This window comes from Cyrtonyx montezumae, unplaced genomic scaffold (genome assembly GCF_038088225.1).
Source record: "Cyrtonyx montezumae isolate F1298 unplaced genomic scaffold, pur_monq_1.0 scaffold_29, whole genome shotgun sequence".
In the NCBI taxonomy this organism is placed as follows: domain Eukaryota; kingdom Metazoa; phylum Chordata; class Aves; order Galliformes; family Odontophoridae; genus Cyrtonyx; species Cyrtonyx montezumae.
In genome coordinates this window covers 10749764-11038121 of record NW_027072033.1, presented here as the reverse complement: position 1 = coordinate 11038121, position 288358 = coordinate 10749764, and the positions used below count along the sequence as shown (strand labels likewise).

The window sequence follows — 288358 nt, the reverse complement described above, 5'->3', positions numbered from 1 at the left end:
CACTCACTCTGTTTCCTCTTAGAAACCTATGCTGATGCAGACTAAGTAAAATATAGCTGAGACCTGGTGGCTGAGTGTGATGGATATAGGACAATTGGGCTGACAATTCTTATATTTCCACCCACGTAGATGCTATCTATATATCTCAGACTTACATATCAAAACGATTTTCCTATCAAGATACACTGAGAAAAGTAAAGATCAACAAATATTCATATTAATTAAAGGGTCAATGGGGGGCAGTATTGGATCAAAAGTAAGACAATTATACATATGAAAAAGCAACATTAAAGTTCCAGGTGGATGTTTCACAGCTAAAATAGTGAGTTATCCTCACGTGTTTTAGACTTCTGGATGTAAAACACCTTGAGGCGTTGTTATTTTAGACACAATGTTTTGCTGGAAGTTAACACTGCATGGATGGCCACAGCTATCACCTTACAGAGAAAAGTTAGTCGAAGAAAATAAAAGCGAGAATGAACATTTTCCAGCATGACTGGTTCAAGGTCATGTGTTTGTTAATCTGACAGCCAAAAGTATCTAGATAGTCCTACACCAGACAGGTTTTCAAACATGAAAATATAAGCAAAAACTAAGGAACATTACCAATTACCCCAGATTTCACAGAAGATGTCTGTCACTGTTTCCTCTGAAAAAGCTCAAATGCAGCAATGATTCATGAAACAGCAGAGGCCTGAAGAAAATTATTTGATGCAAAGTTCATCATCGTTTGTGTCAAAGAAAGTGAATAGCACAAATTCTATTTATGACTACTATTTATGAATACTTTTCGCTACTTTCCTACACTCAATATGTCTTTGTAAGATCAGCAGATAGTATCTTTGAGTAGATATGAAAAACCTTGGAATGTGACTTTCATTGACTTCTGTTGACAGCGAATACACGAGGCAGAAGTACGCCCAGGAAGACAAAGGGCTAAACATACTATGGGGTGCACCAAACTCAGCACTGGCAGAGATGAGGGGTTCTTCATCAGAGGGTGGTGGGCACAGAAGAGGCTGCTAAGGGTAGTGGGCACAGCCCCAGACTCTGTCAGGAAGCATTTGCACACCCTCAGACCACACTGAGGTGGTGCTGCATACAACCAGGGGTTGGACTTGATGATTCTTGTGGGTGTGTTCCAACTCAGGATATTCTACGATTCTATGACTCATTGCTCCAACGGGGAGTCTTTCCTCCTGCTACTTTCACCCATTCAAGACTACCTCCAGTTTAGTGATGCTTGCAAAGGAAGATGTAACAATTGAAGAAGTAACTATATATAGGAGATGCATTTTCTCCAGCATATGTCAATGTCTACTTAATCTTATAATTTTCTGCGCATAAGCTGTTCTGAATTCTTCTCTGCTGTTAAGTTCTCTCAAATAATATCTGCTTCTGGGATTAGGCTTCCAAAAGGTTCAGAACGGCTGTTACAGACTTACTTTTTGGGTCTTGACCTCTCTTTTCATTTCAGGATGCCTTTTCATTATAACCAGAAGCCATTGTTTAAATCCCATTAAGAATGTCTGAAAAAACTCAAGCTATAACTTATCACAGTTCTGCTTTCCACCACTCTTCAGTGAAAAAGCACAGCAGCAATGATGTTTATTGACTTATTCTTTAAAGTTGACACGGAATGTACAGAAGTGCAATCGAGCTAAGATGCATAATGTGCCCTTCGGGGACAAGAAAAGAGAAGGCACAGCAATCTCATGAATTATTTATGGAAAGTATTTTTAGTAACAAATAAATCATTCCTAACTCCTTTGTAGCTCTGTTAAGAATCAGTGAATTTGCCAACAAAGACTAAAAGATTTTAGCTTTAAGTTTTGAAAGACAGCATCACACAATAACATTCCAATTTCCAATAATTTCCAGCAGTATTCTAGTAGCCTAGAGTGAATAACTGAGTAAGTGAGGTGGTTGGAATGAGTAGGGGGCGGCATGTGAATTAATTCTGAACGTAGTTTGCAGAGGATGGCAGACTTTCAGCCTCTGCTGTAACAACTCCATCCTCAGCCAATGAGAAAAAGAGGGGCTGGGAGGGGAGGGATTAACTAGATTTCCAAAGAGTGAGCTGTGATTTCCAAAAATACACTATCCAATGATTTATCTGCAGATGTTTCACTATTTGTCAGCAGACCAAACCATCTGCTGTAGTGTTTCCCTGGAAACTTCTCATCTTTTTACCCTCATTCCTCCTTCACTATGCTCTACTATCAAAGTGGGTGAGTGCCCTCCCATGCGCAAACCATGGAACTGAAATGAAACAGGTTCCCAGTGATGTCATTGGCAAGTTCTTACCCAGGAAATCCTTGAGCAGAAAATCTCTCAAGTACCAGAGTAAAATAGGAAATCTACATCCATTAAAAATTACACGAGAAAAGGAACTGTGAGAGTCCACAAAGCAAAATCATTTTGTTTATAGATACTATTCCCTTCTGCCCTATTCCCTATTCTCTTGGGTAAAAAATAAGAACAGAATTGATGTAAATGCTTCCTGAGCAGTGATGCCAACTCTGTAGCAGATTATTTTCATTCTTTCATTATGTTTCATGTTTTAGAAACGTGGAACAAATGATAAAAAATGCAGGGAATTTTTAGGTCCTGTAGGCAGTAGATTAACTTCCAGATGCCAAAAACCCATCTTTCAAGTGTTATTAATGCAGAAGCTTTAATTCCTGTTCTAATAAAAAAAAAAGTCACATTATTATTTGCCTCTCTTATATATGTACTTTATAATATAAAAGGTACCTGCATATAGTGGCTCCTTGGTGATATGTGAGGTACTAGAATGCAGAAGGGATAAGTGTCGAAAACTCCTAAAGGCAACAAGCGTTCCCAGAACATCCTCTGTGAACCAAATACAAGGATTATGAGAATCTCACAGAAATTGCTTAGTAACCAGCCTCTAACTGGTCTGCTGTTACCACACACATCAGTGAATGCAGATACCAAAACAAGTTGGGTTTGACTTGTTTAATGGTCCTTTCCTCTCTTTCAAAATAATCAGATGTTATGTTTTCTGTCCGATGCATCAAGCTCAGTGTATCCCCCTCCTTTCTATATTATCTCAGGAGAAATGGAAAAATTAATCTTAGTGTTCCAATACTTACTTTCGTGAAAATTTAGAATTTTAAAGATGAACTTAAAATTCCTCTTTAAAAGAGCAAACTTTTTACTATATTTTACATTTAATTAATTGGAAAAATTGTTTTATATGTTGAAGTCCTTGGTTCTAGCCACTTTTTAACCAATGCCTCAAACTATTACTCCAGTCCCATAAGACTAAATCCTGATTTTTTATTATCCAAAATAGATCTTATCAAAGTTTTTGATCTTTTTCCAAAGAATAATGTAGAAATAGATTTCCACCCTTAAGTTTGGTCTGGCATGCTTGCTGACTTTTTTCATTTTAATTTTGGCTCCTCAAAAACAGTATATTGTTTTGTCAGTTTATTTTCTAATTTTTAACAATGAGGAATCATGCATGAAAATTCAGACAAAAAAATCCTACAGTCTTATTCATTTTGAAATTTGTAATGATGCAATCTTGACCTTACTCTAAGTGTTGGATGACAATATAATTGCGATGTTCAAAGAAGAAAATATGTCCTTCTAGAAGTATGCTTCCCCCACCCTCCCAGGGAAAAAAAAAAAAAAGCCAAGGGGCTTTTAGAATCATGAGACTACTCATATTTAATTGATCTGATTGGATCATTATAAAATGCGAACCTGAGATCAATTCTGAGTATGCCTTGCTCATATTCTATTTTACATTTTCCAGAGAATGCTGTTATTGTGGTTCAGATTTAGTTTTAAGATACTGCTGTCTGCATGTTCATTTCTTAATTAACAAAAAAATAAAATAAAATAAAATAAAACAAAAAAGCACAACTAAACACATGGTGTAGACAGAATGAATGATTCAATGACAACTAAGTATGTGATACAAGAGAGTTTTTTATTCAGAAATTCTCTACAGCCATGGTCATAAGTAACATCTTTACTTGGAAGATTATAACTCCTATTTGCTTTTGTTTGAGAAATAATAATTTTGCTTTATATATCACTTTTGATACAGTTTTAAATGTATGTATTTTTATCACCATTGTATTTTCAGTTGCACTAGAAGTCATGACTATACTATTGTTAGTGCATACATGACAGCATATTAGTGCTGATGCTGATCAGTAACTCAAAGCATGGGAGTTGTACTAGATGATCTCTAGAGGTCCCTTCCAACCCTTAAGATTCTGTGAAATGTTAGCATTAGCCACCACCCAACTTCAGTTTATTGAGTAGGTGGCATAATCCCCAGTTTCTTTGCATGGGTCCAAGAATATGGAGGCCATGTTTGATTTTCTGTCAGCAAACAAGGGGAGGCATGTGAGTCACGGAAAGTGAATACTGACAGTGTAATGGACATCTCCATTCTTCAGTTGGACTCATTCACATAACGAAACTGTGGTTAGTTTCTAAGATGAAATTCAAATTTCTAGTGAAAGGAAGTATGGAATGATTTTCTAAGAAGTCAGCAAGGCCTGTGGCTTTAGAGTTGTTTCTTTCAGTTTAAAAAGAATTAGCAAAATATATGCTAACAAAGGGTTAGAGATTATTACTCTCAGTATAACTTAATTCTTCTACTCCATTCATTTGTGTATGTGTGCAACTTACATTGTTTGGTGACAAGTCCCTAACAAAAATTGAAGACTCAGATTTGTACTAAGTGGAAGTGCTGTTTTCTTTGGTAACCTAGGTAAATATGTTGCACATAATCTTTAAAAGTCTATTTAGACTCAGTCTGGGAGATGACCATGTCTTTTTATATTTATGCTTTCATTTAAGAAGGTTGGTCTTTCCTTTGTGTCTGGCTGTGCTTGATCATTCTGGATGTTAGATGCTGGCAGAGTTATTTGGTTTAAATCTTGGCAGAATAGTTTTCATTGGCTGCTGTCCTTGCCAGATAAAATGGAGAAAAATTGCTTGGATGGTTTCATTCCATAAGTAGATCATAACCCAGCCCTGACTGAGAGTTTACATTGCACTGTTCTTGGTGATTTCAGAGACTTTTCAACCAGGATTGGCCTTTTTTTCACATTCACTGAAGAGCTTAGTTATCTATGTAGTTGCACTCTAGTCATGCATTAGGATATCAATATTCCAAAATTCAATCTACAGCAGATAGACTTTAGTAAGAGTATGAAAAACCATTATCTCTGTTACCTATCAAGTTTATAAATGATGGAAAGACCTGATAATTTGGATCTGATGAAACCCAATGAAACATGGGCTAAGATGAAAAGCAAAATAAAGATTATAATGAACAAAACTCAGCCTTGAAAGTAGTGTAAGAGCCATATCACAATTTTGTCTGAATAATCAAACTGTGTTGTTGCTGCAGTCTAAATAAGCAATTTATGGAGGAGTTATATCTCTGTATATTTGAATATTTTTCAGTCTGTCACCTGGTGAATTAAGTTTTATCTTCTGATTATTTTATATAATGCAACATGCAGGATATGCAAGACTTTCCTGGAATGCTGGATGCATTATCTGTGCCAGTCATAAAAATAATTAATAGCCTTCAGAATGAGTTCCACAGTACACAAGTAATCAAGATATAAGTAGCCTACACACTTCGAAAGAGTAGTGTTTCTGTACTCCTTCATAATGTAGTAATCGTTACTTAACCGTAACAATCACCACACTTCCTTCCTATGTGCTTCATGATTCAAACACCGCAACCAGCATACGCATGAACTTCTGATGCTGTAAGCATGGTTAAGTATGCTGTTTATAGATGTACAAAGTTACTCAGCATACTATATTGGAGTCTGTTACGCAAAATTTAAAGATTCAGTCATTTATCTGTTTATGAAAGGAAATTGTTTTTACTGCTGTAGATCAGAAACCATGTGGAGTTGTGGTTTTGATGCCAGTGTTCCACATTAGTTTTTGCTAATGTAAGCCTTTGTACCTTGGTTACCACTCTCAATTTATTCAATTTTGTTATATTTAGTGAAAATATGGTCCCTCTTCAAATCGTTGCTGTTTCCTTTTTTTTTTTTTTTTCCCCTAGGTCAAGACAGAGCCAGGGCTTTCAAGGTTCTGAAGATCTTTTTTTTGCTCCCCTTAATGTCATATTTAGGGATGCAAAAAGAGTAACATCTTTTTCATTTGATTCTCATTTTTGTCACAACTAGCTGAGAAGCATGACATAGATATTTTGAAATATTGCTCCCTAAAGTATTTTTTCATCTCCAGAGTGGGTAGTTTTTGTTATGTCCACAGCAGGAAGAGGGTCAGCCTAGGAGGTGGAGTGACTCATTTCCCTGACATATTCACTCCTTGTGGGATCAAAAGAAACATCATCTGGCAGCAAGCAGACAAAGTGAGCATATGATGTATTCATGCTGTCAAAGAAGAGCTAGTGGTGAAGGACATTTCTCATGGCCTGCAAAAATACATTTTACAGTCTTGAAGATAGGAAAAACACACTCCTTGGAGCTCCTTGGAGCCAAGTGGATATGTCCAGAAACCTGTGAGCTGTCAGCCTTCACCAGGGCTGAGTACAGAGTAGCTTGACACTGATAATGTCAAGGCTCTCTTACACTTTTGGTGTTTTTTTTTTTTTCTTCATTTGTTTTCTTTTGATTTGTTTTGTGTATACGTGGCCGTTCCTTCCTTCACATTCATGTCAATATGTGTTTTGACCAGGAACTGACTTCCTGTAACACTAGTGTCCCTCATTTCCAGAGCTGCCTCGCTTGACTCACTCTTAATACTGGCTCTACCTGCATGCATTCTCCTCCCTATAAAATTTCCGGACAGGGTTGTTCAGAAGTGTACCGAAAAGCATCCTGAAGATGGGGGGGGGTGGGGGGGGTGTTTAACAAATCACTTTGTAGTGTAGCAACATCATCCAAATCAGGTATGATTCACAAATTTATCACAGGAATTTGCATCCAGACATATGGCATTACCTAGTGAACAGAGGTAAAGGTCACAGTCATTCAGAGTAACATTGGCAGAGGTGCCTCACACCTTCCAAACCAAATCTTGACTTTCTGGCACATATGATAGAATTGAGGAGATAGATTTTACAAACTTCTAAGCCAGAAGAAAAGAAACAAACAAGCAAACAAAACAACCAAAACATAAGAGAACCCAAAACATTAACATCATTAAGCTAGGCATGGTATGAATTTAGTTAGTTCAGAGAAAGCTGTTAATCCTTGCCCTGAAGGGAATGAGGTCTATGACACTCAGTTCATCCAAAGTATGGTCATACATGAATCATGGTATACAGATATAAAGAGATGGACTGATACACTGATAAACAGATGACGCATTTATATGTTTTGATACTACTTAATGCAATAGACTTGTCCTGTAAAACCACTCAACTAAACAGTGCCAACATATCAGCTAAGCATTAGGAACTGTGTTTCCATCTTGAGAAAATTGCTATGGCTCTGCTGATAGTTATCAACTTGATGGTATTACTAGCTACAAATTACTGTTTCAAGTTTCCATCGGATAGATGCTGGACGCTGTAGCCTGGCTTGACTAGCAAATACATTTCACTTCACGTTTCACTTCAGTACAGAGAATCCACAACACCCTTAGAGCTATCTTTTGTATTAAGTTAGAAACAGTTACAATTTAAATATGGCGGTTCTAGTCTGAAATTTTTTTCATTATCCAGGCACTGCCTATAGGCCTGGTGTTTCCTGCACAGTGTTTCTTTATGTTATTTGTAAAGCATTTTGGTATTTTTCTTTGTTTTGGTAATTGTTTCTCTCATCTTCTCCCATTTTCAGTCTTCCTGAAGTCTCTGTTGGTCTCTAGGCCTGAAGAGGAGTGTTAGTACTGTGTCTTTTCCTTGTTTTCAGTCTGAATCTTGGATTAGTTTGTGGACGCTGGAACTAAAACATCTACCAGCAGCCAAGTATATCCTGCGTCAAGTCAGAGGCATTCACAATTCTTTGCCCAGACTTGCAAGAATGGGGGAGACTGGAACCTCACTGCTGTGCTCTGAGCCTTTCTAGCAAGCTGTGTTTTTCCCTTTTGTCTGAACTTGAAAAAGTGATGGTAGCACTGCAGCACATCCTGTATAAACTCAGCCAGCTGTTTTGTATTAAAGGGGATGACAGAGCAGAAGTGGAGGAATGTGCCATTAAAACATGGAAAAGTAATTACTTTTCAGATGGTGTTTGCCAATCACCAAGACTTAACTTGATTCATCGTTTCTCTGGAAGCATGTGTTTCTTAGAAAACAGAGAGCTAGAGTTAGAGTACAATAGCAAAGAATCTGTTAAAATTGCAGTCATTGCCAATCATTACCACATAGCTACCATAGACAGTGAAGGGGATAATTACATTATTTGCATAGTGCCAACAGTATATAATAAGTCATTTATCGATGTCCCTTAGTAAGACTTCTCTGTTCCTCCTACTTCATTGCTGAGCTTTGGCATTGTGAACAGCTGATAACATTTCAAGACTATGTTATAAAGACTCTCATACAAATTTACTCACAATTGCACAAATAAACTGTGAGAACACTTCATAAATCTCATGGCTATGAGTGTTCTCTCCTACATGCATCAATTTCTCAAAAATTTCCTGCTGGTAACTAGTGGGGTAAAATAATAAAAATATGTATGAGAGCCTATCTCCTATATTCCTGTTTTGCTATGGCTGAAGAATTGAAATACCATTTCTCTGTTGCATGAAAACAGACTTTGACAATTGCTACCAGCTATTTTTTTCAGTATGTAAGTGAAAAGTAGCCAAAGCAAACCTTTTAAACAGACATCCACAAGTCATAAGGGTGAAGGGTGCACGAATAGCACAGATAATAAGGCACCAAATCATTTTTTGAAAAATGAAGCTAAGACCTCAAGCACACCCTGTAAAATCTGAAGGGCAGATAAGAATTGTGGCTATAAACTTTCAATTCCAAGTATCACTTTTGCAATTTGTTGTAGCACTGTGATATGCTGGAATGCTAACACTCTTAAAGAATAACCACAAAGAAAACAATGCATACACATTGGGGCAATACTGAGAAAGGAAAGGCTGATAATGCAAAGATGGCTGGCCCTCCAGGAAGTCAAGGTAGTGAAATCAAGTAGGTTGACATCTTCACAGCAGCCATCTTGAAGTGTCAGGGTACTTCTGGGTACTGCTACCCCCTGATGACTGATTTTAGTAAATTTTTGGATGCTTTAATTAGACCTACAAAGATTTTCTTCAAAGTGCATGTTTATAACTGCTCTGAATCCCTAGTCAGTTCCGATCTAACTGCACTGCAAATACACAGCACCGATCTTTCTCTTTGGCAGATTGGAATTGCACAGACTTTGCTGGTAGGTGTTTTTCTCATGGATGGCAGAGCAGGCCAGAGACTTATGCTGTGCCTTTTCTAGGAAGAAACTTGTCATACGGCAATGTTATCTTTTCATTTCTGCTTGCTGCTGTGAGTAAAATTATTTTTAAAAATATGCATATTCTTTTCTTAGCATGCTTTCTGTGCCAGTGGATATCCTAAGGTGGTGACCTGTTACAAACACAAACTGAGAGAGCCACCAAAAAAACAAGGTAAACTGAAACCAAGGTAAACTACTCAGTTGTATTCACAGGCTGGTGAATAGTTTTACGCATCTCTGCATGAACACATTTGCTGGGAGTAGTTGCTGCATCTGAGACATTTGCAGAAAACAACCGACTTGTCTACCTATAGCATCCAGGTGTTCTCTTTAGATACTAGGACACTGCTTGTTCATAGGACCACAACTGTAACCCCTCAAAATCCCTTGCCAGTCATCAAGCTAAACTGAGTCTTGCTGCAGAAGCAAAGCACTCTGCAAAGACCAAGTAATAAAATATTTCTGACTCCTTGTGGATTACTGCTTGAACATCTGCATGTGATAAATTTATAGGATCTCATATAGTGTAGGAGATGAAGTTATAATGATATGTGCCACAGTCTGACTTTGATCGTGTTGTTGACTTTGTGCCTGCATATTAATCTTATTAGTACCTACTTCCAACCCAATTGCAAGGATTGAGGTCACGTGGTATGATTGCAATTTTGCAAATCAGTTCCTGTTTGATAACTGAAAAGCTCTTCAAGTAAGCTTCCTGTATTTTATTTTCAATGTACTTAAGAAACACATGCACTTCGTCTTAACACAGATGGTGGCCTGTCAGGCTTAAGAGCAGTTAGTGGGCCTTGGATAATCATTTTTAATATGGAAAATTATAGGGAAAGCCACTCTGAGGCTAGAATCTGCTTTCCAGTGCCCTTGGAGAAGCTAAAATATATATATTTATAAAAATATAAAAAATATATATATAAAAATAAAAATATATGTATATATATATATATATAATCTTCTCCAAGAACACTGGAAAGCAGATTCTAGCCTCAGAGTGGCTTTCCCTATAATTTATATATATATTTATATTTATATATTTATATTTATCTACAATTTATATATATGTATACCAGTTGGGAGCTGAGCATACAGGAGAGCTTGGGAATCCTTACAGCCTCTACTCCCCCACAGCTCATCTGATGAGCAGGATGATGGATCTTAATCTTCTCCCTGAGGTCACATATTGCTGTCATTTTCCAATTACATAAGCAAGAGGGACAACATCAAACTCAGCATGTGCCACAGATCTCTGTGCTATCTCTCCCATCCTGCAGCTCCAGCCCTGCTAGGGACCTTCAGAGGCATCTCTCAGGTGGTTTGGAGGTGTGCAGACATCTGTCTCACGTAAAATACATCCCAGACAATTCCCTACTAAAACAGAGGAAAAGAACTAATGGCAAAATTAGAATGAGCAACCACAGGCATGTGTTCATGAGTGAAGGAGGTCTTGTAACTGAGCTTCTGTCTTTTGGAGCTGAATTCAATCTAGCTGGGTCCACACATTGGAAGGTGCACCCAAAGGTCCTTTATCAGACTCCAGTCTGTGGTGTGAAAGGCCAGGGGCATTTCTGAGTTCATAACTGCAGAACCAGAGGAAATGATGCCCAAGGAAGTGTGCATGCTGCTATGCAGCAAAATAGGTGCTGCTGTCTGAAGAGTTTTCTCCTGGACTCCCCACACAAGATGTACAATTCCACTGATCACCCCAGTAAGCCTAAATAAAAACAGCAATCATGAAGAGCCTGCTGTACTCATGTTTACAAGGGCTATTTGACCTTGAAATATGTTACCATGAATCTTCTTGTCTGTACCTTATTGATTTTAAATGGAGAGGCCTTGGTTGCTTGGTAATTCGCCTCATTGTGATGTTTTATTCAGCAAAATGAAAAATCAATTATCCTAGAAGAGAGGTAAATAAGTGATATGTACAAAATAGTTATCTGTGTCCTGTATCATAGTACAATGCAAAATAGCTAATGGATCACAGCAAAGGTCTTGTTGATCGGGGACCTACAAAGAAATGCTGTAAGATAATCAGAACTCATAAAGAATAGGAAAGTGCATTAGAGGCAGGAAAATTCTTCTGTCTGTATGCAGAATGAAACATCAAAACAGACGTTAGGAATTTGGGAAGAGTATCACAAAAGAAAAGCAAGTATAACTTGGAGTTAAGAAAGATCACTTCACTGGGAGGTTATTTGAGAAGCATGGTCCATTTCTAATATTCAAGGGACTTGTTTTGAAGTCAGTTTCCAGAGACTCACCTGCAGAAGGGATCATAGAACTTTCTTTTGTGTCGGCTCTAGAAATGGCTAGGAGCCAAAGCTAGAGTAATTCAGACCAAAAACAAAAGTGGAGAAGTTTATAGAGAGAATGAATCACAATTCTCTGAGTAACATGGCAGATTTTCCAGCATCCGTGGTCTCTAAAACAAATTTAAGAAATACTGTGTTTGGGTTCAAAGTTACTGAAATTCAGTGGTTGCACATTATATAGGAGTAGATGATCTGTGTAGTACTTAAGTCCTTGAGATTAAGATATGCTCAGAGGTTATGGTAAGCATTGCACCTTTTCAGCTATTGCTAGTTAACCTACTCATTTGTGTAGACATGAAGCTTATGACTTGAGCACAATAACTGCAAGGAGTACATATCTATTATGTTATCTTGGATTTCTGTTGTATAAAGACCATCTTCTGGAAGAAATAAACAGGAAGGATAGATGCAGAGCTGCAAAAAATTATGGAAGGAAAGCTTGAAGCAGAAGTGATTCACAGAACTCTGGATGTGGCCCTGAATGATAACACTAGTTAGTCTACTGAATGTATGTCAAAGAGTTTCCATCAGTAATAGTGTAAAGAGAAAATTTACTGTGAGTCAGGAGGTGGAAGGCCAACAGGTACTACTTTTTGCATCTCTTTCAAACATTGTATGCCTGTAGCCTGCAGCCAAACTGTCAGTGAGCCTGAAATGTTATTTAGGGAACAAACTTCCAGTGCAGCCTGCATCTGTGGATCTTCCTTTGTCACTTTTTGTTTTTCTTCTTTTAGTTGCCTTTTTCATTATGCAACATCTGCCTGAGATTCATTTCCACACAACAGCCAAAAAGCATGAGATTATGAACATATTAAGGTCAGCAGTGATGGCTGGAAGGAGAAGCATTAAAAGCTTATTTCTGTAGCTGGCCCTAGGAAATAACTTTCACGCTATAACTGTCACACTCCAATAGAAAGGAGGGAGATGAGGTTCTCCGATTATATGTATACCCAGCATGAGATTAAGAAGCAACGGTTCAAATGTTGGTCCAATCAGTTTATTACCAATACTTACCAGGGAGATGGGGAAGGGTGATGGGGAAGGGAAGGTGAGTGATAGGAAAGATAGGAAAGAAGCAAGGATTTGTACAACGCGGGGAAAGTCAACAGCCAGGATCCCAGGGGCGGTCCGGTTGCAAGCGGCTCCGACGGTCCGAGGCAGAAGAGCAGGGGTGGCAGAAGCGGAGAGAACAGCAGCAGCAATGGGCAGCCCTGAGCAGCAAGCAGAGTAAGCAGCCAATAATTGTTTTTCAATCATACTATGTCTGTCTTCTGCTCCATGCCAGATCTGAGAACAGAAACAAATGAGGGTCCAAACATAACTGTTGTTGCCACAGGTCCCAGCCAGAGCTATCCTTAGTGACATGAAAGTCCAATACAGCTGGGAGGGTAGGATCATATACATCCAATGCCTGGGCTTGTTTAACCACCTGTTTTGCATGTTGGAAAATGTCCTGTTCTGTTCTCCCTCAGACCCATAGCTGCCCCTTTTTTGTGAGTCTATATAAGGGTCTCAGCAACTGCAATTAATGAGGTACAAAGGGACACCAATATCCCAATATACCTAAAAATTCTTGCAGTTGCTTTGGCATTGTAGGAACTGGGAGTGCCTGAATCTTATCTGTGATAACATTGGGAAGTACTTTAGTCTTTTCTGACCAAACTACCCCAGAAATTTCACAGATAAGCCTGGACCTTGCATCTTTTGAGGATTTATAGCCCATTCTCTTTCTTGCAGGTAGACAGTTAATGAATTTGCTGTCTGTCCTACTGCCTCCATGAGTCAGAGGTTAACAGGAGATCATCAGTATAGTGGTGTAAGTTAACATCATTAGGTTTTCCTCAGTTAGCTAGGTCATGCACCACCAAGTTATGACAACACATCGCTGAATGCACGTACCCCTGTGGCAGGACCTGAAAGGTCCACTGCCTGCCTCCCCACGTAGATGTGAACTAGTCTTGCAATTTTTCATCAAATGGAATACTGAAGAACACATTTGCTAAGACTAGGACACAATGGTAGGTTTAGATTTCCCTACTCAGTGCATCCATTAGGGAGGCAATATTGGGTATGGCTGCATGGATGGGTGGTGTGACCTTATTTAATTCTCTATAGTCCACTGTCATTCTTCCACTCAACTTTCACACTGGCAATATGGGAGAATTGTATGGGCTGTGTGCAGGTCTTATAATACCCACTTTCTCCTATTCCTGTACTACCCTTGATATTTCATCCTGTCACCCTGGGAGTCTATACTGTCTTACATTAGTAATTCCATGTGGTTTTAGCAAGCAAATAGGCTCACGTTTCACATGGCCTCTCAATACTGTCTGTACCACCTGGACACTACTGTACTTCTGTCAAAGTCTGAACTCACCCACAGCCCTCTGGAGAGGCAGACCTCATAGCATGTCTATGCCCAAGATGTATTCTGGGACTGGGGTAATAGACACTTCATACTCCCAGGGTAGGAGTTGCCCAACCTCCAACTTTAACCATGTCTGAGTAACTGAAATTGATGATTGGTGGTTTTGGAGGATGAACACTCTACCACCACTAAATCTAGATGGATTCCCATAAATTACTTATGACTGCACCCATGTGAACCAAAGCTATGACTCTTTGCACATTTGTTTGCATCCAGAATATTGTTCTACATAATGATGATCCCATCTGGAGGTCCTAAGGGAACCAACATCCCTTGTCACACCATGAATTTGTCCAGATCTAGGTCTTTTACCTCAGGTGGCTCAGGCATCATAGCCTGAGACACCTGTGGAGGCTTTTTCCTGCTATTCAGTACTATGAAGTCTTCTAAATTCCAGGTTTTAATAGGTTTCTGTTGTATCACTTGTACTCTCAATTTTCCAGGAGTCCTTTGAAATTTTTTGATCATTTCTTAACTACTTCCAGAATAGAAGTAGAATATGACTGGGCTGTCCATCAATCTTGGCAAAGGCAACCCCAGCCCAGTTCAGATCATTAAACATTTCTTGGGATACCTGTATGGGGCCCAATCAGGGTGCCCATCCTAATTGGGAGGACCTCAGCTTCCTTTACCAACCATAGTTTGCACCTTGTTCATAGGTGCTGTGTTTCTCCTAAGTCTGCTACTAACTGGGCTGCTTGCTGGACAACAGCCTCTAAGCCACTAAAGGGTTCAGTATTGAGAGTAAAGTTCCATAAAGATGGGAAGGAGCCTGTTGTAATACTAGGTCTCATTCCTGCTGTGAGCTTACCTATACCTGGTCTTTCAAACATTTCTGAATACATGCTCCTCCCATGCCCTGTTCACAAATATAAGTTCGAAGGTCCTTCATACAAGACCATAAACCTGTGTGCAGAAGTATATTGGCTATATTCAGCCAAGTTAGGTGGCATGCTGCCATCAACCAATCTATTATGAGATGGTTTTCATTGGTGTATTGAAAAACAGCATTAATCTTTACCTAAGGGCAGGGTGTGTAGTGGCAGATGTCAATTGGGACATTTCTGTCCCATTAACCAAAATGCCTTCTGCTCCTGAAACCCACAACCTGAATAGCCTCAATTGTACACTCTCTCTAGGCTTTTGACAGAATCACTGCACTAAGTCCGTTAACTTATTTGCTGTATATAGACGAGCCATCATATGCAGACATGCTTCAGCAGGGGGCTACTGTACCTTTTTGATTTTTTTTTTTTGCATTATTGTGGAATGGATCTCGAAGGGATCCATTGTGGATGGAGCTTTGAGATCCAATTTAAAATTTTTATCCTCTGAACTACCCAGGTCCATTGCCTCGGGGACTTGAGTGTCATTTACTGAAATGTTACGAATTTGTTTCATTAGGATATTTAAGCCTAGTATCTTTGCTGTTAATAAGCCCAGTTGTTGTTCTGGTTTTTAAATGTGATCATGCAATAGTTGGTTTTCATTTTTTAAATTATTGTTTGTTACCTCTGTCTGTTTTAATGCCATTAATAGAAGCCAAGCCACAGTAGACATAGCTAGCTGGCGATCTTTTGTAATTAGTTTATCCTTGCTTAAACCTTGAAAATAATCTATTAATCAGAATGCATCAGTATTTCCCAAGATCCACAAAGGACCCCATTTTTCAGTGATGGTCACTAATCCATAGCATGGCAATCCCAGAAGTCCTGGGATCTGACATGGAATAGCTTTGTCTAGGCGGCTAGCATTCTCCACCCTGCTCCATTTAAAGATACTCCAAATGAAGGATATTTCAGTGTTTAAGCCTGCCTGGCTTGCCAATTGTAGCATTAGCAACAAAATGAATAATACCGAATGGTATTGTCAGTCAAGATAAATAGTATAATTTAGAAAGATTATCCAGATGGCAAAGAAGCAATTGATAATAAGGTAAATGATCACCTGTCTCTGAAGATCAAGGCTCACAAGGGGAAACTTCACAAAGAAAGGATCTCCAGCAAGAGATCCTTCTTCAGTGGTGGTCAGCCCTTAAATGGAGTCCAGGAGAGGTGGAGTCAGATTCCACCCTTTCCAGTCACACAGGTGAATTGTCTTCACCTGTGCTTCCACAGATTACTTAGGGCTCACCTCAGGTGTTCAGGTCACGATTCAACAGTTCCCATACAGCTGCATTATTCCAGGGCCAGCCTTCAGCCAATGGTTCAGGCCATATTGCCTTGTGGGCAAAGCATACTGCACATTCACTATTTACGTAAGAATGTCAAGAGAGAGGAAGCTGATCTGGGTTGTTTAATCTCTGTGGTGTGCTTAAGTTAGGACACAACACTTCATTGTGTCAATCTTCTTTTCCCCTTGATGTCTTCTCTGGAGACCATAGCTTGTCTGCTCCTTGCTTTTTTCTCCCCTGCATCTTCATTTGATGCAGGCAGATTCTCCCTACAGGCCCAGGGAAAGAGAGTGCTCCTGAGGCTCATGTAGACAAGCTGCTTGCCAAATCAGGGCCTGAATGTGTGTATTAGTGGAAAGAAAGTCTTTTGGTGACTGAGGAATCTGGGAACAGGTACCTCACACAGATCAAGAGGAAAATTGATCTTTAAATGTGTTAACTTATCTTTATGAATTTGAATACATTAAAATATCTCTGAATCAAATTGGTGAAGTTGGTACTTCTAACTTGGAGCATTTTTGGCACGTTTCTGCAGATACAGGCACTTCAGTATTTTTAGGATAGTGGTCTCTTGTAGTTGTTTTCAGAGGATTGCCTGTGTGCTATAATAAGGAAGGACTATGTTATCATTATGATATTACCTGTTAACCTGATTGCAAAGTTTCATGTTGTTCCTGGGAAGCTTGGAGTCCTGTGCTCAGAGTGTTAAAGAAGTACTCACCTGTTCTGCTCACGTAAACTGAGAAATGACCAGTAGCAAGGGATTTCTTGGCTAGCCCTCCCAACTCAGACTGTCTTGTTTAGTCTGGAGAAGAGGAGGCTCAGAGGAGACCTTATTGCACTCTACCACTTCCTGAAGGGGGGTTGTGGTGAGGAGGGGGTGGGCCTCTTCTCCCTGATAAATAATGACAGGACGAGAGGGAATGGCCACAAGTTGCGCCGGGGAAGATTTAGATTAGACCTGAGGAAACATTTTTTTTCTGAAAGAGTGGTCAGGCACTGGAATGGCCTGCCTAGGGAGGTGGTTGAGGCACCATCCCTAGCGCTGTTCAAGAAGTGTTTAGATGAGGTGCTAAAGGATTTGATTTAGTAGTTGGGTAGGGATAGTGATAGGAGGATGGTTGGACTAGATGATCTTGTAGGTCCTTTCCAACCTTATGAACCTATGAACCTATGAACCTATGTCATAAGGTCTGAGGAAATCAGAAACAACCCAAGATTGTTACGTCAGGTTGAATCAATCCTCAGCTGCTTACAGAAGAAAGAATAAAATACGTAACACTACTCATTGGGAAAATTGAACACTATGTTGGCTATAATCATAACATACTAATGAAGTAATAATTGCATGTTAACATAAACTTCAGGGTTTACATTGGTAAATGTAACATGTTTGTGTCACTGATACAGTAACATCATGTGCTGCAGTGCAATGTGTTTGATAGTAACTGATGCAATATTTTACAAGGATATTCCTGTCAAAATACATTCTATGCTGTCAGAAACGTCTGAGATAATTTTTAGGAGCCAGGATCTCTGGTGAAGAAATTTTTAAATTGCAATGGTGAGCATCCTGCCAACAACAGCACATCTATGGGAACACCATTACAGCTTTTATACTTTTTGCCAAAACCTTACCCCCTGCCCTGTTTTCCCATTGGCTGGGTATTCCAGGTACACAATCTTACCAGATTTACATTTGTTAATTACACTCTGATACTTGTTAATTTGTATTCTACCTTGTGCCAGCAAAGATTTACATTTGTAAATTATATTCTGATTCTTAATCTATCTTGCTGCCAGCCAGTTGCCATCCTGTTGTTTCCAAGATGTCTCAGAACTCTTATCATATTTACATGGTGATCCTCTCCAAGGCCTCTTCCCTTCTGTCCAAGGGATATTTCTTCTAGTAAACAAAGAGCACCAGGGGGTGTCAGGTCTTCCTGGTGCCTCTTCATACAGGAAAGTTCCAACTTGCCTTCACTTCCTTGGACATGTAATGTGACAAAATATTACATATGTATTCATACTGGATAAACATAAACTGTTACTAGCTATGTAACAGTTACATAGCTATACAATGTATATTGCTAATCAATTTACAATCTTTATTTCTAATTTCTGTGATGCTAGATAGCCACAGAGACCGTGAACTAAATTCTTATCTTGTTCTTCTGTAGAAACAACATTCTATTCCCACAATGCTTTGACATCCTTGATTTATTTGCAAAGTACTTGACAAAGTATCAATTTCACTGTGCTTTCTGGCATTCTTTGAGTTCTGCCATGTTGCTGTTTCAAGCAAGTTGGATCTTATCAGAAGGGTATTTCCCTCGGCATTCTGTACCCAAACATTGATGAGTGTTCTCTCTTAATGATATTACTAAGGACTAAGCCACTGTTGTTAGGCTGGAGCACAAGAAACTTCAATTGTGCTTTTGATCAAAGAGCACTGACAATGCCTTCTAGCTTGAAAATCCCCTTCATTTGCAATATTACATAAAAAGAAAAATCTGCAGTTTTAAGCAAACTCATTTTCTGACCAAAAGGGAAACAATGACAACTGTGCTGTAGCTTTGTTCAGACATGTTAAAGCAGAGGCGTACTGACTTTTCTGCTGTCCTTTGCCTCCAAGTTCTGCTCCACAAACTTGACAATATTGTCACAGGAGAAGCACAAGCAGTGCCAGGGAAGTGGGCTGGCAGTAGTGCTTCTGCTGACCTGGGATGGTTTTCTCATGAATCACCCATTTCATGAATGAAAGTACCCATCCCCTACACAGAAAGTGGGGAGTCAGGAGAAAAAACAGGGGAAAAGGAGCTCCATGCTCCAGGAACTTTGAATGACTTTGAGTACTTGCTGCATCACATTTGTTTATAGTCAGAGGAAGTGGAATTCTATTTGATCATAGGGTTTTTATGTGCTATTCTATCCATACTATGCATTTTTTTGTGGTCAGTGGCATAGAGGCCAGCTATACAATGAATTCCTTGAAGAGAAGAACCCTGGGGAAATATCTGTGGCTCCATGCACAGATTTGTCTTTCAGTTGTTCAGTAAAGGGATGCCTGAGTAGGGTTTTCTCCTGCTCACACCTCTGATGGCTTTGGTTCTAGAGCAGCAGAAGAGCCATGCACGCTCCCCAGCAACAAGCCTGCTCACTGTGTTCCCTCTTAGCCCTTCATGCTAGAGGGTGAGATGGTGTAGAGTTCTCCTTGCTTCAAACTGCAGGTAGCAGCAGGGTTATCTTTGTCCTTATCCCATTTTTCTTCTCTTTTGTGTCATTTGCAGCTTTTCTGTCCATGGCATCCTGGGAGTAAAGTAGTGCTAAGCTGTAGGGTTTGTGTTTTACCCATGGGTATATACACCACATTTTACAGAAGCAGTGAATGGATCTTGGAGACAGCACTGAGCCTTATCTCAGCATTATCTTTTGATGTATGTCAGGAAAAGGGAAAAGGTGGCCCAGAAGCTGAATTCCTGGTGTTGGATGCTGGTTCAATACCAACCTGTGGCACAGAATCTTCACTGTAAATATCACTTTGAATTTTCACCATCCACATAGCAGAGAAGGGTTGAGTGATAAGACACTTAATTCATTTACTACAGATTATTAGCTGAAATCTAGGATCTTCTACAAAGAGCACCTGGATTTAAGTTCAGCACTGAAATGTGCCTGTGACCAGCCTAGCATAAACCCTTTCTCACCTGTGTGTGCAGGAGATAGAAAGAATAAGAACTCCAGAAGTGCTGCACAACTTTTTATAAATTTAGCTTGAACTGAACATCAAGATTAACTGAATTAATAGGAATTTATTTCACTGCCATAAAGGAGTGTTTGTTAGTATGAACCAGTTCTATAACAGAACCTATTTTTCTTTTCTGCCCCAAATGAGAAAGGGACGATATGTCAGATGCTCCTTATGTATATTCTTCACTGCAGATGGTGGTAGTAAAGTCTGAAAAATCCTGCAGAAGCAAACTACTGTGCAATGCAAGTGGAACACAGAGCAAGCTCTGTTATTTTCCTCATAAGATATTGAAATGTCTATTATATAGGAGCTGAATAATTGGAAAGGAAACCACAAAGTCCAGGAGTATGCCAGAAAAGTGCTTCCAGACTTCTTTGAGTACATTTGCTGAAGTATTCCTATACTGGACAGTCAATTGAATTTTGATTCATTGGGTTGAACCAATCTGTTCCTCTTGAAAAATTATCACTAAGGAAAAGAGCACATTCTTGCTTCTATTAATCAAGTTCAGCAGCTCAAAACTGAAACAGTTGTTTAATTTTTATTCATTCTTGTGAGGTCCTTCCTGTCAAATTGTTTGTAAGATTCAAAGGCACATCTGAGGGGATTTTGTGGAAGCTGGGTTTGTTTTTCAATTTGTTTTTGGCAAAATGATAGTTGAAACAATTTTCTAACATGTTTACTCTATGAGCCCTGCAAGTGCAAACAGACAGGAGTAGGAAGCTCCTAGCTGGATTTCAGAAACTTAAAAAAGCTTTAAAATGCCACTGAAATATTATTTTGATATAAATTCTGTTACAATGACTGAAGTTTGTCTGTAAGAAAATCCTTTTATCCTGAAGCAGCAGAGGGAGCTCTGCCGACATAATTAGCTCTAGTCCCGGGTTTCTACAGTTGTGAAGGGAGGCTTTTGTGTGCTGCTTGTTCCTGACATCAGTAGAGAAGAGAAAATCTTGGAAATATGCTGAACCGTGATACTATCAACAGGAAAATGACAGAACATGTGTCTGAGAAATAACCAAGATGAAAAGTGAAAAGGAGAAAATGATCAAATGGTCTTAGGAATGAAAGAACCCAATAGACCTTGCAGGGTGGTGGTATGCATTCTTCTCAGGCACTCTGACATTTCTGAAAATTGCATTTTTCATTTCAAGAATGTGGGGAATTCCAGTCATTACTTTGGGAGCTCAAAATGGCCTTTTCTCCACCATCTACATCTTCCTACATCATCCTAATAACAGCACCAACTCTCAAGACTTTTAGCCATATGTTCAGAATAATAGCTTGCACCTCACTGACTACTCAGAGGTGTGTGCTACACTGACATTGAGGCACATGCTTATGACGCAAGGCTGAACAAAAGAGTTTAATCACTTATACTCCTTTAAGAGGAGGCCTATTAATGCCAAGCAGTAAATCTTTTGGGAGATAAATAACAAGAAATTCTTTTAATTCTGAAACATAACCATGAAAGAAATATAATGAAAAGATTCTCTGCACTGTTTACATATGTAGAATACTTACATAAGTATATGTATTTTTGCTATATTTATGCATATATCTATAAAAATAAATTCTCATTAAGTAATGTAACAACTTTTCTGTACCTCTTCCTGTCTTACTTCCTCCTCTTCCAATAACAAACAGAAAACATGTAAATCCAAACACAAACATTGCCTCAGAGATCAACACAGAGTTTTTGGCTCTCAATCCAGGGAAGTGAGGTTGTACAAGGCAAAGCAAAATTAAAAGAAAACTTATTCCACTACTGTTGGAAACTATAAACTTTGACCTCAATTCCCAGACCTGAAACAGCTCCTTAATAATGAAGTTTTCAAAATAATTAACTTCAGGAAGAAGAATTGAACACATCCACAGTCTGGTTTTAAGCCAGCAGTATTCATACTGCTCCTTCTAGTTCTTCTAGTAATGTAGTGTGCCCTGAGGGTGAGACAGTTTCAGGACCTGTTGCTTTCTTAGATTGTTAAATTCATAGAATTGTAGAATTGTTTGAGTTGGAAGGGACCCTTAAAGGCCATCTAGTCCAACATCCCTGCAATGAATAGAGACACATACAGCTACATCAGGTGCCCAGAGCCTCGTTGAGCCTGGCCTTGAGTGCCTTCAGGCATGGGGCATCCATCCATCCACCTGTGCCAGCACCTCATCACCCTTGTAAAAAACTTTTTTCCTTCTATCCAGTCTAAATCTCCCATTCCTTAGTTTGAAACCATTTCCTCTTGTCCTAAGACAACAGACCCCACTAAGGAGTCTGACTCCCTCTTTCTTATCATCCCCCATTAGATACTGAAAAGCCGCTATGAGATCTCTCCAGAGTTTTCTGTTCTCCACGCTGAACAGCCTGTCCTTGTATATATAGGGAGATATTCCATCCTATTCTTTTTTCTCATTATCACTTTATTTCTGCAAATTCAAATTTTTATTATTATGCGTGTTACACTGGAATTTCCTGAAATCGCAAAGCCTGAAGCTCCATACAAACACCCAGCAGTGGGATTCATGTTTCCAGAGTCACTTTCCCTGCAGGGATGCGACAGAGGAAGGCCAAATCCAACCTGGAATTGGACCAGGAAAAGGAGATAATAATAATAATTATATGATAATAATAAGAAAGGGGTTTTTTAAGTATGTCAACAGTAAAAGGAAGACTAGGGAAAATGTGGGTCCCCTACTAACTAACTGAGGCAGGTGTTCTGGTAACGGGGGATGCAGAGAAGGCAGAGATGCTGAATGCCTTCTTTGCTTCTGTCTTCACTGTGGGAAATCCGTCTCAGGACTCCTGGACTGTGGGGTTAGTCCAGAGACCCCAGCGTGAGACGGTGAGACGGTGTGAGACCGTCTGGGGAATGTAAAGTTCCCCTTTGGTGAGGCAGATGGTCCAAGAGCATCTATGCAACATCAGTGTACGTAAATCCATGGGTTCTGATGGGATGCATCCATGGGTGCTGAGGGAGTGGGCAGAGATGATTGCTGAACCGCTCTCTATCATCTTTGAGACATCCTGGAGAATGGGAGAGGTGTCTGAAGACTGGGGGATAGCCAATGTCACTCCAGTCTTTAAAAAGGGCAAGAAGGAAGATCTAGGTAATTATAGGCCAGTCAGCGTCACCTCTGTCCCTGGAAAGGTGATGGAACAGTTTCTTCTGGATGCTGTCTCCAGGCAGTTGGAAGAAAAGACAGTTATCAGGAGTAGTCAGCATGGGTTCACCAGGGGGAGGTCATGCTTGACCAACCTGGTGGCCTTCTATGATGATGTCATTACTGGCTGGGTGGATGAGGGGAGAACAGTGGATGTACTCTGCCTTGATTTCAGCAAGGCATTTGGCACTGTCTCCCACAGCTTCCTTATAACAAAGTTGAGGAGGTGTGGAATAGATGAGAGGACAGTGAGGTGGGTGGAGAAGTGGCTGGCTGGAAGAGTTCAGACGGTTGTGATCGATGGTGCAGAGTCCAGTTGAATGCCTTCACTTAGCGGGGTTCCTCAGGGGTTGGTGTTGGGTCCAGTCCCGTTCAACATCTTCATCAATGACCTTGATGAAGGGTTAGAGCCCACTCTCAGTAAGTCTGCTGTTGAAAGCTGAGAAGCGTGGCTGGAAGTCTGTGCTACTGTTCAACAAAACCTGGACAGCCTGGAGAGCTGGTCAGGGAGGAACCAGATGAGGTTTGACAAGAACAAGTGTAGAGACTTGTACCTGGGAAGGAATATGCATGCATCGCTACAGACTGGGGGATGACCTGCTCGAGAGGAGCTTTGCAGAGAAGAACTTGGGGGTCCTGATGGTTGACAGGTTGGCCATGATCCAGCAGTGTGCACTTGTGGCCAAGAAGGCCAATGGCATCCTGGGGTGCATTAAAAAGAACGTGGCCAGCAGGTTAAGGGAGGTGATCCTCCCTCTCTACTCTCTCCTGGTGAGGCCACGTTTAGAATATTGTGTTCAGTCTGAGCTCCTTGGTTCAAAAAAAGGTGAAGATCTCCTAGAAGGAGTCCAGCAGAGGGCCACAGAGATGACACAGGGTCTGGAACATTTTCCCTATGAGGAAAGACTGAGTAACCCGGGTCTTTTCCGGCTGGGAAAAAGAAGACCGATAGAGGATCTGATTAATGTTTATAAATATCTAAAAGGAGGTGGGAGGCAAATGGATGAGGTCAGGCTCCTCTTTGTGGTCTGTAGCAATAGGACATGGAGTAATGCATGTATCTTGAACATAGGAAGTTCTGTACTAACGTGCAGAAGAACTTTTCAGTAAGAGTGACGGAGCACAGGCTGCCAAGAAAGGTTGTGGAGCCTCCTTCTGTGGAGGTTTTCAAGACCTATCTGAACACCTACCTGTGCAACCTATTATAGAGTAGTTACTTTAGCAGAGCAGTTGGACTCAATGATCTCTCGAGGTCCCTTCCAACCCCTGTGATTGTGATTCTGTAATTGAATGCAATTTATTTCTAAAAAGATTACTCCTCGAAGTCAGCGATAATGCAGAAGTAAACAGTGAAGTTTCTTGGTGAGGAGTACAAAGACATGTGGCAAGAAGTCACTGAGAAAGAAAAAGTAAGGAGTGAAAGTTAATGGGAAGTAAGAACTAACTTTCTTTCGTAGAATCGTAGAATCACAAGGTTGGAAAGGACCTACAAGATCATCTAGTCCAATCGTCCACCCATTTATCATTGCTACCACAAGCTACTAAACCATATCTCATAGTTCCTCATCCAGACAACTCCTGAACATTGCCAGGGACAGCAACTCCACCACCTCCCAGGCAGGCCATCCCAGTGCCTGCTCACTCTCTGAGAGAAAAAGTTTTTTTTCTCTCAGAGCCTCAATGTTTTTCTTGTAGTGTGGGGCTCAAAACCGAACACAGTACTTGAGGTGCGGCCTCACCAGTGCTGAGTAGAGGGGGATGATCACCTCCCTGCTCCTGCTGGCCATGCTATTTCTAATGCAGGCCAGGATGCCGTTGGCCCTCTTGGCCACCCGGGCACGCTGTTGGCTCATATTCAGCGGAGCATCAGCCAACACCCCCAGGTCCCTTTCCTCGTCACAGTCATCCAGCCACTCATCCCCAAGCCTATAGCACTGCATGGGGTTATTGTGACCAAAGTGCAGGACCCAGCACTTGGCCTTGTCAAACCTCATCCCATTCACCTTAGCCCAGTGATCCAGTTTGACTAGATCCTGGATTACTGGGATTGTTTAGTCTGGAGAAAAGGAGGCTCAGAGGAGACCTTATTGCACTCTACCACTTCCTGAAGGGGGTTGTGGTGAGGAGGGGGTGGGCCTCTTCTCCCTGATAAATAATGACGAGAGGGAATGGCCAGAAGTTGCACTGGGGAAGATTTAGATTAGACCTGAGGAAACATTTTTTCTCTGAAAGAGTGATCAGGCACTGGAATGGCCTGCCTAGGGAGGTGGTTGAGGCACCATCCCTAGCGCTGTTCAAGAAGCGTTTAGATGAGGTGCTAAGGGATTTGATTTAGTAGTTGGGTAGGGATAGTGATTGGAGGATGGTTGGACTAGATGATCTTGTAGATCCTTTCCAACCTAATGAACCTATGAACCTATGACTCAATGATCTCTCGAGGTCCCTTCCAACCCCTGTGATTGTGATTCTGTAATTGAATGCAATTTACTTCTAAAAAGATTACTCCTCGAAGTCAGCGATAATGCAGAAGTAAACAGTGAAGTTTCTGGGTGAGGAGTACAAAGACATGTGGCAAGAAGTCACTGAGAAAGAAAAAGTTAGGAGTGAAAGTTAATGGGAAGTAAGAACTAACTTTCTTTCGTAGAATCGTAGAATCACAAGGTTGGAAAGGACCTACAAGATCATCTAGTCCAATCGTCCACCCATTTATCATTGCTACCACAAGCTACTAAACCATATCTCATAGTTCCTCATCCAGACAACTCCTGAACATTGCCAGGGACAGCAACTCCACCACCTCCCAGGCAGGCCATCCCAGTGCCTGCTCACTCTCTGAGAGAAAAAGTTTTTCCTTATGTCCAATCTAAACTTCCTCTGGTATAGCTTTTGGCCATTTCCTCAGGTCCTGTTTGTTGCCTGGGAGAGGAGGCCAAAACCCTCCTCATCAGAACCTTTCTTTAGGAAGTTGTAGAGTGCAATGAGGTCTCCCCTGAGCCTCTTCCTTCTCCAGACTAATCAATCCCAGCTCCCTCAGCTGCTCCTCATAAGACTTGTGCTCCAGACCCCTCACCAGTTTTGTTGCCCTTCACTGGACACATTCCAGGGCCTCAATGTTTTTCTCATAGTGTGGGGCCCAAAACCGAACACAGTACTTGAGGTGCGGCCTCACCAGTGCTGAGTACTGTGGGATGATCACCTCCCTGCTCCTGTTGGCCATGCTATTACTAATGCAGGCCAGGATGCCGTTGGCCATCTTGGCCACCCGGGCACGCTGTTGGCTCATATTCAGCAGAGCATCAGCCAACACCCCCAGGTCCCTTTCCTCGTCACAGTCATCCAGCCACTCATCCCCAAGCCTATAGCACTGCATGGGGTTATTGTGACCAAAGTGCAGGACCCGGCACTTGGCCTTGTCAAACCTCATCCCATTCACCTTAGCCCAGTGATCCAGTTTGACTAGATCCTGGATTACTGGGATTGTTTAGTCTGGAGAAAAGGAGGCCCAGAGGAGACCTTATTGCACTCTACCACTTCCTGAAGGGGGGTTGTGGTGAGGAGGGGGCGGGCCTCTTCTCCCTGATAAATAATGACGAGAGGGAATGGCCACAAGTTGCGCCGGGGAAGATTTAGATTAGACCTGAGGAAACATTTTTTCTCTGAAAGAGTGATCAGGCACTAGAATGGCCTGCCTAGGGAGGTGGTTGAGGCACCATCCCTAGCGCTGTTCAAGAAGCGTTTAGATTAGGTGCTAAGGGATTTGATTTAGTAGTTGGGTAGGGATAGTGATAGGAGGATGGTTGGACTAGATGATCTTGTAGGTCCTTTCCAACCTAATGAACCTATGAACGTATCCCTCTGGAGGGCCTCCCTACCCTCAGGCAGATTGACATCACTTCCCAGCTTGGTGTCATCTGCAAACTTAGTGAGGGTACACTCAATCCCCTCATCCAGGTCATCAGTAAAGATATTAAAGATGGGACCCAGTACAAACCCCTGGGGGACACCACCTGTAATGGGGTGCCATCTGGACTTAACTCCATTAACCACTACCCATTGGGCATGACCCTCTAGCAGGTCCCTTACCCAAAGAAGTGTATACCTGTCCAGGCCACAGGCAGCCAGTTTCCCCAGGAGAACACTGTAAGAGACCACGTCAAAGGCTTTGCTGAAGTCTTGGTAGACTACATCAACAGCCTTTCCCTTGTCTACCAGATTGGTCACCCAGTCGTAGAAGGAGATAAGGTTGGTCAAGCACAATCCGCCTTTCACAAACCCGTGTTTTCTGGGCCTGATCCCCTTGATACCATGCATTTGTCATGTGACCTCACAGAAGATGATCTGCTCCATAACTTTCCTTGGTATTCAGGTCAGGCTGATAGGCCTGTAGCTCCCCGGATACTCCTTACGGCCTTTCCACACTATTGCTGCTTAGATTGTGGCTTAGTTACAAAGGCCATGCAAAAAGCAATGATTTTATTGTGCTTCATCACATCACTTTTTTTTTTTTTATTTTGAATGTGGTGTCTTTGATTGCACCTGGTCAAAGTCTGTGCTAAGGTTAGAAACTCTTGTAGAAACTATCTTTCTTGATTTCAACACAGCTACTCTGCTTATTACTCTAGCTGGAACAGCATTAAGGCTGTGTTCCTCCTCTATCTTAGAAATGTTGAGAAGTCTGAGAACATTTATAATAAGTCTGAGTACATTTTAAAGATGAGTGATACGCTTCGGACAACATCAGAGCAAGAGATGAAGGTACCCATGGTATGGGAGCAGCAGTGTCCCATTGCATTTGTAGATGTTCTTAAGCTTTTCCAATACTTCCTAAAAAGCTTGGCTTCATTTTTATGAAGCAAGCATCTTTGACATATTTGTAGCTCATTTGCTACACCAGAATACGGTGGTGACTTTTATAATGGATTACTTGATTTTTTGATAAAATAGAAATGGTCAGTACAGCAAGAGGACGGATTAATGCAGTTCAGTTGCACATGAAATGCGTCCTTCAGCCGGCTCAGTACTGTCACCAAAGCAGAAAGCATGTGCAGCTTGTTGCAGCTGGGACTCAGTCCTTCTCAATGACTTTACCATCCAGTCAATAAACATGAGATAAAATCAACAGCAAATGTCATCAGTGTGTTTCCATTACAGAAATGGACAAAGAAGTAAAAAGGTTGACATAGCTATGTAAACACTTTGTATTAATCGTGAATGATAAAGGCTTCTGGGGCTTCTGGGAGGTGGCTAAATTCCTTAACCATCCCTGTTTAGACAGACTTATTAGTTCTGGGCAGGAAATGGAGGTGAGGGGAAGGAACCCTTTCTTCCCCATGACAAAAATATCAGCAAAACCAGAAAAGATGAATACACATTCTTTGTACTCTAAACATCTGTAATATAAATTTTTTTGTGGCAGAAGTAATGCTTCTCAGCAGAATTTCTCTTCAGAGATGCCTCCAACCATGATTTTCTGTCTCAATTTGTGGTAAGTTCCTAAGCGGCCCAAGTAGAGATGCACAGATTTTGTTAAGGAGCTTTCTTTCTGCCTATCTCTAATCTTCGCTGAGTTCTTCATTTCCACTTCATACTTTTCTAACTTATCCAGCTTGGTTTGTGACTACAGAGTCTCTCCTTGGGTATATACAAAGATTCCAGGAGAATGGAGAGAATGTACTCTTTGTCACTAGGTCAGTATTTATAATTGTAACGCGATAAATCTGAAAATTGGCTTCTGGGAAGTCTACATGTAAAACAGAAGCATGTAACAGTTAATGATTCTTTCCCTTGCCCAGAGTCCTGAGATTTATTTTAAACCTGTGTGATTTAAAACATGGACTGTTTTCATGGAGCTTTGTATTTTCCATCCTGGAAGGAGGAAAGCACTGGAGCTTCAACTCTACAGACTATTTCAGAAGGTCTCCAAGTAAATTGAGAGCTGCAGTCTCCTAATGGTACTACAGTAAGTGGAAGGATCCTTACAGAGCACAGGAAATGTTCTTAAACTTATGAAGACATTCCCAGCATTACACATACAGGTGTGTCAAAAAGCCAGAAGACAAAACAGGAGCTCTTTCCGCAAAAGCACACCTCCTTTCTAATGAGATAGAGGTGTGTATTGCTAGGATGGGGGTTAATTACACTAGAAACATATCTCAGTGGCAGAAGGAAGAAAAACACGTACAAACAAGAGTCAGTTTTGAGGTCAAACATCAGTATCTTAAAGCAACAGAAGAAAAAAAAGAAGCATTGAAGCTTCGTAATTTACATATTACTAATCTGATGAGAATGGCAACATTGAATTGTGTGTTTGCCTCGAAGAACATGGATACACTTTCCATTATTTACACGATGGAGAGCGGAGCAGTGTTCTTTGGGAGTAATCGGCAAATTTCTGGCACAAATCGTCCAAGGTTCCTTAATTCTTTGCGACTGTAAATTGTTGCCATGCTTTGGCAAGCCTCCAGCCTCACGTATAAAGAGATTTATTGTAGGCTTTTAAAAGAGCATATGGATAGAGGAAGTATTACTTGCTTTGGTTAACAACCAGACAGTTAGACTACAGTCACAATGCATAAGCAAGCAAAATGTTCAGTTACACAGTTTGGCTGCATTCTAATATAAATATCATCTATCCTGCAACAATGCATTTTGAGGAAAAACTGGGATCATACCACACAGTATGCCCAATTATCACATTATTTTTATCTAAGCTTCTCAGTAAGGCATAAATCATTTTCATTAAATCACAGCTATGCCACCTTTCTTAGAAAAACAATGAACTACTGGTTTGTGCCTTGCAAAGCCCTTTAGTTACTTAGTTTTGAATGTGAAATAAAAACATTATTCCTTGAATGGGTTACGAAAGGTTTATACAAATATTGGAGTTGCTGATATTTGGAGGGTTGTTTCCGTGACTTCTGTCAGCTCAGAGATCTTTTTCTCTGTACTTCTCAAGAGCTATGCCTACACTTCCATACAGTCTACAATGCAGTATTAAAGTACGGACTCCATTTCAAGCTAGCTACCCAGAAAATGGTAGTTCTTCAGACCTGGAAATACAGTATAATGAGAAACTAGGCAGATTCTTCTGGCTACAGCTCAGGCTGCAATGACTAAATTGTGCGTTTTCTATGTCACTATGCAGTTTTCGACATAGACCTATTTCTGGGCTTTTCAGTGGAGTAGCTGCACTTTGAAGGAAAAAAAGAATTTTTAACAAAATGTTGCCTAGGTTGTTGGGAAAAGTGATCCCTAAGCTCCTTCTTGCCCCACTAACTTTACCTCTCCTATACTTATCAAATAGGAATTTCCATTCTGGGACAAATTTTGGCTGTTGCACTAACGCACACTGTGTTAGGCTGAAGTGATGGGAAAATCACAAGATTATTTCAAAAATGAGCACAAAATTGCCCAGTGTTGAAGAACTAGGAACATAATGAGGACACGTCACCAAACTGTTCGACTCTCCTTAAATGTATTCGGTATGCGTAAATTACATTCGCACAAGCCTTGCTTTGGAAATCCTTTTGCTTACAGTTAGACTCAGTTGCTGATAAACAGAGTCAGATCAATAGCCAATTTGGCTTTGATTCAATGAAATAAATGATAGCATAGCTCATATGCATCTTCCTGAATTAGAGAAAAAGTGATATCCTGAAGAATATCTTGGTGAGGTCTGTCTAACAGAGCCTTGCCTGCTAATCCTGGAAGTGTCTTCAAAAGCTACAATAGTAGCTTAAAATACTTCCTTTAACGTTTTTGAATGAAAGTTTCTTTTTCTTCCTGCTTTCCTTTTGCATTTATCATCACAGATGATCAGGAGGGGAGAAGGGGTTCTAGTTCCTTTGCCACAAGTCCTAAAAATTTGAAGTCAATTTCATTTTGATGACAGTATGAGGCCTATCAATTATATCTAACTCACTTGTCCCATCACTTGATGCTATTTCATGTGATGAGCTTCACCTCTTTACAGGTCCCCTTAAGCCACGAGAAGTCTACTCCACCTACCCCAGGAAGCAGCACAGGCCTGTGGAACACACAGTGCTGAGGCTGAAGGAAGAATGCTTTGGTCAGTGTTCAGCAAGACTACATAAAGTTCTTGGAGTGGTGATTCAAATTTACTCCTCCTGGCAATGAAAAAACTGAATTCAGAAAGAGATCATCCGCCTTCCCCTTATTCTTCCCCTCTCTCTCTTCCTTCCCTTTCCTCTTCCCGTGTTTGAGACCTAGTAGATTTTATCTTTGTGTTGAGTACTTCAGATCACATTGAACTGGATCTGAATCACATAATTCTGTGTAATGCTGATTTCTGTGATAAACCAAGTTCAACTTCTCTCAAATACTGAACCTGAAATACATTATTATTTCAGTGCCTCTCATCCTCTTTTATCCTGAGAATAGGATAATGGCCCCTTGTGTCATTGTGGTGATAACTGCATGTTTCTTAAGGTTTCAGATAATAAAAAATGAAAGACATAATTGAGATAATTAATAGCAGTTCATTTTCATTGGGTTTTACATATTAAGCAAGTACCAGAGAAAGAAAGAAAATTGGAGAAAGGGAACCGTGTATGTATTGGAAGGGGGAGAACTTCTACACCTTTGAACCAGTGAAGAAAACAATATAGTCTTACTGCAAAAGTCAAAGTACTTCTGTTAGAAGCACTAAGTAAATTTGAGGTCAGGCCATTAAAACCTGAATCATGATCCACCTACAGAAAAAACAGTGAAAATGGAAACTCAGGCATTGTCTAACATTTCACTGCTTAGTACTGCAAACTTCTTGTGTAATTGCCCATACTAAATATATGCTGAGATTAAAAGCCCGATCTTGCCCTTTTTGACTTCTAAAATATAAATCTTGCTAATCTCACATTTGTAACTAACACAGCTGTAATTCTGTCAGGATGTTTTAGTGGTAACAAAAACCCCAAGATGAAAACTTCAGATACCTTATCTCCACAATGCGTGCATCCGAGAGGACCTGAGTTGCAAGAAATGAAAGTGGAAAGTTTGTAGTAGGGAATCAGTGCTGCTGTTAGTTCTGCTGCAATCCTATCTTCAGACTAACTGCAGAAGCTGGGAGACGTCCCTGGAGAGGATAGTGGCACTCTAGGTGGGGATAACAGTGCTCTTCTACATGTATATGCTGTTTCAGACTCCAGTAGGATGCAGCAGCACCCACCAAATGACCAAAGCCAGACTTTGGTAATATGCACTCTGGAGCTGCATCCTGTGCTTCTTCTCAGCAGTGTCAACAGCAGCCCATGTGGTAAGATGGCAGTGAGCAGTCGTATCTGTGCCTTCCCGTTTGTGTATAAGGCGACAATACCCCTGTTTGTAAGATGAGGCAAGTTTGTTTCTTGCTGTGTTTATCTTCAGTACATATCACAGTTTTTCTGATATAGTTGCAACTGTACTGAGGTTATCTGCACCCTTCTGTCAGTGAGGACGACCATCCATCATACCTTTGGCTAAAATCACAAGGGATACCTGAAAAGTACAGTTGGACCTGGTTGAGCATCATGCACTCCCATGGCTGTATTAAGGGTTATGTGGAGCCTCAGAATTTCTGAACATCGTCAGCTGAGCTGCCTTCCAGTCTGGTTTCTTTTTTTATGTTACAGGTTCATGCAGGAGGTCTGTAAAGTGAACTAATCTTTCTGAATAAGATTTCCCAGTCCTAGTTTAGCAATAGGATGTGAATGAGGTGGACAAATGGTCTAGTCCAAACTGAACTTCCGAGCTGTTTGAGCTTTCCCTCACCTTGTTCCTAATTTGCGCTTCACAGATTATATTTTCAGTGCAAGAGATAACCTAGACTGTTGTGACCTCGTATTCTACCTATTAAGAACTGTTTCACTGTATCCAAAGGCTGCGTCGTAAAACAGTACCTCACCTAGAAGTAGCTCTGGCTGCCAGATGTGAAAGTTTATTTATTAGTATCCACAAAAGATGTCACAGCCTCTAGGTATTGTACAGGCTGCCATCGAATAGTGGCTAAGATTGGTTATTCATTGGTAGCTGGCAACTAAACAAACCTGCACCCTTGTGGGACAGAATCCTTCAAAGCTTTGCAGAAGGTTGTCTTTAACCCTGCATTCATTTTTTAGGTTGCACATTATGAATAACATTGTGATTCAGATGTTTTAAAGATATTCAGAAAGCTTTTACCAGTAGAACTCTTTGTCATAATTATTAATCATAATATTCCCAGAAGAAGATCCTCTCATGCAACATGACTGTTGAATGCAGGAACTGGAGAACAGCCTTCCCCATTGATTTCCAACATAGGCAACAGAAAATAAAATAAGAAGAAACATGTAGCTACCTCATGAGAGTAGATGTAATGATAGCTACTTAGAATTACTGACATTCCCATACCTCAAGGGTGGTAATTTTTTCATAGCTCAAATTCTAGTCAAAGACAAGAAAAAAGAGTCAGATTCTCAATCAGAAGACTTTCAGCTATTTCCATTTACTTCACTTGGGAGGTCTGATCTACAAAGACACTCCATCAACCTCCATGTATGGTTTTCTACAATTGAGGTTTATTAGGTTGCCAAGCCAAGATCAGAACCTAAAGGAACTGTAGAATTTTTTTTTTTTTTTTGCATAGTATGGAAAATGAAATGTTTTGCTTCTACCTCATCGATGCTAGATCTAACTGGAAAAACACTCAGGCAATCAGCTTGTTTTCTTCTTAAATCACCATCAAGTCTTAAGGGAGTATAACAAATCAAAGTCTAAATGTTCTGTGTTTGACTTCCATAGTGTCTTGCATGGTATCGTGCACACCTTATCCTTCTTAACCAGAGAAACATTGCTTGCATTTGCGTAACAGCCAGGAAAGCCCTTAGAGAACATAAAACATGGTTGTCCTTCTCCATTTTTTTCTTGTTTTTACACAGTCGTGCAGATTTTCTTGCTTGTTTTTGTCTTGTTTCATACCCACCCAACTTCTTTGGGTCATTGTTCTTTGGCCACTTGAAAGTTATTAGGGAGGCTGATTTCTACCCTGTTTCTTTTCTTCACAGTTTATTTCTATGTCTGATTGTCTTTCCTGAGGTTGATATTGGAATTTGAAGGGGTATGTTTTGAAACTTGAAACTGACAGCAGAGACTGTTCAGCTACTAATGAAGTACCTTTAAGAAGCAGACACGCAGGCACTATTTGCTGACTGACCTATATCCTAGAGATATTCTTGTCATTTTTTGGGCAGTGCATGTGACAATGTTTAGGTCTGCGCTTGGGGATGTTAATAAGTTAAATTGTACAGTGTGAAAGTACACATTTTATTCTTTGTGCCTTTTCTAAAAGTTCTCATGTACTGTTTATCTTCTTGACTGTACCTGAGTGTCAAATGACATCTTCATTAGCTTGTCACAGGTCTGAGATCTCTCCCTCCAAGTGGCAATACCTGATGTTTCAACCTGTTGTTGGATCTTTAAAGTCATCATTATTATGACTGATGGTGAAAACAGCAGTATTTTCCAAGTAAACCAAGACTTCACGATAATGATTTTTCTAACACCTGGAATATGCTATACTTCTTATTCTGTTATCATGGCAGCAGCCCTATAGTTCAAGGAAAATGCTTATCGCTGAGGCTAAGAAAGAAAAACATGTTTCCCTCAATATTCACAGGAAGTTAAATACAGCTGAAATGATGTATCTCAAATGCAAATATCATTGCAGCCTGTACAGAAAGCATCACCAGCATTGAGCTTCTGCTAGAGAAGGCTGTTCTTATTATGCTCCATCTTCTAATCTTCCTCAATCAACAATCTCAGCTCCAAATATCTGTAGATCAAAGGATGTGCTTCAATGGGAGACTTGGGTTAAAGAAGTAAACAATACCTGTGTACTGTAGCATGCTGTTTGGGCCTTTCCCCTACTGTGCTTCAAGATGTGGAAATACAGTGTCGATTTGAATACTTGCTTCTGGATCCCTGCTAACTGGGAGTAAGGTGGGTGCTAACACTGGTTTATTTCCATGATCTTCCTTTTTCTATTTCTGATGTTTGGTTTGGTCATGGAAGAGTTATCTCTACATCTCTGATTGAGATGCTGGATCTAAATGGACAAATCTTTTCCCTCTTCCATACCTGAGGTGTTTCAAGGGAAGTGTTCACTGACAGAGCAGTAGGCATGAGAGGATATGCAGTAGAAACTTGCTAGCTTGCAATAGCCCACTGTACATGAGCCAGACCAGTACAGAACAAACTGAAGGATAAGAACAGAAGTTCTGCAGGGGTCCCACTGGGACAATATGTAATAAACCAGGACCTCTGCTTAACAGGCGTATTTCTTCTAGCCATACACACCTGCTGCTGACAGTAGGAACAGACTAAGTACAAGGCAAGATCACTCAGTTCCAACACTCTGCCATGTGCAGGACTGCCACCCACAATATCAGGCTGCCCAGGGTACCAGCCAACCTGGCCCTGATAACCTCAATTGCATCCTGTCCTTCTGTTCATCCACAGCTTCTCTGGGCAACCTGTGTCAGTGCCTCACCACACCCTGAGTACAGAATTTCCTCCTAACACCCAACTTAAATCTTCCCTCTTTTAAGTTAAAGCTATTCCCTTGTCCTATCACTATCAGACCATGTAAAAAATCTTTTCCTCTCCTGTTTATAAGCTTTCTGCAAGTATTGGAATGCTGCAATGACATCTCCCCATTGCCTTCTCTTCTTCAGTCTGAACAAATTCAGCTGCATTGGCATTTGAAATCTGAAACTCAAGGCTACATCTGAACAGTTGTTATAATTGTGCATTTTTTTAACCTCAATCTCTTTAAAAACTGCAGTCTTCTTGAAGTAATTACTGTGTTCACACAAGAAATACATAAAAAGCCAAATATCTGTGGGATAACTGCTGTTTACATGACAGTTTTTGCTTCCCTGAATTTCAGTTGTGTATGCTAGCACAATTCAACAACTAATAGTAAGCTTTACAGCAGCCACTTTGCAAAGTTAAGTAATTCAGCTGTTTGCATTTGTCTACTAATTACTGAGAGCAGCCATTCACACAAAGGATTAAGTGACTGAATAATTCAACTATTATTCTGCAGGAAGAGGTCTAAAAATGTTAACTGGTACATTCATTCATAGCATGTCTAGGAATTAGTTAATGGAGTTCAGGAAGTTAAAAATGTGTCCAGGCCTGAACATCAATTTCCACCTTGACGTGCTTTCAACATTACAAAAACATTGTAGAATGGAAGTGGCATCGGCTCTTTACTTAACTGCTACTAGTGAACAGCTATTTTACTTCTAAAATGAAGCAGATCATTAAAAAAAAAAAAAAAAAAAGCCATCAAGTCCAAAATGTATAAAAGCTTGCAGTGGGCATTAATGAAGATAGCAGAATCTTCTGTGTTTGGGCAGCTGAGAACAACACAGTAATATATAATAAAGTGAATACTTTATGAGTCGTTGTAAATCTGTCTCATAATAGTGTCTAGAAACTAGACTTACATTCTTCTCCTAAACACTTTTACCTTAGCAGAGAGAGTTTTTTTTACATGCAACCATGTCTTTTAAAGGATTTCCTTCACTTAGAACTGATAGCTTCTGCAGAGAGTTCACCAGAGAGAAATCAAGGGATACAACTTGAGGCAGTAATTTTCAGTGTTCTGTTCAGTTTGACTAATCTGCTATGCATGTATCACAAGAGTTCTTTCCCTGATTAAATAAATACAGACATTCACTAACTCATGCACTTGCTGCTGAGCCAGTAGCAATGGCATTATAGTTTAACAGAGGAAAAATAACTGCACTGGAAATAGCTGTAAAGTATAAGATGCTATCTCATCCTTAATTAGAGCCCTTTAGTTTCATTTGTAATTTTCACAAATAGAAGGTGTATATTAGAGACTTCTGTGCTGCCTTGTAAGCAAGGGTCTGTCTTCAGAGCAAGGTGTGATGATATGTAGCATACACTGGTGGACAGTAGGAGAGGCAGCTGAATGAGCACAGTGCTACACTTGGAATCCCTCGCTCTCCAGCAGGGCTGATCCATGTACAGCAGCTGCACTCCTGTCTGAGGCTAGTGACTGGCCCATTACTCAGTGATTCCTGCTGTTCTCAGGAATGCTCTCAGAAGATGCACACTTCTAAACCTGTGACCAGACCTTTTGCCAGTGTATGCATCACTGGGCATATTTTCCAGAGATGTGCAGAGCTCACAGTACAGCTGAAGCTTGCATGCATTATGAACTCTGGCCCTGTCTCCTACCTTTTATGCCAGATTGCACATGATGCTGGATGAAGGATATCTTAGGCATATTGAAATTCCAAGCAGAAGCCACCTTTGCCTTTATTGTCTGGAAGAGCTGTCTCCAGCTCAATTTCAGTTGTTGCTTTGCTTCCTATGGAGTAGTAGCATTGCCTTGGTGTAGCATCAGCCTTTCAACTCAAGGATAAATTCAGTGATGCCCAGCTGCCTGAGAACCTTTAGGACAGTTCTAGGAGGTCCCCCATAATTTCCACAGGCTTGTATTGTTCTACAGAACACATAGACCTGTTTTTCAGAGTTAATCACCTTTTGCAAATCTCACAGAAATAGGTTGTAAACACGGCTAGGAACGTCTGTTGTGTGCAATACAAGTGTTTGTTACAATTACTGTTTTAGCAGTGCTCTCAAATTTTACTGTTTTTTGCTCAGTCTTGTAGAATCTGCAGCCTACTGAGCTTCCATTCTTCCCGGAAAAGGCTGTCAGACTTCTTGCTCTTGTGTAATCTTTGGTCTGCAAAAATATTTCTCAGTTTCATATGAAAGTCTACATCTCTATGTTGTCTGCAAAACTTGCTGTGTGCCACTGTGAAAAGAAAAGTTGATGTGAGCAATAGACATGGTAGTTTTGAAAAGGCTTTTAAAACCATTAAAATCCAGGTACTTCAGGTATATCTTCAGGTATTTTGTTGTGCAGGAGCACACTTGTGACTTCTGGAATATCTTTGCTTGCAGAACTGAATGGGGAAAGAACTTTCCAGGCTTTAAGGTTACATTCTTGCAAGAGCAGTATGTGATTGATGAATGTTCTGAGCTTGTTATGGGCATGGCAGTCCATGCTGAATGGCTATAAATGCAGCAGGAGAAGGTAGTGTAGCTAATTCTTAGCCAATGTTTATAAACAACTTGTCAAACTTTATCACTGTTGGTTAATGTCTATTAATAATGTATTAATGCTTTATAAACTATTTATAAAAGGAACCTTAATATAGGAGGAAACTTGTGCAACTTAGCTCTATGCCTATGGTAAGTATGTCTTCCCCAGTCCTAGGCTGCAATGGTATTTCTTCTAGTCTGAAGAGGTAGTACTGAACCAACTCTGTTGTAGACACTGATACACTGACAGACAAAAGCATACCGATCAGTAGATTGGTAACTAGATTTCCCCTAACTGCTCTTTACTGGTCTGTGCCTCTCCACGTGACTGAATGCAAAACATTTTGCAATACTTGGCTGTTGTTCCCAAGTCTCACGTTGTATAAGTACACAGAGCACAGCTTTGCTGTGTTTTAAAGTGACCAAATCACACAGTACATTGGCTTTCTTAGACCACAGAGGAAAAGAAGTGCTGCTGAAGAGAGAGTAATTCTCTGGGCTTAAGTGAAGAGATGGGCAGACAACCCTTTGGAGGGAAACATTAGGCTCTGTTATTTCAGTTGAACTCCATCCAGATGAATATACATTCATACTTGCTCTCTCTCTTCAACAGAAGACTTCTAGTGTCAAAATCAAAGTCAGCAATTGATGTCACTTCTTCAGGGAGTTTGACACTGTTTCAAACACCACTGAGACTCTTGAATTAATTCAATTTTTTGCATTGTAGAAAAGTGACACGTGACAGGAAACAAAGTTGATAAACTCTATGAACTCAATTAAATTGATTTTAAAAGATCAGAATACTGCTTTGATAATTACTTCAGTGTTTCCAATGTTATCTAAAATTATTTGTCCAATTATTTGTCTCCTTTACAACTAAATCTATTATCCACGAGTGGGTTACATGTTTTTCAAATTAACTAAACTATACTGAAAAAATAAAATAAACTCAACTCGTTTTCTCTTTTCATTCACAAGTAATCCTACATTTTCTTCTTCAAATATAAGCATAGAATCATATAATCATAGAATCATAAAATCACCAAAGTTGGAAAAGACCTAAAAGATCATCCAGTCCAACCGTTCACCTATCACCAATAGCTCCCACTAAACTATGTCCCTCCACAACATTCAAACATTCCTTGAACATCCCCAGGGTTGGTGACTCCACCACTTCTCTGGGCAGTCTATTTCAGTGCCTGACCACCCTTTCAGAGAAGTAGTATTTCCTAATGCCCAACCTGAATCTCCCTTGGTGCAGTTTGAAGCCATTCCCTCTAGTCCTATCACTAATTACACGAGAGAAGAGGCTGACCCCCAGCTCACTACAGTGTCCATTCTGGAAGTTATAGAGTGAAATAACATCTCCCCTGAGCCTCCTCTACTCCAGGCTGAACAATCCCAGCTCCTTCAGCCTCTCCCAATAAGTCCTGTGCTCCAGACCCCTCACCAGCCTTGTTGCCCTTCTTTGAACACGTTCCAGGGCCTCAATGTCTTTCCTGCAGTGAGGGGCCCAACTCTGGACACAGTACTCAAGGTGCGGCCTGAACTGTACTGAGTACAAGGGGACTATTACTTCCCTGTTCCTGCTGGCTACACTGTTTCTGATGCAAGCCAGGATGCAATTGGCCTTCTTGGCCACCTGGGCACACTGTCGGCTCATGTTCAGCCAAGCATCAATCAATACCCCCACATCCATTTCCTCTACAGTCTTCCAGCCAATCCCCCCCAAGCCTGTAGTGTCGCCAGGGGTTGTTGTGTCCAAAGTGCAGGACCCGGCATTTGGTCTTGTTGAACCTCATCCCATTGGCTTCAGCCCAGCTCTCCAGCCTGTCCAGATCACTTTGTAGGGCCTCGCTACCCCCTGTCAGATCAACACTTCCAGCCAATTTGGTGTCATCTGCAAACTCACTGAGGGTGCACTTGATACCCTCATCCAGGTCATTGATAAAGATATTGAAGAGGACAGGCCCCAGCACCAACCCCTGGGGAGCACCACTTGTGAACAGTCACCAGCTGGATTTAGCTCCATTCACCAACACACTCTGGGCCTGGCCCTCCAGCCAGCTCCTTATCCAGCCAAGAATGTACCTGTCCAAGCCATGAGCTGCCAGCTTCTGCAGGAGAATACTGTGGGAGACAGTGTCAAAGGCTTTGCTGAAGTCTAGGTAGTCTACTTCAACATCCTTTTCCTCATCCACCAGATGGGTCACAAGATCATAGAAGGAGATCAGGTTGGTCAATCAGGACCTGCCCTTCGTGAACCCATGCTGGCTAGGCATACTCCCCTAGTTGTCCCACACACACCGCATGATCTCCCTCAAGACAATCTGCTCCATAACCTTCCCTGGCACCGAGGTCAGGCTAACAGGCCTGTAGTTCCCCAGATCCTCACAACCTTTCTTGTAAATGGGAGTCACACTGGCAAGCCTCCAGTCTTCTGGGACCTCACCAGTTAACAAGGAGCAATGATAGATGATGGAAAGTGGCTTAGCTATCACCTCTGCCAGTTCCCTCAGCACTCATGGGTGAATCTCATCCAGCCCCGTGCACTTGTGGCAGTACAGTTGGAGTAGTAGGTCTCTGACTGCTTCCTCCTGAAGCATGGGGGGTTTAGTCTGTTCCCCAGCTGAGACTACCAGGTCAGAGTGCAGGGTACCCTGAGGATAACTGGTCTGACTTTTAAAGACAGGCATAAGGAAAGCATTCAGAACCTCTACCTTTTCCTTATCTTCAGTGGTCACATTCCCAGCCTCATCCAGCAAACCGTGGAGATTCTCCCTTGTTCTCCTCTTACTGTTGATATCACAGAACCACAGCATCACAGAATCATAGGGGTTGGAAGGGACCTCAAGAGATCATCGAGTCCAACCCCCCGCCAAAGCAAGCACCCGACACCAGGTTGCACAGGTAGGTGTCCAGGTGGGTCTTGAATATCTCCACAGAAGGAGACTCCACACCCCTCTTGGGCAGCCTGTTCCAGTGCTCCATCACCCTCACCACAAAGAGGTTCTTGCACACATTTTTGTGGAACCTTCTATGCTGCAGTTTCTGGTCGTTTCCCCTTGTCCTGTCTCCACACACTGCTGAAAAGAGTTTGGCCTCCCCACTTTGTCCACAACACCTCAGATATTTATAAACTTCAGGTCCCCACTCAGTCTTCTTTTCTCAAAGCTAAACAGACGCAGTTCACTCAGCCTTTCTTCATAGGGGAGATCCTCCAGGCCCTTCACCATCTTTATGGACTCTTTCCAAGAGATCCCTGTCTTTTTTGTACTGGGGAACTCAGAACTGGACACAGTACTCCAGATGAGGCCTCACCAGGGAACAGTAGAGGGAGAGGATCACCTCCCTTGACCTGCTGTCCATGCTCATTTTAATGCATCCCAGAATGCCATTGGCCCTCTTGGCCATGAGAGCACACTGCTGGCTCATGGTCAACCTGTTGTCCACCAAGACACCCAGATCCCTCTCTGCAGAGCTTCTCTCCGGCAGGTCATCCCCCAGCCTGTACTGGTGCATGCAATTATTTCTCCCTAAATGCAAGACTCTACACTTGCTTTTGTTAAACCTCATCCAATTTCTTACTGACCAGCTCTCCTGCCTGTCCAGGTCTTGCTGAATGGCAGCACAGCCTTCAATCGTGTCAGCCAATCCTCCCAACTTTGTATCATCAGCAAACTTGCTGAGGGTGGCCACTATTCCCTCATCAAGGTTATTGATGAAGATGGTGAACAAGATTGGACCCAGCAGGGACCTCTGGGGGACACCGCTGGTTACAGGTCTCCAACTAGACTCTGCACCTCCAACCATGACCCTGTGCGCTCTGCCAGTCAGCCAGTTCCCAACCCACTTGACTGTCCACTCGTCTATCCCACACTTCCTTAGCTTTGTTATAAGTATGTCATGGGAGACAGTATCAAATGCCTTGCTGAAATCAAGGTAGACTACATCCACTGCCCTCCCTCCATCCGCCCAGCCAGCGACAACATCATAGGAGGCCACCAGGTTGGTTGAGCATGACCTCCCCTTGGTGAACCCATGCTGGCTACTCCTGATAACCTCCTTTTCTTCCAATTGTCTGGAGATGGCATCCAGCACAAGCTGTTCCATCGCCTTTCCAGGGATAGAGGTGAGGCTGACTGGCCTATAATTACCAGGATCTTCCCTATTGCCCTTTTTGAAGACTGAAGTGACATTGGCTATCCTCCAGTCTTCAGGCACCTCCCCAATTCTCCAGGACCTCTCAAAGATGATAGAGAGTGGTTCAGCAATCACCTCTGCCCATTCCATCAGTACCCATGGATGCACCCCATTGGGTCCCATGGATTTATGAACGTTAGCATTGCCTAGGTGCTCACGGACCACCTCTTCCCTGACTAAAGGAAAATCTCTCATTCCCCAGACCCTCTCACAAACCTCCAGGGTCTGGGATTCTTGAGGGAGAGCTTTTTCACTGAAGACAGAAGCAAAGAAAGACGTTCAGTATCTCCGCCTTCTCAGCATCCCCCCTTACCAGGACACCCCCCTCACATAGTAGGGGGCCCACATTCTCCCTAGTCTTCCTTTTACTGTTAACATACTTAACAAAGCCTTTTTTATTATCCTTTATCACTTTTGCCAGATTCAATTCCAGATGTGCTTTAGCCTTCCTTGTTGCATCCCTGCAGGCCCTGACAACCTTTCTATATTCTTCCCAAGTGGTCAGACCCTTTTTCCACATTTCATGGACCTTCTTCTTCCCTCTCAGTTTGCGCATGAGCTCCTTGCTCATCCACGCAGGTTTCCTGCCACCCTTTCCTGATTTCTTGCTCACAGGGACGCACTGATCCTGAGCTTGGAAGAAGAGCTGTTTAAATGCTGACCAGCTCTCACAGGCCCCCTTACCTTCTAACACCCTAGCCCACGGGATAGCTTCAAGTAGATCCCGGGAGAGATCAAAGTTGGCTCTCCTAAAGTCCAGGATAGCAATCCTACTTTTTGCTTTGTCCCTTCCACTCAGGATCTTGAACTCCACCATCTCGTGATCACTACAACCCAAGTTGCCCCCAACCTTTACTTCCTTAACAAGTCCTTCCTTGTAGTGTAAGGTCCCGTAACACCCCTCCCCAAGTCGGTTCCTCTATCACCTGCATCAGAAAGTTGTCTTCAGCACGTTGCAAGAACTGTCTGTACCGTGAATGCTTGGCCAGGTTCATCCAGCAAATATCTGGATAATTGAAGTCCCCCATAAGCACCAGTACCTGGGAACATGACGCTACTTTCAATTGCTTATGGAAGGCCTCATCAACCTCCTCCTCCTGATTAGGGGGCCTGTAGTACACACCCACAACAGTGTCACCCTTACCAGCCTGCCCCTTGATTCTCACCCACAAGCTCTCCACTGCTAAGTCACTCTCCCCCAGGTGGAGTTCAATAAATTCTAACTGCTCTCTCACATAAAGAGCAACTCCACCACCTTGCCTTGCCAGCTGATCTTTCCTAAAAAGCACATAGCCCACCATGGCAATATTCCAGGCATAAGAGCTGTCCCACCACATCTCCATGATTGCAGTGAGATCATGGCCTTGAGACCACACGCAGATCTCCAACTCTTCCTGTTTATTTCCCATGCTACGCACATTAGTGTACAGACACTTAAGGGAAGCAGCATCCCCCCGCCTCTCTCCATGTCTATGAACTCCACCCTCTTCACCCAGCAAGCTCTGTTTTGAGTCTTGAACTACCCCCTCAGCCCCAGTGACCCTCATTTTGTCCCCTTCCCCCTTCATACCTAATTTAAAGGCCTGTCAATAAGTCCCACCAGTTCCTTGGCTAGAATCTTCCTACCCCTTGGAGACAGGCTGCTTCCACCTGCAGCCATCATGCCAGGTGCCAAGTAAATTGCCCCATGCTCAAAAAACATTTATTTAAGAGGTGGGCTTTTTGGATCCTCCCAGTATCCTTCCCTGCCACTGAAGGTATAGAAGAAAAAATCACTTGCACACTTGTTCCTTCAACTACCTGTCCAGTCCCCTGAAGTCAGCCTTGATAGTCTTCAGGCTTTTCTGAGCAACTTCGTCACTGCCAGCCTGAACTATCACTAGTGGGTAGTAATCAGAAGGGCGGATCAGTCCGGGAAGTCTCCTAGAAATGTCCCTGACCCATGCCCCAGGAAGACAGCTCACTCCTCTGCATGTAGGGTCAGGCCAACATGTAGGACCCTCCGTTCCTCTCAGCAGGGAGTTGCCTATGACAACCATCCTCTGTCCTTACAGGTGGAGGAAGTCTTGAGGTGTGGGGTCAACTGCTTCACCCAAGCACACTCACGGGTGGGCCTTCCTCCACACCCGCGCTCACCTCTCCCTTGACTTCCAAGGCCTCAAACCTATTCTGCAGAGGCACCTGGGGAGCTGAGGATGGTCAGGACAGGGGATGCCCACTTTGCTGAGTCGGTATCCATTTCCACTCATCCTTCTCTCTCAAATTGCCTTGCTCTGCTCGGCAATGACAGGGCAGGGGCTCCACCACTGTGTGGTGGATATCACCTTGCCCTTTTGGGAGAGGGTTACAGCACTTTTGCCACAGCCCCACCACCCCCAGTACTTCACTGGTATTGCTAGGGGTAGGAGAGGGCAGGGGGCTCACCGCAGTAAGAACACAGTGTGCCTGCCGATTCCCCACTATCACCTGTTTGCAAGGCGACAGGGAGCGACATGCTCTGTGTGGAGCCTCAGCTGCGTGCCAGGATCTCAGGGCCAATAGGGACTGGCACCACCAGTCAATCTCCCTCTCACAGTCCTTTATGGCCCTCAGCCTCTCCACCTCCTCCTTCCGGCAGACCACAAGACTGAGTAAGTCATTTACCTGGTCACACCTTACACAAGCATTACCTCCATCACCTGGCACTGTAAAGGCCAGGCTCTGGCACTCATCACAGCCAGTGACCTGTATGCCAGCATACTGTTTTGGGACCTCAGTCTGGGTCTCCACACTCTTCTTGGCTGCAGCCTTCCTCATACGTGTGCAGGGGACCTCTGTCTGGGTCTCCACATTTTTCCTGGCAGTAGCCTTCTGCCAGGGGGCAGCCATAGCAAACCCACTAACAGTAGCACAAATTAGAATAGTCTTAACAACTGTGTTAATGAACAGCTCCGCCCTGCTACTGGTAGCGCTGCCTCTGCCCTCACCCCGTTACGAGGTCATTAACAGGTGCCCCCGCACCTGTCACTCGTTTCACAGTGACAATGACAGTGACAATACTCCTCTTCTTCTTGGTGGGCAGTGCCTTCCTAGAGGCTCTTTCTGGGCAGTGGGCGCGAATGGAGAGCTGTTGCCCTGGCAACGCCCCCTCCGCGGCTGCCGGGCTGCTCTGATTCCTCGGGAATCCCTGGATGAGGGAAACCGAGTGAATCCCTTGTGCTCACTCGATCAGCCGCCTTGGCTCTGGGTGGGGCAGCTCCGAAGCAGCGAACCTCGGCAATTAGAATGATACCAGCATGATATAGGCTGGTTATTATATATTTATATAAGAGTTTATTGTTCCTTTTTACCGCAGCAGCCAGGTTGAGTTAAAGCTCGGCTTTTGTCTTTCTGATTTTCCCTCTGCACATCTTAACAATCTCTTTGTATACATTCTGAGTTGCCTGTCCCTCCTTCCACAGGAGGTAGATTCTCTTTTTCTCTTGAAGCCTCAAGAATAGCTCCCTATTCATCCACGCTGGTCTTCTTCCCTGCTGGCTCATTTTGTGGCTCAGGGGGATTGCCTGCTCCCGCGCCTTTAAGACTTCCTTCTTGAAGAGTGACCAGCCATCCTGGGCTCCTTTACTCGCTAAGACTGAATCCCAGGGGACTCCCCATAGTAGTCTTCTGAGCAATTCAAACTCCACCCTCTGGAAGTTCAAGGTAGCAGTTTTGCTGTTCCCCCTCCAGGCTTCACTAAGAATCGAGAACTCTACCATTTCGTGGTCACTCTGTCCAAGACAGCCCCCAGCCTCCGCATCTCCCATCAGATTATCTCTGTTTCTGAACAGCAGGTCTAGTGGGGCAACTCCTCTCATAGACTCTCTCACCAGCTGTATCAGGAAGTTGTCCTCTGTGTGTTCCAGAAACCTCTTAGACTGCTTCTTCTGCGCTATGTTATACTCCCAGCATATTTCGGGGAAGTTGAAGTCCCCCATGAGGACAAGGGCTGGCAACTGTGCAGCTCCTGGTGTCTGCTTTTAGAACACCTCATCTGTCTCTTCATCCTGGTTTGGCGGTTTATAACAGAAGCCCACCAGGATGTCTGCCTTGTCAGCCCTTCCCCTGATCTTTACCCATAGGGATTTGACCTTATCATCCCCAGTCACAAACTCAGTAGCATGAAAGCATTCTCTAACATAGAGAGCTATGCTGCCACCCCTCCTTCCTTGCCTATCCTTCCTGAAGGCTTGTAGCACGATGTGTTTTACTATTGTAATTTACATGCAGAGTAAATTGTTTGCATAATCCCTTCCTTTTTTTTTTTCTTTCTTTCTCTTTCCTCTTTGTCTGGGCTATCCATTGTTTGCACTGGTTAGCATATGCCCTCCTACCTCAGCACTCTATATTGCTATGCAGTGGCTGTAATGAGGTAGAACAAAGAGGAAACCTCTGCAGTACAATGTGGTTGTGACGTAGCAATAAAGCTTTCTCATGGCGTGTGTCCCCTCATACTCCAGCTGACATCACTGATTCCCAAATTTATTCCCTAACCTCTCTCTCCTCCAAGTATACCAAAATCCAAGAGGAAGGTGAATATGTTCCTGGAGACATGTGAAGGATGTATAGCCTATTCTTTGCTTTTCTTGTTTTTTTCTTGTTTTTTTTTTTTTTTTTCTTTCTCCAATTTGATGTGAAATGTACTTTGTGGAGTCTGAAAAACAACATGGCATTATTGTGCATTTATGAACAAATGCAGGCATTCAACATATGCTTATTTTGTGTTTAAAACTGGCAGATGAGAAAATGACCATATGACCCATTGAGTTGATTCTGATTAGACTGTAATTAAAAGGAATGACCTGTGCTGTCCACCTCCATCTGATAAACTTGGTCATAAAAGCCAGAACAGGTGATGGTAGGTAGCCCTTTTAGGCAGTAATATAGTTTCTTCAGAATTGATCCATGAATGACATTATAGAAGCTGAACACAGATGAAGGACGGGAATGATGAGGAAGGGATATGTTATCACTTCTATGGCAAAAGAAGAAAAAGATGAAGGCAAGATCTAAAAACGTGACAAAAAAAGAACAAACTTCTATGTAGTTTGTTTTAATTAAAGGTCTTCAAGGAACTTGCAAATGTACTGTTTGTGCTGAAAATGGCAAGCTCCAGGAATGAGGCACTGCATGAACTACACAAAGCAGATGAAAATTTTTGAAACCACCAAGGTGTTTTAAAGAGTTATTACTGACTTCAGACAGACAGACTTATGAGAGACTACAGTTTTTTGCCTGTCAGTGAAACACAGGCTCCTAAGTGCCTACAACCCTTGTCAGCAAAGGCATTTACATATCAAGATAGGGTCAGGAGTGAGTGTCTGCTGACGGGACCAAGCACAGGACATGAGGAAGCTGGCTGCTTACAAATTTGGAGCCAGCTTCCTTCCCCTGTCTCCATGTTACCCTGCACCTAACTCATAATTTCAGCTATCTGTGCAAAAATTGCTAGAATTTGCCATAAGAGGTTGTGAAAGGTAATGGTCTTAGCAGGTGAACTCTAGAGTTCCCTGACAGACCTCTTCAGGCCAAAGCAGAAATGTTTGTGAAGAAGTAACTCAGAGTCTTTCTGTGTTTCCTCATGGTCAGTCCAGCCCTTTTGGATGAAGTGTCACACGCATCCAATTTGGTAGCTTTTTATCAACTGATCTGTAAATAAAGGTAAACTTGAAATATCTGAGTCGTAACAAAGATAATTACTTATTGTTGCCTCTTTGGGGTTTCTGTTGGTTTTACTTCTCATTAATGAATTACTCTATTTGGCAACAGTTCTGATTAACAAAGGCAAAATTTGTTTTCATGGAGGATGTGCTGGCAATTCCAAAGTGAAAACAATCTGTCAGACAATTACACTCGCTTCAGAGTCAATAAACTCTCTCCTTCACATAAACTGATAGCAAATCATCCATCACACCATCCCACTTCTTTATTTTTTCTCTAATCTGTAATGACAGATTGATCAGCACCATCTTTTCATCAACTCACATTCCCCAGCAGCAAAATCTGTGGTGGTCTCCATCTGACATGAGAATGAGAATTACTGATTACTGCCTGAAAGAGTTTTATTTTTAGACTGGCAAGTTGCTCTGGGGAAGATTTAGATTGGATTCAAGGAAACATTTTTTCTCTGAAAGAGTGGTCAGGCACTGGAATGGCCTGCCTAGGGAGGTGGTTGAGGCACCATCCCTAGCGCTGTTCAAGAAGCGTTTAGATGAGGTGCTAAAGGATTTGATTTAGTAGTTCAGTGGGTAGGGATGGTGATAGGAGGATGGTGGACTAGATGATCTTATAGGTCCTTTCCAACCTAATGAACCTATGAACCTACCACTAAGCTGTTTGGGTCTTCTCTTTGCAGTACAGTCTCTTGCTGACTTGAGAGGCAAACTGGGCAAAACATCTACATAGCAGTGCTATGGCTGGAGTCAAGAGCACTTCCCTTTAAAAAGACATTCTCTGGACAGTTGTAAAAGTTGACCCTTTATGTTCTCAGTGGAATGAAAGCTGTTGATACAGATCTGTAAAAAACTTTTTGACACCATGTCCATTAACACTGCCAAAGCTATTCCCCACAGTTGTAGCCTGGCAGGTCAGGCACATCATCACAAGCAGACTTCAACAGCAACTCTTTGTCATGGCAGTAGAGATGCCAGGTTTAACAGAGAAAGAAACAGAGAAAGAAACTTCTGTTGGAGATGTAATAATCCTTTCCACACACAGCTGAACAAGAGGTGGCATTGGCAACTAATGCACTCAGGCATGTAGCGCCCTCGCTTTAACAACCAACTATCATGGTTCTTCAAAAGGCACAGAAGGGGCTTCATTTCAACAACAAGTGAAGAAGTCAAATTTAAAGCACATTTTTCCTCAAAAACTCTACCAAGGCCAAAGTCTGCCAACCTACATATTTCTCCCTTTCTCAACTAAGTGAAAAAGATTCATTGGAGGGTTTTTTTTTTTCCTTTTCACTCTTTATTTTATTAATTGAAGTGAGGAACAGACAGAAAACTGTTTATATGGGGATGTGTCTATTCTGAATCTGAATACAGCCGTATCTTGCAATAGTTATTTCCCTTGCATCAGACTGACTTTTCCTAAATGAGCAAATACTGAAAGAGAAACTGAATGAGAAGATATCATGATTGTTGTGACTTTCGGATGAAAAGAGGACTTTCGACATATTGATGTACTTGAGAATAATGCTTATATTTAAGTAGCAATCCAAAATACTGTAATAAACACAGACAGTTTTACAGTCTCATTTTTAGTCACAGAGAAGCATCTATTCTGGTAGTCCTAAAAATCTTACATTCTGTGTCTGATCTTCTATACCTGTTGTAAATGTTAAAGCAACAGTAGGTGGGATTTCTATCTTTTCACAGGAGTATAGTACCATAAAAGTAGGCTGGGGAGAAGAGTTATATGTCACATAACTGTTGAAGGCCATTATAATTAGAAGAAGAACACCTTTTCCTTTGTACCACCTACACATTTACGTGACAAGCAGTCAGCACCTGAATATCTGTCATGAGTGGTGCTTCACAGATGCAAATCAGAACAAACATATGAACTTGATCTTTAGCTTCTTTTCAGAAATTGTCACTTGCCTTCTCTGAGTCCAAAGATGCAGGCTGAGAAACAGATCTTCGAAACGGTGTTTTTCAGTAAACTTAGAGGTTTCACACCAAAATGTCCTCCTTTCTTCTGGTAGACTGGTACTTTACAACAAAACCAACAGCAAATGAATTCCTAAGTAAAAGCGATCTCCAGATCCCCTAAACTGCAGCAAGCTATTTTACTGAGGAGCTCTTGCTGAATCACACAATAAAACAGCAGCATGTTGTTTCCATCCATCCTTCAGTTCAGTGTCTTGCAAAATGGTCAGTCTCATTTCTCTGAGATAGTGTGTGAATGGAAACTACACTTGATGCTACTTAAGAATTTATGTTGCTAATTAGAAGAAATGAGGCAAAGTATCCATCCAGTGCAGTTTGCTTTGGTAATAACCAAAGGAGATTCTCCCATACTTTTTCCAATCCAGTTAAGCCAAGTGCCATTTTCTTCCTAGTTAGTAATTTAAAACAACTCTTTTAAATTAAAAAATGTTTGATTCTTCTTCTCCCTTCCCTTCCCTTCCCTTCCCTTCCCTTCCCTTCCCTTCCCTTCCCTTCCCTTCCCTTCCCTTCCCTTCCCTTCCCTTCCCTTCCCTTCCCTTCCCTTCCCTTCCCTTCCCTTCCCTTCCCTTCCCTTCCCTTCCCTTCCCTTCCCTTCCCTTCCCTTCCCTTCCCTTCCCTTCCCTTCCCTTCCCTTCCCTTCCCTTCCCTTCCCTTCCCTTCCCTTCCCTTCCCTTCCCTTCCCTTCCCTTCCCTTCCCTTCCCCTCCCCGTACAGCTATTTAACCTCACATGCAGACTCCTATGGTGTGGCTTCTAGTCCCTTACATAAATTTTCATGGCAGTGAACTTTAAATGTGCACGTCTACTGTCAAGGCTCTTGTCCCAAAATGTTAGAGCTGTCTCAATCTTTGTCTCTGACTTAGCAAAACATTTAGGTTCCTGCTTCAATTTAAGTTCTTAGCTAATATTTACATGAAGTGTGTCTGGTTACAACACTGGTCTTGAGTCACTGTTAAGGATTGGCATACTAAATAGTTTCTAGCTTGTAAATACTTATATCCAAAGCAAGTGGAACATACAGCTTCAGTATATCAGCAAACAGCTACCCTGGGTCACTGTGAAATGGCCAGACTGGGACATGTGCTGTAGTAGTAAGGCCAGACACTCAAATTCATAATTCACGTTCAAGCAAACTCTTCAGGCATCCAAAGCTTCTGATTTGTTGTTATGGTGCATGCTGCACTCATATCTTCCACAGACATGATGCTGTTTTTTTTTTTATTTTTCCCTGAAAGTAAGAAGGTCACTGTCTGCAATCAGAAAAGACAGAAATACTGAGAAACTTCGCAGACTCCTTAAGAGCTGTGAACCATGAAGATCACATGCTGTAATACTGGATGGTAATTTATCTTAGTTAGTAGCATTAAGGACATTGCACAAACTTGTAGGAAATTCGCATCCAGGGCAAAGAACAGCTTTCCTCTCTTACTTTGCCTCTTCATTGCAGCTCTCACAGGTCATGAACTGTTATAAGATGACCCAAGGCTGCCATCACAGCACTGCCAACACACAGGGTACCTCCTCTTTAACTCTAGCTCCTACAGCCTTCATATTACACATGGTCTCAGCTTTGATGAAAGAAAGAATTTTCTGATATCTGTGGTTTGGGTGAAGATCTTTAAAATACAATCTGTTCAAAAACCCAGAAGCCACTAAAAAATTCTCAAACATTATTTTGTAGTTCTGTGGTTTCCTTAGCTTATTTTGAAACGGAAGGAGATAGAGGACATGAGAAAGAGTTGCTGACTCAGTTTTTACTTTTGAAGTGTCATTAGTGGCAATATTGCAAAAATGTGAATCAAATAGCTGATGGTGTATTTCCCAAGGAGCTCTACCCAATTCCACCATCAAAAAGGAAATGACCTTGTTTTAAAAAAATGCTCTATCCCCAACCTGGAGCATGATCTTCTTTGGAAAATTAGAAAAAAAGGGACTTCCAAATTATTTTACCAGAGAGGATACATTTGAATGCTTTGGTTTTAAGTGGCCACATGGAAAATGAGCGTTTTGGGATATACATAACGTGTAAACTCAGCTAGGATTTCTACTACAGTTGCTGTGCTACAGTTTTTCTGTTACCTTATAATTCAGAAAATGGTAATAATAGAACCAAAGAATCCTTAGAGTTATTGGAAGGGACCTCTGAGGGCCATCTAGCCCAACCCTCCTACAATGATCAGGGACACCACAGTTAAATCAGGTTGCCCAGGACCTGACCCAACCTCACTTTCTGTGTCTCCAGGGATGGGGCATCAACCATGTCACTGTTCCAGTCCCTCACCATCCTCGCTGTAGATGATCGTTTCCTTATATCTAGCCTAAATCTCCCCTCTTTAAGCTTGAAACCATTTCCCTTTGTTCTGCCACCACAGACCCTGCTAAAGAGTCTGGACACTTCTTTCCTTTATTTCCCCTTTAGATACTTAAAGGATGCTATCAGGTCACCTCACAGACTTGTCCTCTTCAGGCTAAACAGCTCCAGCTCCCTCAGCCTGTCCTCATTGGAGAGGTCTTCTATCCCTTGGACCATTCCTGTGGCCCTCCTCTGGACATGCTCCAGCAGGTCCATGTCTCTTCTATACTGAGGACTCCACACCTGGATGAAGTACTCCAGGTGAGGCCTCACCAGACCTTAGCAGAGGGGCCGGATCACCTCCCTTCTCCTGCTGGCCATGCTTCTTTTGATGCAGCCCATGATATGGTTGGCTCTTTGGGCTGTGAGGGCACACTGTCCACCTTCTCATCCACAAGTTGCCCCAGGTCTTTTTTGGTGGAGCTGCACTCAATTATTTCATCATAGAATCATAGAATTGCTCAGGTTGGAAAAGAACTTAAAGATCATCACGTCCAACCTCAGTCAAACCATACTACCCTAACTCTAGCAACCCACTGCTAAATCATGTCCCTGAGCACCACATCCAGACATATTTTAAACACATTCAGGGATGGTGACTCAACCACCTACCTGGGGAGCCTATTCCAGTGCTTAACAAATCTTTCTGTAAAGAAGCTTTTCCTTATATCCAACCTAAACCTCCCCTGGAGCAATTTGAGGCCATTTCCCCTTTTCATCCCTCAGCGGATTGCTTCAACCCAAGTGCAAGATCTTGTATTTGGATATGTTAAACCTCATGAGGTTCACTTGAGCCCACTGCTCAAGCCTGTATAAGTCCCTCTGGAGGGCAACCCATCCCTCTGATGTGTCTACCACATTCCACATCTTGGTGTTATCAGCAAACTTGCTGAGGGTGCACTCAATCCCACTGTTCATAGGTTCATCAGTTCATAGGTTCATTAGGCTGGAAAGGACCTGTAAGATAATCTAGTCCAACCATCCTCCTATCACCATCCCTACAAACTAAGCTAATAAATCAAATCCCTTAGCACCTCATCTAAACGCTTCTTGAACAGCGCTAGGGATGGTGCCTCAACCACCTCCCTAGGCAGGCCATTCCAGTGCCTGACCACTCTTTCTGAAAAAAATTTTTTCCTCAAATCTACTGTAAATCTTCCCCGGCGCAACTTGTGGCCATTCCCTCTTGTTCTGTCATTATTTATCAGGGAAAAGAGGCCTAGCCCCTCCTCACCACAACCTCCTTTCAGGAAGTGGTAGAGTGTGATAAGGTCTCCTCTGAACTTCCTTTTCTGCAGACTAAACAATCCCAGCTCCCTCAGCCGCTCCTCATAAGACTTGTGCTCCAGACCCCTCACCAGTTTTGTTGCCCTTCTCTGAACATGCTCCAAGGCCTCAATGTCCTTCTTGTAGTGAGGGGCCCAAAACTGAACACAGTACTTGAGGTGCGTCCGCACCAGAGCTGAGTACAGGGGGACAATAACCTCCCTGAACCTGTAGTGCTGGCTACACTATTTCTAATACAGGCCAGGGTGCCGTTGGCCTTCTTGACCACCACTTGACCTCAGCCCAGCTATTCAGTCTATCCAGATCCCTCTGAAGGGCCTCCTTACCCTCCGGCAGATCGACACATCCTCCCAACCCAAGTTGCCATTGCAAACTTACTGAGGGTACACTCAATCCCCTCATCTAGGCCATCAGTAAAGATATTAAACAAGATGGGCTCCAATACCGACCCTTGGGGGACACCACTCATAATGGGACACCAGCTGGACTTAACTCCATTAACCACTACCTGCTGGGCACGGCCCACCAGCCAGTTCTTCACTCAGAGAAGAGTGAACCTGTCCGCACCAGGGGCTGCCAGTTTCCCCAGGAGAATACTGTGGGAGACTGTGTCAAAGACCTTGCTGAAGTCCAGGTAGACTATATCAACAGGCTTTCCCTCATCTACCAGTCTGGTCACCCAGCCATAGAAGGAGTTGAGGTTGGACAAGCACGACCTGCCCTCTGTGAACCCATGCTGGCTGGGTCTGATCCCCTGGTTGCCATGCACGTGCCGTGTGATCTCCCTCAAGATCATCTACTCCATAACTTTCCCTGATACCGAGGTCAGGCTAACAGGCCTGTAGTTCCCCAGGTCTTCCTTATGGCCTTTCTTGTAGATGGGAGTCACATCAGCAAGCCTCCAATCTTGTGGGACCTCTCCAGATAACCAGGAATTCTGATAGATGGCAGAAAGCGGCTTGGCAATCACCTCTGCCAGCTCCCTCAGCACCCTTGGGTGGATCCCCTCTGGTCCCATGGACTTGTGACAGTTCAGATGGAGGAACATTCTCTGACTGTCTCTGCTAGGATCACCGGGGGTGTATTACGCGCTTCGTCCAAGACTTCCAGGTCAGGGCAAGTACCCTGAGGATAACTGCTCTGTCTATTAAAGACAGATGTGAAGAAGGCATTGAGAACCTCAGCCTTTTCCTTATCATCTGTGGTTACATTCCTTCCCCCATCAAGTAAAGGAGAGAAATTCTCCTTAGTTTTTCTCTTGCTGTTAATATATTTGTAAAAGGATTTCCTGTTCTTCTTTACTGCAGTAGCCAGTCTAAGTTCAAGCTGGGCTTTAGCATTTCTAACTTTCTGCCTGCAAATCTTGGCCAGTTCTCTGTAGTCTCCCCAAGTAGCCTGTCCCATCTTCCAGAGGACATAGACTCTTCTTTTCTCTCGGAGTCTCAACAAAAGTTCCTGGTTCATCCACACTGGTCTTTTTCTCCTCTGGCTTGACTTACAGGACTCTGGGACAGCATTTTCCTGTGCCTTTAAGATTTCCATCTTGAGGAGTATCCAGGCTTCCTGGACCCCTTTACCCCTCAGGAGCGAGTCCCAAGGGACCCTTGCAACAAGCGTCCTGAACAGGTCAAAGTCCACCCTCTGGAAGTCCAAGGTAGCAATTTTGCTAGTCACCCTCTTGACGTCACCAAAAATAGCAAACTCCACCATTTCATGGTCACTCTGGCCAAGACAATCTCCAACCTTCACATCTCCTACTAGTCCTTCCCTGTTAGTGAAGAGCAGGTCTAGCAAGGCATCTCCCCTGGTAGGCTCTTGTACCAACTGTGTCAGGAAGCAATCTCATTTCCTAGAAATCTCATGGACTGCTTCCTCTGCGCAGTATTATATTTCCAGCATATGTCAGGGAAGTTGAAGTCCCCCATGAGAACAAATGCTGGCCATCATGCAACATCTACTAGTTGCTTATAGAACACCTCGTCTATTTTTTCATCCTGACTAGGCGGTCTATAACAGACCCCCATCACGATGTCACCCCTAAAGACCATCCCCCTGATCCTTATCCATAGAGACTCTATCATTTCCAACCTCAAGCTCTTCAACATCAAAACACTCTTTGATATAGAGAGCTATGCCACCACCCTTTCTTCCCTGTCTATCCCTTCTGAAGAGCTTGTAGCCAACAATCCCAGTATTCCAGTCATGGGAGAGGTCCCACCATGTTTCTGTAATAGCCACAAGGTCATAGTTAGCCTGCCTCACAATGGCTTCAAGCTCTTCTTGTTTGTTGCCCATGCTGCGTGCATTGGTGTAGATGCACTTCAGCTGAGATATCTGCCTCACCCCTTTCTCCAGCACAGCCTCTTTAGGATCTTTACTGGAGAGCCCTGTTTTATCCCCTTTCCCCGTCACAGCTAGTTTCAAGCTCTCTCAATGAGTCCAGCTAGCTCCTGTGCTAGGTTTCGTTTCCCCCTTTGAGACAGGTGCATTCTATCAGCAGATAACAGTCCAGGAGCCGAGTAAACTGCCCCATGGTCAAAAAACCCAAAGTGTCTGTTTCTACACCAGCCTCTCAGCCAATTATTCATCACCAGTGTTTTCCTAGCCCATTCTGTGTCCTTCACTGCCACAGAAGGTATGATGTCATTAATGAAGAAGGTTGGTGTCATTAATGAAGATAATAGAGTATCAGCCCTTGCACTGACCTCTGGGGGGCACACTCATCACGAATCTTCATCCAGACACTGAGCCACTGACAACCACTCTCTGGACTCAATCCAGCAGCCAGTTCTTTGTCCATTGAATAGTTCACCCATCAAATCCATATCTTTCCAATTTGGAGAGAAGAATGTTGTGGGATACCATGTCAAAGGCCTTATTGAAGACCAGATAGATGACGTCAATGGCTCTGAAATTATCCACTGATGCACTGACACCATCATAGAAGGCCACTAGTTTGTTTAAGCAGGATTTCCCTTGGTGAAGCCATGCTAGTTCTCCTGTGTCAGCTCCCTGCCTTCCATGTGCCTTAGCATAGCTTTCAGAAGGATTTACTCCATGATTGTCCCTGGCACAGAGATGAGACTGATAGATGAGTAGTTCCTGGATCATCCTTTTTGCCCATCTTAAAAATGTGAGTGACCTTTTTTCTAGTCACCAGGGTCTTCACCTGATTGCCAGAACTTTTCAAATATCATACAGATTGGCTTGGCAACTACAGCAACTAGTTCCCTTAGGACTCTGAGATATATCTCATCAAGATCTATAGACTTGTGGATGTTCAAGTTCCTCAGGTCGTCATGAACATGATCTCTTTATTGTTTTCCCAGTCCCCTCCTTCCAAACCAAATGTTTGAAGGCTTCCACTTTCAAGTGACATTCACTTCATGTCTTAGCAGATTCATACACTACTGGATTAATCCTTCCCCCAACAGTAGTGTGCATTATTCTAACACTAATTCACTGATATTCTGTGCAGACAATTAAAATGATTTTGCAAATGACAACTGTGAGAGAGTATTAATGCTCTCATAAATCAGATTTTACTTTGTTTCATCTAGAAGCGTTTTAGTTCCTTGGATTGTCAAGTCTCTGCTAGTCTACCACAGTGACTTTAGTCAAGAATCTTCAAAGATATGTGTGAGGCAGTTTCCTCAGCTACTCTCCTCCATCTGAAACTGAAGCCAATTTTTCACCCCATCTAGTTTTTTTTTGTCTCTAAGCATATCAGAAAGAAAATTGATTTAGTTTTAAACAGCTCCAAGTATGACTGGAGCTTAATTTTTGGCTCAGGCCTCACACCTCTTGCAGTGGAAAGAAGTCACTGAAGTTAAATTTCAGAATAGTATTAACTCAGTAGAAGTTTGTACAGAAAACAAAAGGGTGGTCCCGAGCCATTTACCTTTACTTCTGTGATGCACCAGTATCTAAACCAGCTTAACTGCCTGTGCATAAATAGCCAGTCAGATCAGGAAATCAATCTGCCCTGAAAGCAACATCTTACTATCACAAGTTATATTTTTTCTGTTAGAAATTTTCTCTTGTCCCTGGTCACCAACACAAGAAAGAGAATCAGAACAAGAAGAGGAGGGCAGAACAACCTGTTTATGAAATATATTTCTGTACAGCAGTCAGAACACTTCAGAAGTAGGACAACTTTAAATTCTTTCATGCTATTGGACATAAAGAATTCTTAATATGGAAAACTCATTTTCTTATTTTTCTATAGAAATCCCATACACATGAGTTTGGTTACTATCTCTCTTTTAAGCAGTGGGAGTAGGTGCCTATCACTGTGTTCTGTGCAATCCTTGAACTATTCAAAGACTTATGTCCTTCTTCTCAAACCCATATCAAAGTGTGCTTGAAAAAAATAGTAGCATTGTCATACCCCTAAACACAGTATATCAATCTGCCCTGCAGCCCAGAAGTCGAAGCAAAGTAGAAGATTTTACTGGCTGATAAAGATTATCTTCTGTTTCCTGTTCTAGGGACAAAAATGAGCAAAAATAAAGGTCATCTGTGTTTATATTAACAATACAACAGTTCCACTATGTTTCGTAACAAAGTTGAGTCATTATTTATCCACTTGTCCTTTATATCATTGCTTTGAACTCTCTGGGTTTGCTTATCATGATATTTCTAAAACCTATAAACAGTCAGGGAGAAGCATTTCTACTTTCTAAATAGAGCATTAGGTCATTTTATTATCAGAGAAATATTAAGCTGCCCATCTGTTGTTCTTCCACATGTGGAACAGCAGGCAGCTTCCCCCTAACAGTTAATTATTTCAAGGAAGTTACTACAGCAGCTTTGCCGTATAGCCCCAGTTTCATTTTGGCTTTTCATTCTACTCTTCTGTGCAGTAATTGAATCACAGCAATGCCTTGTTATGAAAACACACCTATCCACACAAATCCCAGCTAATGACAGTTCTTGATATAGTTTACCAGAAATATTTCAGCTTTTCCTAATGGAGAAAAGGTAGGGTTTCATTTTCACTTTGGGGCATAAACTCAGCTCTCCTCTCAAAATTCAGTTTGCCTCATTGTTGAATCTTCTGGAAAAGGAGAGATTCTGCCATCTCTTGCCCTAGGTATCATTATCATTAAGTCACTTCCTGCAGCACTGTGTTTCTCCCGTTACTTTCATATACTGTGTAATGCAGGAAGGCAGTAAAGGGACGAAAGAAATAATAGTTAACTAGACTTGAAAGTCCTAGGTTCCTTTGTGGTTCACTGAAAGCTTTTTCTTCCATGTCAGAAGATTATAGAAAAGCTGAGGTAAAAGAGTTCAGGCCCAAAATAAACAAAAAGTGGTTAAAAGCTCCACTAAGCAGGTATTATATTTCTGGGAAGTACTGCAAAGCCAAGGAAACTTTGTTAGTCTGTGCAAATGCTAACGCAGTGCCTCTTATACGTGTTTCATATATCCAAACAGTATAGCAAAATGCGTGAGAACCACCTTAGAAAACAGCACTCACTGAGTCCTCTCCTGGGGATGTGGTAATGAGGCCAGAAATGGAAGGACAGGTTGCTTTAGGATTACTCCATAGTGTGAAGAGTCTCTCCATTAAAATGGAATTAAAATTTCCCTTTCTGCAAAAGGAAGGGTATGCTACTAGCTTAACAGAAGAGAGTGAGAATATGTGAGCTACAATGAAAATAAATCCTAGCCAATTGCTAGTTTATTCCTCAGACAGAATAGGCTGTGATGTTTCCCCTGAAAGATATTCTACATTTCAGTCAAAATAACCACATCTGCTTATATTGATGCCTTATCTAACATGGGGAAAATCCCTAATCAATGCTCATTTACTCCATATGGATTTCCTCATGACTCCACTGAGGTACATATTTTAAGGATTCTATCCTAGATTTTATAATCCAAGACTTTACCAAAGAGGAATTTTCAATTAAATAAATTATTGTCTTCTTTAGATTGAGGTTTACTACAGTTAACTATCACTCTATTATATCATCTCTATGAGTAATTAATGAGTTATTATCTCTATGAGTAATTCTTTGACATAATTTTCAACATGAAGACTAACTCATCTTTTTATGCCTCGAAGGAGATGCATTCTTTTTTTCTTTTTTTAAGTTCCCATTGACCTATATTTGTCTCTGTGAGCATGTACTACATTTAGTATGTTTTTTAAAAAGAAAACAAGAATCCACAAATAACTTACAGTGGTAGATTAAAGATATATTTTTGATGGTTTTTTTTCATGTTTTTCTAGTGGATATTTTTTGCATGTCTATGCTCCACACACATACTCATGAATTAGTATTAAGGCAAGATGACCTTAAATGATCATGGTACTATTAAGTATATTCTATTCTGGTGTATAATGGCCCCATAAACAATGGCTGTATATTCAGTATAACATTAAGGATTATCCCCAAAAGTGTCCTATACTCATATCATTGTTACTCCTTGATCTGGATGCTGCTGCAAACGCATTTAATCTCCCTCACTTGTTTTTCTGTTCCTTCCACTGGACTGTTTACCTTCCATCCAAAGAGCATGCAACATGATTAAGAAAGTCCCATGTCCTCATTCTTGATTATATCTTATTTGTGTGTCAGGAGAGTATGTTATGCTTATTCCACCTACTGTGATTACCTAATTTAATAATTAAAATTTACTCCCAAGAACTTTGTTGTGTTTCTTAAAGGTGAAGTTTTCTTTTACTGGCAGTTGGACTTGTTGAACTTCTCTTGTTGCCAGTTGGACTGGCAACTGTTGCTGTATGAATCTATGAGCAGAGACGCACAAAAATACTCATGAAGGATTTCCATGAGCACAGACCTACTTCTCACTCCTCTCTCTGCCTTATGGTCTGCCATAGGTCTTATATAAAGACCTATGCCTTACTGCATAGGTCTTTATAATCACCAACATTATTTACAGAGATGGCAGCACTGCTCAAGATAGGCAAAGATTTTCCAGCATACGCATTTCTGCCTGTGAGTCTTCTATAGTGATTATATGAAACACATAGAAAGTACATAACAAAGTAATATAAAATAATAAAGCAGCAATAAAGTAAACTAGAACAAGGGGAATATTAGGCTCTAGGAACATTAGGCTCTAGGAGGTAAACAAATAGACTATAATACAGGAGGAAAAGAATTAAGGTCACCTGTTTTCTATCAGAAATCTAATTCAGAGCTCCAAATTCTTTCCCACAAGGACAGAAAGATGTATGTGACATGTGATGAAATGAACTCTCCATGATGTGCCTTGGGAGTGCTCTAGGACAGAGGCATTTTGGAAAGAGATAATAATGGTATTAAAGGATAGTGATCAGATTATGGAACTCTGTGTGGATTCTGGAGAAAAAAAAAAAATACATCTGAAAACCATCTAAAACCAAAAGCTCCTGGAAAGTACAAGCAACTGGGCTAGGCTACTTGTAGGCACTCACAAATGAAAAGTCATTTCCTTTTTTTATTTTTTAAACAAGATCTTTTGTAACCTGGCTTTTGTTCAAAGCATAAGGAAAAATATCTTCATTTTTGTCACTTTGTTATGTGCAAAGCCTAAAATAAAGAAAATCATAAATGTCTAAACCTCAGAATATTCTACCTGCTAATTGGTTACTAAGATGTGGCCCACAATCATGCATTGATACATAATGTTATTTCTATACTTACCCATCCATCAGTGCTTAGGAAATATTTATCTGTCTAACAGGCAGAAAGAGCTGACAGTAAACTTAAGTTGCAACTACTGACTACAGTAATATAAATTATATAAATTATGGGAAAATTTTAAAAAGGTAGCATCGGAGTCCATTATCAGCTCCAGTGGACCTAGGATAGACAACTCTCCTTTTGCTGTTGACCTCTAGGCATTGCTTAGCATAATGTGGCAGGGATGTTATCATTTGTCTTACTGGAAGCATGGTCCAATCTCTGTGAAATGATGTAGTGACCAAATTCCTCTGAAATCCTTACTTCTTACTCTAATACTATTCATCAACTTGTGACAACTTTGTGAAAACAGTGTTGAAAGGTAGGTATTCAAAGATGTTTATTTATTGAGATCAACCACTGGAGTCTCTTCATTGTATCAAGTTTTGTTTCAAGGGCACACAGAAAAACCTTGAAGGCTGTGATTCTACTATGAAATATCTCTATACTGTTGATCACTAAGGCCTACTGCAAGGCTCATCTTTTTTTGCCAAGGATTCTTAAAAAATAGACAAAGATAGAGTGTTTAAATTAAAATGAACAACTTGTGTGTTTCTGGCCTGCAGTTGTTTTCTTTTTCTGCAGTGCTTAGTGACTTCCTATTATCTTCTTTGGAAGATTGCTGATCTTGACCACTCCTCCAGTTTTGTCTAATATGTTGATCTAGTTATCTGTAATCCTTGTAATCTGGTGAATCTTAAAGATATTCTAAGGAGACTCTTATACTCAGTTTGTGTTTGGTGCTTAATGCTGGAAAACACGATATGGAAAGCTAGAGTTCCAAAAATCCACTGAGCTATTTAAGGAGGTAGGAAAAATCTTGAACAGTTATCTTACATTGATGTAGCATTTTTCTGTAATCTCCATGGTCTGACAGCTAAATTATGTCCACTGGAGCCCATCTTGATGTGAACTGTTTCACTTTTTACTCAACTTCAACTCAGTCCCAGAAATCCACAGGAAACAATAACAGGGAGGAGGCTCTAGGAGGTACAAGCAGTGGTGGTGTTGAGATTGGCCACCCATAGTCCTGCTAGAGTCTGTCTAGAAGAATTGATCATTTGCAAAGTGTTTGTTCTTCTGTTAACTGTAACTATTAACTTTTCTGCATTTTAGCAGTTTCTGTGAGGCTTAGCCAAAGCACTGAAAATTACTGAAAAGTCCAGAAGAAATCTACAACACTGAGTGTTCAACTGATATTTTGAATCATGTTTAAAAACTAAAGTTCACTCCACAATACATCTGAATTGGTCAACAAGCTATATCCACTTCTTTCTTTTCCTTGGTATAAGCCTACAATTAATCATGGCACAAGAGGTAAATGAGTGGGGGATGTCAGTGTAAACTGTGCTGGTGAATTGGTAAACATTCCTGGTATTGCTGCAAATAACCAACACAAGTGTAAGGAATGGAAGTTTAGTTTTAGGCCTTTATGTTTACCATTATGACTTTAAACTGTTTATAAGAAAAAGAGTACTTTAAATGTTCCTGAGTAGATGTGCAAAACCACATGGCTATTTAGGGTTTTACTGAGATAAAATGTTTGCCTTTAAATTCAGAGAAATATGGTCACTTTTCAGCTGTAGTTTGTCATTTAAAGCATTGCTGTTGATACTGTGCTGTGACACCAACCTAAAACATTTATGATTAACTCCAGCAATGAGGTGTAGAGGAAGGTGGGAGTCAACATCTGGACTCTTCCTTATCACTGTGTCCTTAGAGAGAACTCATTCAGAGTTGTTCACGTAAAATAACAGTGCAAAAAAAAACCCACAAAAACAAAAACAAAAACCCATAACTGCTGTTTTGACTGGAGTAATAAATGTGCAGGCTTGCATGGTTTTCAATAAAATTCCAGGATGTGTGACTGCCAATGAACCACTCTTGCCTACCATGAAGGAACTCACCAAGACAATAGCAAAATGTTCTTCTTGAAGTTGTTTTCTTTCCTGTTAAATTTGTTCCATCCTCTGGAAAAAAAAATAGAAAAAGAAGATAAATTGGCTCTCTAACTGGATCATACAGTGCTGGGATGGAACAGTGACGCCCTTGATTTCAGCCACTGTTCCAAGGCCTTTTTAAACATCCTGTGAGGTTTGGCACCCTGATTCAGGATCTGTAAACACGTGACATTGGCAAGTAAAAAATTGAGCTATCCCTGCCAGTACAGGTGGGGAAGGATGTCAGAAGGAGAAAGACTCTCAACTTCATGAAAGGATTCTCTGTAGCTCTGACCAAACTCAATGCAGCAGCAGTTCACCACAACCCAGTTCTTCCCATGGATATGGTACCTCTGGAGTATATTGTTATTTCCCTTATTGACATCCCTAGTTGATTAGTTTTTGTTAGAGTGATACCAAGAGGGTTTCCTGACCATGGTGGACAATATACTGAACATCCTCTGTATTGCAAGTGCTTTATTTCTGAAGCTATATGCGTGATGACCTGTTCCATGTCATGGAACCACTCCTGTGGAAACTGTAATGAGGCAAAAGTACTCGGTGAGCTGGAGGGGAAGTATGCCTTCAGTGTAAAAGATATGATATAGACAGAACAGCTGCCAAGTTCCTGGAGGATTTCCTTTCAGATGTAGAGGGCCTGCCAAATAAGGATCTTCTGGATAACTCAGGGCTTGCTATATGGGCAGTATCTTGGATGGAAAATATGGATTAATGTCATGGGATACATATTCTTTGGTGTTTTTCTGCTCTTGCTAGATGATCTTCCGACTATAGTAACCTTCTGAAACAACAACATGTGGGTTGCTGTTCTGCTCAAGATGATTTTACCTTTTAGGTCTCTAAAAAGTCCAGCCCAGCCATAGTGCTATGACACAGAGTAATTTCAAGCTGCTCTAATTTTGGGGATATTTTGTTTGCAGTGGTTGGTTTATCTAATGAGCTGACGAGGAAGATCTATCAGTGCGATTGGTTATAAATATATAGTTAACATCTCCCTAGAATACAGAAGGGTCATGCAGGCCTGTAGACCACTGTGATCATACCCAGGATCATAGAAACACATTTGCGAGGTAAAGGCAATTCATTACAAAATGATAGGCTCAGTTACACCATGTATCTTTATACAGCAAAAGGCCAAGTTAATGATCTCTGGCGTACGGGATAGCCGCATGAATCTAATGGCCTTTGCTCCTTCCTGAAGGGAATGGTAGTTTATTATTTGCTAACTCCAGTTCTGAAACTACTAAGAAATTGGTTTTTGAATTTCCTGTGCAGAAGTGGCCTGGAATCATTAATCCTGATTTTATTTTCCTTGCCATCTCTCAGAGATCAGAAAAAAATAAAAACCCAAACCTCTTTGATGATTCATTTACGCATCCTGTAATGTTGATGAAAAACATACTCTGATTTATACATACATATTTCTTATGCCAATGCATATTGATTTCTGTATGTAATTGTATGTGTATGCATACACAGATATGTACTCACAGACAAATATATACACACACATCTATATCTGCACTACTTCCCATCAGAGACACTCTCTGAAGGAAATACCTTGCTGGTATTCCCTTACTGATATTCATCTTGTAATGAGGGCCTTTGTCACAGTACAATGGTAGGTAAGCAGAAGGTCATATAATCAGGCTTCTAAGTTTGTGAATAAGCCACTGCATTGGTCATATGCCGTCATGAGCTTTTACTGGTGAGTTTTCTCCATTGTCTTGCAAATAAAGCCTATTAAAAGCTTTATCAGCATTTCTTAATTGAAACTGTAGGTGAGCCTGTGCCAAGAATGGCCAAGAGAAGCTTGAGTGTGTTTCAGATTATGGTGATAGTTAGAAATCAGAGGAGCTCCTTGAATATTTTTTAAAGGAATGTTCATGTAAAATATTCTTTAATAGAGTCTGTTGGTAAGGTATAACACGTGGAGAATATAAGAAGCCTACCAGTCTGAGATTCTGGTGGATTTCTATAATGTAATCCCTCCTTGTTCTTGCCTCAGTAATGAAGAATGGCTCAGCAGGACTTTTCTCCAAATTTGTGTTGCATGTGAGAAGCCTCATAATATGGTCTTCAGGTTCTTAGCATTTAGCATGCATCATGGACAAACATTAAAACCTAACAGACATTTCAAAATATGATTCCATACTTAAACACCTGGGTCAGCATTCTGGAAGTCATCACATTTTCTAACTTGTCTTGAACAAACATATTTGCTCAGAGTTCAGCACGTGTGTGGACTGGTGTTTGCTGAATCAATTAGTAACAGCTTATATTCTCTGTACAGCCTCTCACTTCAGTTCCTGTCTAGGTTAATCACATTTAGGAAGTTAATCAGAAATGTAAAGCTACTCATGGATCAAACATGCATGAATAATCAAATATATTAAAATATAAAGTGCAGTTGTGGAATGTTGCGCCAGCAGACATTCTGTCAGAATTGTTAGCACTACTGGAATAAGTTACTCATTGTAACTTACTCACTGTGTTGTTATAAACAATTAGTTGTTACCAGAAATTGTTGACTGTTCTGCTAAGTAAAACAGAAATATAAACTGACAATGGGAAGGAATTTGGTAAATGGAATATACTTGGGCTTTATTAAGGCACTGTTTTTGAATCATCCGGAATTGTAACTGAACATTTTTACAAGATTTTATTAAATGCTGGACATCAATAACAAAGGTCTGAATCAAGTTCAGGGACAAAACTTCTTATGTTTGCAGACTGATTTGCCTGCTTTTGTGGGAGTGGGAATAAACTACACATAAATAGCATGCAAACAAAAAGGGTTGAAAGGACTTAGCCAAATAGATAAGGATCAGTACTTACAAAGGTGGGTCATAAGAGAGATTAAAAAACACTAAAACAAAGTTCATACATATCAGCATCTTTTCCAAAGGGAGAATTTATTCAAATGGATGTTTAGGTAAAATTCTTGAGTGGAGAGAAGACATCAAGTTAAAGAGAAATATGTTGTCATCAGACTGTAAAATACTGATTTATTTAAGTATCTGCTTCCTAAAGTTAGGTTGTAATGGATCATTTTTATATCCTGTATATTGAGTGAGCTCACACACCCAATTGTTAGAAGATTCTTCTGTTTCAGAAAATAATATAATAACCTGAAAAGGAGATGTAAAAAAAAAAAAAAAAAAAAAAGAGAGAGAGCAAGAGAGGGAAAAGTTTATGGTCTGTAAGAATGAATGATAAATAGTACGGAATGGCTTTATTGAAGGTATGTTGCATAGATCAAACTCTGTTCTACAGGAGTCACCCAGTATAACTTGATTGGTTTACACCCCTTACCTTACTGGTCCATTATTAGGGTAAGGCCTTAATAACTGAATTGAAATGAGTCAGTAATCTGTCCTGGTAGGATAAATCTTGTAAAAATTAATCAGTTCCATTGCCTTGTTTCTGTGTTATTTCTCCATTACATCTGTGCTATCAAAAAGGAAAAACAGAGAAACACACATGAATGAAACAAGAGGAAGGGAACTCAGTCCCATTTTTCAGAGCATAAAAATGAGTTTAAATGCTGGGGTTTTAGTCACATGAAATACTTATGGTATCTAAAGGTCTGGGAAGTATCTGTGCAGTATAAAGACATGGGAACAGAACCTTGGCACAAAACAAGACCCTGAGACAGTTATTCTTGGAGAAATCTGTCTCTGTTTCATATACTTTTGCCTATCCATGTGGGCTGTGAGAATGTACCAAAAAAAATTTACTCTGACTTAAGAATGAAATTAAATCCTCCCTATTCTGCAAGATATTTTAAGCGTAGATTCTCAAATATATTTATTACTGGGAGTAAGTGCCAAAAATATTTGTGGACATGGACTTTATACTCTGGATCAGAAGTACTCTTTGTTCAGGTTGCTTCTTCATTTGAGCTAGCTATGCAGGTGTACGTGCCAGCGCCACTCCAGTGGAAGTTTCCACCTGTGCAATCCCACTGTCAGAGTAGTTCCCCACTACCTGCCTACTTCTGTAGGCAGAAGCACCTGGCACAAGGCAAGGCAAACCCAAACCCTGTGGTTTAACCAACTTGCCTGTCTTTCCCTGGGGTGGTTATGAGAATCTTAAGGATGATAACATCATCTGGCTTAGCTCAGTGCAGCATCAAAATCTGTCTATAGCTGTAAGGCATGGCACCAGCACCGGCACGTTTACTGTAACAGTCCATCTGAATATTCCAAATTCCAAATTGGAAATACATACAAGCAAGATTCAGAGCTCTAAAATGCTGAAGGAGAACCAATCAACCAAGCAACCAACTGAACAAAGTAACTTAACGTAATAACAGATACAAAAGGTTAAACATAATGAAAATTCTCTCAGGACAGAGTAGAGCCTTCTGTATTTACAACTTGGTTTATTCTGATTTTGTACCTTTTTTTTTTAATCACTCAATCTGCACAAAGGTGTACCTGTGAATTTAGGCCAGTACATCAATGGAAGTCATGGTGATTTTCCCTTTCATCCTCATAGCTCCAGAGTTTGTATTTTATTTCTTGATTATTTTTATTCTTTGTTAAATCTGAACTAAAACGGTAAGTGTCCCTTTTGCTGCAATTTTCAGAGATAACAGATGGGATTTTCAAGATTTGTCAAAATGTAATAAATACATATTGTCACCAGGTAATACACTTTTCTGACTGAAAGTCAAAACAACTCATTCTGAAATTTCCAGTAATGTGTTATGAAAGTAAAATATAGCCAGAAAAAAAAAAAGTGTAAAATCATGAAAATATTTTCTAACTAGTGGTCATGATTTACTACATCCTAAAATTTTCTCAACTGTAGGATCACTATCCCCTAACATCTACTAAACTGTGGCTTCCAACAAGTTTTTATCTTTTATCTCAATAGTCTGTATTAGTTGTCATATCTCTGTGGGCTTGGGTCTACACAGAGATTTTCTCAAAAAATCAGAGAAAATGCTCTTCCTCCATTACCATGATGAGTCAAAAAGGATGAATGTTTTCCACATTAATGCTTTAAAAGTAATTGATATTTCCCCAGCAGCTGACTTCCCACAGCTGGCTCTGTTACTGTGAGAGTTCATGTATTCCATCCCGATGTCAAAAGCAGCCCGCAGCATGACAAGTGACAATTTTGTTCCAAGACAGGGGTCAGTCCCACACACTAACAAGGCTTCTCCTGCAGCAGCAAAGTCCTCCACAATCTGCCCCACAACACATTGACAGAGGAGGCTCCAAAAATGCCTGTAACATTGGCAGTCTAGAGAGGTCTGTTGGGTCCTTGGTTTGTGAACCCAGTGTTCTGCTCTATGGAAAGCTGAAAGCCTGATATGTCATTATCTATTGAGCTTCAGTACACAACTGTTTGAGTCAATGTGACTCATCAGTGGTGTCCTCTGACTTCTTATGAAATTTTCATTGGTGTCCTTTTAGTTAAGAATGCATTTTCTAACCTTGAAGACTGATTTAACTGCTTGAAAACATTATATTGAAATTTATTTCAACCGTCTTGCTAATATTTGTTGCTGTTATGTTCCTGTAGTGTAAACATCATAGCTTAGAGCAGATACTAAGCTATAATGCAATCTAATACATCTGGCTCAATACTAATTCAGCCTTCTAATACATACAAATTTACCTGGATGGCATCACTGTGAAAAACTGTGTCTTTTCTTACACATTTTCATTTCATGTTCTGTTAGAATCCAAGTCCTCGAATAGCATAACATAAAAGAATAATACACAAAACCCTGAAATAAATTATGAATAGACCCAATTCTGATTTATTCTGTGCAGTCTGTCTCATATTAAATTGCAGCAGCTCTGTTACTGCTCCCAGCTGTTCACCCTGCTTCTCTGTCAGAAGATGCTGCTCCCGTGGTTGAGTGGGAGGAGCAAATATGCCTACACCACAGCCCAGAATGTTACCCGAGAATGCAAATCAGTACTGAGTGCAAAGGCAGAAGGTGGTTACATCTCAGCCTACTGCAGATAGAACCACAAAGGCTCAGAATTCAAAGTCCTTGTTGCCCTGTCTTATCACAAAGGTGGTGTGGAATGGCCTTAAAGTCAGTACAGGAACAGTGTTACCATGTTCTATTGCAGAGGAGATTCCAGATCCTTATAGAAATACGCTCAGCTTTATAGATACACAAAGGAAACCAGTTGCACTGAAGCAGCACCTTCTGTGAGACTATCTCAGGAATCTAAAGGAAAACTGAAGACTCTTAGATTATTTCTAAATTACAAGACAAAGTGTATTTGGATGTATTTCCTTGAAAAGCTACCACATCTAGTGAATTTCCTCCGTTCTATTTTTGAACAAAAACTTAAAATCAATTTTCCACAGATTTGCTGTTCTTTCAAGGTGCATTTGAAAATACTGCATTGGTTTCCCTGGAGCCTCTTAAAGCTTTTATAATGTCAACCAGCTGGATGTCAGTAGAAAATGTATATGGTCCTCTTTCTACAAAAGTGGTTGACTACTTGAAATAGATAATCAATTGGACATCTGACTTAGCAGTCAACTGATCACTCCAGTACTCAGTTTGACTGATGATTTTCCCCTTCTTTCCTGGTGAAGTGAAGCATACAAGTGTTTCTTCTGCTGTTCAGGAAACACTGAGGTCTGATATGGCCTTTTATTTAGGTGATTTCACCTTTGAGGCAGAAAAAATGGCCTTTTGCAGGCAATGTATGCAGATCAAAGCTAACAGGAGATGAAGAGTTCATAAAGTGGAAAAGTAGATGACTGTGAGTAGGGTTGAGCTCTCATTCTTGCAGTCAGGCACACCCATCCACAGCCTTTTGTGTCCTTACATTTCGTCAGGTGGCATTGGAGAGGACATCTCTTGTGTGGAGCTTGGGAAATCAGATACCAATATTTCCAAGAAGAGAGGAAAGGCTTATAATATGCTTGAAGCACCATGTTAAAAAATGACTTTGTATTCACGGATTTCTTTGGATACATACCAGCTGATTTTCAGGAGGCTGATACCAAGATTGGCTGTCCATATAGACATCAAATTGGAAACGAAGTTTCAATGGAAAGTCAGAGACTGATTTATGAAGCTTGGGTGATCCTCTGTGGCTACAAAAAGTCAGCGGCTCAGTACATTGTTTATAGCAGTTACAGAAGGGCTAACTGCACCTAATACAAGCTGCAGTAATCTTAGTCCTTGACAAAATCACCTTTTGAAGACAGCTGATTTTTATCCCTTTTTGTGTCAAATGGCTTTAGAAAATGTGTCTTTGAGGACTAGAGTAGAAAACAAAATAATACCAACACTGCTAGTTGCAGAGATTTTTGTTCATAAGCACTCAGAAATATTTAGATACTGAGAGAATTGGTGCGTGGTGGGCAAGCTCTGGTTAGGGGCTTGGAAGGGGCAGTTCCTTCAAGCTTTGGGACATATAGTGCATACTCCTTTCACTGAAGGCAGCCCTCCATGCTAGGTTGTAATCATTTGCCTGTTGATCCCTGGAGAACAAGGATGCTGCCCTTTCCAAACAAAAGGGATGACTCCTGGAGACTTTGATGACTGGAAGAAAAAAAAAATTATTTTATTTTATTTTTTATTTTATTTTATTTTATTTTATTTTATTTTATTTTATTTTATTTTATTTTATTTTATTTTATTTTATTTTATTATTTCATTTCATTTTTTCATTTTTCCCTTTTTCCCTTTTTAAGGGAGGGAGTAGGAGGAAGTGATCGAAAGTGAAGCCTGGAAACAGCTGGCTTTTCTTTTGGGCCGCAATAATACTCAAACTGTTTGCAAACTCAGATCTGTAAAGCTAACAAATTGAAAGTTACTATATCCACCGTATACTTTAGGTTTCGTTTGACGCCCACATGCTGAAACTACCTCCCTTGCATCTGCTAATGCAGAGATATCCTCACTGGAGTGCAGTATCACCGCTATGTTGCCTGTCTGAACATGCTGATGTTCACTGCTGGGAGAGTTTCCTGGAACTCTGGGCAGAGTCAGCACAATGACATCTGGGGCTCCCTCTCCCACCAGCTTGAGCAAGAGTGAAGTAAACGGCAAGTTTCTTCCACTAGTTTCTGTAACAAAGTTGTCTTTCTAAGAAACAGTTTAAGCAGGGCGAGATGTGTGGATTTCTAAGAAACAGTTTAAGCAGGGCGAGATGTGTGGAAGAGGAAGCAGGCAGTAGATCTGCATGTTTCTATAACCCCTAGTACAGCTGTTTGCAGTCAACTTAGACTTAGGTGAAAGGAAATCCAGGAGGAGCAAAAATTTCACAGTAAGAAATATCAGTGGGGTGCATATGTGATTGTGTCACTCCAGCTGTGCTCTCTCACTCTGCTTGTTAGTTAAAATAAAAAATATGAATACACACAGTTAAAATTAAATACATAAAAGAGTAATAACAGGTAACAGGTTTCCACTATAATAGCAGATACCTAGGCTATCTGACTGCTTCCAAATGTCTTGAATTTTCCAGCCCAACTTCCTTTACATATTAATTTTTATATAACTCTTATGACAGCTCTCAAAACCTACAGACCTGTCAGCACAGGTTCTAGGATTTAGAAAAATGCACACAAAAGCATTCCCCATCTTCACTGAATTTAAGATGTTCCATCAATGCTGATGTTATAGCTTGTGATGAATGGTGCATTCTAGGCCAGATCTCAAACTTATAGTCTGAAAGAGAAGACACAGAAGATGGGTTTCAAAAATTGCATGGTTAGAGAAAAGAAGAAGGCTGCTGATACAGTGGGCTTTAGGATGGCCTGGTCTATGTGCATGGCTTGCTTATTCATTTTGATGTATTTTGTAACACTTTTTCATAAAAGGAAAAAGGAATTTCAGCAGCAGCATGGAAAAGCTGTCCCTTGGGCATTTTCAACATCAAGGAGATTCTTAGACCTGTCGTTACTAGGTTTAATTTGTGAAGCTGTCAGTCCCCATTCTGAAACAGCTTCCAGCTTGAAAAGAAATCCTCTCACAGAGGAAGAAAAGCTTTGTGGCTTTCTGAACTCTCTGGTTACCACCCAATCACTGGCAACCCAGCAGGCCATCAGCATTAAAAGACCTCCTTACCTCGCTGAAGTGATTCCTTTCAGTGTAACTAATGTGAGGATTTGGTGGCAGAAGAGGTGCCTGACAGTATTATGAACCTAGCTAGAGGAAACTGATGCTTTTCCATTTGATTATTTTTTTCAACATCACCTGTAAGTCAGCCAAGACTTGTTTATATAATCACTGCTTTTTACACACTTTGTTGGTTTGGGTTTGGGATTTATTTTTTGATCCTTAACACTTAGCCCAACAACATAGTTTTTACTCATATTCCAGAAAGGGGCTACAATCTAAACATGATTTTTTTTTTCCTATGAAAAAGACTTTAAGTAGCAGCAATTAAGTCGTTATTCAGTTTCATTGAATTGTCCTCTTCTATTTGACCAGTTACTTCATTACAGAAGTTTTCAAGACCAAACTGAAACGTCATGGGTACTAACACAGGCTTTTGATTTTCATGAGTTTACAATTATTAATAAAACTGTGCCTGCTCTCTAAAACCTATCTTAGCCATAAATAAATAAATTAATGCAGCAATCATTCATATCAGGGAAAATGTAGCTGGTATGGAACTTGTTTCGCCCACAGGTTTTACTCAGATAGCTATATGTCTGGTTTAAAGGTATCTCTGTGACCTTTCAGAATCAGTGACTTACACATAGGCACACAGTAATAACACGTAGAGCCTTAATAATATGCCCCACGGTTTAGCATAGCAGTCCAAGACAAATTTCACATCAATCAGTGTATCAGTTTATCAGTCTTTTTTTTTACATACAGTTTGTAATTTTTAGACTAGCTGATACATGAGAAAACACAATAAAACTTTTAGCAGGTAATTTCATCTTCAGTTTTTCAGTTATTTCCAAGGTATTGGTAGTTCTATTCATGACATTACCTTTTCTATCAAGCCTTGACATGCTTCTGTCCTTACATCATCACAGTCATAACTATCCATTCATCTATCTGGAGTTCAGAAGTATTTTCTGACATGATCAGTGTCTTCTATATGTGACATGAACTAGCTCTTACTGTACCAAGTTACATTTAAAAATTTTGTAAAATACATTTAAGATTGTCAAGTCGAAAACTTGGAAGTACCTGCAAAAAATCTATAAAGATCAAGCTTAGATTCTTAGAGTATGTCCTCCATAGCATAGTCTGAAATCATACTTCTTTATCCTTACAAGTTTTCATCAAATACAGCTTTGAAAAGTCATGATAGCTTTACAGGCTGTCTAGCTTGGATGAAGAATCTATCTTCACATGTCCATATTTGAAGCATTTGCTGATGCTTTCCTTACAAAGAATATTACAGCTTCATCCTGGTACAGGAGACCCCAGATCTTTTAAAGAATCTGATTATCGTTCACTGGCAGGATGAAACAAAATCTTGAGACTATATTCCTTTGAGTATTAAAAATTGTCTTAACTTGGTAGATGCTGTTAACAGTAGGCAAGTTTTCCATCTCCTAAAGTAAGCAGAAATGTTAATTCTTAAAATCAGAAGCAGTAGCGAGCTGGAGGCCCCTTAGTGGAAAGTAGGAAAAGCTATGTAATAAGAAATTGACTGAATAGATTATGGGCTCTATAGTGCTGACAGAGCTTAATAATGTGATTGTGGCATTACTTTGATTGAAATTCCCATTCTACTTCTCTCTTCAAAATATTAATCTAAGGTTTATTGTGGATTTTAGACATATATATTTCAACCAGAAATGTGTTGCTTTTCTTCGAGACTCAAACACCTCAGGGCAGAGCAAAGTTTGTGATGGAGGTGGGAAGTGTTGTGTGCTCTTGGGTAAAATAGCTGAATTTATCTAGTTAGCTTTTTCCTAAGGAACTGCTATTTTCAAATCCTCATTGTTAGAATGACCCCTTTCATCCAGAAAGACCATCAAATGCTATCAGAAACATTTCTTAGTGATTTACAAAAGAAGAATTTAAGGGGTAAGGAAGCTACATACTTATGTGAAGTCTGATCAGCACAATAACTGTAAAGACCATAGCCCAGAAATTTGGTGCTGGTTAAAATCAGTCTACATAAGAAGAGCTTGTGTTGTTGAGAAGTTCCTCTTTTTTCAACACTTAATTCTAGGAAAAGGTAATAATAATTTTAAAAATATTTTTAGCCATATATCTAATGAATGTTCTCCATAATACTGTTAGCCCAGTGCTTACTGTTCAGCTAGCTTGATGTAATGTTACCATTTAAGGCTTTCTCAGCAGACTTGACTGACAGCAGCAGGATCTCATGCTAGTGAAAGCAAGTATTTTGAAAGCAGACAATATATTAGTGAGGTCTTTGACAAATTGCCTTAGCAGGCCAAGTGATCTGTGCAAAATCGTTTTATCCAAAAGCTCCAGTGAAGACTTGGTTTCTGAGGATGAGGAGCAGAGGCTTTTCTGACACAACATTTTAGCTTATAAGATTCCTATTTTTCAGTTGCAACAGGTTCCTATTTTTCAGTTTCCTTGTCCAGAGGGTCCAGAGGACATGAACTGGATCAATGGATTTGCACACCTGCTGGAAAGCAGCTTGGATGGAAGCAATAGTGCTCTTTGCTCCTGACACCAGGGAGATGCTTTTTGCTATTCACAACACCATTATCAGGTATTTCCTAGCCCAAAAGCTTCTTGGAAAGTTACGGGATACAAGTAACTGCCGTGTCTGGTAAGACACCACTGAAAGTCACCGACCAGCCCCAGCATGTGGCCCACAGTTTGCTGTACAGGAAGGGCGTGCACTTGTTTGGAGTCAAAGGAGTTCCACCAGGAAATGCTGGTGCTTCCAAGAAGTGATTCGGGATATTTATTGCCTGTGAAGTGGGTGCCAGGTTTGGACTCTGACTGAGACAACCTTAATCACCTCCCTCATTTTTGGCACTGGGGGCTATGTCAGCCCTGCTGGAACTTGCAACACCTTAGCATAATTTGCATATTTCTGTGACACTTGAACGATAACCAGGTACTGTTCTCATCATCCCCAACAAAGACACATAACAAGGCAGTGAAAAAGGAGCAAAATAGCAACAGCATATTACCAACAAGACTGGACAAATAATACACTGCAAAGATGAAGAATACATTACACATTCATGTCATACTTCATAATGTATCATTCCATAAAATACGTAATCAAAATGATTCAAGACAATATCACTGGTGACATTCAGCCTGTCAGAGTTTTGTTGATCAGATAAGAGAATTAAAACACCTTCATGTTCCTGATTTCTTGTCCTCCAGTGTAATAAAATTATATTTCCAGTTTAATTACATGTACACATAGCTGAAGTGGTGTCTCTGCATTAACAAGTTTTCTGCAGTATGTATAGTTCAGGTGTGTTTGCTCAATGGACTGGCTTAGAACTATGCATAGTGATCAAATTAGTAAATAGTAATTATGCATTCTCCCTTCTAATGGGTATATCTACAGTCCTCCTGTGGGTTATTTATGAGCAAAGGTCTGAACTCATGGAATAGCACATTTGTTGTTGACTTTAACTCATGAATAAACTTGTAGAAGGAATTGCTATTAAAGTACACATGGCAGGTAAAAAACCCAAGTCATAGTATTTATAATGTAGACATAACTTCCTCCACTTCCTAAAGCAGACCATTTTTGTAAGCAAATTGGAATATATCCACTAGTAGTGATGGACCAGCTCAAATAAACAAAGAAAGAAAGAAACAGAAATAACAACAACAACAAAAAATAAAATTAAATTAAAAAACTAACAAAAAAACCCAAAGAAAACAGCCACTACAGAACAGTAACAACAGAACAGAAATATTTCACATTTTGAACTTTCCTGCTTCCTATTTCTTCCTTCTTTGCAATAATCATGTATTCATTGTTTGCTTGGCCTACATTCTTTCCTTACAACACCCAGTCAATTCTGCATTCCTTTCTCTCCAAAAACTTGTGGCTGTTAGAGGAATTGTGTGAAGGTGTTTAAATTATGACTGGAGCAGGCATGCACAAATTTAAGCATGATCAGGTATTTGAGGCCTGTCTGGAGAACCCTTTCTCCTGATGAGTAGCACTTTGGTGAGTAGTTCCACTGACTTAAGTGGGATGAGTCATGTAAGGAACATGCATTGCATCTAAGAGGTGGAACACAGATGGAAAACCAAAAGGTATACGGAAATTCTTCTCTGTTGAGTGTGTGCACCCAGTTCCTGAACAGTATGAGCAGCCAATGCATGTGTTCACAGGTCCCCCTGTGACAACACGTCCAGCCTGGATTGTGCCTATGCTAGGAATAAGGAAAAATCTCTCAGATATTTTTGTAAGGGGAGGACGAAGAAGCTGTACCTACCAAGCTGGACAGAGCAACAGAGAGTCCCTGAGAAATACACTCTGCAACACTACTCTTCCAGGTGGCACTTATGATGTATCTGAGAGCACCTTCCTGCTGGGAAGATGTTGATCTTAATACCCAAAAGGCTGTCTATTACTTCAACTGTGCTGATGGAGAGCAAGCTTCTGCTATTCATCTGAGCCCAGCTATTATTTCTAGCTGGAATGTTGTACATTATTACTCAAAGTAGGAAACATAAATGAAATTCTCCATTATCTACATTGTCTGTGTTCTCACTTTGTTTTGGGAAAAGATAACTGATACAAGTTGGGGGATGACATGCTGGGGAGGAGCACTGAGGAGAAGGACCTGGGTGTCCTGGTGGATGACAGTTTGGCCATGAGCCAGCAATTTGCCCTGGTGGCCAAGAAGTCCAATGCTATCCTGGGGTGCATTAAAAAGAGGGTGGCCAGCAGATCAAGGGAAGTGATCTTTCCCCTCTACTCTGCCCCAGTGAGGCCTCACCAGGAGTACTGTGTCCAGTGCTGGGCTCCCTGGTACAAAAAACACATAGATCTCCTCAAAAGAGTCCAGCAAAGGGCTACAAAGTTGATAAAGGATGTGGAACACCCCTGTTTGAGGAATGGCTGAGAGACCTAGGTCTGTCCAGCCCTGAAAAAAGAAGACTCAAGGAATCTGATCCTTGTCTATAAATATCTAAGGTGTGGGATGCAGAGGGACAAGGCTGGACTCTTCTCAGCAGCGTGTGGCAATAGGATGAGGGGAAATGGCCACAAACTGATGCATAGGAAGTTCTGTACAAATGTGTGTGGGAACTTCTTCAAAGTACAGTTGATGGAGTTGATGGAGAGACTGTGGAGTCTTCTCTTTCAAGATCTGCCTGGATGCCTAACTGTGCAGCCTGGTCTAGGGAGCTGCTTTGGCAGGGGGTTTGGACTAGATGATCTCTAGAGGTCCCTTCCAACCCCTACAATTCTGTGTTTCTGTGATAAGGTCTAAATTAAACACAAACATATTTTAGGCCCACAGGAGAGATCAAAGTCTGCTGAACACCTAACTTGATGCTGGCATTACTGCTATTACTGCATAACAGATGTATTGGGCACTATCTCACCTCTGTGGTAATGGCGGCATTAATGCAGCTGTTTTGACACAAATCAGGATGGAAGTTTGGAGTTATCAAATCCCAGGCAATGGTCATTCCTCTTTAAAAAGAGTGTTTCTGTGGATAGAATGTGACTTAGCAAAGAGAAGCTGTGCATCTGCACCAATGTCCTCATTGTCAGACTGAAGACAGCCTTGTAGTGTGCTGTTTAGGATCCTGCAGCATGACCACTGATAGACTCATGCTTGCAAATTGCTGCCCACTCTGCAGGCCTTTCCAAAGGAAAAAAGAGCCTTGTCATCTCCACAAGATGAAGAGGAAGCAGATAGCCCCCCTCTCCTCCCCTGCATGCAGGCATGAGAAGCCTGGCTAGCATCCTTGCTTGCAGAAGGGAGATTGAACATCCTGCTTGTGTTCTCCTCATTCACAGAGGCCAAGGCAAGAGTGGTGGTAGCACAGGGACACCCTTGTGCACTAATGACACAGCTTCCCTACCCCTTGCCTGCTGACATCAACCTGGTTGGCCTTCCTGACCATCCCACCTTGCTGGCTTAGGCAGGGGGCAAGTCAGGGGCAGAGGTTCTGTGGGGGTAATGCAACAGAACCTGACAGCTTCAGCAACCCTGCCCTGATTTGCACCAGACGAAAAACTCTTCTCTGCCTTTGCTGGAGGGCTTGCCTTTCTTAGGACCGGAACAGAGTGATCTAATGGCAGTTATTATTATGCAGAAATTTGAAGTTAATCTCTATTTTCGCATGAATGTAAATGCCAAGGTCTGCTTATGTATGTTTCAGAAGCAAAGAGAAATTACACATTGGACTGATGGTATTTCATTAGCATTTACATTATCTTTGGGCCCAGAGGGTTCTACAGAAATAGAGACTCTCCTCTGCAAGGAGCTTTATCCTTGGTTTTGTAAGGGCATTTTTTCTAAGGTCATGAAAATCTCTGAGGATGTAGAAGACAGACAGACTGGGCATCCTATTCTACTTGTCTGGCTGTCATTGTGGGAACAAAGTGTGTCCTTAAGTCCAGCCTGTGCCTTTCTAGGTTCAACTTATATCCACTGTAGCTCACCTTTCCACCAACCATTGCCAGTGTACCAGCAGGTGCCCCAAAGCTATCATTGCTCCAGGTCAAACCTGCTGCAACTGGCCTTCAGCTTCTCCTTGCAGAGCAATGCTTCATCCCCAGAATAATGCCAGTTCTGCCAAGCTTACATCTATTTGTTGATGTCTCCCCTCTACAAGGAGGCCTCAGACTGAGACAGGGCCTGGATGAGGCCTGTGCAGAGTAGAGCCTCTGCCACCATTCTTGCCCTGTCCCAGTTTTCACTGACCTGGTACACAGCTCCCAAAGCTGTTCCATGGGTAATAGTTTCTCTCTTACAAGAGCTTGCATCACAGGGTTGATGAGTTCATGTTCAGTAGTTCCTGACACAATTTTGGGCCATTATTTTATCAGATTTGTTTTGAATTTGTCATGGTTTCATGATTTTTGGTACTGGTATTGCACATCATAACATCATGAAGTGAATTTTGAGTTAAAGAGTTAATGCTCCAGCTCCATGGATCATCGGTAGTTCCAGGTATACTTGTCTCAGAAGAGAAGAACTCCATTCCCCAGAGGACTGTGCAATGCTTTGCGTTTTTACGTGCTTACGCTCAGGGGGAAAGATAAAAACTGTCTGCAGTCACGGGACACTCTCTTTCCTTTGGGATGGACTCAGCAGTGGGTGCTCGCTGCCGTCTCGCCTTCAGCGTTAGCGTAAGGCCTTTGGTTTATCAGACACTCTCTCTTGCTCATTTTATTTGATTTATTAGCTTTAATTCCAATTATATTGTATTATATTGTGTTATTTTGCTTTCCGATATCTATTTAGTAAATTAGCTTTCCTCCTCAGATCATTGCCGCTGTTTTGTTCCTAGGCCCATCTCCCTTTTCCTTTTTCCCTTCTCCTTTCCTGGGGCGTGGGTCCCCCACACCAGTCGTCACAGAACCAGGCCAAACCTGCCCGTAAACCATTGACAGAATTCCATGTAAACTTCCACTATCCACAACGTAATTAGCTAAATGTTGTGTGAAAAGGTACTCTTTTACATGTTTGAAAGAAATAGGGGATGTGTTTGAAGCTACCACTTTCTGGTTTTACTGACAACCCTCTCTACAATTATGGGAACCAGTGAATAATACTCTCATCACCTTCTCTGTTCTACTTATGTGAAGTGCATGGGACACCAGCCACAACTCCCATCATCACTAGATTCATACTTTCAGTCACTTATCTTGCTCTTCTCTGTACCTTAACTAGAGCTGATGCATGTGCAGTTTTTACAAAAATATGGGTGCAAAGAGGCAGTTTGGCAGACTGATGTTCTCAATTTTCTTCTCTTTTTCTTTTTGCTGTCTTGGTTGGAAGTCAAGATCTTGTTCTGAGTGAAGATAGACCACTGAAGACCCATTCCATCATCAGTGCAGATCAGAGAGGGTTTTTTCCTCTGTGATATTCTGTCCCTCTTGTCCCTTCTCCACTGTCTCATCTTCTAAGCTAAGATACCTTCCATATATATCCTTTTGGGTAGTTTATTTATGTACTTACCTGCTTTTAGTCTGCTTTATGAGCTCCAAGCTTTGCCCTTCTGGCCATGAAAAAAAAGGACTATGGTACAACAAAATATCATCTTTCCCTCCATTGCTCTGAAGCTCTGTTTAATGGTACCTCTGTACTCATTGTTTCTAAAATCATACTGATTGATTTGATCCTTACATGTGCCCAAGCTCCCAAGCTTTGGTTTTTGGAGTAACTTCCTTTAATATATCCAGCCCCAGGAAATGCAGGAGCCAATAAAAGATGGTGGGAAAATGATTTCATAGAAAGAATGTGAAAGAGGGAGTTGCACATACACAGTTTGTTAGCCTGTACCACAGTGGCAGTCATCTTCCACTGGCATCATTTCAGAGAAAGTAAAATCACCCTATTCTAAGTATGTTTTTTCTCTGTCTAAGAAATGAGTGACTTTTTCTGTATCTAGTACAGGGTCTATATTACTATTTGCTCTGAATTGTAGATCTGTTCCCCTAGGGATAATCTGGTGTGAACAGCCTTTCTCAAAAAATGTCTGAGACCTGTAGTGTAGTATGTGTAGAACCTCAGCGCAGTGTGTTACTTTTTGGAACATCTTGTCTGGTAAGAAGGCCAGTACAGGTTCAGTATGTCCTATATTACATCTCAGATTAAGACCACTTGGCTTTCACAGGGATACCAGCCATAAAGGGACAAGCAGACATGCACTCTGTGTCCCATATAAGGATATCAGATGAGACAGTGCTCTGAAGTTTCTGGAACAACATTTTGAAGATCTGACAACTTTATGGTTCTGTCACAGCTTTGAGATACATCCCTGAATCAAATACTCTGTCACATCATTCGTTTCCATCTTTGTTTGATTGGGAGTCATTACAGTGACATCTTAAAAACTAGGAATTATTCCAGTTAAGCCAATGGAATGGGATTGTTGATATTCTTTTTGAGAACTAATGATTTTTCTTGGAGGCAAACATCGTAATTTGCTTGGTGGTTAACAGAAGGCACTCATGTATGTTAGTACTAATAGTAATTAATTGACCATGTAAAATCACTGATGACTGAAGAAGCTGACTCAGATCTCACCTCTTTGTTTAAAATGGTCTGTAAATTCTTCACATTTTTGTTTGGTAAGAACAAAGAAAAACTGCTTAAAATGAAACCACAGCTTGTAAATGCAACGTGTGGTGTCTGAAGGGTTGGTCAGATCTTCTGTTGGGTGAGTTGGTACAGCTTCTAGACCAAGGCAGAGAAGTAGTCTCAGCAGTATCCAAGCTGTGAGCATTTCCTCTCTGAAAAATAAATAGATCTTTCTGCATAGTGAGGAAGTGAAATACATCCGGTATAAGGCAAAGGGAGCAAGCAAGCTGTTAAACTGGAAGAAATCAACACTCTGGGGTGGGCATTTACTGGAGGAATATGCAGATTCTTAAAGAACATGGGGAAAGCGAGGCAAAAGAAAGGTTTAAACATGGTCTTCAGTTTAAAACAAGATAATAGATAATATTAAAAATAATCAACCTATATAAATGAATGAAAGATCATAAACACATGGGAGTAGAAAGTCTATTCAACTCTTGCGCAAATTTTGCATAGAACCAGGGATATGCCAGAGCCACAGGGGAATTCTGAACTCGCCTCCTAAAACATTTCAGACACCAAGAGCTGCTGAATACCTCCACAGCATCTTATAAAAATGCACATATAGAGATGTCTATGACCTGATCACATGCCATCAGACAGGCACAGCCAAACACTAGTTTTAAACAATGAGCATCTGCATGCTTTTGGCAGATAAGGTAGTAACTTTTGAACTAATCGGTGGATTTATCCTCAGCCAGTCTTATCATTACAAGCATCCCTTCCCTCAGACAGCTCTGGCTACAGTACATGGGGTCATCTTGGGTGCTAGGGCACATAACTTTGCTGTGCCATGGGTAGTGAGTGAGTTTCTTTTTCTGTGTCAGACTTCAGCCTACCAAAGCCATTAGTTTACCTGAGATACTATGGTATGTTCTGTAAATACCATTTCAAAACTAGGCTTATTTTTGTGAGTTGTTCATGGGGTGAAGCATTTGCATATGACTGCTCTGCTGATATTTAACTTTTTAATTTTACAACAGTAAGTCTTACTAGCTAATTGTTCTCCTGCTTTTCTTCTATCTCTCTTCACTTTGCTCAGGACATTCACACAGTTACTTATTTTTGCCAAAATACTGGGATCTGTATCAGTGTGACTTATCATTTTCTTAAGCTGTCTCTGACCATCAGACACTTCATTTGATTCCTTAATATCTTTTGAATACCGTTGCTGTAGACAAGTCATGCACCTGCTGGAACATCTGCAATTTCATACTGCATTTCAGCCTACACATACCAGAGATTCCTTTATCCATTACTTCACGCTTTCTTAAAGGGTATCTGTCTATAAAAAAGCAAAGGCAAAACTGATTTTACTTCCTGCTCTTAAGTCCAAAGTATCCATTTCTACCTCCTGAAGATGAAAGGAGCAGGTAGGAAAATTGGAGGGCAGTATGGCATGCCAAATTCTGCCTACCCTGCACCCAGAGAAATGGGAGGTCTGAGGCAGAGCAGGGCACTAGCCAGCCCAGCTTTTCAGGGCTGTAGCAATTAGGGGAGTGATGGGAATGTTCTCCTTTCTCTGCCAATTTTCGTGCCTATTCCCTCACCTTGCATGATGTTAGTTTCTTGTTCAAATTTACTAAACAACACTAAAAAGTCCTGCTGCAATTGTCTGATAATTGCATTAATTTCTGTTATGCTGTTTATTTCTTTCTACCTGTCAAAAATCAGCCTGCTGAATACAGTTGTTCTACAGGCTTAGTATAGACTGCAGCAAAATAGCCATCTTTCCATCATGATCCCAGAGCATTTGTGGCAATTTTTTTTTTTCCAATTTCCTTGGAAATTCCTGAGCATAATACCTCTGTTTTATTTGTTGCTCATATGACTCTGCATCACTGAAAATCATACAGGATGACCGTAGTATTTGCAAGTAAGTCAATTATCTTTTAAAATTTCTTTACCCTAGGTTCCATCTCCATGGCATGAAATTAGTTTAGTCTTGGAAACACGTTTTAGAATGAAAAGGCTCCCCTTACTTGCCATAGCTCAAGAGAAGGCAACTGCAGGTACTTTCCATTAACTCTTACTGGAGCTCATTGAACGTATACATTCCCCATGGATATTGTTCTTGGATAAATTTCTTGCTTAGTCTCACAAGGGTAATCCTTTGGAGAGTTTTGGGATTTTTTTCATCAGTGTCCCTTGGCAACTGACAGTTTGTCAGGAAACTTCACAAAAATCTCTTTCCCCATTTTCTCTCTGTTATATTTTGGTATCCCTAGTGCTGCTTCACAACCTCTTGGTGTCCCTGCCTCAGTTACTGATGCACCCAAAATATTTTAAGGCACTTTTGACACCCCCCACATTTCAGTGACAGGTTCCTACCAAGTCATCAGACTTTGCTTAACTATTCTTTTTGCTTTAGCTATAGAGTATTTTTCTCTTTCACAGTTAAAGCGACAAAGAAAGCTGATAGCTAGTAAGAAGCTGACTTTCATTCACCTTGACTTCCCATGTAGAAACTCAGATGTATAGCTGAGATGGTGTCTCTGCATTACCAAGTTCTCTGCAGTATGTATGAGAGAGATAGTTCAGGTGTGTTTACTTAATGGACTGGCTTAGAACTATGCATAGTGATCAAATTAGTAAATAATAATTATGTATTCTCCCTTCCAATGGGTTTATCTACAGTCCTCCTGTGGGTTATTTATGAGCAAAGGTCTGAACTCATGGAATAGCACATTTGTTGTTGACTTTAACTCCTGAATAAACTTGCAAAAGGAATTGCTATTAAATGCATTATGTTTCTACTCAAGTAGATGAGCATACAACTTTTAATGCCTTACTAGCAAGCTGCACATACATGCTTAGAATATTCAGGGTAGTAGGAATCCTGTCTTAGCTCAGTTTTGAATGTTTTATGAGTCAATTAAAACCACTTAAAAGAATTTAGTGTCACAGGCACCACACATTTTATTCTTTGACAACTGAGTCCTGCATTGTTTTCCTAAGGTTAGGATTAATGAAGGGTTTTAGAAAGCTATGCCCTAAAGAGAAGCACCCAGATCCCAGTTATTTGTATTTTTAAGGACTGAAATTTGGCAGCCAGGGTGCAGCTTGTAGGAATTTTTCAGTGATCCAAAAGAACCCCAGACAGACATATATTTAGGTCTTCAAGTGCGCCAAAGTACTGCACTTACTGGGCCCTGTGTGGCCCCACAGCATCCCTGGTGTCCTATTCTGTGTGTGTGTGCATGTGTGTGTGAGTCTTGAAGATATGGACAGAGTTTTGTCCAAAGATTATTTTCTAAAAGTTTTATCGACAGAGGAAGTCACATCAGTCTGATTATATGAAAGCACTTAAAATGCCAGGGGTCTCCAGCAGGACTCACCACTCAAACTTCCTTTAAAAAGGGAGGAATTAGTCAGCAAACAGCAAGTCTATTTGCTATCTGCATTAAACTAGAACTCATCTGGAAATAGTCACGATGTGTTAAGGCCAGATTTTCAGGAGTGTAAATCACTATTTCCACAGACTTCAAAGGAACTGAATCGGTTATCCACCCTCAGGGATCTGACCTGTTGTGTTTTTTTCAACTTTCACTCCATGTTCACTACCTTCCTTACCACGTCTTTTGCCAGACAAAGTTATATTTAGTCCTAGCTCTAATATTTTATGCTGAATTCAATTTTTCCACCTCCACCAAGCAACATGCAATACTTCATGCATGATTTTATACAGGCATAAAAAAAAAAAGATCCTTCAAAATGTCACTGCAACATCCCCTTGGCAATCATTCAGTAGAGAGATAGCTTAGTGATTTCCAGTGTGATAAAACAAGGAGACAGGAGAAAGTGACAATGGAGGTCCAATCACTCTGACTATGGAAGAACAATAGGGAAATGTGACTTCACACCTTTTCTCTATATGTTTGTGGGAAAAAAATGAAAGTATTTAGTCTGAGAGACAATTTCCTATAAACAGTTCAGAATCAGCAATTCCTTACAGATCACCAAAGTCACCATGCACTTCTAGAAATAAGATGAAGCCCAACACTGATCTGAATCCCCAGGCACTTGCTAAATTGTATGCAAAGCAAAATAATATTAAAAAGGTGATTAAAGGTTAAGCCAAAGGCCTGTCCATCTTAACACACAGCTTAACAGACTCCTAAATCAGACTAATAGCAGCAAGGCACATAGGGAGTAGTTTTCCACATCTGTGCTTACAGCTGTTGTCTTGTCAGATCTCTTCTAAGGATAACTACAGAGCACCCAGGTATATTCTGAGGTTCATTTTTTACCCTGTAGTTGAAAAAGTTCAGAGCATACAACTGCATTGTTTTGCTCTGGACTGTCTGCAGGAAACACCCCACCCCCATCTACCCATCATGGTACAGCGTTTTACACAATTTCAGAACATTATTTTTGAAGTCTTGAAATGACTGAATTTCCCTGGGCTTTAATTTGTCACTTGATTAGTTTCTTATTTTACCTTTCACTTCAATGCTTATTTTACATTGTGAGATAATGTCCCTGCACACCATATTTCCTTCTGAAGAGAGCCTACCAAGATTATATTCTGGTGGGCTGTGATGGGAAGTGAATTCACCTTCTGAAACAACTTGGTGAAAATGATGTATTACTCAGAAAATAAATAAATAAAAAGAAAAAAAGAAAAAAAGAAAAAAGAAGTTGCAGTGAAAGTTAAAGCTGAGACACTTTGAATGGAGTAATGGCGAGAGAGATTCAAACCAAAGTTATGCGTACTTAGAAAATTAAGGCCATGAAAACTTTAGGAAAGAGCCTTTCCCAAGCCCTATTTCTCAAAGGTACCTAAGTCTGTACCTTAAGCAAAGGAGCTGCCATAGAAATACTTGTATGCTCAGTATGATGACTGCTAAAGCAGGGATTTAAACATGCAGTAATTAATTACACAGACTTTTACAGCTTGAACTCTCGGGACTTGCTATATATTTCTTATACACGTATGGCACAGTAGGGAACTCTACCAATGGTTCAGAATTTAATAAGTACATTTTAATTATTTTGCTGGTTGAAAGAACTTAAAAGAAAGGTGGAGTGACTGTACTTTCTTTCTAACAAAGTATTCACTTCTGATTAGGATGGATTTCAATAAAAATATTTATGTAGAAGACAAAGCCTACACAGGGACTCCCCTCCCCACATGCAATGTATTTTTGCTTACTGCTGTTCATCTAGTATCATGGCCTGCAGGAGCTGCAGTTGAATCACAGCAGTTCTGAATTTGCTGAATTCTGAATATGTGTGTGTATGCGGTCAGGTATGCGGATGGGAGAAGTCTCATCCTTCATTTTGTGTATTAATGAGAGAGAAAAAATACAAAAAAAAAAAAAAAAAAAAAAAAACCTACTAATACTCCATTTAAGAGAGGGACATATATCTGGTATTTTTTTTAAATCCACTGAAAAAAAATGTACGTCTCTGTGCCTGCCTTGTGGGGCAAGAATTATTGGCATGCTTAGAAAAGAGAGAATACCTATGCGCTGATCCTGAGGCATAGGAAGCATGACACTAGCTAGAAAGCTTGCATGAAGGTAAGAAATCTGAATTCTAGATTCTGCTTTCTTATGTATTCCACTCGTGCAAAATCTGTGACCTGAATGCCTAAGTGCCTCAGTAACTGCTGAGGGACACTTACCTTGTGTGGGAGGCTTCTTAGCCGATGTTGCTGTACGAATCCCACTGCCAGGCACTGAGCAGTCACAGTACTCTAAATGGAGGGCCTATGTGCCTGCTTCAGGGCCCTGTGTTGGTCACCAGATCATTTCAAGTTTGTAGCCACAAAGTGGAAAGCAGTTACACCTAAATCCTTTATACTTACTAACTCCTTTCTCTCTTTTGTAAAGGAATAGACTTCTAGAATCTCCTCATTGCCACAGGGGTGTTTTGGAGACAAAATATCATGCAGATTGCATACAGCTTAGATAATCTCATGAAGAAGGCTGTTGCAACCTTGGTTGGCAGCACAGGCAGAACAAACTCAAGTACACGTGGGCTGCACTGATTGACTCCAAAGGAAACTTAATTGCTTCACAGGCCTTATGAGGTAAAGGCCTGAAGAAGAGTCCTTGGAGACCCTTTAGGTTCACCCAGTCACTTAGTCCAGGACACTGGAATAATAATGCACTACGGTTAATTGCATCCCATTGTACTGGTGACAGCCCTGTCAATGGTTTAAGGGCTGGTTTGGCCCAGTTCTGTGAAGGTTGGGGTGGGGGACCAACTGACCCATGCTCCAGGGAAGGGGAAGGGGGAAAGGGAAAAAGTGAGATGGGCCTAGAAACAAAAGAGTGGCTATGATCTGAGGATGAAGGCTAGTTTACTAAATAAGATGGCGGAATGCAAAATAACACAATATAATACAATATAATTGGAATTGAAGTTAATAAATCAAATAAAATGAGCAAAAGAGAGTGTCCAATTAACCAAAGGGCTTATGCTAAATGCTGAAGGCGAGATAGCAGCGAGCACCCACTGCTGGGTTAATCCACAAAGGAAAGAGAGAGTCTTGTGATACACAGTTTTTAACTTTCCCTCTGAGATGGAGAAACGTAAAAATACAAAGCAACACAAAGTCCTCTGGGGTATGTAGTTCTTCTCTTCTGAGACAGGTATATCCAGAGCTATCAGAGAACCATGGAAATGGATCATTAACTCCTGCTGCACTACATGATGTTATGATGTGGAATACCGATACCAAAAATCATAAAACCATGACACATCCATTGGGCAGAGGAGGGGGCCACAGGGAGAGAAGGATGCCACAACATCACCCAGCTTGCAGTGGAGTGAACCAAGCAAAACACAGTAAGACCTGCAGTTCTTGTCAGTTCAGAGGCAGAGGCAGCTTGACCACTGCCACTGGGCAAAGCACAGCTTTTGAGTGCATGGGTGCAACCTTCAAAGGTACTGTGTCTGATGTCCCTTCTGACATACGTTGCCACAGAGCTGAGGTGTGTGTGCTGGCTGTAATGAAGCACAGATCACCTTGGATTTGTACCCATAGGGAGCTGGTCTAATTTAGAAGACCTATGGGTCCCTTGTGGGTGCATCAGTATTATCATCAATCAGGGTCCAGAACAGATGTGCACTTAAAGGGATTTTGTCAAACCACATTAAAGATTTGTTTAAGCATTTCTAATCAGAAGTGAGTTTAATGTGATTAGACTTAATTAGCTCCCAAAGTAAATTGGTCTGAACTTACGATTTTTATTTTGTCGTTTTATTTTTTCATTTTTATTTTGAGTATCTACACACAAATTAAATGAATTCTCATAATCCACTAGAAATAAAATAAATGTTAATACATTCTGATGAGAGCAGAATGAGGATGAAACTCTCATCTATAGAACAAGGGGAAATGGCCACAAACTGATGCATAGGAAGTTCTGCACAAATGTGTGTTTCTTCACACATGTTCTTCACAGTGCAGGTGATGGAGTTCTGGAACAGGTTGCCCAGAGAGGTGGTGGAAACTCCTTCTCTGGAGACATTCAAGACCTCTGCAACCTGGTCTAGGAAGCTGCTTTGGCAGGGGGGCTGGACTAGATGATCTCTAGAGGTCCCTTCCAACCCCTATAATTCTGTGATTCTGTGATTTTGTGATCAGTTGAGTCACACAATTGTAGTAAGAGATATATCAGTCTTGTTGGTGCTAGAGAAGTTTGCTGCCTTGTAAATGGGTTTGCTAAAATTACTCCTCTTAACAGATTTTTACTTACTATATCTTTTACTTTAGTGTGTTGTCCAGAGCCACATTTGTGGTTACAATATAGTAATATTTAGTACAGAAAGAAACATTCTCAAGTTGTATGAAGGGAGGTTAGATTGAGGACTAGGAATAACTTCTTCATAGAGTTTGTGGTCGGGCACTGGAGTGGGCTGACCAGGGAAGCAGTGGAGTCACCATCCCTGCAGGTACATGAGTGACATATGGATACAGCATTGAGGGATGTGGTTTTGTGTTGGAGTTAGTAGTGATAGGTGATGGTCTGACTTGATGAGCAATAGAGTCTTTTCCAGCCTAAATGGTTGTATGGTTCTATGTTTTTCAGTAGTGCATAGCCTGTAGAAATGTTGCATTAATACATATTTGAAGAAAATAAAGCTTATGTCCAATAGTACACTTTTTCGTTTCATTCATTCCATGTTGCACATTAATGTCACTAGCACTTAATTATTATTAGGAGATCTAAAAAGGTTCCAAAACTGTATATTTTTAAGTATCCATTTCTCTTGTTGTGATAGTTTCCTGAATTTTCACAAGCTGAGTCCCTAGAAGTTGTTGGTAAATTGGAGACTATCAATTCTTGTTTGTAGCAACACATATACAGACACATGTACAAACAACTCCAAAGTGTGCCATTTCCTGAAAAGAGACGTTAATGGGACGTCATCACCTGTCACAATTGCTGATGTTGCCAAAGATGTTGGTTTGTCAGCTTGACCTTTTAACTGCTCTTAGGATACGTTTGTGTAATCAAGATTTGCATCTTCAAAAATGTCAGTAGAACAAAAGCTACTACTGTTGTCCTGACTCAGCTGAGCAGATGTCAGGATTCGGTACTTTGCTGCTACATACTTTCAAGTCAAACTGAAAATGAGAATATATTTTATTCACAGTTACAATTAGGATATATCTTTACCATTTATTTGTATTTATGCTGATGTTGCATAGCATTTTCTTGCTTTTGAGTGGCGAAAATGGCTTTATTTTATGCAGATTAAAGTGCAAAATATGACTTACCTCCATGTGTTTTAAGGGGAAGACAAATTTAGAAAAAGAAATTGGCAGTCCTTCAACTTATTGAAGAATATTCTGAGACTGAGGTCAACTCTACTGATACTTTCAGTTCAAAAAGAACAGTCTCTAAACACTTTTTACTCTTTTTTGTAGGGCATTGGAATCTCAGAGTTTTTGTAGCTATGTTCCCCTTGTATGAACAGTATATTTGTAAAGAACCAAAAGAAAATCAGATCGTTGACATTTTACTCAGCTGTTTGTTACTTTGGTGGAGTCTTTATTTTTGTTTACTGATCAGTCTCTTTTGCCCTGCATTGCATTTTGTTAAGATGTTTATGTAAGTAAAAAATCAGACTTAGCAGCATTCTGTGTTCACTCTGCATGGTGAGAACAACTGCAAAAAGACGAGAGTAGCCAAACTGCCAATAGCCAAAGCTTTCTTTCTATACCAAAGAAGTTTAGATGAAGAGATCAAGATCAAAAGCTCCTCGTATTGTCTCTACCTGCTACATTTGTGCATTGTTGGTGACAATTGGCCAGCTTTCTTCTACCTGTCCTATAATGAAGTGATGCATGTGCTAATTTGACTTCTGCTCTGTAGGTATTTCTGCAGTCTTTAGCAGGCCTTGCAACAGGTCTGAGACATGGTTCCTACTGCAAGGAAAAGTTGTAAAGGATCACATCCCCCTATTTCAGGAAGTCTAGAATGGCCCTTGAATGTGGAAATTGATCAAGTGCTCAAGGATCTCTAGATGGAACTACGCTATAGCAGCTCAGAATATTGTGCATGTGCATGAATATTGCTGCATGTTTTCTGATTGGCTTCTGTCAAGCCCACCTTCTACTACAATGGAGAGGGGGGAAAGGCTATTGTTAACACATTGTTAAGTTAGTTGCTGCCAACTCTGATAAAGCACCTCACAGTTGGCTGCAGAAAAGGAGAAGAGACAGACTACAGTGTTAGAAGTCTGCCTCTAGCAATGGTGTGTGCAGAAGTGCATCTCACCTTTCTGCTGCAGATCTATGACATATTGCCTACAATGAATCACACTCTTCCTTTTGGAAGTAATAGGCTTACTTTAGGGACAGATTTCTGGTATGTTTTCCCCATAAATGACTCCAGTTTCTGGTAGAGACAGTGCTAGGTAGTCAGGAATTTGGTATTTAATTTTAGATCTATCTCCAGGCACCTAGGGCCTTCTGACTGTAGCACACGATACAAAAAGGCATGGTGGCAGCCCAGCGCAGCCCATGTTCTGCTCAGGACTCTTCTGACAATTGTCCGGGATAATAATCTAATAGTGGTTAACGAATCACGAAGATAATGTTTACCCTGAGCACGCAAATTCTGCAAACCACAGAAAGCCAGGTCATAGTGAGATTTTTTAACAGCACACTCGGTTACCGAAGGGCGCCTCACATTTAGTGGAGGAGGGTTTCCTCCTTGCTGACTAGTGACCCCTTAAGGAGAAATCGAGCCACTGCCGCCGGTAGTAACCTTCGGGCTGCGCTGGGACATTTGATTTCTACCCCCTGCTCGTTCCCTTCATTCTCTGTTCAGCACATTTACAAAAGGATGTTATAACTCCGTGTATTAAGAAATAAAGAATGTTGCTGAACTCTCTGCAGGCATCTTCTAGAATTCTGGTGTCAAGAATTGTCCTCATGTCCCTTCTGTGTGTGTGTGTGTGTGCACGCACTCTGATTTACTCACTAATGCTGTAATGCTGGGCCACTTTAGATGTCTATTTCTTAACCATATTACCCTACCTTACTAACTACTACCTTACCTTAGGGTAGTTAGGTCATGGTTGGACTAGATGATCTTTAAAGTCTTTTTCAACCTGAGTGATTCTATGATTCTTTGCTTTATTGTTTTGCAGTCAATGTTGTGCATCTCATTTATTTTACCATAGAGACAGAAATGGGTTTTTTTTTCGTTTTTTTTTTTTCTGTTGTTTTTGTTGTTATTGGTTCCAAAGTCCAAATGCTGAAATCCCAGTATCAGAGGTTAACCACACCCTCCTTCCTTCCAAAGCTTCTTGCCCCAGGGGAATATCTGGAAAACCTGAACCCTAAAACTTTCAGTCAGAACAGATGAGAACTGAGCATGTGCTGGTTTTGGAGGGTTGTTGGAGTCTGACTCAGAAAGGTTTTTTTTCAGAGTTTTCGATCAAATAACACTGAAAAACAGCTCTATAGCACCTTTCGTACACGGTGGCTGCTGTAAATCCTTCTGCAGCATGAAGGACATGTATAACAGTCTCCTCAAGAGTCAGTCGCTAAGAACTGCTAAGTAGCAATCCTCGATTTAGGCTCTGATCCTATCTGTTTTTCCACACTGCATGACCTTTCCAAGCCTGTGTCAAAAATCTTCGATTGTGGGGTTTCAAGTAGTTTGTACGGATGCCTTCTGTAACTTCTCAGAGTATCACTTTTTCTGTCTAATGGTCCAATTACCCGCACCACCAGCAGGGAGCGTGTCTCAGATTAGCCAAGCAACTACACGAAGATTCTTAGACACGTTTAAGAGACGGCAGTAAAGTTCAGACCGCTGTTATTTCCACTGCCGTCCGTACTTCAGAGCTCTCTCATACAGGAGGCAGTTTTACCTGACCCACTCTCTCCCACCTCCCGGCGGTGTGGGACTTAGGCCACTGGCACGACGCACGGGTGGGAACGGATCTGCACTGCCAGCGTCCGCCACTGCGGGACCTTCCCGTAGCAGGATCCCCGCTTTAAGCACCAGGCGCAGCACTGCACTCCAACCTTGTAAATCCCCTTTCCCCCGAGCATCCGCAGCAGCCGGGGGGTGGTATCGCCGCTAAACCCCGCAGGAAGCTACAGCTTAAGCAGGTGCGTAATGGGAGCACGCAAGCACCCTGAAGACTTAACTGCAGCTGCACTCGCCTTTCGCTCCACCCTACCCGCTCCCCCCAGCGAGGCCCCCACATCTCCCGTGAACCTGCCGCAGGTCGTCTGCCGGCTAAGCCGCCCGCCTTCGCCAAGAGCGTGGGGCTCTGCCGGCCGGTGGGGCGGTCCCGGGCTGCAGCACCCGCCCCCGACCCCCGCCCCGTCCTGCCCTACCCTGCCCCGCCGGGACAGCCGTGTCTGCGCCCTTCCCGGGACCAGGGCCGCCCCACATCCTGGAGCTGTTCAGGCTCCTCCCGAGAGCAAGCGTGCGGTGCCCGGGGCGGGCATTAGAGCGGCGTGTGCCGAGAGTGTGTGTGTATGTAGGCTGGAGTTTTTATTATCATTATTACTGTTATCATTAGGAAAGAAAGAAAGAAAGGGGAAAGGAAAAAAAAAAAAAAAGGGTGTGTGTGGAGGAGGAGCGGGGAAGGGGGGAGTAGGGGGGTTGAGGGGAGTAAAGAGAAGAAAAAAAAAAGGCCCGGAGAGAAGTTTCCAAAAACTTCCAAGGACCTCTTTGCTCTAAGTCCCAGGCAGTGGCAGCGGGCAAGAGCGATGCTGGAGCCGCGGGCGCTCTGGGAGTCGACGGCGTCGGCGGAGGGGGCGGCCGCGGGGACGGCGGCGGCGACCGCGGAGAGCGTGGGGCCGCCCGGAGCCGGGATGGCCGAGAAGAAGAGAGATGGCAAAGGCAGGAAGGGAAAGAAAGGCAAAGGGCCCGACAAGAAGCCCTCTCCCACGAAGGAGGGCGAGGCGCCCGGCTCCTCCACAGGTAAGCTCTCGGCAGGTGCGGGGGCCGCCTGAGCGGACCCACCGCGCTCTTCCCGCTGCTGCTGGGCTACTCGCAGCGGGCACTGTTGCCCCGGCTCCCGGCCCGGCCTGGCGGGGGCTGCTCGCAGAGCGGCGTGGCTGGCTGAAGCGGCTCAATGGCCCGAGCGGGGCCGGTCTGTAGCTCTGCTTCCCGACGACTCCAAAACCCTTAGCGGCTCTCAGCAAGCTGTTGCTCCTTTTTTCTTTTTTCTTTTTCTTTTTTTCCTTTTTCCTTTATGCGCCGATGTTAGTGCATATCTTCCATTACAAAACGCTTTTTCTCTCCTTCCTTACTATGGAATCACTTAGCTGAGTTGAACAGATGGCAAACTTTCATGCCGGGTATTTTGTTTAAGCTTGCAGCTATTTACACAAGGATGATCAGAGAGAACCTTTTGCTTGTTTAGCAGCACGTGTTTGTCTTATGCCTCTTCTGTATTACATGCAAGGGTTCATGCCATTAAGAACCTCACTGTGGATGTCCACAGGCTTGCAACTCTGTGCACCTACCCAAAGGCAGGGTTGCAGCCATGCAAGCTGCCTCACTCATTGTAGTTATGTATTTCTGTTGGCCAAACACCTTGATCAAGATGAAGACTCCCAAGCGCTATGCAAGTACATGATACTTTTCCTAAAGTGCTTGTGCTGTGCTACCTACTTTATCAGAAAGCTTTAGAGGTATATGCAGACAGAGAGAGTTTTTGCATCAGCAATTTGTACCTTGAGTTATTGGTTAGACTGTTTATTTGAAATCTTTGTTACTGGTAGGAAATTATTTTAAAAGAGCAGAGTCAGTTGCCTGATTTGGCTGTTTATTTGCTTTTTTATTCCACTAAGTAGAGAAACAGAAATCCCCAAGGGGGCAATTTCTTTAAATATACCTGAGTTTATTCTGCTTAGTGCATCATGGACAACATGATGCAGCTCTAGACTTTAATCATCAGTCCTCAGGGAGGATGTGTGTGATTCAGCTGCATCAGATATCCCTTTGGGTTAATAATCTTTACAAACTTTCTCTGCCCTGTACATCCTTTCCTCTGTACCTCTTTAGAGACAGACATCCACCCCATCCATACCCCACCCTTTTCACCCAGCTTCTGCTCAGCAGTGTTATAAATGAAAAATTGGAGGTAGAGTAGGGGAGTTTTGCCTTATTATACCAAGCTGGGAACAGACTCTTCATTTGACCTTCTTGCTGTCTTTCTCTCACCATGTTAGGATTGTCTCTTGCAGTATTAAAACCTCTGTCAAACTTATCAGTGACAGCTGGGTTGTTTGGGGTGTTAGAGGGGGGTTCTGTTTTTGTAGTTGACATAGAAAACACGCAGACAGTAACAATCTGGAGGATTTATGACAGGAAGTTTCTGTCAAGGGAATGTAAAGGAGGTAAACTTCTGACTGTGTTCACCTCAGGGTCCTACCATGTCCCATCCCATTTTTGTAGAAAAGCTCACTATGGGCAGCTTGCTGTTTCCAACAGAGCAGGGGTGCTGCATGCATGAAAGACATGAAAAGTCTCTGGTGGCTGGGGCAGGAGATGCAGATGCCTTGGGTTGGGCTCTCATGCCAGCCAATGGGGAGCAAGAGAAAGAGCCAGAACCAGAGGGGCTATTACTGGGCAAACCAGCCAGCCTGACTCTGAACTAGACAGAGTTTTTGGGACCTCATAGGGAAGTCAGAGTAATAAGAATATGGAGGATGCATTGGGATTTATCACCTGGTCTTTGGATATTTGCAAAGTGCAGTGGTCTGAGCATGTCTGCTATGGAAAGTGTTTTATATGAAATGCTGGATGATGGCAAGTGTAGTCAGGTTCACCGAGAGAGTGAAACCTAGGCATAGCATGGGTTCACAGGCTTTGCTGAAAGTCCAGAGAGCTTTCACCCTGACAAGCCAAAATAAGATAGTGTTTTAAGCAGAAAGAGTCCAATTTTCTGGCAAGTGTTTGACTCATTTTTTCAAAGTGCCAGATTGTTTGCTGGTATGAAAGAGTACTGCCTTCATCCATACCTGACATTACTAGTCAAAAGTTTCCTGTGTGGGCAAGAACTAAGCATTCTTTTACCTTATGTAATTAAAATCACACTCCTTCTGAGATGAGTGTGTACGGTAATTTGTGTGCATAGCTAATCTATGTGCAGTAATTGCAGATACAATATCTAATTGAGGAGAGTGAAATACAGCATAAGACATATCTGTACACTTGACTCACAATGAAATAATGCCATGCTGATGTTGTTGCATTTATAAATAATATCTACCCTCTTATTTGAGGATATTTTCTGTTTTGAGGAAGCAAAATGTAGTAGGGGAGAAGTTCTGCAATTCAAGCAGTTGGCTTCTTTTCTCTGTGATCAAGCTCAAAATAAAACTGGGCTGTGCACATTTACTAACACTTTATACTGGGAATAATACAAGGACATCCTGACTTTGGTAGAACCACAGTTTCTCCTTTACACTAATACTGTTTTGCAGTGAGAAATTAGGTACCTGATGATCAGTGAGTGTGAAGAGGTAATAAAACAGTTTTATTTTTTAGCGACTTGCTTTCTTAAATAGAAGTATATCAGGAATTGTTCTGTTCTGCATTCTGTTCCATCAGTAGTTTACCTCCTCCACTCATGGGCTTCCTTCAGCATAAAAAAACAGTACCTTATGACCAAGTTTTAAGATCTGTCCACTAGCACAGAAGTCCTTAACAGATCTTGATTTTTTTTTTTACAGCTGTTTTCCTGATTGTAACTTCAATAGGCCTAATTTATTTCATGTTTCACTTCAGCATCTTGTCAAGAAGCATTGTTGTACTGGAAAATAGAGACGGGTTTTAGAATATGCTTTATTATTTAAAAAATAGATGTATGAAATATGTTTCTTTGCTATACTCCCTCACAAATAATCAGGGAGCTCCAGAATTGCTATTAGAGAAGATGCTTAATTAGAGCATTAACCAAAAAAAAAAAAAAAAAAAAGCAGGTTTGGCCTGCACTGCTTGACTACACAGTGGCAACACAGAAAAAAATTCATCCTCGTATTTACCATTGCCCACATGGAATCTGGGCTTGATAACAAAAACTTGGGGAGGACCATGTTGTTATGCTTTCTTAGTCTTTCCAATTATGTAAAAGAACATTTTCCCCCTCACTTCAAATGGTCTTGAACAAATTGATTGCATGCATGATGTCCAAAGTGATCATATCTTCCTTCTGCAGGGCAGTCCAGTCCATGATAAATACAGGGAGTGGAAAACTGGTGAGAGAATATTAAGAACTGACAGAAGCTTACAGCTTTTTTCCAAATTATTTCATTGATGTGCTGTGTCAACTGAGTGTGCAGACAGGCTCAACTAATCTGCCATAGTGGCTTCTCAGGGTACTGTCAGTGTATTCAAAATGCCAGGGCAGAGAATCCCCCACGCAGGGAAACTGAAGTTCTGAGGTACTGTCTCCAGACCTGCCCTCACCTAGGCACTGCTCCTGGCTCAGTGCTGTTACAGTACTCATGAGGAGGCTGGGACTGGGCCCATCATAGAATCATTAATGTTGGAGAAGACCTCTGGGATCATCTTGTCCAACAACCAGCCTATCCCACCATGCCCGCCAACCACGTCCCTCAGTGCCACATCCATATGATTCTTGAACACCTCCAGGGACAGTGACTCAAGCACCTCCCTTCTGCAGCCTGTGCCAGTGCCTCACTGTTCTTTCTGAGACGAAAATCTCCTAATATCCAACCATGTCAGATCTTGAACATCCTGCCAGGCTAACCTCAGGGTTGGACCCCATAAAATAGTGACAGTAAAGTATAAGATAGTAAAAGTAGCCGGGGGAAAATCAGATAAAGTATCAGCCTGGGGAAAATCCCTCTGTGGAAGACTTGTATATTGGTAAAGCAGGTTTTGCACCAGCACATAGCTGTCCAGCTTCCTTGTCAAGCATTTTGAAGAGCCTACAGGGCTTGAGTGGACAGAGAATGAAGGCCATAAGCTATTACAGAGAAAAACACCCTGATGGCTGTAAAGATTGAGCAGACTGTGGATTGTGCCAGCCACCCATTGTTGCAGGAGTAGCAGGGTCTGTAAACAGCTGGTGGAGAAAGACAAATCAGGTGTGGAGAAGGATGAGCAGCAAAGATGAGTTCCAGTCATCGTTTCAGTGAGGGGACCTCAGAAATATGGTTCTGAACACATCTGTGTTTGCAGAGCCCAGTGGAAGGAGATCAGGGTAACTGACATTGAAAATGAGTGCTTCCTCATTGAGAAATTTAATTTAGTGTTGGACAAAATGCTAGAGCTTTGCAACTGCACAACAGAATAAACAGCATGTTCAGGTGAGATTAGTGTGACTGAGAATCACCTTTGACTTCATCATGTTTGCAGGCTTAGTTGGTGGAGGAAGAAATGGCATTTGTCAGACTGAGGACCAGGCTGGACTGGGAGGGCTCAGAGTTTAGTCCAAGAGTTGCTAAATTTAAATTGATATTCAGTATTCATAAAGAGGCAGGTCAAGAAGTAGGTCAAGGTTTTAGCAGGAGCTGAAGACAAGAGCCTTGGAGGTGGCATGACAGCTGAAGTTTCTGGTAAAAGCTGTCCAATTCTAGATGAAAAACACTGTTTGAAAGGTGTGGCAACTTCTCCTGGTGTTTCCAAGCCAAAGTATTTATGCTTATTTTTCTGAGAGGAAAGCCTCTCTACCTGTGTGCAGTGCCTGAATGCTCCAAACATTCCACACAATCTTCAGAGTAATTTTGAGAATTAATCCTTTAAAAAGCATGTGAGTGTGTTCATGTTCTGTGAATAAATGAGATTAGTCACCATTCAACCTTTTTTTCACGTAACACTACAAGTACTACTTGACTGTAGCCATGGGAATGCAAATAAAATTGTGAGGACATACCAGTACCTTTGTCCAATAAATGCTGCCTGTGCATAGAAGGATATTCCCTGTGTCGAATACATGCAGAAACCCTTCTGAACTTTGTGCAAATATTGATGGTTGGGTAAGGCTGAACAAAATTTTTGTCTTGGACATAGAAATGCCAAGATCTGCTGAATTTTATGCCAAGAAAATGCAGGGATTTTAAAACATCAGTCCCTAGCAAAGCTGAGACTGAACTCTTTGCAGAAACAGAAATGGGTTGAGGCAGTTCTCATTAAGAATAATAATAATAAAAAAATAAATGTCCAACACAATTTTTTAGAAGAATTTTTCAGCACTGTTTGGAGCGGATCACTTTTCATCTTTCCCATAGCACCAGAATCAGTGTTGTCTTTTTTCAAGGAAGCATTTATTGTGCTAGGCTCATTAAGTCCTAGCCACAGAATTCACAGAGGAGCTGCTGAGCATCCTTGGTCAGGAGTTTCAACTTCAGGCACTTCAGTGGCAATTTGTGACTCTGAAAGGAAGGAAAGTCAAGTGCCAAACTGTGGAAAATTTTCTTGCAGCCATCTCCCTCCCCTGACTCTCCTCGTTGGAATCTGTCCTGAAGCATCTGATAGTCCTTTGAGGCAGGTACCAACAAGTAAGAGCATAACAGTGAAGAACAATCATCCTGCAGAATGTCAGAAGCTCTGGAAATGCTATGAATTCTTACCAAATCAGTGTTTTGTTATCTGTCCAAAAGTAACAAGAGTGAATGTGCCTTTAACGGTACTGATAGTTTATCATGTTCCGTTATGATACAAGAAAACAAACCAAGTGTCAATATTTTGCATGAGTCATTCTGGCTGTACAAAGGGACTGCCTCAATGCGCTTGAAGTCTCTCGGTTGACCTCGGTTGCTCCCTCAAGTACGGTGGGTGGCGGCGGGAGGTGGAGATCTTGTTACAGCCCTTGAGAGGAAACACATCTCGTTGCTTTTTGAGGTTGCCTTTGAGTGATGCTCGTCTGTGTCAGTGCTGCTTGAAAAATAATAACGATGACCAAAATCATAGCGAAGGGGAGGAAAGGGAGCCCGCTGCGTCCCGGAGCAGTGGACGGGTGGCTGCAGCGGGGCGCCGGCTGAGGTGACGCTGACGGCGGTAGCCGCGAGAGGGTGCGGCGGGAGCGCGCTGCTCCGTTCAGGGAGCGAGGGGTGCCTGGCAGCGCCGTGCGGGAGCCGCGCTTGTAGGGGAAGGCGGTACTCTGGCTGTGAGTGCTTTTAACTGTAAAGGAGAGCGATGAGAAGGTGGCAACTTGAGGAGCAAATTTCTTCTTCCTTTCACTCCTCCTTTCCTCCCTTTTCTTCTTTCTCCTATTCTTTACTCTCTTCCTCCTCTCCACCCATTTTTCCTCTGCAAGTCTCTTCTAGTTCTTTGTTGTGCTGTTTTCCTTCTTCCTTCTTTCTTTTCTCTATCCTTGCTTCCTTCTTTCGCCTTCTCCCTCCCTCCTTTTCCATTCATCTCTCCCTCCTTTCCACCCAGCCTTCCACAATTCCTTCTTCTTGTCCTTCCTGTCTGCTCAACTTCTGTTAATGGAAAAAAAAACATAAAAGGAAAGTTAAGGCCACAACGAACTGAGAGATTTAACAGATTTAACACAAATCACAGCAGGAGTAACTGCTGGAAGTTTAGTAGTACATAGAACCCTGTTTCCGTCTATATTTGCATTTCTACCTGTGTCATTTCTTTGAGAGCATTAGATCTGCGGAGAAACTGGCTGAGTTTGTTCACTGTAAACCGCTTGACTCCTCCTAGTTCTGATAAAAAGTCCATCAGCTTCACAGGCCTGGGATTAAGAGAGAGTGATATTAATCTAGTTCTGACAATTTATCTGGGAATCTTTCCTCATTCTCTCTGTGCATCTGTTTCTCAGGTTTTATGAGTTGATACTCCACCTTTGCAAGCAGGGGAAATCCAGGTCAAGCAGTTGGGATTTGGCATTCAGCACTTGGACTTATGCTGAGCCTTGCTCACCAGCTTTCTCCTGCATTAACAGCTTTCATTTCCCCCCTGAGTCAACCACATGCCATGTCTAATGGCTAATGGTTAATCCCTTTGAAGATAGTTACAGGAGCATGAATGCATACTTGAGATGACTAAACAGAGTCCAGGCAATGTCCATTTGCACAGGTGATTGCTAGAGGTTGTTCCCACTGCAGCTACTGCTGGAGGAGTTAGATTTTGAATCCAGTGTTGAGAGATTACATGTGTTTGTGCATGTGTGAGGATGTGTGAGTTTTATCAGGATTTTTGTCTTCAACAGTGACAGAGTCTTTAGTTTTCCTTTGGAGACATCCACTAGACTCCAAAAGGAGAAAAAAAGGACTTATTCTGTCAGTGTATTGCACTTGTATATGAAACAGTACTGAAAGCTGCTCTGAGTTACTGCATTGTAATTGGAATGGACCCCAGTAAGTGAAATAGAAACAATTATTCTTTGAGTACCTCTTTTCATGTATCCTTGAATTGTGCAAAGTTAAACTGATATTGTTTGTGTCATTGTAGTGTTTTGAGGTTTAAATGAAGTCTGCATCCTTCAGATTCTTCTCACTGAAAGCACTTCTGTTGAGAGCAAGCTCCCTTTGCCCAGAAACCTGCATGCCCAAAGCCACACCACATCAGTCTGGTCCCAGAACAGAAACCAAGTCTCCCAATTCTGACTCTAACCTCTTTCCACAAACCACCCTGTTTCCTGACACATGGACATTCTAGAGATAAGAAAGCAACATGCAGAAAACATGAGCCTGTCTCACATTCTGTTTTTTTGTCACATGGAAAGATTATTTTCCCAGTTTCTGGATGGCACTGTCTATTGCAGTGGCACTGGCCACATGGAACCACATTTCAGTGGGAAAAAAACGACCTGTAAAAATTGGTGTCCTAGGGTTGCCAGTGGCTCCTTTCTTGTTTTTGTAGTTGTTGTTGTTGTTTGTTTGGGTTTTTTTGTTTTTTTTTTTACCCTCTGCTGCACTTCTGCATTTGTTGCACCCTCTGTCTCACCCAGTGAACCATACCAGCAGTGTCATTTTTATCTCAAACGATGTTACTTTTGAAGAACGTAACTAACATGAAAACACTTAAGTTTCTGGTTGGACCCGTTCTTTGAAACAGTGGACTGGAAATGCAGAGGTGTAAATTACATTCTAAAAACTGTGGGAGCTCCAGACAATGAATGAAGCTGCAAGAACACTGGTGAGGCCAGATAAAAGGCACTGGAAAATACAAAACAATGAGAAGGCATTTCTACATTGGAAGTACTTGCCTGGGTATGTGGTAAACATTCTGTCACTCACATAATCTGAGGCAAGGAATGGTATCTTTTATGTGCTATACCTCAACCAAAATCTCTGGAATGAATGCAGAATAGATGGGTGAAGTTTTCAGGTCTCTGCTTCAACAAATTATTGGCAGGCTTAATTAGCCTTGTAGTTTCCAGTAATCCTGGCCTCATCTTTTTGTTGTTGTTGGTACGTTTTGTTTTTTCTCTTGAGCATTGTGCATGGCACTTGAGAGAGTGCTGCAAATGTACAAAAGGTTAGGTTCAAATACTAGATGGCCGGAGAAAATGTGGAGGAAAGAAACTGATTGTCAGCAGAAGAGAAACTGAAGCTTAGCACAGTTTTTCTTGGCTGTATGAAAAGTTGTCAAGGTCAGAAATTGGAAAACTATTCCAATAAATCAGCTGGGAAAAATGATTATTTTTTTTTCTTAATAAATTCTTATGGGCTACTTAAGACAGGTAAGTATGTTTTTTTAACTCTGGACCACTCCTCTTTCCTTTTCCTTTATTGTTTCTCCCCTCTGTAGGTAAGGATGCCTTCCATAAAGTTGAAACTTAACACTCTGAACTGCTGGTGTCCTCTGCCTGCTCACTGCCCCATCCCTTCTCCATATCACACACGAGTGGCAGAAGCCAGTGATAATAACCAGATTACCTTTAGTCTCCAGGCACAGTGTGTCAAGTTCCTAGGCTGCAGCTGAAGCTGTGCCTAACAGCAGAATGAAGGCAAAGCTTGGTTCAAAGGGGATGTCATCTTGTTCAGTGACCACAAGAAAGATGAAGGGAAGGAATATTATTTCTGAAAGATGTTGAGAGGGCATTATCTTAATCTAAGCATTTTTTTTAATGATATGGAAATGATTGCACAGCTGCCAGTGACATTGGCTTATCTTGACAGAAAGTGATCAAGTGAGATTCCAGGGCACTGAAGACAGCAGAGGATGGCTGAGTCCCAGGGTGAATTGTAAATGCTTCACATGGTTCAGCCTAGACATTAGTGTCTTTCCTTCAACTCAACTTTGCTTGCGTCATTGAAGCTGAAGTAATCTGCCAAGTCTTAATAGCTCTTCTCATCTTCAGCACCTGCAGATTGATTCTTCATTGTCTGTTTCCCCTTCGTTTCCCAAAAAATTTGTTGATGCTTCTACAACCTGTTGTGCTGAGTAGTGACTGCCATAGTGAGCTTGCCTGGAAGTAATGCCATCTAGCTGGCAAAAGGGCAACAGTATGTCAGCATGTCAGTTAGATGGGATTGCAGGAAGATCTATGAAATTACTTCTTTTTGCAAACTATTCTGATGCTTGAATAAAATTAATGAGTTTCTTCTGTCACACAATGTTTGACCTTTGAGTTCCTGATCAAAGCGTTTTTTAGACCTGGAGATGTGAAGTACATGTATGATAGACTCTCCATCACAGAAAGCTGCTCAGTGCTTTGGCAGTGTGGCTGCTCGTGCTCTGCCATCTCCACAGTCAGATGAAGAAGCCCAGTGATTTATAGCATCATTTGAGTTGAAGTGTTGCTCTCCTGCCCATGGTCCCAGGACATTCAGTCACTTTGTGCTCTCCAGAGACAATAGACACAGGATCACAAGAAAGCCCACTGTCAGAGTTACCAACTGTTTCTGAGCAATAAAAAACATACGTGCTTTGGAGGGCCCCTTTTATTGTGTGCCTAAGTGGTAAAGAATGGACTGTGATGCCAGCTTGCTTCAGTGCAGACAGCTGTCCTTAAATGCATCCCAGAAACCTGTATGTATGGGACAGGTTGGAATAAAACTTGCCACTGAGTTTTAGTCAGACCTCTGGAGGAGAAAAGTTTTCAGCAACTGGCAGAGAAAAGCCACAGGGATGGTGAAGACTAGATGACAACTACAGAAAAATCACCTGTGCAATTGAAAGGGGAACACAGCCCATAAAACAGTGGTTCAAAACCCTGCTTATTATAGGTAGTTGTATGGTGACTGTGTCTGTACGTCTGCTTGTCCTGTGCACAGTTAGGTCCAGCTTACTTGCAAGCCAGTAGACCTGCCAGGAATGCATGAAACACCTTGAAGAACAGGGAGACTCTTTTCAGAACTCAACTTGAGAACTTGTCTGAGAACTCAGATAAGTGGAGGTAGCTAGGACTGTGGGAAAGCAGAGGATAGCGTTGTTACAGTTAGATTTCCTCTTCTCTCATCATGCGTGGTACCTATGGATTTTGAACCTCCCAGGTGTCCTTCAGCAAATCCTGAAGGAGCCCAGTGGAAATGCAACCAATGGCACTGCAAATTATGTGAACTGAGAATAACAGATGGACTTCTGTTCTACAGAAACAGTATTTGGAAGAAACTGTAATGATGCACCACGTCATGTCTGCTGGCCTAGAGATTAAGGAGAGAAAGACAATTGAATTAAATATTGGAAATTTTCTTCTAGGGTTAATGTTTAACACATCTAGCCTGTGACGTTGGGTGCTTGTACATTTCTGGGTGTTTCTGCATCTTTTCCATCTTATCCTGTTTACTTCAAGGAATTGCTATCTTTTCACCACTTTACTCTCATCTACTTGATGTTAGCAAAGAAAAGACAAAAGGTTTTTTTTCTTTCTAGAGTTACTCTAGACCAAGACTAGTGCAAACATATAAGCAGATTTGTTCAGACACACATACATGCACTATCCCTCATGACTGCAGCAAGAGAGGATTTAAATTTTAGAAAGTTTGAGGACTTCTAGGGTTATATTACATCAGATAATTCCTCCAATGGTGAGGTGTCATTGAAAGAAAAGTCTTCTAAGCCATTTTTAACTTGTTCCATAAAAACTCTGGAGCTCCTGGACCAGCCCCCCTCAGGAAGAGGTCCTGTGAAACGTGTCAACAGCTGGATGGCACAGAGCTGGAAAGCACTGCTGCCTTTAAATAACAGAATTGATAGCTGCTGTGAGAAAGCAGTGCATACTCATACTTCTGTATTATTGTTTCTGGGAGGAACAACTGCATATTCTTTTGATAGTGTTAGGAGTCAAGCTCTTCATGGAAAAGCAGAGATTTCCCCACCATGCTTACAGCAGGGAACTGCTGAAATGTTGAGAATAGTGAGTTCCTTTTGATGTATATTTTTTAAATCTGTAGTTGTTTAACGACTCCCTTTACACATGAAAAAATACCAGGCAGAAGCAGGATCATCCTGAGTCACAATGTGTTCCACTATGTTTCTTGCTCTCAGTTTCATGGGAAAAGCCATGGTCTGAAATAGCCTGGCCTTCTGTTAGCTGCAGTAGCACTGCTTGAGGGCTGAAATCTCTGCTCTGGTGAAACACCCACTTATCTGTGCCAGGTTCCCCCAGGATCCAACCAGGAGGGAAGAGAGGCAGCTTGCACATTTGCCTCTCACCACAAACACTTCTGAACACATCCAGCAATATGTCCTCTATGCAACTCTTTGACCTGTAAGACCTTGCCACAGTCAATTGTGTCACTGCTTGATTTGTTCTGTTATTATTTTCTTATGTCTTTTTCCTGACACCCACTATCAGCCACCACTGCAGATGGGAGCCAGGCTAGCCCAGCATTTGATCAGGATATTTGTTTACATGAGTGCTGGAACATGCTTAATGATGGAGTGAGGGATAAGTACGTGGGCCTGCTTGACAAGGGAAAAAATCGGGAGTGGAGGATTTTTCAAGCACGAATGTAGGATACACACTTGACCAGGGATTAATACATCAGCAGCTCATGGATTCCATCCTCCAGCAACTACCCATTTCTCATGTTCTCAGTGCTCTGGTGCTTGCTGCGTCGCTTTCCCCAGCCCAACCATCTACATTTCAAACAAACCCCCTTGCCTGGAGCATGCTGTTCATAATGTTTCTAGGGAGGAATGTGGGGGTGAAAAGACCATATGAGGTCATAAAGTTTTTGTGGAGATGCAATTTGATCCAAAAAGTGAATTACCAGGTGCTTCTTCGGAGAGGGATTGGAGCTTATATTTAAATACCCACTTAAGAAGGCCTTGTACTCCAGAATAGAATCAATTCCATTTGTTCTCTAAATGCAGATTTGTTTTACCATAGCATAATTCCTGATGATGTTTGAATTGATCTGTAGATTTAATTTCACAAATTTATAGGAAAATAAATAAATAAATAAAGGACAAAGCTACATGCCATTATCCCTAACACTGTGGTTTTTAACTCTTTAATGACTCATGAAACTTTAAAAAGGCAGTACATTTCAGATGCCGTTTTTCAGAAATTTGCTCCTCTACTTTACCTTGCAGAACAGGGAGGGAGTCAAGATGTTGTCCCCATATGGTAGTAGCACTGGAACTCAATGGTACAGTACCAGGGTGGATATAGCATCGTTCAAGAGGCTTCAGTCACAGTGGTAGGTGGCGAGAGAGCAGTGGAACTAATATAGATACCACTCTGCAAGTGGATGTAACTACTGCCTTAATGGATGTTACCTCTCAAGGAGGCTATTTGTAACAGTAGGTTTATATGAAGAATGTTACATTTCTGTGTCTTTTAAATTGGGTATAGCTGTGAGATGGCTGGGTTTATTCCTGGTTCTAAGGTGGATGGAGCTGCCAGAAGCGCAGGTTGTGTTTTCTTTGTGCAGTGTTTCTTAACAGCAGCACTGAGCGCTGCTCTCTTGCCCCCTTGCTTAGGCGTCCAGCAGGAAGGATTGGCTGGAGGCAGTAATGGCACTGCTCATGCATGTTTGGAAGACAAGTGTGTGGTGAGCAGCCTGATTCTGCAGGGACACCTGGAAAGCTCATCAAAATGAGTTTTTAAAGTGCATTCACTAATGTGTATTCAGTCACCATTTGGATTTTTTGTATTATCTTTATCTAGCTCTAAACCAACTAGAATTAGCATCATTTTATTTCCACTGTCCACACACTGTAGTTTAACTGAAGAATGCAGGTTCACACTTTGATTTAGTTCAGATAAAGTTTTGCTGTCCAGCATTGTGCCAACAGCTCTAGAATGCCACTGCTTGTTGCTAAGCCTGAGATGAGTCTCCAGCCCCAACTGAGTCCCCAAGGGAAAAGAGAGCCCTAACCCACAGCTCCGCTGCGACATTACACTGAGGTACTGCAGGGAGAAGGTACCTTTAGAATGTGTTCAAGAAGAGAGAAGAGGTGATAAGAGAAGTGTGTATGGGGAACTGGCAGTAGAGGATTTGTGGAGGTGGATGTCAAGCCATGGAAAAAGAGCAAGTCAAGAAGGAGAGAGGGAGTGAGAAGAGAGCTTGGGAAGAAAGACACAGCTGGAAAATGAGGATGCAGGAAAAGTGAGGGGAGGGAAGGGTCCTTTTTGGCTCAGTGGGAGACTGGGAATTTGGAAAGGAGGGAAACCAAGGCATGTCAAAGCTGTGATGGGAGTAGGATGAGTGTGATGGAAGGATGCTAGCCTTGGGAGTGGAAGCAGAAAGCTGCTCATGCAGATGACATAGTGTATCTCTTCTTCCTCTGGGGTCAGCAGGCAAATTTACTTGACTGGTCATCCTCACTGTCTCTTCCCTGCCTGCATAGTCGTGCTGTTCCCATGCATGTTTCCGAGTTTTTGACTGGCTGCTCTAGGATGGTAGCTGTAATGACAGTGGTAATGAGTACTGATGGAGGGGAGGGAAGGGAGAGCAGCTGTGAAGCAAGGAAAGTTGCCGGAGTACAGTAATCATGTTTGGCAAGTCAAGCCTGTGGGAGTTGTACAATGCCCAAGGCTAGCAAAGTGGTGTTATAATAAACCCCAGATGTTTCCGCTATTTACAGTGTATATGTTATGTTCAAACCTGAAATGCATCCTAGGATCTGGCGGGTAGGGAAACAGTTATTAGCTGCTTGGAAATTACTTGTTGGTAATGTATCCGTTCCCCCTTGATATTAGCTATTGCCTGTTTAAAATGTAAATCTTATAAGCAGAGCCTCTCAGGAGCAGCCCTTTTTTCCTTTTTCTTTCTTTACTTTCTCTTTCCTCCAAACCAGTGGTTCCATTTGACTGCATGAGTAACATTGCCATCCCCCTGAACAGCTTTTTTGAAGAGCCCAGCCTGGGCACAGCAGGCTGCTCCTGTGAGTGCTTGTGTGGGAGAGGCCCCCTGTCAGGCCTGGAGAGCAGCCAGCCACAGGTGTGCCAAAAGCACCATTTAATTTCCCCAGATTAATTGTTTTAGAGCTCTGAGCCAGAACCTGTGCAGTATGTCATGGGCCACAGCAGAACCTCAGCAACTCTGAGTAAGAATTGAAAAGGGGGATTTAGCAGATTGAGCTTTTAAGTTGAATCCATGACTTGTCTACAAGAGCAAATTGCTCAGCTAAACTGTGAATTTACAGCCCAATGGTTGCTGTGCACAAACCCTCCAGGTGCTTGGCCCTACAACTGGTCCAGAATAGGGTTCAAAACATCCAGGTTTAGAGTGAATGTGGTAAAACCTAGAACTGACAATCCCTGGTCAGGGTGCTGAGCTGACTGTAGCTGACTGTATCCACACTGAGAGCAAATCGAGCCTGTGTGAACTAAAGCCACCTAAGCTATGAATGTATGAATAGAAGTGTTTGCTTTGATGTTTATTGGGTTTAACTAACACAGGCAAAACATGCACTTTCAGGGAACCCTGATTAACCTCTTAAGTAGGCCCTGATGGCACATCTTATGTATGTGCCTTACCTGTGCCATTGGGGTGCTGAGGGGCTGGCATGTGTGTAAAAGTGGAAGAGGTGTGCTTTGTGTGAGGTGGTGGGAAAGCCTTGCTGAAGGTCAGGCAGACTGCAAAGGGAATGACTGACAAAGGAGTCCAAACCTGGATGCACTGGTTTAGTTTATTTCTGTAAAAAACCCTTTTGGCAGTGGTCCCTGGGGCATGTGGGAGAATTGAGCAGTCACTCACATCACACAGCTCTTGTCATTTTGTGATGAGGCTTTTGGGTCTGAGCAGAAGGGAACCTTCAGGGCTGGGGAGCTAACTATGCTGATTTTGATTTGGTTTCTGCCAAGTTTTTATTCCTTGTACTCAGTGGTTTCCTCAAACACTCCCTGTGCAACTTTTCCGTCATGAGCCTGCTGTGACTTCTAGTAGGGGTGATGTCTTTTTTTTCTATGCTTTAATCTCCTCCTACACTCTGTATGCCTTCCTTAGAGAGATTTTCTTGTGTTCTAGCCCTAATGGACAGCTCCGTGCCTAGCCATCCAGTCTTATAATATTTCACATCACACCTCATGAAAAGAGATACAGTATATTCTGCCAGACTGCCCATGTGATGTCGATGCTTTCTGTACCTTCCCTAGATCACTTGCAGTCATTATCATGGGTCAGGAACCGTTCATTTAGTCAGATATGTTGCCACCCACTCCAGTTTAAAGTGCACTGTGGCACTGCATTGTTATATTGAATGCAATGCCAGTGATGACTGAGTGCAAAATTTTCAAAGCTATGTGAATTTCCATCCCATCCCATGAACTGTCTTCTCCACATGGAAAGCCAAAGTGTAGAAAATTCACTTGTCTGAGATCTTAGAATGCTTTACCACTTGAGAAAGGTTTTTCAAATCTTTTTAGTTATTTCAATGTAGTAACTAATTTATTTAAAATGAAGTTGCTGAATAAGATTTAAAACAGCAAAATATCTACATTTTTCTCTCCCAGTCTACATTAGAAAATAAGATGCCTCTCATTTTTTAAGGATGTGATGGCCATATATAGTTAAATGTGACTCAGAAAATTGTTTTCAGTCCTTCTTTATTTAATGTGTGTTGATTATGAATGCAAAATATATTTTAATAAAATTTTGACTTATTTCCCTTTCATCTATCAGATTCAGCTAATATCATCTTAAAATTCTCTATCTTTTTATCTCCATCCTTCTACAGAGTAATCAGCTGGATAACAAATATAGAAGGTAATACAATATTTTCCAACATAAACAAACAAACAAACGAAAAAGTAAGAATTCATAGTGTGGTTATCTGTATGTTCAGTTACACAGCTGACTAAGTGCAGGGCGGTGACAGCATGTCCTCAGAGACCGGAGAATAATGGCCATGCTTAATAGCAAGTATGAGGGCTGTAGTAGTTTCATGGAGTTATCTCTATATCTGAGTCTGGGACAGGGACACACACACAGAAAACAAAACAGAACAAACAAACAACAACAATAAAGGAAAAAAATGGACAGGGAAAGAAAAAAACTGCCCCGAGCGGGACCATGCACTCCAGGAGAGGGGGAGAGGAAGAAGGGTATGGAGGTAGCAGATGGGTCTAAAAAAAAAACCAACAGCAACGATCTGATGAGGAACGATAATTTACTAAATCCAACAAAATCAAACAAAAAGGGAGAGACAATAGTATCAAACAATACGAGATCTTACTCTGATAGACTGCAAGGGAAGTACATGTGCTTTTCTCCTTGGCAAAACGGAGAGAAAGTGCACGAGAGAGCTCCACTGTCTCCAACCAGGAGCTCCATCCCTAGTCTAGATCGACTCCTTCCTCTCCCATCCCAGAACATTAACTCTTTAATTCCCATTGTTTTACATGATGTTCTGATGTGGAATACCAGCAACAAAAATCACAAAACCGCAACACGTAGTAACCAAAGAGATTTTTTCCCTTTTGTTTTCCTTTTTATGAAACAAATGGAGTACAGAAAGAAAAAAGATAATTAAAACCTGTTGTTGAGATCAGTACTTTCTCTGATTATTTAAATTATGTTTAAGACTGGGAAAGGAAGCCCTGGGGATTAACATCTGTCAAATCTCTCACTACAATCAAAACAATTCCACCTCATGGAAATAAAAAAAAATGCAAAACTCTCCTTTTTCCTTTTATTCAAAAAGACTGTGATGAAGAGGCTTGGGGGGAGACAACAACCAGAAGTGTTTTGGCTTTCTAGTTATAGAAATACGGGCTTCCACAGTTTTATATTGTGTATGGTGTGTGCTTAGTGCGCCCTGGAAAGGTCTGTGAAGCCTACAAATGGAGGTGCCAACGGAGATTGTCCTTTTGCTGTTGTTTTGCTGGATTTCCGTCCTCCTCTATACACTTCCAACTCATTTCAGGGATACTCAAGAAAGTGGCTTTGGGCCCTTTCATACGTCTATGATCACACAGTTTGTATTCACATCCATCCACTCCATCATTAATAGACTGATTCTTCTGAAGGCTCCAGGAAAAATGGATTTTTTGGTTCATTCATTTACTACTGGATGTTCATGATCCTGGTGAGATACAATACGCTGCAAAAATGCTATACCTGGAAATAATGATTTTCAAAATCTGTTTTAAATTCTTTTCAGAAGCAATAAAAATGATTAAAAGATAAAAATTCAGTATATATTCAGTGTTCTAATACCAGGATTTTTGTTATTGTTATTACTTCTTTCATACATGCTAGGTTTTATAACAACTCTTAGTAGGGAGGCAGAGATTCATAGTCAGGTAATACTGTGAAAACACTGCACCTATTTTACAGGGACCTTTTCTGGCTTAAGCTTTCCCTTAGCCATCATGGTGTTCTGCATGCATGGTTGCTTCCTACTAACATTCCCTTTGCAGCCAGAAGGGGGGCTCAGGATATCAAATTTCAGAGGGTGCCCTGGAAACATAGTTCATGTTCATTCTTCTGAACATCACTTTCTGATACTGTTGTGGTTCTTGCTTGACTTCCTCCATCAGTCTTTCATGGCTTTCATTTGTATAGCTTTTATTACTAAATATCTACCAGCGTGGGACAAATTTTGAAGAAGGAAGTACTGCAGTACTAGAACATATGACTGGAACCAGGTTACAGACCACCAGGATGGGGCTTAGATATATCTTTTCTCTGTTTATCAGAGGTCTTTTCTGTGGCAGGTCTCCCCAGTTTCATCTTGTCCTCAGTGTGCAGGTAGAATCCCAAAGTGGAATTAACAAGGGAATATTTTGGTAATGGTGACACCCTAACACGTGGGAGTGTTATGAGACCCAAGAGAGTCCTTGGTCTTCTGGATGGGCCTTCAGACCATTATACAGCTCACCATGAGGAGAATCAATGGGCATTCCTGAACAGAAATACTTAATGATACTGTATGATGGCAGCATTAGTGAAATCAGCTGGATTTTCATTCTCCTGAAAAGAGAAACGCCAGAGGTAAACAATGTGGTAGAAGAGGCAGATGATTTGCACATATCATTTTACATACAAAGTATACTCATCTTTTTGTTCATCATGTAGATAAATCTAGCCAGACACTATGCTTCTTGTGAGATGGACAGGGCCTGTGCTCATGCCACCTTGCATGAATGGGCAGTAGAGCTATAGTGTTACATCTGCTAGTTTTGCACCTGTGGCTGCACAACAGCTTCCATTTCAATCCTCTGTTTTCTCAAACCTTTTTAGTGTCAAACTTTGATGTTTACTTTCTTGAATATGAGAATTTGAGAATATTTGGGAATATGAGATTTTTTTTCTCTTGAAAATGTGGGCAAAAGAAATGATTGGTGACACCCTAGAGTTCAGCATAGCTGGAGAGAAAGTTATGCATTCTTCCTGCTATGTGCCATTTCCAATGAAAGTCAAGAACTTGACATGATAGCATTTTGGGGGGATAGTGGGGTTGTGTCTGGTTCATGAAAGACGTCTTTTTCCTGAAAAGTACTAGAAGGAAGAAAAAAGTGACCACACATGAGAATTGTTCAGCGCACTATGTAAATGTTCTCTAAAGAGAGATTTATTTTAGATTGTTTAGATGTTGAACTAAGGAACGTGGTTTGGTAGGGAAGAAGTGGTGGTAGGTGGACTGTTGGAGGTCTTTCCAACCTTGGTGATTTTATGATTCCATGATTATTTCTTGTTTGATGATCTGATCTTATCTTGGAGAAACAACCATTCTGTGTCAAGCAGCTGCAGCCTTCTCTAACATGTTTTGCAATTCTCCTCTTCAGGTAACTTCAGAGAGGTACACTGGCTGCATGGGATGAGGCCAGAGCCTTTATTTTAGTGCTGGATCTGCAAGAACTAGATCAGCAGCCTTCTGGTGTGCTCCCAGTGTGGCAGTCTTCCTTCTAAGAAGTTTGGGCTGAAGGCTGAAAAAAAAAGCCCTTATTTGTTTGTTTGTTTGTTTGTTTTTTCCCCTTAGGATTTGTCTCCAGCTTGAGATTTTGATTCTGGTGGTACAGTGAAGAATGTGTAGATTCAGGCCCTGCAGGTCAGCTGTCTAAATCTGAGATGAGCCGCTATGAGCTCTTCATGGGACTCCATGGTGGTGATGGCCTCCTGTAGATAGGCTTGCAGTCATGCTAGTCATGCTCTGCAGTAATTTTATTCTGGCTACTACATATATGCAATCCAGGTGATTCGTGATTGAAATCACTGTCCTAGCTGGGAATTAAAATCAGTGGAAGAATTTCATGTTGCAGAGATAACAACAAAATGAAATTTTAACTAGAAAATTTGTGGGACAGGTCACAACAGATTATATGTGAAAATACCCACCTCATGAAGTTGTTGCTCATGAGAATCACGGAATTGCTTGGGCTGGAAGGCAGCTTAAAGATCATCCAGTTACAATCTCCCTGCTTTGGGAAGGTTTGCCACCGACCAGATCAGGCTGCTATTATTCATAAGAAGGAAACAAGGAGTCTAAGGAAGGGATGGATGTTGGTCTGATTTGTCCTCTTCTGCAGAGGTTTATAATCACATCAGTGTTCTACCCTGAACAATGAATGCATTTGCACACATGCGAGTGTTAGCACACATATTCACTATCGTTAGGTTTCTTAAATCAATTCAGTTGAAGGGGAGAGAGCATTGCCTCTAGAAAGACCTGTTACAGTTAATTTAATCCATAAATTATTGATTTAATCCATAAATCATTGATTCAACTTTATTTGTCAAGGAATTAATTTTAATGTGTGTTTAATCACAAATTAACATTTAAATCAGTTTAAGTGTGTTCACAAACTTTCCAATGGTTTCAATAAATTTTTTTAATGCTTTATTTAGAATCCTTCAAATTCGGATGTAGAAAAAGTTTTGCTTTATTTTTGCCCTCTTATAATGACTGTAACACATTTCCCAGTCTTCTGGGATGCAAGTCTAACTGCATCAAATCAATGACAAAACATTTTACTTTCACAGCGTCTGAATTTCGCCTAATACTGTGGTGGGCCTTCAGTTGTTATCATATAGCAAATAAAGCCCTGGATACTTGCACACTTGATGTAATCAATTTTCAGGCTGTGACTTTATCCAAAACTGTGACGCATGAAAACCATTTGTAAGTTTAAAAGAATGGGGGAGGGAAAGCTTACTTGAACTTGCTTGCCATGTCTTTATACTTTTTTACTGGCAGCCTGTTCAGAATTTATGTGGGCTTATTGTCCAACTCTTTTTTTTATCTATACCTTGCAATTCAGCCTCTATTCTTTTAATGGATAATTTAGAATAGGGCAAAAGATTTGGTAAATAATGCACCTTACTTTCTATAGTTGATATTTTTAGTGGATTTAAAAAGTTTGCCTGTGGTTGCTACGTAATGATTTCACTTTCTAACAATACAGGTTGTAATTCCTACCTGATAGTAAGTACTGGTGGCCATTATTATAGAGGCTAGATACTTAGGCTGTTAAATAATTGCTTACTGTTTAATGCTTTTCAATTTGCATAACCATAGAATTTCAGGCCATTGAGGGATACTGACAAAAGGCTACATAAACACCAGCCAGGATGAGATTGACTGTTACAGGCTGAGAGCTCCAGGCTGGACTTCATGGCCCTTTTGAGATCTGTTTCATGATTTGCTGTGATTGTGTAGTGATCCCTGTTCTGTGTACTGCTTCTTAGCATTCACAGGTTCCCTGGGATGTAACATAACTGCTTTATAGTTGTCCTGGAATATATGTTTTAAAGAACCTGTAATTTTTCCTACATGATTTTTGAACTTTCGCCTGCAGTCAAGAAACCATTCCAGCATGATATAAAATCTTTCTGTCCTTCCCTCTGTGATGGCTGGACTGTGGTGTGTTTCTGCATGCTTTGCTGATCATATGGCTATGTATTTTTTGGAGGTTGATCTTTAAAAAGATGACTAATCTTGTATAATAATTTAACCAGGAGGGATGCTTATAAGTAGGTCTTTTTAAGATCTATTTCTGATTTGTGGTACCAGCAATATTTATTCCCACTTTTTTTTTTTGTACTACTTTTCATTTCTCTGAGAATCACATACCCATTTTTAAACAGGCATGGTGCAAATGTGTACATTTCACTGTATTTTCCTTCTCTATTTTGCCAGGGCTATAAAGCAGAACTGTGGGATTCGGCATTTGTTGGAAATAAATTCCATTTTAGAGTATAGAACTAACTCTTCTCTGCCTTCCGTGTGAGAGCATCCTGCTAAGCTCCACATTGAGATTTTTCCTGAGCTGACAGTCTATGTAAAACATTCAAGTATATGCAGACTCTGTTACTAAAAGTGCTCAAAGGGCTGTGGGGACTGTACTTTAGGGCTGTAAAACTGTGTACTGTCAAAAAATCAAGGTTTTGCTAACAGATGTTTCCAATAGATGGCCACCTCAGTGATCTGGAAGGGTAGGTGAGTTTTTTCTCCATTTAGGGTGGTCTAGAACATTCTCTGCTCTCTGTATGACAAGCTCCTGATGAAAACAACTACTAAACCTTTATTGAGGCAACTCTGACTAAGTACGAGTGGAGACTTGCTTCTGTGGGCCTCTGTTCTTTCATAGTCTGTGCTGAACACCCACATGAATCCCACAAATAAATTATTGCTAGGAGACTTGACCACTATGGATTTGAAGGAAAGGAAGGGAAGATAGAAAGCGTCAAAAGTCTTTACACTTCTCCAGTTAATCTTATGTCCTTTAAATTAATTTATGCTTTTTAGTTTTGATTTTGTTCATGATGAAGAAACTATCAGAACTTAGGTTTGTGAGCACCCCAGGTTTGTTGGAACAGTGTGTGAGGACTGGGAGGTAACCCAGACTACAGGAGATAGAATCAAAAGCTCCTAAACACAAGGTAGTGCATAAGATATAAAAAGCTTACAGAATTCAGCACACAAGACTATGCTTTCTGTGGGTGGCAAGTACAGGAATGTGCCAGAGAAGAGGAAATGTGAGTGGGAGATGAGACCACTGCAGACTTTGGAGCTCTCAGGTTGATGGGCCAAAATTCTGAGAAACTCATCCAAAAAATGTAAGTTCTACCAAAAAAAAAAAACAAAACCCAAAACCCAAAACCCCCCCAAAAAACCCCAAAAACCCACAAAACAAAACAAAAATAAGTAAAGGTAAAGAGGAAGAAAAAAAGGAAGAAGATTTTCATCAGCAGTCCACTGTTACAGAGAGGAATAAAATACAAAGTGATACCAAAATGTGATTAATTGCAATGTTATGTTGCACATATTTCCTTCTTGAATTCTTTTTTTCTTCATTTGTGCTCATTCTTTCTAACATGATATTGAGGTGTAGCCACTGGGGTGGCTAAACATGTACCACAGTTGAGACCAAAAGATCAAACTTTGCATTCCCAAATGCAAAATTGCCCAGTGATCTGGTGAGACTTCCAAATAAGCTTGTGAGCCATACTCTTAAGACCCAGTACCATCAAGAGTGCAGACACAGCCATTGCTTTTGTTCTCCAGCTGTACTGGTCTCTCTTTGGTGACATACTGAACATATTTTTTCAAGCAAAGACAGAGATTAGTGATTAAAATACTTACACTGGAGAACAGAGAAGAGAAATAGATGTATGTATGATGCAGCAGGCCATCCTTCCTCCCCTCACTGAACTTCAAGGCATGCAACTTGAGACAAACTGTTATAAAATTCAGTCCTGAGATTCAGTTCCTAAACCAAAAGCAGCCACATTTAAAAAATAAAAATAAAAAAACACTTGCAAATCTACTTGAAGTCCATGGTATTTATTTATTATTTTCTGTGCATTTAATTGTTTTCATCTTAGTGCTCAAATAAAGATTCTGGAATCTACCATCATGCACTTACATATGTAAAATATGGACCTGCAGATTTTAAAATTGACTTTATGAGCTGTCATCCCTAAGTTGCTTATTGGATATCAAATATATTTATTTTATGCTGTCCCCTCACATTTTCAGTCTGTGTGATTAGATTTCTGTATTGACAGTGCCTAACAGGATCATCTAAGTTTATCAGGGATGTAGTCAGTTGGAGTGAGCTGCAGCACTATGAAGCAGAGGAGTATTTAATGTGATTAAACTGTGTGTTCCTGCAGACATGGTTATCAGTAAATAAATTAAGCATTGCCTTTCTAAATTGCAATCTTTAGGTTAGATGCTTGCTCACACCCATCTTCTCCTGTGTAACTTATATTTTGCTATCTTTGAATGCAGTACCCTGCCTCTAAGAAGATCTAAGCTCAGAAACTGATATTTGAGTGACTGCATGAGGCTGGACAGCCTGGCATTATCTTGTTAATCTGAATGAATGTACACTCTCAGCCTTTCCCTCAAGGGCATGATCCTTCTCTAGGTATGCCCATTTTTCACTGAACGTGCTTTTTACTTGTACAGTGGAGAGAAGTAGGGAGACCTTCTCCATATACATAGTGCTCTTACTGTATGCTCATTTTGAATATCCTGTTTGAAAGTTATTTTCCCTATGTCATGTTATTCCCCTTGGGATGGTCTACTGGGCTTCTGTCAGAGAGAACAACAACAAAAAAGATTAACAAAAACTTATAGAATAGCTTTAGTGCTAGGGATAACTGTGAATGAATTCTGGTGTGAAATATACCTGAAAGCTTCTCATACAGAATAAACCAGTACTTTAGGGTGACCTCTTTGAATTTTTTGGATGCACTGTTCCTTTGAAAGGATGGAATGAGACTTCGGAAGTGTCATACTTAAACCTGTCAGGCTCAGTAGAAACACAAAATCACTAAGGTTGAAAAAAGCCTCTAAGATTAGCAAGTTCAACCACCAGCCCATGACCACCATGCTCACTAGTCACATCCCTCCGTGCCATATCCACACTGTTCTTGAACACCTTCAGGGACATTGACTCCATCACATCTCCAGGCAGCCTGTTCCAGTGCAATAACACTATGAGAAAAATATTCCTAATATCCAGACTGAACCTCCCTTGAATCATAGAATCATAGGGGTTGGAAGGGACCTCAAGAGATCATCGACTCCAACCCCCCTGCCAAAGTAGGTTCCCTACACCAGGTTGCACAGGTAGGCATCCATGCGGGTCTTGAATATCTCCAGAGAAGGAGATTACACCACCTCTCTGGGCAACCTGTTCCAGTGCTCCATCACCCCCACCATAAAGAAGTTCTTGTGCACATTCGTGTGGAACCTCCTGTGCTGCTGTTTCTGTCTGTTCCCCCTTGTCCTGTCTCCACACACTGCTGAAAAGAGTTTGGCCTCGCCTTTTGTCCCGAACACCTCTGATATTTATAAGCCTGGATCAGGTCCCCTCTCAGTCTTCTTTTCTCAAGGCTAAAGAGAGTTAAAGAGTACCCATTTCACTTAGCCTTTCTTCATGAGGGAGATCCTCCAGGCCCTTCACCATCTTTGTGGCCCTGCGCTGGACTCTTTCCAAGAGATCTCTGTCTTTTTTATACTGGGGAGCCCAGAACTGGACACAGTACTCCAGATGAGGCCTCACCAGGGCAGAGTAGAGGGGGAGGATCACCTCCCTTGACCTGCTGGCCACACTCTTTTTTTTATGCATCCCAGAATGTCATTGGCCTTCTTGGCCATGAGGGCACAATGCTGGCTCATGGTCAACCTGTCATCCAGCAGGACACCCAGGTCCCTCTCTGCAGAGCTCCTCTCCAGCAGGTCATCCCCCAACCTGTACTGGTGCATGCAATTATTCCTCCCTAGGTGCAAGACTCTACACTTGCTTTTGTTAAATTTCATCTGGTTTCTTGCTGCCCAGCTCTCCATCCTGTCCAGGTCTTGCTCCCAACTTCATATCATCAGCAAAGTTGCTGAGGGTGTCCACTATTCCTTCATCAAGGTCATTGATGAAGATGTTGAACAAGACTGGACCCAGCACAGACCCTTGGGGGACAACACTGGTTACAGGCCTCCAAGCAGACTGTGCACCACCAGCAACAACCCTCTGCACTCTGCCAGTCAGCCAGTTCTCAACCCACTTGACTGTCCACTCATCTATCCCACACTTCCTTAGTTTTGTTATAAGGATGTCATGGGAGACAGTATCAAATGCCCTGCTGAAATCAAGGCAGACTACATCCACTGCCCTCCCTCCATCCACCCAGCCAGCGACAACATCATAGGAGGCCACCAGGTTGGTTGAGCATGACCTCGCCTTGGTGAACCCATGCTGGCTACTCCTGATAACCTCCTTTTTTTCCAATTGTCTGGAGATGGCATCCAGCACAAGCTGTTCTATCACCTTTCCACGTACAACCTGAGGCCTTTTTCTCCCTCTCACTGTTACCTGGGAGAATACTCACTACAACCACATTTCATGCAGTTGTAAAGAGTGATAAGATCTCCCCTGAACCTTCTTTCCTAATAGTTCAGGCTCAAATGATCCACAGCTGGAGACAAGCAATTTACAGTTAGAGTAGTCAGAGTTGTGGCTGGCTTTGTGATTATCTTTTGAGAATAGTTACTGTGATTGACCGTGTTATTTACTGGTTAATTTCCTGGTCCAGTGTTCCAGGAATATAGCTGTAGTGCTTTTTATCTATGTTTTGATCTGTTTCTTAACTCGGTCCTAGTCATTTGTACAGTGTTACGCTGTTTCTTGGCCTTTATAATATCTAGCATTTCTGCAAAAACAAAAAATCTCTTTTAACATCACTGGGAATAATGTGTTTCTGTGCATTTATGTATTACATGTAGTGCTCAAGAAAAACCTTAATTTTGCATTTTTCCTTTAGGTCTTCTACACAGACATAACATTTTTCCTTTAGCTCTTCTACACAGACAGTGTTCAAATCATGCCAAGACCCAGAAGCCAAAATGTGTCTGGACATTCTTTTGAGATAGAGTTCAGAACTGAAAAAATATCTCTTTAAGCAGATAAATGATTTGTTTGAGTTTCCCTTCTTTTAGCTCGAATCCAGTTACTTTAGCAACTGAATAGCCACCCTGGTGGTGGATTATCTATCATTCCCCACAGTGTTTTATCATACAGATAATCTGCACAAAGACTCAGTTTGCTGGTATGAAATAACCAGATTGTGAAAAGCGTTAAGAATCCAACATGTTGCCTGAAAGAATAAGAGGGAGATTAAAAAGAAAAGAAAACAGCAAAACATTGTTTTCTTTTAGTTGCCCATAAAGGAGCAGTATACATTTTAAAGTGTAGCTTACATGGTTTTTACTAGAGGATTTAGAAAATCTGTCCTACTTACGATAAGCATGAGCTTGATTACAATCTCATATGCAAGGAGAGAAGGGTTTTTGGAAATAATATAATTTGTCTTGTATTACTGACCGGCCATGAGCATTGTGCTAGAAAAAAGCAAATCTGAGGCCAAGGGAATGGGTATTATTCTTGTGGCTTCTATTACCACTCACCAAACTGTTGGTCACAATTTTGCATGGGAAATTGTGCACATATGCATACCAGCAAGCATTCCTAATACATTCTGGTCTTCAGAAGGCTCTTGTGCCTTCCTAGGGAAAAAAAAAATAGAAAGAGAAGTACCTCATGGAATGTCAGCTGAAAGCATGTAATTGTGTGATAATATTTTGCAGGTTTCCTGTTTAATTTGTTCAGTGTGTTGAGCTTCCTCGCAGATTAACTACACAATCAAACACTGAGGGTGAAGAGATTGCTGTGCTTTGCCAAACTCACCAAAGTCTAGAGAGAAGTTATCTCTAGGGATACAGTGTGTCTTTTGCAGAGTGAATATGGAAAAACGTGTTCCTTATCTGCAATGATATAATGCAGGCCAGCAGATATAAGTTTCTGAGAAAAAAATAAAAAGCTAAAAATGACAGACATTCAAACCATCAAAATAAACAGGGATCTAGAGCTGGCATGCTTTAGCTTGTCATTCTCTCCCAGTAGCTCTAGACCTTGCAAATGGGAGTGACAGTTTGGTAGGGCTTGTCCTGGTGAAACCCCCTTTCTGGCTGCTACTGCTTCTGATGCTTTCCTAGAAACCCTATCCAGTCTGGGAAGTGCATGGTGTGTGTGAATAGCATGGAGTTGTGTGTGGGTGCCTTTCAGTGTGTTTGATTGACTCGTAGACATGAGTCTTCCTGGGTCTGGCACATTTCCAGCACAAGCAATACATACAGTGGATCCCATCACCCCTTTCATTCAAATACTGCCAGTTTTTGAGTGTTAATTTCCAGTGTCCCTCTTCAGGATCTGTTTATTTTCTTTGCTCTCTGGCCCTTGTCATTTAATGACTGATGGCACGCAGGAGAACTCTGACTCTAGTAACTGCAGACTTAGTACCACAGTGACTTTCAATGGCACTGTCCAAAACACATTCTGATTTAAATGTCCCTTTTTGATATGGAAAATGTATTTCGACTGTGCGACCCTGTTCCAGATGGTGTTTTATCCTCCTTGCCTGTACCTCAGAAGGAGATTTCCTTGCCCCTTCTGCCTGGCTCCTCCCAGCCTCACCTAAGAACACAAGGTCTGGCGGTGGATCGAGCCAGATGGGGTGGTGGACGCAGTGAGATGGAGTGGAGAGGACCCCAGCTGGCAGGAGACAGGCTCAGAGAGAGAGGGAAAAGGATAGGGAGAAAAGGCAGGGAGCTGCCTGTTGAGGAGCAGCGACTGGTTGTCACCATAAATATTCTTGCCTCCATTGCAATTGTTTTTATCTGTCAGATAAAGTTGTGTCTTACCAGATGTAAGGCACAGGCTGTGACAAAAGTCAACTTGTAGCAGTGTGAACCATGGTTGATCTCAATCCAAACACACAATGCTGTAGTTTTATCAGCATGAGCTGTCTTGTATGCCTGGCAGGTCTGATTAGCTTTTGCAAAACTGCAGCTGAAAGGAAACAAACATAGTGTAAGTGAAAAAAAGAAAAAAACCCACCAGACTTTTCTGTCATGTCTGTGAACAGCTTTTACTGCTTTCCCTGGAGAGCCTGCATGCTTGGACAGCAAGTTACTGTGAATTAGTGAGGGTCACTGCCATTGATTAAATCCTCTTTTATGTTTCCCCATAACTCCTGAATTAGGGCAAGTATTAAGCATATTAAATTAATTTTTTTTTCACTGAGAGTTCTTACAGAGAAAAAAAATTGCAAGTCATTTTGTGCAGATAATATTGAATTAAAATAAAATTCAGGAACAAAATGGCATATTTTTTATTCAGGTTTTGCCCTGCAAGATTGACAGGAAAATCAATAACCAGTGAAAGCATTTAGTGCAAAAATTTTGAGCCTAGAAATTGTGGTTATTCTCTTTATTTATATAAGATAAGGAATAGAGAAAAGAAATGAGTGAAATATATTCAGATAAGGAATATTACTCTTTATTTCATGTCTTGTTTTCTCCTAAAGTGACAAAGGGCTATATCCTTAACTGTTAAGGGAGTGTGATCAATGCAAACCTCAGTTGTAAAGATGTTAATTAATGCTAGTTATTTTTGTTGGAAAATTTGAAGATTAATATTTTTCAAAGTTCTTCCTTTCTTTTTGGTAAATATATGAATATTTACACATGTGCATGTGTAAATGTATGTGGATGAACAAATACATGTGCAAGTATACTCACTCACAAAGGGGTATATATTTAAGCATACTGCTGTCCAAATGGCACATAGACGTTGTTTCTTCAGGAAGCAAAAATTGTTTAGGTAGAATTTTGGAAATGTTTTGGAATTTCCAAAATTGTCAAAAAAGAAGGGAATGGAAATTAGTGTACAAGATCACATTTTGAGGGATATTTCTTCCTGACATGAATTGCTGGGCCCCATCACTTGCCTGGCCTGTTGCAGTGCCTGAGGTGCTCTGTCACTGGGCCATGTGCCTGCTCCATGTGTCTTCTCTTCTGATGGTTTGACAGCTATCTCTCAGTGGCCCTGTTGCAGTAGGCCCCATTTCCCCTGCCACGGCTCTTCATGCCACTCTGCTTTGAGCCCAGTGTCAAATGAAATCAGACTTCCCCTGGCTTCTCTGGGCTGTCCTGTGCTGAGATTAGAAAGTTTGCCTCACATATGGAACAGGCAACACTGCCATCTGTAGCAGACAGATGCACACTGAGTGTGTGCACTGCATCATTTGATACACATCTCTCAGAATCAAGGCTGTGATAGTGCTGCTTGATTTTTGACTAATTGGAATAATAATTAAGGGCGAATTATGTCAGTGAGTCTCCATCTTTATGCAGAGCCATAAACATCAAAACATAATCAAACTTATTAAACATTTTCTTATACAGGACCAGGCAGGAGACCTGTTGGCATCACACTGAGAGCTCCTTATCTGCATGTGTTAACTAATCATGTACCCATATTGGCCATTCATTTTCTCAGGCAATAATGTAGTGTCAGCAGTTTGCGGGCCAGTTTGACCCAGTATCATGACAATTGAGGCAGGGGACCTACATGCCCTGGGGAAGAGAAAGGGGGAAAGGGAAAAAGGGAGAAGGGAGATGGGCCTAGAACAAAACAGCAGCAACGATCTGAGGAGGAAAGCTAAACTAAATATTTACTAAATAAGATATCAGAAAGCAAAATATACAATATAATACAATATAATTGGAATTGAAGCTAATGAATCAAATAAAATGAGCAAGAGGGAGTGTCTGATAAACTGAAGGCCTTACGCTAACGCTGAAGGCGGATGGCTGCAACAAACACCCACTGCTGAGCTCGATCCCGAAGGGAAGAAAGACGGTCCCATGACCGCAGACAGTTTTTTCCCCTGAGCTGAAACACATAAAAATGCAAAGCATCGCAAAGTCCTCTGGGGAATGTAGTTCTTCTCTTCTGAGACAGGTATGCCTGGAACTATTGATGATCCACGCAGCTAGAGCATTAACTCTTTAACTCCCAATACACTACATGATGTTATGATGTGGAATATCAGTAATATAACAAAAACCATAAAACCATGACATGCAGCTGTTGAAAAAAACAAAGAACAGTACACTTAGACAGAGGTGCTGCATTGTAATACCAACTCCATGAAGGTACAGGTTAACAAATTCACAGAGCTGAGCTGAAATAAACTCCCATGCTATCATGCATCAGCTGTAGCTTCTCATAAGAGCCCTTCCCAGTTGCATGGTAAAGGTGTTAATCTTGAGCCTTCAGGGAAATATGTGGGTTACTTTGCTACAGGAATTTGGTGAAGGCTGCTTTGTAGCTAACATGTGTGGTCCAATGAAGAGTAGAGATTCCCAAAGGCAAGTACATATTTGTGTGAAGCTTGTGCTTAAATACTGGTACTGGTTACAGAGTATTAGAGGTCTTTAATTTAGAAAAACCTAAATGGTTTGAGATGTATCTACCCGAGAAACACTATTGCAGCAATGTCTTTTAAAACTGAGATGCATCAGCTGGAGCCCATCAGCATTTGGGAGCTGTTGGCTGAGTGTTTTCAATGCAGTGTTCCCTTCTGGATCCAAAATATGCTTAACTGATATTGATTCCCTAGATGGGCTTCCAAGCCCATTGATTTTTGCCTCAGGGAAAGGATACAGCCAAGCTGAGGCTTGAGCTAGCTGTATGATGTAGGTTATAATGTTTGGATGTAGCAAGAGCCTTTCCCTCTCAGGGAAGCTGCTGAACTTGTATTTATGCTTTTAGCTCTCTGTAACTTAAGTTGCACTTGGAGCCTTTAGATAGCCACTGACTGATAGCAGTCAAAATTAATAACAAATCTAGAGATGCTCTCTCTGTATTACCTACCAAATTTGCATGCCACAGTTGTGCTGTCTTGTATCTGTGTAGGTGCACATAATCAGTTAAGTGTTGTTAGCTCTTCGTATCATACTCAGAAGCAACACTTCAGCTCTCTTTCAGACTACATATGGCCTGCAGGATTGTCATGTCAGAGTCATGTAAAAAGACTAAACTAGAGTGACATTAAGAGCATCCTTCTCCTTTAACTTCAATGTGTATCATGCACAAATTACCCTTATTTATCACATTTTGGTGCAGAAACATTTCTTGCCTGGTTGGGGTTTTGCTGTCTGTGGCTTGCATAACTGTGGTTAACACTGTTTTCCTTTCTGAAAACAGCCTAATCACCATCTCATTCTTTTATTTCTTCAGTGGTGCCTCCCAGATTAAAGGAAATGAAAAACCAAGAGGTTGCTGTGGGTCAGAAGCTAGTGCTAAGGTGTGAAACCACTTCAGAGTACCCTGCACTCAGATTCAAATGGTTAAAGAATGGAAAGGAAATAACCAAAAAAAACAGGCCAGAAAATGTGAAGATCCCCAAAAAACAAAAGTAAGTACAAAGACATATCTCACAAATGTGGCTGGGAGGGATGGGGAAAAGGCTGTGCACAAGAATGAAAGCAATGAAGGTATTAATGGCACTATCACAAAGGTGAAGTCTGAGTTAGAGAAGGAACTTTAAGGAAGCAGACGCTGACTTTGTGTTTTTTGAATCTATGGATAAAGTGGTAGTATGGTATAAATATTTCATAAATAACTTTACCTTTCCAATGCTTGTTTCTGTTCTGATAGCCAAAGGCTATCTTCTTAGCCAAGCAAGCCTTGGAAACAGGCCATTTTTAAACTGCTGATAAGAATAGAGGTACCTTACATTTGCTATCTGAAGTTCAAGAATATTTAAAGTTATCAAAGCAGTGTAAATTTAAAAATATTTTTGAGATTTGGATTGCAAGCAGTCTATTTCTAAAGTGCTGAATGCTTTCTGCAGTGGCATAAAGTGTGATATGCAAGCATGCAGCAGTCCTTTATTGGAGGCATTCCAGCAATATGCAGAAAAGGCATGGCTCTAGCAGATGCCGCATGAATAGCACAGCTTGCAAATCTCATCTTCCTGCCTGGTGGAAAGTGTTCCCATGACATAATTGTTGTCCAGTGCCTGGTGCTCTTTCAGGTTTGGCCCAGTTCCATGACGATTGGAGTGGGGACCCATGAACCCACGCCCCGGGAAAAGGGAAGGGGGAAAGGGAAAAAGGAAAAGGGAGATGGGCCTAGAAACGAAACAGTGTCAATGATCTGAGGAGGAAAGCTAATTTACTAAATAAGGTATCAGAATGCAAAATAACACAATAGAATACAATATAATTGGAATTGAAGCTAATAAAGCAAATAAAATGAGCAAGGGAGAGTGTCCGATAAACAGAAGGTCTTATGCTTAACGCTGAAGGCGAGACGGCAGCGAGCACCCACTGCTGGGTTGATCCACAAAGGAAAGAGAGTGTCTCATGACATTTTATCTTTTCATCTGAGTGGAAAAACATAAAAACACAAAGCAACACAAAGTCCCCTGGGGTACATAGTTCTCTTCTGAGTCAGGTATGCCTGGAACTATCGATAATCCATGGAGCTGGAGCATTAACTCTTTTACTCCTAGCGCACTACATGATGTTGTTGATATTCCACATCATAACAAAAATTATAAAACCATGACCTTCCACCCCTTATTCCACATCACTACATCGTGCTTAATATATAGAGAGGAAGAATGATTAATATGCATTAAATACACACACACACAACATACATACATATACATACATGGGATTACTGTCCGCACTCCCCCAACATCAAATTCCCTTCTGATATACATTGAACATTCCCATTCTTCTGCATCACCCACCAAGTGGACCCAGATGCCTGAACAAAGACAGTTCCACGGAGAGGTTTACCCTTTCCGGAAGCTGGAAAGACCCAAACCGCTTTTCCTAACATGCTCTTCACACGTTCTACAGGGACCTTATCTCTCTCTACAGTAGGTAGGGAGCTGGATTGGGCAGGACCATCGTGATTGCTGGATCCTTGAGTGTTGACCAACCTAGTGGCTTCTGCCAAATGCTTCTCCCAGTGCTTAAATGTTTTTCTACCCATTGCTTTTAGCATGGTTTTTAGCAACCCATTGTATCTTTCAATTTTACCAGAAGCTGGTGCATGGTAGGGGATATGATAAATCCATTCAATGCCATGATCTTTGGCCCAAGTATTTACAAGAGAATTTTTGAAATTAATCCCATTGTCTGACTCAATTCTTTCTGGAGTACCATGTAACCATAGGACTTGTTTCTCGAGCCCTAAGATGGTGTTTCGGGCGGTAGCATGGGGTACTGCATATGTTTCAAACCACTCAGTGGTTGCTTCCACCATGGTGAGCATATAACACTTACCATTGCGAGATTGTGGCAAGGTGATGTAATCAACCTTCCATGCCTCCCCATATTTATACTTTTGCCATTGCCCTTCCTGCCAGAGAGGTTTCATCATCTTGGCTTGTTTAATTGTGGCACATGTGTCACAGTCATGGATAACCTCTGCAATAGCATCCATAGTTAGGTTCACCCCTCGGTCTCTAGCCCATTTATATGTTGCATCTCTTCTTTGATGGCCTGAAGTCTCATGGGCCCATTGAGCTAAAAATAATTCACCTTTGTGCTGGCAGTCCAAGTTCACTTGAGCCATCTTAACTTTGGCAGCTTGATCTACCTGGTGGCTATTTTGTTGTTCTTCAGTAGCCCGACTCTTGGGCACATGAGCATCTACACGATGCACCTTTACAACCATATTCTTTATTCAGGCATCAATGTCTTTCCACTGTTCTGCAGCCTAAATAGGTTTACCCCTCCATTGCCAGCCATTTTGTTCCCATTGCTGTGACCACCCCAATAAAGCATTTGCCACCATTCATGAGTCAGTGTAAAGATAAAGCACTGGCCACCTCTCATTCAGCAATATCTAAGGCCAGTTGGACAGCCTTTACCTCTGCAAATTGACTTGATTCTACTTTTCCTTCAGTGGACTCTGTAACTTGTCATGTGGGTCTCCACACACCAGATTTCCATCTGCAATTCCTTCCCACAGTATGACATGATCCATATGTGAACAGGGCAAATTTCTTTTCATTTTCTGGTAATACATTGTATGATGGGGCCTCTTTAGCACGTGATAACTTTCCTGATGGTAATGTTGTAAACTTTTTAACTTCAGGCCAGTCCAATCGCTTCTAGGATTCCTGGATGACCGAGTCTTCCCATCCGAGCTTGCTGTGTAATCAGCACAATCCACTTACTCCAAGTGGCATCAGTAGCATGATGAGGGAACCTTTCCTTTGAACATCCAGTTCAGCACTGGCAATTGAGGTACCAGAAGCAGCTGCATTTCAGTACTGATTATTTTGGAAGCAGCTCGAACCCCCTCGTACATGGCTAAGATCTCCTTTTCAGTTGGAGTATAGCACTCTTCAGACCCCCTGTACACTCAACTCCAGAATCCAAGGAGTCAGCCTTGGGTCTCTCCAGAGGTTCTTTGACACAGACTCCAAGTGGAACCTTCCTTTCCAGCAGCAATGTAGAAAATGTTCTTTACATCCTGTCCTGTCCATACTGGCCCCAGGGCCATGGCACAGGCTATCTCCTGCTTAACTTGCTTAAAAGTCTGCTGCTGCTCAGGGCCCCATAGAGAATCATTTTTATTCCACATCACCTGATAAAGGGGGTTCACAATGAGGTTGTAGTTTGGAACATGCATTCTCCAAAAGCCCGCTACACCCAAAAAAGCTTGGATCTCTGTCTTACTAGTGGATGGAGACATGGCAGTGAGTTTGTTAATCACATCTGTTGGGATGTGACGACATCCATCTTGCCACTTTATACCTAGAAACTGGATTTTCTGTGCAGGTCCTTTCACTTTGTTTGGCTTAATAGCGAAGCCAGCTCACAGGAGGATCTGGACTATTCTCTCTCCTTTCTCAAAAACTTCTGTTGCTGCATTGCCTCACACAATGATATCTTAAATGTATTGCAATGCTTGGGAGCACCACCCTGTTCCAATGCAGTTTGGATCAACCTATGGCAAATGGTTGGGCTGTGCTTCCAAACCTGAGGCAAATGATTCCAGGTATACTGAACTCCCCACCAGGTGAAAGCAAACTGTGGCCTACATTCTGTGGCCAAAGATATTGAAAAGAAGGCATTGGCAATGTCAGTGGTGGCATACCACTTGGCTGCTTTTGACTCCAGTTCGTACTAGAGTTGTAGCATGTCTGGCACAGCAGCACTCAGTGGGGGTGTGACTTCATTCAGGCCACGGTAATCTACCGTCAGCCTCCATTCTCCACTGGCTTTACACACCAGCCATATGGGCTGTTAAAAGGTGACTGAGTTTTGCTGATCACTACCTGGCTCTCTAGCTGATGAATCAAGTTATGAATGGGGAGCAAAGAATCCCTGTTAGCGTGGTACTGCTGTCTGTGCACCGTTTTTGTAGCAATTGGTACCTGTTGCTCCTCCACTCATAGCAACCCCACAAAAGACTGATCTTCTAACAAGCAAGGCAAAACAGACAGCTGATTAATATAATCTATGTCTACAGCAGCTATTCCAAAAGCCCATCAATAACCTTTGGGATCCTTAAAATACCCCCTTCTGAGGTAATCAATACCAAGAATACATAGAGCCCCTGGGCCAGTCAAAATAGGATGTTTTTGCCAGTCTTTACCATTGAGGCTTATTTCAGCTTCCAGCATGGTCAACTCTTGGGACCTCCCAGTCACCCCAGAAATATAGATTAATTTTGTCCCTTGGTGACTCAAGGGCATTAGAATGCACTGTGCACCACTGTCCATCAGTGCTTTATATTTTTGAGGTTCTCATGTGCCAGGCCATCGAATCCATACAGTCCAATACACTCTATTATCCCTTTCCCCGACCTGGCTGGGGGCAGGGTGACTGGTAGGCATCTCTCTCAGTTCTGAGGGAGTCCCATTCAGACAGGAGGACGTCTTGCTCAGATCGGAGGTTATCTCACTCAGACTGGAGGCTGTCTCTTTCAGATTGGAGGGCATCTTTCTCAGATTTAAGACCATCTTGTTGAGACCAAGGGTTGTTGAGTTTGGATTGGAGGGCATCTCGCTCTGTTTGGAGGGCGTCTCTCAGTCTGGAGGGCGCCTCTCTTGAACCTGAATGCATCTCATATGGTTTGGAGGGTGTTTCTCTCGGTCTGGAAACTGTATTGTTGAGACTGAGGCATGTCTAAATTGGACTGGAGAGTCTGTCAGCTAAAAGACTCTTTCATTTCAGAGACTCTCTCTATTTCAGAGACACAAAGCCTCTCTGGGATAGTATTGAACAGCCCGATAAGCATAAGCTAGACCCCAAATAATTTGGGCCTCCTCAGATCTGTCTGAGCTACAACATCCCTGTCTCAAATATCTGCTTAAGTTCTCAGGATCTTTCATTTGTTCGGGAGAAAAGCCCCAGTATGTTTTGAGCATTAAAAGGGAAAAAACAATGAAATGCAGTCCCTTTAAGAGCAGTTTTAAAAGAGAAAGCATTTTTTCCCCTCTTTACTAAAACAAGCTGGCAGCACCCAAAAAAGTTTACAGATATCCCAGTTGGCAGTATGACTGGCCTTCAAGGCCATGTCTTGCAGTACAGCACCTGCAATACAGATAAGCTCTGAGAGCAGAGAGAGATTCTTTCTAAAAGTAAGTCTCTACCCGGCTAAGGCAGCTAAACTGCCCCATGTTGAGTGCCAAAAACGTCAGTGAACAGGCTGGTTCATCACAGTTCCATGATGACTGGGGAGGGGGACCCAGGGACCCACGCCTTGGGAAAGGGGAAGGAGGAAAGGGGAAGGAGGAAAGGGAAAAAGGAAAAGGGAGATGAGCCTAGAAACAAAACAGTGGCAACTGATCTGAGGAAAGCTAAATAAATAAGATACCAGATTGCAAAATAACACAATATATACAATATAATTGGAATTAAAGCTAATAAAGCAAATAAAATGAACAAAGGAGAGTATCCAATAAACAGAAGGTCTTACGCTAAACACTGAAGGTGAGATGGTTAGCGAGCACCCGCTGCTGAGTCGATCCCCAAAGGAAAACGAGAGTCTCGTGACGCAGTTTTTACTTTTCCTAATGCATTACATGATCTTATGATGTGGAAGACCAGTAACAAAAATCATAAAACTGTGACAAGGGGTGGTTGGATCAGTACCCGTATTGGCTGCTACCATGTATTCTTGCAGGCAGAAAATTAGAAATGCTAAAGCCCAGCTTGAAATTAGGCTGGCTACTGCTGTAAAGGAGAACAGGAAACCCTTTTACAAATATATTAACAGCAGGAGAAAAACTAAGGAAAATTTCCCTCCTTTACTCAACGAGGCAGGCAATATAACCACAGATGATAAGGAAAAGGCTGAGGTTCTCAACGCCTTCTTCACATCTGTCTTTAATAGACAGGACAGTTATCCAAATGGTACTTGCCCTGACCTGGAAGTCTGGGACGGGGTGCATAATGCACCCCCTGTGATTCAAGCAGAGACGGTCAGAGATCTTCTCCTCCATCTGAACTCCCACAAGTCCATGGGGCCAGATGGGATCCACCCAAGGGTGCTGAGGGAGCTAGCAGAGGTGATTGCCGAGCCACTTTCTGCCATCTATCAGCATTCCTGGTTATCTGGAGAGGTCCCACAAGATTGGAGGCTTGCCGATGTGACTCCCATCTTCAAGAAAGGCCGTAAGGAAGACCCGGGGAACTACAGGCCTGTCAGCCTGACCTCGGTATCAGGGAAAGTTATGGAACAGATGTTATTGAGGGAGATCACACGACACGTGCATGGCAATAAAGGGATCAGACCCAGCCAGCACGGGTTCACCAGGGGCAGGTCGTGCTTGTCCAACCTCATCTCCTTCTATGACTGGGTGACCAGACAGGTAGATGAGGGAAAGGCTGTTGATGTAGTCTACCTGGACTTCAGCAAGGCCTTTGACACGGTCTCCCACAGTATTCTCCTAAGGAAACTGGCAGCCCGTGGTGTGGACAGGTTCACTCTTCTCTGGGTGGAGAACTGGCTGGAGGGCCGTGCCCAGAGGGTAGTGGTTAATGGAGTTAAGTCCAGCTGGCGTCCTGTAACGAGTGGTGTCCCCCAAGGGTCAGTTTTGGGGCCCATCTTGTTTAATATCTTTATTGATGACCTAGATGAGGGAATTGAGTGTACCCTCAGTAAGTTTGCAGATGACACAAAGCTGGGAGGATGTGTCAAACTGCCTGAGGGTAGGGAGGCCCTTCAGAGGGATTTGGATAGGCTGAACAGCTGGGCTGAGCAAAATGGGATGAGGTTCAATAAGACCAAGTGCCGGGTCCTGCACTTTGGCCACAATAACCCCATGCAATGCTATAGGCTTGGGGCAGAATGGCTTGAAGAATGTAGAGAGGAAAAGGACCTGGGGGTGTTGGTTGATGCTCGGCTCAACATGAGCCGGCAGTGTGCCCAGGTGGCTAAGAAGGCCAACAGCATCCTGGCCTGTATTAGAAATAGTGTAGCCAGCAGGAGCAGGGAGGTGATCATCCCCCTGTACTCAGCTCTGGTACGACCGCACCTCGAGTACTGTGTTCAGTTTTGGGCCCCTCACTACAAGAAGGACATTGAGGCCCTGGAGCGTGTTCAGAGAAGGGCAACAAAACTGGTGAGGGGCCTGGAGCACAAGTCTTATGAGGAGCGGCTGAGGGAGCTGGGATTGTTTAGTCTGGAGAAGAGGAGGCTCAGAGGAGACCTTATTGCACTCTACCACTTCCTGAAGGGGGGTTGTGGTGAGGAGGGGGTAGGCCTCTTCTCCCTGATAAGTAATGACAGGACAAGAGGGAATGGCCACAAGTTGCGCCAGGGAAGATTTAGATTAGACCTCAGGAAGCATTTCTTTTCTGAAAGAGTGGTCAGGCACTGGAATGGCCTGCCTAGGGAGGTGGTTGAGGCACCATCCCTAGCGCTGTTCAAGAAGCGTTTAGATGAGGTGCTAAAGGACTTAATTTAGTAGTTGGGTAGAGATAGTGATAGGAGGATGGTTGGACTAGATGATCTTATAGGTCCTTTCCAACCTTATGAACTTATGAACTTATGAACATGTACTGAGATATGGTGGAGACATCTGTAGAGGAACTGAGCATAAAATGGTTTTTAAAAGTCTTCTAGAATTAACCCAGTATCTCACAAAGTTTTGTGGAAAAGAAAAAGAGAGAAAAAGGGAGGGAAAGGGAGAGAATGGAGCTTGCAAAAGTGACACTAGCTAACAGCCACTGATAGAGCATGCACATGGAACATGTAAGACTTTTTCAAATTTATATGTGAACACATATTTAAAATTTCCTATAAGATACACAGCACGCAGGAAAAAAAATTCTGAAATAGATGCCTCCTTCTGGAAAGTGGAGATCTGATTTCTTTGTCCTTCACTGTAAGTGAAGACTTAGATTTCACACCTATGCTATCCCAGCCAAGGATATCACTCATCCTTAGAATTTTTGTCTCCATTTTGTCTCTTAAAACAGAAATTTCAGTATGGAATGCCCTTCTGCTCATAGATGTGAAAATCACTAGATGTAGAATATGAAAAAGAGAGAAGACAAGGGTTACCTTTGAAAATTTTGCCTTTACGGATATCTGAAGGATTTTCCTTGTATTTCTACTTTTAGATTCTAGCCTGGGGACTTCACCATTTATTTTTATTTTTTCTGTTTCTGCATCTTTCCAGCATAGAGTAGGTATAAACAGCTTTAGAGAAGATGGAAAATGTGGTAAGAAATGAATGTATAAGAGGACACACAGGGGTTTAGGGCGATTAGTTCAAGGGGTGGGAGCACAAGTGGTGTTTGCTTCCATACCTTCTGGGGCAGTGAAGGGGCTAGGAAAACACAGGTGATGAATAATTGGCTGAGAGGCTGGTGTAGAGACAGGTTTTTTGACCATGGGGCAGTTTACTCGGCTCCTGGCCTGTTATCTGTTGATAGAATGCACCTGTCTCAAAGGGGGAAACGAATCCTAGCACAGGAGCTAGCTGGTCTCATCGAGAGAGCTTTAAATTAGCTGTGATAGGGGAAGGGGACAAAACAGGGCTCAGTGGTAATGAGCCCAGGGGGGCTGTGCTGGAGAAAGGGGTGAGGCAGATGTCTCAGCTGAAGTGCATCTACACCAGTGCATGCAGCATGGGCAACAAACAAGAAGAGCTTGAAGCCATTGCGAGGCAGGCTAACTATGACCTTGTGGCTATTACAGAAACATGGTGGGACCTCTCCCATGACTGGAGTACTGGGATTGATGGCTACAAGCTCTTCAGAAGGGATAGACAGGGAAAAAACGGGTGGTGGCATAGCTCTCTATATCAAAGAGTGTTTTGATGTTGAAGAGCTTGAGGTTGGAAATGATAAAGTAGAGTCTCTATGGATAAGGATCAGGGGGATGGTCTTTAGGGGTGACATCATGGTGGGGGTCTGTTATAGACCGCCTAGTCAGGATGAAGAGATAGATGAGGTGTTCTACAAGCAACTAGTAGATGTTGCACGATGCCCAGCACTTATTCTCATGGGGGACTTCAACTTCCCTGACATATGCTGGAAATATAATACTGCGCAGAGGAAGCAGTCCATGAGATTTCTAGAGTGTGAGGAAGATAGCTTCCTGTCACAGTTGGTGCAAGAACCTACCGGGGAGGTGCCTTGCTAGACCTGCTCTTCACTAACAGGGAAGGACTAGTAGGAGATGTGAAGGTTGGGGATTGTCTTGGCCAGAGTGACCATGAAATGGTGGAGTTTGCTATTTTTGGTGATGTCAAGAGGATGACTAGCAAAACTGCTACCTTGGAGTTCCAGAGGGCAGACTTTGACCTGTTCAGGACACTTGTTGCAAGGGTCCCTTGGGACTCGCTCCTGAGGGGTAAAGGGGTCCAGGAAGCCTGGATGCTCCTCAAGATGGAAATCTTAAAGGCACAGGAGCAGGCTGTCCCAGAGTCCCGTAAGTCAAGCTGGAGGGGAATAAGACCAGTGTGGATGAACCAGGAACTATTGTTGAGACTCCAGGAGAAAAAGAGAGTCTATGTCCTCTGGAAGATGGGACAGGCTACTTGGGGAGAATACAGAGAACTGGCCAAGATTTGAAGGCATGAAGTTAGAAATGCTAAAGCCCAGCTTGAACTTAGACTGGCTACTGCAGTAAAGGAGAACAGAAAATCCTTTTACAAATATATTAAAAGAGAAGAAGTAAGGAGAATTTCTCTTCTTTACTTGATGCAGCAGGGAATGTAACCATAGATGATAAGGAAAAGGCTGAGGTTCTCAATGCCTTCTTCACATCTGTCTTTAATAGACAGAGCAGTTATCCTCAGGGTACTTGCCCTGACCTGGAAGTCTTGGACGGAGCGCGTAATACACCCCCGGTGATCCTAGCAGAGACAGTCAGAGACCTGTTCCTCCATCTGAACTGTCACAAGTCCATGGGACCAGAGGGGATCCACCCAAGGGTGCTGAGGGAGCTGGCAGAGGTGATTGCCAAGCTGCTTTCTGCCATCTATCAGAATTCCTGGTTATCTGGAGAGGTCCCACAAGATTGGAGGCTTGCTGATGTGACTCCCATCTACAAGAAAGGCCGTAAGGAAGACCCGGGGAACTACAGGCCTGTCAGCCTGACCTAGGTATCAGGGAAAGTTATGGAACAGATGATCTTGAGGGAGATCACACGGCACGTGCATGGCAACCAGGGGATCAGACCCAGCCAGCACGGGTTCACAGAGGGCAGGTTGTGCTTGTCCAACCTCAACTCCTTCTATGGCTGGGTGACCAGACTGGTAGATGAGGGAAAGGCTGTTGATGTAGTCTACCTGGACTTCAGCAAGGCCTTCGACACGGTCTCCCACAGTATTCTCCTGAGGAAACTGGCAGCCTGTGGTGTGGACAGGTTCACTCTTCTCTGAGTGAAGAACTGGCTGGAGGGCCGTGCCCAGAGGGTAGTGGTTAATGGAGTTAAGTCCAGCTGGTGTCCCATTATGAGTGGTGTCCCCCAAGGGTCGGTATTGGGGCCCATCTTGTTTAATATCTTTATTGATGACCTATTGATGAGGGGATTGAGTGTACCCTCAGTAAGTTTGCAATGGCAACTTGGGTTGGGAGGATGAGTCGATCTGCTGGAGGGTAGGGAGGCACTTCAGAGGGATCTGGATAGACTGAATAGCTGGGCTGAGGTCAATGGGGTGAGGTTCAATAAGGCCAAGCTCTTCACATGAGCCACCAGTGTGTCCAGGAGGCCAAGAAGGCCAACGGCATCCTGGCCTGTATTAGAAATAGTGTAGCCAGCAGGAGCAGGGAGGTGATCATCCCCCTGTACTCAGCTCTGGTGTGGCTGCACCTTGAGTACTGTGTTCAGTTTTGGGCCCCTCACTACAAGAAGGACATTGAGGCCCTGGAGCGTGTTCAGAGAAGGGCAACAAAACTGATGAGGGGTCTGGAGCACAAGTCTTATGAGGAGCGGCTGAGGGAGCTGGGATTGTTTAGTCTGGAGGAAAGGAGGTTCAGAGGAGACCTTATTGCACTCTACCACTTCCTGAAAGGGGGTTGTGGTGAGAAGGGGGTGGGCCTCTTCTCCCAGTTCTCCCAGATAACTAATGACAGCACAAGAGGGAATGGCCAGAAGTTGTGCTGGGGAAGATTTAGATTAGATCTGAGGAAAATTTTTTTCTCTGAAAGAGTGGTCAGGCACTGGAATGGCCTGCCTAGGGAGGTGGTTGAGGCACCATCCCTAGCGCTGTTCAAGAAGCTTTTAGATGAGGTGCTAAGGGATTTGATTTAGTTCAGTGGGTAGGGATGGTGATAGGAAAGTGGTTGGACTAGATGATCTTGTAGGTCCTTTCCAACCTAATGTATCTATGAATCTATATTAGAGTAAATAAAAACACATTAAAAAAATCCTATTTCAAATGAGAAGAAGGAATATCAGGGATCAAGGTAGAGTTTTTTTCCTTTTTTTCTATATGTTTATTTTTCATGACAACACATTGAGTAATGTTTGTCACATATCTTCTATGCTGCACTGCTGTGCATGTACCATACTGTTACTACAAGTATTTTAATGGAACTTCTTACAAATCTGTGAAGTGTGGGGAAATCATCTAGGAAGGCTAGAGTAGTAGTGGAGTTGTCTGGGATTAATGTCCTCTTTAGAGGTCAAATGTCTACACAAAAAGTAAGCTATGCTTTTGCAGCACCATTATTAGCACACAGGGTAAAATAGTCTTGATTCCTTCCATCCAAATATTTAATAATAATATTTTCTATATATTCATGAAAACTTCACAGATTTTTATTAGTTTCTGAGAGCCAGATGTTATTTCTGATATTTTGTGGTTCTCACAAAATCAGCTTTGTGCCAACATTTTGGGATGGTAAAACAAAACCTGTTCATTGTGGGAGAAAATAGATGTGTTTGAGCACTGGATATTTAGCCTGAGATTTTTAACAAACTGTAAAATTTTCTAGCACAATTATCAAGTTTCTAGATCAGAAACAGAAAATAGAGATCTTAGCTTCACACTGGAGCAGGCATGGAAGATATGGTACTGTAGATTGGTATTTTTCAGTATATTTGTCCAGAGTGAGAGATACTGCTTCATGAGATTTGCAGAAGTGGAGCAGATGCTGACTGTGTTTTCCTACTTTTTTAAGATTTTAGAAGACGATTTTACAGTGTAGCTTATCTTTTTGAAGTCTGGCCCTTCACATAAAATGAGGTCCAGGGATCATTCTTCTGAACTCACTAGGATGATTCTAGGCTCTTTGAGTCAGAAGATGCAAGATCAAACGTGATGACACTACAGTGTAGCAGGTGAATCACACTAAATGCCTGTGCCTCTTCTCATCCCTCTGAAAAGTCAAGATAAATTTTCTCCTTTTGATGAAAGGCAATTAAATACTCACTTTTTACCCTAAATTTATCATGGAGTAACAGCATATAGTCAGTGGGTTTCTGCTGCTCTTGGATTGTTCATGATTCATTATGCCATGTTCTACTGATGGATGTGTACTAGCTTAAGCTTTTTCTGTATGTCAGTGTAGACACAGTAAAAATTAATCACCAGAAAATGCCTTTTCACTTGCTGTTCAAGCATTTCTTGTCAAAATGTTTCATTTTCTTTCTCTGCATTTCAAACCCACATGAAGAACACACATTTTTGCGTAGATCCTGTACAGAGTCAGGATCTTTTCATTACGTGAATTACAGGATTTTTGAGCAGGAGACGATGGACTTGGATGGAACAGTGCAAGAGAAAACTTTGTGTACAAGTGCCCTGTATCTAGGGATTCATCCAAGCTTAGCCTGGATATTTGTTCGTAGACAGGTGATTCTGGATGACAGATGGAGCCTGGAAGCAAAATGAATTCAAGCAGTCAGATAAGGTGGGCTAAGGCTGCATTCTGTGATGTATTTTTTCTCTTTTGTGTATGAATATAAGATCTGCAGTGCCATAGTACCAGCGGACTAAAGATGTAGCAAAAGCAAACTGTAGTGGGAGAGGCATTTTTTGGTGTTGTATGGTATAGACTGAAAACAGAACAAGCATTTAGATATAAAATCTCAGGGACTTTAAATGAGTACTGTTGGAGCACAATGTTGCTATAAAAGGCTGTTTCATTTACAGCCATTCATGAGTCATCCTTTACTCTGACTATTTAGAATTCTATCGTGATATGTATTGATAATATCCTTAAAGGTGTAAATATTCATTTGCTTTCTCCTCCTTGATGAATTTTACTATGAAGAAGTAGATTTGTAAGCCATAAGGTTGTTTTACCTATTTTAATATCATCCTAAAATTATAAAAGGAAGCCTCACTTCCTTGACTTTCTCCATAGATGTCATGTAAAACAAAGATAATTAAACAAATGTGTAGGGGAAACAGAGTTACTTCTTCTAAAAGCTAAGAGTGCCGTGAAGGATGTTTGCATCAATATTACTTAATGCCACAGAGAGGAAAAGAGACTCCAGCAGACACACACTGAGTGTCCAAATAAAAGTGATATCACTGCAGCTGTGCTTGTTTATCAACGTGAGCTCCCTAAAGAGCAGATTCTGCTTATGTTTTCTTTTGAAACACCTTGAAGCTATGGCCTGCTCTCTTGAAAGACGAATGTCTACAAGAATAGCTGAAAGATAACCTGTGGGATACAGGAAATATCACATGTCCATGCAAGCTGTTATATGGTATAGACTACTTCCAGTACGGGTTTTCAACAGACTGTTGAAAAGGGAGGTGTGTAAATGGGTGGCAGGGAGTTAAATAGCAGGCTGTTTTTACTGTGGTTCTAAGTGTAGCTATTAGATGCAAAATTCCATCCAAAGAGACAGTAGATTCTGTCAGTGTCTTTTCCACTTCTACTCACTAACTCTTTGTGGCCACCAGCTGGAGTGTTCTCTTATATGCTGTCTGAAATGCAGTGAGATGCACAGCCCAGTAAATTAATTCTATACTGGGAACCTGAGAAAGGACTCCAAGAAGTCAGCTACACAGTTGCTTACCTTTGAAGCAACCCTTAGCAAATTGATGATACTAGGTTGGATGCTGCCTCTTCTTGGAAGGCCAGTAGCCTCTGGAAAGCAGCCTTTTTTCTTGGCGTGACAGGAAATGCTTATAATGTAGGTTTCAGGTAGAGCTGGGGATTCCTGCTGGCACAGTGCTCACATCCCATGAGGGCCACAGTGCTGACTTCCCAGTTTTAGGACATTTGCAAGGAGGCAGGAAAGTCTGATCTGCCTAAAAGCACCAGATGGAATGGCTGACTGTAATGAAGGGAGAGATGGCTCGCAAAGGTGTGTTAGAAGCAGCACTGAGTAATTTGATTGTGGCAGAAGCACTGCTACTACAAAGACTGATCTTTGGTGTGAACCCAGACCTTTTCAGTGGTTCCTAGAAGGGGTAAACAGTTGTAAAGTCTGAATGAAGAGTCAGAAAATGTGGCTGTGCTGAAGCAAAGCAGCTGCCCAAACATTGCTTAGCTCAGCACTCATTGCTGGTGAGTAAGATTTTAGAGGGAAGAACCTATGCCTCCCAGGGAGTAGTCCTTATTGTTAGGATAGGCTAACATAGGTAAGCCTGTGTTCATGCACTCTACTAAGCAACTGTTCTGCTGATAAATGAAGGGGCTTTTCTACAGGCAAAAACTTCCACAAAGCACTTATTTTAAACAGAAACTAGGAACAGCAGTAAGTTGTATTTTTTTCCCCAAGCTAGTCATTCCCTGCAGTCTAGGTAATGGGATTATTGACATCACATGAGTTGGGGACCCCTTGAATGACACCAGAACATGTTCTTACCAAATTAATGAGCCAGCAGGAGTTCTGCATTTTGAAATCTAATCTCAAAACCTTGGAGACTGATTAAATTACATCTCTGAGCCAGGAACAAAATGTTGCTTCATGCAAATTGTGCTCCTGCTAGTAATTTTTTGTTAGTGCTGGAGAATGATTTACTGTTGGGGTTTCAGAGGTTGTTGATTAGAGTGGTGTGTCCTGATCTCATGATTATTTTGTCAAACATTGGAAGCTACAGTACTTACCCAGAACTCTGAGACTGGCAATGTGAACCTGTAGAAAAAGTAATCTATTTTAAAATTACAACCATCTCCATGGCATCAGAATTGCCAACAATTTCACTGAGGAAGTGAGGCTATTTTACAGAGATTTCCTTTAAGAACAAAGCCTCCTTTCAAGCAGAAAAGCATAAATAAGCAACTTTAATTGAGTTCATTTTTATGCCTGTTTTCCAGCATCTTGTAGGAGAGAGGTTTTTGTTTACTGTCTTCCCTTCTTTCAAACCTGGTTCGTGTTAATCTGTCAGAGTATAAGAACAGAAAGCAAGAATCTGTTGAGGGAAAAAGTGCATTATTTCATGCAGCAACTGTTACTCCAATAAAGGACACTTAAATGCCTTTTTTCATTTTACAGGAAATACTCTGAGCTTCACATTTTTAGAGCCACATTGGCTGATGCTGGGGAATACGCATGCAGAGTGAGCAGCAAACTAGGGAACGACAGTACTAAAGCCAGCGTTATCATCACAGACACCAATGGTAAGGTTTGGCTATTTATTTCACTATTGTATTCAGAAATATCTTGACTTTTCTGTTATTAGGGCAAAAGAGTCAGAAGGAAGGGAAAGACTTGCAAGTGAAGTGGAAGCAGAAATGCTGAAACCTGTTAGTTGCGCTAAGAAAATGAAACAGGCCTGACTTGGTTTCTCTGTCATTGAGATGCTTGGCTTTCCTTACTCAGTCAAATAGGATGTCTCCTGTAGATCTCCTATGGCATTTTCTGTGATAGACTTCCCAAAATGAAGTCTAAGTCACAGTCTAAATAGATGAGATCAGAAGATAATGAAAGGGAATATTTTAATTTTTGTGGTACTAATGAGTAACAGAGGCATGAGAGACCTGTGAGGGAGCTTTCATTTACCATAAACAAGTCTTAATCTAACTTCTAAACCAGAGCTCCACTTCTCTTCTATTTGCATGGTTCTGGTTGCTGCGAGTTTTCCTTTCACAGATGTTGACAGCTGTAGGTTTTTTTTCTTGATTTCTATCACAGGAAAGATGAAGGCATATTATGCAAAGCCACAATGTACCTTAAGGCACCTTCAGGTGCTGCATTTTAAACTTATTTCATAAGGAAGAGAGATTTTTAGTCAGCTACTTGGACATTTTAAAATTATTTCAGATTTGTTAATAGTTTTTGCAGAGCTCCTTTACTTCATTTCACTTATAGTAAGTTCTGAGTGCTCCTTACAGAATTTAAGAAGTGTTTTCTTGAACATAAATGTTTTAAAAGTGCTGTTTCTCCTTGCATGTGCACTGTAGTCTGTGGTTCAGCTAGTCTTAAGTGTGATATTGTCTAATGTAGTTCTAATGTCTAATTAGCTAACAGTGAAGTATCAAGAACATGCTGTTGTTAGGAAACAAAGCATATATACGTATATGCTTTTTTTATTACGCATATATGTACATGACATGAGTTTGAAGATGTAACAATAGAAATAAGGCAATGGCTTTTTCTGTTCCACATATATAGGCATTTCATTAAATAAATAAAGATTGTAAATGTTTGCCTGTGGGATTTGTCTTTGTATATCATCTGTTCTGTGGTCACATGGTGATTGCTTGACTGCATTCATATTGTGCATTTACTATTCTAATTCATTAACTGAAAAATCCCAAGTGCTAAGATTTCACGTGAGCTGTCTGGTATTATCATCATGATCAGATGTCAGGAGAATAATATAAAAGATCAAGTGTTATTTACTGGAATGTTATTAGGAGCAAAAATGTGTAGGTGTTTCTGTGCAGCTTTGTAAATGTTCTTGGTTTCCATGAGCACAATTTTTGATTGCTCACTAGCTGCTTACATGGAAAGCTCCTACACTGTTTCCAAGGAACTGGAGTTTCCAATACTCAGCTGTAGGCACTGTGCCTGGGCAGTGATACAAATAAAGGCAAAAAAGTGTGTGGGCAACCTCCACTACTTCCTCAGAGAAGGAATGGTGATCTAGCAGGGGAACACACAGGGAAGACTTAATTCCTACTTTGTGACATGAATTTTTGAACTTCCCTTTGGGCGGTCCTGAATGACAGTGAAACACTTGAGAATCACGAGCCTGGATTTGAATGGGAACATTTGCAGGCAAACTTTTCAATTTGAGATTGTAACATTTGTAAAATTTGTCTAATCTTGTTGTGAAGCATAAGTTGTTTAAAACACCATCATGCATGCAAACTGTAAAAATCTGGATCCAACCTAAACATGGCAGCTAGCTCTTTTCTGTGAAGATCTGAATTGGAAATTCAGTAGCACCTGAACTGAAACATCTCAGTGACATTTGATAATCTAGACTCAGGCATGGCAGCATACACTAGATGATTAAATAAATCATATATATTTGGTAGACACACATTCATTTCAACCCCCTCTGCTTACTCTTTCTTACAAATTACCAGTAAAATAATTGCTATTTTTTCTCGTAAGCATGGCATTTTCCACCTGGGCTTGAGGAACAGCATAGGCAAGGCCCCAGAGGGCAACATCAGCTTTCCAAACAGAGACAGACCCTCTGTACTGATGACCTCCTCACCTCTTCTTCCACCACATTCCCTGACTCTTCCCCTTGCTGGCTTAATGACAGACTTGGGATCCAAACTTGGTAATGATTCATGAAAAATAGTCATTATTCAGGTCCCATATATGTGTGGTCCTGCTCTTTTCATGGTGGGAAAGGGAGAGAAGGAAAGCAATTAAAAAAAAAAAAAAAGACTTTTTGGCTCTCATTCATTTACTGCCAATGAGCTTTTGGAGAAGACTTTGGGGTCCAGGACAACCCAGGAGCAACCTGTAGAAAACTTATAATGTGGACTTCTAAGAAGAATGAACCTCCTCAGGACAGGCACAAAGGTTTTTGGTCATTTGTGTGAAACTTACCTTTAATTAGGCACTGTTGGTGCCTGCATGGTCAATAAGCATGGTTGTTAATGTGCCCTGTTGTCCATAAACTGTTAGATCCTCCTTTTCCTTCATGCTGTGTGCTTTAAGACTGAGGGTATATAAGATGATGATATTTCTGGAAATCAGGTTATTTTTCTTTCCACTAAGATATTATTATTTTTTTTTTTAGTTTGTCTATTTTGGTTGACATTTTCTATGTTGTTTTCCCACAAAAGTGAGCTCTAGGAACATATCAAACATCTATCCACCATTATGCTTATGCACAGAAAAATGGATATTTCTCAATAAAGTGCTGTAGTATTTTCTTTTTTTTTTTTTTTTTGTCAGCGAGAAAAGCACTTGATTTTTCCTTAATCTCATTCCCAAAAATGGTAACACTTTCTTCCTTAAAAAGTAAGAGTCAATGCAATAGCTCCAGTCTTTCTTACTGCTACTGTTATTAGTGTCATTGCTGTTAATTAAAACTGCCCTATTTGTTCTTGTGCAAGTTTTCACTATATGTGAACACACCTACAAACACACATGCAGGATGAGCACTGTGTTTTCCTGTAACATCTTTCCTTTTAAAGACACATTAAGCCTCATTTGTAGAGCCACATCTATAGATAAAAAATGCAGCAAATGTAAAAATAGGCAGGCAAAATCTGTTTAGCTAGCATTCTTATTAACAAGAAGTGGGAGTTTTTCTGTTATCTTTTTTACATCTCTAGTGAGTGTAAGTTGCCCACAGGATATGACCGCATTTTTAATTTCATTCACTCTTATTCATGTATGCTCCCCTAAGAAAGATAGTAATTAAAGTCAGCTGAGAGCTGTGAATTACTCTTGGAATTGTATAAATCGTACACGAGTTTTGCTGTGTGACAATAGCTACTTGTCTCTTTAGACAGACAAAGGATGCTTGCAGTGAACTTTCTCATGGCCTTTACCGTGAATATTAAACCTTAGCTCAGTTGAGGACACTGAGAGAATATTTTCTACTATAGTCCAAGCTTTTAACTACATGTTTGATAACTCAGCCACAAAAAAAAATGTTGTCTAGATAACTAGGTAAGTGACCTCATTTTCACAAGTGTAGAGTATGAAGGCTGAATCCAGCCTTTCACTTTAAAACCCATTGACCTAAATCCTTTGTTGCACTAAGGAGATTTGTTGTGCCCAGCATGGCTCAGCATGCAGAGGGATTCCTGCAGAGAAGTTTCAGAAGTCAGCAATCTTCAGTGTTTGCAGCTGCTGGATTGTGGCAGGGTATTGTGTAAGTCCTCATCCTGCATGTCTGCACTAAGTTGACATCTTTTGAATCATTAGAAGGGGTGCCTGGGACAACCTTGCTGAATTGAAAGGAAGTGCTCTGGTGATAGTTACATGTAACTCAGCTGTGGGCAGAAGTAATCCTTGGTAAATTCATGATCTACACAGACAAAGGTGGCAATGGCTTTGCATACTTATTACTTGCAGTGCTACTAACAGCTACGAATTGTGCAGTAGACAGCAGAGATCTGATATTCATCATTTGTTAAAGTTTAATTTTTGTGAACAGTCTTCCTCTTCTAAAGGTAGCCAGTAGCTGATCTTCAAAAAGATGACATAAAAAAGTAATTAAAAGCACTTTCTTGCATCTAGCATCCACTGAGCATGAGGTCAACTATGAAACATCTCAAATGCAAGACAAATCCCTCCCTACATATGCATTAATATGAGATTTTATGAAAGCAGGAGTGTTCTTCATTAACCTAGTTACAGGTTATCAAGGACTGCAGTTTTTTTGGTTTTCTTTTTAACACGGTAGGCTGACATAATGAGTCAGATTCTTAGTGGGTGAAATGAGCATGCCTGGAACAAACCTCAATGATTTGGACCCCCAAGACTAATGTTGCCATTTCTTTGCCTGCTGTAGAATGAGTATCAAGATGTTTCAGATACTTCAATTTTCTCTAGGTATCTGGCAGCTATGTGTCTGAATGACAAAATCTGTGTGAAGGCTTTAAGTCACTAACAGAAAATAAACCTCAGGATGACAAGAAGCATTTTTGCAGCTCTCACTTGGATCCCTCTCAGAGCTCAAGTTGTTCATAGATTCATTGATTCATAGATACATTAGGTTGGAAAGGACCTACAAGATCATCTAGTCCAACCATCCTCCTATCACCATCCCTACCCACTGAACTACTAAATCAAATCCCTTAGCACCTCATCTAAACACTTCTTGAACAGTGCTAGGGATGGTTCCTCAACTCCCTCCTTAGGCAGGCCATTCCAGTGCCTGACCACTCTTTCAGAGAAAAAAATTTTCCTCAGATCTAATCTAAATCTTCCCCGGCGCAACTTGTGGCCATTCCCTCTTGTGCTGTCATTAGTTATCTGGGAGAAGAGGCCCACCCCCTTCTCACCACAACCCCCTTTCAGGAAGTGGTAGAGTGCAATAAGGTCTCCTCTGAGCCTCCTTTCCTCCAGACTAAACAATCCCAGCTCCCTCAGCCGCTCCTCATAAGACTTGTGTCCAAGTCTTATGAGAAAAAAACCAAGGTCAGGCTGACAGGCCTGTAGTTCCCCGGATCTTCCTTATGGCCTTTCTTGTAGATGGGAGTCACATCGGCAAGCCTCCAATCTTGTGGGACCTCTCCAGATAACCAGGAATTCTGATAGATGGCAGAAAGCGGCTTGGCAATCACCTCTGCCGGCTCCCTCAGCACCCTTGGGTGGATCCCCTCTGGTCCCATGGACTTGTGACAGTTCAGACGGAGGAGCATGTCTCTGACCGTCTCTGCTTGTTCTCCCTGTCAGTCCTCAGGGCCATCTTGGAAGCTGAAACCAGAACCCATGAGATCAAACCCTCAGTTTACTGAAGCAAGCTTTTTGTGCTAGGCTTCAGACAAACTAGAGGGGGAAAAATGGGCTGTAAGGGCATTCAGAGGGTTCTTCAGAAAGGCAGCTGTATGGCTGTTAGATACTTGGTTATCCCTGGGGGAAAAAAAAAAAAAAAAAAGAAAAAGTTTTCTCCTCAGCAGGAAGACTTCTTGCCTCCTTCAGCAATGCTTGTTATTACCTTGGCATTGAGCTGTCCCCTCTTAGCAGCCCAGGCAATGCTCCCTTCCCAGCAGGATGGATCAAGATGCCAAGCTCACCAAGAGTGCTGCAAATCTATTTTGTGTTCAGAGGCCTCTTCCCTATCTCATCATAAGAGACAGGAGCTGGTCAGCATTGAGGAGATGGTACAGAGAGACTGCAGGGACCTGTCCTTTAAAAGCATCCCCAGAAAATGATTTCTTGCCCATCCTCCCAATATTTCATCTTAAGAAAGATACATATTCAGTTTCAGGAAATGGCACCTCATGAAATCTGATCACTTCTTAGAAACTCCAGGGAACATAAGTGGATGGAGCATTTGAGGTTGCTGCTCCTTGCAGATAAACAAACTGTGGTCTCCATATTTTCAACAACTGCAAGTACCATGACTGAAACATGCTTGGGCTGTTCCATTTCAGGCAAGTACTGAAGGTTCCCATAGCCTCATCTTGTTTTCAGCTGGTGCATTGTGTGGAACTGTGTTGTCCTTTTTACTGATATAAAATATCTCTTTTTTTTTTTTTTGCCATTTTGGTGTGTCATTTTCAATAACCACTACATATAATTTTTCAGGCACTACTATCCACTGTTAATGTTGCTAGTACGAAAATCACTAACAAGGCGTGGTAATGTGTGACTTAGCTATGTTTTCCTAACATATTTCTTAACACATTTCTGATGTGGGAGGCTCTGGCTGTGTTTTCCACCAGAAGGAATACTTCCCACCTGTGTTTTAATGACACAGCCAAGCCTAGGAAGGCAGCAATAAGTACTACTCAAACAAGCTCAGCATAAGCACTAAATGGAGCATGGTTTCTTTAACTGGTAAAGAAAAGGTTGCTACAGTCATGCCAGATGCTGAGCTGTTCAGCTGTCAGACCTGTTCTATCTCTGCAAGAAAGGTTAATTGCTCAGACATCCTCAGTGCACAACAGCAAACTGCCTCCATAGCTGACAAATGGACCTGAAAGTAGTCTGGCTAAGGGCCACTAAGCTCCAAAACCTAGTGCAAAGGTTTGACCTTAAAAATGTTACTGATGATACTCATTTCCATGCCATGCACCACTAGCTATCAGTGAAATGCTGCATAGAATGTTCTCTCTCATTAATGAGATGAAACTAGGTTCTATTACCCAGACAACCATGATATTTGCCTAAGGAAACTGTACCAAAAGGGAAAAAGTACTAACAAGATAGAAATTAATACACAGGTTTAACACAAGTTTAGTGATAACACAAGCTTAGTGATAAGGATTCTGAGGAGAGACAGTTGGGCTGGGTTCTGTCTTTGTTCAAGACACTGTGCACACTGAGAACATGAGCAGAGAGCCACCAACTTTCTTAAACTGCCTTTTCCTATGTCTCTTGAGGCTTTTTCTAAACCATTTTTTATTTGGCCTACCAGAGGATTCTTGTTGTGCACTGAGGATTCAAAGCTGGACATCTTCCCTGGCATTTGTGTCCTTACGCCAACTATGGAACTCAAACTTTTGCAGCAGTACTGAGCTGCACAGATCTGAGGTGGGAAACTGTTGTGAAAACCTGAAGAAAACTGAGATGCATAGAACTGAAAAGTAATTTATTCATACCTAGGGAAGTCCACATAGCTGTGGTTTTGTAGGGTAAGCAGTGCACAGACAGGTGGATGGTGTCATTAGAAAAAAGGTTCTCCAGTACAAGAAGTCCATGGCAGTGTGTCACTGGCAATAGCACAACTCCATAGGACCAGGATAGAACAACTTTTCTTCTCTCTTCAGTAAATCAACTGATTTAAATCACAGCAGTCATCCCATGGGAGGCTGGGTTTGCATGTGTGACTTCAAAGATTTAACTAAAGTGGCAAGTGACATTATCGGATGCACTCAGCAGCAAAGTGATATGAACAGGAACACATCTTTGCAAAATTAAACTCTCTAGAAATGTAAGGAGTGAATACTTACTCTGACGCCTTCCAGAAACAGAACCATCTGTGTAATTTCTCCTGTTGCCACTGATCAGATATTCCCAGTGGAGAATGAAAGATTGATCAACTGGTTTCTTTGCAAAGTAACAGACTTCTTTAGTCCCACCAGCAGACACCAGTGTGATTTTTTTTGTTTTTTTTTACCCCAAAAAGGAAACTTTTGCAAGTTGATGTCTGATTGCAGCCTCTGCAACTGAAACAGCATTTAAGCTTGTTTGAGTATCTTTTTCCTCTTTTTCTCCTCCATTTTTGGAGCTGATTGCTGTTAGAGGAACACCTGGTGCATTATAACTTCTTGTTGCCTCTTATGTTTTCCAGAGAGCACCAGCAAGATACCAGTATCAACAGAAGGGACAAAAACTTCTTCAAGTAAGTTCCACTAGTAAAGTCTTCCTCTCTATTTCTCTTTGTTTCTTCCTGAATACTGCTTCTGCATCTATGAGACTGCTTCTTATCACCTGCATCCAGAGCCTAAGAGCCTGCTTATGATCTTGAATGCTGGATCTGCTTCAGGGACAGATGAATGAAGAATTGTGGAGCATACCCATTAGTATCTCGAATCTGTATTGAGAATTATAATGTGTGGCCTGCAGTTGTCAGCCTGCAAGCAGCTCAAATCAAAGCATGTTCTAGCTGTTAGGATCCTTGTTTTAAAAAGCACTTATTGCTCCTGTTCCCATAAATTCTAGCAGTTGCACATGAACTTCAGCATATGGATATACTGATGTTTCCAACAGAAAGACTGCTGCCTAGACTGCCCTGTTCTTCTGGCTTCTAGGCAAATTGCCTGACAGCTCTTCAGAATCTGTGAAGGTAGACACTACCATAATTTATCTGCTTTCAAAACTGCCTTTGGCATAGTAGGAGCCTTCCCCAGGTGTTTTTTTTTTTGGTTGGTTGGTTGGTTGTTTTTTTTTTCCAGGCTGTTGGATTCTGCTTTCAGGATCCTGCTTGCAGTTATATATTTCACACCTCCAAGAGTCACTCCTAGAATTACCCCAATGAGAAGTCACTTTCATTATGTTAACATTGGAGTTGCTTTATATATGCTCACAATTCCAGCAATTGTCTCTACTGCTGAGTTTAGCCAAGGGAATTGTGGATAGGCGTGTGTAAGCCAAGCATCCCAAAGATTTACAAGATGCACATATCCTGCTTGGCAGAGAGGCTAGATTCCTGCTAGCTTTTTGAGAAAGCTATGTCTGGCAGAGACAGGTTTTAGTGTGAGATGACAGAGTTTGTAGGCTAGATCAAGGAAAACTGTTTGATTGCCAGATTTTGCATTTAACATGCCTGCAGTCTTCCCTTTGATGCATCTGCATGTGTGGCGACCTACTTCTGGAATCTTGGCACAACTGCCTGACAGAAAAGCCGTTGGATGTGCCCATATTCATTCACGTTCTCAGTGAGGCCTGTCACCAGTGCTTCACTGGGTATCTATAAGACCACATAGCTAATAGCAAGTGTCCTGTAACCATTGGAACCTGACACCATTGTGCTCCCCCTTCTGCAGCAAGAATGTAGGCCCTGCACTTTGCTCCCTTCTTTCCCATGGAATACATTTTTTGTCTCTTTCCTTGCCTGTGTCCTTTCCAGTGCCTGCTGTTACATTACTGCTCTCCTCTTTACTGCTATTGTTGACTGGAGGGAAGGAGACAGGCATGTTCAAAAGGCTGGCTGCATTCCTGATAAATCCACTGCACTTGGAAATGCAGTGCCAAGTGGCACATCATGCTGTTGTCTTGAAGTATAGTAGAAAGCAAAAGGTTTGATGGCTGCATGTTGAGATCTTCTAGTGTGCATCTCTATGGTATTATGGATAGGTCTTTGCTATGTGGCTGGATCAGATATTTGCATGGTGCCAAACCCAGGTTGGTGCCTGGGTCCAGATTACTCCAGCTTTCCCTGCCACTGCAGCATTTTCCTGCTGACTGATGTCTGAGGTCTTGAACATCACTTACTTTTTCCAGACCTTGAAAATGCAAATAAATTATCAGTGTGCTGCTTCTCCATTTGGAAATTGGCTGTTATGAATGTGTGAATCATCAGGTGTTGATAGGACTGCTTAAAGAGCAGTCTTAGCTTTCAAGCGTGGTTTTACTGTGACTAATATTGAGCAGAAGGTTCATCTTTTTTGACTGACGTGACATGTTGCTAAATGTTTCACTAAAGAGCATGCCGTGTGCCTCAGCAGCTCCTAGGGATCGCAGGCTAGTTTCCACCCTCTCAGTGACATGTCACACTGCTGCCTCAAGCTGACTGTTCTCTCTGCAGACACTTCTTTCCACCTGACAGCACTCCTTAAAAATGTTCTTCTTTATGCATGACACTGCGTTCTGCTGGACTCTAAGCCAGCCAGCCAAATGCCTAGTCACATTTTGCAGCATGGTTCGGTTTCTTACAGTACAGGAGTTTAGCCCCTGTATAAGGCTGGCATGCTTCTTTCATTAACTTTCCTGAGTGCTTCCTTCCTTCTGCTTAGGTCCATTTCCTTCAGCTGTCCTGTAAGATTATTTGCCATCTTAAGAATGGTTCTTTTTACTTCCTTTGCAACCACAATGTTGCTATGTCTAGTTTTGCTCTTCCTTCCAGCTACAGCTTTCTCCAGAGGTTGTAGCACTCAAGGACCTGCTCTCTTTTGAGCCGTAATTGTGGAGTCCTGACTGCCTATTTGGAGTTAGGAAATGAGATAAGCAGCTCGTAGGTTTGCATGTGGACCCTCAAGACCTACTGCTTTCCACGCTCCTCTGGTGCTTCCACAAACAGATGAACATTTTGCTCTCTCCTTGCCAGTTTTCCCCTGGTCTTCTCTCCCAGGACTGTGGAGCATTTTTGCTGTAACTGATTACTGATTATTCACAGTGTGCCTAGGACACACTTGTACCAACTTTGAAGTTCTTTGCTTTCCTGACTTATCTCATTTATTTCCTTTGCTTTAGTGGGTTTCTGATTCCTGCAAAAAGAATTGAAAAAAAGAAAGATAAGACAGAGAGGAAGCCCTTCTTGGGGAAATGTTTGTGCGCCTCCACTATGATGGTGTGGCTGTGGCTTTATTCTTACAGCTTTGTTGTTACCTTCTGTGTGTTGCAGAACCCATGCTTAGGATACAAGCTTCAACAGAAGGAACAAACACTTCCTCCTGTAAGTACATACATGTCATTCAAATTATTGCTGGTGAGCCTCTTGGATGCAGGATGGATGGGTCCCTGGGCAATCTGATCTAGTACTTGATCTAGCAGTTGGCAGTCCTGCCTGTGGCAGGGGTCTGTGAACATGATGATCCTAGAGATCTCTTCCAACCCAAACCATTCTGTGGTTCCATAATATGATTATATTTTTCACGCTCTACCTCAGTAAACAATGTGCTTTTATCTAAAGCTACAATAAAGGCTTGAGAGTGACTGGGTAGGATTCCTGAACCTACAAATCCATCCTTAAATGGTTATTTCTTAAATATATATAAAAATAACTCTCAGAGCCATGTCCTTTGCAGAGTGAGGACTAAACACCCTCCTTTAGAAAGGTCAAATGCATATTTGGGCAGAGCAAGGGAGAGGAAACTATACCAGTGTTTTCCACCTCAAATTCCCTTCCCTGCTTCCATGCACCCTATTCCTGGAGTAGCTGAAACATCCTCTAGTCCAGCCATTCCTAGCTGGAGTGCCTTTCACTTCATCTCTATGCCAGCTGGTGCATGTTAGAGCTTCTCAGGCCCTTTTTCCTATTCCCATTGGGAAGAAGAAGAGGAAATTGAGGGCATTTTCTTGTGCATCTTCTCTCAGCTGGGACAGAGAACCAGCATGGGGACAGCCAGAACTGTCTTGTCCCTCCTGAGGGAGAGACAGGAAATTTTCTCCCTCCTCAAGAGCACACTGGAACAAGTGAGGAAGGTGACCCTTCTTCATCTGTAGTTTCTCAGGGAAAACATGGTTCCCAGTGGTAATGCTAAGCAGTTTCACCTTTGAGATCCACTACCTCCTCAGCCTGGTTTTGTGCCATCTGGGACACTTCAAACAACTGAGGTCATTGGTGTTGCAGGAAGTAGGGTGTTGACTTTCTTCTAAATTATTAACTATTGGTAACTGTCAGAAATGGCGTGGCAGTCGAGATAGGCCAGTGGTCTCATCCAACACAACTGTTCCAGCAATGCTATAAAATAAGGCGCATGCTCTGTAGTAAATTATACGTAAATCTCATAGCTACTGTAGTAGCAAAAGGGGAATGATCAAAGCTAGGTCCCTGGATACCAAATTCTGAACATTTTTTATGTTCTCTATGAGACACAGAAGATTTATTTATGAAGATTTTCTTCTCAACTATTAGGCTGATTGATGTTTCATGTGTGTCTTGAAGGAATTTTAGAAATCTGACAGGTTATTTAAAATGATCAAAAAGCTTTCTTCCAGCAAGATAAGAAGAGTAAATGCCCTTGGTCTTCTTTTTCCTGCAAAGCATAGCAGCAGGGAAGGCAGGAGTAATTCCTGCAGCATCTTAAAACAGTCATTTCTGTCTTCTTTGTTCTCAGTTGAATTGGTGTTTATCAGAATTAACTGTATCCAACTTACTAAAATAAGTAATAGAGGAGAGAGAGCAGCATTGGACATTGCTGTCTGTACTGTGTAGCACAGATACTACAAAACAGGAGGGAGCTGATGTTTATTGCTAACAGATGTGAATTTCTATCTACTCACGCCATAGAGCAGTGAGGGAATTGAGTTCATGTACTTGTTCTAATGTTGCCTAGGGCTTTTCTTCTCTGAATTTCAGTGGGACATGTCCATGCCACATTTGTGATTGTCTATCTTGAACAGCTACAGGATATAAAATAAACTCTTCTCTTCCACTTCTCAGAGAATGGTAGATGTTTCAGAGAACATGCTGGCATAGTCACTGTTGACCAGATGCTGAGAAGGACCTGAGAAAAGCAGTGATAATGTAGGCACTCTGTCCAAAGCTTTCCCAAATTAACAGACGTGTCAGGCTTTGCTTTCTCTGATTCATTCATAGCAAAAATTTTCAAAAAATCCTGTCTCTGACAGACACTCCAGAACAGGCATCCCAAAACTGAACGTCCCTTTACTCTTTTATGCGTGTATGTACTTCAACATCAGCCTGTTTTGGGAGTGTGAGCCACCATGCTAAAGTAAAGAAGAAGACCACAATGTATTTCCAGTTCCACACAACAGGCTGATGAGTAGATGAGGTAGTTGTCCAAGAGAGGAGGAGGAAGATTTTGTGCCCTGTTTCATAATGAGAACCTTTTGAGATGTGATAGCTAACAATCTGCCTGTCAGATAGAAGTGATTCCCACCTTCCCTCCACCCCACCCCTAGAACTATCCCATATATGTTTTATTTTTCTTTGTGTAATACTGATAGCTTAAAACTTTCATTTTCTTAAACAGTTGTTTCTTTTTTTCCCCTGATGAATGTAGTGACCAAATCAAAACAAATCAATCTTAATTAGAGCCCTTTGTGCTCTCAATACCACAGATTTGAAAAATCATTCTTAAGCACATCAGGACAGTATGAGGATAGAAGACATCTTTTGTCCCCTTGCTTTCAGAGCTGCATATTTCCAAAACCCATCTCTTATGATCCTGCAAATTCCTATTGCTCTGATGATACACTGAAAAAGGCAAATCTGAGGCTTTACTTTGGTGCTTTGGTTCTATGTCTTCAGTCAACTGTATTCAAGACTAGAGAAGGAAAACACGTTGGTCTTTTTGCTCTTCTGGTACATGCTATTGAAGGAATTTTGATTTCTCACTGACAGGCAAAATAGCATATGTAAGGCAGTCCTCCTTTTCTTTAGAAAATTGGTCCAAAAAGTTACATTCTTGTTTGTAAATTTGAACATACCTGGAAAAAAAATTCAAAAGCAAATAGGCTTCCTGTTTTAAAATGATCAGAACTGCACACAGCCTTCTGATGGAGAAATAATGCAGAAATATATGTGAGGGAAAGGAAGTGATGGCCTTCAAGGTGTCTGTCTATGGTGGTCACATCTCCTGTTGGCATAGGAACTGTCTGCATCACAGTACAGGTGTACAGATCATTCATCCATGACACAGTGCCTTGGCTTACTGTTTCTAAAACAGCAGCAGTTCTGAAAATCATGTTCAGAGGGTTAAATTGAGTCAAGAGCTGAATGTTTTTAGCGGTAGAAAATGAAGTTAGAGGGAGCTGGAACTTGTGGAAGTATGTTTCAGACTGGTCATGAGGGAGGAAAACATTTACTTAACTGTGTCTTGCAACACTACCTTCATGCCATATGCTGCCCGCTGAAGAGCTGCTCCTTATTGTGTCTGCAGAGATACTTCCTCAAGAAACAAGTGTGGGTGCCTTGTGTAGCCTGCCTGCTCCAGGAAAAAAAAACAAAACTCAGTTCAGATTGTCTACTAGTGCAGAATTGTGAGCCAACAACCACGAAGATGGATCTGCTTAGAACATAATCTTGATTTTGTAGCACGTTGATATGATGCCTTGCTAGGGGACGTGAATGTTGATAGGAGAATAGGTGGAAGGCTCTCCCCACCTTGTCTGTGGCTAATTTTTGGAAGAGTACAGAGAAAGTTGTATTATCTTTTGGCTGGAGAGAAAGACCCAGTTTGGTCATTTGTCACATAGGTTACATTAACCTTATTTTCCCTTATTTTCCTCAAATTTTTGTGCAGACCTTTAAAGCCTATATATATATATATTAAAAAATTAAAAAACAGGGTTTACTGGAAAAGGAATGTATTGGTTAGGACTGCTCATCTCTTCTCTCTAGATTTAATGACTTGTAAGCTCCAGGCCTGGTACAAGAAGACATCTTAATATTTAATTATCTCATTGCACAGTAACAAATACCACCCTACATTGCGGAGCAGATACAGCAAACAGCAAAGAAATGTATAGGTACTAGTCACATTTTCTCACATAGAATTTTGAGCTGTTTTGTAAAAATGTTCTATGCTGACCAGTAAAACCTGCTTTGACATATTATTAGAGTGGTTGGTTTATAGAGTGCTTTTAATAGGAATATTTTGCATGTGCATGGTAAGCAACTTGGCCAGTAAATCATTTGTGTCCTACAAACTTGTCAGGAAAGTTCAGTTTCTGCTGGTTGCTTCTTTCCTTCATCTGCTAAACTGAATGCAATTTTTCTCTCCCATATTGGTTTATCTATTGCCTGACATAGTCCACTTTCAAAAAAACATGCATTTTGTTAAGAACCATACAAACCTAAATCATCATGTCTAGAAGACAGAAATCTTGAGCCTCATGAGATAGGTTTCATCAAGAAAACTCAGAGTGGAGAGTGAAACCCCTCTCTTAGAACTTTCCTACTTTCTGAGGTCCATGTAAATTGAAGTTATTTTAAGATAGATAAATTATGACCTGGTGAGCATGCTGAATACTAGAATGTAATACATGTTGATCTTACACCTTAACTCAGTTTCATCTGTTTGTTTTGGCTTCATTTTGTCCTGAGTTTGACAGAGGTCTGTTTCTAATATTCTAATATTCCATGCTACATCACAGTATAAGGACCAGGAAATTGCAGGACAAGTCAAAAGAGCATCTCTGTTTTGCTGTGAAACGCAAATGTAGTGGTAGAAGCTCAGTCACTTCTGAAGCGGAACTATCTCCAAGTAGAACAGTAGAACATTTAGAGAACATCCAGTAGCAGGGTCAGGTCACTTGGGACTGGACAGGAAGAGAAGAATACTGTAACCAATTGAAAAGGCTGAAGGAATGCTATGGTGGAGGCAATTATTGATGTTGCAATTACGCTGGCACAGCAGACTTCCTTCTCCTGCTTGTGGAAGAATTTAGTCTGACATCCTCAACTGTCAGCATTTAGCTGACTGATTTTGCAGGCTCAGAGGCTGCAGGAAAACCTGATATCTTGGTGGAGTGGTGGGTAACAGGAAAGCATGTATATTACTTACATTGTTTTTTCTATCTATCTATCTATCTATCTATCTATCTATCTATCTATCTATCTATCTATCTATCTATCTGTCTGTCTGTCTGTCTGTCTATCTATCTATCATCTATCTATTTATTGTGAATAATCATCTGTGGAGAAAATACTTCATATTGTTGCGAGGATAGAATAGCTGAATAAAGAAAAGGTCAGATAAATAGTTGTCAAGTTCTTGTTTAATGTAGAATTAATTTAAGTCTCCTGGTTATTGTAATACTACTTAAATTGAATAGATTCCCTAATAAAACCTAGTGTACTGTGCAATATTTTCTAATTTCTTTCTCTACAGTGGGAACTAATCACAGTGGAGAGCACAGTGGTAATCTCAGGACCATTACGGTTTGATCTGGTGTGACAAATCCTGTTTCCTGTGTTTGAATTCAACAGACCGGGCAAACTAATGTGAATAGGTAACATTTCCCAGAGATGCAGCTTTCTGCCTTCCTATGACTCTGGTCCAAGGGTGATGTAGATGTATGTTTCCAAAATGCTTAATCTTTCAGAGTTCTCTGTAGCTGCATTCTCACTTCCTTGCTTTTGGATTGGCATTGAGGACTTGGGGTTATATAGCTCCACTGAAAGACTGGACACATAAAACTTCTGAGTCATCACTGCTAATACGAAGTCAGTTCACTTCTGTACTGTTTTGGCATTTTTTGGTACTTTGGTTTCTGTTTTTATTGCGGTTTTGTTTTATTTTCCTTCAAATTGGTCCTGGAGATTAAAGGCAACAATAAGCATGAGCAATGTTAACATTGGAAGAAGTTAACATAAAAGAATAAGTATATAGCACTTGTAAAGGAAGCAAAGGCGGTGACAGAGCCTTTATTTGAGGTAGAGGCGCTACAGAAAGAGATATTAGAGATAAGGGGAATAAACTCACCCCTCCCGGTGACCGTTTTGGCTAAGGAATGCAGCCGCCTCTCATTCGAACACTGGCGCGCCGGGAGGAAGGGAGCCGCGGAGGGGAGATGGGGGGCGGCAACCCGCGCATGCTCTGAGCGTATCTGCGCTCCCGGAAGCACCGCCGGAAGCACCACTGAGAAGGAGAGACCGAGAGGACGGGTGGAGCTGGGCTCCTCCACTCCGGTTACTCCGATGTTCATTCACTGGTTCAGGCTGTGACCGGGCAATCCCACTACAGTGCTTTAACAGAACTACAGAGTGGAAGGGTTTTAAGGACAGGTTTTAGCTATCCTTATATTTGTGCATACGGATATAAATCTATAAGGCCAGCGCTTGCCTCAGCATGTGTATACAACGAAGCAGTAGTGTTTTCTGTATACCGATGTATACATACGTAGATTTAAAAAGTATGTATGTATAATGGTGAAGGTAATGGTCTGTTTCAGACTGTGATTTCTTAATGACATGGATTATATGAAAAAAGCACCACCAAACATGGGGCAGGCCACTCTGCTGTCATACATGTTGTAAAAGAGCCTTGAGTGTGTAGTATTCCTGCACAAATTTTGCAGACGTACCTGTTGCTGCCTCTGACGTGTGGATCTCCTCCTGTCTCCAGGGTTCTCACAGGAACACTTTCTATCATTCAGCGGGAGGCATGAAAAGTTAGATGTTTCTCAAAACTGCATTTTTAAGATTGCAACTCAAACCCAAGTGTAAACCTCCTCAAAAATGTATCTCTGTGGGAAGTAAAAAAAAAAACGAAAACCAAAACCAACCAAATTCTCTTCATTTCCCCATAGTGCTGAAGTTACCTGTACTAGGTGCCCAGTAGAGACCAAGATCGATATCTTTTTGGCTTGACAGCTTAGCCTATGGTGACTTGGAGGATGCAAACTTATATCATGAGGACATGTTAGTGGTCAGATCTTGGTCTTTTGGTTGCTGTTTCTTCCATGGGAAGAAGTCCCTGGTGCTGAAAACAGGTGCTCAAGCCTTCTCATTCCCCACCACTTGTACCCTTCATGAGTAGTAGCTATGAACATACCCTGCCGTACTGGATCAGTCTTCTCTAAGCTCTCCTTTTTCTACAAATTTCAAGACACTAAGGTGGTTTGTACTGAAGGAAGCTGCAATGGGCAGTAATAGTAGCTGGGATGTGGGAACAACATGGAATATATGACCTTAACAGAAGCTAATGGTTTCTTTTCTTTTTTACATTTTCCTGTACAGCATTGAGAACAAATCACTGTACTCACTTCAGCAATTAGAGAGTAGCTTTTTACAGCCATCTTCTCTCTAGATGTGTATCTTCCTAAGTATTTAGTGGTAGTTGTCTATGAATTGGAGTTGTACCTGAGTAGTATGGAAATGCATGGCACACAAAATGTACATTTTGTTATTTTGAAAAGGAAATTATGCCTTGGGGGAATTATCTTTTATATCCAATGCAAGTTAATATGTTATTTTGGTGAATATATATATATATATATATATTTGTATTTATGTATTTAAATATGTATGTACTCATGTATTTACATATACAATGCACAAAAGGCTCTTATATTTCTTTAGATTTTCTTATCCTGACTGCCCAGTCTTAGTGCTAGTAATTGCAACTTTACTACAAATACACAGAGCTCGTAAGTGTTAGTGATAATTTATGTTAGTCTCAGCATCCTACTGTCTGAGATATATTAGCAAAGTAAGTCCATGTGTTCCCTTCTGTAGGGCTCTTCTTGTTGCAAGGGAAGAAACTTCCAGTGATTCCCATTTTGAAGCTGAATCAACCCACTTGCAAGCTAAAACAGCGTTGGGCATTTCTAATTTACGGTTGAAGTTCATAAAGACAAAGCCTAAGGTGCTAGATGAAAGGAGTTGAAGAGTGTTCTGGAGCACTGTAGCAGTATTTGCCTTCTCTATCATTAACGTGCTTCCTTGTGTTATTCTGCCCCTCATCAGCTGCTGATTTCCAAAGCACCTGGGTGACATTATAGAGGACTGTGTGCCTTGAGGCATTTCCCAGGAGGCAGTATGGGTACCAACTCACCAGACATATCCATTCACTCTAATAAGCAATCCTCTCTCATATCATCCCAGCAGATGTTGCAATTTGCAGAAGCTTCTAGGTGCCTTTATACTGTATCAGAGAGAAATCAGCTTACAGTCCTGTTCACGTCTTAAAACCACCATCCAGATGTGATAAGACACAGTCTTTCCACAGTTTAGACACTGGGACATGAAAAAAGCACAGATATAAAATGTCTATAATGCAGGGCAGAGCTGCACTAATGTGTGATGCAGATGCAGGCCAGGCACAGCACTTGCCCTTGGTCTGAACTTTGTTACTGAGCAGCACAGAGATACCCATGTTCAGTCTGTCCTGTTCCCTTCACCTCCAAGGAGTCCAGACGAGCTTAGAGCAGCTGACATTCCTGAGCCCCACTGAGTTGAGCAGTCTGGTCCATGCACATGTAACCATACATAGTACACTCTAGTCCCAAGCTGACAGTGGGAACAGCTGCTTTTCCAGCTCCAAGCATTTGATTGCTTAGTTTGTTGATTTGTTTCTGTTTTGTTTATTCAGCACAGAAAAGCTCCTACCTTCAGAGCTATAAATGTTCAGCACTGATGTTGAGTCAGGGAGGATTGGACCAGACAGACCTTTGCTTCCTGAAGCTTTTTTGAAAGACCATGTGCTGTTGAGCTTATCTTAAAGTTTAGCATTTACACATGGGATGGTAACAACCTTTCAGAAGGTAATGAGGTCATTATTTTTCTGAGGTTCAGAAAGTGGAAAACTGAACTTTATTACTGATATTTTTCTGGTAATATTCACAATCATGAAACATTCTTAATAACACAGTCAAGGGTCTGACAGCTATTTAGAAATTCTCACTAGAGCTTCTGAAAATGTCAGCATATTTGCCAAGGAGTATTACTGCAATGGTTAATTTTTCAAAGGAAGAGAGAGTTCTTACTATAGGAAAGAAGCATGAAAGCATTTTTTCATTAATGCCTGTGTTGGAGGCAGATACCTAGTTGGCTATTCTGGCTGTTGCAAAGGTCACAATGTAGAAACCTACCCAGTGGATCTGCTGCTGGGAATCGTGGCACAAATTGTCCGTAGCAGAAAGATTTTTCTGGTCTTCTCAAGTTGGAAGTGATGTAACCACATGTTGAAATGTTTGGTTTTGTATATAGTAACCAGGGATGCTCTTCAGCTGTAGGTGGAATTCTGGCATCCAGTGCCCTGGAGCATCATTCAACAGTTTAGCTATTGTTCCAAGAAAATCGTAAGTTTAGCTGTCTTGTACTTTAGATTGATTAAATGCCATCCTCCCTCCTTTTACCATTAAAAACAAACAAACAAACAAATAAAAGCCCAAACCTAGAATTGATATATATTTTTTAATCCTTTAATGTTTATTTATATTTTATTTAAAGCAATACAAATACAGAGTAATTCCACTGACTCCACTGAATAAATAGGGAAACAGGACCAGAGTTTAACCTTGCAGTATACTTTTTACACTACTAGTACTTCTCTTAATTCCCTAGAACAACTGCTTCCTTCAGTTTCCCAATGGAAAATCTTTGACTTAATAGAAGCTGCAGGCTTTGCAGAGGTCCTAGGTGATTTAATGATCTACATAAAACCCATTAGTTGCCACAATGGCAGCTACTGCTTGACAAACAGTAGGATAACAGCTGTCCCAGGGTTTGCAAGAGCTAGAGAAATCCAAAACAATTATTTGCCTGTTAGATATGTGTCTGTCCTGAGGAAAAGCTACTGTTTCAGTTTTCTACTGTAAAGAGCTTTGAGTCAATTGCTGTCGCTGGTCATATGCAAGCTACACCTGCAGAGCAGATGCTTGTAACTCTTTTAGGTGTTCGTTTCTTTGGAGGGAAAAGGAGATTCAGGTAGGCCCAGGGAAAGAATGCTGTGAATATGGATTCTGCCTTTTCTTTGGTAGATTGGTAGTCAGGCAAACATGGCTCCAATCCCAAAAACAGGGCTGAGAAAAGGAGTGGAAGATGCACACACAGTCTTCAAGAAAAGATATGGAATTGCTTTATTACCCAGCAAATATCATCCTTGTCCTCTTATGATTAACAACTGGCATGTGTGCTAAGCAGAGGCTTACTAGAAGTCACTTAAGCATTTGTTTTTGTTAGTGCAGCAAGAGAATTTGTGCTTCTCCATGCAGCTGACGTATCTTTTCTTTTGGCCTGAAGGGGGACTCAGTAAATAGCTGTTTCTCAGTGGTAGGTATGAGTTTATTTTTATTTTCCTAGATGGGGGAAAAAAAAAGTGACTATTTCTCAAAGCTCTTTATAGGAGAATCTAACCACATAAGTCTGTAAAATTTCCTAGCATAATTTGTCCATTTGTCCTGCTCCCGGCAGTCTACAGAGGTCTCTCTTGTAGCTCAAGAAAGGGAGGGGAATCTTCTGATTGGCAGGAGGCACTGCCTACACTTCAGTGGCAACTTAACATTGTAAATGGAGAAACTGGGGATCTCTTTGGCCTACGTGAAGTGCTTAGCAAGGGATGTGTGGAGTTTTTTCCAAGTCTTCTCACAGACTTTGAGCTCTGCTATAGTTTGATTTGATTACACATGTCTCAGAGCAAGCGCAATTAATATGTGGGTGGAAATACAAGGAAAACACACTCTTAGCAGGGAGCCAATGCAGGGCTTCTATCACTGATGCTCACCTATGCCATGTCATTTTGCCCACTGTGGTTAGATTCATTTATGTCCAGAGAATTTGCATGCTTAGCCTGCAAAGGATTCTCTAGCTCTGGAAGGAGATTATACAGCAATTTCCTCCTCAGCAGAGCAAGACAATGAATCTGACTCTTCATGACAGAGGAAGGATGACTAAGAACATTTGCATTTCCTGTGCAGTGGGAGCAACATAAGCTGTGCTCTGGGTTCCTCTGGGAATTTCTATAGTTGTGTCAATTGCAGTTGCAATGCATGTTACTGTGAGAAAATGTAGTTGTTTAAATAGGAATATAGAGAAGGGGAGAAGGATCGATTCATAAAATGAGGTGTTTGATCTCAGCTAGAGAGACAGCTATATGAGAAAGGGCAGAGGCTCAGAGTTAGTTACTGGAGTTTTGTAACTCAAGTGTTGATCACTGACAGTAGAAATGTGTTAGTGATATGACTCTAGTTTTTAATAGATATTCTCACATTTTCTCACCACCAATGAAAATACTTCCCTGGTGTTTTTGTTAGGTGGGAGGCTGTTAAGAAGGCTCACAGTTATGTGTGTTTGCTAAATATAGGAAAGAGGTCCCACCAATCTGCCTTTCTCTCCTGTGTTTTCATGTTCCCACTCAAATGAATGGAGCTTAGTGCTGCTGACCAGGTATCGAACTCTCCCATATTGTTTCCCAAAGTATCTAATAGATACAAGTCTCTTTTTCTTTTTTATTTGAGGGAGGTTACATGGGGAAGTTATATATCTGCAGTTGCAAAAGTGTATCAGAGGGACAGCATTCACAAGCACACATTCTTGAATGCTCGGAAAAGATAAACAGTCCAGCAAGGGAATGTGATCATGGCAGTGACTAAAACAAAGAATTCCTGGGCAACCCTGAGGGTTAGAATGAATGACAGTTGCAGGCTGGGGTTTAGAAATAAGCTTCATCAGTCTGCCTCTTCAGAAAATATTTTACCTCTTTCTGCAAAGTGTTTGCAGAAAATGCCAAGCCATTGTCTTTGGTCTCAGTAACTTGGAAATAAGTTGTGCCTAACACAGCCTACAGTTCTAGCACTGAAAATGGGCTTTCAGGAGAGGAGAACAGGGGTAATTATATAGAATGAGTTTCAAGTAGACACAAAAGCTGCTATTCAGGTGTGAGTGAAGTCCATCATGGTGAAATGATCTGAAGAACAGCTCTGGCTTACCCAGCACCCTGTGGGGTAGAAAATGTAGGAGAGCCCTGGGGCATGGGCAGGTGCAGATGTGAGTAGGGAACTGAAGAGCACAAGGCCACATGAAAGCTGTGCCTGTGTTCCAAGTTAGAGCCATTTTAGTTGCCTAAGCACATTTTTTCGAAACTTGCTTTTTTTCTGTCTTCTCATAAAGGAAATGCAGAACTTCGTGTGCCTTATTAAAAGATTACTTATTTGGCTAATGGTCACAAAGGAATAATTCTTTTTACTGCTCAGTAAGTCACTGTCACTTTAAACACACCAACTGGATTTCTAATGAGAAGCTGAAAGAGTTAAGTTCGACACTGTGATGTTATTACAGTATTAAAACAACAGCAGGTTCGGCTAGCATAAATTTGATCCCCTCTTGCAGCACAAATTTGGAGCTTATGGAAAGTACTTGTTAAATTATGTACATTCTGTAAACATCTGTCTCTTTTACTTGGAAAGTGCACAAGTTGAACTGTGTACTAGTAAACTATAAATAAAACACATGCAGGAAGACGGAGTGGTGCCTTTTGAATTTATAGACATTTCAAGTAACTTTTTTCTTATTTTTTTAAATGTTAAACGGTTAACACAATTTTCCTTCTGTACAATAAGAATTTGTTTATATGGGGCTGGAAGGGAATAGTTAGTGTATTCCTTCTGGGGTTTTCCTCCTTTTTATTTATTTTTTAACTTTTTTAGCATTTGAAAGCCATTCTTAGTTAATAGGATTAGCCCAAATAATTACTAGAGGATTTCTCAATGTCATCTGAATACAGTTTCCTGTATTGGAATTAAAAAGCCTGTTTGCAGTAGTGAAATAGTCAATGGCGCTGAATAGCTGATGAGGCTGTAGTTCTACTCTGCCACTTAAGAGAGGGAAGGACATCCTCAAAGGCAGGGCTGTGCTGTTTTTTACCCTAATCCCCATTATGACCAACTGGTAGGAAGAAGAAACCGCAGATTCTTGCCAGCAAGAAACTTCAGCTGAGGGCTCACAGTCAGCAGGGTAAAGCCAGGGGCCACAACCTGAATGGCAGACATTGTGGCATCATGCTTTTCCTGCAGCTTTTATTGTCCTTGATTTGTTCAGTTACTACAGATGATCAGTGATGCTTTAGTATTACATGTTCCAGATTTTGTGCAACTCCCTTGTTTCTTGCTCTAGTCCATGGTCCTCCCTTCTGGCCTATTAAAAGGAAATCCACTTGCATTATTTGGTTTATCACTGAAATCTGTGCACACATGCTCCAATAATATGTGGGAAAAGCTTTTGACCCTTCAGCTTTCGGATAGCTCCTTGCTGCATTTTACAGATTTCAGATTTTAGGCACTGTATCAAGGAGTTAGAAATTTGTACAGGACATAAAAGTTGGAGGAGGAAAAAAGACCCTAAAAATTACTTGTTTTGAGACTACTCAGAAGCTTCCTGCTTGGGAGGCAGGTTTGAATTATTTTCTGCGATTTTAATCCATGTATCTAATCCATTACTCTGATTACTAGTTCAAATTGCACCATATTTTTCTGCTGTTTCAGAGCCTTCACACTGGGGGTTCTGGCTATGTATCTATATTTGTATGCAGCATAGTATGCTGTCCAGGATAACTGGAAAATAAAATCTGACAGGCGTTTCTTCAGTGTATGCATGAAGATTTCAGCTTGACAGATAGATGTCTGCAATTATAGACCATTTTTCAGCATACCAGGAAATAAGCACTTCTGGCCTGACTTGTCTGACATTCCTTGAAATCACAGGATGCATGTAGGAATGATATTCTTTGAAATCATGGAACATGTGGGGATTTTTGCACCTCACTACAAACACTGTGTTGTTTTTGTGGGGAAAGGTTTTGGTAAAGAGCTTCTTTTAGAGCGCTTTGTCTTGTACTGCTGTCTGTACCTATTTCCTCTCTGCTTTGTGTATCTGCATCTGAGCATAATCACATTCATGGTTCAAAGAAAATACACAACATTTCAGTAGAAAAATAATTGTTTCTGGAGTAATTCCTACAGGTTAACCATTGTTGCCTGCCCCAGTGATAGCTTCAGATCCATCATCCCTCCCTGGCTGTGATTTTCCACAAACTTGGTGGTGTTCAGGTACTTCACTTGCCTCTCCTGGAAACTCTCTCATTACCTAATGCACCAGTGAGCAGTGAGTATTGCCAGTAGCTACAACTAACCTCTACAGTGGTAGGCAGTAAACCTTAACTTCGTAGCAGCTGCAGCCACATTAATAATGCATTGTATTTCCTGTAAATGCATACAAGCACAGGCATTATTTTTTATTTGGAAGAGGAAGGAGAAGAAGATGGAGGTGGTGAATACAGTTTCAGCTGATTATTAATGCTGACTGGACTTCAGCTGCTTAGGTTTTTAATTATACTGTATCTAAGTCTAGTAGTCACTGTTGGGATGATATTAGCACTTCCTAAGTTGGCTAGTATAAGTAGGGAATATGGCTAGTATAAGTAGGGAAGTGTATTCTCTGCTTTCATCCAGCCTGTGCAGCATTAGTAGCACATAAATCAGCAAAGCAGGCCAGAACTTTGTCATCTCTTATTTTTCACAGCTCTTTGTTAAATCTCAGTCATATTGTCCAAAAATTATTTCTATGCAGCTGAGTAGGACTGCTTTCCTGATGAATCCATGAGCTGATGCCTAAGTAAGAAAAAGAATATAATATAGAAAATTTCACATTTTTTCAAGTGTTATTAACAAAACCTCCTCCTTTTGCACACTCCTGACATAAATAGAAACAATATGATGCCCATAAGCATGTCTTTCAGCCCCAGTCTACCCTCGGGAGCCCTGCCCTGAAGATGGGCTTTGCACCATGGAACTTGTTTCTTCAGCATCCAAGCTATTTTGGTCACATCTTTGTTTTCTCCTCTAGCATGTACAAAGCTGTGCAACTACACTGAAAACACAGTAGGAAGGACACTAGATGAAGTGAGGAACACGAAGAGAATTTGTTGCCCCTTGGCAACTTTTAATTTAATTGGAGTTAAGCAGTGGTTAAGCAGTAGGGAGGGAATTTTTGAGCAACAGGAAGGCTGCAGCCCTCAAGTGAGAGCAAGCACTTGATGTTCACTGCTGCTTTGGCTGAGCCACTGAAAACTTGCCCACGCTGGCAAGAAATTTGGCACCATCATTGCAGCAGTGGATTCTGAGGGGGTGCTTCAGTTTTACACTGTCTGGCTTCAAACTATAGCCCTGATCAGAGGTGGGATTTAGGGACAGAGTTCACCTTGTCTGCAGGAGCACAAGCTGAGGTTGCCAGGTGCCTCTTGCTGCCTGTGGGCTGGGGAAGGGAAGCAGATGATCCCCACACTGACCTCTGCCTGGGCATTTAGACTTCTGTTGGTGTCAGAAGTTCAGGGCCAGGTGGCACCAGAGGCCTACACCTAAGCATTTACCATTCATTTTTCAGAATGCAAACTGGCCTGAGAGTTGCCAGTTTTCTATAGCAGCTGCCCTATGTCCCCTCAGTAAGAGAAGGAGGCTATGGCCTTGTCATACAGCTGGCCGAGAGCTGCATTCTCTTCAGCACAGAGCTTTGCGGAATGGTCCCAACAGCAGACAGGAATGAGAAAACAGGTATGCAGGCTGAAGAGCGCACCAGTCTTCAGGAAAACATCACCTTAATCCAGCAAAGCTCCAGAACAATGTTTTCTCCTCCTTGCAGCCTCTAAACATGCATTTCCCCTACCCAGTGTAATGACCTCCATGGGCATGCATTCCTTCAGTGTGTCAATGATCACAGCTCTGTTTAGATCAGGCACCTTCAAGAAGAAGGAATGAGTCTTACTCCCCCTCATTCTCTGTAGTCTCATTTCCACTCCACAGGCTTTGTGATGAAACATGGCAGAATGGGAGGCACTCATGTTAGGCATGGTCTGCAGCATGATTGTAGGAAAAGGTGCAGGGACAGTGCATCCCTCGAATAAAATGATTACAGCTCATTCTGATGCATATCTATATACAAGTGGATAAACACTCCTACACATGTATTTGTTGTCAGAAGTGGGAATTGGACACAGCTGAGTTCTGTAACAAAGGTTCTGTTTCATTGCACTTCTCTGCACTGCTGTGAGCTTTAACAAGCTATATTTTGCTCCATCACTGATTCCTGTGCTCCATTTTTTGGTTGTTCTGCCTTGCAGGAGGTGTTTCCAAAACTGCTCTACTGCTCTTACACCACTCAGCAGCAGCAAACCCTGCTGCCCTGAGCCGTGTACAACAATGAGATAACAGTGAACCCATTTTTCTCTGATGTAAATGAGGGCCTGCTCACTGTCTGAAGCAGCACACTCCACTCTGTAGCTTCAGTGAAATTATTATATATGTATGCATTACAGGATTTAGGAGCTTCTCTATTCTTGCCCTTAGCAAGACCCAGCAGGGTGCAGGAATGATAAAACCCTACCTATGAGAAGAGTAAATACCTTACTTCCCTTCATATTTTTCATTTTAAAAGGTGAGAGTTTTGCTTTTGTGCCAGACAATACATAGCAAGAAGAGTGTCTGGTTGCAGGAGTGAGGAAGATGTGACAAGGAAGCATCTTAAAATTCAGGCAGGGATTTGCATTCAAAGCAGCTGTGTAGTAGAAACATATTTGATTAGCCTACCAGAAACTCATGACTAGACATAAAATCTCCTTTGTCATACTTTTTTTAATTCTTCTTAATTATTTGCTGGAAATTGACAGTCTTTTCCAGACAATGCCAAGTGTGTGATTCATGCCTTCTATGGTTTTCTGAATGCACTATGAAAGAATATTAAATATTAAATGCCCTTGATGATGCTGGGATTCTGAGGCATTATGAGAACTGTCATTTTATTATTGTTGAAATGTGAAATTGCTTTTATATTTTAAACAGGAAACACCTCGATTCTACCTCCTTATCTTGAATGTAATCAGACTTTGAACTGACATAACCAGATCTGAACCAAGCAGTGTAGCTTGGATCTTTAGTTAGAATAAAGCGGATTAAATTCATTATCTGAAGTGATTTGCAGGAGGCTGCTAAGCAAACAAGTGCTTGTGCTGAAAGCATAACGTTTGGTGCAAGCAAAATCCTGAAGGTTTCAGACAGTGAACATATGATGATATCATAAAACATACCTTAAAAACATAAACCAGTAACATATTTATGATTTATTATTAGCATCTCTTTATTTAATGATAAAAAGATCATTCCATGTGCTATGCTAGCTGCATGTGTTTGGCTTTTTTATTTTTTTGTTTTTCTAGCAGTAACATTATAAAAGATAAGCTTGCAAGGTACTTTATAAAAAAGTGCACATGTAGTTGAAATTTTGAAAGCAACACTTTAAAGTGAAGTGAAATCTGTTGAAGTTTTAAACAACAACTAGGAATGTTTGCAAGTACAAAAATAATTGTGTCACCACATAGAACTGAAAGGAATAATAAGTAGAAGTAAGATTTTTCTGAGTAATGGATAGCTTGTTAAGATCTAAGAATTTCTATCTAAGGTAAGCTTTGACTTGAAAGAATACTTCACTCTGCAGAGTCTTTGTTGAGAAAACTCTGCTCTGGAGTCTAGTTCTCCTGCTGATCTTCTAGACTACAGTATACATGGGGCCGTGCTTGGAAGCAGTTGTTAAACTTCTCTATTTAAAAATCATTTAGAAATTTTAAAATAATGTTTCTTAAGTAAAAAAATCTTTTTTTTTTTTTTTTTGATCCAGCTGAGAGCTCAACTAAATGAACAATACTGGATTAGCACAAGTGAGAGGTAGCATAAAGAAATAAAAGCATGGTGTCACTGATTAGCTGTGTTTATCGTGAAACATGGCACTATAGTCCAAAATACCTTTTTGGTTCCTGAATTATGCTGTGGCTCAAAAAGGCACTTAGATTTATGATCTAACCCATCTCTAATCAGGAAGGCATTTTACCATTTGTTTAACTCCATGCACATTTAAGTACTTCATTAACCAAGGATCAGTGGGAGGTGAATAATTCCAAAATCCAGGAGTTTCAGGATGTTTGTTCAAACTTTTCTGTGTTCCCAGCAGCAGGGGGACTATGGATGTGAAAACACTCATGGCCACAGTGGAGGAACATGGTCTCTAGGCTGTCCAGCCTGAAGTCCTATGCACCTATGTCTGTACAAAGCAGCAGTATTGCCAACTCCCAGAAGGAATTTGCTCCATCTCTGCAGTTGCTCAAATGCAGGCCCACAAATGCACTTGGTACTGAGGTGGATGGGAGTTAATGAGTGAGCCTGGGCTCTGTAGTCATCATGCTGTCCCAGCTCACTGCCACACTACAAAACAAAGAAATGCCAGTGGTGGGGTGAAGGTGGTGCTGGATCTGAAGAAAACAGAAAAATACGGAGGTCTTCCTTCTGCTGTTCCTGCTCATTGGCAGAAGGACTCAACTGATGACATTACTGGTCTTTCAATTTCTTAAATGCTCCTTAGCCATACAGCAGAGCTAATTGTTGTTAGTCTGATCAATGGCTATGCTCATCCTAAATTTTGTGACTGAGAAGAGGTCGGGCAAATGACTCAGTGCCATTGATGAAAAACCCTGATATTCATGGTTTGATGTTGAATTTCTGTGTCTCACCTAGTGCCACAGGCTCTGCTTCTGATTAGGATGAAAGAAACTCAGTGTCTCACATTTCATTTGCTGATGAAAAGACTCAAAAAACCTTTTGGTTCCCCTGAAATAACAGCCTGTTTTGTGGATGTTTTCAGCTTTAATTACTGGCTACAGCTGTTTAAAGGATAAACATCTCTTGAAAAGCCTGTTGTAGTTCTATTGTTTTTTTTCAAATCCCTGTTCTTGTTAGCCACAGCTATTGTACTTGGAGAAAAAAAGTTCCTGGTGTAAATGCATATAGGTTATGCCAATACAAAAAGTTCCGACACAAAGGCAATATGAGCTTGCTCAAATATTAACTTTTCAAAAGCACTGAAATTTGAATTCCATGCTCCAGACACTTTCAAGAAACATTTCTGTCACACCTATGTTGGCACTGGAATAATTCCAGTATAGTTGTTTTGACCTGAGGGTACAAAGATGATTTGGATACAGCCTTCTCTTGTTCCTATCTCCTCTGTTGACTAAGGACATGGAGTTTCTCCACAGCTGCCCTCTTACACCAAATTAATTAAGAGTACTAATTATTCTGCTGATAGTGATATATGTGTCCTAATGTCTAAGCCTGTATATGTGCTTAAGGGTTCCATATTTGTAGCACTCATGTTTTCCTGCATTTTCTTAATGGTTTGGCATAACTTTTTTTCATTCACATATGGCTATAAATAACTACAGGATTACAAAAAAAGAAAAAAAAGAAAATGGTGGAAATGGGGGAAAGACATGCAAGCAGTAATATCACTTTAATTGTTTGCTTTCCATCAAGATGAAAAATTATGTGTGTGTGTGTGCAAATGTTCCACTTTTGCATTTGCAGTTCAGCAGAGAGGCAAAATGAAGTGTTCTCTTTGTCATTTGATCTGAGAGATGGGGATTTTAGTGAATGCTTTTGGAAGGATTCAAAGGAAGAAAGTGCTGGCATCAGTTCAAGGGAGATGGGTTAAAGAGAGTAGATTGGTGGAGCACTGAAAGGAGAAATAAATTAATTTTTTGCACCAAGTGTGATAGCCAGTTCCTCCCACGCTATGGCCACTGGCAGTGATACTGCTTATTGGACCTGCCCACTTGCTTTGGGTCACTCTTCCATCTTTAAATAGTGCACTTATTTAATTTGAAGAAAGTGCTTGCAATCAATAAAAAGAGATCCTTTTATCTTCCTCATCAATCTCTTATTAATGAACACACACTTTTTTTTTCTTTTTAGCTTCTTGGTTCAGTGCTTTCAATTTCTCAATGCATGGGGGATGATGGAACATATGATGGAGCAATTAATGCTATATATTGCTGCTTGTGTCTTCTGAAGAACTGATGTGGTCTTAAAAAAAAAAACAAAAAAAACAAAAAAAACCCAATAACCTGGGGGGTGACCACTTGCCCTGTGGTCCTATAAGCATCCTTTCTTAAGCTGTGACCCAGCAGACCTGAAAATTGTACATAACCATTTGTGAAGGTGGTTACTTTCCTTGCGACTTATTACCTGCAAGAGCAGATAATTCTTAGAAAATTATGTGGCTTATAGACTTTTTTTTTTTTTTTTTTGCTTTTATTTCAGTTGGATATTTGGAATACAATGGTTTTCAAGAAAATGCCAGACCAGATTTCCAAAAACTTCAGCAGGGTCTGATTCTGTTAGGAACAGAGGCCCAGATGAGTGAAATGGCACTAGCTGCTCTAATTTGCAAGATATTGTCAGTCATGTTTATGTGTCTGCTTGTGTTTCATTCATATCTTTGTGGCTGGACAGAGAGAGTGTTCATCCACAGTGAGGGAATACAAATTCAGCCTCCTTTTAGGGCCTGTAGAACTGGAGAAGCAAATACACTTTGTTCGTCCACATCTCAGGCTGAAAGTTAATGCCTTGTGTTTATTTTTCAGTCTTGTGGGAATGGAACTTAGCAAAATATTGCCTGACTCTTTACAAAAACACTCCACAAAATAAAATTACAGTTTCATAAGCCTGTGTGTTTCAACCTGCCACTTACACATGGAAAGCGTCCAAATCACAGTCACACATTAGTTTCATTGGTCTAGAATCATACCACTTTTTCCTGTAAGCCAAGGCAATCCAAGCTGCATAATAATCATAAGTAAATCTCTGCGTTAGAACCTGACCTAGCTGCTTGCCCTTCCTTACCGTTCTGAACCAGTCACCAAAGGGCTACTGCAGTGAAATTTTGTTACCTCCAGGTCTACACTACCCCTTGCTTTCTGCCAGGCCTTCCTTTCTGTTAACCAGCTGCTGGCTCTTTTCCAAGCCATTCTCACTCCTGCCTGGGCTGTAACCCATGGATAAGCTGAGCATACCAGCACCAGTACAGAAACATGAAACCTGCAGCTGCCGAGAGGGATTTCCACGTTGCTATGGGGCAGCGGAGACCCCGGCAAGCAGCGCATCCCGGGCAGGTTGCCTTGTCTCTGCCTTCAGCCACCTGTGAAGTGGTGCCAGAGGGGCACGGGACAGTTGGTGATGCAGTATCGCCTCCCTCCCTGCCCCTCCTGTCGGAGGGGAGCAATGGGGGCCGGCGGGCACTCCTCGGCTGAGGGATGATGTACTTCCACAGGCACCCCGCGGGTAGAGGAAGAAGGAGTAAAGGGAGGAGGTCTGAGCGGAGCTGGCAGCGCGCTGCTGGAGCAGGTCCGGAGGTGCCGCGGGGAGGGGACGTGCGACAGTGAAAGGCTTTGTAGCCAGGCAGGGAGCCAAGCGCCGCCGGGATGTTGCGGCTGCCGCGGCGGGGAGCATGGAGCGGCAGAAGCCGACCCGGCTGCTCTTGTCAGGCCGGACTGCTAGCACATCCCAGTCCCTCGTGAAGGCGAGGAGGGAGCGATGCACCCGCATGCGGGCAGCTCTGGAATGTCCCCATCGCACTCCTGGAGCCGCATGCACAGCGTGGCAGGCCATGGTCACCAGTGGTGATGAGCAGTCATCCCTCTATCCACCTGCACACTGTCGTTCATGGTAGCTGTCACTTCCAAGGAAGGTGCAGATTTCCACAAATGTTTCTAGTCACCTCAGCAGCAGAAAGATGTGACCAAAACATTACAGGAGAATGTTAGAGGAGGGTAGTTTGCCCAAAAGGCCAGCAAGGGAAATGTGCGCCTAGCAGTGGTGTAAAGGTAGCGCAAAGACCAGCTCAGAGAGGCAGTGTCAGGAAAAACTGTCTCACTGGAACTAAGAAGGTTGGAAGATAAGGGATTAATAAAGATGTCAGGACACTTCAAACAAATTGCACCAAGCAATCTGCTGATAGTTCTCAACTTTGAAGAGCAGCTCTTCACACCTGAGCAGCAACCTGCATGTGTAGAATCACGTCTCACTCCCGCATTTATCACTCAGTCCAAGAAAGGATTCAGTCTTTCCATAGGCACCTTGCTTGTTTGTACCCATAGGCCATCACTGTTGTCACAGCAAGGCTGCTCTGATGTTCCCCCTTCTATGCCTGTTATGTTGCTACTGCTGTTGCAAAACATTTTAAGATACTTGAAAGAGACTATGCTTATGCAGAATATTTTCAGCTAAAGTAGCACATGTGCTTGATAATAAGAGGAGCCGGGTATGTAACTATACAATGCAAGCTTTTTGTTCTGTCTGAGGCTACTGATCACATAGAATCATAGAATCATAGAATCATAGGGGTTGGAAGGGACCTCAAGAGATCATTGAGTCCAACCCCCCTGCCAAAGCAGGTTCCCTACACCAGGTTGCACAGGTAGGCGTCCAGGCAGGTCTTGAATATCTCCAGAGAAGGAGACTCCACAACCCCCCTGGGCAGCCTGTGCCAGTGCTCCATCACCCTCACCATAAAGAAGTTCTTGCGCACATTCATGCGGAACCTCCTGTGCTGCAGTTTCTGTCTGTTCCCCCTTGTCCTGTCTCCACACACTGCTGAAAAGAGTCTGGCCTCGCCACTTTATCCCCCACACCTCAGATATTTATAAACCTGGATCAGGTCCTCTCTCAGTCTTCTTTTCTCAAGGCTAAAGAGCCCCAGTTCACTTAGCCTTTCTTCATAGGGGAGATGCTCCAGGCCCTTCACCATCTTTGTGGCCCTTCGCTGGACTCTTTCCAAGAGATCTCTGTCATTTTTATACTGGGAAGCCCAGAACTGGACACAGTACTCCAGATGAGAGTCACCACTAACCTGTGGGCCAGACACTTCAGCAGTAATGTAGACTTGACTGCATGATGATTTATCCATTTACATTCTTCCAGAGAGTGTTATCGCTAGCTGTGCTGTAAGGTATATTCTTCAGGCACTTGAACATAGCATCATGATTACTTCAGCTGGCTACTGCAGTCTCACAGGAAGCTGTGTGATCAGACATCCATCAATTAGTCCTTGATGGGAGAGTCTGTGAAAACAGTATGGGAATCATTGAGATTTTGATAAACCTTTTTTAATGTGAATGTTATTAATGTTCCCATGGGAAGTCTTTGTGAATGGGAAGATTATGAGGCAGAGAGAAGAGATGAGTAGAGACAGGCATCTTTTTGGTCACTGCCAAAAGTAAATACTTACAAATGAAATTCCATTTTGGATACCCAACTAAGGTAGTGGCAAAAAAAATAAAAAATAAAATAAAATAGTTCAGGGCAATTTGAAGCACTTGATTCTTTGTTTTATTATGTATCCTGCAGTCATTTATACTAAGGTAGAAAGGGTATTCGTACTGCCAGGCCTTTGTTGCAGACATTTTTGCAAAGGAAATTGAGCTTAAAACCCCTCTCCCTTTAGACATATTGTCACACAGGTGCACTTTCCTTTTGGAGACAGAAGGGATAGGGAATAGGAGAAATTCCAAGCTTTGTTATTTAGTAGTTTGTTTACTCTGCCTTACACTGCACTCCTGGAGATGGGAATTAGTGCTAGATGCCAGTGGAGGTGACAAATGATATGCACATTTAGGAACAAAGTGGAAGCCTTGTTAATAATGCAGTTCTTCCAGTTTTTACTTTTCTATTTTATTCTAAGGAGGAGTGAGGACATAATTTAGCAGCAACCACCTTTTGAGAATTATGCTGGGGAGCTGGGGTTATTGCAAAGGTTTTGCCTTTTTTTGGTTTTGCAGTTTTGGAAGAGAGGTTAAAAACGAAAATGTTATTGTTATTATTATTATTAATGTAAAACGATGTCTTCAAATGAAAACTTGTCAGAAGCGGGAATTTTTGTAATTTTTTAAATTTTTTGCTGCTTGACCTAAGGTGCATCCAGCGCTATTATTAGTGGATCGAATTTACTCAGAGGCGTGGAAAGAAACGCTCTAGGCATTAGGCGAGGAGAAGCTGCTGAGGGAAAACGGGCTTCCCCCAGGGGAGATCGGATGTCGGCAGTCGCCAGCCTCGGCGAGCTTGGCGAGCCCCGCGCCGCCCGACGCGCTCCCACCTACACCAGTCCTCGCCAGTCGATGTCTGCCTCCTCCGACCGCGCTCCGGCTGGAAGGAGGGAGCGGGCGGCAGCGAGCAACTCCCGCCCGCTCCCCCCTTTTGATTTGATGGCCTTTATTCTTCCTAATTGGATAAAATAGGAAGTCACTAACAGTCCTGCGTTGCTGGGTACACTGATTTCCCTCAGACCAGCCCTGCAGAGGGCGGGGGGTGGGGACGGGAGGAAGGACTGAGCCTGTACATCAGAGAAACAGCCTGCGAGGGGGCTGGGGGAGCGGGGCGGGAGGGGGGGGGTGGGTGGGGGGGAAGGAGGAAAGTGAATGAGCACTCAAGAAGGACAAAGAGGGAGGGGAAAGGAAGGGAGTTACCATCGCCTTGGCATCGCTCTTCGTTTCAAACCTCTGTGTAATGATATTGTTTGCAGTGATGCTCAGATAGCGAGCACCTGCTGCTCTGTAATGATTCAGCCTCTTTCAGCCGCCGCTGTAACGCGACAGGATGCTGCTGCTACTGTCACTTCTGCCGCTGACGCTGTTGTTACAGATTTTGCTTTTGCTCCTTCTACCATATGACAATTGTTTTCCTCGTCTAAGCAGATACCAGCCTCAGATGCTCAAGGTGAGAATCTTGCCTTTTGCTCTGGGCTATTGGTTCACTTAATCTGGTCGATTTGTTTGCTGCTTGTGGTTGTCTTTCTCCCCATCCTCCTTCCCCCTGTTTTTATTTGTTTCGCTTGCTTCTGGGGGGACAGTTCTTCCTTCACTTAGAAGAGCTGGAATTGCTTGAGAGGCATAGAGGGAATTATAAAAGTGGCCAGGAAGCAAGAGCACAGTGACTGCAGAGCTGCCCTTGGCTTCGGCAAGGCAGTGTGAGTTGCAGAGAGCTTGGGCAGGGGGCGGGGGTGTCTCGTTTTTCCCATGCGTTCCTCTTCTCTGATGATGTTTGGATGATGTTACTGAGCTTGGACTTCTCATTGACTCCTGCCCTGTGATTTTCGCTGAGTGCTGTGACTGTTACTCCATCTGTTTTTGTCTGTGTCTCACAGTAATGGACTGTGATAGAGTTAAGGCCTTTTGGAGGTGAGCTGTGTCAGAGCTGATGCTTAAACATGTCTGAAGTAGCCACCGAGACTTTCCCCAGTCCCTCGGCTCATCTGAGCCCTGACGCATCCCTTGACAGGCTCCCGGCTGAGGAGAATATGCCGGGGCCCCACAGAGAGGACAGCAGGGTTTCAGGGGTGGCAGGCCTGGCCATGACCTGCTGCGTGTGCCTGGAGGCAGAGCGACTGAAGGGCTGCCTCAACTCTGAAAAGATCTGCATTGCCCCTATCTTGGCTTGCCTGCTCAGCCTCTGCCTCTGCATTGCTGGCCTCAAGTGGGTCTTTGTGGACAAGATTTTTGAGTATGACTCTCCTACACACCTTGACCCTGGGAGGATAGGACAAGACCCAAGGAGCACTGTGGATCCTACAGCTTTGTCTGCCTGGGTGCCTTCGGAGGTGTATGCCTCACCCTTCCCCATACCTAGCCTTGAGAGCAAGGCTGAAGTGACAGTGCAAACTGACAGCTCGCTCGTGCCCTCCAGGCCCTTTCTTCAGCCTTCTCTCTACAACCGCATCCTAGATGTTGGGTTGTGGTCCTCCGCTGCACCATCACTGTCACCATCCTCCCTGGAGTCTACCACGGTGTTTCAGGCACAAGCAACAGAAACCAATCTCCAAACTGCTCCAAAACTTTGTAAGTAGAAGCTATGTGTTTCTTCTTTGTTTTTCCTTCCACCACCAAAAAACAAAAAAATATAAAAATAAGGCCACTAACTGCACCTATTCTCCTGGGGGGTCATGTGACTGACATATGCTGACTGCTCAGATTGGTACTGCATTTCTGAACCTTGGTGAGGTATACATGGCAGAGAAGAGAGCTTCATTTGGGACCTCTGTAAAGACCTAGAACCATTGTTTCCTCTGTTTCTACCTGTAGGGAGCATGTGATTTACATCAGGGGTTTACCTGAAATGCCATTCCACGTGGTCTGTCAGCCTATTTCTCTCAAGAAATTTGGTTTGTGTTCTGTACTGGGTCTTCTATATGTGTTCATTTTCTTTACCTCGCTTACAGAGCAATTCTGCTACCTCCTTCCTGAAGTCTGTTGTTGGCAGACATCTCCATTGTCCTCCTCTGTCCTCCCTCCTGGAGCAATCAGGAAAAACAGTGGGAAAGAGCAACAGTGTATTTGAAGTAGTTAGAGACAGGGAATTATTAATGTAGATTGTGAATGGTTGTGATCTTTCCCTTTCCTTTAAGAGCATAGCACACATTTTTGCATCTGTCCCCCCAATCTGGGTGCTGAATCTTGCTGAAGTTGGGACAATTCCTCATTGATTTCTGTGGGACATTTCAGAAAAGGGGTTCTTGCCCATACAGCAAAGGCAGTATGAAGCAGTTTTCAAATTAGTCACTGTTCATCCTTAAACTGAAAGAATATCTAGGGTGCCTGAATTATTTTCTCAGTTATGATCATAAAGCATCAGAATACCACCAATACCATGAGAATACCAAATTTAATTTATTTGACATTCCTAATTTTAACCCATTAAATCTGGACCACAGCAAGCCAGCAGTTTCTGAGCTGAGTATAATTGTGTAACTAATAAAAAAGAAGTAGTGCGCTATTGCGCCAAGAGCACAGGGCTGTGGTTTCCTTCAGATAGCTGCAGTGATGAGAATGTGCAGCTTAGTTCCTTGAAAATTGCCTTGCAGGACCCCATCTCATTTTTCTCCCTTCTCCATAATGCCCAAGAAACTCATCTTGTAGGTATTACCTTCGGAATCTCACCTTGCAAACCTGAAGGTACCAGAAGTTCACTTCTGAGTTACTGGACTCAGTATCTACACTGGACTCAGTATAGATACATGGCAATAGGAATAGCTAGGACATTTTTGGGCCAACACCTTTGCAAGTGAAAAAGAGCATGATTACAATGATTTCTGCAAAAATCCTTCCAGCAGAGAACTGGTGCTGATCAACTGAAAGAAACAATTCCAGAATCACAGAAAGGAAATTTTAGGTATTTGTGTAGAATGCCTGCTGGCTTTTGCTTATATAAGGGTAACAATGGGATATTGGATTTACAGCAGTTTATCTGATGGAAACAGTCTGATAGGGAAATACTACTGTGCAGTCTTTGTCTGTGGGAAGTGAGACATCATTTGAATTACTGGGACACTTAAGTACCTTTTCAGGTATATAAAATTATACTCAGTGATATTTTTTCAATTGGTGATGTAGAAAATCTCTTCTGTAGTGTGGATATTTTAAGGGCCATTAAGGATGTGGCAGCTCTTTTTGGTCCTTATAGTGACCAGCAGACACCATTCCATCAAAATTGCCTCTTTCCTATGTTAGGGAGAAATAACCAAAAACTGGTTATGCCAGAACAACCCTTCTGAATTTACCCCCAATCACCTGGTAATCTCATTTCATCTCATCAGAAAATGAATGAAGAGGAGGAAAAAGAGACATTCTTTAGAGCAGTTACCAGAAAAAGGCCGTTATCTGCTTTCATACCTGCTCACATCTGTGAAGTAAATGGTTATCCAGAAATTAGGTGGTTGTTTTCGGTTTTCTACTGTTGTCTTAATTTTTTTTTAACATAAATATGTTTTAAAGCATCATAGACTTCCAGATATGTATGGACTGAAAGGAGAGGGAGAACTGGAAAGCTCAGGTTGCAGCCAAGAGAGAAGGTTGTGTAGCCTGCACTGATTCTAACCGTGACGTGTAATTCTGGCTGTGGCAAAGGGATGAAGCTCTAATAAAACAGAGTTGGAAAACCGCACTGCAGAAGATCTGCCTGAGAATGAAAGTAAGCATGAAAAGAACAATTTGGACAGCTCTGAAAGCACTGTCTTGGGGTTTTTAAAACAGCTGCATTTCAAACATGTGTTTTATGTAGAGCAAGATTTGTTGGAGAGATTGACAGACTGCAGCAGAGGTAACTTTTTTTTTTTAATGAGTGCTTTTAACAACCATAAAATTTTGAGAGATGGCTTACAACTATAAAATTTTGAGAGATGGCTTGGAAAGTTGCATCTGTAAATTGGATTGTCCCTTCTTTTGCCTCTCAGTATCCATTTTGCTGTTCCAGGCAGAAGGAGGTAACTTGTTCCCAGAAATTCCCTTTTACACTATAATATTTTTTTTTTCAGTGCATAACTAAAAAAGAACTGAATCATCTCATGTTCTGTGGTGTTGTTTCTGGACCAGGCCCTTCTGTGAATTTCCCAATCCTTTCCTTCTCCTCTCTTTTCTGTCTTAATCAGCATATTCACCTTGAAGGCTGTATCCTTCAAGGTCATCGTCTGTTGAGAGCTAATTGATTCTTCTTTCTCCTGGAGTCTGGGAGAGAAAGCAGAAGAGAGACAATCCTAGTAATTGTGTCTGGTGCATTAGATTCAAGACTAGTCTCTCTCCTATTATTATGCTTTGCCCTTTATCAATACAGAAAAAATTGCTTACTTTCTGGTTCGTTTCCATCTTATATTGTAATATTATACCTCCTTTACTGAAATAGAGAGGAAAGGTGAATGTTTTAAAGGTGAACATTTTAAAGTTGAGTGTGTCGATCCAAGAGCAATTAATCCAGCGAAGGTTTCTCTGCATGCAGGATATAATACTACTTAACTAAGCTACAACCTCCCTCACTTGTGAAAACAAACACATTATAAAAATGCTAACATAGTTCAGCAGCTAAATTTTACTTCTGTCTCAGTCAACACCTTTAAATACAGTTCTACAGTTTACCCAGGTTACTAGCTGGCACACTTCCATCATACTATCAAATCCATGTTTCTGTAATAACTACATCTGTACATCTGCAAACAAGGCATTCTTCTCTGTACAGATCTTCTCATGGCCTTTTCTTCCCAGTAATTTCTTCCTAAACAAATGCACCTTTCAGATCAGTCTGGAAAGGAGAGAACTGACAGGCCAGAGTGCTTTAAGTCTGCAAGGGAGATATGAGAACATTGCACCATGCTCTCAGCATCACAGGCAGCTCCATTTATGGCTGCTACTACAAACAGCTTCTCACAACACTTCCAAAGCTCTCTGGTACCTCTGGCCCCAATAGGGTTGCCTTCCTGGGGTGCCAAAGGGCACTTCTGTCCCCTGGCTGTGTCTGAAGAGAAGATGCCCAAAGACCTGGGCTGTTCCTGCATCCTTTCCACTTTAGCTTCTAGCTTCCCTGTTTCCTTGGGTGCATTAATGGGTCAGCTACATCTCTGTTCTGATGTCTCCATGCCCGCAGAGCTGTTCTGGCCAGCTTGGAAAATGAGGTGAAGAGAATTATTAACCAGCTATTAACCAGCTTTTAACCAGCCTTTCCTGGGACCACTGCCTTCTCCTTTTTCTGATTTCCACTGCATCTTCAGGTGCACTGAACAACCTCTGGCAAAAACTGCTGCTTTCTTATCAAGGGTATAAAAAGTGTTGGAAAAAATTCCACAGTGGGCTTTTACCTATGAAATGATCTTGACTGTCCTCCAAAGGCATGATGGACGAATTTCTTATGTAATTTTAGTGTTAGGGATGGAAAAAAGTTGAAAGAAAACTGGCTTGGTTTGATATCTACTTGGTTTGATATAAACTTGATTTGATATCCCACTGTAAAAGCTCCTTGCTCATTTCTCTCTCCCAGTTTCACTCGTTCACTTCAAGTTCTGAGTCTGAAATCCTTTCCTCTATAGCCAGTGATTGCAAAGGTCTGTATTTTACCTCTGTGGCAAGCTGGAGGGAGACTTTTCCTCTGGTTTGTTAAGTGTTGAAGCTCAGAAGAAGGTGAGGGTTTGCTGACTTGTCATGTGTTTATTCTTTTTCTCAAAGCAGGCCAATTTTGACTCTGCAGCTCAAAGCCCCCCTGCAGCATTGTAGGGTTAACTCCATGCCTGGCAGCCTCTCTCAGTGTCGAAGTCAGAGAGCTGCGGGGGGGGGGGGGGGGGGGGGTGGGGTTGGTGCACCACAGACTGTAGCAGCTTTTCCTGTTCTCACTATTATTAGGTAGGACAGCATTGCAAAGGAGGCTGCTTTTTCTGCAGTGCAGGAGAACACTTTACAGTGTTGCTGATTAGCCTCAGATACCTAAGTGCCTGTGTTCTAATGCTAAGCTGCCTCAGCTTTCTGGTCTGCATCAAGGAAGAGAGACCTTGCCTAGGATGGTTATCAGAATGAGACTTGCAGGAGTTGCTCTCTTTCTCCAGTGAGTTTTGGGATTGCAACTTCTAATTGTCTGCTACACAACACCAAGACTCATTTTTAGAACCATGAATTTTCTTCGTTACATCCTGTGAATTAACGCTGTCTTGTCACAAGACGTTTATAATTAATCATGGCCCAGATATCCAACATGTTCTGAGCCTAACTTTAGTGCATAATAAAGACATACTGATCTCAGTAAGCTCTGAAGACAAAACTGGCTTTCCATTAACATGCAGCAGTAAAGCGAGTGACAGTTTACCAAGCTACCGAGTCTGTTTGAGCCTCGAACACTTCTTTTTCCACTGTTCAGTCACTGGCCATAGTGACTTAGATTTACATACTTGTGGCACTAACACCCAGGTGCAGATGGACTGACATCTGCATAAGATGCTGAAAATCTCAGGTAGTTCAGGTCCTGATTAAGCTTTCCAAAGAGGTAACTGATATATTGGCTTGTTTTCTCTCTCCTACCCAGTTTGTCACACTGCATATAAAATGCCTTCAATAAGCGCTTTGGTCAGATTAATTTATTACTATTTTGACAGTTTGGTCAGATTAATTTATTACTATTTTGCTTTTTTTATAGTTCTCTGCCTTCTCTATTTTTAAGATTCAGGATAGAAGGATACATTCTTTCTTGAATGTGACCACCCCCTGCAGTGCTATAGGCTTGGGAATGAGTGGCTGGGTGACTGTAAAGAGGAAAAGGACCTGGGGGTGTTGGTTGATGCTCGGCTGAACATGAGCCAGCAGTGTGCCCAGGTGGCCAAGAGGGCCAACGGCATCTTGGCCTGTATTAGAAATAGTGTGGCCAGCAGGAGCAGGGAGGTGATCATCCCCCTGTACTCAGCACTAGTGAGGCTGTACCTTGAGTATTGTGTTCAGTTTTGGGCCCCTCACTACAAGGAAGACACTGAGGCCCTGGAATATGCCCAGAGAAGGGCAACAAGACTGGTGAGGGGTCTGGAGCAGAAGTCTTATGAGAAGCGACTGAGGGAGCTGGGATTGTTTAGTCTGGAGAAGAGGAGGCTCAGGAGAGACCCCATTGCATTCTACAGCTTCCTGAAGGGAGGTTGTGATGAGGTGGGATTTGACCACTTCCCCCAGGCAACAAACAAGACCTGAGGAAATGTCCATAAGTTGTACCAGAGGAGGTTTAGATTGGACATAAGGAAAAACTTTTTATCTCAGAGAGTGGTCGGGCACTGGGATGGCCTGCACAGAGAGGTGGTGGAGTCGCCGTCCCTGGCCGTGTTCAAGAGGCATCTGAATGAGGAGCTATGTGATACGATTTAGTAGCTTGTGGTAGCAAGGGGAATGGGTGGATGGTTGGACTAGATGATCTTGTAGGTCCTTTCCAACCTTGTGATTCTAGTATTCTATGATTCCAAGGGATGAAGGCATGTTGCCTCTTGGAGATCAGTGGATGAGTTTGAAGCATCTCTGGTGAAGGACTTCTACCCTCTCACTCCCTAGACAGGTTAAGCAGGTGCTGTCTTTTGTGGATTGCTACCCTTGGTATTTTTACTACAGGCAGCCCAGTGTCCTGGGGAGAGGGCACTGTGAATTAGTCTTGCTCCTTCGCATTGAAATGTTTTGTGGAGGCCCAGTCTTGGTAAGAGGTACACATTAAACTCAAGACCCAATGCATGTCTGTCACTTGGCAATGAAAGAGGTTTGCAAGCAGCAAGGAAGAAATAACTGTGCTGTTTTTGGCTGGTGTATTTGCTTATTTACAACCTGTCCTATTTCACCCTGTCTACTGTCCCCCTGCAATTCCCAGGGGAGGTTTAGTCATTGAGACAGAAGGTTTTAGCCAGGGAAAGACAAGCAGGAGCAAGTCCCTTGGGACATTATTGGTTGCCCCTCTGGGCTGCTCTGTGATAAACTAGAGGCAAGTTCCATTCTGCTCTGGACAAGAATGTTGGGACTGTGGTGCCCATCTATTACATTTGCTCCTGTGTAGTTTTATCATTAAAGCCTTGTTTTAATACATATATTCTCAGAGAGTATATTCAGCTATTCCACATATGCTTTCAATGTTCCCTTCCTCCACTCTTTTGTTTTTGATATCTATGCTTCATCTTGAAACTTGCTGGCAGTGCGTTCTCATAACTCAGAAAGCTTTTTATTTTAGCAATGAATATTGCTTCAGTTTTTGAGATGAAAGGAAATCAATACCTGGTTGGTAGTCACATGGCACAGGGCAGGGGGAGTATATGAAGCTATGATCTTAAGCATGATTTGTGACATTGTTCAGTATTCCTATGGAATTCCTGAAAGAGATTTGAATGTTACATCTTTTAACAGTCAATTAATTCACGTGATTAGACAGATGAAAGGAGAGAAAAAAGGAAAAAAAAAAAGAAAAAAAAAGTAGTATCAATCTTTTTCAAAAGCATTTCAGTTAAGGAAAAGAAATACTGCAAGCTCATGAAAAAGAATTGAGTCTTCTGAGGTGCTAACTGGAAGTCAGTCTAAAGCTGATGGGACCTGATCTCAAGAAGAGTAAGTTACACTTTCCACTATTCTAAATTAATCTGTGTAATGAATTTAGTTTTTCAGCTTGAAAAAAATGACCTGAATTTTCACTGGCATATTTTCTGGTCTGTAACTCTATAAAACTTACAAGAGCATTGGGATGCTCCAGTCCATGAATGACATGACACAGAGAATCTTCCTGACTAAAGTTTCTTTCAGACATGCCAGTTGTGATGTCAAATCCAAGAGAAAGATACTGTTTGCCTTTCCGCATATTCTGTCATTCTCTTTCAAAGGGGACCTGAAATTGACTTTGAAATATGTGTTTGTATTTTGGATATTCATTCATTTATACCTTTCTTGCCTAGATTTAAAAACTCATTATGACCTCTGTTTCGTCTCTTGGACTGTAGTAACCCAAGCCTTCTTGACAGACCGGGAAAGCTGAGCTCCATAATTCTCCCCATTGTGGGAATGGTTTCCAGACTCTGAATTATTTCATTCCCCTTCACTCTTTCCTGGTTTTCAGATAAATAGTACTATTAATTTGAAATGATACTTCCACATGGGCTAGTCCAAAATCCCAATAAGGGGCAATAAAAACTGTTCATTTACTCTGTCACTGTTCAGAAGCACCCAAGATACATGAGCTACTGCTAGTGTCTGCTTAATGTTTTAAGCAGTAAATAAGTAATGATGTCCAGTCAGGGCAGGAGACCCTTATGTTACAAATGTTGGGGGTCTTGCTGCCTTGCTTCCTGAGCTTTCCCCACGGTTACATGCTGCTGCTTGCTTTGATGCAACAACAACTCTAAGGGCTAGTCAAGGAAATAAAAAACTGATATTACCCTTCCTTGTCAATGCTGTGTGCACTGTAGAGGTTCTTTAATCTTTCTCATTCTACAGCTGTTTCTGTTCTGCTTTGAAGAATGCCCCTAGCAAAGTTTCTTGATTGAAGAGTGAAGGAGTTCTGTCAATTTTTTTGACTGTGCAGACTCCATAAGTCAATTGTGCTCATGCTTTCAAAGATTTAACACTATGTGTCCTTCAGACACTTCTTGTAAGATTGTCCCAAGAGTCACTGCATCAGCATACTCATAATTCAGTTTGTTGTCTCATCTCCTCCAGAATTTGGTTATTTTTTCCACAAGTGACAGCATCTCCAGAGCATGTATACATGGGAGAGAAGGACTTTGGTGTTAGGGTCTACCCAGATAAAATACAGTTAAATTACTGCACTTCTCATATTTCTATTCCATAGTTTGTTCTCTGCATGAACTGAGCTTGGTGATCAGGCATCTTGTAACAAAACAGGACATGGAGATTTGGTAGCATGAACATATCAAGAAACACAATGTCTAATTATTTCAAAATAGTTGGTATTTTCAAGATACTCTGATATTTTAAGACAGTCCTCCTTGCACCATGGGTGTGCTCAGCAGGATAGTTATTGTTGTCGAGGTAATAGTGCCTTAGTAAAGGAGACATTTGTCAGAATGAGAGATATACCTGCAGAGGAATGGAAGAAGGATCACTTCTGCATCTAGTCTGAGCAAGTGGGGAAGCAAACCAGTGTCCTTGTGATGGAAAACTGAAGGTTTTCTGCTCTGTTGATGCAGGAGCTTGGGGAAGATTGAGCTCATACATACAACAGAGGAACATAAAGCAGACAGGAAAGTGCTAGGAAACTGGAAAAAAAGCAGTTAAATATGCCAAGTGCAGGCAAGCAGAAGACATCTGATCCTTTCTTGTCTGGAAAAAAGCAGAAACCTCTATTGCCTAAAGCCACAGATTCCTGCAGTCTGCCTGGGACATTGCAGGAAGTCAAGAAGCAGATTTTCCTCCTGCTGAGGGGCAGAACTATGAATGTGATCATCCCTTCTTTGGCCATGATTTGCTTCTCAGCAAACTCCTCCAAAGCAGATCCCCTCACCATCCATCCATTCTGACTACAAGCTCCTTAGTAAGCTGAAATCCAAGGAGGTGCCCTTTGTGCCCTGTTGTCTCAGCCTCTCTGAGGGCTGGAGCCACTCTGTTCTGCCTGCACAACACTGTGGCCCTCAGTCACTGAATTTCTTCCTGTCACTTTGTGCAAAAGCCCTTGGTGCACTCCAGCTATTGCCTTACGCATTCTATCAGCCCACCCTGTTTTCAAGAGACTAGGATTTTGCAATTGAGTTAACAGATTGTGAAAGTTATCTCTAACAATTTTTACAAACTGTTTCAGCAGTGTAATTTTCATGTCATACAGCTGTGCATGGATTTTGTTTATGTGCACAGAAAGGCTGCATTTCAGGCCAAACAAATGGTTAAAATCCTTAAAATCCTTAAAATCCTCCCTATGCTCTACAAAACAATGTATGGACAGGAAAGCCAACGTGTATGCTAGCTTTTAAATGTGCAAAGAATTGAGAACATGGCTAGTAACCTTTCTGTTGCTTGCTACCTCAAGCAACGCCATATGGTGAATTTACCATACAGTAGATATCAATTGAGATCCCTCAGATAAGCAGCTTTTCAGGCAACCCTGCAATTTTCCTAATTGTTGCTAATCAACTATTTAGTGTTTGCAGTTTTTTCTTCTCCAAATTTGGAGAAGGGTTTAAAAAGATATGCTCTATGACTGTACACAGATAACTGTGAAAAGCTCAGGAAGCAGATTTACAGCTGTGAATCAGAGGAAGTATCAATTCCCTTAAGCCACTTAGCTAGGCAGAAGCTGGCAGGGAAGAGGAACTTGATATTTCGAGAAGGGGGGTAGTGATAGTGGGGGGAAAACCAAATTAAAACAACAACAACAACAACAACAAAAAACAAAAAAAAAAAAAAACAGAAGATTATTCTGACACCTCCTGAGCAGAGATGAGACACACCAAGCGTGGTATGCCAATATGCCAGTGCTCAAATAAGAATTTGGTATCTAAATTTCATTGCCCCTAGCAGTTATGTAGTTGTTTCCCCATGTTGAAGACCAGTATATGTCCATGCTGAGCTCATTCTTTTTTATATTATAAAATATCTCCCAACATCCAGAATTTTCATGCACATTAACAAGTAGCTATACTAACACTGCTGTCAGATGCTAATTTACACTTCACTTTTACATTTACTTTTACATTTTCATATGTTTCTCTACTTTACAAATGGGTGATGATGGCATAATGATAAAACATCCAAAATGTTGACTTAATGGAAACACGAAGAATGTTTTTTAAAAATACAGTTTGAAAATATTGTGCAAGACACTTATATCCTGCACTTGAAGAAGAAGACTTTAAAATGTCAGTCAATAGGGAAAGGTCAGACAAATGACCTCACCATGAATTTTGTATAACAATAGGTCACATTATAAGATAAGATTTTGAGCGCTCAGTTATGGCAATGAAACAACAACACGTCATGTAAGAATGAACTGAAAATAGATTACTCAAGCTCAAAATCATCCATATTGGTGAAGAAAAAGCCAATTGAACTGCTGGCATTTTTTATCTGAAGGTTAACTGACCAGAGTCAATCACAGTAAGACCTGTGTGTCTCAGCCATTATTACACCAATAGTAACAAGCTTGCTTGCTACCCCGAGGTAATTGGTTCAAATCTCAACCTCATCTAGAGAGAAGCTTTAGTAAATTCCAGTCACAATCCCTTGTGACTGTAGATGAATGCAAATTTCTTCATTTTTTACCATAAGTATTTGAATATCTCCTTACATCCATGCTAACTCTAGATTTCCCTGAAAACTGAGCAGTCCAGCTACCCTGACCCCAGCTTCACCTCACACTAAGTTCAGTAACTTCTCAGCTCCCTTCTAGCTGCAGCTCTGTAATTTGATGTAAAAACAGAAGAAACCTTGAAATGATCATTTGAAATCTAATTCAATTCTGCTTTAAATACTTCTAACTTAAAGAACATTCTGTTCTATTCAGATGGTGAGTCCATAACAATGACTGAACATAAAACATAAGATGATTATGTAACAGAAAAACTACAAATCCACAGATATCTGCAAAATTATGAAATATTCCAAGGTTTCTCACTTGCTAACAAAGCTTTTAAAATTGTCAGGTTTTGACTTTCCATGTGTGATCACAACCTTAGTCTTTCTTGTGCTCCACTTTCTTACAGTGCTAGTGATTTGTCCTTTTCTCTGCCTGGGGAGCCTTCAAGCTCATGCTGCTCAGCATTCTCAGCAATGCTCAGAGAATGCTCCTAGAGAATACGACTAGAGATCTGCTCCTGAATGCAGCTTATTGAATTATGCATAAGTCAATCATGGAGGGGCTGCACTTCATGGCTCTTCTTTGGGGGTGATGAAAGGAAGGAAGTCAAAGTAATATAGTGACACTTTTCATTTTTCATGTCCTAGCTCAGTTAAGAGAAACCCTCAAGTTGTGTCATTTTTCTCCCATGTGAGTGTTCAGTCACCTGAGAGAGTACTAGCTGGAGTTTTGCAGTAAGACTGATTATACTCCCAACAAAATGCTTCCTTCAGCTCAGAGCTGGGAAGTAGCCTAGTTTTGGAAACTAATGGGCTTCAGTCTGAAGGGGAAATGGTGACTGTGATTGAAATGTCACTGCAGTGCATGCAAGCCCTTTGTCTGCATGCTGAGAAGTGCCAAGGTCCTGGAGAGGTTCTTCTTGTGAAGAGGTGCGGGGAGGTGTTTTTAAGCTTGAACGTACTACATTGTAGGGATATTTCACCTTCTCCATTGAAAACATCCACAGGAGCAGGCATGGGAGCATTCTGACCTGTAAGGGGAGAAGGATGCTGAAGACATAAGGGCAGACATTTTGTTTGCCCTTTTAGCCTGTATAGTGGTGGTGCTGTAAAGTTTGCACCATCACTGCTAGTGTCAGCAAAAGGTGCTGCAGGACCAGCAAGGATGCCAGCTTGCACAGCATGAGATGCGAAGAGCAGAGGAGCAGTCATCTTCTGCTAAATCTCCCAACATGCATTTTGGAACTGGCTACACTCATTTCCATGACCAGCCTGTGAGCAAGTGAATAATAACATTGTGGGTGACGGCTTACAAATGTTTTGTCTTGGCCAACCTCTAAGCACCAACTTCTTTGGGAGAACAGTGTGATTTTGCCAGTATCACAGAGGAGACCTGTGGCAGTGCTGCAGATGAAATCTCACAGCCTGACAGGCAGCCATCCTGTCTGTAATGGGTGGCACATACTAACGAAAATCTGAATAGAAAGGGGGGAGAAACTGCAAATAAATATGTTTGGATAAAGATCTAGTGAAGCAAAAATCACTCCAGAATCCTCCAGTTCCAGATTTTTTTCAGGTTGTAGTAAGAATTATTGCTTAAAATATATAGGAAGACAGTGAGTTTTCACTGTTAAAATGCTTTTCTTTCTGGCATTTATTTCTAAAAGTGGAAGTGAGAAATGTAAACAAAATCAGATCCTGACATTTCAAGTTAGACTGTTTTTCTGTCATTGCTTCACTGAATATAACAGACTGCTTGCTAATGGCTTCCTTAGGAAAAAAAAATAGCAGTATTGCACTTCTTTGACATTTGACAAATGAACATTTAGCTACAGTTTAGGGGTCATATTTCTCAAAGTTAGAACTTTAACCATCAATTCCTTACTATTGGCCAAATCTCAACCAGCTACACGTTCTGGCTGTTTGCATTTATATCTTGTTTTTGGAGTGATTTAACTTGTTTGTTTGTTTTCTTAGTAGAGATAGATCACAAATTCACAAATCTTTGCTATTTTCAATTTTTGTGCATAAAGATGTAAAATTTGGTCACTTTGAAAACCCTTGAAGTAGAACAGTACATGACATTGGTGCTCTCTGAGAACTGGTGGCACAGGAGGGGGAATGACAAGTCTGAATGTAATCTCTTCTGCAGAAACTCCCTTTTCTAGCTATGCAGCCCTGCCCAGAGTGATTTTTTAGCTTTGCCCTTCACTACTGTCATTACCATAATAAATTGAAAATAATTGTTTGTCTTGAAACAGCTCTGTCTTCTGCTGTGTAGGTGGGGAAATTTGCCAGGAACAATCCTTTCTTCCTCTGCCAGTTTGCTTTTCTCTGCAGCAGAGATACTATACATACCAGTATTGTATAGCTGCTGCTGTTAGAAAAAAGCAACCTAAGCACTGCCTCAGCTAGAATTGATTACATTAGGTGTGCTTTACTCTGAGTGTCCTGCATGAAATCAGCTCTTGAGTCAGTTAATGCCATTGCTTCAGAGTGGAAAATGCCGGTTTTAACAGGGGGTTTGTTATGGAAAGATGGCTTGGTACAGAGCACCAGTGCATGGATGTCATTGTCAAATTTGTACCTGAAGAGGAAGGTCAAATGGAGGTTTGTAAATGATGATATCTTCTATGTCAGAGTCAACACTTTGCCAGTTGCCAGGACACCTCAGAAAGCTATATTTTCTCAGGGTCTGAGTTCAACCCTGCCACAATAGCATCTAACACAAACATGTTTTCAGCCATGTCCCAAGTTGTCCTGCTGCTTCAGGGTGAGGGCAGGGCACCATGACAATGCTCTAAACCCCACTTAAGGTGAAACGAGCAGCTCTGGAACTAGGTAATTGAGTTCTGCTTTGCCCTCTACACTGTAAAGCTTTTCTCCAGTGGTCCAGTGGTCCACTGGACAGAAAGAAAACTGACTTTACCATCATGAACTCAGCATACTGCCTAGGTGAGACAATGGCTCTTGACTTTAGGGAAAGTGGATGTGCAAACAGATGGACAGGTGGTTCTTCCATCCTTTGTAATAGCCTAGCCTTAAAGTTCAGTTTCTGTGTCCTTTATGATCAGTGTAACCTTTCATTTATAAATATCCTGCCTGGCACTAGGCTACTCACAGCCAGAGCAGGATTTTCATAGAGCTGGAGTGAAATAAATGGTCTGGAGGAGTGTTTCAAGACACTACTTCTGGTCCATAGCCACAGAGAACTGAACAGAACCTTGCACTATGCTCCCATGTACTGCAAAGCATCTTGTTTGTGGCATCCCTTTGCTGATGACTAATCTCCCAGGGCCAAAACTGCTGGCAGAATGATGAAGTCACAAGATAACTTGCAGACACTTGAAAACTAATTCTTTTAGGTGAAAAATGTTGATGGTACTCTGTAGAGGACTATACTCTTGAATGGCTGTTTAAGATCTGAGAGGGTAGGCAGGTTATGAGGAGGTCCTTAATCTTTCTTTAGGGTCTGACCATGCCAACGTAGTTTCATTCTGTGGGTCAGAATCTACTAGCTTTGTACAGGTTTACATGTTCCCTTGGGTTTTGCACCTTTTCGGACCACAATCCATGTGTCTCCTGGTCCTCAGCTATTAGGGAAATGCAAAAGCATTAACTTATGCAGGGAAACTACAGCTCTGAGGCGCCTCTCAATACCTTCTGTTACTAAGGATACATTTTCTGTGGAGTGCTGCAGTCTGCAAAACAGGAGGCAAAATGCTGTACACCTCTTAGACACAAAACAGCAAAGAACTATTTGGCCTGCAAACTGCTGGCAGCTGAAGTTATGTTCTTCCATGCAACACAACTGTTTCACATTCAAATCAAGCAGAAGGAGACACATTGCAAGCTATTTTTAACGTCAGATGAATTGGTGGGTACTGCAATCAGCTGATCTCAGAAGAAACAAGAAGCAAAAGTAGGAAAAAAGAAGCATGCTTATTGTTTAGATACTGCTTCTACAGCATAGTGCATACATTAGTTAATGCCTGTTTAAAGAAGCCATACCTTAAGACCTGAATGCTAAGCTTTCCCCAGATACACTGGAACAGCCAAGCACCTATTTTCATTTACTATACTTACTGGAACTATCTCTGGGACTGGTGTGGACTTTTGCAAGTATTAAATTTTAATTGCTGAAAGATAATTGATAAAAGTATTTTCAGGACATTGTGGGTGGTATCTTTGTATGGTATAGCCCATCCTTCAACCCATCCTTGTAGATGTGAGGACCCCAAACAAAAAACATTTGCAGTAGCCAAGGTTTATTAACCTGTTGCTGTCACAGATGTTTCTGATTGGTATGGTAACTCTCAGTTACCATAATACACTTTGTATTTCCAAGGTACTGTTTTTGAAAAGGTCCCTTGCCTCCTGCAGTGTTTCAGTGGTTTATTGTTTCATAACTGCAATACTTTATATCATGTCTTGGTTATCTGACACTTCCAGAGAATGACAGTGAAGCAGAAGGCTCTTTATCTATTGTCTTGGGACATGGCTAAGGCCTTCTTCCACTTATGGATTCAAGGCCTTTATGAGGGAGAGTTTCCATTGCTTCTTATCAGGCTAAAATTACTATATCATTATGGAGATTAAATAGGATAATCTCAAATGCTCTTAATGTATTAGCATTGCCTGATTCCAACTAAGAGCTGGTGGAACAATTATTTCCAAGGGTCCATCTATTATTCATCTCTCTTTTCTTCCGCTAAATGAAAGACCATAGATACTAAGTGTAACTAGTTTTACCTTTACTTCAAAAGAAGCATCATGTCGTTTTATCTTTCGTGGTGCAACTCACTCCAGTCCTTCAGAAAATTGAGCATCAGTCTGCTCTTACTAGGGCCAAGTTGGCCATCATTTATTCTAACCAAAAGAAGCTCTTCAGGAGTATAAGACATAAGCAGAGAGCAATCTGTGAAGCTCATTTATCACCAGAGACAGATAGAGAGCTCCTAGTAAATGAGAATTCTCATACAGACTCCCACCCCCTTCTCAGTGTGTTGCCAATTTTAGGGAAAATTAAACAATTTGGCAGAGACCAAAATTGTACCATTTCCCTCAGAACAACAGTTACAGCAGGTTTTTCCTGGCTATATTTTACTGAGTTCCTCTCACACATTTCTGCTCTGCTCTATAATTGCATCTCATAAAATGCATTTTTCTGCATAACTCCTGCTTTGTCATTCCTGCAGTGCAGAGTCTCACTGATGGTCTCACTTGTAAGTGTGCAGCAACATGGAGCAGAGCTGAAACGCCAGGGGACCTGGCCACGGAGGGAACTGCAGTGTGCCAAGCCATATGCTGACCAAGCTCCCTACAGATCACTAATGACATACATGCTCCCCTCTGTCATTTCAAAAGCACAGATGTGCTGCTTTGAGGGACATGCTGCCCCATGCAGTACAGGCAACAGCCTTTGTTTTCTCAGGACTGCAATGGCAGCATCTTTTCACATTCAATTCTTTGACACTGTAGATACAGCCAGCTAATTGCACATATGTTGCAGTTTTTTCCAACATGTGCCAAGTCATACTGCACTGCTTGACCTGGGAGAGACAGCACTCCAATTCTACTGCTGCTGGTTGGAACAGCCTCTGCTCTAACTCCCAACCAGCAGAGATGAGCAGGAAATGAGAGGGTTAAATTGCACCTATATCCTGGTTTGTGTGGATGATCCGGTGACACTGCAGGAACTCTCAGGATGCTGAAGGATCCTGCTGAAGATAAAGTTCAGTCCTGAGCAATTCAGACCTTTAGCACTTCACTCCCAGAATAAAGCAGCTCTCCCTCTTGTTCTGGCCAGAACTCCAGCCCTAGCAATGGTCTTTCTTAGGACTTGTAATAGATAGACTTCAGAAGGACCAGAACTGCAAATGATGTACATGCACATGGCTCCTTTGGGCTTCTGTTGTAGGTTGGCATAATATTTACAAATCCATGCTACTGTGATTTTTTTGTTACTGGCTTTGTAAGGCATGCATTGAAGCTTCAACCTGCTATACCAATAAAACAAGATAAAAGATAGAGCCCTTCCTTTAAGGTGTTCAAACCAATGAGGAGAGAAAGGATTGAAGGGGAGAGCAGTGTGACAGTGCTCACACTGCAAATCTAATGCAGAACAAGGGGTAAATGTGAGACTGCTTGATTACATCTTCCCTGATAGTATGCTCACATAACTGCTGGTGGATGCTCCCCTTGTGGCCCACTGCTGGGACCCACTGGGGACACACAATTGCAGGGATGTCCTTGCAATTGCAATGCCCGTGAAGAAGAAATCATGTCCTGTGTGGCCAATACATAACAAATCTTACCTCTCTTTGTCCCTAAAAAAGCAAAGCAACACAAGACAGATGCTTTGTACTCCAGAGAGCACTTAGGCTTTCTTAGCAAATCTCTGTAGGTGTCAGCCAGCCTATTTTGTTATTCAGCCCCTCTGAAAATCTGCATGTTCTTCACATGCAAGAGCAACAAGAAAGGCTGCACTACCCCTGAAAAATAAATTCTTCAGATTCAGCCTTGGCCCACTGTTTCCCATGAGTCCTGTCCCAGTTCAAGAATAGGAAGCAAGTCAGAAACAAAACCTTGCCTTCCTGCCTGCAGCAGGGAGGTGACAAGGGCCACAGCACTTTCTGTGGACCTATGTTTTCCCTACAGCATCTGTTCAGCCATTAGTCACTAAGGTTAGCAATAAAAGCTCCTGATTTTGTGAATTCAAGCTGTGTAGATGCTGAGAGCTATCAGTTGGATTGTGGCCTTCATTTGGTCCACTGTTGTCAAAAATTACTAAATTACTAATGGCTATTGATAGGGATCTGCAAATGCTGATTAAGATAGCTGTTCTTAAAGCCTGCTTTATAATAAAAATGGCCTGAGAAGCTAGATCAATTGTCTTAGAAGTCATTTGTAGATGAGTGTGATATCCTACCGTGGAGCACTTAAAAGATAAGCAATGGAGTAGCCTGTAAAATCTACTCAGATTCTGAAGCAGGCTGCTCTAGAGGGGCCAACATTTAGCTGTGACCATGAGGATCTCAATACTCAGAACATCCTCAGCCCCTTGAGTCCTGTTACTATGTGAAAATCTGTACTTCTTTCTTCTTTTTTTTTTTTTTTTTTGCATCAATTTCTAGTCATGTTTGCAAAAATAAGCTTGAGAATGTGCTAAAGCTAAGAAATCCAGAGGCCAAAACTGATGTGTTGTCTTAAAAGAGATTTTCACTTCCATGCTAATTTCTTGATTTTTGAACACTCAGAATTGGCAAGACAGACTGTATAACCTTTTATTGAGAATGCAGACTTCAAATCTTGGCATCTTCAGGAATCTGGCTTTTAATAGAACTTTTTTTTTTTTTTTTAAGTTCTGATCAAACATATTTTAATTTCATTCCATTTTATGACAAGCCATTCAGGCCAGATTTCTGGATTTTTTCTTTAAATAACTGTTTTTGTTCCACAAAGTTTCTCTGAATAAAAATGTAAATAGACCTATATGTTACTGGTAGAAGATGTGGATGATGTTACAAATTTCTAAAAGCTTCCAGAATGTTTCAGAAATACTTAGGGTAATTTTTGAAACTTTCAGAATTCCTCCACAAATAGTTCTGTTCTGTTGTGTTTTTTTTTTTTTTTCCCCTCACAATAAATGACTACTCTATCCCTGGCAATATGTGTGTGGCATCATTAAGCAAATGTGAAAAACTGTTAATTTTGCTTTCCCATCATCCCCCTGTGCAAAATTTCCCGTGCTTATATGTACATGTAATGTGCATACACACACTGTGACCTAAACACAGAACGTTTGCCAAACACAGAACTTTGGAATGCCTTGGTCTCCTCACTAATTCCTCTGTCATTTCAACAACTGCATGTCCTGTGTTGCACATATTCATGAAATTAACAAGATTCCCTCTGCTAAGTCTGTAAAAGTAGATCTGACACATGGTTTTATCAACTGCCCCATGCAGGGTGACAGTTTTCCTACAAAAATGAGCCACTGTTTCATTGTAAATGTACCCTATAAGCTAAACTCCTGATTTGCTCTCTAGTACTAGTGCTTTGATACGTTGGTTTAAGGGTTAAAGAGGGAGATGTACTCAAGACTCCTTTCATTAGTATCCTACCAGAAGAAGTGTGGAGCAGTTTGTCCAGCTGAGCAACCTTTCTTGACAATAGGAAGGAATGTGCTGCTGGGGAGTCAGCCTCTCCCATGGGCTAAGCTGCACCTGATGCTGGAGATGTTCAGGATAGATATCATGAAAAATTTCCTCTCCGAAATAGTGGTGAGGCACTGGCATAGGCTGCCCAGGGAGATGGAGGAGTCACTGTCCCTGGAGGTGTTCAAGAGCTGTGTGGATGTGGCACTGAGGGATGTGGTTATTGGGTATGGTGGGCTGGTTGAACTTGATGGTCTTAGACGTCTTTTCCAGCCTTAATGATTCTGTGATTCTTCTGGGATTATGCTGTTTCCTACTAGCTGTGATCCTTAACAACTCGAATATACTTTTCTAGAGTCATCCTTACCTGCCAGCATGTGTACAGTTGATTAACTCTGCTCCTATGCTCCACTGAACAGCACCTTAGTATTTCTCCAATCCATTCTACTGGATTTTTAAAATCTCTTTCCAAATAGATACTGTTTACCATGCATTCACACTCTCACAACCATAACCAATTTTCTCAACCTTTACAGTTTTGCCAGTGTGTGACACAGGCCATAGTAATGTGTGACAAATGACAGAAATGTGGAACACTTGTGCCCTATTGCGTATCATGCTGTAACTGACAAATTATAATCATTTTTAACAATAAAAACTGTTTACGGAATGCTTTTTCAGTGAGTGTGAGTCACATAAACCAGTTTGTATTGCTTGCTTGTTTATATTTGATTTGTATGGCCAATTCTCTGATGGTGGAAGCAGAGCATCTCAGCAGGCATTTTCTGTTGGTACCTGCAGAAATATGATGGCCATGAGAGCAGGCACCATCCTCCTGACTTAGCTCCAAAGCATGTTCTCTCCTGTAGTCCTCCAGATGTTCCTGCATCTCCCTGTAGAAGCAGAGCTGGATGCAACAATTGGTAAATCTTCCTCTTCCAAAAGATTCTCCTGTGTGCATCCACAACTCAAGCACTGGGATTTCTTCCCTTTCAGTCCTTGCTGGCAGCACCTCAGAAGGCAGAGTATTTTGGAAAGATCAGGACCCAGCTGTCAGAAAAAAATGAGTGAAACAGGATTAGTGGCCATATCTCAGAATGCACCAGCATGTTTATGCTGCACTAAAAGTATGTGACAAAGCCATCTCATCCCCTTCCAGCAGAGTACACAAAACTCTATTTGTGCAACCACTTCCTCCCTGTGCACTGCTTTGTCGGTGCTGGTTGGGGAGTTAGCAGGTGGCAAGCAGAATAATGCCAGAAAACAGCAACAGAGGTTTCAGAAAGAGGCCTGTGAACCAGAGGGGCTGGAGATCCCCATGTTGCTTACCTGGGAGCCTTGTTGTGATTGGTGGCATCTGGGAGCAGCATGCTCCCTCAACATGCCAACACCAACCCAATGAATGTGTCAGGAGGAGGGTAGTACAACTTTTCTGTCAGCTTTAACCCAGCAGACATCTAAATGTGCAATCTCACACCCATTCTAAAAATTCGCCACATTCAAGATTTGCAATTAAAGTGAAAGACAACATTGTTCTTCATAGGATGCTGCAGAAACGCAATGTTTTTAGTGTGTTGTTTTTAGAAAGTTGCTACCACAGTGCCCTCATTCCATAGACATATTGCTGAATTTGAGAATAAACTAGCAGTGAGGAATAACTCAAAGTCACCAGAAAGGGAAGCATAAAAATCTTCTGAAAAAGGGCAAAGATGTCTGCTTGGTTGCTTGGAAATCCCATGGCATATTTGCATTTCTAATTCTCACTTGTGCTAACCTCAGGAATCAGACATTATAATGGGATCAGGGCCTACATGGCAGGCAAATAGATTACCAAAACCAACTCAGCAAAACTCAGCATTTCCCTCCCCTCCTGATCTGATGGCAGGAGTTGTTACACATATGGTTATGCGCACAAGGATTGTCCAGAAGTTCTCACCCAGCTTTAACCAGGAGCAGTCTAGACTTAAGTACGTTGCTGAAGGTTCCATGCCCTCTCCACCTCCTCACCCTCTAAAAAGAATAAGAAAGATATATTTTAGCCTTTAAGGAAACAAATAAATCTGCACAAAGATACCACAAGTGTGGAGAGCTGCAGCTGCTCCTACATAATCTCTGCAACTGTGTGTAAAAACTCATAAGAGCTGTTTCCTTCTACAGCTAGCACCAGATCTGCACAGCAACAATCACTATAGACTGGTTTGCATTCATTAATTATTGTAGTTATTTTAATGAAGTACTTAAAGTTGTAGGGAAGTGCCATGACCATTCTACTCAAGATTTTTTTATAAACATTGGTAATTAATGATGAGCACTAAATTAGACAGCTTTTTCAGTTTCTTGGCAAAGGAATCTGCAAACATATTGCATAATAAATGTTTTCAGGACAGTGTTCTGTCATGGAAAATCTGTCATTCAGGCAAATATTTTATAACTGCTCAGAGCCTAGAAGTTTTGGAGAAATAACTACTTATTTCATAGCAAGGAGACAAAAAATAGAAGTAAGATATTCAGTGCTGCAGTATCATTAACACAATTGACCATTCCAGGGAAAAAAAAAAAAAAAAAGCTTTCCTAATCTGCTACATGTATTGATTTTTTGCTTTTGCCTTCATAGTGTTTGCGATATAGTCATACCAGAGTATAAGTTTCAGAATTGTGTAAGATTTGCTGATGAGTTTTGTGAGATGAATATGAGCTGATCTACCTGAGAGCTATACATTATGCTTAAAAAAAAAAAAAAAAAGCCATGCTATTAAGGATACAGATGTATCATTTTTAAAAGAATAAGGCTGCTTGGAAATCTGAGAAGGCTACACCCAGGAAGGGGAATTAAAGCAGCATGGTGAAATGTCAGAAGACAGGAGCTTAGGGGGAATGGGCACAACAGGAAACCACAAGCTTGGGATCAGGCCTGAGCATTTGATGAAAGCTAGAGTGTCCAGGAGGGGTTGTGCTTCAGGGGAATGTCAGCGTAAGTCTGCATGGAACTGCTCCTCTGCAAAATAGCCAGCAGTGTGGGGTCAGCAGCAAGAAACCTAGCCCAGCTTCTTCCCCACCCCCAAGCCAAATTCCAGGGGCTGCAGGCAGGGACATGCCACTCCAGAGAGGTCAGTGCTTTCTGTAGGCACAAACCATTTATCTCCTGTACTTGGCTGCCTCTGTGCTAAAGGCAGCATGTTTCTCCTCCTGTCTTTGCTGCATGGGTTGTGACTCTGGGCTGGCTCCTACAGTTTGTACAGTGCTAGACTCATGCTGACCATAGTGGGATGAGGGCACTGTGAATCCACGTCCCTCTGCTTGCATTCTCCATATCCATGTGACTGGTGAAGCAGCTTTCCCAGCATGAGCACCCAGCAGCGTCTCCTTCACAGCTTTGTAGTTTTGTAGCTAACAGCAATAAATGCACATACCCAGGAGTTGGAATTTGTAAGTTCCCAGCCAACCCATCCAGTAGATTACTTCTGAGTCCATTCACTGGGATGAGTTTAGCAAGGCCTGAGTATTTTTGGGGTGTGATGATGGCTGGCTGTCTGCTTGTGAAGTGTTTTTGGATGTGCATGTGGGAACACAGATCCGCACTAGGTATGGTGTTAAAAACTTTCACAGAAGGGATGCTTGTCCAAAGCCTGGTAAAATGAAGTTTAGTTGGAGTCTGTTCTGTCTGTTCTGCTTCCAGGCAACTGCTGCCATTTCAGGTCTTCTCTTGATGTCCAGTCATGTACTTACATGTGGTACATGATTTCCCTGAGTGTGCTGATGTTGTGGCAGCCTAAAGAGGCTGAGTGGATGAGGGCAGCAGATTCAAATGGTGGAGCACATGGGCTGATGAGACACTTCTCTGTTAGAAAGAAGCAAGAAAGGTGACTAGCTTCAGAGGTGCTTTGGCCTTTTAAGGAAAATCATTATTTAATGCTTTTCAATAGAAGGAATATATGCTTTTTTTTCTTCTTGAAGACATCCCTGGTTACCCAGAGTTACCTGTTGCAGTGCAGCTGAAGGTGAGACACAAGGTGGTTCCGTCACTAGAAATTCTCTAATTACTGTGGAAATGCCGTCCTCCTCTCCTCATCCCATTGTATTTCTTTCACTAGCACAGCTTGCTACTGAGTCATCCGCCTGGGGCTTTAATGAAGTTAGTCTGTGGTGTCAAGAGCAATCAAAGTGCTTTTGCAGAACAGCTCTGTGCTGTTACTTCTGTCTGTACATTCACAAGTCCTCGACTGTATCTGCAGAGCTCCCCCTGTGTCTGCTGGGGAACAACTGTGCTGATTTTATTTGTGGGATGAACAGGGTAGCATCACTACTGCCCCGGGTTCCACACCAGCCTCCCCTTGTTCCAAAGACTGCTATCCAAAGCTTTTGTCCTTCTAGAAGCTTTGGAGACATCTTGGCAGAAATGCTCAGTTGCTGCACAGCATGTCCATGATTCCTGACAGAAAGGCTTTTCTTCAAGAAGAGCACCCACCTCAGCCCTTGCACTGGGTTTCCAGCCATGCAGATTACATGAAAAGCCAGCTGTGTGTATGCAGCTGTGACCCACTCTCCCTCAGGCCCATGGCTTGGTGTTGTTTTGTTGTCCCCGATGTTGAGGCCTCTCTCCACCTAAGGCCCTACAACCAAACCTGGAGTTCAGGCAAAGCAATCTCTGCATAGACAAGGGATGGACAAGACCAAGAAGAAAATGCATGGGTAATGTGAGGACTGCCTTCCTAAGCCAGGGTAAAGGTGGTACAGGTGCAAGAAGGTGGCCTAGAGATTTACAGTCAGAAATGCAGGAAGCTTCAGATACAGGGCAGATGATACGGGGGAGAGTAGCAGGATTTGGGAGGGTGGCACAACAAGCAGAGTAGTTACTAACAGCTCTTATTCAGCAGGAAGAAGAAGCAGCAGCTTTGTAGCTGGGACAGCAGCAGAGGCCTAGCACCTTCTCCTCTGCCCCTGCCTGCCAAGCACATCTCCGAGACTCCACTCTGGCATGAGTAGGATCCCAATTTCCTTTTTCCCAGCTGTCTTGACTTTAGCTTCATTTTCTAAGCTTTGCTCCTGGCTATCTCATTCAAACAAAGCAGTAGAGATACATATTTTAGTTCTTTTGTGCCTCATCTCAAAACGTGGTTTTCTGCAGGCAACTCTGCATAATGTTTCCTGGCATTGTACAGAAACAGGACCCACAAGCAAGGATGTGTGTGGCCACAGGAGGTGATGTGAATGCTTGGGAAATATCCTGAACCAAACCCAAGCAGCAAAGAAGGTCATGTCAGAATGAACAGCCTTCTCTGCCTCTAGCATGCAGTCTGGCAGGAGCTGCTTCTGGACTGCTCTAAAGTGTGAGTAAGCTAACCAAGGCCTTGGTCACTTGAAATGGATCAGGTCCTGTTTGATTGCTTCAGCATAGTGCTGAGCTGGTTGTTTCCTCCTCCCTGAGTCTTGCAAGCTGCTGCCCACTAAGCATGAGCACTGACAGTATGACAATTGGTAAAAGCATCAACCAGCTATTTGCTGGGCTCTGTTGCCTTGAAGCTGGTGCTTGATACCAGCATACCAGTCTTACTGCAGCTGTTCATTTCAAGCCATCCTTCTCCACCCTTCCTTTTTCTTTCTGCAATTATATGCCACCCTGATAAGGGTGCAGGCAGCAGGGGCACTTTGTGGGCATTGTGGCAGGAGTGTAGGAGGTGCTCTGCATCTCTGAGGATATGCAGCATTGAGGGAATGGAGCACAAATACTGCTGGAAGCAGGAGTGGCATTGACATCTTCTGCCTCTGCCAGCTCAGACGTGTGAAGTGTGTCACAAGGCTTCAAAAGAGGGGTGACCACAGTGTGAGTGAGGCAACTGTCCCCCTCTACTCTACTACATCCAGGCCTGGTGCCATAAGAAAGATGTGGAGGTGTTGGACCAGGTCCAGAGGAGTCTGTGAATATGCTCAGAGGGCTGGAACACCTTACCTATAAAGAGAGGTTGAGGGATTTGGATTTGTTCAGCCTGGAGAAGAGAAGGCTGAGGGTAGGCCTCATTGCAGCCTTCCTGTACTTGAAGGGAGCTTATAAAAAGGAGAGGGAGTGACTTTGCACACTGTCTGATAGTGAGAAGACAAGGGAAAATATGATTTAAAGCTAAAGGAGGTAAGGTTTAGCTTAGATGTTAGTAGGAAATTCTTTACTCAGAGAGTGGTGAGGTGCTGGCATAGCTGCCCAGAGAAGCTGTGGGTGCCCCACCATCCCTGGAGGTGCTCAAGGCCAGGTTGGATGGGGCAGCCAAACTTAGATATTCTTGTTTCCCTCCCTTGGGTAGGATCTGTGGCACCGTATGTTGAAAAATAGTAATTTACAGTGTGAAAGGAGAAATATTGGATGAATATTTAAAAGACCCAGTAAGTCAAAAACAGCTTAGTCATTAGTGAAATAGCCCTGCAACGCCCCATTAGCTGCCTGATATTCTCGTCCTGGTATACAGCCTTGCTGCTTCTGCAGAACTCTTTTGGGGGCTGTCTTCGTTGTTGTTTTGTTGTTGTTGTTTGTTTGTTATTTTTGTTTTTGTTTTTTTCTTTAAAGAAAACTGATCCACAGCAGAAATACCTTCCCCAGTCATGAGTAATGTCATGTGGAAATTTCCAGTGACAGCTGCCCAAAGCAGGCAGGAGGCAGCTGGTGGTGCCCTCTGGGTGTATACAACTCCCATTGTTGGATCTGCAAAGTCAGATGAGAGAAACCTGTCATTTCTGCACAGCAGACAACATTACAGCCAGCTTGCTTATGTTCAGTACCATTTCCCGGCTGTCTTTTGTGCAGCATCTCTTGCTTACCACATCACAATTGGCATGCAGCAGACATGGGGAAACTGACTTCTTAGGAGGTTGTGGGCTGCAGCCATTGCTTTGAGCTTGCCCTATGGTGCAGTTTTCCTCTGCCTATAAGGTACAGAGAGACAGCTTTAACACCTTTCTGCCCTCCCCCTTCAGCCTTGGGGTAACTGAACATCTAAGGGCGCAGGACAGTGCTTCTTGAAAGACAGTCCCATCCTTGGAACTCTTGCGTATTTCCTTCCAGCCAAGGATAACATGAGACTATTAGAAGTGTTTTAAGTGACACGTAATGTGAACTAGCCTTGGAAAACTGCTTTCCTGTTTGCAAGTTTGCAGACTTCTAATTCAGAGGCAAAAAGTAAGTTGTAAATTAGATAGAGAAAACCAAACTTTAGTGATGTAATATTCATGGAAATTCAGTGTTAAATGAGTAGGGAGACTCACAGGTGTTACACATTTTCACTTTTTCATCAGTAGAGCAAGCACAACTTTTGCTTGTTGCCTGCTTCTTCCGGTGTCCCAGAGAGAGTGCAGTTGTGTATATTTTGAGGACAAGCTGGAGCAGTTGAGGAAGTTACTGCTCCTGGCTGTTCTTTACTGACAGCCCTCCAGCATGGTTGAGTTGAGCTACATTTCTGAGAGTACTGTGTTGATTTTGAATAACTCTGTGTAAGTCAGTGACAAATACTCTTTTCAGTGGAGTCAGGTCAGAAGTAAACCTGTTGTCTGCATCCTAATCTAAGGGAAAATCATAGAATCACAAAGGTTGGAAAGGACTTCCAAGATCATATAGTCCAACTGTCCACCTACTACCAATGTTGCTTACTAAATCATGTTTGTTAGTACCACAACTACATGGTTCCATATCCCACTGAAGAGCCTTCCTACCCTCAGACAGATCAGCACTTCCTCCCAAATTGGTGTCATCTGCAAACTTTCTGCTGACCAGCTCACCTATTGATCACTCCTCAGAAAACTCATCTGGTCATGGTCTCCACTAAGCAGAAAGTTCTTGCCAAAAAGAATGTGGTGACCCAAAAAGTGATGGTTCAGGTCTCTGGCTGCAGCAAGTGCCTGAGCCTGTCCCTGCTGGTAAAGTGTGGCAGGGATACCATTTGTTTGGGCTGTGAGCAAAGGGATGATCTGCTTAGTATGGTGGCAGAACTCAAGAAGGAGGTGAAGATGTTAAGGAGCATCAGGGACTGTGAGCTGGAGATAGACTGGTGTCAACTCCCTGCCATACTGTCGAGAAAGGCAGTTGGGTCGTACATCCCAAACAGTGGTGGGCTCCCTCCCCTGCCACCATCAGCAGTGGATGGGGACCTAAGAGATTGGTAGGAAAGGAAGTAGGTCCCAGCTGGGTGTTGCAGAGAGACCTTATCCCTATCTACCTCTGTTCTCCAGGTCCCTCTACATAATAGGTTTCAGGCCCTGAATCTCAGGGGAGAGTAAAGTGACAATGCAGTAGAGGGTCTGTCCAGGAGGTTGTCTAGGGTGAATGGTTGACTCCACACCTCAAGACTGCTTCTTCGAACAAAGAAAGAAAATTCATTGTCATAGGTGACTCTCTTCTGAGAAGAACGAAGAGCCTCATATGTTGACCAAACTGTACCTGTAGGGAAGTGTGCTGCCTCTCCAGGGGCAGAGTCAGAAACATTCCTAGGACACATTGTTTCGCCGCTTACTGATAATTCAGGCTGGCAATGATGCAGTCACTGAGAGAAGCCTGAGGGCTATCAAAAAGGGACTTCAGGGCACTGGGGTGGTTAGTTGATGGAGCTGTACAGATGGTGTTTTCTGCCTTCAGTGGCAGCAAGGATTACTGAGAGAACCAGGCTTTGGAGGCTGGTGCCATCACAGGAATTTTAGCATTTTTGACCATGGAACTATTTGCTTGGTGCCTGGCTTGATAAGTCTTATCTGTCTCAAAGGGGGAAATGAACCCAAACCCAGGAGCTGGTGAGGCTTGTTGAGGGGACTTCAAACTGGGTGTGAAGGGGGAAGGGGATAAGATGAGGCTCACTAGAGGTGAGCCTGGGAGAGCAGTGCCAGGGTTAGATGGCTCAGCTGAAGTGCACAGTTGAAGTCTGCATGCAGCATGGGCAACAAACAGGAGAAGCTGGAAGCCATCCTGCAGTAGGAAAACTATGATATAGTTGCCATTACTGAAATAAAAATCTTTTGTAAGTGAAATAAAGAAGGGAATTCTCTTGCATATTAATGTTTAAAGAGTTTGGAATGAAAAAAAATCATCTGTATGGTTCTGACTTAGAGATGTATGTACAAGGCTATTAAAATTTAGCTCTGTGTGGCTGAACATTTCTGGGCAGTAGCCACATAAAGAGTCCTGTGTTATGCAGGTGGTTGTAATGTGCATGATTCTCCCTGATTTTGTCTGAAAGTACAACATGAAGCAGTTGTTGGGTTTTTTGTTTTGTTTTGTTTTTTTTGTTTTGTTTTGTTTTGTTTTTTTTGCATTGGTTTACCGATCTTTTCATTGCTTTCTGACTTCTTAGACTATTTGAAATATGTCTTTGGATATTATGTGAGCCAGCTGTGGCAGAGAGGTTAGATTAGATGATGTCTAGAGGTCCCTTTCAACGCCTAAAATTCTGTGTTTCTGAGTGATTCTGTGATAAAGCAGAATAAAAATGTATTGGGCCTATGCTTATATTCCAACACTTAGAGCAATGGGTGCTGCTAAGGCATTTAGCAGGGCCCCTTTGCTTAGCAGATTGTGTATCTCTTCCATCATCAATTGCTCTTGCAATGCATGTGTGGGCTGTGTCATTCTTGTTAACTCCTCTTCTTCCAAGACCTTGGTTTGTCTCTGGGTACCATGGAGCACATGCACTTGTAAGGTCATTATGGTAATAAAATAGCATCAATGTTTCAGGGTTTTATATTGTTAGGTATGGCATGGTACATAGCACAGAAGGACATTCTGTCCAGTTTATGATTCAGGTCCTGTTCTTCTCGGTATACAGGCTTGTAATGCAGACAAGCTTCTTCCCTAATTAAAAAAAAAGAATGCAGAAAGGAAGAGAGAAATAAAATCCAGTATCATTTCTAGCAGCACTCCTAGGATAAGACAATTATGTCACTGTTCTGTGATCATAGAATCACTGTTAGGTATCCTAGTTGTAAAAACTTACAGTGGAAGTGGGAAAAGCCTGTGGGTAATTTGTTGTCGGTGTGGAGATGAAATCTCATCACTAACTTCATAAAATGCCTCCAAGTTTCCATAAGAATGGGAAAATTTTGGGAACGGGTGGTTAAGAACAGGAAGAAAGGGGAAGGAAAATGGTAGACTTGGGCTGAGGTTTGAGCACTGCACTGAGAGATATCCTATTGTTGCCTTGTAGCTAAAAATAGGTTTCTGCTGGTTTATACATAATGGATATTCACTTTGTCTCTAAGCGAGGTGTGTTCAGGTTTTACAACACCTGTTTTCTCCCTGGAGGACAGAAGCAGGTTGCAGTTCCCTGCATGCACGCACACAAGCACACTCTCAAAATCCTGATAATCATTTGCACTCATTCAGAGTTCTGTTTTAACAAGCGATGAAGCAAACCCTGAATGCTCAACGTAAAAATAGGGTGCCAGCTACTACATCCACCAAATTCCTTTTATGCATTTGGAGGAGTGGAAATAGACTCAGGAACCGGGAAAAAATGGGAGCCTTGTTTGGGACTAGCCAAGGCAGAACTGCTTTGTGTTTCTCAGCACTCAGAGACATACAGGGGCAGGTTTCCAGCTGGTGTTGCTCTGAGATCTTGCAGCCACTGGAGCTGCAGGGATTTATCATTGCTGAAGCTGAGACTCCCAAGGCTGTGAGCATCTGGTGCTGACTCATGGCTGGTTGCAGCAGCTGGGTGAGGAGATGGTGTGAGAAAGTTCTGACATTTCACGTACTCTGCAGTAAATGCCACTGTCAAAATGGAAACTGGTCCTTGCCGTCACCTCATCTTGCCAGCAGCATGGTGAGGAGGTTGTTGGGTTATGTACAGAAGCTGTCAGGCTGTGCATTTGTTTTAAATTTTGTTTTCTCTCACTTTTTTTTTTGTTGTTGTTAAAAAGAGATTTTTTCATCCAAATCCCCTTATTCTAACTGGCATCTCCTCATCACCCAGGAACAGTGACACACAAGGCAACTTTGAACCCAAACTATTGTTTCAGTAACCGCAGTGGGACTATGCACAGCCTTATACAAACCGCTGCTTGGCTGTGCTTCCTCATCCCTGCGTGAATGCACCCTGCCCTCTGTCAGATGTCTCAGCTTCCACAATTGCTCAGTGAGGAGCAAGATTTATTGCTCTGATAAGTGGTCTCTAAAGTGCAGTCCTGTTGCTTAGTAATTGAAGCCATGAGCCAGGCTGTCCCAGGCCTTGTGTGACTCTGCACGGCTAACACTGCCCATTACCTGCAATGTCCCTGGCTGCACTCCTTCCCCATGTCCTTGCCCAGTGGCAGTGCCTCTTTGAGGTCAGTCCCATGGCTTAGCTCCTTGCAGAAAGGAGTAAGCAGTTTAGGTTTTAAGTTTATGTCCTAACCTGCTTCTACCATCTTAAGTGTGATTTAAGGAAAAATAAAACCCTCTTGTGAGCACAATCAGCCACGAGCATCTTCCTCAGCAGTAAAAAAAAAACAGTGTACTTGGCACGAGCAGGTAGAGTTGCCAGTCAAAGCTGCCTCTCCTGAGCAGATGTCTCACCAGAAACTTCCAGAGCAACTGCCCTTTTCAAATACATATCAGGAAGGGAGAGTGGTCACTGCTGGATAAGTACAAGGCAGACCAGACCAGAAGGAAGGTACACATGCCATGATGCATTTTGCTCTTGTCTGCCTGCTTTGCTGTTCACATAAGGCTTTCCCTGACACCTGCTTTATCAGCACTGCCTTGCTGCTCTGGACCCAGCAGGCAGATGCACAGAGCCTTCTGTCAGGGGCCCAAGGGAACTAAGAGCTGTTATGCCATTGATGTGTTCAGGGAAAGCATCAGGAAATGAGAAGAGGTCAAACAGTGAGGATGGGATAATATGGCTTGAGTTACTTTACAGCTGAAATGTGCTGAATAAGGACAATTAGGTATTTTCCTATGAAACCGTGTGGGCCCATAGCTCCAAGCTGTGCAAACATGGAGAGAGACTGTGTCAGTAACCAGACAGGAAAATGAGGAATGAGACAAGGAGCTGATGTGACCCAGCAGATACCCTCTGTCCTGGTCAGCCAGAGAGAAGTACAGTGATGTACAATCATATTGCTGGGCCTGGACAGGCTTCTGCTGGCTTCTGAGTCTTGTTTTATCAGACTCTTTGTCCTGCTGGGAAAAGGATTCAGATGTTTGATGTTCCTCACCTGCCTTGCTCTTCCAGGGTGGATTTCTGGGCTGTGAGACAAGCCTTCTCAATAAGTCCCATGGGGCAGTGCCTGAGGATGCTGTGATTGTAGTTCCTCTCATTCCAGCACTGTAGAAACAGAGCATGAATTCTTAGGATGTCCTGTTTCTACCAACTGCTGTGACCCTTGGCAGTAGTGGAGGGGCAGAAGAGAACTGCATGTAAATAGCTCAACAAACAAACCAGAGCAGTTAGCATGACTGAACTGAGATATTTTATACCTATGTGAATCATGGAAACTATTGATTATTATCCGTGTTGCCAGGAGGAGGCTTATCCCTACTCTTAAAACATGCCTCTGAATAAAGAATATGTTTGAGTTGTGTGAGGGCTGGAAGGTAACAAGGTGCATGTGGGACAGAGAAGTAATTCACAGACCTCTAAGTGCAACCAACTTGTTGAGCATTGGCAGCAAAATCACTTGTCTTATGAGCAAAGATACATGGGATGCAACATTAAGGTTGTCAGAAATGTTCTTGGTTCAGTTGCAGCACAGATATATCAGAACAGATAGCAAGTGATCAGGGTGATGTTGGAGGCTGATGGTAAATTTCACAAGCTCAGTGAACTAAGGGACACACACTGTGTTCAGGCAGCATATTTAAAACTACCCAACTGCTGTGGTGCTGGAGCAAGGGCACAGCTACATGTGTTAATACATCATTGAGAGCTACTGTGCTCAGTACATATGCTTGTCAAGCCTAAGCCACAGCAGATTTAGATAGCTGCAGTGTCCTCCAAGAACAACTAGTTCTAAATTACTAGCTGAAAGAGGTGCTTCTGGAGTATAATGACCATGTGGGAATAGATGAAATTGCTGAGATTGTAGAGGCCTGAAGAGACTTCAGTGGGCTCTAAATCTTAGCTATCTTTTCTTCATCTTCAGAGCTGTGCACAAGATCTTCTTCACAAAAACTTAAGCAGTAACCATAGTATAATGAGAAACAAACAAACAAACAAACAAAAGACCAGAAAGTGTATCATAGAATCATATAATCACAGAATCACTTAGGTTGGAGAGGACCTCAAAGCCCACCCCACCCCAACCCCATGTGGTTGGCAGAGCTGCTCCCACCAGCTCAGGCTTCCTAGGACTCCATCCAACCTGACATTGAGCACCCCCAAGGATGGGGTACCCACAGCTTCTGCTCTTTTGGCATTAATAGCTCAGTCTGAAATCCTCTGCGGAGCAAAGTCTGTAGTGCATCACAGACAATTAAAATTCTGGTGAGCACTTGGTCAAAACTGCAGGCTGGAGTTAGGTCAGCGCTGTTTGAGAGCCAGGGAGACAAGGGTGAAGAAACCCATCACAGACAGCATCGGCTCCCATTTAGGAGCTGAAATGAGAAAACAAAAGACAGTTTGGAAGACATCAACCCCATGGAAAGGAGAGCAGTGCAGAGACTGAGCCTGTTGGAGCTGATCTGATGGATTTTGGACTTCTTAAGGCAGGAAAAGTATCAGTGAGAGGAAGGGAGAGCTCGCGAATGTGGACTGGAAAGTGGAAGAAAAATCCTATGGGCTGGAGAAGCTGTGGTCTCACCAGGTCTCCCAGGAGCATGACAGGAAGAAACATGAAGGCAGACAACAGACCCTATGCAGCAGTATTTCAGATGAGATCTCTTTTCCAAGGATTTACCACCCCCGTCAGTCCCTTCTCATCCTGTTTCTTCTGAATCTAGCCCACAGCAGCAGTGAGTGGTTTCCTCATGCTTTAGCCATAGAGCCAGGATCTGGCAGGATCTGGTGCTGTGAGGGCAGCCTGTCACCAGAGCTTCATGATCATCCACCAACACAAACAGCCACATCTCTAGGATTTCAAGAGTAATACCAGGAAGCAAAGATAGGTTAGAGGGCAGATTGTGAGGAAATTGTTGGAGGTGAGATGAGTTATAGTCATCTAGGGTATTAGCTTGGATATACTGTGTAACAAGACGCTGTGCTGAGTGACTTGTTTGATGCCCTGCTCCCTTGAATTTTGGTCTCCTGAAAGTGACTGACATGCTAGCCTTTTTCCTTATTGCTACCCAACACAAAATATATATTCTAGTAACACACTGTCTGTTTATCCAGAAGACTCTCTTACTCTGTATTTCACTACAAGTTTATTGCCTTCAAGTTGCAGTCAGCATCCTCCAGTTATAACCCCTAGTCTGAAATACATGTGCTTTGTGTCCCTGATGTCTTCTAAGAAAACATTCTGCAGCCAAAAAAAAAAAAAAAGACAGTATCTTGAATACACCAAGGGACCTAATATTACTAAAAACATCTGCACAGATAGCCTTACAGTAGACCAGGAGAACTGAACACGCTATTTGTAAAGAAATGGTGTTGTGTTTTCCACAAACCATCTTGTTTTAAAAATATTTCTCTGTGTGATATTTTAATTCCCCCAAAATTGTTTTAAAGTTACCCTTTCTCAAGCAGGTGCTATCCTTGCCAGTTTTATTTATTTATTTATTTATTTTTGAAATGGAAACTTTCTACAGGAAGAAGGGAGGATGAACATACTCAGTCCTTTTCCATAATCATCTCTGCTCAAGGAGGTGTACATTGCATTTACATGCACCTAAATAGAGGACTAATCTATGATGCCTGTTGTCTCATGGAACTGAAAGTCAAATTAATGCTTTCTGTTGGGCATGACAGAGAGAGCATAGCTACTGTAATTGGTTCTATACTGCCTCGTGTTGGTCATAGTTTATATTCCTAAAGACAATAGATGTATTCTGTTTGCAAAGGTGAAGCTACAGCATCCACTGGATTTATACAATACTGGAATGATCTTCCCTTGTGCCTGTAAGGAGTTTCCTACAAGCAGTAGCTTCCATTAGTTCAAAAGCTGCTTCTGAAAGCTCTCCATTGGGCCAGACTGATGTTTTTTTTCCCACTCCATCTGGGGCTGGTGGCTTCTGTTATGGCCTGGGAGAGAACAGAGTGTGATTAGGGTCCCCCCCTGCATGCCTTTTCCCCCTCTGCATTCCCTCACAGGTGTACAGATGAGGTTCCATCATATATTTTAGCAGTATGCAAGCATAAGGTGAAGCTGAATCATTCTCTTCATTCAACTCTGTCATCCCCCAAACCTGACATTAATTGCATTACGGGTCATTATTAGCTATGTCATTTACCAGAAACAAAAATTAAACAGCAACAGCCATGAAATTAGGGTTTCCTGCTGCTTTGTATTTGTCTTTAGCTGTGTTACAGGCACATGAATTATTTCTGCTTGTTGTGGTTCACAGATTGCCTCCGAGGACATCTTTTATATAAGCAATTTTTATGTAAATTCAGTGCTTACAGTGTCTCAGGTGTGAAGTGACATAGCCCCAGCCATGCTGGGGTGAGGGCAGAGGATAAGGGAGGCATTTGCTCACCGAGTAATGGAGCCAGCAGAGCCATGTTGCTTTCTCTCCTCTTGCTCTGCCTCAGTTTTTCATCTGTTCGGGGACTGGATGCCTGGGGAAACCTCCTCTCAGACCCTGACTAGCATTCAAGCAAAACAAACTTTATTTAAACACTTGTTTAGAGATTAAGTGCAAAACTGTTTTTTCCTGCCAAGATCTAAGCTCAGGGCTTTTTATTTCCTCTGTAGCAGCGAATGACATAATTACCACTCTCTTACATGCAGTTAAGTATAGAGAAAGCTACACAAAGCTGTGCAGAAACAGAAAAGAAAAAACAAACATGCAAACAAAAAAACCTGTCCATAACAAATACATGGATTTCTTTTAAACGTTTAATATTTAAATTGTTCTATAGGGAATCTGATGACCAATACCTTGCAGGCAAAGTTGCACAGTGTTTTCTATTGTAAGCCCATGCCACCACTCATTTACAACTTAGACAGGCTTTAACTGCTCATGTGCAAATTTTCCGTTTCATGCTGAAGAGCACTGTTTGGAAAGTTTCAATGCAAATGTATTTTTCTTTATATACTTCTGAGAGCAAGACTAGGAAAGTGTTTGAAGAACAGATTTGCCTGTGTTGAAGGACAGCTTGCCTGCACCTGAGGGATGTGGCTCACAGTCACTCACACAGGTTACTCTTTTGGTACACAGTAATGTGGCTGCAGGAACCACGCTATAACGTGTGTATATTCCACATTATGTGTCATTTACATTATGGGTTCACTTAACAAGAAGGCCTATCTTATTTTTAGGGAAGACAAAGTATGTTGGTGACCAACAGTAGTAGGTAATATTCTGTATTTCATGTAGCCTTGTGCACTCAGCTCCTTACCAGAGTCCTCAGTGTGAGCATTAACTCCCACGTCTATCTTTGTTCTGGTGTTCCCATTGGCTTTGAAATTTTGTCTGAGTTAGGTGTAATCTATTTGTGGTATGTGGGCTGCATGGAGGATTTGACCTCTGGCAGTGGTCCTGGAGGTCTGCTCTGGGCAGGATTTACTGGCCCTCTAGGCTCTTGCCAGCTCCCCAGTGGCACATCTGTGCCTCTGATTTATTCAGCCTGGTAATGTGGCAGTTTTTTCCAGTGCACCCAGTTTGTACTTGTGGCATAGTATCTGTTGCTGTTATGACCAAGGGGCATGAAATATTTCAGCCTTCGAGGACGACACATGCCATAAAGTGGCAATTAAGGGGCATTAATGGGAGAAAAGGGATGTCAGCAGCAGATTTATTTTATTTAGTAGGTTTCTGCTAGGAAGAGATAGATCTGCACACTGTGGTAACCCTGTTCTCCCTAAAAGAGATTCAGAAAGAGAGAAGAAGGGCACGCTTTAAGGAGAAACCCACTGTTTACAGGATTCTTGAGAGCACAGGAGAAGCTGACTTCACTTTTGGCATAGCTGCTAGATTTACCATTAAAGGAAAATAAAGGTGATCTGTGTTCTGGAGTGAGTCAGCATTCTATGCTAAGTTGAGAGGAGTTTGACAGGTGTTTCTTATCTTCAGGAAGAGTAACTCTGGGACTGTGATTAAGGACCACACATTGCCCTGAAGCAGAGGGTTTTTTGTTGTTCTTGGTTTCTTCTGCTTTCCTCTTCTGTCTTCCCCTCTCCTTTCATATTTCTTTATTTTTATGAATGATCTGATTTACATGTAGTTGAAAGATACAGACTAGCTGATTAACTTGCTGCTGCAGCAAATTAAAAATTAACAATAGCAAAGGAAAAAGAAAAACAGTGAGGGATAAGAGTTGGCATGATCAGTGATCCTTCCAATTGCATTGAGTGAATGTAGCACAAGCCACATTTCTACTTTCCTTTTTGATTTGCTATGAGAGGTTGTGAGTAATGTTAAATAGCTTATGCTGCTATGTTTCTCCCATTCATTTCCATAATTTCTTGGTCATCAAAGATAATGCCCCAACAGACAGAAGGAACGTTGGCTTTGAAACAGTGGATACTTGTCAAACTAATTCTGGCTGTGCTAGGAGAAAACTCTCTCCAGTATGTCTAAATCCCTTTCACTCTCTTCATTGGAACTTCCCTCCTCTATTCAGCTGGCAGTTTTTGTTCTGAAAGCCACATCTCAAACTCAGCCATACATATCCTATCACTGGGATAGTAATCATAAAACAGTCTGGCCAGTATTTTAACGAGCATACAGTATTTCCGGCATTGGAGGAGACTCATTTAGACTTTTCAATCCAAGAGTTAGTGTGTGTGCAAGCATCTGTGTGTGTGGTTTGTGTCATTCTTTGGCTAGCTTTCTTTGCTGCTCTTTCTACCTGCCATGTTAGAAAGGCACCCATTGGGTTGTGAAAGACAGCCTGACTCTGTCTCATCTTAACTGTGATGTGTTTCATTCATTAGCTGCATTGTGACTGTGGTAAAAGTTGCATTCAAAATGACAAAAACAGTGTAGCATGTAAGTCAGCATAAAAAGGAGACCACATGATTTGCTGGTCTCCCTGAAACTGCTCTTTGCAGAGCTGCCAGGGCTTTGTTCAGAGATATTGGAGCGCATGGTGTCTATCACAGGCTACCTGTGTACATTATGTCCTCCATCTCCAGCTTCCTGGAGCCTCAGCACAAGAACTGGAAGTTCACTTAGTAGAATGACGGGTGGGAAAGGGCTTTTACCCTTTCTCACCACCTCTATGGAGCTGAAACTTATAAGCTTTCCTTTTCTGCCCCTGAAAACTCTTTTGCTCAAACAGTGTCTGTAAGGCTTCAGATATAAGGGAATGGGAAGGAGGTGTCTCACTGGCAGTCAGCAGAAGAGATCAGCATCCCCTCCACCAGCATGCTGATGTATCTGAGCATGTCCTGGTACAAAATGAAGTCTGCTTGTGATACTAGACAATGGCATTGTTTTGCCCTTTTCTGAACAGATTATTTAAATTTTTTGCTATTCTTTCTCTTGATATTTCTATTATTTTTGCACTTGTTTTACATAAAATAGGGAGAACTCAAAAATATGCCTTGAGCACTGAGAGGTAGTAGCTTTTGGTAACCCTGCAGAATTTCAGGAAAAGACTGTATTGAATGGTCTCAGGTCCCCACATCACATTTTGACTTTAAATAAACTTTTTAAAACTTACCTTTAAATATGGTTTAGGAGTCACAGAATGGAGATGGTGATTTTATTTCTATACTGTCCCATCACAGACACCTCATCATGTCACAGAGCAGTAATTTATTGTAAAGCTTTTACATGTTGCCTTTCAGTGAATACACTGCAGAGTTTCTCTCCAAAATCTCCTTGTTTTCATAGAATCATAGGAGTTGGAAGGGACCTCAAGAGATCATTGAGTCCAACCCCCCTGCCAAAGCAGGTTCCCTACACCAGGTTGCACAGGTAGGCATCCAGGTGGGTCTTGAATATCTCCAGAGAAGGAGATTCCACAACCCCTTGGGCAGCCTGTTCTAGTGCTCCGTCACCCTCACCGTAAAGTTCTTGCACACATTCATGCAGAACCTCCTGTGCTGCAGTTTCTGTCTGTTCCCCCTTGTCCTGTCTCCACACACTGCTGAAAAGAGTCTGGTCTCACCACTTTGTCCCCCACACCTCAGATATTTATAAACCTGGATCAGGTCCACTCTCAGTCTTCTTTTCTCAAGGCTAGACAGGCCGAGTTCACTTAGCCTTTCTTCATAGGCGAGATGCTCCAGGCCCTTCACCATCTTTGTGGCCCTTCGCTAGACTCTTTCCAAGAGATCTCTGTCTTTTTTTATACTGGGGAGCCCAGAACTGGACACAGTACTCCAGATGAGACCTCAGCAGGGCAGAGTAGAGGGGGAGGATCACCTCCCTTGACCTGCTGGCCACGCTCTTTTTAATGCATCCCAGAATGCCATTGGCCCTCTTGGCCACCAGGGCACACTGCCGGCTCATGGTCTACCTTTCGTCCACCAGGACACCCAGGTCCCTCTCTACAGAGCTCCTCTCCAGCAGCTCATCCCTCAGCCTGTACTGGTGCATGCAATTATTTCTCCCTAGGTGCAAGACTCTACACTTGCTTTTGTTAAATTTCATCCGGTTTCTGACTGCCCAGCTCTCCAGCCTGTCCAGGTCTTGCTGAATGGCAGCACAGCCTTCAGGCGTGTCAGCCAATCCTCCCAACTTCATATCATCAGCAAACTTGCTGAGGGTGTCCACTATTCCCTCATCAAGGTCATTGATGAAGATGTTGAACAAGACTGGACCCAGCATGGACCCCTGGGGTCTCAAACCGGACTCTGCACTGCCAACGACAACCCTCTGCGCTCTGCCAGTCAGCCAATTCTCAACACACTTCACTGTCCACTTGTCTATCCTACACTTCCTTAGCTTTCTTATAAGGATGTCATGGGAGACTGTATCAAATGCCCTGCTGAAATCAAGGTAGACTACATCCACCACCCTCCCCTCATCCACCCAGCCAGTGACATCACAGAAGGCCACCAGGTTGGTCTAGCATGACCTCCCCTTGGTGAACCCATGCTGGCTACTCCTGATAACCTCCTTTTTTTCCAATTGTCTGGAGATGGCATCCAGCACAAGCTGTTCTATCACCTTTCCAGGGGCAGAGGTGAGGCTGACTGGCCCATAATTACCAGGATCTTCCTTCTTGCCCTTTTTGAAGACCGAAGTGACATTGGCTATCCTCCAGTCATCAGGCACATCCTCCATTCTCCAAGACCTCTCAAAGATGATAGAGAGCAGTTCAGCAATCACCTCCGCCAGCTCCCTCAGCACCCGTGGATGCATCCCATTGTGTCCCATGGATTTATGAACATTAACATTGCCTAGGTGCTCATGGACCACCTCTTCCCTGACTAAAGGAAGGTCTCTCATTCCCCAGACCCTCTCACAAACCTCCAGGGTCTGGGATTCCTGGGGGAGAGCTTTTTCACTGAAGACAGAAGCAAAGAAGGCGTTCAGTATCTCCGCCTTCTCAGCATCCCCCCTTACCAGGACACCCCCCTCACATAGTAGGGGGCCCACATTCTCCCTAGTCTTCCTTTTACTGTTAACATACTTAACAAAGCCTTTTTTATTATCCTTTATCACTTTTGCCAGATTCAATTCCAGATGTGCTTTAGCCTTCCTCGTTGCATCCCTGCAGGCCCTGACAACCTTTCTATATTCTTCCAAAGTCAAACCCTTTTTCCACATTTCATGGACCTTCTTCTTCCCTCTCAGTTTGCGCATGAGCTCCTTGCTCATCCATGCAGGTTTCCTGCCACCCCTTCCTGATTTCTTGCTCACAGGGACGCACTGATCCTGAGCTTGGAAGAAGAGCTGTTTAAATGCTGACCAGCTCTCACAGGCTCCCTTGCCTTCTAACACTCTAGCCCATGGGATAGCTCCAAGTAGATCCCGGAAGAGATCAAAGTTGGCTCTCTTGAAGTCCAGGGTAGCAATCCTAATTTTACTTTGCTCCTCCCACTCAGGATCTTGAACTCCACCATCTCGTGATCACTACAACCCAAGCTGCCCCCAACCTTTACTTCCTTAACAAGTCCTTCCTTGTTAGTGAGAATAAGGTTCATTAACACCTCTCCCCATGTCAGTTTCTCCACCACCTGCATCAGAAAGTTGTCTTCAACACATTGCAAGAACCTGTGTTTTCTGTGTTTTCCACCTCCACACACCCCTCAGGTTCCTTTTTGGTGTTTTGTATCATGACAGCAAAGCTCTTCCAAGTATTATTACCCTGCCTTGATACAGAACAAGATTCTGAGTCCTTAAGAAGTAGCATTTCAGAAATGTCAGTAGTGTCATAAACCCACTTTTAATGTCACAGTCATGCAACTGATTTTCTCCACCATGATGGTTTTAAAAAGCTGCAGACACTGCTGCTGTGAAAAGTAAGTTTTGCTCTCTCAAAACAAAGAAGAGCTGGTGGTTTCTCTGTAGCTAAGGCTATGACTAGCTTTCTTTATTAAACCTGGAATTAATATCTTCTTTTCCCTCAGCCAAATGAGATAGGTCCATTTGTGATGGGCATGTAGTCCTTCCCAGGGAATAATAGTTTCAGAAAGTCAGGGATAATAAATGAGAGAAAAAAGGAAGGTTGTCAAACATAAAAACACAGTATTACCATTTTTGCATGTCTTTGGTGACTATTGGATGGAGTGAACGGGAAAGATTATATACAGAAAAAAAATGTGGTAAGAAACCTAGATTTATGTTCTTGTCTTGTCCTAATTGAAAGCCGATGCACTGATCTGTGTAAAGAGTGCAGCACAGTAGTCCTGGAGGAATGGATAAACCAAATAAACTCCAAATTTATGGCTTGAGTTTTGTAGTTACATGAAAATAGATCTTCCCTAAGTCAGAAGACTAAAATATTGCATCATCTAGCTACATATTAATAGAGGTTTTATTTGCAGTTTTATTATGATCTTACCATTCCTTCTCTTTTTGGCATCCTGTCTTGTCACTGGAAAATGTGGCTACATCCAGTTTCAGACTCCCTAATTTACTAGCAATCCAGGCAGTGTTGGAATGAGGATGATTCATCCCTTTTTACCTTTGCAAGCATGTAAGCACAAGCAGGCACCAGTCCATATCAAAGCACCACCTCTTTTATTTGAGCAGCAGTGTTTTATCTGTTATGCCAAGATGCCAGACATCCTCTTTCTTCCTATGCTTAACATGCAAAAAATGTTGAGCAGCACAAAGATATGGCACAGCAGCTGTGGCACCTTGCACAGGCCTGCCTTAATAATTGCTGTGGATGTAAAGCCATCCCAGTTTGGAGTGGAACCCCAGTTCATTTTCAGTCCAAGTCACTTAGCTGCATCCACAGCTCTGCTGCACTGTGTTAACTCTGCCCAAATCAGCTGGCACTAGCTTTTCCCTCCAGATCATTCCTGTGCTTCATTATAAGATATTAGGAATAAGATATACAGTGTCTCATGGTGTCTCCATTGTGCCCACAACACCATGCCTGCACTCAGTAAATTAAAGGTTCTTTCAGGCTTTTCCAAATGCAGTTCTCTCTGATGGCAATAGAACAAGTCCCAAGAGCAGTCTTCTTGGTTGCATTTTTTCAGTGTGAGCTTTAGGTCATCTTAGATCTTTCAGTGCAGTGGAGGATAGAGGCCTATCCTGTTTACCATATTCATATGACAGCTAAGATCTCAGATCTTCTGAGTTGAAATGATTTGGGTTTGGCTATGAATATAATCTTGTCCAGTATTCTACTACACAGTTCCAGCACTTTTCCTTTGGCCCTTCACTGTCCTTTGGCAGTTAGTAGCTGTGGGTCAATCAGAAAAGGCAGAAGTAACATTCAGAGGAGGAACTGCAGAGGAACAGGTAAGCTGGGTGAATTTTGCCCCCTCCTGTTAAGCTTTTGGAGTTAGCAGTGTGACTCATCAGAGTGCTGCAGCCATCAAGTTGGAGTTCACTCATATGTATCTGGTTGGAATAATGTATCCTTGAGCATCCTCTGCAGATTTTTCTTCCATCATTCATGTTGTTGTCACTTGCAGACTGATTGTTATGTGCTGCTCTTTCTCCTTGTCTCCATGCCCACACCTCATTCCTGAGGCACGTGTGAACTTAATAGCAGGAGATGAAGGAAAGATTTCACGAGTTTGGAGTTATGCTTTCAGACAGCTGGTAACATAGAGAAGAAGGCAACAGCACATTGGCTGGGTCCCCAGCTGTGGGTAGCTACCATATTTTGGGGCCACATGGCTGAGTGTAGCTTTCTCCCAGGTACTTCAAATTTGTAGATCATATGGGTTCCATGAGATGCAGCCCTTGCCCAACTCATGAAATCCAATAAGATCCATCTCAAAGTATAAACATAAGCCCCAGTAAGAATAATGGTACTTCAGTAGGGTTGGAGACCAGAGGAAGTGTCCCACTCTGCTGCCCTACCTACAAAAGCGCCTGTATATCACCAAGGCGTGGCAGGCATCCTAGGGCTGGAAAGATCTACTCAATCTTGTGCAGAAAGGAGGATCTACTTCAGAAATGAATCAAGAGTGAATGATTTTTAGAAAAAAAATTAAGAATGAGCTTTGCATCATCCTCTTCTGCCCTCGAGATGTCTTAGAAGAAAGGGGGCAGAGTGGTACCATGCACACTGAAGAGGTAAAAAAGAAAAAGAAAAGAAAAATGAAGCAGCTCAGAAGAGTAAAATACTTGTGAAAACAGCCTTCAGAGAAGAAAACAGCCATCAGAAAAGAACATTCTCTCTCCAGTATGATGACATATTATGGAGGGCTCAAGAAGCTGGTGAAATAGAGATGAGGCTGTAAAAACAACGCATGGATCCCTGCGTTCCTAATGTCATTGTGGCATTCAGCCAACAAAAATGGCATTGCAGAGAATAGATATGCATTCTGTGCCTATTCTTAGCACAAGGTGCTTTTACTATGGTCCTTGTGTCAGAAGCACTTGGAGTCATTTGGTTAGTGTTTGAGTGCTATGGGAAATTAGAAGATCCTTGTCCATCTTCTTTTCTCTTGGGAAGACAATTACAGATTATTTTAGACTCCTAATCTTAATGAATGACTCCCACTGAAAAGTGTGGCTATTTGATTACCCAGGTGAACCTGTCCTCTTGCTTTTGAGCTCTCAAGGTGTGTGCATACAGAAAACTGAGCCAGCACAGAGTGCAAAGGAATAGGGAAATACCTCTTGCAGCACAGCTGGCAAAACATAAACATCTGTTTCTGCAAGAAGCTCTGAATCCATGGGACCCATCTACACAAGCATGAGGTAGCAGGGTTCTGGTTTTGCAGAGAAACAGCCGTTTGCAGCATCAAGGTCAGAGGAAGTCAATGGAAGTCAGCACTTCTTTGCCAAGTAAAGCTAGACTGTTAGATGTCAAGCAAGGGGCCATTGCTGAGGACCAATACCCCCTTCAGCATTAATACTAAGGTAAAACTAAGGTTGCAGAAAAAGATTACAGCTGTACAGGATTCCAAATTCAGACAGTTCTATATGGTTTGTAAGGAGACCTCTGTAAAATTCGTTATTATTTCTCCCACAAACTATTTGAAAAAGGAGAATTGCTCAGAAGACATTCTTTCCTCAGCACAATTTGTGTTTGTATGTAATCATAAGTAAAGATTTGTGCAAGAGCTGTGTTCTTCTCTGCCTTTCATTTGCATGCATTAGTGTTATTATTTTTAATTCTTACTGCTTAGAAACAATCAGGACTGGGTAAATATCTGCTGATCTTTTGCCCAGACTCACAGTGAAGTCATACATCTGTTTATGGTTTTACAGCCTGTTGTCCAGACACCTCAAGCAACGATTTTATTGTGAGAACAGTTGAGACAAGGGGCAGTGATGCACATTTCTTCAACAGAAAATGAGGTCCAAGCCTGCAGAGCAACTGCAAAAGAGAACTGCAGTAGGGCTGGCTTGCAGTTATTGCATGTTTGCTGCTTTCATGCTATTTTTCAGTGAATTTTTTGCAGTCATTTGCTGAACAACTTGCTCTTGGGAGTTACTATGGTAATCTGAGTTTGGCACTGTAAATTGCCCTTACAGCTTAGGTCATCTCAGAGCTCCGAAGATCATATTCATGAACATGAATGCTTTACCCAGCAGTCTTCCTCCTTTCTGTTCAGCTAGATTCCTTGAATCCTCTGACCACTGGCTACCAGTGAATGATACTGCCATACTATTGTTACTCTGCCTTCAACTAAGTAGTTGTTGAAAATTAAGTAGTTTCACTAACTCCAGTTCAGAAGGTGACGACTTGAGTGGGCTGGTCTGCCTACAATTGCATTGAAATTGAATTAGTTAAATAGCTTACTTTGTTTAATGATTAATGTGGCTGCAAGACTAAAATCTGTTTTTTCTCGAAGACTGGGGAGACAAAGCCTTGTGAAATACAAGCCTATCAGAATAGTGACTAGCACAGTTGTTAGATATAAGGCAATGCCATGGTTTTGAAGTCAGAAGATGTTAATGCTACAAGTATTATTCACTTCTGCAGAGCCAGCCATGAAGAACGCACTCCTGGAGTAAATGCAGACTCGGCCATGGGTCATGGATCTTTGAGAAGACCAGCTGACCCTGTTCATCCTGAGACCATGTGGGTGGTTGCCACTGCTAACCTGGCAGTTTGCTCTCTCAGAAGAGAGCCATCATAGTGGCAGGCAGTGATGTTGCAAAGTAACTTTCATGTTCACATAATGCTATATACAGATATATTGCATGTACATATTACAGATACGAAGCACATTGCAAGAGCAAATCCTGATTTACAGGGAATCTTTCTACTTGGGTTCTCAGGAAGCTCAGCTTTTAGCTTATGGATGTTTTCCCCTTGGAAAATCTCCAAGGAAGTATGTTGCTGGCACTGCCATCTGTCTCTTTTCTGAAAAGTGTCTCTAATGAATAAGGAGGAATGCTGGCTTACATCTAATAGCAAATTTTGCCAGTTCTGGCTCTATAACAAAGCATGCCGTATATGATATAAATAATAAATCACATGGCTGAACTAAAGTATCCAAAATTAAAATTTGTTACAATAAAGTTAAACAAACAAACAAACAAAAAAACCTCAGGTTTTTGTTCCAAACACTTATAGAGCTTATTTGCAGAATCTCTGCTTTCAAGGGGCTGACAGCATCAATGTGCAGACTACTTGGGGTCAGCTAGGTGAAGACTTCCACCCCACTGTGCTTTGAATCATTGGCACAACTTGCACTGATAATAATCTCTCCATTCTGCAACAGCTCTGGGGTTTATATCTATTGGTGAGGAAAACAGGAAAAGGAGAGGAAGGGATGAAATAACAATTTTTTTTTAATTAGGACAAAATAAATGTAAAAACTAATAGAAGGAAATACTTTTTCACACAGCGCACAATTAGCTTATGAAACTCACTGCCAAAGGATATAGCTGAAGCCAAGACTGCAGGCTTGTTCAAAACAGGATTAGGCATAATATGGAGTGCAATGTTAGCCAGAGTCATAACAGTTAATACTGAAAAATAAATGAGAGATTTTGGAAGAAATATAAATCTTGGGCATCAGGACTTAAGCCAAGCTCTAGCTAACAGGACTTAGAAAGAAATTTTCCCTGGGGCCTGCTTATTCATAACTGAGCATTAACAGAGCTTCTTACACCTTTCTGTAAAGCATCTGGTGCTGGCCACTGTCATAGAGGGGACAGTGGGTAACTGGGCCCCAAGCCAGACACAGTCTGGCAAAACCAGTTTACTTTAGTGAAATGCATATTCAGAATTAAAATATGAAAAAAAGGAAAGGTTTGGGGAAGGCAAAACAAGTTTCCTCATTTAATGTGAGCAAAAAAGCCCATCAGAAGTTAGCCTGTCCCCAGACAAAAGCAGGAAACCTAATACCTAGCTAGGTTCATGTTCTGATGCAATCTACTGAATTCACTGAGACTTAACTACACGCATCTTTAAGTCTAAACATCAGTATGGATCTCACAAAGCACATCATCCTCTTCTGCTGTAATACTGGGGCCAGTCAAAAGCCTTTTCTATTTTTAATGTATTTTCCAATTTTTAACATAATTCTGGTATGGCCTTCAGTGCAGGACAGGAAGTATTGCAGTTCCGCACACCCAGCAAAGGGTTTTGCCAGCAAGTTTCTCCTGGGGTCTTCCAGAAAAAATCTCACAAATGTGCAAGTCCTCTGTGAAAGAAAAGTATGCTTGTACCAAGGCATTTGTGTTTCCTCCCTCTGGAAAGGAACATGAAGGGTCCCCATATTTCAGGTGAACAGCTGGTAAAAGTCTGCAGCAATGGGACAGAGTGATGAGGAATTAATCACTCGGAGAAAATGGAGCAGGAAGCAGGAGGCTGACCCAAATGAGAAGACAGAGTGCAGTAAATGACAACAAAGGAGCTCTGGCAGGTAGTTTAGCCAGTAGTTCACATGCATCTTTTTATGGTGAACAGCCTTATATAAACAGAACAAATCACCCAACACTGAGATTACATCCTATATTATTAGGTCAGAAAAAAAAGTCCTGGGAGAACAGATTTTCAGATTGCATCTGAAAATAGGTCCCAATAGTGGAAAGTGGCTGTTACAAAGTCTTTGGAAAAGTCAGTCTCTATTTTATTGTTTGATTTTTTACTGATGTAAGATTTTATTTCCTATGAATGTCAAAATCAAGCTGATTTTCTTCTGTTTTGTTCAACTTCTGCTTTCTAAAGGCAAAGCAATCTCTTATAGCCAGAGAGAGAATGTTATCAATACTGGAAATGTTCTATTCTGAATGAGGCATAGATGGAAACAGATTAGAAAATCAATGTTGGAAATGCAGGAGTGAAGAAATCAAGTATCTCTTTTTCACATAGTATCATATGTGGCTCAACAGTGTGAATCAGATTCCTGGGGAGCTGTCACTCAAAGAAAGTTTGTTAAAGCATCTTCAGTAGTTTCCTCTATAGTGGCTGTTCTTGGTCCAAACATGCCAATAAGAAAATGTCAAAGAAATAAACAACAAAGAGCAAGATAGATACCTATTTGTAACCCAGACCTCCTGTAAGGCTCAAGGAACCCCTGAGACTTCTGGAATGCAAGTTCAGAGTTTCCCATTTAATTCTTTCCCTCTACTCTGAAAAATGTGTTGTGATAGCTTATTTTCAGTGGTAATTAGTTGGCTTTTATCTTTGTTTTCTCCTGTTTTTCTCCTTGAAACTTTTGGATCAAAGGCATTGCTTATTTCCTTGTTGAAAGTTAAACTTTGGCCACAAGTAGGTCAGTCAAAGTTTCAGTGACTCGTGGGTGACAGTATTTATGCTGATCTGTTATACAAGAGCTTGCTTAATGGAACTATTTCACACAATTCACATTGAACAGAACAGGCAAATAATATACAATTAAGGGAAAAAAAAAAAAGAAGAGAAAAAAATCCTTCTTAGCGTATTCTGAGAAAGGTAAACTGGATGCAGAAAAACAGACCATGGAGGCAGATCTAATCCAACAGCCCTCTGTGTAAGTTCCCTTTCCATTATGTTAGCCTGTCTTGAGCTGACACAAGACAGAGATTTAACTAGCCCAGCTGTCTGTTTCTCTGGGAGAAAACCAGAGCTATTCTACTCATCCACAGTCTTGGCCTTTGTTCAGGACTCCCAAGTATTTTCCCTGCCTCTGCTACTGTCTCTATCTATTCTCGCTTCTGATCTTTAATCTGGTCCAGTCACATTGGATTTTAAGTCTCTTTAGGGTGAGTCTACACTTGTATTGCAGGTATTTCTGAAATAGGATAGTATACCATGCTTATTCCAATTCTTCCTCAGCACAGTTGTAGTTCAGTATTTTTTTGTTATTGCTGTTTTTAAATCCAAATGAAGAGCTCTTCTGCATACCCTGTTGTGCTAAAGTAACCAAGTTAAGAAATGTATGAATCAGAATGGGAAAGCTATAGGGAAAATTTTGCAATGCCTTCATATAAATCAGTGATACAGTTTTGATGGAGCACTGCCTGCTGCTTCATTTTGTGAAAGGAATAGCAAAAGTAGACAGGGATCCAGCAAAGCGCTGAAAGAGCAGCAAGCAGCTCAGAAAAACTCTCTGTGCTCTGTGTTTATCCTAAGTGATATGGGAGCTGAATGATTTGAGGGGACATAATGGGAAAATTGTGATATTAAAAATGGACCTGAGAAGGAGATTCTGCTCCCTTTTTACAATGATACAAAGACTCAGTCACTGTTTGATGGGCTAAAAAGCTGATCAAAAGCAATCTTGTTTTATACTGCATGTAATTAAACTGGATCTTGTTGCCACAGAAAATCATTAGGTTGAAATCAGAATGATGCTTTGGTGGATTAGCTTCCTGTGCATGGGGTTGTCAGGAATGCCCTGAAATTACTCAGGAGACTTTGTTTTTTCTTGTTGGAAATATTTGTGTGGTAATGGCACAAGTAGCAATATCTATCCAACTTGAAATTCTACCAAAACAAGAATATAGGCTAGAGCTCATAGCTGAAGTGGGAGATTTCTCTGATTCAGTCCAGGAAATAATGCAGATGAGACTGGTCAGCAGAAGGAAACATTTTACCTGAGGAGAGGATGCAATCTCTTAGTGACCTAAATGGTTATCAGAAACCAAGCATACTGGGGTCCTTCAGGACATCCAACAGCACAATGAGGCAAAAATGGCAGCTTTCCAATGGCAACCAGCCAGACACTTCCAGACAGAGAGAAATGCACCACTATAGCACAAACCTCTTTCACCTTCAGTCTCACAGCATACACGCAGGAGGACTTCCTAGCTCCACCTGGTACCTTGCTTGTCAGCCTTTGCAGAGCAGAGGCTCTTCTGAATGTGGTAGGGCAGCCCACTGAGCAGGAGAGGGAAACTGTGGGGGTGAGTAACAATGGCAGACCTAGCAGCAGTCCTCCTCCAGGGTCACTCTCCAGTTTTGCTGCCAAGTGATACTCAGACCTCACTGATATGCCCTCTTCTACTTCCAGCCTTCCTTCTGGGAGGTGCACAACTGAAGTAAAACTGGGCAGAAAGTAGGCTGGGGGAAGCAATGAGACCCAGATGCTAACTCAGTGCTCCAGGTTGAAGGGGTTCTGTCACTACCAATGAACATCCCTTGACACCCAGAGAGCAACTCTGTGTAGGCAAGGCTCTGGGTTATTGAGAACTGCCCCAGCTGGGGTGGAAATGACTGTGATACCACAGCTCTGGAAACCGTGACACAGACTGTGCTCCAGAAGGGACTGTGCTTTGCATTACTATGCTCACCTCCCATCATGCTTGTCTTCTTCTCAGGAAATGCATGTCCTTCTGGATGATTACAGCCTGGCCCCATACTGATAACAATGAGTGGGTTTGCTCCCAGCAGTATGGATCTGGGACAGGATGCACCTAGACTTCCATTGAAAAAATGAAACAGGCAAGATGTTAAAGCTTGAAACCTGACTCTTTACAGGTGGATTTGAATGAGAAATGCTGTTTCTCCAGATACTAATAAATGTTGACAACATAAAAATGAAGCATTATTGCCCATTTGTTGCAGCCTAACTTCAGGCTTTACAGGTTTTTTAATATAATAGTACAATTTTTTTACACTGTTCTCCTTTGACTCTGGACTAAGAATCTAGCTGATACCAAATAGCTCATTTTGGATGCTGTAACAAGAGATAAGTTTTCTTTTTCTTCTTCTTCTTCTTTTTCTTCTTCTTTTTCTTCTTCTTTTTCTTCTTCTTTTTCTTCTTCTTTTTCTTCTTCTTTTTCTTCTTCTTCTTCTTCTTCTTTTTCTTTTTCTTCTTCTTCTTCTTCTTCTTCTTCTTCTTCTTCTTCTTCTTCTTCTTCTTCTTCTTTTTCTTCTTCTTTTTCTTCTTCTTTTTCTTCTTCTTCTTCTTTTTCTTTTTCTTCTTCTTCTTCTTCTTCTTCTTCTTCTTCTTCTTCTTCTTCTTCTTTTTCTTCTTCTTTTTCTTCTTCTTTTTCTTCTTCTTCTTCTTTTTCTTTTTCTTTCTCTTTTTCTTTTTCTTTTTCTTTTTCTTTTTCTTTTTCTTTTTCTTTTTCTTTTTCTTTTTCTTTTTCTTCTTCTTCTTCTTCTTCTTTTTCTTTTTCTTTTTCTTTTTCTTTTAATGTGTTCTTCTTGTGTTTTTTAAATGATTTGTCAGATTATAGGTTCATAAGGTTGGAAAGGACCTACAAGATCATCTAGTCCAACCATCCTCCTATCACTATCTCTACCCAACTACTAAATCAAATCCCTTAGCACCTCATCTAAACGCTTCTTGAACAGCGCTAGAGATGGTGCCTCAACCACCTCCCTAGGCAGGCCATTCCAGAGCCTGACCACTCTTTCAGAAAAAAAATGTTTCCTCAGGTCTAATCTAAATCTTCCCCGGCTCAACTTGTGGCCATTCCCTCTCGTCCTGTCATTATTTATCAGGGAGAAGAGGCCCACCCCCTACTCACCACAACCCCCCTTCAGGAAGTGGTAGAGTGCAATAAGGTCTCCTCTGAGCCTCCTCTTCTCCAGACTAAACAATCCCAGCTCCCTCAGCCGCTCCTCATAAGACTTGTGCTCCAGACCCCTCACCAGTTTTGTTGCCCTTCTCTAAACATGCTCCAGAGCCTCAATGTCCTTCTTGTAGTGAGGGGCCCAAAACTGAACACAGTACTCGAGGTGCAGCCGCACCAGAGCTGAGTACAGGGGGATGATCAACTCCCTGCTCCTGCTGGCTACACTATTTCTAATACAGGCCAGGATGGTGTTGGCCTTCTTGGCCACCTGGGCACACTGCCGGCTCATGTTAAGCCGAGCATCAACCAACACCCCTAGGTCCTTTTCCTCTCTACATTCTTCAAGCCATTCTGCCCCAAGCCTATAGCATTGCATGGGGTTATTGTGGCCAAAGTGCAGGACCCGGCACTTGATCCTATTGAACCTCATCCCATTGAGCTCAGCCCAGCTATTCAGCCTATCCAAATCCCTCTGAAGGGCCTCCCTACCCTCAGGCAGTTTGACACATCCTCCCAACTTTGTGTCATCTGCAAACTTACTGAGGGTACACTCAATCCCCTTGTCTAGGTCATCAATAAAGATATTAAACAAGATGGGCCCCAATACTGACCCTTGGGGGACACCACTCATAACAGGACGCCAGTTGGACTTGACTCCATTAACCACTACCTGCTGGGCATGGCCCTCCAGCCAGTTCTCCACCCAGAGAAGAGTGAACCTGTCCACACCACGGGCTGCCAGTTTCCTCAGGAGAATACTGTGGGAGACCATGTCGAAGGCCTTGCTGAAGTCCAGGTAGACTACATCAATAGCCTTCCCCTCATCTACCAGTCTGGTCACCCAGTCATAGAAGGAGTTGAGGTTGGACAAGCACAACCTGCCCTCTGTGAACCCATGCTGGCTGGGTCTGATCCCCTGGTTGCCATGCACGTGCCGTGTGATCTCCCTCAAGATCATCTGCTCCATAACTTTCCCTGATACCAAGGTCAGGCTGACAGGCCTGTGGTTCCCCGGGTCTTCCTTACGGCCTTTCTTGTAGATGGGAGTCACATCGGCAAGCCTCCAATCTTGTGGGACCTCTCCAGATAACCAGGAATTCTGATAGATGGCAGAAAGCGGCTCAGCAATCACCTCTGCCAGCTCCCTCAGCACCCTTGGGTGGATCCCCTCTGGTCCCATGGACCTGTGACAGTTCAGATGGAGGAGCAGGTCTCTGACTGTCTCTGCTAGGATCACCGGGGGTGTATTACACGCTCCGTCCCAGACTTCCAGATCAGGGCAAGTACCCTGTGGACAACTGCTTTGTCTATTAAAGACAGATGTGAAGAAGGCATTGAGAACCTCAGCCTTTTCCTTGTCATCTGTGGTTACATTCCCTCCCTCATCAAGTAAAGGAGAGAAATTTTCCTTAGTTTTTCTCTTGCTGTTAATATATTTTTAAGAGGGTTTCCTGTTCTCCTTTACTGCAGTAGCCAGTCTAAGTTCAAGCTGGGCTTTAGCATTTCTAACTTTCTGCCTGCAAATCTTGGCCAGTTCTCTGTATTCTCCCCAAGTAGCCTGTCCCATCTTCCAGAGGTCATAGACTCTTCTTTTCTCTCGGAGTCTCAACAAAAGTTCCTGGTTCATCCACACTGGTCTTTTTCTCCTCTGGCTCGACTTACGGGTCTCCGGGACAGCCTGCTCCTGCGCCTTTAAGATTTCCATCTTGAGGAGCATCCAGGCTTCCTGGACCCCTTTACCCCTCAGGAGCAAGTCCCAAGAGACCCTTGCAACAAGCGTCCTGAACAGGTCAAAGTCTGCCCTCCGGAAGTCCAAGGTAGCAGTTTTGCTAGTCACCCTCTTGACATCACCAAAAATAGCAAACTCCACCATTTCATGGTCACTCTGGCCAAGACAATCTCCAACCTTCACATCTCCTACTAGTCCTTCCCTGTTAGTGAAGAGTAGGTCTAGCAAGGCATCTCCCCTGGTAGGCTCTTGCACCAGCTGTGTCAAGAAGCAATCATCCACACATTCTAGAAATCTCATGGACTGCTTCCTCTGCGCAGTATTATATTTCCAGCATATGTCAGGGAAGTTGAAGTCCCCCATGAGAACAAGTGCTGGCCATCGTGCAACATCTACGAGTTGTTTATAGAACACCTCATCTATTTCTTCATCCTGACTAGGCGGTCTATAACAGACCCCCACCACGATGTCACCCCTAAAGACTATCGCCCTGATCCTTATCCATAGGGACTCTATCATTTCCAACCTCAAGCTCTTCAACATCAAAACACTCTTTGATATAGAGAGCTATGCCACCACCCTTTTTTCCCTGTCTATCCCTTCTGAAGAGCTTGTAACCATCAATCCCAGTATTCCAGTCATGGGAGAGGTCCCACCATGTTTCTGTAATAGCCACAAGGTCATAGTTAGCCTGCCTCGCAATGGCTTCAAGCTCTTCTTGTTTATTGCCCATGCTGTGTGCATTGGTATAGATGCACTTCAGCTGAGATATCTGCTTCACCCCTTTCTCCAGCACAGCCTCCTTAGGCTCTTTACTGGAAAGCCCTGTTTTATCCCCTTCCCCTGTCACAGCTAGTTTCAAGCTCTCTCAATGAGTCCAGCTAGCTCCTGTGCTAGGATTCGTTTCCCCCTTTGAGACAGGTGCATTCCATCAACAGATAACAGGCCAGGAGCCGAGTAAACTGCCCCATGGTCAGAAAACCCTAAGTGTCTGTCTCTACGCCAGCCTCTCAGCCAATTATTCATCACCTGTGTTTTCCTAGCCCATTCTGTGTCCTTCACCGCCCCAGAAGGTATGGAAGCAAACACCACTTGTGCTCCCACCCCTTGAACTAATCGCCCTAATCCCCTGAAATCTCTTTTCATAGTTTGCAGACTTCTCTGAGATATTTCATTGCAGTCTGCCTGAACTACGAGTAACGACTAGTAGTCGGTGGGGCGTATCAAATCCGGGAGTCTTCTAGCAATGTCCCTGATCCGGGCCTCAGGGAGACAGCACACTTCCCTGCGTTTTGGGTCTGGTCTGCAAATGGGGCCCTCAGTTCCCTTTAGAAGGGAGCCACCCACTATGATCACCTTTCTTTCTTTCTTAGTAGTAGCAGTCTCAATACATGGAGTTGACTGCCTTGCCATTGTTGACCTCCTGCGGGAATCTTCCTGCTCTTCCCCCCTTATCACCTCTTCAACATCCAATGCTGCAAATCTATTGCTTAGGGGGATCTGGGGACACTGGGGAGGCAGAGGGGGAGATTGCCCACAGTACCGAGCAGGGTACCAAGCAGGGACTCTCTGCCAGCCCTCCCTATCCCTCAGATATCCCCCTTCTGCCCTACAGGGACAGGTCAGGGAGTCCACCACCAACTGCGGGGGATCTCCCCGGTGAATCTCTCCTCCTTTCTCTCTGGCGCTCTAGGGAGCTCCTCCACCAGTCAATCTCCCTCTCACAGTCCCTGATGGCCCTCAGTCTCTCAACCTCCTCTTTCAGTTCAGCCACCATGCTAAGCAGATTTTCCACCTGCTCACACCTTGCACAGGAGAACTGCTTAGCACCCTCATCCAGCAGTAGTAGGCTCTGGCACTCCTTGCAACCAGAGACCTGTGTAGCCACGCTTCTAGGCAGACCTTCTGTCTGGGTCGCCACAGCCTTTTTAAGGCAAGTCCTCTGTCTAGTAGAGACCATTAGAGGAGAAAACTTCCAGTGTGCCTTATTAAGACATAGAACGTATGATCTCAAAAAGCAGAGAGACAAAGAAGGGCAAATTAAACATGACACAGAAAACTTTCTAACAGACAGAATCCAGTTTTCTGAAGTAGAGGGTCTATGAACAGTGAAACACAAGAGACAAGTGGCACCTCCAGCGCAATTCTGACATATATATTTGCGATTTATGGACATTCTTGCTCATGGTCTTGAAATTCAATGGTCCTTTCAGGAATTTTTCCTTTTGTACATATCTGTATTTTTCCTTTATCCATATCTGTATCCTTTTAATGTTTCTGTACTCTTGTGAAAAACCCAATAATGGCATAGACACTTCAGTATGCTGATTGAGATAGCTTCTGCCTCTGGCAGCGTGAGAATTAGGAAAGCATTCAAACCACCCTGGAGCTGCTCAGTTAGATACTGTATGCACAGTATGGTTAACACCCAAAGGCAACCACAGCCTATGTTTTCTCCCACTGCTCCCTCCCTTCCTCAGCCCCAGGTTTTTAACTTCCCCAAGTTTCAGATATTCAGAAGCTACAAAGAATAAAACAAATAATGGACTACACATTCCACAGACACTGCTTTGCAGTGTCCCTTTTTTAAGGGATTGATATTTGAGACCATTTGTTTGCGTCACTGATGCTCTGGCTGTGACCGTGTTCTATGACAGCTGATGTGACACTGCCTGTGTTCTTGCTTAGCAACACAGGAGTGATATTCAGCTATATACAAGCTGATGGTTTCATGCAGCTGAATCAGGTTTGTTGTCGTAACAGGAGCAAAAGACATTTGAGTCAATAAGGTTTTGGATTCTGGTCATTTTTGCCTCTATTTCTGCATGGCAGGGCTGGGTAGCTCAGAGACACTTGGTGCTCTGGACAGTGGGATTCTGCCCAGCTGATGTTAACCAGAATGCTATTTTTCATATGTTTTATATAGGACAACTGAGACAAACTGAAGTCCTTGAAACCCTGAAGTAATTTTTTTAATTCTATTAGAAGTCCATTATAACAGATATGAAAAGTTATTTTCCAGAGCAGAAGAGCTTATGTTTGTTCACCCTTAACAGCCAATATTTTAACAATGAATCCAGTTTATTTCAGAACTTTGCAGCTGGTGGAGATATACCTGGAGTTTGGTTTAGGAATGTTGTGGTGAGCACACCAGAATGCCAATTGTCCATCCTTACTGAAAGGCCACTTTTGCCTAAGCCAACCACTGCTGCCCTGCCTGTTGACCTATCTTCCAAAAGGAAACATCAGGTACTAGCACATGTAAGTTTCTGTGTACAGCACCGTACAAGCTGGTCCCAGCAGTATCCTTGAACAAAAGTCTCCCATCATCCATGTAGGAACTGTTGTTCTTTCCCTTTTGACGTTGATGAAATTTCTTAGCACAGTATGCAAAGGTGTCTGTGGACAGGAAAGGGAACTCCTATATGAGTTTTCTTCTGAGTCCTTTGTCAGTAATAGAAGGAGGAGAAAGACTCCAGAGTTAGAAGCATGATTCCCTCCCGAAGGGGCCTGGGACTAGTGTTGAATTCTCTCTGTGTGTGGAGGAATTGGCATCTGCTCTCTTTGAGCTTCCCTTCCACCATAGCTTCTGCTACACTTGTTCAGTACTTTTAGGGCAATTCCACAGACGTATATGATAATGGGAAGGCAAGTGGAGGAAGGATGTAGCTTCATCGGCTTCTGCTGCTACCCAGGAGGAATTAAGTTGTCTCAGCCACTTTCTCATCTGGCTCCAGCAGTATCACATCTGTTGCACGTGGCAGGAAAATTTCTTCCATCTCTTCATACTCCAGCACCTTCAAAGGCAGCTTGTGACCCAATGTTCACTGCGGCAGAGGAGAATAGGCCCAGATTTGGTCTAATTGAATTAAGTATATGCAGTCATAAGGAGGTCTTCTCAAGGGCCTGTTAACAAGCTGGAAGAAGGAACACTGACAGCAATCACAACATAAAGTTTCTGCATCCTCATGAGAGCCTTAGAAAAGACTCCTTTTCCAAAGTTGGGATGTGCTGTAGCTGTGACAAAACATCTTTAGAATCGCATTAGTGATCTGAAGCTGCATGGAAATCAGAAGGAAAGGGGAGAGAAAATAGACGAGATGTTAAGATAGCACAACTGTCATTCCACAAAGATCAGGGTATATTCAGTTATTGCAGTTGAGTGCTCAAATGTTCATTTATCCAAATTCACTGATCAGCTCAGTAACAAAATCTGTCAGTCTCAGAGCTTGGCATCAAGGCCTCCAAACCTTTGGAAACTTGCCACCAGATTTCTACATCTCATAAATCTCAGATCCTTCATTGAAAACAGCTGCCTCCCCCTACTATAATGAGAGATGCTGTTATCTGTGTTTTGAATGGATGTCTGAAAAAATTGTAGTAGATTTATGAAACAAAAGTAATAAGCACCTGCCAGTTGCTCTGATTTCAGTGAAAGCTGCTCATACTGTGAAAAATGTATTATGTGACATCATGGGTTAATTGAATAAATATTTAGGCACAGAGTCTGGAGAATTCGCATCACTTTTGAATTTGTGTATGTGGAGTATTGTGTCCAGTTCTGGGCTCCCCAGTGAAAAAAATACCGGAATCTCCTTGAAAGAATCTCCTTGAAAGGAGGGCTACAAAGGTGGTAAAGGGCGTGGAATACGTCCCTTTTGAGGAGAGGCTGAGAGATCTGGGTCTGTTCAGCCTTGAGAAAGGAAGAGTCAGAGTAGTCTCCACGTCAATAAATATCTAAGGAGCAGGAGGCAAAGGGGCGAGGCTGAACTTTTCTCAGCAGGATAGGACAAGGAGAAATGGCAACAAACTGAGCATAGGAAGTTCCACACAAATGTGAGTGGGAACTTCTTCACATTAAGAATTACCAAGCACTGTAACAGGCTGCCCATAGAGGCTGTGGAGTCTCCTTCTCTGGATGCCTAGCTGTCCAACTTGGTCTAGGGAGCTTGCTTTGGCAGTGGGGTGAACTACATGATCTCTGGAGGTCCCTTCCAAGTCCTACAATTCTGTGATTCTGTGAAATAGTGACATACTTTTTTTTGTTGTTTGTTGTGTGGTAGCATGCTGATTCTAAACAATGATGGGAATGATCCAGTTTTATGGGAAGGGAATTTGAAATTGCATGTGATGAGTGATTACACGTTTAAATCTCCACCTCAAAGTAGACAGTAGACCAAACACTTAGTTTAAGTGATGCAAAGGACAAAAATTACAATCATACACAAAGGATCTGAAGATCTGCAAGTCTTGGAATCTATACACACATTTGTTTTCCCTGTGTATGTCTTTTCCTCTTCAGGACTTGATGACCCTTCACTTAGAGCACTGTAGTCTGTTTTACATATGCTTATTAGGAAATAAAAAATACAGAATTACAGACATGCTGTAAATTGTCAGAGCTGTGGCTTATGTTTACTCTTTCTTTGTTATATGAATATGTTCTGCACTTAATTCCATGAGAAAATAATTTCTTCAAGTATTTGAGTTACCATACAGTCTCTGCTTCCTGTCACAGATCAGAAAGCATATGACCAACTTCAAAATTTCACTTGATTATTTTGCCTTCATTGTTTTAAATCCTGCCTTCTCTGAGATGATTAAGGCAGACAGTCATCTGAATACATGCTTGTTTGCTCTGGGAATTACTTTTACTATATTCTAGGAAAACATTTGCAAAAGAAAATAAATGACCTCCTAAAAAACTTATCAAGAAATAAATGTAAGGTTACTCGCTTACATCTTTCTGAAAAATAAAGAATACCTCACCCTGGATAATGGTGTGTCCCTTCTATAAGCCTCATTATTATTTAACAAACTGAAAAAGTAGATTTTAAGATAGAATAGACCTGTCTTCCTAGAGCAGTCTAGGAGGTGAGCCAGGCACACTGGAAAATGAAGGGGATGCTATTACTGATGGCTCTGGTCACTGTGTCAAACTTGCTCCTGTGCAAATACCCCCTGAGCCTCCATTCGTCAACTGGATTAGACTTCTCCTGTCCTCCAGACAAACTCATGCCCAGAGATAAGGCAAGAGAACAGCCCTGTTCATAGTGTTCAAAGGAAAGTTTTATGCACCTGCACCTCCTTCAGCCCAGCAAGTGGGTTGCAGCTGAGCACATAACTAGCGTGTGGGACAGCAGAGCTGCGTTCATTCAAGTCTGGTGCTGCTGGAGCCCTGCATCATCCCTGCTGACCTTATGTCTTGCAGGTACAGTGATGTAAACCAGGATGAGCGGAAAAACTGAAATTGCAGGCTATGAGGAAGATGAGAGAGAAGGAAGATAATGAGAAAGGAAGGCTGAGACAGATAGGACTGCTGTTTTGGGACAGCCTGGAAAGAGTTATTTGCAGGGAAGGCAAAAGATATCTGAATATAGAAAGAAATAAATATTGTGCTCTAGAGGTCCACTGCTACAACAGTGAGAGCCAGGCTTGAACTTCTGCTCTGTAGGAGTAAAGAGAAGTGTCATTTTAGACACTTGTAATTCTTTTTCAGCCTCTAGAAACTTCAGTCTAGATGACAGATTGCAGACTATTATAAAGCCAAAGACAAAATCCCTGAAACTTGTTTTTTCCCATTTTTATCTCAAAGCAATAACCTCTTTCATTTATTTCTCTGATGTAACACACTCAACCAGAATATATGTGAAAGATGGAATGGCATTCTGTTCTCACTCATTTATAAAATGCCTGCTATTGACTTGAGGCCAAACACTGATCTCAGTTACAAGAAGTCAGACCCAGAGTAACAGCACTAAGAGCTCATGCTGTGGCATATAAACTCAGATTTTAGAAAGAAACTTCTGCGTTTTCTGGGGGGTTCTTCCAGTCTGAGATCCTTCTTCATGGCAGCTTTCATGGTTTACTAGCCCACCCTGCCTGCAGAGCAGTCCAACTCAAGAGGTATTGAATTGGTCCAAACAAAACCAGCAGTTTATTTAACATCAGACTTACATATTTTATTTGCGGAGAAACCACTCTGAGGCTACCCTAACTGAACACAAAATGAGGAAAAACAGAAAGCATTTTCAGTACAATGTCTAATTATCATTACTTTTCAGGTATGTTTTATTTTGCTCTCCCCTAATAAGAATCCATGTCACCAGCAGCATATACTGTAGCACTCTGATAGACATGAATGGGACAAGCACAGTAAAAGAGCTGTATTTTTTGAAAATAAACCTAAACTATTCTGATAATCATTCAGTTCAAAGTATTTATTTTTTCCTCATTTTACTGACTTTCATGTAGTACATTTTATCGCAACTTAGAGCAAAATTTGTATTGTTTTCACTGTGACTGACAGAATTCAAATTACTTTACAATGAAATAGAGAAATATATTCTAAATGTAGATTTTTTTTTAACTGTTAAACAGTTTCTTTAAAATTCTTCTTAAGAGAGTACATAAACTGCTGTCTATTGACTTCTTGAACTTTTCTCTGTAATTCTGGTTACTTGTTTCGGGGAAATAAATCTTTCAAAACGTAAATGTTCTTCTTTTGGAAACAAAGCATTGTTTAATATGGCCATTAGGTTTGAATTTGTTTCAAGTTTTGTAAAATGCATGAAAGATTTTTTAATTTTACTCTTTTATAACATCTGGATATGAATTTTATACTCTGATTTGTTCTGCTCAGCAACAGTAATGAAGGAAATATCCTTTCCTGCAGCATATCTCTGAAAGACTGCACAAATCTTAACAGGCCAAAACAAGAAGAGAAGTCTTAGTGGCAGAAGTTAAGAAAATATGTATTTCACATTGGACTTCTTTGATTTTATTATCTATGATGTCATTTTGCCATTAGTCAATTCTTTAAGCAGAACTACCATATATTGATTCAGAATATTTTTTTCCAAATGTGAATGTTTTAAGCTAGACTGATTGTATAATCTTTGCTTGCATCCCGATCTAAGAAGGAATATTTTTATCTATGCTCAAATTCATTCATTTCCATTTGGGTGGTCTTAAACTGTTTAATTTGAATAACTGCTCTTATCCTTAGACATATTGATAGAAAACGGTGCTCAAAGAACCACTGTTCATTGGTGCATGTAAATAAAACCAAATAAATAATGCAAAAAATGTCAGTGAGGAGAATGACCCACTCTCTGTCTCTCAGTGGGATCAGTTTCTCATTTCAATCAAGCCATAAGTGACCGAGGCAGATTAACCTCAGTCCTAGCCCATTTGCCCTTTTCTCTCAAAGCAGATTCCTTGCAGTAAAATGCAATTTCATCCCACTTGGTGAGTTTCATAAAGGCCATGGAAATTAATGGCACACAGAAGTCAATTACTACAGTGCTGGGAGAGTAAAAGATTGTGCAGACACTGTAACTGAGCTCACCACTGACATGCTACCAAGCCAAGACTTCCGTGTCATCAGTTTTAAGTCAAACTCTTTGCATATTTCATTGGTGGATTCTCTTAGAGTCATTACTTCCATGGCACTGTGATTTCTGGTAAAGAAAAGGTTTTGGTGGAATGAAGCAAGATGTGTTGGGTAAATTGAGGGCATTAATTTGTATAGTCTTCAAACCAAATACAACTACCACAGCAATATTTATCATTTCGGTATTTTATTTTCCCACTGATCAAGGTTAAATAAAGGAGTTAGATGTCATGAGCTTCTGATTCAACAAGGAAGTTGAAAAAGATACAAAGTCAGCTTTGCTTAGCTGTAATGGAATACCTCAGAGAAAGCAAAAATAATTCTGCTTTGTCCTGAGATACTCAAGCAACACTGAAATATTTTCCATTGAGGAAATGCATCCTGTGGAAAGCAGCACTCACATAGGATGGGCTTAGGCTAGAATTGCTTTTGTTACTTTACCTTCATGAGAGTCTATGAACTTTACTGAATGTACAGTGGATGCACATGATCAGAAAAGGCTGTGGGGAGGGCACAGGGATGTGCTTGTGCCATCAGTGGTTGTGACACAGGAAGATGGCACTCTGGATGCACTGCCACAGGGCCACAGCTGTGAGGCTAAAGCCATGAGGTCTGTAAATGCCAGGCTTGCACCTGACTCCTTTCCTCCACAGCCCCAGAGAAAGTCAGCCAATGACTTTGGTCCTGTGGAAAGGCTCAACATAGTCTAAATATACCTAGGTCTGAAAAAAACGAGTTGTTTCTGAAATTCTCACCACTTCCCATGGGTAATATGCTCTTTGCATTTCACTCTGGTTACAGCAGCTGAGGATCCTGTGAAAACCATATTTAAAGGCAGTTTTTGCAGCAGATTGTGCCATTTCTCAGACTCCAATAAAATGCTGTTGCAGTGCTACCAGCATGCAATGTTATCATAATCCCTACAGTATTCTGTTTCTTCCTTCAAGCTACATTTTAGTTTCCACATGAAGGGAAAAGGAGAAACCCTAACCTCCTAGTTTACAGTACTAGATAGGCTCAAAGGCTGGAAAGCAAGAAACCAATAAAAACACTAAAGGAATATATAAGCAGAATATTTTATATTTTGCTGTTCTTTTTCTAAAATTATCTTGGGATTCTGGGGGCTTGACTCAGAGCTCTTGAATGTCATAGCCCATGATTCTTCTTGCTTTGGCTCATGCTGCAGTACAACATTTTAAAATAAATGTTAAGCCTACATCTCCGATAACTTCATAAGAGCTCTCACACTGCTACTGACAAATATTTGCCTAGTATTTTCACCCTAAGCACTTGATAGATTTCTCTCTCACTGTTTCATGCCAAATGGTTGTCTTGTTCTGGAGACCTTCAGGAATTTGTCTTTCTTCCTCAATTCAGATCAGATGTGGAAAAAAAAATAACACATCTGCCCAGAAAATATTCTAGTAGGTGGAATTCACATCTAGCTTTGCTGGGCTAGGGTGTACAATTTTTTTCTAGTATCTTGTTTGCCATTTGGACTTCGTTAATTTTTTGGCTGAGACATTCTCCTATCACACTGACAATATGATGAGTCCTTGGTATCTCTTCTGTGGGATTGCAGATGGTAGGCAGGACCAGCAAGAGATCTTTACTTAATTTTTCTTTTGTGGACCATCCTTCAGAAAATCTTGGTTGTCAAGATTTAGAATTTACCCACATTTTTTGATATTCCTGATGTTTTCTGGTATCACTACCTCCATGCAACTTTACTTCTTGACCTTTAAATGCCTCATGAACATTCTGCATTTCTGGCTAGTGTTCTCCTTGAAATTAGTACACAATAGCATCTGGTCTCTGTTTACAGTGATAGAAACAATTCATTCCAACAAAGTGCCCCTTCTTAGCTGAAGAGTGAGGACAAAGGATGGCACAGGCACAGTAAAAATGATTTACCCTAAAAAGAGAGATGCCATGTTTCAAGAGGATGAGGGTTTTTTTATCAGATTTTTTTTTCCTTATATGGCTATATGGACTATTAGTGACTACATGTGTGGTATTGCCACATATAATCTCTTAAGGAAACAAAGAAGTTGGCTTTCTGCTGAAAGTAAGATGTCCATCTGGGATGCAAGTTTTCCTTCAGTCTGACATTGCCTCTTGCAAAGAGAGAGACTCCCACCTTGGGATCTGAAGCTTTTCTTATTCCTGCAGATTCATTTCTTTTGTAGGTCTGTGCACAAATACACGAGTATGCCAGTGACTCCATTAGCACAGCAATCTGATAGCATTTCATTGTAAATCTGATTTTTGACAGATTTATAACCAGACTGTAGAAATTAACTGCTGGAGGGAATGTGCCATTTACTCTCAACATGAGCACATTTTATTTTTCTGCATGTTGTATTTTTTCTTAACAGACTTTTTTAGTGAGTAGAAAAACTTGTTTTAATGTACTTCTTTTAAAGTGGGGGAAAAAAAACAAAAACATTTTCATAAACATTTCAAAACTGTATGACATAGTCACATGTTTACTGCATAGTCCTATATGACATTTTTTGAGAACAGGTACCAATTAAATCACAATGTCAGCATATTAACATATAACTTCAGTGAAGAAGTAGCACCTGCATAAAATAAGGTTAGCAGGTAAATAAAATAAAGTGTGAGATAAACCAGTGCTGTTGATAGATGGAAGGCAGCCCTTCCTACTGCAACAAATATACTACTGTTTATTTTTATGAGACTGAGTTGATTGCAGATATTAAGGGCAGCACCCAATGACTCTACAGTAATCTGTGATTTTGCCATGGCACCTGGCCAGTGAACTCAAGGTAAAGTGCTGCACACATCTCACTGAAGATGGAGAGGCTTATGAGAAAACAATAACTCTCCTACTCTGTAGGAGTAGGATAGGACTTGTGCAACATGATACTACAGTAGCTCAGTACCTGCTTCAGAGAAGCTTTAAAATTAGATAATTGTTAATAGTCTTTTGCGCATCCAAGTTAATCCACTTCAGGACCCCTCACTATCAATACAAGTAGGGTCAGTTGTGATGGGACAAGGGGAAATTGTTTCAAAGAAATCTATGGGAGAATTAAATTGGATAGGATATAAGAAGTTTTTTACAAAGAGGGTGGTGGAACTGAAGCAAGGACCTGCCTTTCATTAACCCATGCTGCTTAGGCCCAATCCCCTGGCACTTGCCATGTGATCTCCCTCAAGATAGGTGGTTGGCTGGACTGGATGATCTTAGAGGTCTTTTCCAACCTTGGTGATGCTATGATTCTGTGATTCTGTTCTATAAGGCACTGCCTCAGTGTGCCCAGAGAGATCATGGATGTCTCATCCCTTGAGACCCTAAAGGTCAGGCTGGACAGGGCTCTGAGCACCTGATCCAACTGTTGGTGTCCTTGTTCACTGCAAAGAAGGTGGATTAGATGGCCTTTGAGAGTTCCTTCCAACTCAAACTATTCTGTTCTTCTATGACTATGGAAACTGAAAGGCAGTGTTGCTGGAGGTAGCTGAGCTGTCCTCAAAGCTAGATATTGATGGAGATCCTGCCTAGGCATTGCCTTCCAGACTGTTGATGTCCTTGTGAGCTAGCCTGCATCCACAGCCATTCAGAGAGGTCCTGGGAACAGGTGGCAGTAATAACAGGCAGGTTATACTGTGGACCCATTGAATTAGTGTCCACTAATGCTGTGGCTCCTAACACTTGGTACTATCTTTTGAAGTCTATTGGAGTCAGTCCCAATTAGAGCTACAGCCTGCAGTTCAGAAACAAAAAGAAAAAAGAAAGAAAGAACAAAAAAGCACAGTAGCAACAACAACAACAACAACAAAGAAAAAACAAAGGAAAACAAAGTATTTCAGGTTAGCTTAACAGTTTCCTAGTATGGAACTAGTCTCCTCTGTTGTAGAAAGCACTTTATTTAATAGGAATTTCAAGTGTTGTGACTATTTGCTATGAAAGTACCCTAGTTAGAGAATCCAAAGCATCTCACTGTAAGCAAAGCACCTAACGTTCTCTACCACTGTCCACTGGAAATTCCAATCAGGAAAATGTGAAATCTGTGTTTTTCAGAAAACACATGACTGTGTTGGTAGCTAGCAGAGTGAAAATTTGCGTGTGTACCACCCACAAAAGATTCTTCTCCTTGGTCTCAGTGAATAACTCTGACTCCTCCAGTGGAACCTGTATAAGAGACCCACCAGCTCTTTCTATAAGCTTCTCACCTCTTTTTCAAATTGAGTGGTTGCTGACTGTATCTCAGAACTTGTTTTGAATTGTACAGCACCTTAAAAAAAAAAAAAAAAAAAGTGAAGCCTTGGAAATCTCTGCTTGAATACAAATACCAAAATAGTCTTACAAACACATTCAAGCTTCAGTGCATTAAGAAAGAGTACCTCTGATAAGTGTTCTTGTTTGTACTTATCTCCCATACTTGCCTGTCCTATTGGACAACTTTTCTAGTAACGCTTTCCTATTATAGACGCCTATGGGATACTTGGCAACCTGTGAGAAATCTGAGTTTTCTGAGAAAAGTTGCCTTTGCCATACTTTTTACTCAGATATTGAAGTATATTTCTACTCCACGCTTACTGAAAGCTTGCTGGATTCTATTCATAAGCTGTCTTTACAGTCCCTGAATTTCTGTGAGCAGATAGGGCTGAGAAGTGGAGATACGGTGCACTTCTTTATAGAGAAAAGAGGAACAAGAACAGATTTTGACTCACCGTGTTATATTGGGGTTTAAGTATTTCAATACTGAATGTGGTAAGGAAATAGATATGTCAGTATTTCTACATACTCATCAGGACAAACTTCATGGTGACAGGCAGAATGTGCAGTACAGTCTTCTGCCGCAGTAACTGTCAGGAGTGGGAAGACAACTCTGCTACTTGAACTAACTAGGGAGAAATCTTTTGTTTTAGTGATGGAATGTAACTCCATGGCTGATATGCAAGTGTCAGATGTTAGCAGAGAAGGGAAAAATCCAGATTTTGCATTCCAAGGCCATGTAAAATCTGCAGTTAGATTTGGAAAGCTGGCAGGCCTTTGGACAGCTTAAGGATTCGTGCACAGTTCCTTGAAGCCCTGGATCATGCTCAAAGAAGGGCCACCAAGCTGGTAAGGGATCTGGAGCACAGGCCTTATGAGGAGCGGCCAAGGGAGCTGGGATTGTTCAGTCTGGAGAAGAGGAGGCTCAGCGTGGACCTTACTGCTCTCTACAGCTACATGAAGGAAGGTTGTAGTGAGCTGGGGGTCGGCCTCTTCTCTCATGTGGCTAGTGGTAGGACTAGAGGGAATAGCTTCAAGCTGCGCCAGGGGAGATTCAGGCTGGATGTTAGGAAATACTACTACTTTGAAAGAGTGGTCAGGCACTGGAATAGGCTGCCCAGAGAGGTGGTGGAGTCACCGACCCTGGAGGTGTTCAAGGTACTTCTGGACGTTGTGTTGAGGAACATGGTATAGTGAGAGCTATTGGTGATGGGTGAATGGTTTGGACTGGATGATCTTACAGGTCTTTTCCAACCTTGGTGATTCTGTGATCTGTCTTAATGATCATGATAATATTTGTGTCTATCCTTTTGGTTTTGTCAAAGTTCTTCATTCTTTAAATTAAAAATCTTCTTTAGTTAAAAACTGTGTGCAGTTGTTTGGTCTAAGCGGAAATGATGCCCTCCATATCTTGGTACAAATGACACTACCATATTATAGCATTTGAGACTTCAGAAAAGAGCCCAGATTCTTTGGTTTACTAGCTAAAGTCTAGTTCATTTTTCTTCTAGCCTCTGTATTAGGTCAGTACCTCTGTATCTTATTCCTCATGATGCATGAAATAATCTGCTTATTTGGGAAGGAGAGGTACCAACCATTCCTCCACCAGATCAGATTACCACCTTCCCTCGTCCCTCACAGATGAATACTTCCACCTCTTAAGAAAGGAGAAATATCGCTCCAAACTCACAATATTTTTTATGGGATTATTTTATTTTCTAGGGATTACTACTGTCATGGATGGTGCTAGGGTTTTCCATGGAATATAAATTAATATGTGAGAGTGTACTTGCATTTGTTTCCCCAAACCCTTTACAAAAAGGATCTCAGTGTGAGGCACAGGCACGTGCCTGAGGATGTACATGAAGCTGTCCTGAATTTCCTGCCCAGTGTGTTACTTATGTAAACTTGCTCACAGCAACCATGGAGAAGAGCAGGTTGCAGCCTCTGAGCCAATGTGAGCCAGGACTATTTTGCTGTGATTAGTCAGCCACCCAGGCTTTTCTTCATTATGGGATGTTCTCCAGTGCAGTAAAAGGCCACCACACTGGATGAAGTTTGTTACTGTGACAGCTACATTCAGTCTTCTATCTGCCGTCTGCTTTAAACTAAGGTCTGTAAGTTTTCAGACTCTCTCACCTGGCATTTTCAGGGTTACTTGAGGGTCCCTCGATAGTAAAGGCTTTCCCTATCTGTCAGTTCAGCATTCCTGGTTTTAGGCCTGTTTTTCCTTCCACTGGTTCCTTCTATGCACATTTCCTCTGCATCCTCTTTCCATTTCATGCTGCCCCTTCCTGCCACACACATTTTCCTCTCGGTGCCCCTAGCCTGTCACAGCCTCCTGTTTTGCTGCTCATGTCTGCCCTCCTTGCGTGGGGAATGTTTACTGAAGACCCTTCCAGACCTCTTGCAGACACTTATCACATTGCCCAAAAGTGAAAGTTGACATCCTTCATGGCAGTGGAAAAACAGGCCTTGTCTGGGAGCTGTTTTAACCAGGTCCCTCTTTGCCCTCTTGTTCTCTTACACAAACCACATTCCCTTACTTTTTCTAAAAAAAAAAAATTAAAAAAATGCAGCATGTACATGCAGTTGCCAGAAGGGACTAACTCATGTCCCACCCAGTGCTTGTGTTCAGATCAGTAATTGTGTTACCTCTTAGACAGCTTGTGAGTTGTGTTTATCTCTGTGTATCTTTTTTCCCATCTCAAAATTACATGAAGCAAACAAAGATTTTTCCTTGTTGGTCTGCCTTTAGCATGTGTCGTGTGTCACCTCTCAACCCACTGTGGTGAGCCAGATTCTGTGCAGGTCTTACTGTCATGCGTCTGGCAACTAGGTCAGTCTGCTGACCTGAGGAGGAAGTGATCTGGTACAGTGAAATAAGTGTCTGGGTTTTTTTTGTTTTGTTTTGTTTTGTTTTTTGCTTAGCTTAGCTTTGCTTTGCTTTGCTAAGCTTGAACTCATGAGGGGAAGCCTCTGCTGAATCTGCTTCAGGACTCAGAGAGAGAAGAAGGTCATACTGCTGTAGTTCAGCAAGAGTTTATGTGCTCTCAACCTTTCCTGAAGTTTGTATCTTGCAGACCCAGCAATTTCCTGTTTCCTTCTTGCTGGTACTGATCTTCATTGAGATAGTGCCGGAGTAAGAAAGCATTGTCTGAAGGCTAGAGAGTAATTCCCCTCACTTATAAGTGCTCAGTTCCAACTCCTGCCAAAACAGCAGGTTCCTTGAATGATCTCATGTGAATGTCCCAGGAATCTGTTCTAGTGCATGTAGTTTCTGATGACTGAGGCTAAAAAAAAAAAAAAACAGGTTCAACAGCTAGTTTATTATAGCCAATGTATTACATCACCAAAGCAATGTGAAAAATTCTGAGCAACAATATAAAATGGACCAGAAATGTCTCTTATGGAGTTTGGAATTTTTTCCTGAGTTTCTTTCATGAGTGGTGATATTTTTCTAAACCTTTGATATGTTCAGAACTACACAAATGCAGCTCCAGCTCTGAAACAAGACATACGACATAAAATACAAGGAAACACACCATCTGCTCAACTGGTAAAATGGAAATCCTCCTCTGTACAGATAGAAGCCACTCTTCCATTGGTCTCAGTTTTGAGTTTCACTTCTCTTTAAAGGCACTTGTGCAGTTTTTGCTGCCCACAGTTATGCTGGAACCAGCAGTTATCCTCATTCAGTGCAGTACAGAAAGGCAGAGCTTTTCTGCAGATGCAAGTACTTCTCTGCACTTTGCAAGCCAGGCTCATCAAGGATGCTGGAGTGAGTTGAAGAGGCCTAGTCCTCAGTGTGAAGAAAAGTAGATGGTTTCACTGAGACACAGAGGGATTAAGTGCTATGCTCAAGGTTACATAGATCAGTCTTCCTGCAGATTGGGATTGGATGCCCATCAGCAAGTCAAGAGGGAATTAGCTTATATTTTTAAAGGAATGAATGAGCTTCAAGTGAGGGAATGTGGATTAGTAAAACTGACTTTCTTACGGGGTCACACTTTTGTCACCCTAATGCTAGCTTGCATGCTCCGTTATGTGCATTTTTTCTTCCTGCAGTCCACTGAGGTGGTATGTTTGTAAGTGGCCTTCCAGTGAGAATGGCATATCTTCCTTTGTCTGCATATGTCATTTGACTTTGTCTACCTTTAGTCATAGAATCACAGAATCACAGAATCAGAATCACAGAATCATAGAATCATACAATGGCCTGGGTTAAAAAGAATCTGAAAGATCACCTAGTTTCAACCTTCCTGCCCTGGGCAGGGTTGCCAGCCACTACAGCAGGCTGCCCAGAGCCACATTCAGTCTTGCCTTGAATGCCTCCAGGGATGGGTCATCCACGACCCCTTTAGGCAACCTCTTCCAATGCGTCACAACCCTCTAAGTGAAAGACTTCGTCCTAACATCTAACCCAAATCTCTCCTGTCTTAGTTTAAAACCATTCCCCTTTGTCCTGTCACTGTCAATGCATGTAAACAGTCATTCCTGCTCCTGTTGATACACTCCCTGCAAGTACTGGAAGGCCAAAATGAGGTCTCCCTGAAGCCTTCTCTTCTCCAAGCTAAACAAGCTCAGTTTCTCATACAAGCCCAGTTCCCTCAAAAGTTGTAAGTCACAAGCATCTGATTTATCACTTCGCAGGGCTTTGATTGTGTCCTCTGATTTTACACCAGCTTTGCAGAAACTCAGTTCAAAGAGGCATGGATACAATTCTGTTTAGTTTGCCAAGCCATTCCCTCTCAGTCTATACTCAGAGATCCCTTAGGACTCCTTCCAGAATCTGAGCCTGAGAGTCCACTGCTGTAGCCCCTGTGTTTCATAGGGGGTCTTTGGAAAGCAAGATAGAGAAAGAGAGTAAATTTAACTATTTCAGGACAAAAATGGTTCAGAGATCCCCCAGGTAAGCTCAGAATTGTGAGGTATCTGTTTTATATGAAACAGTCAGAAGTTAGTTGTACAGCAGTAGTTCATGTTTCAGATAATACTTTTAAAAGATGTCATAGCTGTTTTTCTTAAAAGCTTTGGGTGGTTCCCTTAGAAGGGAGATCACATTATTCTTCACTGTCATGTGAATATTTGTATTAGAAGACTTTATTGAAACTGCCTGCAGTTGTTTTTAAGGATGGCATTTCTGCATTTAGAAAAAAAAAAAAAAGAACAAAAATAGAGAATGTACTGATTTCAGATGTTATCTTATGTGTGACACTGTCATATTTCACTATAGCACATAATTTATCCTTTCACTATAAGTTAGAGGATTGGTGTGGTGCAGCAGAACATAGCAGCATTGCTAGTTTTTACTTATGTAGCTGAAGGAAGCATTTCAGAAGAGAAAGGAGGTATGAATTTTGGCTAGGTGGATGAAGAACAACGCAGAGATACATGGTCTGCAGCTGTGCTTTACCTCACCCCTGCAGGTCATTCCCTATATACATTCTCTAGGCTCCCGTCTGCTAGAAAACTATGGAAATGCTGTGTTTTAGGAGTAGTTATGGGCTGTATGAAATGGGGTCTGATGAACACCTGCTCCCAAACACTACATTTCTTCCGTTATGTGGCTTTCAGTGAAACTCAAAACCACAGTTAGTGTTTCTCGTGTTTAATTTAGACTTACAGTGCATACACTGAATACTGGCTTTATGCCATAAAAGCTATGCTTCCTTTGCAAAGAAAAACTAATACTAGAATTAACTCTCACTGGGGACTTTTCTCCTCCCTTCATACCATATGGTTACAAAGCTCAGGCAGACTGGGACTGTAGTGCTAGTGGATCAGTAATACAGAGAAAATTACTGTGCAAGATTTATACAATAGTTTTGAGCACATTATGCCAAAAATGAAAGGTAGAGGTACTTCTCACAAATATGTGTAAAGCCTTTGTATCATGGGATTTTCTGAGAGCTGCAGATTATTCCCATCTCTACTAATCAGTTCAGAGCTATAGTTGCTATCCCAAACTCACTGACATCAGCTGGGAAATAACTGTTAGGTTAAAACTCCATCTGCATTTGATTGAACTACTGCTTAAAGAAAAGCTGTAAGGAAGACAATGAAAACAAGTATAGATAGCTACAAGCCTACTTGCTGCTGTATCTACCTTCACAATTCAATGTAAAACGTTCCATTAGCCAGCAGCATAGCAGTATGGGTTGTTGGCAGAAATACCACAGACAGCATTGTTTCTTTTTTTTCCTCTCAAATCAATCAGCTTTCCAAGTTCAAGGACATCCTTGGAGTGTTTGTCTAGTCTTTTAATTAAATAAAAGGACACAGTTGTGCATATGCTGTGAGTAGAAATAAGCTTACAAGTGAGTTTACCTGTTACAGCTCATAGTGTTTCCTATTATACTGATGGGATTCACCCACCCAGGTTTCATCATTTCCTATGATTTGTGTTGAGGATAGTCATCAGCCTATGGACATAAGGCACAGACAATCCTCCATCGCTGAACTGGTGCAATGTGTTGGCCAGTCTTTGGTCAACACTGGGTACAAAGTCCTGTTTAACCCAGGCTAGTTGAAAGAGTGTCAGACTACTTCTAACACATGATCCCTTTTCCTGCTTGTAGACAAGGTGTAAATTTTTCCTAGCCTGAGAGGTTATACATCATGCTTTGAGGAGCCAGGAGAAAGAAGTATGTTATTCTGAGGAATTAGTACGTCATGTTTCTATTTCATTAGCACTTGGAGGCCCCAGTCAAGGTGAGAATCTAGTGAGATATGACACAATGGGTGGTTGAAGTGGTGAGAAGCAAAGGAGATTGGGTTTTAGAAGAGCTCTCGAATGCATTTTGGAGCCCTGTCAGCCTGCTGGAGGAAAGCGCCCCATACAACCATGGCATCATAGAACACATAAAAGGAGACTGGCATACTGGTGATGGAGTATAGTGGAGAAGAGGTATGAGAAGCAATATCTGTATAGGCAGACAGGATATTGATGGAGCAATTAGGGAAGAATTTAAATATATCGTAAACTCCTATCTTGTTGAAAAAAGATAGCTAAACCGTTCAAGAAATGGTGCCAGCCACTGTGGCCTGTTCTCCTAAGTGCTGAGTTCTAAAAATGCAGTTTCACTTGGAAGATAATGAGAAACACATGAAAATCAAATGAGACAAGGACAACTTCATCCTTATTCTCAGAAAGAACTAAAAATATTTAAGTGGTGTTTCCTAATAGCTGATCTACTAAAAGCATGTTTTCTTTGATTCTGTGTGTGAGGCAAATGATGTGAAGGTCATGCATCATCTAGTATAAACACGTCCCTTCAGTACTTTTGTGTTAGAAAATGCTTTGTCTATCACACAACTTTTGTGTAGACATTTGCACTTTTCTAGTCAGCTCCAGTGGAATCAGTCAGTAGATGAAACTGTTGTTTCACCTCAGGGCAGAAGCTATCTTTCAGAAATAAAAATACTAGGATTTGTTTAGCACTGTAAGAAAATGTCTTAATCCTGTGAGTCTAGACCCAGCTAAACAAAGACCACATAGAAATCACCTCCACCCTTAATAGTTGTCAGACAGTGAATTCGGCTAGTTTTAGCCATTTAAAAATTAGGGAAAATTCTCAAGACAATAAGCTTGCTCTACAGTCTGTGTTTTTATCCCACCCCTTGGGATAATAAGGTGAGTGGCTTTCTGTGGGCTTTAGAGAGAGCCTTACCACTAGTGAATCAAGTGTAGTGAATCAAACCTGAATGACCTGCTAGAGGTCACATAACCCATCAATGGTGTGGATCCTGTGTTGGGAGATGACCAGCATCCATGCTAGAAGCATTCTTACCCTCTTTTGGCAGTATTTAGAGTAAAACATATCCAAACTATGATGTTACTTCACTAGAGATTGTAACTTGGGTCTGCAGCGGCAGCCTAGCAGGTGCATGCCTGACCTAGGTTGAACCTTGGCTCTCAGAAATAGTTTGTCAGTCATGTAACTTGAATGATAATCACTTGAACTACTCATTCGATTTAAGTAACTGCATGTAAGCCATGCAGCCAAATTTAATAAAGTATACTTGAGTATTGAAGAAATTAAAGGGTGTTTGATGGACTGAACTTAAAAAAATACTACCTTCCCTGTAGGCTGGGTGAGGGATACCTCTCTGAGATAAGTGTTTGAACTCAACATTGTGTGTTAATCAGCAAAAAATGGTGTCAAATAGTTGTGGTGGAAGTAGATGAGAGAGTTCACAGTTGTGCTAGATCCTCCCTGAACTTACCTCTTCCCTCACATACAAATACAGACAGTAAGAAAATTTAAGCACTCTGATCTGTGTTTCTCTCTTGTATTTTCCAGCCACTTCCACATCTACAACTGGGACAAGTCATCTCACAAAATGTGACATAAAGCAGAAAGCCTTCTGTGTAAATGGGGGAGAGTGTTACATGGTTAAAGACCTCCCAAACCCACCGAGATACCTATGCAGGTAATAAATCCTCTTTGCTTTTTTTTGGTGGAGCCATCAAGTTCTATGAATACTTCTTTAAAGGTGCACTTATACAATTTCTTCTCCTATACTTGTGGCATTAGGTATTTTTTCATTCTAAGTGTGTGGATATGAGACATATGAGAGGCTAACGAAATAATCTTCCAACAGGATAAAAGGACAGCAAGCCTCACTGATGTTTACCTGGCATGAAGTAACACAATTTAAGCTGCATGTATAATGAAACAGATGCTGTAAGCTAAATACACTACAAAGGCAAAAAAAATGTGTAGTGATAAGTTCCCTTTATAGGACAAAAAGTGGTTTACTTTTATTGTCTGCTCTAATAACTGATCTTTTTCTGATGAGAATGTATTCTCAATTTGAGTTTATGCTGTTGTGTTAAATGTATAAAAAGTAAAGAATGTTATGGCAGTTTGTAGAAGTTACTACTTCATGTGAGGATCTTGATTGAAGAAGTCTTAGGAGAATGAGTTGTATGTGCTCATGTACCTTTTCCCAAGGTCTGGCCTGAACTATCACAGGTTGTTGCAGTAGTCCATTAATTTGGAAAGATTCCAGTAATAACTACAGTGCTTCCTGCCTGGTAGCATAGCAGGTAGTATTTACTTCTGGAGAAAAATCAGTCTTAGTAAGTCACTGTTTCTCTCTGGCTTCAGAGGGAAATCAGCATTTAATTTAGGGTCTAAATGGACTGTCTGGAAAGTTGTCACTTTTGTGAAGATATCTCTGCTTTTCAGACAGACGAGTGACATCTTTCTCTGGAATCTGTTGTCTGTTGTTAACTTCATATTATTTCAGACATCTTTGGCTAAAAATCAAATAACAGTACTTGGAAAAAGGTTCTAATGGGTGAGTTAGCAGGACGTCTGTGTTGTTTTCATTAGGTGAGAAAGGCATAGGTTGCATGGCACTGTTGTTAATTTAAAAAATAATAATATTCCATGATGTTTACTTCACATGTAAGTTTTCTTTTGTTTAATAGCCTGGTGTTTTCTGGACTTTATGAGCTTTGTTTTGCTGAGTTCCATAGATTGCACAATTGCTGAAAGTGATGAATATTTCATTGATTTTAGAATTGTTTTTAGCTAAAGGGAATATGAAACAGTTACTGGATCCAGTAGGCTGGATAGGAAAGAGAAAAAAGGTTGCATTGATGTACTCTTGATCATGGTACAACAACGCGACATGATGAGCAGTGTGATAGGGCTCTTCTGGACGTATACCAGAGCCTACCTCATTTCTACTTTCTGTCTGAACACTACTCAGGTAAATCCAGGGCAGAAGAGTTCAAAATCTACCAGATTTTCTACTGATTAGCATTATCTTGATAGTTTCAGAGCATATACAATTTTCAATTGTTTAGGAGAGTTTTTTGGTGTGTTGATTTTTTTCTTAATATATATACAGAGATGTGTCTGTGTTCTGTGATAGAAGTTGGCTAAATATTTTGAGCATACTGTGTCAGAGGCATTTCAAGGAAGTGGGGATTTTCTCCCTCTTGTATACAAGGAATAATCCTTATTCCTGGATGTGGAGTTGAAAGAAATGGCAATTCCCTAATCTGGCAGATGTGCCTCCCTCTGGGTGGCCCAAGCCCTATTTAGAAAAAGCATCAGAGCAGTAAAATCAGAAGGAGTGAATCTCATTTATTGTAAAACAGTGGAGTAGGATTCTTATCTTGAGGACATGTAGGGCCACTGCTATTTTCCTGGCATTTTGCTATGCTCTCTAATAATTGCCAGAACTGAAACTTTATGTTGCGTAGCAAAACAGGATGAAGTACAGCAATATAAGAAAAGAAAGTGTGAGTACTTGAAAGTGGGAGCACTGAGAAACCGAAGAGATGAAATACGGTTCTCTTCTTGTTTCATTAAAAATATAGAGGTCTACTTTTAATTCCAGTATTCCAGTTTTAATTAAAATAAGTATATATCCAGTACACATTGCCTTCATTGTTCTGAGAAAATAAATCTTCCCTCAGAACATGCCTGTGGAAACAGAATGCTTGAAATATGGTACTTGCTCTTCATATTTCTGCCTCGGTAGCAAGTTCACATTTTTCCATATGGTCCATCTGTTGAGAGCAAAAACAAAATTTCTAAGGCATGAGCCATATCATTCTAAATTGGTTTTATCCCTAACTAAAAGAACATGACTCAGGTTCACAACAACCATGGAATTTTCCAAGTGATATCTCTAGTTCTGTAAACTCTTCTATTCTATTTATAAAAAGCAAACCTCCTAAGTCCATCTTCTCTTAAAATCTTGACCTGTGTATTCAAGAAATGTCTTTAGTAAAATATACGTATAGTGATCCAGTATGAATTAGATCTTGTTCTGATGGATCCTGGTATGAACTTCAAGGAAATTCACTGCATTTAAGAGGCAGTTAGGTGAAATAGTAAATGTGTGAAGATTTAATAATACATTGTACAGCTATATCTGTGATTACAAGCATGTTTCCTACATATATTAATATTATTATTCCAGGCTGAACAAAACAATAAAAAAATATGAAAGATTATAAAATAAGCTTTGAGGGTACTTAATAAATTAATGTATAAAACTTTCAGATGTTTCATAGGAACATGAGTCACATTTTGAAAATTGTACAGACTTGCAATCCTGAATATTACTGGTGTTGCTGAGGTTCTTTCATCATTTCTGTCCAGCTCAAGTCCTCTGAGGACAAACAATGAGACAGCTTCTTCTGTAAATGTAAAATTAAGACCGGAGTTCCTAGCATTTACTTCTTATCTGAAGAAAAACGTATGAATGTACTATTGGTTATGCCTTTAAAGTGTTCTTTTGAAGAATTCTCCCATGAAGTCCTTGCTGGTCTGACTAATTGATTCCTTACAAACAGAGATCATCTTTTCTACTGCTTTTTCTGTTAATGAAGAAATGAATTTTCTTCCTGGTTTCACTGGATGAAAACAATGTTTCTGGTTAATGCTGCTGTATTACTTAACAGTGAAAGAGTACATGTTTGTTCATCATATAGCCAGCTGCTATACTCATCTTCATGCAAAGGCTTTGATGGAGTTGGCATAAAGCTCTTGAAAATGGCAAAAAGAGAAAAATCGTTTCAATGATGCTAACAAAAATTATGAAGTTACTCTTTTTTTAAAAAAAAAGAAAATACTAGTTCTGATATAAGCTATGAAATGGGATACTAAATACATCTTGCAAAAGCGTTCTTCTGATGTATTTGCTTACAGGCAGTCAGTGAACCAGAAACACTAAGTTCTGACCCATTCAGCCTTTCCCCTACTGCCAGAAAGCACTAATGAAATGTGCTTGATGTTTTCCTTTTAAATACTTAATATAGAAAAAAAGAACAATTATTTTAGTCTACTTCTGGTATCACTCACTTTATACCATAAATCAGCAGTCTCAGTAGCTTGAGACAGGCTGAACAAGCAAGCACCAGCCAGTATGTAAGAAGTACTTTCACCAGAAGTAAATCTTGAAATTTTTAATCAGCAGCAAATCAGTGTTGTAGTTTTGTAGGGTTGGGCCTGGTGAAGAAGATGGAGGTGTCCCTTTGAAATAAATGCCAATTTATGTGCAATTGTCAGCTATCAGGGACAAGTATTTAATGAAATAATTTCAATCTTTTTCAGCAGCATATCAGAATATTTTCAATCTTTTTCAGCAGCACAGATCAAAATTCTGTTGTGCCCAGCAGTATTTGTTTCTCATGATAGAATTATCTTTGTTGTATCTTTTTCAACTGAATACATCTGTGAAGACTAGGATCTCTCTGTATTGAATGCTTATATGAAGACAGGATCTTGGATCTGAGGAAAATAAATGCCCTTCCTTAATAAACTGGTGTATCATTACAGAAAATCACCTCCAAATAATCATCTACAGTTCTCCAATTGTTTTTGTGGTTTTTTTTTAATTATACCAAGGTTATTCCTGCATTATTTACTTGAGCAAGGAACTAGTGTTAGTGCCTGATACTGATTACCTGCCATAATGCTTTTCTGGAGTCCTATCTGTACAACAGTAGTAACTTGACTCTTTGGACTAGAGGAAACTGTTGAAGATATAGCCTACGAAACCAAGCCTGACTTCAGTGGACAGGAAGCTCTGATGGATGGAAGAGGCAAAGGATCATTCTGAACAACTTTCATTTGCAGATAAGAGGACTCTTCATCCCATGAAGAGTAAATGATGAGGTAGTTTGAAATGGAAGATAGCACCTGATCAGCAGCAAGAGAAGAGTCTTGCACCATGGCAAAACTCATGATCATCAGAAAGATGGACAACACAAATCAAGATGAATTTGAGGAAGTAGGTCGCAGGTTAATTAAGTCTATTCACAAAATAAGGATGCATAGAAGAAGAAGGAAGACTGAAGTACTTATATGTTTAATGCGGCGGAGAGTCATTCAGATTAATATGAAAAGTGTAGCAGCTTGCATTGATACACTAATATTTTGAGGGAAAACTGCTGAGTGCTGCTACAGAATCAAGATAGCTGAAGGAAGAATCGACACCCATTAGCAGAAGGGAAGATAAAAAAGGCAAGATAAATTCATTCTTTATGGCCAAGGGGTGACCTGTAGTGAAGTTTTCTACAGAACATAGCACGAATTGAAACAGTGGACAGCTGTGGATCTCCAAATTTTGACAGTACATCTGCCCTCTTACCATACTTACTGACCAGACTTACTCATCTCCATATTTCAGCCATGTTAAAGATACTTTGGGCCTTTGGGATTTAAGTTATCCTGGTTCTTTGTTGTTTCTTTGTTTGTTTGTTTCTTCTGTGACTGGTGTTTTATCTAGTCTTCTTTTAAGGAAACAACTTGAAGACACTCTCATTACAGAAATAGGGAAATAATGATATTTTCATACATTCTGTGAGCCTGCAGCAGTGTAAATTGCCACTGTACACTTCACTGCAAATCTTAAAATACTCTATCTGGTCCCCTGAGATGGTGGAATAAGCAATGAGATGATAAACACTTTTGCTGGGCCTGATTCTTCCTTCTTTTTCAAAACAGGCAAACAGAAAGTCTTCCTATGTTTTTCCATGGTGGATTTTTACTCTAAATTTTGTGAAGTATTATCTTCAGAGAGATTACATCTTCTTTCCCCTTTTCTGATCATTAACACCTAACCAGGAGGTCACTTAATGCACTACCATCTCCATAGGCCAGCAGATGTCAATCTGTTAGTGCAGTGCTTTTGGTGTACTATTGCTTATCACATTTTTGCCCTTTAGGTGCCAACCTGGATTCACTGGAGCAAGATGTACTGAAACTCTGCCCATGAAAATCCAAAACCAAGAAAGTATGTTAAAATAATCTGAACTTTGCTTTCTTCCCCAACTACAGCAACAAAATCAGTAGTACTTGGTGCTTTCACAGTTCAGCTGGAACCGGCCTCTTTACGCACTAATTTATGACTTGATTTTCTAAAGTAAAATCTATACACCATGGCATTATTGACCTCCAAAATGTCTCTCATTTATGTGGTTTTTGATCTTTCCATTCGTTTGCAGATTGCATTTGTATTGCACACACTGGCAGCTTTCTTGTTTGGGAGACTGCTGTAAAGTGCTACTCTAAAAGAACAAACTTACAGAGATGAGTGATGTACAGATCTTGTGTCCTTGCTGCCTTGTGGAAAGTGCATCCTAAAAGCAATTTGGAAATTTGAAGTGGTGAATTTCTCTCTCACATCTTGAAACACGCTTTGATCTGGATTGGTTTGGTTTTGGATTTTTTTTATTTTTTTTTTTTTTGTGGGGTGGGATTTCTTTTTCTTTTCCACAGAGCAAATGAATTGCTCTCAACATCTTGAGCCTTTTTAACATGCTAAACCGAGATACGGTTTCTGAAAGTGAACTCACCAAGTCATATCAGTTCACACTGATGGAGCTTCTTTCTTAGCATATGTTCACCTCTTCTCTTTTCTCTGTTTTTTCTCTATCATTTTTTTTTGTTTGTTTGTTTTTCCTCTCAGGTGCCCAAATGAATTTACTGGTGATCGCTGCCAAAACTACGTAATGGCCAGCTTCTACAGTACGTCCACTACCTTTCTGTCTGTGCCGCAGTAGAAGCATGCTCAGTCGGTGCTGCTTTCTTGTCGCTTCATCTTTCCTCCAATTGTTATTATTTTTTTTAATCCTTAACCAGATTTGTTGCCTAAAGCCTAATATTGATCATCTCTGCTTGTTGCATGAAAATGGTAACATAAAGCAATTGCAGTACTCTCCTGGATTGTTTGGCATTGAGGTTATGAGTAAATGCAAAACTAAGGAACACAATGAAAGTAACACTGAATGGTGTGGTATATACATCCCACTGACACCAAGCAGTTATGTGCAAAAATGACATTTTGAAAGTCTTTCATTCTATTTGCCACAAAAAAAAAAAAAGCTTATGAAACTTTATATGGAACAGTACTCCCTCAGTAAAGAGACAAGTAGATAAACTATTTATATATTAGTTTTATATAACAAGGTAAAGGCAATTGACATGCTTATGTCATTTCTAAGGAGCAAATTCTGAAAAGGATCAAAGTGTTCTTTCTTCTCAAAGTCCAATTTTTGGAGCAAAGAGAGAACAGAAGGAAGAAGAAAAGGGGGAGAGATGGCATAAACAGTGGGAACTGATGTATTTAGTTGTGGGTAACAGGTGCAACAGATTGAGTATTTCAGAGACAGATTAGTTGGCCAAATAAGTGTATCACACACACATACACAGGAGTCTGTATCAGGCCACTGGTAGGATCAGCACTGCATTCACATGTTAGAAGTTTTCCCATGGAGGAATGGATTAATTATTAGTAATTGTCAGTGAGGAAACAGAAGGCACACTGTACATTTATTGTCTCATTGGCTATAATGAAGTCAGAGGTAACATATAAGAAAATTGCCTAGGTCTTACATTTTAATACATGAGTACTTTTTATAATTAATTGCCATTGGCATCAGAATGTACTATGATCTATTTTTTATATATCAATATTTTAAGAAATTTTTTTGATAGATTGCATGCTAGCATGGAAAGATTTCAGAGACTATAGGCTAGCTTAATTTAATTTCCATTAGTACATAGGACTAAAAGCTGTTAGCAGATGCTGGACATTTTGGAGCCTGAAGAGATGCATAGGTTTTCTCTTATACTGGTGGATGAAAAATGTCCATTCATAATTCATACTACCCATCATGGAAGCTACCCATATAAATCCCAAGGGTGCTGACTAGAGACCAGACTTTTGAACATTCAAGTCTGTATTTTATCCCTCTGTTTTAAATGCTTTATCAGTGTAAGTTATTTTTAAAACATCTCTGGTATCTATGGATTTAAGAATTTTTATGCTATTGCAGAGTTTAAGTATACCAAGTGTTAGATTTAAATGGTCTTTTCTGTGCATTGCAATAAAAAGTACAGTTAATCTTTTTTCATCAGGGAGAACAATTTAAAAAGAGATGCAATAAAAGTATGAGATCCATTGTTTGCTGATGAATTCACCCAGAGAACCATGGAAGAACTATATGACAGACTCATTTCCTTACCCAGAAAGGAGTGTGGTGTGTGTGTGTGTGTGAGAGAGAGAGAGAGAGAGGTGGATTTTCCCTCCTCCTTAGTTGTTCAGAATCCAAACACTGACTGGGATTTTTAAAGGCATTTTTGGGCATCCGACACCAACCTGAGATTTTCTGAAGTTGCCATGTAGGCAATAAAGGCATAGATAAAGGCATAGATGCCCTGGCCTTGCAGCAGGAGTGTATGTACTTAAGCCAGTCCAGTACAGCTTTCCTTGAAATGCCCTGGCAGAAGCACATACAAATACATACCCCAGAACTGTCTGAGAACCCCACGCAGTGGCTATTGGACTCTGGCATTTCAGTCTATGGTGCATCTGCCTTATAACTTCAGATTTCTTAAGTTACTACAAATCTTAAAATGACATTTTTTCAAAGAGTCTAATGAGGACACATTCATATTTAAGCAGAAAAATTAAATGAGGAAGCATTCTTAGCATTACACCCACACACAGGTACAAGAATGTAATATGTTGTATGTAACATAAGGGGGGCTTGTACTGGAAGCTCTTTTCAGTCAAACATATTTGGAGCTGAAAAGCAAGCTTGTATTTTGCACCAAGTGTTGCAGGTTATTAATTTAATTAAGCTCTCTTGATGTAGCTTTTGAAAATCAGAACAAATCAGGACCAGGAGGAAACAAAAATTTATAAGTCAACTATACAGTGAAATCTAATCATTTTAATTTCAGAGTGGTCTTCTTTTTGTTTAGAAAGGAAGGTTCCGTTGTTTCCTCGTCAAGTACACCTACTTTTGAGCTGTCAGTAACTTGAAGATGTTGAGAAAAAGCTAGCTTCCAGAGTATATTGTTGGGTCCTGAAGTTACTTGCAGAAGACCTTTTTCAAGATCAGAACTAAGCTAATGCTTAACATTTTGAAAATCCCTTTGAAAACAGAGGATATAAGACTCAGTGGTTTGTCTTATCACTGATTTATTTAGCCCTTGAGTAGGTAGCTATCATGGTACACTAAAAACAGGTAAAAAAGAAATAGTAGTTAGGTAGGCCTCCCTTTTAAGAAAACTTCACCAGTAGACTTTCCTTTCTGACAGTTGAAATTTAAGCACAGCTTGTGTGATGGAAACTACTGGAAGGCACATGTGTCTATTGACTGTCCCTTGGCTTCCAGCTTTGCAAAACTGTAGGACATCCTGTTATGTCCAAGACATGATTGTTGTTAGGGTCCTCACTGACACAGTCATCTTCAGCACTGCATCTACACAGTTACTCCCTTGGTACTTCCCATCACTGCAGACAAAAGGAAAATCAAGAACTGTCTTCTATTTGCTCATCCTGGAAGCTTGCCTGATAAACCCTGTAACATCCTTTCCATGAGCAGAGTAGTTATACTTTCTACCAGGTATTTTCCTTCTGCCAGGTATTTTTCCAAAGAGCTTTTCCAATGAGGAAGGGCATATATTAGAGATGCACAGGAGGTGGTAACTTCAAATATATTAAGGGTGTTAACCAGGAGTTCATGCTGCACTCAGAGATGTCAAAAGATACTAAAACACCAGAAGGCTTTTTTCCTGCAGTGACTTTTAAGGCTCATGGTCCACCAATTTTCTTAAAATATAAAAAGATGGCCCGTAGAAGCATTACAAAAATATCTACTATATCTATACTTTTTCTGTAGCTATGGATTAGAGCTCTTATACCAACACTGTAGTGCAGAACAATCCTTGGACTGAGAAATATAGTCTTGGATTAATAAGACACTTATTTAGAGCATAATCACAGGTAAACAGTTTGTCCTTTTGAAAAACTCAGATGGGCCAGGGACCTTATTCAAAGGTCTTGGTGACTTAGTTCTTCACTGGCTAATACTTCTATATATATTGTGAATACAGAACAACTTGTACGGACTATGGGCAGACTCAGGAATTAATTGAATGTAGTCCCTGTACTTCTGAAGGCAAGCATTTCAGCATGAGTCACTGGTTTGATTTGTGATCATTTCAGATATTTAGTGAGCAAGAGAGCAATCTCAAGAGAGTTAGTGGGATATTTTTGTTTAGATAGGTCTGCCACATAATCTTAGAATGTATTTGGCTGAGAGATTAAAGGATGAATCATGCAAAAGTTCAGTAAAACAATGAAAATCTGGAGGGATCCTGTAACAGTGTCATTTTGTCAGTCTTTCCACATACATAAACTACAGCTCTTCATAGGTCACTTTTTCTGCCATTCTGTTAGTTGAATGGCAGAACTCTATGAAGTTGATCCAAATGGGTTGATCTCTCTGTCAGATGTGTCCCAGGCTGCCATCCACTTAATTCTGTAGGACAGCCACTCTAAAATCTTGACTGCCTAGTGGCTTTGGTACTGCTGTCATGAATGCATCATGCAGTTCTAGAAGAGCCTGTATGTTGCAGCGTTTCCTGCCATCATATCCTGTAGACAGTAGACACAATATATCCAATGAGCTGCAGTACTAAGTCACTTCATGGCGAAAACCCTGCATTCTAAGCTTTATTTCACCCAATTCTGCTCCACAAAAAATCATATCTGAAACAGAAAATGATTAGTTAAAAATAATTAATTGCATTTCATTTTAGTGTATATGTATAAATACTGAATAAAAAACACATTGTCTAATAAATATGTAGCAATATTGGTTTAAGTAGGAAAAGATCAAAAGTGATGACCTGTTTATAAATCCTGAACTGCTGGTATATTCTGCTTGCTTTTAATCATGTCTAGGCAATGTACCTAGAAATAACAAAGATAAATAAGAACTGTTTTATATCTAGTTTTGAATAAGTGATGCATGTTTCTTCAGCGTGTTTTCTTATTAGGGCTTTCAGACAGAATATATTCCCATTGTAAGTACCAATTTCCCACTGAATTATTTCAAATAGAAACTGCATGATATGAATGATTTCCTCCCAGATTAAATTACATCCAGGCAAGGATTTTTACATATAATTAAGCATAAATACAGCAATACATATGCATGGGCATGTCGTTCATTTTATCAAAGACTTAACTGAGCTTTCTATGTAACTAATGTATATAATTAGTTGTGTTCATGTAGGCATGTAGAAATGGCTCTTTAGGAAGAGATCTAGGTGGATTCCAGCTTACTTAACCCTTAAAATATTACTGATTGGCAGGAAAGAATTGTCATTTTCAGTGAGTACAAAAATCCATTTGATTAGAAAATTAGGATTGAATTTAAATTGCAAAGCATTCAAAGACAAAGAAAATGAGAACTGATGTGGTTATAGAGTTGGACCCATGGGAAGGATCTCCTAGGGCACATGGAGGATGGAGGTACCAGGGCATGGGAGTGCTAATTTTGGCAGGTGATATGGTTGTAACTGCGTTAGTCCCTTCACCCTTGGGAGCATACAGCCAGCCAATGGGTAATTCTGATGAAGGCAAGGGAAAGGGACTGGCTCCTTTTCTTCCAGAGATAAGAGCCCTGCTGAAGTCAGTTTGCAATGCTGAGAAAGGGTCCTACTGCCTAGCAAGTAGTCCCAGCCACCAGCTGACAAGTGCAAGGATCCACACAAGCAGGACGAGAGCAGGGACAGAGGTGGGGCTCCACACAGCGCATCTGTCAGGGGACACTGCTCCTTGTAAGCCACCCTGTGACCTAATGCTCCCATCTGAAAACAACCAGCCATTTCACATGGCATTCTCAAGCAATAGCTCCCTTCATCTCAGTAAAATCTGTAAGGGTTAATGATTCCTGCTGTGTTCACTACACTTGGGGTGTTCACATAGCCTATACATATTTTGGTATTTTACAGAAGCTCTGGTGGTCAAGTAGCTCTCAGGGGCTCACAGCCACTGCCTATTTAACTACATGCCCCTTTCTCCTGTTTCACATGCAGACACAGAAAAGCCATAATAGTCATATGTAATTTGTTTTTTGAGTACAATGTATTGCTCTTTTCTGAAACTTTTTCCTTTTTCTTTCTTCTTTTTTTTTTTTTTTTGGTCAACTTTCTGCATTGGCAGAGCATCTTGGGATTGAATTTATGGGTATGAACCAATCATTCCTTATAGTCTGCAGATTTTAGAGCCTGAGAGATAAAACCTTTTTTTTTCCCTCCCCTTTTCGATTCTTAACTGATTTCTTTATGCTTTAGAAGGGATCATACAGCTATAACAACAGCCATTATCAAGATGTTAGTGGAGATCAGCTCACTAAAATTGTAATAGTAATAGGATATTCCAGATCTAAGTAGTTCCTGGAATTACTGAAGTAATTTTAGTATAGTGTATATTCATTTTTATGCAGTGTAATTTTGTCTAGTTTTGATTTTTCCTTTTGAGTTCTTCTACAGTTGCCAGATTTTGGAAAACTGAAAGCATTAAGCAAAGCAACTAACTAGTCTTTAAAAAGGGATGTTCTGTTATAGGCAATTGAAATTCTGCAAATTTACAGCTTTGAGCTCTGTTTTCCAAGCAAAGTTTTATGTCTAAGCATACAACTAGGTATATAAATAGGATGCATATACAAAGGTGTAAATGATATGCATGTATACATATATTTCTAGGTCTGTAAATAAGCACTGAACTGAAAGTTATTTAGTAACTTAAACATAGGTTTAAACACAGGAAGTAAGCAGATCCTGAAGTCAGCATATATGTTCAGTATTTCTAATAACAAACTCAGTAATTGCACTGAACCAAGAACTTTGGAATTGGGTAGTATTACTCTTAAGTAAAGATTATAAAAATACATCTTCAGGTCCTCTTCATGAAGAGACTGTGCATACCCCACTAACATTTAGTGAGCAGGAATGTGAATAATGCATCTCTTCAGTAGGCTAACTCTTGGAATTCAGTTCAGGTTTAGTATGGAGTCTCCTGTAACTATTGGCAAATGAGAAGAACTAGGCACTGATGGTTTTCATACAGTATTAGTTCATATACTTATTAAAAATGCTCACGTAAAATGTCATTTGCTTAACGGAGAAACCGTTACAAGTCAGATGATCTCTCACAGCCCAGTTTACTATTAATATCACAAGGTAATATTAATTATAAATCATAAACAGTAAATTGTATTATACAATACATGGCTACATTAACATATGAGAAATTATATTAAAATCCTTTAAAAATCTAACTTACAAATCTTGCTCTCTATGCCAGTAGAACTATCTCTTGGAACAGAAGTCTTTAAACATTAAAACAAAAACAAAAACCAACACTAGAGACCTGTAAAAAGAAAAGCTTTAAAATAGAGCAAATTTAAGACATTATCAATTATGTATAAATTAGGCTGAAGTAAAATTACATACTGAGTATGTTTGAAGGGCTGTGCATAGAGGGGTTTACTATCTTCAATTTTGGAAACTTGGCAATTCCAAACCATGGAGTCATAGAATACTCCAGAGGCCTACTTGTGTCTCTGGGCTGTGGGTGCTGCTGCTACGGACATTTAGGAATGCTTGGCAAGTCTGAGATCTGCCAGGCCCCCAGAGCTTGCCAGCTCTTCTGTGGATCCACTTCTCCCCACATTCTGGGGAGGACATGGCAGCACTGCTGCTCATGAATGTCCCATTCAGCTTTGTCCTAGCTCTGACAGATGTGGGAGGCAATTTATCCCTTTGAAAGCAGGTCCTCAGAAATCCACAAACTCACAGATGTGGCAGTGCGAGAATCATTGCTCACAGCTTTACCTGTTGCCTGATTCTCTCACTGCACCCTCCTTCCATACAAGCCCAGGAGAGTCCACTCACAGGCAGCAAGCATTAGCAATGTTATCACCGGCTTGTTTGCAACAGCCTTCATGTGCACCCTACCAAGTCAGTGCAGTTTATCTTGAGTATAAACAACCAAGGAGACTTTCCACTGTTGACTTAATCCTACTCCTCTCCCTTCCCATCAAAGGAAAATTGATTGAAATGTATTTATTCATTTTGCTTTACAAGCTAACAGCTATTACAACAACAACAACAACAACAACAACAACAAAAAGAAAAGAAAAAAGAAAAAGAAAAAAAGGAAAAGTAGCTTGAAAGCATTTCAAATTTGCCCCTAAATTCCTTAGTGTAATTATCCTGTTTCCTGTGACATCCTTGTAATGCACCATTTCCATGGCTAACTAATAAGCGCTTTCAAAAGGGACATAAATGGGAATGGGATCAAGTGCCACTAACTAGCCTAGGTGAGAAGTTATGCTGTATGAGAAATCCCTTCAGACTTTGCTTCAGCCTTTTTGTTTGTTTGTCCCTGAGCATTTCTTAACTCTTTTCTAGAATCAAGCATGCTATGCCAGGCCTGCAGTTTATTTTTCAACCCTTTGTCTTTCCCTGTTTTTCCCCTTCCTCTTTTTGTCCTCATTTGATTTGAATATTCAACCTTTTCCTACTTCCCTTTTTTTGACTTTCTGTTCTTGGACTTATATTTCTTTTCTTTAATACATTTTTGCAGCATCCTAGTTTTACCAAACTCACTTATTCTCCCCACCCCCTTGTTAATAGTCCGTGCTATTAATTTTGTTTGACAGTGCTCATGACCTGTTTGCTTGTGTTTTGGTCTACAGTGGGTTTGGCTTGTAGGAAAAATTGTTTCTATGGGAAGGTGCATTGTATCAGAGAAATGAAGAGAGAAATTTCTTCTCACTTGGCTATTTGTTGTCTGAAAGATTTGCCATCTGTCCTGAATCTCAGCAGTGAGTAGCTGCTTTGAGACTGGGAAGACTGGGAAGGCTAATAGTGTATCTTTTCCAAATCTTAGCACTGGATATTGGGTCGTATCTGTGCTGGCACCTTGCCATGCATCAACAGTTGGCCACAACATTTATTAAATTAATTAACAGTTATTCTAGATAAGTGAATTACAGTGACTGGAAGCACATTTCTGAAGCAAAGGCTTCAGCAATCCCATCACCATCTCAGCATTTAGGATAGACAGCTATCATCTTTATTACGCAAAACTCCACATAAATACCAGGATTTAAATCCCTTGCTGTTCCTGCTCAGAGTCATAGTACCCTGGCCTCAAATCTTTCTCAGAAAAGAAAGTAGGTGTGGTCCTGTAAGCTGTCAAAAATTTCAGTCCTGAGCTCATCCCTGTACGCCTTTGTGACTGTAATTTTTAGACCAAACTAAATAAGGACAGCAAACACTCCAGAGGAATAAATGCTCCCTCCTCAATAAAGAAGGTTTTCTGCTAAGCTAACATGAGAGGCACCTTTTCTGGCTGGTACTTTTTTCATTTCTGAGATGAAGTATTACGTTCCATAATGATTTTTTCTACCAAACTCCTTTAAGCTCCTTCCAGGTCAGTATTTAAGAGATTTTGAGCTTGAACAGAAACTCACAGCTTATGTAATGTTTCCCCTGTACAACACACACTGATGTTCTGTGCCAAGAATGGTGGAAGCTGGAATGCAAGAGTAGATCCAATCCAAACATTACTGGTGCTACTGATGTCTTTATAATAGTAAAATATATCTCATGAATGAGATCAGCAAGAAGTTCTCATCACTGAGCAAGTTGCCACTCTAGATAGAGCAGTTCCTTGGCTAGATATGAAGAGATGCAAGTGAAAATGTAACATTTATCTGATACAAGACACTTCTTGTTGTTGATATTGCTATGTTTTTTGAGGGGCATGGGAGAAACCCTATGACTAGAGCTTAAAATATATATTCGTTTCCAATGGTAATATGATTACAAGCCAAGCTCATTTCTCAAACATAGAAAGATATTTTGAAATCTCTCCTGTAAAGACAACTGAGATACAAGTTGGCAATGGGGCAGAGGGACATTGGTTCTGAAAGCAGTCCAAAAAAGGTAGCAGGACAATAAATTTATCTAAAAGGTCTATAAAATTTGCTTTTTTTTCAGCTGTCTTTGCAGAGTGAAACTTCCTAAGCATTTGCAGATTTCTGTTATTATATGTTATTACATTAGTGTTGCACTTTTATTTCCAGCAAATGCTGAGTGTTTTTCAGTTGTGACATTTTCTCTTAGATATTATCATTGTTGTCTTAAACAAAGAGATTACTTTTGACTGTAATTGTAAGGATGATCACTCACGCCTCAAGTTGTGTAAGCTTACAGTGCAGTCCTGTTCTTGCAGTCAACAATGAGTTTGCCTGAAGTGTGGTGGCTGTGTTTTGGTGTGGCTGTGTGAATCTGTGCAGTGGTATGTAGCATGTCAGCGGTTAACTATATGTTCTTTGCCTAGCCATCCTCCATGTTGTGACCTTCTATTGTTTTTGTCCCTTTCTAGAAGCTGAGGAACTGTACCAGAAACGGGTGCTGACCATAACTGGCATTTGCATTGCTCTTCTAGTAGTTGGCATCATGTGTGTGGTGGCCTACTGCAAAACCAAGTAAACTTTTCAATTTTATACATTTGATGGTTAATCAGGGCCTTCTCAGTTGACTGTAGCTTCTACTTCTTTGAGCATAAGGTGTTAACTGGGTTTTTCCAGAGTTGAACTGAAGAGAGAGCCCAGTGATCAGGGTTCTGTGGTTCAAGCAAGGAGGGTGCAGGTCTCCATGTCAGTCAGCAATCTGAAAATAAGACAGGTATCTGAAAGATCTCTCACTATTCATATGTGACTCATCAACTTATAATTCCTTTATCACACATTCATGTTTATTCCCAGCTGGATGGGAGCAAATACCAACAGTGGAATCATGTTGCTAGCCAGCAGTAAATGTTAAAGATCAGCCTAGTGTGTTTATACTCGAGAACAAGATTAACAGTGTTAAGAGTTAGTAAACAGCAAGAACCAAAGAACCGAATGTGAAAGCACTCCCAATTAAAAAGTAGATGCTTTAATGCATTCTTTGAGTCTGTGAATTACTGGGGGTGACTCTCAAATATCCATGAGACATTTGGGACCATAAATTATACTAAACATCAGCAGGATTTATGCTGCCAAAATTTTTGGTTGCCCTTATAAATCTTCACACCAAAACACAGAAAACCTTTGTCATTTGTATATACATATAGATCTACTGTTGCAAGGCCTGTCTAGCAACTGGGTTGTTAGTTTTCCTTGCAAGGCCTACCAGTAATGTATGTGCTAAAAGCCTGGGGTGGAGGGGATCATTTACCCCTTTAATGAGTGCAGCTACCCACATGCAGTGCCTACCCACAACCTTTGTGCCAGTGGTTAGCTAGGAACTGAGAACCACTGAACATGAATAAAGAATCAGATCAATTACTCATTTTGGAAATGGGAGCAGCCAAACCCATTATAACAAAATATTTTGTGATCCAAAGTTCATTGAAATCAGCTAAGGCATCTCTATGGCTTTAAACAAACATTCAATCAGGGTTCTGAGGTACAGTTTATTATATGCAAAATACCCCCATTGTGGATGCTGTGTCACAGTTTGTCCCAGATATCACTGCTAGCCAAAATTAAAAGCACTTTCAAACACAGCTGGTTTGAATGAAAGTAAGCTGCCAGTTCATGGACCTTCAAATGCAGCACTGATACCAGACTGCTGTCAGTCAGATATTCCCTATAGGCCATTTCTTCCTGGTAGACAAAAACCTAGCAGAAATCCCGGTATGGTGTCAGGAAAACATATAAAATAAAATTAAATGGCTTTGATTTTGTAGGTCTCCTTGTAAGAGATGCTACAGGTCAAATGCTAAGGCAACAACTTCTAGCAGTGAGTCTCAATTCAGAAAGGCGTTGTAGGCAAGTCATGTATGTTAACAAGGCTCTTCAGAATTAGTGAGGCACGTATTAGCATTCCCATTACTCTTTCTCCTCAGTTTCCTAGAGGAATATGTTTTTTTTTAGCTAATTCTTTTTACTAGAGCAACACATGGCACACATGGAAGTACACAAAATGAAAATATAATGGTCACTGAAGTTGGGAAGTAATGTGGGTACATTACAGGGATAGATTCCAAAGCAATGAGTGCCAGGATATCAGCCCCATAGACATTGAATCAAAACTCCTTCAAGAACTCACTTTACCTACCAACTAGGGGGACTTAGATCAACCTCAGCTACCATCAACAGAGCTCCAAGGTCCCATGGAAGGGTACTGTGGTTACCAAGTTAAACATGTATTTGCAACTTCTCAGCCCATGCTGGCTTTTCTGGTGACTACCTCTCTGCCATGCACCCTCCATTCACCTTACCTGTGCATCCTAACATGATGCCTGGGGAGCTGTGACTTAGTTGTCCTCCAAACACAAAGCCCATGTGAACCAGGGACTCTGTCCTGCTGAGACAAATGTATTTCCAAGGCAGCTGTGTCTGTTTACACCATTCATGTGGAGTGATATAAATCAAATGTCTTCCACTGTCCAGGTCCAGAAATATGGTTAGAATATTTAAAATGCAGTGTGTCAAGCTATTTGTCTTTTTAAGCTTCACTAGCTATCAAGCTTCAATATACTATTTTCCTTACCCACTCCTTTTTGGGAAACTTGAAATCGTCCCCTTGAGTTCAAAACAGGATTGAAAATGTTTATGTCTTACCATATTCTATTCCACCAAAAATATCTGTACTTCTGCATAAAGCTTAGGGAACTGAGAGTATTTCAGCTCTTACCACAGCCAAGGTGATGCAGTGTACTGGAGCTTGCATCCTCCCTTCACTTTCTTGGATTCTGTGGCAGAATGGTGAAAGTTCTCCATAATCAAGCAAAACTAGGGATAAATTAAGCCTGAAATTGAATAGCACTCTTCTCAATCATTTATTTTTGTATTTAGTGCATTCTGTGTAGCCTTCACAGCACCAGCTTTTGGTATGCTGCAAGTTTTATTACTGTTGGCTCATAGTGATGTCCTGAAAAGAACTTCTGAGGTGTGCTGAAAGTTCATAAGTTCATAAGTTCATAAGTTCATAAGGTTGGAAAGGACCTATAAGATCATCTAGTCCAACCATCCTCCTATCACTATCTCTACCCAACTACTAAATTAAGTCCTTTAGCACCTCATCTAAACGCTTCTTGAACAGTGCTAGGGATGGTGCCTCAACCACCTCCCTAGGCAGGCCATTCCAGTGCCTGACCACTCTTTCAGAAAAGAAATGCTTCCTCAGGTCTAATCTAAATCTTCCCCGGCGCAACTTGTGGCCATTCCCTCTCGTCCTGTCATTACTTATCAGGGAGAAGAGACCTACCCCCTCCTCACCACAACCCCCCTTCAGGAAGTGGTAGAGTGCAATAAGGTCTCCTCTGAGCCTCCTCTTCTCCAGACTGAACAATCCCAGCTCCCTCAGCCGCTCCTCATAAGACTTGGATCCGCAAGTGGGCAAGGAGCAGCTGAAGATAGGCCACAATTAGCCAGAGACCGAATCAGACAGAGACCATGACCATAGTAGAAAATACTGATGGTTCTCCTGCATGTATTAACAACCACCTAGTAATCACTAGGTTCCAGAATTAATCTGATGTTGCTTCCAGAGCTGCCAGGACGGCTGCAGTCTCAGGCATACCTCATTACACCCACTAACTTGGTAATATTTCTGAGGCTGTCTCTGCACCCTTAGCTTCTTTAACATGTCTGTATGTTTGAAGCACATCACCAGGGTAAGGATATCAATCCCACAAAAAATCCATAGCTGCAGTATCACAAATTAGCCCCAGTTTTAGCAATGTTTTTTAAATTTTGCCACTGTTAGATACCTCAGCATGCCTGTGATCAAAAGCAAAGCCAAAGAGAAAGCAGAAAACAGGCTGCTGGTACACACTTGCCACTACAGCCAACGGCCATGTGAAGGCTCTGACGTGAAGGCCACCCTATGCAGACTGGCATCTCCCTGTTTAGCAGAGAAGTGAGGCCAAGCAGGTTGTCAGAAGCCTGAGCATGGCTGTGGAGACATGGCAAGATGATGGGGTTAAAATCCTTTCTCCTTCCCTCTGAAGTGCAGCAAAGAGCTTCCCCTGAGACAGAGTAGCTTGGAAATGGCTTCTTTCTCCCTTGCACATTTGCCTGTCCCTCTGTGGCCTGCTGACTACTGCAGGGTGTCCACACATCTCTCCCTTCTGCAGGTCCCCACAGCTCCAGCTGCAACTAGTGCTGTGACCTGAGGAGTGACTCTGCGATCTTGCAGCAGTGGGAAAAGTTCTGGCAAGAACGAGTATATTATAATTAACATCATCGTCATCATGCTGAAAGACGCAGCTGTTTTTCTTTTGGCTATTAAAACCATTTCCATGTTTTGTGTACAGGAAGCAGAGGAAAAAGTTGCATGACCGACTTCGGCAGAGCCTTCGCTCAGAGAGGAACAATGTGATGAACATGGCAAATGGGCCACACCACCCCAACCCACCACCAGAGAATGTCCAGCTGGTGAATGTAAGTTTTAGTGCCTATGTTTCAGCCTTGTTTGACAGTGCCATGGCAACCACCATTCACATTATGAACTCACACTTCAGACTCCTCAACATTGTGTATTTCCAAGGAGCAGAGCTAGTTCTCATGCCCACTCCAGTTTTCCTCTCAAATGTAACAGCAATGCTAGGTGTTTTACACAAAGAGAGTGTAACAAGTTAGGCTCTATCAACTGCTGCAGCAACCTGAGAAAAGCTGGTGAACTGTTAGGGAAAATGCAGCCTTATGGTTAAAAGTCTGAGTGAAGACCTCACCTGGACAATACACTGGCTGGGGATATATGGCTGGGGCCAATAATCCACAAGTATACCCTTGCCTTTTGTCTGAAGACGACACAGAGAGAGTCATTTACCATCTAAACCTTTGTACAAGCCCCTGGTTCTGCTAAGGCTGCTAGCCTTAGCTTGGGCCAAGACACATATTTAGAAGAGCTCAGCTTGTAATATTTCTCTTCAAAAAAAAAAAATCTAAATCCAAACTCAGATTTTTAAGAGATGGAAAGCAAGGAGTTTCCCTTGAGGAAAGTAGAGACTCCTACAGTAACACTATCTGGTGAGATCAATAGGGTTCCAAGCACTTTTGTTCAGGAGATTGAGCTTCCAGCTCCGTCTCACAAGACCCTGGCTCATTCTGTAAATCATTCCTATTGCTGCAGCCATTGGCACTGAAAATAGCTATTTCCTGCCCAGATATCTATGATGCAATGAACAATTGCCACTGTTAATTTACTACTGTTGTCTTGTCCATAGGACAATAATATTTTTTATTAATATGGTACCAATGTATGGATTACCTTTCTAAGTCTCTTCTTGAGGATTTCTCATTTCTTTCCAACATATGTATGTTGTTTATGGCCTGATTGTGATGCAGCCTTTTCCTAATTTTCTTATTTATTTCTTTCCTTCTATTTTGAGTTTAGATGTGATGTGTGTACATGAGTGTGTTAGGGCAGTTTCTGCATTTCTCACCTATATTCAGGTGAGAAAGTTTGTGCTCTTGTGCACATAAGATGTGCTGTAATCTTGTAATTTGTGACACTTATATGTTGTTGTTTTTTATAGCAGTACGTTTCAAAAAACATAATCTCCAGTGAACATGTCATTGAGCGGGAAACAGAGACCTCGTTTTCCACAAGCCACTACACCTCAACAACACATCACTCCATGACAGTCACCCAGACACCTAGCCACAGGTACTGGATTGGGAAATAAAACAGCACATGTACTATCATCCTGTTGTTGCATTGAAACAGAAAAAAAGATTAAAAAAAAAAGAAAAAGAAAAATCTAAGCTTCATTTACAGTGTTTTCATGTTATGGTTGTGGTGTCATATCACCAAGATAATTTACAAATTACAATGTGCTTTGTTGAGTGAATGCCATTCCAATATTGTTAGGGTGAATTTCAGTACATGCTGATCTCTAAAGCAGTGACAGGCCTTTTGTTTTAAAGACCAATCTCTGCTACTGGAGGCAGGAATGCCCTCCTACTTTCCTTTACCCACACGTGAAGAAATTATGTCAGTGTACATGAATTCCTATAATTCTGAAAAATTTACCAGCCCTAAGGCTGTACTGCACATCCAGAGCTGCATTAGAAATCTTGCTTTCCTGTGATTAAACTTATCCTCATCTCACTCTGCTCTCTTTTCATCCTTTCTTCCAGCTGGAGTAATGGACATACTGAAAGCATTCTCTCCGAAAGCCACTCCATGCTCATCAGCTCCTCAGTGGAGAACAGTAGGCACACCAGCCCAAAAGGGCCGCGAGGCCGCCTCAGTGGCATTGGTGGGCCACGGGAAGGCAATAATTTCCTCCGGCATGCAGCTGAGACCCCTGACTCCTACCGAGACTCTCCTCACAGTGAAAGGTACCACACACCACTGCTTCCAGCTGTCAAGGTCTCCCAGAGGGTTTCCTACTTGGGACCATAGAAGGAAACCCAACAGTGATGTTCACGTGGAACATACCTTCTCTCTTTCATGAAGATGGAGAGCTTGGTAGTAGTTTGAATTCTTGGAAAAGCAATTCTTCCCTTCCTGTATCTGTTCCTAATAGCTGCAGTTCACATTTAAATAAGCATCACCAAAGTCATTTTTCAGAAATTTTCATTGTAAGTTAAAAAGGAATCTCTGACTAATTCTTGGTTACTGAGGAATTTTATTAGACACAAAAGATGAGGAGAAAGGAATGTCACCTTAAGAGGGTGAAAAATATTTTCAAGAGTACAGATATTCAACTACACCTGCTTCCTGGAGGATTCCAGATCCTAAACCCATTATCTCTTTCGAAAATTCCCCTTGACATTTTATTAAATAAAAGCAAAGTACATAACCTGTAAGCTTAACTTAAGAACTGAGGTCATTATTAGGTCAAAAGTAGCCAGAGGCATAGCAGGCCAAATTTTTTACAAGGAGGTAGTTTTTCCTCTGGAAGATTGATTCACCAATATCAAAGGTCTGCTTTGAAGTGAACCAGTTGTAAGAAAACTTTCATTGAAAAGCATTTCTCAGTTTCAGTCTGGGAAACAGAAAGACTGAGAAGAAACAAGAATTTTGAAGGAGGCTTTTATCCAAATAATCAGAGTCTGAAGAGAAAGAAAACAAATGGTTACTGGACCAATGCTTTGAGTGCTGTAAAATCACATGGGGTTTTGATGTTATGGGTTGTCCATGGTGTCAAAAATGTAGCCAGGCAATCCACAAGGAGAGTGACTTGTGTAGGAGACTTACTGTGTTTTCCAGAAAAATGAATGTGCAGCAAAAGCCATTTCAGTAATGCTCCTTCTGCTACACAAAGAACAACTGCTTGGCAGCAGGGCAGTGGACCACAGAAAAGGGCCCTCTGAATATGATTTGTGGGGCCACAAAGGACACCAAACTGCCTCTCTTACATAACATTTACCTGGCATTTACCATGCAATTCAGTTTTCAGGATAGGTGGCTCACACAACATAAGCAGCCATGGCTCCAGTCCAGCAGAGTACTTACTGTGGATTAGCTTTTGACTGTGTGACCCTTGTAATTAAATATCCTAGTTCTCATGCCTAATTCCTGGCTTGCTTGTGGCACTGAGCAATTGTACTTCTTTCCACATAGGCCAACTTGTCATGGAGGCTAGCTGCCAGTGCATAGAGCAGCACAAAGCTCTCACTATCCCTAGCAATTAAAATTAACAGAATGTGGCTCTGGATTTTGTCCAGAATTTGCTTTACTCCTTAGCCTAAGATAGTCTGGTTGCCAGGATTGGGTGAAGCTACGGGAGAATTGTGCCTCAATTCCCTTCCTCTTTTTCCTTTTATTAATTCATATGTGCCCCAGATTCTACCAGAAGTGAATGTGGCAGACATTTGAGAAAATACTTGTAAATCCATTTTGTTTCTGGCAGTTCCCCTACCACTAATTCCCATTCCTGGATTCATTCCAGGAAATTATTCTGTCAAATAATTTGCAGTATCTCCACAAATCTTCCAAAGTGAATAGATCTGGGGGCATTGCTCTGTTGGTCCTTCTCTGAAACATTTTTCACCATAATTCCAGAAGTCAAAGGTTTTATAGGCTCTTGATATAAGACTAATAGCAACAAGAATGTCTGAACTTTAATGATGTATTTGAGGCTCCTCAGTGGTTCTCTGCCCTAATCTCCACAGCTCTCATGAGCAGCCATGTTCATGTCACCACTTGTGTCTGCAACCTTCTCCCATCTCTTTTTGTCAGGTATGTCTCAGCTATGACCACACCAGCTCGCATGTCACCCGTTGATTTCCACACTCCAACTTCTCCCAAGACCCCTCCATCTGAAATGTCACCACCAGTTTCCAGCTTGACCACTTCCATTCCTTCAGTGGCAGTGAGTCCCTTCATGGATGAGGAGAGACCACTGCTATTGTTGACCCCACCGCGGCTGCGTGAGAAGTACGACAACCACCTTCAGCAATTCAACTCCTTCCACAACAATCCCACTCATGAGAGCAACAGTCTGCCACCCAGTCCTCTGAGGATAGTGGAGGATGAGGAGTATGAGACCACACAGGAGTATGAACCAGCACAGGAGCCTCCAAAGAAACTCACAAACAGCCGGAGGGTGAAAAGAACAAAGCCCAATGGCCATATTTCCAGCAGGGTGGACTCCGACACAAGCTCTCAGAGCACTAGCACTGAGAGTGAAACAGAAGATGAAAGAATAGGTGAGGATACACCATTCCTTAGCATACAGAATCCCATGGCAACCAGTCTGGAACCGGCCAGTGCATATCGGTTGGCTGAGAGCAGGACTAACCCAGCAAATCTCTTCTCCACACCAGAAGAGTTGCAAGCAAGGTTGTCCAGTGTAATAGCTAACCAAGACCCTATTGCTGTATAAGACATAAACAAAACACATAGATTCACATGTAAAACTTTATTTTATATAATGAAGTATTCCACCTTTAAATTAAACAATTTATTTTATTTTAGCAATTCCACTGATAGAAAACAAGAGAGGAAAAAGAAACTTTTATAAATTAAGTATACGTATGTACAAATGTGTTATGTGCCATATGTAGCAATTTTTTACAGTATTTCCAAAATGGGGAAAGATATCAATGGTGCCTTTATGTTATGTTATGTTGAGAGCAAGTTTTATACAGCTACAATGATTGCTGTCTCATAGTATTTTGCAAAGCCTTCTAGCCCTCAGTTGTTCTGGCTTTTTTGTGCACTGCATCATAATGACTAGATGTATGATTTGCAAGAATTGCAAAAGTCCCTGTTTGCTTGTTGCAGAATCCCCATATCTAAAAGCCCTATTATGGCACTCCCACTCTATCCAGTTCACCAGAAAATAAAAATTAAAAAAAATATATATATATATACATATATAAAAAAAAAAATTAAAAAGAAGCCTGAAAAATAATGAAAAAAAAAAAACCTGTTTTCTTCTATAAGACATATTGTTTGCTTTCTGTATATGAAGAGTTTTGTCTGCTCTCTGTCAGCCAAAAGTTTTGCTTCATTGAGCACTGGGGTAATAGATCCAACAGCATGCTACTATTAATTACAGTGGGATAACAAACAAAAGAAAACAATATAAACTTAAAAAAAAAACTGCATTAAGTAATGTTACTTATAGAAAGAAAGTAATACTGTGATTTTAAACCAAATATATTATTAATCAGAGGTCAGCTTGTAATCACTAAGAGCTGCCATTTCATTATTTTCCAGATATTAATTGTTCTAGTTATCCCTTAGAAAATGGGTTTAGGTTAGCTGTGGCTTTTAACCCAATACTCTATTTAAAATCTAAAAAAAAAATAAAAAATATAATAATAATAATAAAAAGTTTTATATTAGTTTAAGTTAATGGGGCAAATATTATAGCAAATATCTGTAACAAAACAAGGAAGAGATCTAGCTGGAAAACAAATGCCACTAATAAAGGTGCAATCAGTTTTCACCTCTATTTTTTAATGTTTATTTTTAAAATATGATTTATTCCTTTTCTCCCTTCAATTGTCTCCCTTTTCTTCTCCTCAAAAAGAACCCTGATAAGCTTCTAGCAACACCTTGTTAGCATTGCTTTTAGAATAAGGGTTGTTCTTTTATGCAGAAATTAGTTTCAGGGAAGAATTTATCTGCTGGATGGTTTAAAGTGGTAGGAAGTAGGAAGGACATAGCAAAAGCATGGAGTTCATTTATAGCTGCTTTTATTGACTCCATTGTTCAGGGTGGAGGAAACAAGGTTCATGCAGAGTCCATTTTTGAAGCCAAGCACATCATTTGGGCTAGAGCCTTACCATGTGTGGCTATTAGATATGAATGTCTTACATAGCCAGTGAAGGCCTTGAAGTCTTTGACCAGTAAAGAACAAGGGTGCTGTCAGTGCTGGAGGTGTTCAGACAGAAGCAAATGGCCTCTTCTGCACTGAACTCCTATCAGTTTAGTCAGGGTCACTCTGCCTCTTCTTTTGATTTTTGTTGTGTTCAGTTGGCACAGCATAGACTCAGGATTGATGTGGAAAATAAATGTTTTTCCTAGACTCCGGGGATTCTGAAAATGAGAACATATGTTCTACAAGTATTACTGGACTCTAAACAAGAGCCATGTCAAGAGAACAAGAATTTCAGCCGAACTACACTCATCCTTTGGGCCACATCCTGGTCCCAGTTAAATGAAATAAGTTAAAGAAGTTTTGTGATGTGTAAGTCTAAGTAACTGAAGTCCTGACTCAGTAAATTGTTCAAGCACACGCTTATGCTAATCCCAACAAAAGTTATCTTCAGCATGTGCTAGACTCCTACTGATGTATCCAGTATATACATAAAGATAAGCACGTGATTGTTTTGCTGTACACAATATCCTATAGGTTTGAGACTTGAAAGCAAAGTAAATGAAGCTCTTTATCAGGAGGATGAAAATTAGTGAGTAAAGATTCATTGTAGAGATGAAGCACATCACACTATTAAGAATATGGAGGAATCCATCTGACCACTAGAATCAACAGAAAAAAAACTAAACTCAGAATAGGAAGAAAGGACAAAGTTGGGTGCTAGGTTGTTGGCAGTAGAAGCAAAAGATCAGAAAGCTAGTACAGCTTTGGGCTACATGGTAACTAAAACAGCACTGCCTATTTGAGAACTTTATGGCAGATGGCAAAGCTTGGCAACTACAAACTGTCTGGACTCAAGTCTCTTTTTCTGTTTTTTCCCTAGCTGGCACATATTTGAATACACTTTGCCTTTGCAGATCAGAACAAAAGCTCTGTACAAATTCTAGATATCATACACTCATTTTCAATCCCTTAGTCATGCCTTTGGAGATTGCTTATCTGCAATTGCATGCAGCAGTACATCTATCTCCCCAGTAACTGTAACTAAGTAGCACAGGTGAACTTTTCTTATGCAGGCCCCCAATCTCCAAAGGACTTGTGATCTTGAGTTTCCAGAGGCACTTGAAAATCTGTATTTTTGGTAATGCTTCTGATACTGCAACAGTCCTGCAAGACAGACAAGGCAGGCAAAGAGAGCAGAGGAACAAGAGATTTGTCTCCAAATCACCCCTATTAGTGGCAGAATAGAGATGTTAATGCAGGGCTTTTGTAATGTCCTCCAGTATAGGTCACCCACAAGGCCAGCTCATATTCAAGGACCTGTGATAGCCTGGATGGATTAATCAGGATGGAAAGGTAGCTTGCTTTGAAGTGGAGTAAATTATTTTACTACCAAATAAGGTCAGTACAAAAGGAAAATCACATGTCTGGAAGCTGGATATGCACGATTTATTCAGTGTGGGGAAAGTGTCACACCTCTTCTATCGCAGTTCCTCAAGGTGTTATGCAGTCTATGCTCTACCCCCAGGTACATACAGTAGTGTGTTGTAGAGTAAGCATGAAATCAGGCTGGGGACTTCACATGGACCTAAGAACAAGAAAATACAATTGGGGATATGGCTGCCTAAGCCCTTAGGTCCTTGGGGAGAGCCCAGCCTTACAGCACAACTCATGCAACAGTGAGTTATAGGAGTTGCCCTGGCTTGGAACCCCAGAAGTGGAAGCAGGACACAGCCTCTTCCCTCTGGAGTTGTGTTTAGCATACTGTGAGAATGGTAGGCATCATCCACATCAGTTAACTTCATACCCCAAAGTTATCAAGTCTATATGGCCATAGGTTCTGCTGACAGGCTGCAGCCATCTCGAGCTGTCTTAGGTGCTGCAGACTGCAGCAGTGCACAGCAGAGCCAGCAAGTGCCTATGGGGAAAGCCAGCTCCCCTGGGGGTTGTTCACTTCATTACCTGGACCTCTGAGCTAGGCATTCTCAGTATACTCATGCCAGGTTGTTCAGAATGACCTTGTTTATTTACATGTAATTTAATTTGAGCTGTGAGCTTTCCCTGTATGTTTACTCATATGCAGAAGTTCTCCAGGATAAAAGGCTTCTTTTAAGGGTGTATAACTGGAAGATGTTGTGCACAACCTGGAGCAGCCTGCCTGTTCAGCTTGTGTAGAACATTACAGCTCCACAGAAATTTTATTATAACAGAAAAATACCTACTCCCTCCTCTTGGCCCACATATTCTCTTCCTCATCACTTGAGATACCCCAGCAACACCCAGATTTGAGAGATCGATCACTGCCTTTATCAGGAGCCAGAGAAGCCGAGTCCTCCAAAACAATACTGCATCTCCCTGCTTCTCACACACACCACAAGCAGTTACCTGAACTTCCATGATAGCAAACTTGTGTTACTTCAAAGGACATATCTCAACCTGCTGGACACTTCCTGGTTCTGCAGTGTGGCTACATACCATCAGCTGGGACTTCTAGTGAGAAACAAAAAAACGCACCTATGAAGTGCTGCAGAGGAGGGCAGACAAAGAACATGGCTAATTATCATCATTTGTAATTCTCTATTCTATTGTAAATACATCTTGTACATACTTGGATGTTTTCATCAGTTACTGTCTTTATGGATTATGTGTTAAATAAGACTTTCTTAGTTTATTGTGTAACACTGTAAATAGCATAACATCCTTTATTATTTATGCATAGTCATCTAACACGTGGAGAAAGTTATCCTCACATTATTTTAAGATATATGTCAAAAATATGTTGCATTTTTTCTTTTTGCTTTGAAAAAAAATGTAATATATCCTCTTTTTCCCCTCTTTTCCTTTAAAAGAAAAAAGAATGCTAATTTATTGTTCAGGAGAGAAAGGGGATGTAACTGAAAGGCAAACTGTTCAAAGAACATTCTATGGAAGCCACAAGCTACTGATAAACTAAAGAATTTACTGTCCCAAATACAGCAATAAGTAATTGTTGATTTATTAAGGTTTTGTTATTCATTTTCAGTAAAAGAGATGCTCAATTAAATTGTTCATGTGTTGTACTGGCACAGCTGCTGAGCAGTCTGTGTCAGGTCACATCTTTCTAGATTCAAATGTTATTGTAAAGATCTTGTTTTGCCTAGTTCCAGGTCTGCTTTGGAGGCTTTATTCATTGTGGGCCACTGTTCCCTGTGTTTTCTAGCTTTCCCTTATGGAGGTCTCTGGCAGACATTTCTGTTCCTAGGTAAAACAATCTTAGTTTCTTAGAGTGATTAGATTTACCATGACCACTGCCACCAAGGTGGGGTGGCAGGGGAGGTGGGAAAGTGGGGGCTGCTCTGTGAATGTCACCTTATTGCTCAGCGACAGTCAAAATAAACAAAACAAATGCTAGGAATTATCACAGGGTATCAGCATAACACAGTATAAATGGTTAAATGTAATCAGTGGTTTTGGTCTTCTTGTCTCAAAATGGAAATAATATTACTGGGAATGGTTTGGAGGGCAAGAAATATGGACTAATACCTGGAGACAGTGTGAAGCATGGGACACTGAGTAAACTGGGACTCGTTAGGCTGGAAGAAAGGACAGCTGAGGACTGATATCACAAAGATCTATGAAAACATATTTATCTCGTAGAGATGACTGATTGTTCAGTATCTTTTCCAATACAATTGAGGAACTTGAGTTAGCAAACAAAATTGGACACAGTATTCAAAAAGATGTGGTTCTTCACATGAGGAACAGGGAACTTGGAGAGCTCCTTCCCTCAAGAGATAGTGGACCTATAATGTTTGCATGGTCTTAAGAGGGGCCCAGATTTCAGATAGCAATCCAGTGAGGATTACTAAACTCACAGAAAGCACATGAGATTTGGGAAATATCTAAACTAAAAATAAGTGGACATTATGTAACCATGGAGTGGTTTGGGTTGGAAAGGACCTTTAAAATCATGTAGTTGCAAGAACCCTGCCTTTATCAGGAGCCAGAGAAGCCGAGTCCAGGGACATCTCCCACTACATCAGGTTGCTCGAAGTTTCATCCAGCCTGGCCTTGAATAGCTCCAGGGAAGGGACATCCATAACCTCTCTGGGCACCCTGTTCCTGTGTCTCACCATCCCCACAGTAAAGAGTTTCTTCCTATTATATAGTTTAAATACACTCTCTTCTAGTTTAAAACCATTTCCCCTCATCCTGTCACTACCTGCCTTTTTATAAAGACCCTCCTCAGCTTTCCTGTAGGCCCTCTTCAGGTACTAGAAGATCAGTATACTGCCCCCTGGAATATTCACTAAACTGAAAAGCCCCAGCTCTCTCACAAAAGATGTGATCTAGCACCATCATCATCTTCATGGCTCTCTTCTGGACATATCCAAGAGCTCCATGTATTTCTTGTGTTGGGGGCCTCAGAACTGAATGCAGTACTCCAGGTGGGGTCTCATGAAAGCAGAGTAGAGGGGCAGAATTGTCTCCCTTGACCTCATGGTCATACTTGACTTGATACAACCCAGGATACAGTTGGCCTTCTAGGCTGCAGGTGCACATAGCCAGTTCATGCTGAATCTTTCATCAACCCACATCCTTCTCCTCAGGGATGCTCTCAAGCCATTCTCTGCCCAACCTGTATCTATGCTTGGGATTGCCCTGACACAGGTGCAGCACCCTGTGCTTGGCTTTGTTGAACTTCATAAAGTTGGCGTGGGCCCATCTCTCAAATCATTTCAGGTCCCTCTGAATAGCATCCCTTCCCTCTAGCATGTCAACTGTACCACTCAGCTTAGTGTCATCTGCAAACTTGCTGAAGGAGCATTCAATCCCACTGTCCATGTTGCCTACAAAGATGTTAAAAAATATCAGACCAAGCACTAATCCCTGAGGAACGCCACTCATCACTGGCTCCACTTGGACAATGAGCCATTGGAACAACTCTCTGAGGGTGACCATCCAGCCAATTCCTTATCCAGTGAGCAGTCCATCCATCAAATTCACTTAGCTCCAATTTGGTGACTAGAATGTCACATGGAACATCGTCAAATGCTTTGCACAAGTCTAAGTAGCCAGTGACGGTGAAATTCCATCATAAAGGGTACCCAGTTTGTCAGGCATGACTTGCCCTTGGTGAAGCCATGTTGGTTACTACCAATCACCTCATCTTTATTTTCCCCTTAGTCCCTTAGTAGGGCACTCAAAAGGATCTGTTCCATGATCTTGCCAGACAGAGCTGCGCCTGTACCAGGCACAGAGGTAAGACTATAAGGTAGAAGTACTTCCTTGTACTTAACTTTCTGCATCTGTCTGCCAGCCTTGGAGAGTGAACAGGCCAGAGAGATGAAAAGGTTGTCCTTGTGTGATAATAGTATAATAAAGTTATTTACTACTGACAAGGGTTTAGTAAGTGGACAAAAGGTAAGAGTGAGCAAAAGAGACAGGAAAACACAAAGACATCTTACATTTGTTTCACATTCGCCTCTTCCCAGGCCTAATAGCAAAGCAAAGGTCGAATTCCTTCCACCAACCTATAGGCACTGAATGAAGTGAGAAACAACAGAGGGAGGAAAGGGCATTACCTTTCACTTGTTCTCAATACGGTGAGTCAAGAACAAGTCTAAGGAAAGATTAATTCTCCTTCTAATAACTTCTCTGCCTTGTCATTGACTGTAGAGGCATCCAGTAGCTGGGAGTCTGGGTGCTTAAGCTATTTGCATCACCTGAACATTTTAGTTGGCTTTGTCACCCCAAAGAATGCCTAAGACAGTGTTCCATTGCACAGTAGTAGTACTGAGGAGAAGAAGGTGCTCCTCTCATCGTCCATTGCAGTCTGCTGAAGTGGGAATGAGTTGCTCTGAGAAGCCAGTCTCTTCCTCAGGGACTCTCAAAGGCCTTTCTTGAGTAGGAGAGGAAGGATGAAGATTTTTGAAGAACTTAAGTAACATGGGAACCACTCAGAGTCAAAGGAACTAAGGATTTTATATCATGTTTGACACAGAGGAGTACTTTAGGAACCCCATTCTTTTGTGTCTCAAATGAATGTCCTTGCAAAAATGTTGTTCTTCACCTCATGCTGTCTTTAACCTGTCATCTCTCTCTGTTAAGCTCCTGCCTTTGGGCTTCTCTTCAGTTCTGAATGCAGATGACCTCAGAACAAGAAATAACCTCTCCTCATTTCTGCAGCCTAAAGCAGGGTGTGCAAATTCTACTCAGTTAAGAACCAGGACAACACATTTCCTAAGCTAGTTCTGTCTGTCTCAGCTACAGATGGCAGGAATAAAACTATTTTGAATGCCTAGAGACATTGGTTGCTGCTAGCCCATCTGTAGCACAAGGGTGTGTAGCCCAAGCAAGCCAATATAGGCTGTTTTCAGGTTACAAGTAGAAAAACAATTCTTTAATGACAACAGACCCTAAATAATGCCCATGAGAACACTTCACAGCTCACTTTACTGTTTTGAAACCAGACAGGGTTGGGGATTTCTGATCCCAGAGTGTTTCTTGATGCTATGATGGGGTCATTGCAGATTAGCCCTTATGAGGAAGGTTCTACTGATTGCAAAATTATTTCTAATGTCTCCAGGCTAGGTCTGGGAGAGCATTAGTTATGAATCACTGTGGAGTTAAGCCAACCTCCCAGCAACAAACTGCCTAAGCACACCTAGGATTGCTGTGATGTCAGTGACATACAGCATAATACATCTCTCTCCACCAGAAGGTATTTAGAGTTCTGCACTGCAGGGGCTGACTGAGACTGAGACAAAAATGTCAATATGAAAAGAATTCCCCTTCCTAGCTAGACTTCACTCTCTAAGTCCTTAGTTCCAAGAGGAATCTAGCACCAACTTTAATTGGAAGCTGGTCTTTTAGAATAAATAGCAGCTGCTGCTGAAGTTTCCATTTTATTTCTTCCCCTTGGGGATAGCAAAAGATTTCCCTGTGCTGGATGGCAGCTCAAGAGAGAGGAAACCTGGCAACAGTACATAGAAATCACCCTAAGAAAGCCCAGTTCTTCTGTTGACAGCAGTAGAGGAGGCGGCAAGGGAGTCATTACAAAGTTACATGTTCTTCAGCTCATAGGGAGTACAGTCATTATTAATAACTGATTAAATCATTACTCTGCTAATGGCCAATTTGGACAGTTGGGTAATGTGTTCTCTGAGTATACACTCACATACACAGTCTCCCAATTTACTGTAATGATTTCCTGATGTTTGGTGCATGCTCAGTGACAAGAAAGGAACAATGCTTCAACAAGGCCAGTGAACAGCTGCAAAACTGTCTGCATCCAGGAGGAAATACCTTCGGCAATACAGAGGGAAAAAAAATAAATGAAGGTAGTATTTGACCTGTGCAGCTGTGAAGGGATTGAAAGGGAATTCCTCTTTCTTCCCTCATTGGGTAGACTGGATTATATATTGCAGAGAAGCTCTCAATAGGGCCGGACTCAGATGGGTCCGGTGTGGTGAAGGAGTGAAGAGACTCAGTCTAGTGCTAAGGGTGGCAGTGTATATATCATTTCATTGAAATAACCCAAGGTAAAAAGAATTCATCCAAAACAGAAGAATTACTGAAGACGCACAAGTAACTGGCTCATGGACCTCTCTACAGGCAACAAAGAGAGAAAATCTCAGAAAGACAATTCTCCCTTCTGAGTTCTGGCCCTCAGGAGGTTCTAGTCTTGTGTTCCATATTGTATACTAATGGGTAAAAAGCTAAGGGTATGACTCAAGTCCTCCACAGAAGCAGAAAATAAGCTGCAAAATATGTCTGAGCAGAGTCAGATACTTCTGTTTACATTCCTGGAAAGAGCAGTGGGAACTACTAACACTGTGAAAGCAGTAACTCAAAACTATAATAAATAAAGGCTATTTTACATGAATGTCATAGTAAAAATACAGGAGCTTGCAATTCCTCATCAGTTTTAAAAACACCACCTAGGAAATGTTATAGGAAACAAAAGAATGTCACTCTGGTTTTACACAAAACATTCTAACTGTTAAAAATCTTGTAAATCTGACATGCTAGCATTTTACAGACACCATTTGACCATATGAAATGAAAACACTCAACATTTCTCTGAAGGCTAATGGATTATGAAATAAAGCTCGAAGTAATAAAACTCCAGAACAAGAACTGGCAGATCAAGCTGACTTGTTTCTCTCTTATAATCACCATTTTAATTGACAATACCAAATCATGCAACCTGGGTCTTTTCAATGAAATCACATAGGAACGCTTATACTTTATCCCCTCTTACTTTTATTCCAGTTGCCAAACTCTTTCAAAGCAGACTTGAACAAATGGCTTTACCAAATCCAAAGAGGAAATTATGATTACTGAAGTCCAAGTAACAGGGTTGTCCTCAAGGTAATTCCACCCTTGGATCTTTCCTTTGGCTGCCTGATACAATGTGGAACATGTCCACAGATATTTCTGTGCCTCAATTCATTGTAATTGCCACTTTAGGACTTCAGATAGTCAATCACAGTATTTTTTAGTAAATTTCATTATGGCAACATATTACTATCTTTGTGGATTTCAAAAAGCAAGGGTTTCCATCCAGCAGCCCTGTAACTCCATTTAACAGACATGCATTCTACTGTCTCAGTAGCAAAAAGCTTTTTGTGCTGTTCCCAGATGATCACAATACATTCTCAGTTGCAGGAGAATGGAATTCTTGCTACTTGGACCATCTTTCACCAGGATCAGGTTATAGTTCCAAGATCTTCTTTGGAGGTATTCCTTGGCGGAAAGTCTGGAGATGCTACATTTATCTCTTTCCCAGTCTCCCTCCTGTATGCATCACATCTTTCAAGTATAAGAAAATGAAAAGAGCTTTTTTGGGAGGGCATAGAGGGGAAAGAAGAAGAAAAGGGTTGCTATGAGGTTCTGCTTTGGAATTGAAAGACAAAGAACTTCGGCACTGAGCATTTATTTTGCCTAGTTTGATACATTTACCAAGCGAGGTGCCATTTATCACAAGATAAGATGGTGGGAAACATCATACTGCCTAGGGAACAGGGTGATTCTGAACCTCATAGCACAGGTTCAAAAACTCCTGCATCCAAGGACTAGAATCCACAGATCTCATTGAGCTCAGAGCTCCAAAAAGACTTCATTGCTCTGAGAGAGCCATTTGAGAGCACTGCAATGCACCATGCCCAAGGCATGTGTGGGAGTTCCAAAGATCAGCCATTCTTGGCTGCAGCTTGCTGTCAGGAGTGTTCAGTGGCTGACAGGGAAGCCCTGTGGAATGGAGACTCCCACCAAGGGCTTTCTTCCTGCAGTGAGGAGACCCAGGATCTCAGCAGTGCTCCTTGCAGCCTGGAGGAGGAGGAAACAAAGATACAGCTTGACGTACAGCATGATACAGCATGTTGGCCTGAAATCAGACATTGTCAGTACTCTGCTATGACAGCTATGGTAGTAAGGATTACTTCAGAACAGAGGCATCCAGCCATTTGGAAGCTGAATAGTCTCTTGCACCAAAGAACAAATATTTTCCTTGACATCTTAAAGAAGCAACGGGTAGGAGCTGAGATGAACTGCAGTGGAAACTTTCAGCATGCTAACTGAGTTAGTCCTCCTAGGAACAGGATCACAGGCAGCACTGTAGATGCCCCGGTCTCACTCACAACCAACACAGAGCCTCAGCTAGCCCCTGAAAACAAATGCATCAGAGCATTTTTGGGAGAGATGTCCCATCTAGCCATAGATAAACATCTCTATGCAAGAACTTGATGGAGGTTATCCACTGCTGCTGCAAGACATCAGCACATAAAGTGCTGAACATAACTCCTCTCCCCTCTGTGCAACACCAGCTTGCAAATTCTTTGGGACTCTCAGAAAGAGATCTGAGATGATATAACTGAGTCCTCTGGGAGATTTTACACTTCTGATGAGTACATTTATGTGGTGTTACTGAAGGTTATCAGTAGTTATATAACCTCAGATCTCTCATTGTATCTTTTAGATCGCTCCCTGAGAGTCCCAGAGACTTTGCAAGCTGGTGTCTCACAAAGGGGAGAGGATAACCCCTTTGCTGCTGGTAGTAAAGCAATATTGATAGCATGTAGCTTATCATGCACTGCCAACATAGACCACCAAGCTAGGCTCCTGTAAAGATTCTGAAGTTCTAGTCAAGCTATCTGGTATGATTGATATCTTGAGCTTACCAGCCTGGGGGTGCCTGTGTGAGAGGTGGCAAGGTGCTCAAGAATTTACATTTCCAGGAACTACTGTCTTTATGGGTAAACCTGGTGGTGCTAACTCCTTGTTTGTGCTTATACTACTAAATCCACCACTCATCTCCCCAGGATGTTTCACTCATGCATATAAAAATAACCCATGCCATGTATACTGAGTACTGCTCCTCCGGAACTGCTTTTTGCACAATTACATTAAATGGTAGTAACGTTTGAGGTCACACTCTGTAGGAGGCTTGGAAAAGTACAAAAGTTCTAAAAATGCTGGACGAAAAGAATCCTGGCTATGAATTATTTATGCTTAATTAGTGCTTGCCCAGAGCAGAAGTTGTTCTCTTCATCACATAAATGAAGATAACCAGGTTAAATGCACAATTTTCACCCCAGCCTTCCCAGGAGAAACTTGGACTCATTTCTTGGTCTTTGAAGACTGATGTCTTGCTTTGGGGAAGAAACTTTCTGCAATGAGTGCAGCCCTCAGCAATTAGCCTCAATATTACCACAGTTTGGTTATGCAGATAAGCACTCCACAGCTTCTCAAATGATAACGAATATTTCTGACTACATTCACAAATCTGTCAGGGTTCTGCAATGGCATGAATAACTGCTTTGCTAATATCAATCACTAATGCAATTACTGGGATTAAAAAATTGCTAATGAAATTAGTGTCAGGGACAGTGATAATGTCACAGGACTGTATAGTATATATTCTCATTACACTTATTCTCATTACCTAGCATCTTTTTAGGATCTTTATCAGCTAATGTGCCACAAATCTTGGCCGTAAATGGTATGCCTTGAGTATGAAATATACATAATTCATGTTGTCCCAGTTCTCAGAAAGACCCTGGAAGAAAAATACATTTGAGCATTGCACAGCTCGTAGAACAGAGAAAAATGCCCCAAGGCCTCTTTTGGCAGTTCTAGCATAACAAAACTCTCTGGAATCCCAAGTAATACCGTTTGATCTTGTTCCATGATTGCTAGTGCTCAGAGGATGACTTTTAGGATGTATACAATACACATTATGACCAATTTTGAAGATGGGAAGAAAAGAGCTTATCTATCCTGTGGACTTCCTAGTAAGTTTGCTTGGACACTTCCATGTGGGATAGGGCAAGCAGCTGAGTAGCAGTGAGTATCATGAATCTTTGGAGAAGGAATGCAGGAACAATTCAGATAGCATAAACAGAAAGGAGTACCATGATTTCCTTGCTAATGAGACAGAGTAAGAATCCCACAAAGATACAATGTGAGGAAAGTCATAAAAACTGTTGGGGACAGTACCACAGGCCTTTGGGCTGAATAGCTGGAAGTTGCAGTTCTCCTTTAAGCCCAGGCATGGGAACTGTTCCTTTAAATCTCTCATGCTACAGTCCTGTGTGAAAATGGTGTGACATCAGCATGTCAGTACAAATTGGGCATTTCTATTTGTATTGGTGTGACCCACAGTCTTACTGAACTGGTACTGGTACAGCTCTGTTCTTCCTGTACCCAGACAAAAAAAAAAAAAAAAACAGCTCACAGGCTGGCATCAAGATTTTCAGCATGGGAGTATCTAGACTTGCTCCTTGCTTGGTTATCTGCAAAGAGTTAATCAAGCACAGGTTTCTTATGTGTCACTACCCAAAAGTTCTATCACAACATCAAACTCTTACTTTGGTTCTTTAGTGCTTCTTCCTTCTTACGAAAATATTCACTGCTCCTGGGAAGGCATAGTCTGCTAGCTGGCTCTAGCTGTACCCAACTGGAGCTTGTGCCATGAGACTCTATCAAGAAAAATGTGGAA

At 41.6% G+C, this 288358-nt stretch overlaps 2 protein-coding genes across 12 annotated transcripts; both read left to right on the top strand.

Moving 5' to 3' along the window:
• The first annotated feature begins 93897 nt into the window (after positions 1 to 93897).
• On the top strand, positions 93898 to 275408 carry NRG1 (neuregulin 1). 11 transcript variants are annotated; one of them, XM_065740715.1, is made up of 13 exons: positions 93898 to 94203; positions 125645 to 125822; positions 141305 to 141429; positions 149196 to 149246; positions 151968 to 152018; positions 250554 to 250683; positions 256693 to 256751; positions 262249 to 262272; positions 266485 to 266587; positions 270409 to 270535; positions 271636 to 271763; positions 272237 to 272440; positions 274287 to 275408. In XM_065740715.1, exons 1-13 carry the CDS (start codon positions 93990 to 93992, stop codon positions 274930 to 274932), a joined length of 2040 nt encoding a protein of 679 aa, XP_065596787.1. In that variant the 5' UTR covers positions 93898 to 93989; the 3' UTR covers positions 274933 to 275408. The 11 variants fall into 11 exon arrangements, with proteins under 11 accessions (XP_065596787.1, XP_065596786.1, XP_065596791.1 ...); XM_065740714.1 differs by having other exon boundaries at positions 271633 to 271763; XM_065740719.1 differs by lacking the exon at positions 262249 to 262272 and having other exon boundaries at positions 271633 to 271763.
• LOC136051341 (uncharacterized) lies at positions 176219 to 176380 on the top strand. Its single transcript, XM_065740750.1, has one exon. It carries the CDS (start codon positions 176219 to 176221, stop codon positions 176378 to 176380), a length of 162 nt encoding a protein of 53 aa, XP_065596822.1.
• Positions 275409 to 288358: the final 12950 nt, after the last annotated feature.

What these genes read in the sequence shown, in the direction of transcription:
- LOC136051341 (XM_065740750.1), top strand. Translation starts at nt 176,219, where the DNA reads ATGCTGCTGCTACTGTCACTTCTGCCGCTGACGCTGTTGTTACAGATT.
- NRG1 (XM_065740713.1), top strand. Translation starts at nt 176,829, where the DNA reads ATGTCTGAAGTAGCCACCGAGACTTTCCCCAGTCCCTCGGCTCATCTG. An exon ending in CCAAACTGCTCCAAAACTTT is followed by an intron (nt 177,457 to 250,553) that starts GTAAGTAGAAGC and finishes TGTATTTTCCAG; the next exon opens with CCACTTCCACATCTACAACT. An exon ending in AGAATGTCCAGCTGGTGAAT is followed by an intron (nt 270,536 to 271,632) that starts GTAAGTTTTAGT and finishes TGTTTTTTATAG; the next exon opens with CAGTACGTTTCAAAAAACAT.